Source organism: Lycorma delicatula, chromosome 11, assembly GCF_047948215.1.
Source record: "Lycorma delicatula isolate Av1 chromosome 11, ASM4794821v1, whole genome shotgun sequence".
In the NCBI taxonomy this organism is placed as follows: Eukaryota; Metazoa; Arthropoda; class Insecta; order Hemiptera; family Fulgoridae; genus Lycorma; species Lycorma delicatula.
This window is the reverse complement of record NC_134465.1, coordinates 24,854,949-25,143,306: the sequence shown is the minus strand read 5'-3', so window position 1 is coordinate 25,143,306 and position 288,358 is coordinate 24,854,949. Positions and strand designations below refer to the sequence as shown.

The 288,358-nt window shown below is 30.4% G+C and overlaps 1 protein-coding gene across 1 annotated transcript; it reads left to right on the top strand.

The window, feature by feature from the left end:
- Positions 1–101,229: 101,229 nt before the first annotated feature.
- Positions 101,230–229,456, top strand: LOC142332155 (nose resistant to fluoxetine protein 6-like). The gene is made up of 14 exons (XM_075378426.1): positions 101,230–101,386; positions 126,540–126,755; positions 153,549–153,727; positions 160,287–160,498; positions 164,920–164,999; positions 168,038–168,231; positions 170,500–170,660; positions 185,858–186,029; positions 188,682–188,872; positions 208,732–208,864; positions 210,523–210,712; positions 218,527–218,669; positions 222,097–222,202; positions 225,294–229,456. The coding sequence occupies exons 1-14, from the start codon at positions 101,305–101,307 to the stop codon at positions 225,440–225,442; spliced, it is 2,208 nt and encodes a 735-aa protein (XP_075234541.1). The 5' UTR covers positions 101,230–101,304; the 3' UTR covers positions 225,443–229,456.
- The last annotated feature ends 58,902 nt before the right edge of the window (positions 229,457–288,358 follow it).

Genomic DNA, 288,358 nt, shown 5'->3' with positions numbered 1-288,358 from the left:
TAATTAATAAAATATTTGGATCATACAAGAGGACGGCACATCGGTTGGAATCAGACTTCATCTCCCTTTTTTTTTAACTTTCCTTTTTGTAATTTAAATATACTGATTTATTAATAATTATTAACTTGTGACTGTAAAAAAAATGTTTACGATAAATATTAATTCAAGAATAATAAAAAAAAGATATGAAAAAATTTCTGAAGTTATTAATGAAATAGAATTTTATATACTGTTCATTTAAAAAAAATGTATATATGTAATTTAATAGGCGCACAAACACGTCATTAGGTGACCACGTAAATTTTTTTTCTTTAATAATTGAAAATTACCGTTAGCCTTTTAATACTTGTTCTTAATACTGGTAAAATGAGTTTAGATGATCTTCTTATTTTTAATTCAATTCAAAATATATTTAACAATAATATCTTTTTTGAAATTTAAATTTTATCAAACATGAAAATAGAAACACAATCTATTTATCAGACTGTATTTCTAAAAAAAATTAAATATAAGCAGGAACCGAATGAAAGCTTTTTAATCCCCCAAAAATGTATTTGTGAGAGTGTGTGTGTATGTGCGCGCGCGCGTGTATAATCGATTGTTTTATATTTTTAAAGCAACCTTGCTCTTTACAGATGGGTAATTTTTTTTCTTGATGAATTAATTCACTACAGCAGTTGCTTAAAGAAAGGTTTTTACGTGGAAGTATGGAATAGAGTGGTGTATAAAAAAGGGCATACCTCCATCTATAGTGGAGTCAGGTCTGGACTCATTGGTGAGCATGAGATCGGCCCTCTTCTTTCAATCCACCTGGATTGAAACCAAATGTTTAATGCAGCACGGACATGGTTGTTGTAATGCGGTAGAGCGCCGTCTAACTGATAGAAAATTAATTCTTTTTCTTCTTCAATATCGTCAATCTGTGGAAAGATGTAAACTTCGAGCAATCGCAGAAAATATCCTCATTAAGTGTGATTTCTGCAGAAATTAACGAGCCCAAATACGATCATTCATCAATCTCTACCGATCATTGACGTTGAGAGAGTCACGCTAATGTTCGATAATTTCATCCGATGGCTCTGATCCCCAAATCCTGCAATTTTTTCGATGTATTGACCGCTAATGCGGAATTTCGCTTCAACTCAAAACATGATATTTTTCAGACAGTCGTCATTTTTATGTTAAGGTTTTAATGTTGTTAAGCGTTAAAGCTGAAAATTCTAATCTTTTCACTTTATCATAGGATTTAATTTCATGTAAAAATTGTATCTTATATGCACGTATTTAAGCCTCTTACGCACCACATTCTACATTGCACATTTAGGTATTCCTAACTCTATTCCTAAACTGAACCTTGATAATGATTTTTTCGATCCAAGTGTACTAGATGCTCGGATTCGTTCCACATTCTGTTTATATATATATATGGACGACCTGCCTGATGACTTTAAAGCACTCTTTAAAACACTACCTGTGTCGTCATGACAGAGTTATACTGCCATTCGCTGCAGTGAAGATCGCACTGTGGGCTAACTGCGACGAATATTTGCTATGAATATAATATTTATTTAGTATATATATTTATATATGCAAAAAATGTTTATCCTTAATTTAACAGTTATTTTACGCCAACTATAAAATAGTGTGTTTTTCGACTTTTGTCTTTTTCTCCAGATATCTCGAAAACTACAAAAATACAGTTCTGAGATTTTTTTCAATTCTTGAGGTCAGAATTAGTAAAAAACCGTTAAATTTTATCCCCTTAATTTATATTCCAAGAATTAAGTTTGGCTTAATTTTACCGAAGCGGAGAAAGTAGGGTGAAATCTTTCTTCAGCTGATACTCTTTGTCGAAGCGTTTCTGAACCTATGTTTATATGAATCTTGTTCTTTATTTTAACCGGTAGAACATGTCTTGAACGTTTCTATTTTCTTCATGAATCACTCTGTTGAAATAATGCTATGAGCAAAGTTCAATTATAAGTTTTATCCACGAAGTGTAGATGCTAACACCAAAGTTTGATATTAGGTATCATTAAATTAGATTTTATAAAAAAATAATTATTGTCTTTTACTTCGAGAAACTAGTACTCTTACAACAGACTAAAAGTCCTTTTAGAGATTGGCATTTTGTATTGTATGATATAAACACAGACATTTCTCAAAGGATATTAATAATATCCTTTTGGGAATTTATGCTACATTTTTTTTTTCATTTTTCTACAACCATCTAACAGACATGTCTGATAAATGTACTTATATATACATAAATATTATTTCGTTGTTATAGTTTAAATTTAATTATTCGTTAATAAAAAACTGTAAAAAATATTTTTATTTTTATAACTTTATAAATTGTGTTTTTAATTATAATTAATTAAAAGATATTTTTAATACATTAAACAACATAAAGCAGTGATTGATTAATGTTGTTTTCCTATTACAAATAATTTAATACATAATTTATACTTTTATTAATATCTTTTTTCAATGTAATCTACATTAGACGGAGATCCCGGGATTCGAACCCTGGACATGGCATTTTCACACACGGTACAAATTATTCATCTCATCCTCTGAAGCAATACCTAATGGTGGATCCAGCCGTTAAAAAAAGTTTTTTTCTGTCTACAATAGGCACTTTTGTTAATTTTGTACACACACACACACACATACACACACACACATATATATATATATATATAGAGTGAATCCGGGAAACAGTAAATTTTGAAAAGTAAACATTCCTATAAAAAATTATTTATTTATGTAAAAGATTTAAATAGAAAAAAAAAACATTCCATATATGAACACATCCAATAAATTTACATTTTGAAAATCACATCTTCGGGTGAGCTCTGAGGAGACATTCCTGCAGTCTCGTAGTGAAACTCTACATGGTTCAACGCAACATTTCAACTGGAATTTCAGCGATTGCTTTTCGGATCTTAGCTTTTAGTTCTTATGTTGTAGCAGGTCGACTACTGTAAACTATGCTTTTACGATGACCTCCATAAGAAAAAGTCGCATACCGACAAGAGATCTTGAGGGTAAAGAATATCACCATTTATCGAAACTTACGGATGTCAAACATTTGGACTACAGCAGCCACTGGTGTTCATTCTGTGTGTGACGATCCATCTTTTTCAAATCAAACGTTGTCAATAATTTTTGGAAATACTTTTATTTTTTGAACAATATAGTTTTTCAGCACGGCAACTTATCAATCTGTATGAGGTTTTTAAAATAATGACCAATTTTTTAAAATAATGACCAATTATGTCATGATGACGCAGGATATCACACGGTAATTTGATCTTGCATAGAAGCGCTGATATAGTTGTGTTCCCTTATGTTCTAAAACTAAAATTTTGTATATTAACCAATCCGGTAAGTTGAAATTTACCTTTGTCCGACATCCATAATTCGATTAACAAAGTCATTGTTTTCATTAATTTTTACAACCATTCGTTCACAGAATTGATGGCACTTATGTAATCTTCAGTTCATCTACGATCTGCAACTTGTATGGATGGTAATGTAAGTCAACAGTGTTCTTCAAACACTTGAAATATACAATTGTAATGATAATTCATGACGACGAATTGAACGGTGGGAGATTATAACACCAGCTCGAATAATCTCGATGTTATTAGCCTACGAACATTCCGCACACCACCTGATTGTTTTTTATTTTTATTGCTGTACTATTTCTTTATAATTTCGTATCGTTGTTTGAATTGATGTGCTGACGGTACACGATCGCGATGTTCTAGAACAGAGGCGGCGATATGCTATACACACAGCCACTAACCTTTGACGGGAAAAGCACGTGGCTCACTATTACATGTATTCATAATAACTAAATGGAAAGAGGGCATGAGCTTGCTTCTGTTTATTCAGTGCTGACACTTACACAGGGCTACCAAAATAAATTTTAAAATCTCCCATTTCCCTGAATCACTCTGTATATACGAGTTTAATTATTAATTATAAATAAATAAATGTAATTATTATAACTTTATAATTAACACGTAATTAACATTTATTATTATTATTATATATATATATTTATTTATTTATTTTTTTTTTTTTTTTGTGCAACAGAACAGCTTTACAAAGCCTTCATATGTTGCACAGTATTACATGAAAATATATACAGTAGTTATAATATCTATAAACAGTTATAAGTAACAATTCATATATAATTTGAAAATACAATATTTAAATACATAAATATCGGAATACAATAATAAAAATAAATTATAAATTTACAACAATGGAAATAATAATTAATGTTTAAGTCACTATTTACAAAAAGTTTACAAAAATACATTAATTTCGTTCAAGAAACGAACTTGCGGCAAGAAATAATAATAATAATAGTTTATTTATTTATTTTGTTTTTGTGCAACAGAACAGCTTTACAATGCCTTCATGTTGCACAGTATTACATACAAATATATACAATAGTTACAATATCTTTAAGAAAGTTATAAGTAACAATTCACATGTAAATTGAAAAAACAATATTTAAATACATAAATATTGGAATACAATAATGATAATAAATTATAAATTTAGAACAATGGAAATAATAATTAAAGTTTAAGTCACAATTTACAAAAGTTTAGAAAATACATTAATTTCGTTCAAGAAACGAACTTCGGCAAGAAAATCAGACCATCGCCTTTACCATCTTATAAAGCAATAGCAAATTTACGTATATATGTTGATAAATGCAAGTTATGAGTTTGTGCATAATTATAAAATAATATTAATAAAATGGCCCAAAACAATTTTAATAACAATAACTGATATCTATCATATTATCCAGTAATAATAACTACAATTACAAAGAATAACCATTTAGTATTTACACAATTCAGAGTTTATAATATACATAATCAGAACATAATTTTATATAATAATATATTTAAAACAGTAAGAATTACAAAGTAATACAAAAGAATAAAACCAGAGCAGTAAATAATTTCTATAAGCAGAAACTAATTCTGAATAAAACTATTTTATTAGTATAAAGTTAAAATATTGTTTCGGAAGGTGAATTAAAAGGAAAAGGTTAATAGTTAGACACTGAACTAAGAATGAAAATGGATACAAACACACACACACATATATATATATATACAATACACATATATATGCATATATACCATCTAGCATAACCTAGTCAGTGTTACCAACTATTGCTCGATGTATGTCATCAATAGATGGACGAGAAAAAAGATCTAATAGATCAGCGAAACTATTTGCCAGACCAAAGCATCTTAATGCTGGAGAACACTCAGAAACTCTTCTAATGAAGTAGGGCCTAAAGCTCCTGTTGTTCCGAAATTGCACCCGCAGTTGTAATTCACGACATTCCGGCATGGTACCATGGAGGAGATCTGCAGCAAATTTCAAATCGAAAGCAGTTTGCCGATCTTCCAGTTTCTCTAGCTTCAAATCTCCGCATTGAGTAGCGTAGGAAGTGGTATCAAATTGACCAGGAAACCTGCATCTCAACGCCCAAAGCAGTTTCTTCTATAAATGATGTTAATAAAGTAAACCCTTAAATAATATTTCAATAGTTAAAAATAGAAAAATTAAATTTTGCAAGTGTTCCTACATCAAAACGATTTATTTATTTATTAGATCACTTTACTTTAAAAAATCAAGGTGTCCTTATTGGCTGGCAAAATTTTTAAATGGAAAGATTATCTTTTTTATGGGCATTGAAAAAAATAGTTTTGACGTAAATAACCTTCGAGTACGACAACCCTACCAAAATAGCAGCCATTTATTAATATTTATAGCTCTTTTAAAAGTGATTCATATATAGCACTCCCCAAAAAGTTTACTTTAATTTTATTTATTTATAGTTGTAAATATGAAAATAAATTCATATATTTTTAACAAACAGTTTTATAACACATTATTTTTTGCGTGATTAATATTTATTAATATTTGTGGAAGTGAGCGCGTCGCTCGTGTGTATTGATGCGTGTATAAAAGCAATAATAAATATTTTCAATTAGTTTTTTTTTTTAACTAATTTTAAGAAGAGATACTCCTACATTACGTTATAAATGCTTCTCTATTAAATCCTATTGTCGAAATGTACTTATGCGCATAAACTAATTTCAGACGTTAATAAACTTTTCCATATTTACAAAAAAATAATTCTTTGTTTCCATTTTCTTAATGTTTATATTTCACATATTCTATTTGTTTACTGTTATAGACAGAATAATTTCTCATTCACGAATAATGATATACGGTCACGGCCTAAATTTTTGTTTGTTTTTTTTCTTATTAAGGACACACGTGATAACGTTTATAAAATTTTATTATACGTAATTAAATTCAGTTATGAATAGAAAACAGGAGATTTTATTTTATTATGAGATAATTATAGTAAAATGACTTTTATTTGTCTACTTAATAATGTAACTGTTATAAAATAAAAATATTTCCCACACCTTGAATAATACTGTTACCAATGTGTAATTTAGCATTACGATGCAAACGCTATGTATAAATTTAACTGTATAACTTATTAAATTAAATTAATTGGATAAGAAATTAGGAAAGTATTTCCCCGAAAGAAATTTTTTTAAATGGTTTTTTGTAATTATAAATTATATGCTATTAACAAATTATAAGTAAATATATATTTATGTTAACAAGAAATATGTAATTATATGATTTTTATAAACAGTTAATTAGGTTGTTCGTTAGTTCCATTTAACTGAAACGAAGGTAATTGTATAAATAATTACTTTCGTTTCCGACATCCGACGGATGTCAGAAAAAAGGCTCAATTTACCCGCCTTATTTATTAAACGTGGTATTATTATGAAGATAATAATATACAATTATATCATTAATTAATCAACAGCATTTATTAAACATAGTATTTCAAATAATGTAATATTTTTTCTACCTTTGTTTGTAATATCTAAGTTTGCATGATAATATATATAGGTATGAACGAAACAAGCTGAAATCATCGAAAATTTTCATTTTCAGTGGAAAAAAGTAAAAAGTTTAAAAACAGTAAACATGCTATATTTTAAAAATAATACAAAAAATAATATATTTATACCTTTTTACTTCCTTGTACAAAGTAAAGGAAGTATGTGATCACGAAAAAATTCGGTTTTCAGATTTCAACGGAAATATCCATTTTGACCATCCCTGAATCCATTTTGACTATTTTCAGCGTGACGTCTGTACGTACATACGTATATATCTCGCATAACTCAAAAATTATTAGCCGTAGGATGTTGAAATTTTTGATTTAGGATTGCTGTAACATCTAGATGTGCAAATCCCGTTTGGATTGCAATCGACTGGACTAAAAGTGTCAAAAAAAAGCCACAATCCAAAAAAATTTGGATTTTGAACTTTTTCTTAACTGCAGTAATAATCCTTCATTGTGAGCTTTTCAATGATATATCATAAGCGGTACTTATTTTCATTGGTTCCAGAGTTATAGCTAAATAAAACTTTAATTAATGAAACATTTGGTTCTTACAAGGGGAAGGAACATCGGTTAGAATCCGACTTCATGTCCTTTTTTTAACCTTTTTTTTTTAATTTAAATATATTGCTTTATTAATAATAATTAAAATAATAATATGAATCTTATCAATAATCAATATCAATAATAAAAATAAAAAAATATCAGAAGTTATTAATAAAATAGAATTTTATGTACTTTTCATTTTTTTTAATTTTTTTTTTTTTTTTTGTCTTCAGTCATTTGACTGGTTTGATGCAGCTCTCCAAGATTCCCTATCTAGTGCTAGTCGTTTCATTTCAGTATACCCTCTACATCCTACATCCCCAACAATTTGTTTTACATACTCCAAACGTGGCCTGCCTACACAATTTTTCCCTTCTACCTGTCCTTCCAATATTAAAGCGACTATTCCAGGATGCCTTAGTATGTGGCCTATAAGTCTGTCTCTTCTTTTAACTATATTCTTCCAAATGCTTCTTTCTTCATCTATTTGCCGCAATACCTCTTCATTTGTCACTTTATCCACCCATCTGATTTTTAACATTCTCCTATAGCACCACATTTCAAAAGCTTCTAATCTTTTCTTCTCAGATACTCCGATTGTCCAAGTTTCACTTCCATATAAAGCGACACTCCAAACATACACTTTCAAAAATCTTTTCCTGAGATTTAAATTAATTTTTGATGTAAACAAATTATATTTCTTACTGAAGGCTCGTTTAGCTTGTGCTATTCGGCATTTTATATCGCTCCTGCTTCGTCCATCTTTAGTAATTTTACTTCCCAAATAACAAAATTCTTCTACCTCCATAATCTTTTCTCCTCCTATTTTCACATTCAGTGGTCCATCATTGTTATTTCTACTACATTTCATTACTTTTGTTTTGTTCTTGTTTATTTTCATGCGATAGTTCTTGCGTAGGACTTCATCTATGCCGTTCATTGTTTCTTCTAAATCCTTTTTACTCTCGGCTAGAATTACTATATCATCAGCAAATCGTAGCATCTTTATCTTTTCACCTTGTACTGTTACTCCGAATCTAAATTGTTCTTTAACATCATTAACTGCTAGTTCCATGTAAAGATTAAAAAGTAACGGAGATAAGGAACATCCTTGTCGGACTCCCTTTCTTATTAGGGCTTCTTTCTTATGTTCTTCAATTGTTATTGTTGCTGTTTGGTTCCTGTACATGTTAGCAATTGTTCTTCTATCTCTGTATTTGAACCCTAATTTTTTTAAAATGCTGAACATTTTATTCCAATCTACGTTATCGAAAGCCTTTTCTAGGTCTATAAACGCCAAGTATGTTGGTTTGTTTTTCTTTAATCTTCCTTCTACTATTAATCTGAGGCCTAAAATTGCTTCCCTTGTCCCTATACTTTTCCTGAAACCAAATTGGTCTTCTCCTAACACTTCTTCCACTCTCCTCTCAATTCTTCTGTATAAAATTCTAGTTAAGATTTTTGATGCATGACTAGTTAAACTAATTGTTCTGTATTCTTCACATTTATCTGCCCCTGCTTTCTTTGGTATCATAACTATAACACTTTTTTTGAAGTCTGACGGAAATTCCCCTTTTTCATAAATATTACACACCAGTTTGTATAATCTATCAATCGCTTCCTCACCTGCACTGCGCAGTAATTCTACAGGTATTCCGTCTATTCCAGGAGCTTTTCTGCCATTTAAATCTTTTAATGCTCTCTTAAATTCAGATCTCAGTATTGTTTCTCCCATTTCATCCTCCTCAACTTCCTCTTCTTCCTCTATAACACCATTTTCTAATTCATTTCCTCCGTATAACTCTTCAATATATTCCACCCATCTATCGACTTTACCTTTCGTATTATATATTGGTGTACCATCTTTGTTTAACACATTATTAGATTTTAATTTATGTACCCCAAAATTTTCCTTAACTTTCCTGTATGCTCCGTCAATTTTACCAATGTTCATTTCTCTTTCCACTTCTGAACACTTTTCTTTAATCCACTCTTCTTTCGCCAGTTTGCATTTCCTATTTATAGCATTTCTTAATTGCCGATAGTTCCTTTTACTTTCTTCATCATTAGCATTCTTATATTTTCTACGTTCATCCATCAGCTGCAATATATCGTCTGAAACCCAAGGTTTTCTACCAGTTCTCTTTATTCCGCCTAAGTTTGCTTCTGCTGATTTAAGAATTTCCTTTTTAACATTCTCCCATTCTTCTTCTACATTTTCTACCATATCTTTTTTACTCAGACCTCTTGCGATGTCCTCCTCAAAAATCTTCTTTACCTCCTCTTCCTCAAGCTTCTCTAAATTCCACCGATTCATCTGACAACTTTTCTTCAGGTTTTTAAACCCCAATCTACATTTCATTATCACCAAATTATGGTCGCTATCAATGTCTGCTCCAGGGTAAGTTTTGCAGTCAACGAGTTGATTTCTAAATCTTTGCTTAACCATGATATAATCTATCTGATACCTTCCAGTATCGCCTGGCTTTTTCCAAGTGTATATTCTTCTATTATGATTTTTAAATTGGGTGTTGGCAATTACTAAATCATACTTCGTGCAAAACTCTATAAGTCGGTCCCCTCTTTCATTCCTTTTGCCCAGCCCGTATTCACCCACTATATTTCCTTCCTTGCCTTTTCCAATGCTTGCATTCCAATCTCCAACTATTATTAAATTTTCATCTCCCTTTACGTGTTTAATTGCTTCATCAATCTCTTCGTATACACACTCTACCTCATCATCATCATGGGCGCTTGTAGGCATATAAACGTTAACAATCGTTGTCGGTTTAGGTTTTGATTTTATCCTTATTACAATGATTCTATCGCTATGCGTTTTGAAATACTCCACTCTCCTCCCTATCTTCTTGTTCATCACGAAACCTACTCCTGCCTGCCCATTATTTGACGCTGAGTTAATTACTCTAAAATCACCTGACCAAAAGTCGCCTTCCTCTTCCCACCGAACCTCACTAATTCCTACTATATCCACATTCACCCTATCCATTTCCCTTTTTAAATTTTCTAGCCTACCAACCTTTTTTAAGCTTCTAACATTCCACGCTCCGACTCGTAGAATGTTATTTTTTAATTTTCTGGTGACCCCTTCCTTAGTAGTCCCCACCCGGAGATCCGAACGGGGGACTATTTTACCTCCGGAATATTTTACCAAGGAAGGCGCCTCCATTGTTGCTATGTGAAAATGCAGAGAGCCACATTTTCTTGGAAAAAAAGCAGCTGTAGTTTTCCATTGCTTTCAGCTGCGCAGTACTCAGAGGACTGAGTGATGTTGATACGGCCGTTTAAGTCATTGTGACTCACGCCCCTAACAACTACTGAAAGAGCTGCTGCCCTCTTTCAGGAATCATTCCTTAGTCTGGCTCTCAACAGATACCTCTCCGATATGGTTGCACCTTCGGTCCAGCTACTCTGTATCCCTGAGCACTCAAGCCCCCTCACCAACGGCAAGGTCTCATGATTCATAAAGGAGGTTTTTTTAATTGTACTTATGTAATTTAATAGGCGTACAAGGATGTCATGTGGTGTGTGCGCATTTTTTTTACTATACTTACAAAGTCTCGTAATTATGATAAACCTGTTAAGCAAAATTATTGAAATTATGCTCAAAATATTGACTTTTGTCTTCATCCCTAATTAAGTTAACGTTGTTTCGTTTATAAATTCCGTGACTGTACACTGTAAAATATTTTCACTATCTCTTATCCCGGGTATCATGTCGATTCGAGTGAACTGTAATTAACAATTTTACTGCTGTAATAAAAATTTTCATAAATTTGGAGTAACTGTTAAAAGAAAGAGACGATGTTGATGGAAAAAAATTAATCTAAAAGCGTGAAATCAAACTATTACAACGCCAATAACAGCTTATCATATTCCCATATAATATTTTATCACGGTTAAATTATAAAAATTATTTGAAATACATGCAATAGATTCTCCTATAAGCGAACTTATTCGCTGTATTTATGTTTTACAGAGAGTACGGTTGATTTACACTATGATTCATTACACTATGAATCTAAACAGATCTCAGGAACTGCACGTAAAATTTAAAATTTTCAATTTTCTTCGTGTAAATTATTTTTATTGTACTTTAATAACCTATTATGAAAGATTATAGTAAAAAAAGACTAACATTGTTACTTAAATTTGCTTATCACCGCATACACAGAGTGCTTTATGAAGAATTACCAGTATTTTCTGAGCTCATTCATAGGCTCATGGGCTCAAAACATGGGTTTTCAAATTCTATTTTAACGAGTTATGGCTTGCAAAAGTTTCCGCACTGATTCCTGGGAAATGAGTGAAATAAAAACAAATTAAAATTCTAGAAACCAAAATTAAGGTGTAACCTTGAAGGTTTCTTATGTTTTTGATCAGACAAATTGAGTAAATTAGGTTCCAGAACATTATGTTCAATAGTTTTTATAATATCCGAAACAGAAAAATTTGTTATCTGAAATCCCCTTTTTTATACGTTTGGAACAAAAACTTTTTTAAATTATTAATAAATGATTAAAATTAGTAATAATGTTATTTGATATTATAAATTAATAATATAAAAAATTGTAGCGAATATAATTTTGAAAATATTGATGTAAAATAGCCAAAACAAACACAAGTTTAAGACATTGGGTTTTATCATTAACAATTACCGTATGAAAACTATTAAATGTTATCAATTACAGAAAATAAAGTTAACATACTATCGATACAATGTAAAAAAATAAAAATGTAATTTATGTATTTAATAAAGTTACATTCTGTATAATGTATAAAACACAACATAAAGTTTGATAAGTGTAAAGGAAAAAAAAATATTTTAATTTTTTCCCCGAATTAGGTATTTATAATTTTATTGAATTCAAATGGGGGTATTAAAATATTATAGCAGGACCAGTATAACGGACTAGAGTAACCGATTTCTTCCAATTAAGTAGAAAAAAGAGAAAATAATAATTAAAAGAAGAATTTAGAAGGAACTAAAAGAGATTCTTTTCTTAGAATAATGGTTCCGTTTAACAATTTTTTCTTTGTAATACAGACAATGGCACCTCAAAAAGCTGTTGTTCGACCAGAAGGGTTACCAGACAGGGAAAAGAATTTATAAAAAAACGTAAGGGTGTAGACAATGAAAATTATTACATTTCAACAATTAAAACGAGTAGGTTCTGTAGGCCAGAAAGTATAAATACGACCGGGGATCAGCGGTCAGTGAGTAGTTCTGAAGACCATGTTTAGCGCAGTCGTGACACCCAGTAAGCGTTTGGTAAGAGCGAGTGAATAGTACGTCATGAATATTGCAGTGTAGACTGTGGGTGATTGCAAGAAGTTGTTCGGTGAGTTATTTGTAAACAGTAGTGAAGTTTACGGTATTCCATTCATCCATAAAGTGTAGGATAGTTCTTTTATAAACATTAAAAGTAAATAATATTTGCATAAATTATAAGAACTTTATACTTTTCTAGTGTTATCATGGTTTTAATGCAATATTAATTTGTAGCTCGTCATTATAAAGTTTTTTAGTAAATTGAACTGTTTTACACGGATTTGAACACTAGATCGTGGATACCGGTGTTCTTTGGTGGTTGGGTTTCAATTAACCACACATCTCAGGAGTTGTCGAACTGAGGCTGTACAAGAATACATTTCATTTACACTCACACATTGATCCTCTGAACTATTATCTGGAAGGTAATTACCGGTGGCTAAACATTAAAAAGAAAGAAAAGTAAATTGAATTGTATTTTGGTATTTATTAATTTAAGTGTCATTAAATAAATCTTGTCTTTTTATTTGAAGTAGCCATTTTGTATGTTATATATACATATTATTATTATTGTGCTTTATATAATTATTATTTGTTTTGTTTGCAAGTCGTAAGAGTAATAAATTTTATATATAAGAAATTTCAACCTTTGATAGTCTTTCAAATATTTGTCGAATCGTAAACACGCGACAGTACAGTAAGCAATTAAAGAAACAAATTTTTTTCCCGTTATTCCTTTAGAATAATCTCTAAAGTGGTGTCAGTACCTTTAAATTCAATTGAACTCTGCAGATCTTCTCCCAATTTTTTTAAGACAAATTCGTCTTTGTGTGAAATATGTTACCTGTTCTTTTTGTTATGCTTTTACCAAAACCATCCAATTCAGTGAGGTTTTAAATTTACTTGTTAACTTCTGTTGTATGCTGAACGAACATGACTGAGATGTTGATTGAAGAATCACTTTCAAAAATTTTTAAACCTAAGGTCTTGTTGATGTTCTATAAACAAAATTTTCTATACTTTTCAATTCTCTTAAAAAAAGAATTTATGAAAACTCCACTTTAAATCTAAAACGTAATTTTTCCCTTGTCTTTAAAATTGGATATTTTTTATAAAAATAACATTTAATATGATACAGACAAATATGAGATTCATTCTTTATGTTTATTATATGTTTGTCGCCTGTTAATTTTCCTATATTTATAGATTCTTATTTTACGGTGTTATCGAAAATTTAATTTTTGACAATGAAATGTTTTATTCTTATCTGTAATTTCAATTCTGCAGTCAAAAACAAATTTATCGTTAATAATTTTGTTATTTATTATTAATAATACTACACAAAAACATTTTTTTTAAAAACACTTTAGAAAGTAAAACAAAAATAAAATTACGTAATAAAAACTACGATTCGTAAAAAAATAACATAATATTTATTTTGTAACTTTGAATGCCGTTACAGGAAACATTAAAAATTAAACCAAATTTATTCATTCAAGGTGTGAATGGATAAACTAAAAACAGTAAATAAATCATGAGTAAATAATAAATTTTATACTAATTAATGCATTAGTCGTTAATTTCAACCTGTATCATTAAACCTAAATCCACCAGTCACTGTGCAATTGCTTTTACACTAATTGCTTTTATAATAATCTCATACTGCTTTTAATATTTTCTACTAATAATAAATAAATATTACTTTTTTATAAAGTAGTTATAAATAAACAAAATGTACAATTACATGAAATGTTATGACATAAAATATCCTACCTGGCAATAACAGAGCAATAAATTGAAAAAAATATTAATTTCAGAGTTTTTTCATTTTTTTTTATTTTACTACTAAAAATAATTACACACTCAAAACACTCAGTTGGTCATAAAGTACAATGTCAGGGAAAGAGTAGTGTAATGAGTATAAATCCCTGTCTAGTATATTCAACGTTATATTTTCGTCTGGTGCAATATACACACTATAAAAGCTATAATTGGAGGTCTAAACAAGATTTTGTTATGAACGGAGGTTCAAAAATTTTCTATACTTTTCAAATCTTTTAAAATAATTTATGAAAACTCCACTGTAAATCTAAAACGTAATTTTTCCCTTGTCTTTAAAATTGGATAATTTTTATAAAAATAACATTTAATATGATACAGATAAATATGAAATTCAAAATAAACATTTTTGAAAACATTTAATCAAAAATTAATCTCTATCATTTTAATTTGTAATTTTTATGAGACTGAATATTTCCTTAGTTTCAGCAGAGTTTTGAAGTGGTTATACTTCAAAATGTAATGTCGCCCACGCCATTTTAAATGGTTAATTGCTCAATAGAACCACTTCTATGTAATTTTTTCCTTAATAATGGGCATCGACTGCTTTGGTAATTTTTCACTATGAGAACGGAAAGTTGTTTCGTAAGAAAAATGGCATATCTGACTTGAATTCAAACTCAGGACCTCCAGATGAAAGGCTGAGGTGCTACTATTACACCATCGAGATCGTTCTACTTGTGTTGCTTTGCAAATTACGAAAATATACCAACAGCGTATTACATTTTATATTTTATCATTGTTTGTTTTATTTTTGCAATTTCTTTAGTGATTTTCATTTATTTAGCAAATAAAAAAATTCGATTTTAATAAATGTATTTTTACTTTAATTGTTTAGTTAATTTTTTTTTTTTAATTTGGAGATATAAAATTCAGGTTTTCTCAAATTAAATTTTTTTTTTAGTTTTCATTTGTTGAGAATGGCACTTCGGTCATCTGAAATTGGCAGGATAAACAATGTAAACGAAAAAAAGGAAGATTCTGGTTGATCTAACAAAATTGAGTTGAAATTCAATGTATTTTCTTTGTCTAGATTTGATATGTACGAGTTAAAATTTGATAATGTATCTTCATATTTTTCTACAAATTCAGTCCAATGATAAGAGATAACAACTGTTTTGCTGATTTACTCCATTTGTGGAAGAGAATTGGCCGTTCACGCCCAGTATCATCATATTTATCACTCTTCAATGAACGGTCAGTCCAGTCCGAACATCTGTAACAGATTTCGTTCCTTCATCTTTAGTCCATTTACCTATAGATGAATCTATGAATTCCATAATAAATTAAATTACCAAAAAAAATCGATTCACTACTTCTAGTTCATGGACTGTTTGAAAAATAAAAGGTAAAAATGATTATTGCTGAATAAATATTTTATTTCCACAATTCGAACCGCCATAAAAATAAAGTTTATAATTTTCACCCTCCGAAAAAAAACTTTTTTTTTGTAAAACAATACTGTTTTGCATGTTTTATTTAGTGATAAATATGACAAGCATTATTTCTTATTGTTTTTAAGCAGTGACGTCTCGCGTATAGCAATGTAGAACGGCAGCACCCCTTATTTCCACTTGATGTTATAGATAAAATTTACTAATCCTTAAGGTTAATGTCAGTAGCCATCTCCCAGTTTTTTGAAAAAGATACAAAAATCATTGTATGGACTGTGTACTTCACAGTTCCAGAGCTGTAGTGTTTGGCTGTTGTACGCATGCGCACATACGAAGCTGCATGCAAGGCTGCGAGGAAGAGAGAGCACTGTCGCTCTCACAGTGCTCACCTGGCGTGCTAGTGGAAGGTATTTTTTTTTTTTACTCCGGGTGTGTATGGAGTGTTCCTTGTTCTCTCCCTTTTGTAGTTTAGTCGGTGGAAGGAATATGAAACTGGTTTAGTTGATCTTTTTCAGTAGCGATCAGAAGTTGGCGGAAAGAAGGGCTCTTTGATTACAAAATCTGTCCCAAAACACGCTGGAAGGACGAAAGAGAAAGTAATTACTAAAGAATAATTATGTATTTGTTTCTGTGTACATAGTAATTTAAATTAAGTACCATTGGACTATAGTGTTTTTAAACAGATATTTTATTAAGTTATCTAATAATACTAAAAAATATATTCTGTATTGATATTTTATTATTTATTCGGTTAAACCGAATACGGTTTTTAACCACGTTGTGCTTAAAAACATGTACCATATTATTAAATGTGATGAAGTGCAGAATTAGACTATTATCCTGCTTCTAGCTATTCTATTTGATAATTTTTTCGGTTCTTTTATTTTACAGAAACTTGAACCAGCCGGCTCAGAAACACATTTTCATGAATAGAATTCCCACTAATTTTAACTACAAACCACTGTTTTTAAGAGTAAGAACATCAAAAGGGCATAAAAAAATTACCAAGAAGGAATAAATGCAAGCGTTATGTAAACAACTTATAACGTGTCGGCTAGAAGAGCGCCTGAAGTTCTGCATCTTCAACAACTTTTGAAAAGTATCATAATTCTAGAAAAAAAATCACGGTGTAGATTCAGTGCTCTGTAAAAAAAACTTCCATATTTATCCACACAAAAAACAATTATAAATTACTGTAATTCGGTGCAACAACCTTTCATAATGTAGCATCATATGAAAATCTTTCTTTTCATGTTTAGCCTCCGGTAACTACCGTTAAGATAATTGTTCAGAGGATGAATAAGGATGATATGTATGAGTGTAAATGAAATCTAGTCTTGTACATTCTCAGTTCGACCGTTCCTGAGATGTGTGGTTAATTGAAACCCAACCACCAAAGAACACTGGTATCCACGATCTAGTCATCAAATCCGTGTAAAAATAACTGGCTTTACTAGGACTTGAACGCTGGAACTCTCGACTTCCAAATCAGCTGATTTGGGAAGACGCGTTCACCGCTAGACCAACCCGGTGGGTTATAATATGAAAAACTGACCGGAAATTGATTCACATTTTCATGTCGAAAATCTCAGTAAACATACAACTAAAATAAAAATTTTTAATTCTTTTAAAGCAAACGTAAATTTTTTTTATACAAATTTTCCTGATAAGTAAACAATATTTTAATTAAGAATTATTTTCTTTTCCAAAAATAACATTTTTTCCTATTTGTTTTCTTTTATGTTAGATACAATATTTTTTCAGATATCTCTGCTTCTTCAGATAGGGTTTATTTAATATGATAAATTTGTTTATTAAAAACGTAGCCAATTTTTTTTATTATAGACATAGTTGTTTACTACTTCAGCCAGGAAGAACGTTTTCCTGAAAAATAATATGATATGTTGTTACTTATGAAATAATGCGAAGGTTAAACTGGAAATAAAATCAATAATTTTAGGTTTAGTTTTAGAGCTAAAAAAGATTTAAACTTATAAAGTTTACATTAATTTTAAGTTTAATTTATTTATAATAAACGTTAACGTACATAACTGTATTAGTATTAAAAAAATATATATTTTTCAAATAGTCTTATTGAAGAAAATTATTAAAACTTCGTAATTAAATTACTAATTAATTAAGGATTAATCGAATTAAAAACAGACATGTAGAAGTACAGTTATTTATTACGAAATAAGAAGAAATAAGTCAATTAATTTAAAAGTCCACTGAACAATCATTATTATTATTATTATTATGGTGAAAAAAATTATAGCCTACTGCTTTTAAGTGGAAATAAGGAACCCACTAATGCACTTTGTCAGCTTGATGGATGAAAAGTCCCAAATGCTGGTAATAAACTCGGACTTAAGAGAATCAATTTATTATTTCTTAGGAAAGTGCGAAATATTGCAAGGTATAAGTTATATATAAAGGCGATTTTCAACCTTTCATACTTTTTATATTGTTTTATTTTTTATTAGATAAGAGATTTTTTAAGAGTTATATTTTATAATCTTATCTGATAAATACAGTTTTACTACTTCTTTTTAAAATTTTATCTAACTTGTGAATTTTTTATCGTTAGGTAGATTTCATAATAAAGCTACCTATTGTAATCGGTATCATGATTCGACTTCCGGAAAATTTAGAGATATCTTCGTGTTTTACATCCCCCAGACCCCAAAACCACCGTCAGCTCAAAAGTTTATATATATATATTTCACTTTCTTGTGGACACGATTACTGCCGTAATTTTTTACCAATAACTTTCAAATGATTCCGTAAAAATAACTCGTTCCAAAATCTCGGTCGAGTTTTTTAACGGCCAAAATTGGACCATTGGGGTGGAAATTGGTGGGGGGGGGCTTTTTCAAAAAAACAAAATATCGCTATAACTTTCTTATTAAGTAAAATATCGAATCCGTTTAGAGTTCCTACTATTCTTCGGATAAGGCTCTAAAACTTATCCAAGTAAAGTTATTGGATATCACCAACCATAGGTCCAGAGGTGGAAAAAATGGTGTTTCGAAGACACAAAAATTATATCTCCCTTAATAGGCAAAGTTTTTTCTTTTTTTTTGTCTTCAGTCATTTGACTGGTTTGATGCAGCTCTCCAAGATTCCCTATCTAGTGCTAGTCGTTTCATTTCAGTATACCCTCTACATCCTACATCCCCAACAATTTGTTTTACATACTCCAAACGTGGCCTGCCTACACAATTTATCCCTACTACCTGTCCTTCCAATATTAAAGCGACTATTCCAGGATGCCTTAGTATGTGGCCTATAAGTCTGTCTCTTCTTTTAACTATATTTTTCCAAATGCTTCTTTCTTCATCTATTTGCCGCAATACCTCTTCATTTGTCACTTTATCCACCCGTCTGATTTTTAACATTCTCCTATAGCACCACATTTCAAAAGCTTCTAATCTTTTCTTCTCAGATACTCCGATCGTCCAAGTTTTACTTCCATATAAAGCGACACTCCAAACATACACTTTCAAAAATCTTTTCCTGACATTTAAATTAATTTTTGATGTAAACAAATTATATTTCTTACTGAAGGCTAGTTTAGCTTGTGCTATTCGGCATTTTATATCGCTCCTGCTTCGTCCATCTTTAGTAATTCTACTTCCCAAATAACAAAATTCTTCTACCTCCATAATCTTTTCTCCTCCTATTTTCACATTCAGTGGTCCATCTTTGTTATTTCTACTACATTTCATTACTTTTGTTTTGTTCTTGTTTATTTTCATGCGATAGTTCTTGCGTAGGACTTCATCTATGCCGTTCATTGTTTCTTCTAAATCCTTTTTACTCTCGGCTAGAATTACTATATCATCAGCAAATCGTAGCATCTTTATCTTTTCACCTTGTACTGTTACTCCGAATCTAAATTGTTCTTTAACATCATTAACTGCTAGTTCCATGTAAAGATTAAAAAGTATGACCAACTCTTACGATAAGGGATGACCAAATTGTTGCTGGAATTGTAAAACGATGGGGCTTGTCGTATGCTAAACAAGTGAAACTTTTTTTTACATGCAACCATTGTATTGAATGAATTTGAAGTTTTTCTTAACTTTAAGGTGGAAATCTTTTTTATCCCCTACTTAGCACCGGTGAAATCTACTTTCACCTTCCGGCGTGCCGAAAGGGACTTTTATATAATCTTTTTAATTCACAAGTCTTTTATTTGATTTAAATGTAGGATCTTCATTGATGTAAAGATTGAACTATTGAAATGATAGTTGATAAAGAATTAAGTTTAATATTTAATTAAAATAAAAAAAAGATTAAACACGGTTTATAACGCATCACAGGTAGAACGATATTGATAAACTGAATGGATGAGAAACAAAACCTCAGTTAGCAATAAGTTGTAGAAGAGTTGTTTTATTATCTAATAATAAAAAATAAAAAAGTCAAACATCAAAATCCGACAGGAACTAACAGGGTAAACTCCATGAAAAACAGAATCTGTTTGTATTTCAACAAAAAATTATAATATTATATTCGTATCAAAATTAAGAATTAGAAAAAACAATATCTTGAAAATATTAAAATTATTTTTCTGAACTTGTATTGGGGTACTTTATGTGGTTAATGGTATCCAAACATGGTCAACAGGAAAAGAATGAACATTTATAAGGATGGAAAAGAAACATTTTGAAATTTTAATTTATAAATACTGATAAAATTAGGGAAGTCGATATAGATTCAAATAAAAGGGGTCTTAAAATAATTAGAAGAGGAGAGGGGAAAACCATTTATGAGAATTCTTTGTAGAAACGACCTAGATTGAGACAGTGCCGGCCTCCGTGGCGCGAGTTGTAGCGTGTCGGTCTTTCACCCAGAGATCCCGGTCAGGCATGACATTTTCACACGCTACAAAAATGTTCATTCATCTCATCCTCTGAAGCAATACCTAACGGTGGTCCCGGAGGTTAATAAAAAAGGTTGGTTGACAGTACAGTTTAAAATATTTATTTTTATTCAATTTTGTGATGGATGGATATTTAAAAGATAAAAGTTCAAGAGAAAGTCAAAGATTATTATATATAAGAAACAATAATAATGAATATATATATATATATATATATATATTAACTTGGAGACCATCGTGGCTTCGCCCGCGTTATATGGTTATTTTTTCGCATCACGATCAAGCATGTTTAGCCATTTAAAGCTCGCTTCACTTATCCTTACTGTTTAATCAGCGGGCTCTGCACTCTGGGCCCCTCTGCATTCATTATACTCATTAAAAAAACTGTAACTCATTAAAAATTAAAATCATAAAAAACGTATGAATAAATAACCTAAATCTTCTTTTACAAAATTTAATGTAGTTGTATATATCGGTTGTCATTTCCTTTACTGATCGATGTCTATGTCAGTATCGAGTTCCTCAGACAGTTATTAGTGATTAATTTTTTCAAAATATGTCGACCCCAGTGCCACCTAGCGGGTCCATTTTTTGCAGAAGTATTTCTTTCCATGTAAGTAATACATATATTGAATATGAGCCAAATCGGAACGTAAATACAACTTTTAAAAATATCTGGACCCCACCACCACCTAGCGGGACCAAATTAATTTAGAAACCTTCGCGGGCGTGCGCATAACTCACCAAAGTTTCATTGCAATCGGATGAATGGGATATGAACGTATACAGGACAAACACGCAAACAAAAAAATGTTTTTATATATATATATATATATATATATATATACTTGTAAACCTGGCAATGTTTCGCTATTACTAGGTTTGAGTATATATGTAAATTAAATTAACACAATTGAAAGTTTGATAAAATATTAAAAAACTGAACATTACGGAATTCAAAAAATGTAACCTTTCACTATTACTTTTCCCCTTTCCCTGTTTCTCTGTTTTCATTTCACCTTATTCCCCCTTCCTTTTCCCCATTTCATCGTTTTTCTATTTCCTTTCTCACTTTTTCCCCTTTTCCATTTTCCTTTTTTTCTTTTCCGCTATTTCCCATCTTTCTTTTTCCCTATTTCCCTTTTTCTTTGTTTCCTTTTTTCCACGCGTAAATCGGTCCAGTATTTCTTTAGTCTACAGCGGGCACACATACGAACATTGTCTTTTATATGTATAAGAAGAATGACTGTTTGTATTTTTATTTTGTTTGTTTCGTAAATATCTCGACACCGGGAGCACCTAGTGGGTATATACTTTGCAAAAAATTTCCATTTCACGTAAATAATATATATACTGAATATGAGCCAAATCGGTCCATAAATACATTTTTTCTAAATATCTTAACCCCAGCGCCACCTAGCGGCTCCATTTTTCGTAGAAATATTTCTTTTCGCGTTACTAATATACATTCTGAATATTAGCCAAATCGACCAATAAATAAAAGTATTCGAAATATCTCAACCCCAGCGCCAACTAGCGGGTCCAAACTAATTCAGTAACCTTCGCGGGCGTTAGCAAAACAACTCACGAAAGTTTCATCGTAATCGAATGAATGGTATTGAAACGTATACGGGACAAACAAACAAGCATTCATTTTTATATACGAGGTGTGATCAAAAAATACGGTGAATGAATTTTTATAGCGGGAACTGCCCAAGCTACATCCATATGCTGTAATTTGTCCAATAGCGTGATCAACTGAGACAGGCAGGGATAAGTTGTAACACGTTCGAGCTTGCCAGTCAGCTAGCCAGAGCCGCTAGAGTGAGGTTGTGTTTATCGTGTCTGTCGTGCAGCATGGATTTTGAACAACGCATTAACATTAAGTTTTGTTTACAGTTGCCAAAGAAGCTCACGAAATGTTAGAATCGGTGGACGGCGATAATGTGGTAACTTTGAAGACTGTGTACAAGTGGTATGACCGATTTAAAAACGGAAATGAGTCTGTTGAAGACGAGCAGCGTGCGGGACGTCCAGAAACCTCAAAAACAGTGGAAAATGTGTTGAAAAAGTGGAAACAATGGTTCTTTCAAACCGACGAATGACTATTCGAGAGCTAACGGAAGACCTTAACATCTCGTACGGATCCGTTCAAAGTGAAACGACGTACGAAGAAAGCGACCAGAAAATGGGCCGATGGCTTCCTTCTTCACCACGACAACGCGCCGTGTCACACCTCGCTTCTCATTCGCGAATGTTTGGCCGAAAAAGTGTCCACATCCGCCATACTCACCGGATTTAGCACTATGCGACTTTTGCCTCTTCCCAAAAATTAAAACTGTGCTTAAAGGAAAACGTTTTGACACCATTGCTGACATTGAGATGGCCACAATCGAGCAGCTGAAAGTCCTTCCGAAAGAAGCCTTCCAGAAATGCTGCCAGTCGTGGAGTCAGAGTTGGGATAAGTGCATTGCTAGCCAAGGACAGTACTTTGAAGGAGATTAAATCGAATTCTATGTAACCTTATTACTTCTTTTAATAAAAAATTATTCACCGTATTTTTTGATCACATCTTATACGAGTACATAAGATACAAACAAGATAGGAATGAAAAGGGCGGGGTCTCCTCCTCCTAAATAAAAGATGGTTTTATTTATATGATAAAATCTCATACATAAACTGATTATTATACATCTATCAGTAACATAAAAAGAATATTTAATCAGTAAAAAATTTACATCACCATAAAAAATTAGTACTGTTTTACCGAAAGTTATCACACAAAGAAAAAAATCATAAGGAGCTGTAAATAATATAATGAATGCAAATTTATTTCATAAATCTTTATATCCACCTGCTAGAATGTAATTTTCTAAATAATTTATTAAATCGGTTTTCTGTTGTCGGTTATTTTAATTTTCTGTCATAAAACTTTACTGCAACAAAAAATTAAGACCACAATTTTTATTTACTTCCAGCCAGGGGGACCTCGCTGGATTACAAATAGAAAACGTTTTTCTACCATATTCTTGTTTGTATTTGATTCCATAAAATTTTAATAGAGACAATAATTTGTCCATACAATTTTTTTCTGAAATAGTTTTTTTTTTTAATATTAAATATTAAAAAAAAAAAAAAAATTATATAAAAATTATTCGAGGCAACGCTTATTTTTATTTATTTATTTTTTACGAGATGATTGGCATCTATTGTTTCGGTCATATTGGCCTATGAGAATGGAAATTTGTAGCTTATGAAAAAATACCATTCTTCATCGGGATTTGAACCCCGAGGGCTTCCGGATGAAAGTCTGAAACGCTACCACTCCGCCACGGAGATATTATTATTATTATTATTGCTACAAAAATGCTTTTCTGTAATTCCATTACCTGTTTTGTATGAAATAATTTTTAGGAATTACGAAAAATAAATTTCATAAAAATGTATAAGAATATATTACATACAACCTTCAACAATCTTCGTTTGTTTATTTTAATCTATTTATATTTTATTTCAGTGTATTTATATGCTTGTTTTTCTTTGTTTAAAGATCATTAAGAAAATAACCTCGTGCAGTTTTCAACAATCTTTTTTTTTTTTTTTTTTTTTTTTTGAGGTTTTTAGGGGCATCGACTACTTTGGTCATTAGCCCCATCCCACTTCAAAAAATAAATAAAAAAAAGGGTTCAAAATTTCACATTTTCATGTGTCAAAAAATGATCAAAATTTTAATTTTCTTATAACTTCTGATCCAATAAAATTACTTTCTAGGCTTTCCTTTCGGCCAACCTTTTTTACGTTTCTCCATTCTTCTGACGGCCTCAACCTCTGATGACAGCGTATCTGAGGCCTCAGACATGGCATCGTCTTCCTCTATTTCGGATGCCAGTGACGTTCTTCGGCTGACGTCAGTTGATGAAACTTTCGCCGGCGCTGTTAGCATCTTTGCTAAAGAATCTAAATTAATGCGCGATGATGTCTCCGCGGCGGATGAGCCGGACTCTATGTCTACTGCAGTACTGGGTCCGGCTGAAATAGATGCTCTCACCGAAGCTGGTCTTTGCGCTTTGGGAGGCTCTATTGGTACAGGTTTTATTTCATCTGCACCTGGTGCTTTTTCTATAATAACTTGCACCTCTGTTTCCGCAGATTCAGGTTTTCTTGTCACAATTTCTTTGGATTTGTGACTACACGACGGAGCGATCTGTTTCTCTTTGTCAGATAAATCAAGATTTTTAATTCTTACACAAGTTGGTGATTTTACAATCGGAGATTTAGCTGTTTTTTTAAACGGCGCTGGTGTGTCTCTCATGTCAACGGCGTCAGTCCGGGGATGAGCCTTCTCATCTTTACTTTGTTTTCTCTGATGAGTCGACTCAATCTTTGAATCAATGATTCTTTCAATCATCGTCGCAAGACTTGGTGCCATCGTGTTAAGTTCAACAATCTTGTTTCAAACACTGGAAAATGTTTTGTCAATATTTAGTCTCAGATAACATTTGATTCTCATAATCCGTTCTCAATTTCATATTTGCTTTTTTGTATTATAAATATAATAAACAGTTATTTATTATTATTTTTGTAATTTTTTTATCAACAGTATTAAGAAACTCTTTCCTTGAAACACGACAAATAACGGAAATTGCTAATAAAACTTACAAAATCGATAATTTAAATTTATTTATTCACAGTACAAGAATTATGAATTCTAAATCTTATTTATATTTGTAAAAGTTTAGAAACCTCGATTGGTAAGAGGGAGGGATCGATTATTGAGCCGATATGGAGGCATGAGAAATAATATATTATACCAGATATACGTTACTTGCACGTTGGAACGCATGTGAATGTTCTATACGGCGAACGTGTCCTTTATTGTGCACTTTTTTTTTTTTTTTAATTATTATTTTATTAATTGTATTTTGCCTTATTTTTACATTTTACTTATTATTATTATTATTCTTAAACTGTCAGGTCCCTCTGCCATTGACTATCAAATCTGGCATATACTTCCTTGTTCTTAACACTATGCAAAATGAGCTTCTAAGCCTTGGATTCCGGTTCAGTTCTTAATGTTTTCAGTGTTTTTTTTTTTTGTTTTTTTAACAATTTCGTTGTTCAATTGTAGGAGTGTTTTTGAGTTACTGGAATAAATGTTATTCTTCAAATAACGCCAGAACATAATAATTGTTGCAAGGTGTTAGAACACACAAACTTGCTGGGTAGTGCTAATCTCCCAAACGAAAGATTACATGTACTTTAAATTTGGTTTATTGTGTGGCATTTTTATTGTCCTGGTGGAACCGTAAATCTTCCACGTCTATATCTTCCAATTGTACCGAAAAAAATCCTCGACCATCATAGAATAAGGAAAAATAATTACTGTAACAGTAACACCGGCTTTGTTCCCAGAGAAATAGGACCCGATCATTTCCCTAGTCCAAATTGCGCAACATACTTGTCCCTTTTTGTGGATGCTTGGAATCCACATAAACTGCTCTTTGCGGCTTTAAACTGCTCGAATTTTGTTTATTCATGAATCCATTATACCGGAAATAAACCCGGATTTGATAAAGATCAAATTGACGATGTATTTTCGTTTTTATGGTCTCTAGGAAGCAGATTTTGAATCGGTTAAATTTTTTATACATAAACGAGAAGGTCTTTTATCAAAATTCTTATACTATTGCTAGTGAAATGTTTAATTTTTTTGCTCGATGATGTATTGATGTTACACTCACTCAAATTTATTTTTAATCAATTCTTTAACAGATGACCGCATGGAGCATTTTGTCTACCGAAATAAGTATTTAATTTCTCATTTTTTTCCGTCAAACACTGCCCATTTTTTAAATAAATGGGTTTTTATAATAAATGAACATGTAACATAACATTTTTAATTACTTTTAAGTCTCATTAAGACAAAGTATTACAACTGAGAATTTTGTAGTTGGAAAATGGTGCATAACAAACCGGTTCTTATTAAGACATGTTATACAGTAGAACAAAAAAGATTCTGAAACTTTTCCTTTAACTATATATATATATATATATATATATGGTAATTATAATATATGTAAACCATTGTATTAAATTATTTATATAAAATGACGTAAAACATTTGAATTATTCATTGTATCTAAATGGCAGATCATATAATACGAGTATGATTCTTTATTCCTGAACCAGTTTTTACAATTATTCCGGACATTAAAGTGTAACGATAATTTTCAAATTAGGTTTCCTATTTCATTCCTTTTTTTGGGCTTGATGATTTCGCTACATAATTTTGAAACCTGTGCTTGGGATGTGACAAGGAAATGGAATTTTGTAGCGAATATATATATATATATATATATATATATATATATTTATACATATACACCTCTTATGTATACCTCTATATATCTCTTATGATATCTCTCTATATGATGATATGATAACTCTGTTTTAGAGAACGTTATATTTTCATTAAGATTATTCTGATTCTTACATTTTTTTTTAAATTTAGCCTTTTTACAACTTTTCGAAAAAAAGCTCGATATTACTTTCGGTCGCACATTGGGATTCATGGGTGAAGTTGAATTTTCTTTAAAGTTTGAGGTATGATAAGAACATGAATATCATTCAATTAAAATTTAAATTTTCCTTTTTTATTTTATATATATATATATATATATATATATATAAAATTTAAAATTTTGTTTCGAAAGTCTTCAAAATTAATCTATCAATTTCTTTGAAATTTAGATAATATCATGTAGTCATGTATATGAAGTTGTGCATGTGAGAATTATATGAAAACTGGTTCAGTCGTTCTTGAGTTCTTGATGGAACAACCAATTGTTCCATATATTTCAAACCTTTGTGGTTTGACCAATTTCAATGAAATTTATATATGCTGTAGTAGTGTATCTGAAATAATGCTTGAAAAAATGATTTGATTGAGAAGGTCAATTTAATGTCGACAACAGACAAAATGATCTCAATTTGAGGTTGTTTTTTTTTTTATAGAATAGAAAATATTTGGCATCTACTACTAGCGTCATTAGCCCTAGTCACAGATTAAAACACTCTCTCCTTAATGAAAAGAATAAGGTCAAATACCAGTCTTGTGAAAGCGATTATCCGGAATAATATAAATGCGGAATAATAATTCCGATTATCCGGAATAATAATATGCCAGTCTTATCCGGCGATTATCTGGTTTTGCGACAAGTCCAAAACCATGACACCCCAGAAAAACCATTAGATGACAAGGGTGTATACTTACCCAAGGATCTTGTCACTTAAAATGTGCAATCCATTTCTGTAGAAATGTCGTCAAATTATCAAAGCAGGTGGAAAGGGCCCGAAACTATTAAAAGGGCCCCCCAGCATGGTCCCCCCGAGATACGGATGATGTGTATGACATGTAAATTAGGAATAATTTTGTATAAAGTTAGCCGACCATTCTTTAAACGTGTAGTTAATTGTACCCCGATCACGAAACAGTCTTCGCAGCGCGAGTGGTAGCGCGTCTCGGCCTTTCATCCAGAGGTCCCGGATTCGAATCCCGGTCAGGCATGGCATTTTCACAAGCTACGAAATATGTCATTCGTCTCATCCTCTGAAGTTATACCTAACTCTGGTCCCGGAGGTAAAATAAAAATTAGAAAATACACCGATATCCATCCACCTTCTAATATTCAAATCCGTATAAAAGCAACATACGCTTACTGGGATTTGAACTTCAAAACCTTTGACTTCGAAAATCAGCTGTTATGAAATTGATTTACGACGCCGAGTTAGCCATTAGACCATTTCGATGGGCTAAATTATTATATTAAATATTAATCTGTGATTTATTAACAATAAAATTTATATTGGCAGAGAAGTTATTTTCTTTATGTTTTGTATTATTATTTTTTTCATTGAACTGTTGATGATAACAACGTAACAGAGTTCAAGGTTAAAAAAAATTACATAGTATAACTACAGTTGCGTGTTAAATAAATATTCCAGTTTACACGATATAACTTTACGATTTTCAATTTACAAAGGATGTAAGGAGATAATTATATATATTTAGTTTATTTCTGAATAATATGATAAGGAAGGAAAAAGGATATACATACGAACAGTTGTTTATTGTTTAATTATTATTTATTTGTGTATCCTTTTCTTAAATTATTGACTGTTTTTGTTTTTGGTGATATAAGCAATTTGATTCAGGGAGAACAATACCTTCTCATTACCCTTCCCATATTATATTTATTTATACTTATTACTTATTATAACAATTTGTATATATATATATATATATGTTTATTCACATGTACGTATATTTTGGAGTCATCAAACTCACTACGGCCGCAACTGTGCTGCTATAACTGGGCAACTCGAGGTAGGTACCATCGTTGGAATGATGTTAAGCAATCTGGTGGACTTCGACATTGTGACGGGTTTTGTGTCGGGAATGCTGCAAATAAAGTTTCGGGCTGAAATATCCTCTGGGTGTTTTCCCAGTGGCTTTTGCTGACGACCTGGCCTTGGTTGTTACTGGAAAAACTGAAGTAGAGGAGTCGGAGAAGGCAAACGCAGCGATACGAATGGCAGAAGTCTGGATGTCCACTAAAGGCTTAAAACTTTCGCATGGTAAACAAAATACGTAGTCATGACAGGCCCTAGGAGAATATCTGACATCCTAATCCGAGTAGCGGGTAATCTTGTCCAGCGACAGACTTCAGCCAAATACTTAGGGATCTGGCTTGACAAGAGGAGGAGTTTTACGGCACACATGAATGAAATACGTAAACGCGCTGAATGCACGGTCAAAAATCTTAGCAGATTACTCGGGAATATGACAGGATCCAGAACTGCGAAACAGTACTGTGGCGAGTACTGTGGCAGTACTCGTAATTGCAGGAGTTCCTCCGCTTAAACAACTGGCGGAGATGCGAGTGAATATAGCACGCGGACAACCTTCTAAAGAAGCATATGAAGAGATGCTGCGTAATTGGCAACATCGTTGGAATGTAGCCAACACGGGACGATGGGCACATCGTTTGATACCTTTGATCCGACCATGGATAGAAAGGAAGTTCGAAGACATAAATTACTGGATAACGCAATTTTTTACAGGGCATGGGTCGTTTAGGTCCTATTTATGTGCAAGACAAAGGGTAGATAACAGCAACTGTCCTTACTGTGGGGCATATGATTCCCCTGAACATGTAGTATTTGAATGTAACCGTTGGATTGAAAGCAGGCAATCCTGTGTAAGACGTATAGGGCCATTATCTACGGAGAATGTGGTGGATAAAATGCTACTTAACGAGGATAACTTTAATGTGATCTCGTCGTTCATAACCGCAGTTATAAAGAAGAAAGATGAAGAAGCTCGTCAAGAAGAAACCGCTCGCTGATGACGGCATGTCGTAGGTGGAATTTCCGTTTGTCAATATTTGAGAGAATGAGCAATATTGAGATATAGTTTTGAGTATGGTTTACACACCTTCCGTGACATAAAATAAAAATAAAAAAAATTTATAAAATATGTATAAAAACTTATTAATATACTGAAAACTTACAAGAGGAAACTGCTTGTTGTTGAGGGGTAGCTGATGATGGAGCTCTGGTTTGTAGGTTTTATGTAAATCGGATAAGTCGTGAAGGAACGTATAGATTATTAAACTTTGTGTTTCTTATATTATAAGATGGCACAGGCATATTATTTTTGCAAGACTCAATTAAAAAAAAAAAAAAAAATTATAAAATTTGTTAAAAGATACTGAAAACTGTCATAAGGTAACTGTTGTTGACGGGTAATTTAAGGTGGTGCTCTTGCTCGATTGTGATGACGGACAGCCGAAGGTGGAGCTCATGCTCGTTTGTGCTTGCGTTGATGGGCAGAGAGGTGAAGAAACCTGAGGACTCCGTGGCTTATGTTTTAAACTAATTGGTTGGGTTGGTATGATATCATATAAAAAAAAGAGAGAGATTAAATAATAGATGTGACTGTTGCTGAGAGAACAAGGGTGGTGGACTCTCAGTAATCAGTGTATGATGAACATCTATAAAATAAATAAAAGAGCTAACCGGTGAGCTGACCTGCCGTGCCGGTCATACAGCCGGTGGGTGGGGAGGCGAGCTAGAGTAAAGGACACTCCTCTGGTTCGAGTCAAACTTGATTGTAGATCCGTTCCAGAGGAGTAGGTGGGAAAATATGTATAAAAAAAAAAAAGGTGGTCGGCGGTGAAGAAGTCAGGGGTTCTCGAGTCCCTGAGATGATGGCCGTTCCTTCGAGGGTGTCCCCGTTAGAGGCAAAGCACAAAGGACCGAGTCGTTGCTGGGTGATTGAGGCCGGGAACGGCATAGCTGGGCCTGGCATTTCCCTCATCTGGCGGCTAGAGGCGAAGGCACCTCCGGGAACCGTGTTCATGCTTAATTGGGGGTCTGGCTCCGAAAGGCAGACTTAAAAAAATCACTAGTTTAATTTTGTTATAAATTTCTTTCTGTTCTTTAAACATCAAATATTTAATACAAAAAAAAAAAAATCCTGAATTATCTTTACCCTGTATGTTTGTATATTTTAAAGTTAAACTTTTTCATTCATCATTTTATTCTATTTTGAAGGTTTTCTTTTGAAATAAAGCAAATATGACATTAAAAGAAGAAGAAAATAATCGTTTCTATTTGCCTGTTAGGGTTCACTTTCCTCTCTCTTAACGTCTACCTAGGGGATGCGAAGCCCGCAGACCCACACTGAATTCATTATCATCATGCTTGTGAGAATAATATTTATGATCAACAATTAAAGCCTGTAAAATTTATAAAAACTATCAGTGTATTTTATTTTCATCACAGCAACAGATTGATCAGCACAGGACACGAAACTTTCTGAACTATGTGGGTTTCACAATAGTCGGCCCCAATCTTGAAAATAGTACTTGTATCTTGATAACCCGGCCTTTTTACAGATAAAAAAGTATTTTGCACGTTTCTTAGCCTTACCCGATACACCAGGAGGTGACCGTACTTCTTTTTTTGTTTTTTATTTTTATTTTTTGTGTGTTTTTTTGGAGCAGTTTGTGAACATCATAGTATAAGGAATGGACTTGCGTTTCCCCCCCCCCCCCGGAGTATATATAAGTAGATTGTTCCCACAGGAAATTCTTGAGTAAGCCATATTTAGATGCCCTTGCGAGAAGCATTAACTCTACAATTGCGGACCAGTCTCTTGAAGTGTCTGTCCTTAAGACTTATTTATTGTTATCGAAGTAGTAACTTTTAATTTGCCGGTCTCCGTGGTAGCGTCTCGGCCTCTCATCTGGAGGTCCTGGGTTCGAATCCCGGTCAGGCATGGCATTTTTCATTGTTTTTCAAAAAAACCAATGGAAACTGAAGGACAAGTCTAAAGGAATGTACGTCGTCCCATCTTTAAAGCTATTTTTCTGGATAACCGAAAGAAATATCGAAAAAACAAAGGCCTTTTTGTAAAAAAATTAATTTCAAATTCTGTAAATGTTTTCGGAATTCGATTTGACCAAAATAAAGTTGAATATCAGCAAGGAACATAATCTGGTTGTTATCGCAAGCCATTAAATGGGCACCGTCTGGAAACGGTGAAACATTTCGTAACGGCAATAATCATTTATTCTTTTCAGGTATAAAAGCTATGCTCACGTAAAATTTCAGCTAAATTGGTTGAGTAGTTTTAGTATGAAAGAGTAACAGACTCACAGAAACCATTAGATTTTTATATACCTACAAGATAGATCAAATATTCCCTAATGTAATTGAAAATGCTGTTAATATTAAATATAATCTTTGTCTTTTTCAACATATTTTTCCAGCTGCATGTCCGTCTACTTCTGATCAAAGTATGACCTGGATGTTTAAGTTCATGATTTATCCAAAATAGTTCGTCTGCTTATATGTTTCAGCGAGAAGTTTCTTTCCTTACTTAATTATCTAAGATTTTATTAATTCTTACTTTACTTACCATAATTAATTTTCTTAATTTCTCTGTAACACTAGTACAAATTCTATAATCTATTTTTTTCTCTTTCTTTTTTCTTCTCTTATTGTCCATGTTTTGTTACAGATAGATTCTAAATAACGACTTTCTAAATAATAGATCCATATTTAATACAAACTGACGTTTTAATTGTATCAAAGTGCTCCTTGTTTCTGATAGTCTATTTTTTTTTGTTTAGCCTCCGGGAATTACCTTTCAGATAATACTTCATAGGATGAATGAAGATGATAAGTGTGAGTGTAGTCTTGTACAGAATCATTCGTTCGACCATTCCTGATATGTGTGATTAATTGAAACCTAACCAACAAAGAACACCGGTATCCACGATCTAGTACTCAAATTCGTATAAAAATAACTGACTTTACTAGGACTTGAAAGCTTGAACTCTCGACTTCTATATTAGCTGATTTGAAAGACCCGTTCACCACTATTTCTGATTGTCTATTTCTGATCAACCTTACTTGAAATTGTGTAATTTAAATAACAAGATTTTGTAATTAAATTTTTATCGAAATTCTTCTGTCACAATATTCAAAAAAACGTCTCTATAATGATCGACAATGTTACATAACATATTTATATAAAAAAGTAAAATTTTGTTGAATCTTTTTTATTTTTGAGTATAAGGACAAACGCCTTTAAAAAAGCGGATACTGCTTAATTTTAATCGAACTGATAATTTTGTTAAAAATAATAACAATAATTTATTTATTTTTACGTTTTTTGAACAATAGAACAGCTATTTTAGACTTTGTATACTCTACAATCTACGCAGTTAACACAAAAATATTTACATACGCCCTGAGGTAGATAATCCCCACGTCCGGAACACAACATCTATGTTCCACGTCCAGGGCGGCAACAGCTGTACCTTTGTACATCACATATAGCTGGCTAACGGGGTTCCGAGTAAATTCCTCGGTTATGCCTTGTTAAGTTTGACCTGGTTCCAACTTCAGGTCACTAAACGGACTGGATTTTTGGCTACCTGCAGGAAATGGAATAACAAACAATTTTGGAAATGGATTCATACCACTCTTAGAGCTGGCGATGTGGCGGACAGGGTCAATGTTATTGCAGGTGTAACGGAGACCCTTCCGTTGTCCACATGCCCCCTGCGATGGCAAGCATGTAGCAATGGTGCCCATGTATGTCGGTGCATGGGAGCTCTGAAAGCTTCGGTGAGTAGGAGCCTGGAGTCAGTGCAGAGACTGCGCATCCGCTCTCTGCCAGGACATATGCCGGTTCCACCGGAGTACCGGATAGGACCTCCAAGGTTAGTAGCCCTGGAGTGGGGGTGTACCCCGGCGGCTAGCCTTGCTACAGAAGGGATCCACTGTTCATGAATATTGAACATTCAAACGTGGCAGAGGGTGCACGTAAACACCCTCGTTTAGAAACCTCCGATTCGCCGCAAGCGAAGAGGAAAAAAAGTAAAGAATCTGATAGGATAAAGAAAGATGCTGATAGGATCAGTAAAGAATTAAAGAAAAGTCTATTTGGCTATAGCGCACCAAAGCCAAGATTTTTAATTATTACAAGGGAGAATGGAAACTTTCAAAAAGTTAGTCCATTCCTTATCGCAAGAGAAGTTACAAATTGTGCTGGTGGTCCTGTCAAGGAAATTCGTAAAACTTTTAATGGATTGCATGTCGAAACCATCAACGACATGCAAAGCCAGAAAGTTTTGGCGTTGAAGAAGATCGGTGAATTTGCGGTTTCTGTCCAACCGCATAGCACACTGAACTCATCCAGAGGAGTTGTTGTTTGTCGCGATCTTCTTAATTGTACAGAAGAAGAAATTGGACAAGAAATGTCGAGTCAGGGAGTAACTCAATGTCGCAGACTTACTATGAGAAGAAATGCTGAGATTCTTCCTTCGGCCTCGCATGTTTTGACATTTAATAGGCCGAATCTTCCTGAAAAGGTACGAGCTGGCATCCATCGGCTTGATGTACGAGCTTTCATCCCGCAGCCGATGAGATGTTTTAAGTGTCAACGATTCGGACACACAGCAGCAAGATGTGAAGCGCAGGAAATATGTATATGTGGAGAGAAAACACATGAGGGTTACCCATGTAAAGACCCTCCAACCTGCGTTAACTGTAAAGGGCATCACAATTGTCGTTCAAGAAACTGCCCTACATATAAATTAGAAACAGCAATTCAGGAAGTTAAAACGCTTCAGAAGGTAAGCTATCCTGAAGCAAAGAAGATTGTTAATAAGCGTACACCACGACCATCGACTTCTTATGCAGAAGCAGCGGCTACCCCTTCCACATCTAAAATTAATGTGGAGCAGTTGCTTAACACGATGGCACCAAGTCTTGCGACGATGATTGAAAGAATCATTGATTCAAAGATTGAGTCGACTCATCAGAGAAAACAAAGTAAAGATGAGAAGGCTCATCCCCGGACTGACGCCGTTGACATGAGAGACACACCAGCGCCGTTTAAAAAACCAGCTAAATCTGCGATTGTAAAGTCACCAACTTGTGTAAGAATTAAAAATCTTGATTTATCTGACAAAGAGAAACAGATCCCTCCGTCGTGTAGTCACAAATCTAAAGAAATTGTGACAAGAAAACCTGAATCTGCGGAAACAGAGGTGCAAGTTATTATAGAAAAAGCACCAGGCGCAGATGAAATAAAACCTGTACCAATAGAGCCTCCCAAAGCGCAAAGACCAGCTTCGGTGAGAGCATCTATTTCAGCCGGACCCAGTACTGCAGTAGAGATAGAGTCCGGCTCATCCGCCGCGGAGACATCATCGCACATTAATTTAGATTCTTTAGCAAAGATGCTAACAGCGCCGGCGAAAGTTTCATCAACTGACGTCAGCCGAAGAACGTCACTGGCATCCGAAATAGAGGAAGACGATGCCATGTCTGAGGCCTCAGATACGCTGTCATCAGAGAGGTTGAGGCCGTCAGAAGAATGGAGAAACGTAAAAAAGGATGGCCGAAAGGAAAGCCTAGAAAGTAATTTTATTGGATCAGAAGTTATAAGAAAAGTAAAATTTTGATCATTTTTTGACACATGAAAATGTGAAATTTTGAACCCTTTTTTTATTTTTATTTTTTGAAGTGGGATGGGGCTAATGACCAAAGTAGTCGATGCCCCTAAAAACCTCAAAAAAAAAAAAAAAAAAAAAAAAAAATATTTACATACAAATAGAAAAAACGTAGATAACATCAATCTACTCCACCATTTACTACTGGTATAACGAAGAGTTCATGTAGCAATATAAATTATTTGGAACAGCACAAAACGATATTACAGAATTTCTGAGTATAAAATCAAGTATTCCATAAATATAAAAATGAAAGAAAGTCAATTCCTTTTGAAAGCCTTCAAATTTGCGCTAAAGGCATCCAACTCATTGCTCCGGCAGAAAAAAATTAATGTATCGACTCATCTTTTCAAAAGAGCCAAATCTCCGATATACATATACACAGATATACTTTGACTTCTGCTTTTAATGTTATGTACTTTTAGTCCAGTCCCAGATATTTGGACGTCAAATGATGAGAAAATGATTGCAGAAAAAAAACATAATTGAACAAGTCGCTATGGAGCCTCCGAAAACACAGAGGACTCAAAAAGAGAGGACGTCTATTTCATCTATCCCAAAACTTTCAACGGGGAGTGCATCCAGTATAAACCAGGGAGCAGTATTTCCCCTTCACCACCAGGGCCGAAAAATATCTCAACCACCAGTAGTATCGGAAATGGATGAAAATTCGAGGCCTCAGACACATTTCATTTAAAGGTGAAACCTATCAGGAGGATGGAAAAAATAAATAAAAATGGTTGGCCTAAGCGAAAGTATGGCGGTAGAAGTATCGATACGTTTAATGTCAAGAGGACTTATTATGGATATTTTTTGTTTTTTATGACTTCTAAGTAACGAAGGATTTATTTTAAGGATGTGAATTTATTAATTGCGGACCCTTTGCAGTCGTTATGATATTTTTAACATTTCTTTAGAAATAAATTGTATGTTTATATGTGCCACTTTAAATAGTTTAAGTTTGGCGCTTGATCGCTATTTTTGATCCGGGTGGTAAAGTTTTAGCTTGGAACAAGTGCTAATGACCATAATTGTCGATGCTTGGTTATCTAGAAAAAAAAATGAAAAAGGAAATGAAATTGAAAGGGTGAGAGGAGTATCATTAAAAATCGTTCTAGAAAAAAATAAAAAACGAACAGAAAAAAATTTTTTTTAATTATATTTATGTAAATTAGTTTTATATTATTTTTTTGATTTATTTATATCTTTATTTTTAATCGATTAACAAAGTAATGCTTAAAAAATATTATTCAAATTTAATTTAATATAATATAATATTTTAAATAATGAAAAAAAAAATAGGAGTTCAGTTACTTACCTTGAAATTGAAAAATAATTTTTAAAGATTTAAATATAAAATAATTCCAGTTTTTACATCTCGTAAAAAAGATAAACTTGTTTATCTTCATTTAAACGTATTTCAATTGAAAGTGAGATAGATCCTCCAATTCTTTAGTAAGTGGACAGTTACACCATTGCTGAAATATAAGTTTTTATTAATATCAAGTATTTATGCAATTATTAATTTAACAATCGTACATGAAATATTAGGATAGAGTGAAAGTCCCTTTATTACTCGTATTACTAGATCAGTATTATTCGTATCTTCGTGAGTTCCCGATTAAAAATCCTTTCAGGTATCTGGTGTATCGTATAAATAAAAGTTAATTAATAATAACTTTTACGTTTAATGAATTCCTGTATACAGGTTACAAATGTTAATTTCGACCTTACGGTGTAAAATACTCTGTTTTTATTATTGGATTATTTGGTGAATAATCAAAAATGAAATGTATAAAATCATTCAGGAAAAATAAAGATAACATGAAGAAATGTATTTCAAAAAAACTGCAAGAAGATGAATATGAAGAGGAAGAAAATTTTAAAACCAATAAGAGAATAAAAAAATGTAAGATACAATGATAAATATAAAGAGGTATAAAACGTTAAGACCAAGGAAAGAATAAAACGATTAAGAGAGGACGATGAATATAAAGAGAGAGAAAATTTGAAAGCTAGAGAACGTGTACACAAATTAAGATCAGAAGAAACATTTCAAACCAAACAGCGATATAACGATTGGCAAAGAAAAACAATAAACGAAATGATGATGAGTAATGAACTAAAAGATAAGAATTTTATTTCAATTTATTTAAGATCAGGCATGTATGCCTCATTGCATATGTTATTCTTCCGAAGGTCTATTTTTCAGTCACTATGTAGTTACTTTAATATAGATAAAATAAAAGAGAAATTCCAGAATAATTAAATAAAATTAAACAGAAATTAAACTAGAAAATTCAAAAATAGATTCTAAATTATAATTTTCAATGAATATAAAATAATCAGATGTTTCACCAAATCTTTTAAATATATACATATGTAATAATGCCTATTAAGTTACAAATATGCATTTTTAAAAGTACATAAAATTTTATTTCGCTAATAACTTTTGATTTTTTATTTTGTTATTATTGAATTATTATGTATTTATTGAATTATTATTATTATTTTGTTATTATTAAAATTATTTGTAATTTTTTTTTTACAATTACGAGTTAATAATTAATTATTAATAAATCAATATATTTAATTTAAATAAATAAATAAAAAAACAAATTGTTAGGGATGTAGGATGTAGAGAGTATACAGAAATGAAACGACTAGCACTAGATAGGGAATCTTGGAGAGCTGCATCAAACCAGTCAAATGACTGAAGACAAAAAAAAAAATAAATAAAAAAAAAGTTACAAAGAAAGGAGATGAAGTCTGATTCGAACCGATGTGCCGTCTTCCCTTGTAAGATATTTCACTTTTACCAGTGGTGTTTCCACTTCGCGAAGCACTCCTAAATAGCTTCATTTGAAATGGCTTTTCAGGTTGGTGACGAATTTGCTTTAATGTCATCAGTAGTTTCAAAACTGATTTTAACTTCCAAAATGAGAAAAAATCGCATGGATCCAGATCTAGCGAGTAGGGAGGCTGAGGGAGGACAGTCATCTGACTTTTGGCACAAAATAGACGAATTGACGAAGCTGAATAAGCGGGCGCAATGTGGTGGTGGTGGTGGTGATAGAACCATAAATTGTCTAGCCATAACTCTAGACTCTTTTTGCGGATCTTTTCACATAACCGTTGTAAAATACGATAGTTCAAACTGTTCACTCTTTCATCTTGAGGCAAGAATTCAAAATGCACAATTCCAGTAAAATCGAAAAAACAGAAAGCATCAATTTAACATTGGATATAAACTAACGTTCTTTTTGGAGCCTGGAGATCCTTTGCCAATCCATTGTGATAATTGAGTTTCTGTGTCAATGTTGTAGCCGTAAACCCAGCTTTCGTCTCCTGTCATCCTTTGCATGAGTGTTTCATCGTCATTGGGTTTTGAAGAAGTTGTCGGTAAACGTCCAATCGATGTTCTTTGCTGCTACTCGATGCATGTTCTCGATGCATGTTCAAGTCAAAATGTCACGCCATGATGTAATTGAGATGCTGCTATCTTCTTCTGCCCGTTTTCTGACACTCAATCGGCGATTTGAACGGACCATATCGTTGATTTTCTGAACGTGAGTGTCATCACTTGAAATCAAAGGCCTTCCTAGTCGAGGATCATCTTCATTTAACTGACGACCACTTTCAAATCGTGAATACCAGTCGTAACATTGCGTACAACCCAGAGCATTATCTCCGTAAACTTAATTCAAAAATTGAAAAGTTTCTGTGAATGTTTTACCCAGTTTCACGCAAAATTCTACTTCGTATAGTTTCTCCCGAAAACCGCACATTAAAAAAATCGCTGCTAATACTTAAACACTTTGCCCTCAAATAAAAATAACACGAAATCTAAACGAGGTATCAACAATCCAACAAAATTTCGTTGCAAAGGATGTTATGCGTAACACAATGCTGCCAACCGTACATCTAAATATCTCCGTTGACGCATAATTAAAAATGTTCGATTATTTTCTGAACAGGAAATGTATGTAAAAATTTTTACGATTGTAAAAAAGAATGTTTGTTTAGGATTCGTTAAACGATAAATCGTTTCTTGATAGGGATACGTTGGTACCAGAACGCCATTCCGGTTATGCCTTTTGGGAGAAATAAAAAATGTTCGTTTCACATAAAATTTATTTTAACTTCAAGTTTGTTCTTTGTTTTGTTTTTTAACATTAACATTTCATTATTTATATTTCTTAATGAAAAATACTATCATCTCCTTGAATGGTGTGTAAGGAAGAACACTGATGATCCCTAAACATGTCCAACAATATTGAGTAAGCACTGTGAGTCAGTGACACATTTGTTTACGTCTACCAGACAGAAAGCCATATCTAAATACATTTAACAAATTATGAGTCGATAAAAAATATAACCTAAATTATAAAAACCAGACCGCACAAAAATGGACCTTGATTTTTTGGATATCCGTAAAAAGCGACAAAATAAGTCACTAAAATTGTAATTCAAGAAAGAGAGATAAAATTTGACATGAAACAGATAATCTTTGCTTTTTATCAACCTGAAAATCAAAATAAATATGCATTTTTCATAACATTATCATATACACAACCGCTTGTGGCTATGAACTTAAATTCTTATGCTCCAATATAATAAAAAATCAAACGTTCCGGTCGTGGAAAATTTACAGGTGCACTCCTGTTGGTAGATACATATATATCGGTAATATTTATCGGTCAGTTTGTACTAATGTAAAAATTCTATACTTATATAACAATATTTTACGACTATTAGCGCTACTGTGAAGAAAAGTATCCTTATTTGTCTCATTAAACAGTGAAATAGCGTCTAAAATTTTCATTAATGTTTTATTAAACCATTATCGAAGTCGTATGTTTAAAACATACTCCAAATACACGAACGCTATATAACACGATCAAGCATTAGTTTTAATATTGTGACAAACTGTTTGTTAAAACAATTTCGACAGAAAAGCGTAAACAATTGTAATATCTACTACTCGCCTTGAAATTTTAATTTTGTAATTAGACGGCCTTCTGATGAAACTATCTTACACATTCCACTGTATTCCTCTATTAATTTAATTTTCACAAAGATAAATACATAAACAATTTTCATCTGTATGTAAGAAGTTTTTATACAGTCATTTAGATTATCTTCTTGTAACTACTTTAGAAGCTACATATGGCAATGTTATTTTCTATATAATCACGTTTTACCCCTTTTCATACGATTATGTCTTAGCTCTTTTATAATTTTACAAACAATAAATCCGATCAGTTAAACTTTCAGTCTTGTTCTCATTTATTTCTGATATATAATTGAATAATACAGACTGTTTTTGTTTTAAAATGCAACCCAAATAACCAAACTTAATTTAAAGAAAAATAATGTGCTATATTTAATGCGATTAGAAGTAAATATTACAATTACTTGTGCAAAGTAATATTAAGATCAAATTTTTTATAACAAATGTTGAAAGTGTCTATCGCAGGGAAATGATAAAAACGGAGATTTGATCAAATCCCTAAGGTAGATAGATGATCACTTCACGGAAGATGTTAAAATTTCAACTTTGTGGGGTGATTTCCCTAAAGAAAGTAAGTGGTTTGATCAAATCCCTTAACTTTTTAGCCTCTGGGAATCACCGTCAGATATTACTTCAGAGGATGAATGAGGATGACATGTATGAATATTAATGAAATGTAGTCTTGTACAGTTTCAGGTCAAACATTTCTTACATGTGTAGTTAATTGAAACCCAGCCACCAAAGAACACCGGTATCCACGATCTAGTATTCAAATATAAAACTAATTGCCATAACCATATAAAACTAATTGCCTTTACTAGGACTCGAACGCTGGAACTTTCGACTTCGAAATCACTAAAATATGTTTTTATAAAAAATAAATATATTTTACAAGATGATTTTATGAATAAATTAACAATTAATATAATCCACCTTACCTTACCTTATCTGGAGTACGTTGGTACGTACTCCAGATTTTTCGGCCTACCAGAAAGTTATCATCAGGAGTTAAAAATAATAATTTAATTCAAAAGTTTAAAGAATCATACTTAAAATTTAAATACAGACATGACTGTTTTTAAATTTTAACATTAATTTTTAAACATTTAACTTTAATTATATTAATTTTAACGCCTGATGATGGCTTTCGGGCAGACCGAAAGATCTAGAGTATATATCCACATGCTGGTAAGGTGGATTATATTAATTGTTAATTTATTCATTTAACATATCAGGGGTACCATATTTGAGAAATTAAGATAATTTATCTATGCGTATTTTTGTTAAGGTCTCAACTATATTATTACGTCCATAAACGACAAATATATATATATATATATATATATATATATATATATATATATTAATAATTATCTAATAACATATATTCAATTTAAATATCTTAATTGTTTCTAAATCAGGGATTAACTGCGTAATAAATATCATTAATCTCAGAGAAAGCAACTCTGAATAAAATTTCTTGAATTTTCACGACATTCATAACAGAAAGCATTGAAGAAACTGTATAAACCATTAAATAAATAAATATTCTCTTAATTAATCATTAAATAATTTAATCATAATATTAATAAATATAAAATATAAATAAATATTTATTAGGTATACTTTTAAAAAAATTACTAAAACAAATATTTTTAATATTTATATATCTTTTTGTATTGACCCAGGCAAAATTATTTTTTTTTTTATCGCGGAAGTACATTTAAGTGCTTAATTTGCCCATCTTTCGTATATAGTTTATACAATAATTGCTGAAACGTTCAATCCATTTTATGCGTAGTGTTTTCTCAAAATTATCGGCCACCATTCTGTTGTTGGGTTCTAATTAAAAAAAAGTTTGATGATCTTTGGATGTTATAAGCTACAGGTAATTTAATTATATTAGCAAAGAACACATCTACATATTTGTGACTTTTGCAATAAGAAAACTCAGTATTAAAAAAATAATAAATATATAGATATTTTATAATGAATAACGATGAATTTGTACTATTTTAAATTAATTGGAATTTAAATGAAATAACTCTTATTTTCTTTATAATTCTGTACAGAAATCAATTTTATGAAATCAATTTAATTGATTAATCATTTACTCAGAAATTAGTTTTTTGAAGGGTTTTATACGAAATATTTTCCTATAGCTTATAGAATACTTTAATTCAGTCATTATAGTCAAGTTCATGTATGTATTAATGTGCTACTATTATATTATTTTAAAACCGAAAATTATTACATTCCCGTATAACATAAGCTAATTTAGCTACATTAAGGAGGAAAGTACGGTGATCATGATAAAAAGGAAGTATCGGGAGTTTTTGAAAATCATTACGTTTTAAGATCCATTTTACTGGATCTAAGCTGCCTTCCGACTAAAAACTGACCACGACTATTTTTCTTGTCGCCTTCACCGCCTCCATGTGCTGCCGTCTCTTGAGTGTCCGATGTGTAATTGCGAGACAATGGATGCTGCTTTACCTGTGAGATTGTCCGGCTCTGGACCACACCCAGTTGGATGAGAGCCCGGAGTTCACAAACGCCCGTCTTTATTGGTTAGTGCGTCGTTATGGCTCAATAGCCAAGACCGGGCGTTGGTTAGTAATTAAGTAATTAAGATCCAGTTAATTCGTATAAAGTAAAAAAAAAAAAATATGTATGTGCGTTCTATGTAAGTACTACATGTGTCGGAATATTTTTGATCTTATATTCCAGGATTGACCAAACTGATTTTCTTCAAATTTAGCTCAAATATTTTTATACATAAGGCATTGATCGTAATAATGTATAAAAAACAGTAGTTAATGGGATTGGGATATCGCAAAAAAATAATTTTAGTTTTCTTCAGAGGCATCTTAGAGAAAGTTTTATTAAAGCAGATTTTTTTATCTAAAATGAGTATATAAACAATTTTAGAAAAATGTTGTTCGTTTTCATTCCAGATTTCTCAAAAACTACTGTAGATACTCTTCTGGGGCCTACTTTTGAGGTCAAAAATCATAAGAAATCACTAATTTTTCGTTTTAATTAACATCTTAAGAATTTCAATACGACCTCATTTCACCGGGATAGCTTAAATCCGAGCGAAATCTTTGACTAGCCTAACTCGTAAATGATGTATTTTAGGATTTGTATAAGAACTTTCTCTATTATTTCACGAGTAGAGTAGTTTATGAAAGTCCCGGGAGAACTTCGCGATATACTCTGTATATATATATATATAAATATATACCTATGTATAAAAGTTTGTGACACGAATATCTTCAAAACTATTAGATCAATTTCATTGAAATTTATATATGCTGTAGCAGTTTATCTAACGTTGCGTATATAAAAATTTGATGAAGATTGGTTGAGTCGTTCTTGAGTTACGCTCAATTTAAATCGCAAACAGACAACATATCCTCAATTAGAGGTCATGTTGAGTGTATAGTAATGCATCTTTCATACGCGCTTATATGCATGAATCACAATGATGAGTTAATTGAATGTGAATGATTTTATGTAGGGTCTACTCGTTAATCGAACGTAAGTAGGGCGTTTTACTCTGAAATTTAGTGCGTTTCTGACTGCTAAATTTTTAGGGGGTCGGAAACGAAAATCAGTCTTCTTACGTAGTTTCTGTGCAAGAATTATTTTTAAATTTATTCCCCACTTCAAAAAAGTATATATTTTTATTTTTATTTTCTTTGGTTGTAACACTTTTAATTTCTATAATTTTTTTGTTAGTTTTTCCTTCATCACTTAAATGTTATTAAAATAAAGCAGCTTTGACATCTATATTATATTCCGGACCCAAAATGAGCAGCAGTTCTTTTTGTTATTCATAAAATTTATACTTAATATTTCAATATTTTTCAACAGTTCTCTTTAAAATCTTATTTCTTTTTAAGGATCACTTCTTTACAAATAATTTTTTCTTAAATTTTCCCCGCTGAGTAACGACGCCTCTAAAATCGAAACAAAAATTATTCGATATTCTAATTTTGTTAATCATGAATCGATCGGCACAGTTGGGAATGTCGTTCAATATTTTACTCCCTCTTTACACCCTCTATTTAATTTAAAAATTTTACTTTCATACTTTTGAAAATCAACAAAAATTCATTTAATTTCACATAATATCTAATACATTTTAATATTACTTTTCCGTGAAATACTTGTAATTATATATATTTTTTAGAATTGATTTACTTGTCTGGAACTGTGATGTAACATTAAAAAATATTAAACGTGCTTTTAGAATTTTTCTCTACACTCTTCAAAAAAGTATTACATACTCTTTTCGCCGATATCTTTTTTTTGGGGTAATCATTATTTAAATCATAATAAAATAGGTGTCCATTTTTTAATAATAATTAATTAATGCTCTTCTAATGAATTATACTCGCTATTCTAATGATATACCTTTTTACTTTCAAAAATGCCAATATGTATTCGAACCGGAATTTTTCACATGAAACACTTCTCTGTAATTTTTTTTCATATTCATTATAGGTTTTGCCAAAGATTTTCAGTGGGAATTTAAAAGAAATAAATTATGAATAATTTTTGTACGAGTCTGTGTGGGATTTTTTTAAGTATAATAAATAATATCTTTTAAATAAATGAAAAAATAAAAAACATGAAATTTTTAATTGATATATTTGCCTGCCAATTGCTACGCTAGAAGAAAAAGAGAGAAATAATAGAGAGAAAATAATTTGTATATATATTTATATATAATTACACTTGTGCTGGCATGAACAGTTGATAGATTTACTAATACAGGAAAAAAATAAATCGTAACAAGTTAAATTAGCATAAGGTAATCGATAGTAGAATACGGTATATACTTAATTCATTTATTTAATTCATTTATACAAAAAAGGAGTTGTGGTGTGTTACATTAGCAACTACCTAAAACCAGTTTCATTTTACTTCTGTTATATTATTATGATATTCAAACTGGTCTAGACATTAAATTAGTTTCAATGTCAGAAGAGTTTATTATCGTAAATTGAAAAAAAGGTATATATATATATATATATATATATATATATATATATATATATATATATATATTTGGATGTGTAGGTTTAGTACTCTTCTTAAAATGGTTTATTATTTAAAGTATTTAAAATGATTTATTTACCAGTTTGCTAACTTTATACATATATATATATATATATATATATATATATACATATACATATAAAGTAGTGATATCTAGTGATATCCACTACTAAAGTAGCGATAGTGATATCCACACCACACACACACACACACACACACATATATATATATATATATATATATATATATATGTGTGTGTGTTTGTGTGTGCGTGCATGCGAGCGGGTTTGAGTGTATATCTATAAATACTTGTAAGTGTGCAACTTAGAAGAACATTTATAGAGTATATTTAATAAGTGAGAGTATAGGTTTTTATAGGTATAAAATTCGGTAAAGACTATTTTGGTAGAATACAGCAAAGCCCATGATAAGATGTTTTGTACCTGTAAGCTGTACAAGAGAAGAAAGGTTGTATTCTAAGGAAGGACTTGTTGATCAAAATTAATATGTGATCGAAGTTTTAATAAAAAAGTACAAGGGAAACATTACGTAAGTTTTATGGAAGAATAAAGCCTTTTTTAATAAATTGGAGTTCCCACCAGAAATCAGAAGAACTGAAGGCAATTTAGTTATAATATTTTTTGTGAATATTTATTATTACGGCCTGAATAATATTTATTATAAAGTTTTATCGGTTATCCCCTAAATTATAACTAAATTGCCTAAAATGTCGGAACATGATCATCGTTTTAATAGGTATAAAGTTAACTTTGTATTTTGATTAGTTTTTTTTAAATCAATCATTGCTGATTCTTGCATTATTATTACTCTGTTTCCTTTTGCTCTGTTCAAACACATGCCCAGTTTTCATGGTCCTTAAAGTAAGTAACGCTATCTGAATACACCAAAAAATGTTCCTAATACTAGATACCGCTGATAAACGTCTAACTTGCAGCATCACAACAAAACAGCTTTTTACTTGCCCCCTTCAAATTTTTTCGACCTTAAATTGAGCGTAACTCAAGAACGATTCAACCAATCTTCAACAGATTTTCACAAGTTCAATTGCAGATACACTATTACAGCATATACCGGCGCTAATCGTAGTTTCTCATAATTATGTCTAAATTAAGAAATAAATCAAATGGATTGTTTAATTAATTTCTAAGTCATTTGATACAGAATGAACCATAGTACAACTGAAATCTAATATTACTATTCCCTTTGATTAGTACTGCACTACTAAGGAAAGATTTTTTCATTCAATTTTAAAAGGATTTAAAATCTTTGTATAGAAAGAGCTTACTGTTTTTATACATTCACTCCACGTTAATTTTTTCATTCCTTAAAATTTGTTTGTTATTCTTAAATTAGCTTAAGGAAAAGTAAATACCAATTATTCTAATTAAAAACCTCTAAGAGGTTCCGTAAGCTTTAAAAGTTCAGTATTTGCCTTAGCGAAAACGGATACTTCAGCTAGTTAAAGTAGTTCATCAGCGAGCATTTCTGCGTAAAACAGTTATTCCCCTCATTGTCTAGTACCCACTTTATTTTCACTTGACAGTCTAATTTCCCCTACCTAAGCATCTGTATGAAAGAAACACATAAAATAAAAATTTTTAATGTAGATTCTTGAGTTTATTAATACGTGGTGAAACTATATTTTTTATTTTTTCAAACTTTCTATTATGAATAGAACAATCTATATTTATCCTTTAAAAATATTTATCCTTATTATTATAGTAAACGGTTTTGTTATTTGAATATTTTTCTTATATAACTTCTAATCTAGATTCCCGTAAGATCGGGAGTCGGTGAGACCACAACTCAAATAATGTAAGCGTGGCAACGACTTTGGAGTCTCCTATACAAATATTTCAAAGTCACGTTAAGACTTGTTAAAATTTTCTTTATAAAACGTAATTTAAAAACTTATTTTTTTACAGTTTATAAAAAAAATTATTTGAATCACAGTGATTTACGTTTTGTACATTTTACAGACTTTTACTTATTGTTTTTGTTCATTTTCCATTCTTTTCTACCTCCCTACCCATTTCAGCTAACTTTATTCTCGTTTCCTCTTCTTTTGGGACCCCAAAAGTATATTTTCAATAAGAAGAAGTGTGTTCTCAATATTTTCGCATGGTAATCAATATCAATCATATGATTTATATATAAGTAAATCACAACCACCAAAAATATAATTTCATTGTAAAAGAGTTAGTGAATCTCTTTATCACAAAAACAGAATGATATAAACAAAATTGTAATACCTTCCCCCCCCTCGAAAAACACTTTTAATATGAAGGTATTCCTCAAGAAACAATTGTTTGTCCTGAAAGTGAAAAAAAAAAAATGATTTATGAAGAAACCAAATTTTGTTTGGTACTCTCAATATTCTATAAAACACAATTCTTTACTTCACACGCAGAGAAAAAATATTTAATAAATTAAGTCAAAACCTTAAACATAATACAAAACTCCATTCACCAATGGAACTGTTTCGTTTACAAAAATAATGTTACTCTAAATAAATGTTCCTCTAAACGACTGAATTGCTTCCTTTTTTTGTATTTTTTTCTAAACCAATTATTTTTATATCTTGAAACAGCCCCGTGGTGATTGAATGATTGTAATATTTTTCAAGTTATTGCACGGCTTAATTTATTAAATATTTTTTCTTTCATTGAAACCAACGAATTGTGTTTTAGTGCAGCAAATAGTACTCGACTTACCAATACGTACGAAGTAAAGGAAGTATTGTGATCGCGAAAAATTTCGGTTTTCAGGTTTCAACGGAAATATCTATTTTGACCATCCCTGAATACATTTGACTAGTTTCGGCGTGACATACGTACGTACATAGTATCTCGCATAACTCAAAAATGATTAGTCGTAGGATGTTGAAATTTTTGATTTAGGACTGTTGTAACTGTAGTTGTGCACCTCCCCTTTGTATTGCAATCGACTGAACCAAAAGTGTCCAAAAAAAGCCCAAAATCTCCAAAAAATTGAATTTTGTACTTTTTTTAACTGAAGTAATAAGCTTTCACTGAAAGCCATTCAACTATATATCATATAAGTGGTTCTTATTTTCACTCGTTCTAGAGTTATAGTCAAATAAAACTTTAATTAATAAAATATTTGAATCTTACAAGGGAAGGCACATCGGTTCGAATCAGACTTCATCTCCTTTTCTTTTTTTTTTTAATTTATTTCTTTTTAACTATATTTTCTAATTTCAATACATTGATTTATTAATAATTAACCCGTAGTTATAATAAAATTACAGTAAATAATTATTCAATAATAACAATAAAAAAAAAAATATGAAAAATATCAGATATTATTAGTGAAATAAAATTTTATGTACTTTTAAAACTGTGTATATGTAATTTAATAGGCATTACTGTATATGTGTATATGTAATAGATTTAGTGAAACATCTGATTATTTAATATTAACTGAAAATTATAATTTAGAAGCGTATTATTTTTGGATTTTCTAGTTTTATTTCTTGTTCAATGTTATTTAATTGTTCTAGAATTTCTCTATAATTTTATCTACATTAAAGTTAATTATAGAGTGACTGAAAAATAGACCCTCACAAGAAGGACATATACACTCAAACATACATGCTCCATCTTTTTAATAAATTGAAAAAATTCTTATCTTTTGGTTCATTTCTCCTCTGATATTGTTGGAAAATATTCTCCATAAGTCGGATTTGATCATTGTTTTGTTTGTTTTTTGTTGCCAATGATTTAATCGTTGTTTGGTTTGATATAATTCTTCTGATCCCAATTTGTGTACACGTTCTCTAGTTTTCAAATATTAATTATAAAATGCATGATCACCCTCTTTTAATCTTTTTATTCTTTCATTGGTCTTAATATTTTCTTCCTCTTTATATTTATCACCTTCTCTTCATATTTTTATTCTTTCTTTGTTTGCAACATTTTCTTCCTTTTTATTCATTCTTTGATTTTAACATTTTTTACTCTTTTTTTGAGATATATTTCTTCGTGATATCTTTTTTTTTCCCGTGTGATTGTTTTCATTTTTGATAATTCACAAAATAATAAAAACTGAATATTTTACAACGTAAGGTCGAAATTAACATTTGTAAACAGTATACAGGAGTTCACTAAACGGTATAGTTCAATTATCATTAACTTTTTATTTTTACGACACACCAGAAATCTGAAATGTTTGTTAATTAGAAACTCACAAAGATACGAATAATACTGATCTAGTAATAAAGGGACTTTTACTCTATCCTAACATTTCATGTAAGATTGTTGAATTTAATAATTGTATAAATATTTAATATTAATAAAAACTAATATTTCAGCAATTGTGTAAATGTCCACTTTATTAAAGAATTGGAGGATCGTATCTCACGTTCAAATGAAAAAAAGTTTAAATGAAGAGCGGCAAAAAATGTATATATCTAATAGGTATAATTTAATAGGCGTTCAAGGAAGTCATGTGATATCCATATCAGATTATTTTGTTGATTAGGAGCAAACATTCGATTGTTGAGTTTTTACTTTTGTTGAGTTCATACTGTTGTGTTTTTTAGCCCGGAATTGGCTCCCGATTTTCACCTCTTTGCTCACATGAAAGCTGGCTAATAGGTCAACATTTTGGCACAGATATCAATTTGCAGACCAGCGTAGAAAGATGGCTGAAAATACAGGCGGCTCCGTTCTATGACGAGGATATTGCAGAGTTGGTACCACGCTACGACAAATTTCTAACTTGGAGTGGTGACTATTAGAGAAATAACGTAACTATGTAAGTACTTGTTACAAATAAAAAAACAATTATTTTCACTGTCTTTTTGATTTCGTGACTGGTCGGACCTTGAAAAAAAATAACCCTCGTATTCACATTATGTTATATTAATATGATAATTTATTAATCAGTTTTTTCATAAAAATCCTTTTTTAACCCTGGTTGCATGTGCCATCTAATGAAATATACACGAAACGTACATTTGAAGTACCGAGAAGAATAAAAATGGCGTGCATTTTTCGCGATGAGAAAAACGTAAAAACAAGAGAAATTTTTAGTGGATTTTTTCAACTAAAATTTTTTTAAATGTCTGTATGGTATTTTTTTCTGTATAACGAGATTCGTCTATTTTTTTGAGAAAAAGTATTGTTTTTGAGGGGATTTCTTTTGTTGGTTTCACAAGAACTTCACACGCGAAGTGAATTATTTGGGGTTGATTTTTTGTTCTTTCATGCAGAGTTTCAATGTTTTTAATGGAATATTGATTAATTAGTTTTCGTATTACGAAAACTAAAACAGATTTGCTAAAACCAAATTCGTAGAAAATTTCAACAGTAATAAAGTAATGAAACATTATTTTTCACTGTTTATACACATTATTTTTTTAACAAATAGATTCTTGTTTAATATTAAGTAAAATTGAGTCAGTTTCCATTATACTCATAAGGATTTTTTTTATATACTTGAACTACCTATGAAAAAAATCTATAAACTTTCAACAAATTTCCTTGAAACAAGTTGTATTTAGCACCCTAAATGTAACTGTGTTATTTTTATATCGATAGAAAAACCAGAATTGGTAACTGTTTAAATAACTTGAAATAGATTTTTTCCTCTTTAATTTAGATCATAAGTTCCTTCTAGCAGATTTTTCTTAAAATGGATAGTTTTATTAAGCAAGCTCCTAAAATTAGGTTTCCATAGATGACGTTAAAAGTGTACTACGGTTCTACATTTTATTTACTATTATTAGAGTGTGACACAGAAAAATTAAGTTATAGGAAAAAAATAACCAGATTCTCCTATTTTATTACGTTTCAACGACCTTTTTGTTCAAAAATTACTATATTCTTAACAAATCTTGTTTATTTTTGTATACACGAAGGCTTAAAAAAGAAAAGTACTTATTTCAAAAATGTATTGTACAAGTAAAGTAAAAAAAATAATAATAATAACAAACCTAATGATTAACAAAAAATTTCGTCGTGATTTCTTTACACATTAAAATAATAATATTATGTTAATTAATAACACTATTAAACGGCCAGGGGGCTTCACCCCCTGGTCTTCCAACGTGTTCGTTATTCTCATGATTGTGAAAATATTTTACTTAAACTCATTAGAGATAAAATAATTAGTTATTTTACTTCATTATATTTCTGTTGCCAGAGTAACAGAAATAAAATCAAATAAACGGATTAATTTTTGTTTCTTTAATGAAAATATTTAATATCTAAATCACTAAGGGAGTTAGGGCATTGATCCTTGGCTTAAAATCTTTCCGGAATTAACGGAAATGTATTCTGAAAATTTGAATGCAATCCGTCGGTTGGTTCTCATGTAATGATATTCTAAACAAACATAAAGAGCCACACATTTTCGCTTTTATATATAAGATTTACGTTAAATATAATTAACATAAACAATAAACTGAATATATATAAATAAAAATTAAAACGTTATACAAAAAACAAAAATAATTTAAAAAATTAAATTAATAGATAAAAAGAAACTAACGGTTCATTTTATTCCAGTAAAAGATGTTCCATATATATATGTGAAATTAAATATATATAGAAAGAGGATTCGAAAGATCCAGCGAAAATAACATTATAATAAACTTTTTAATATTTTATTTATTTATTTAGTACATCAGAACAGCTACTTAAGCCTTGGTATATTGTACATTCAACACAAAACAATTAATTCTGTATTCAACAAACTAATTCTGCCTCTTTGTTAACAATCTAAAAATTTCATCACGTCCTCATTTTACCGGGGTAGCTGAAAGCCTAGCGAAATTTTTCATTAGCTGTAACTCGTAAAAGAAGCATTTTAGAACATACGTTTATATGAAATTTTCCACTATTCAGATGTATAATAGGTTATGAATGTCCCAGTAGACCTTCATAACCTTTATACACTCGTATATAAACAAAATAAATTAGAAAATTTAGAGAAAATTTTAAGGTAGAAAATTTCATCACAATTTGTTAATCCAATCAAAAGTTAAGTTTCAATACAGCAACACACGTACATACGTAAACCTTCATCAAAAAATCGGTTTCTGTGTCAAATTCATAAAAATCAACCTAAATCCAGTCAAGTATTATTAAGCTTCAAACATGGCAACGCACTTACATAAGTACATACGTACATTTTCTCTTGCTCATAAACAGTAACGTTGTATGAAGCAATTACGTACATATGAACATTACCCCCATTATTTTTATTTTTTGGAATACCTTAGTTATAAAAGGTCAAAAAATGCAAAAACACATACCCCATTTTTTCACTGTTTACCGTACTTGTCTTCTTGAAGTAAAGCTTTAGTATTATGAAGCCAACAAAGTAAAAATAAAAAAAAATTTTACTAAACTGAGAGTTTTTAAACTCACCCTTTGCTAATCACTTTCAAAATAAATTCACAACAAATTGTAATTGAAATTAATAGAAAATTATTTTATTATTTTTTTTTTTTAATTTTTGCTACTTATTTTATCATTAGAAAAATAAAAAAATTCTTAATTCACTTCAACCTTAATTTTTAATAATAATTTTGTTTAATTTTATGGTGATTTTTTTTTACGTTTATATGACGTAAATGGAATATGTAAAAACAATTAATACATGAAATAATTGGTCAATAATAAGTATTACATTTTATTTCATTGACGTCACGCATATAAAATCGTTGTTTGTAATAAAAAAAACATTGTTCAAAAAACATGTTCATAAGCATTTTAAAAGCGACTTGATTTGATAAAAACTGCATTAAATTCCCAGCAGATACTTGACCTTTAATTTTTGCATAAAACAGTTAATTTCATTTTGTAGCCTTCAAAAAATGACCTTCAAATTTATTTAAAGAGAATTTTCATAAAAAACTTTCTTTAAATATATAATTTTTCTTGGTTTTGTTTAAGGAATATATATTACATACGCGTATATCACATCAAGAATATTTCGTGTGCTCTTCTACTTAGAAAAATCCCTTTCGGCACACCGGAAGGAGGAGGTAGATTTCACCGTTGCTTAGCGGTGGATAAAAAAGATCTCCACCTTAAGGTTAAGAAAGAATTTACTCGATATGACAATGGCTCCATGTAAAAAAAAGTTTAACATGTTTAACGTACTACAAGCCCCATCTTACAATTTCAGCATTATTTTGGTCATCCTTTGTCGTAAGGGTTGGTCATATCAAAACTTGTTTGAAACAAAAGATTTAGGTAGAATGACTAATGCCCACTAAAACCGATTCGTTATTATTATTATTTTATTAAGGGAGGTGTGATTCATTTTTGTCTTCGAAACCCCATTATTTCAACCAAGTTGGCCAATGTTAATAATATCAAAGAACTTTACTTATGTAAGTTTTAGGCCCTTATCCAAAGAATAGTAGGAACTTTAAACGAATTCGATATTTTAGTTAATAGGAAAGTTACAGCGATATTTTGTTGTTTTTTTTTTTTTTTTTTTTTTTTTTTGCTTTTGGTCACCCTTGCCGTAAGGGTTGGTCATATCAAAACTTATTTCAGACAAACGTATTAGGTTATGTTTAGAGGACCAACGACCAGTTTAAACCGATTCAATACTATGCCTATTAAGAAAGATGTAATTCGTTTTTGTCTTCGAAACCCAATTTTTTTAACCCCACTGGCCAATGGTTGATTATATCAAAAAACTTTACTTGTATAAGTTTTAGGCCTTATCCAAAGAATAGTAGGAACTTTAAACGAATTCGATATTTGAATCAATAAGAACGTTATAGCGATATTTTTTTTCGTAAAAGCATTTCCATTTACATCCTATGGTCCGATTTTGGCCGTTAAAGAACTCGACCGATATTATGTGACGAATTATTTAAAAAAAAAAAAACAATTTGAAAGTGATTGGCGCAAAATTACGGCAGTTACCGTGTCGACAATAAAGTGAAATATATGTATATATAAACTTTTGAACTGACGGTGGTTTTGGGGTCTGGGGGATGTGAAACGCGAAGATATGTCAAAAGTTTCCGGAAGTCGAATCATGCTATCCATTACAATAGGTAGTTTTCTTATGAATTCTACCTATAAAAAAAAAATTGAAATTGCCCCAAATTTGTCTGTGTGTGTATGTCAAGGGAAACCATGGTAAAATCTAGATTATTAAGAAAGCATACATGTGTGTAATAAATCAAATATAATAATTATTCACTATTCAGAAAGCGTTATTGGAACTTACTTAAGCACATATTTTTCTACTCGTTGACCAGGGTGCAGAAAATTCAAATTAAAAAGAAAATAAACTGAATATAAATAGATTAAAAGAATTTCATTTACAGAAAGAAAAAATATTTTATTAATGAAATTTTAATTAATACTAATTAAGTTTTGGTCAAGGTCGCTCATAAAACGTTGTTTGAGATGACACCATTTTCACAAATTTACCACGAAACCAAACAAAAGAATTCCAAGCAACCTTCCCGGTAGTTTGTTACATAAGTTAGCAACTAAATTATTCATTTTTAGTTATAAAATTATATTTTATAAGTATAAATTTGACAAAATATGAAATACTTACTTATATTAAACAAAAATGAATCAAATGAATTCAAAAATGAATCAAATTTCTCTTCAGAAGGACGCTTTCTAACAGAACAAATTCCTACAACAACGATATTTAATCATCGTTTGAAAACATTCTTTTTCGTCTGTTTTAAACAAAAATGACAGATGTTGAAAGTATAGTGTCAATTAAAGAGGACAAGAAAGTTCATGTAAGTGAGGATAATCACGTGACATTAAAAGATAAATCTGCGTCTGTTACTCTGAGTTGTAAGCTTTATAGTAAAAAAGCTTGAATTTCTTTAATGGTTTTATGTATTGCTTCTTTATCGACTTCATTGTGATGTAGCAGAAGGCGAGGCTGTGCGACCATTTTAAGTTTGCAACATTAACCTTTGTATTAAACGTTTTGTTTGTTCACGTGGATTGTGCGTTTAATGATTGATAACTGTAATGTTCAGTTTTGATAGTATATCTACAGAGTTATGAATTATTTTATGTTGTGTATTAGGTATTCTTTTTATTTCTTTTCATTATATTAGAAACTGTTATATGTTTGACGGAATACGTTCTTAGAGCTGTTTCCATGAATTAACTTTAGTTAAAAGTTAAATTAAATATAATATTGAAGAAATGATATATTACAATGTTACAAAATTCAATTTTTGTGAAGTTAATTCAATAAAATCTCTAACGAGGACACAATGGATTTTTTACATTGTAATTGTACTATTTTTTTGTTTCTAGATATTCTATTCCGATTATTTTTGTCCTGTAATCACTACCCGATCCAGACTATCACATCCTCTCAGAACAATTTAAAATAAATTGGTGGGAAAATATTGGTAATTTATATAGATTTTTTTTAATAAAGATTTAAATAATGAAATAAAATTTCAATAATTAACGGATAAAAGGTTCCAAATAAAATTATGCTGATGTTTTTATCTTTTATTATGAACCGAGTTATTAAATTTTTAATTTATCAGTAAAGACATAATGAGGGTAGCATAATTTTTATAAAAAATAATGAATTTAGTAAAAACATTTATATTTATTCTCAAATTTTTAATTTTATACATTTAGATGTTATGAGCTTATAAATATCCAATGCGTTATAATTTATGCAGTTCATTTTTTTTTTTATCAGCTATGATATAATTTATGTTTTCCATTTTATGAATATATGTTAATCATAATTACTCTGCTTGTCTGCGTATTTCGTTCATACATTAATTTAAACGTACATTATGGATGACAACTACCAAATAATACATTTTCATTTTAATCTGTTAATTTAACAATATATTTCGAAAACTGGAATATAAAAATACGCTCGTAATTTTAACGGATGTAACATGACATTTATTGTTCTGCAGTAAATTATTAATTAAAATTTGAGTTACGATATTTCGCAACGTATAGACAAATATATTGAACGGTGATAGACAGTTACATTTACATGTAACACCTTTTGCCACACAGAGTCACATAATTCTTTCTTTTTTGAAACATGACATATTTATTGTTTCAAGAAGCGTAAGTTAGCTGAAGAATAGAAGAAACTATAAAATATCTGGAATAAAATAAACTTTCTATTAGGTTTAATAAAAAAATTTGTTATTTATATCTCGCAGGGTGTGAATGAATTTTATATGTATATATATATATATATACAGGCTGATATTTAAGTATGAAAGCAGCTTTATACTGCATATATGAGAGGTATTTGGAGGCAGAGAAAAATGGATTTCTATGTAGTTAAAAAACTCTGCATTATGGTGGGTTTTTAATTTTTGTCCGCCACCTTGGATTTGCCATATTGAATCAAATTTAATTTTTTTAAATAGGAAGGTGGACATATGTTACATGATTTCGATTTAAAATTTTACAAGAAAAACAATGGTGAAAACCGTTTTACTGCTAATGCCTTCGTTATCAAGTTATAAGCATTCTAAGTTACAATGACGGAAAAGTGTTAATGATGGATTTTCCAATCCATCCTTTTGATAATACTATAATATTATTAAAGTTTCATACAGATTTCTGCATAATTCTTTATGCATGTTAAACTTAATTAATCTTAATAATGAATTATATAATTTTTTCATTTATAGTTTTACAGTTAAATAGTTATATTTTATGTAATATATATTTATATATGCGCGCGCGCGCGCGCGCGCGTGTGTGTGTGTGTGTGTGTGTGTGTATGTGTGTATGTGTGTATGTGTGTATGTGTATGTGTGTGTGTGTGAATATTACGTTATATAAATACATACATCCGCTGTTCAGCTGAAGAGCAGAGTATGAAATATACCCGCGGCTTCGCATGCATACTTGACGTGTAACTTAAGCCCTACCTCATTCATTTGTTTGAACTTCAATCTCGGCAGCTCTGAATAGTGTTTGATGTTAAGGTTACGAATTTATTTGTATTCTACATATGTTTCTCTACAAAAAAAGAAGAAGAAAATGATTTCTCTTGCAATTATATTCCCTTAATGAAGAAATTTTCACTTCTCAGAAAATTATAATTTTTTTTTTCAAAATTGCATAATTTCTTCTTGTTTTGAAAAATTAACGTAGTATTGTTTGCTTTTGTATAAAAGTAAAACAGGATTCATCGAAACTGGTACAGTAGTTTTTGCCTCATTGAGTAAGAAACCAACAGAATTTTAGATTTATATATTATGACCACCAATTTTCAACTTGTTAATAACAAGTAAACTTGTTAACTTGTTATAACTTTTGAAATGAGAAAACTATCAGAGTGGGGCAAACTGAATTTTGTAGAAAATTATACGGGCTTTCAGAATGTTACCTCCACATTGAAGATTTCTTCACTATTTTCAGGATATTTGTGAATAACCGCAAAGCTGTATGTTAAAACTTTGCTTATAGATGTGGGAAAGTTGGGTGAGGGTTTTTTCAAAATGATATGTAGATAACAATGTTTCTCGTGATCGGTAATGTTTGTGTGAAAAATTTCATCACGATTGGAATAAAATTTAAATCTGTATAAAAGATTAATAAAGATTCTTTTTTTTATTTTAACAAGACCGGTATAGTGAACCTGAGTAATGGATTCCTGCCAGTTAAGAAGAACGTAGTAGAAAATATAAAAATGGGAGCAACCCAGAAAGGGACTAAAAGGAACCCTTTTGGTAAAAATCCGTTTAACAGTGGTCCTTTGTAATACTGCCTACTAACGACATACTAAACACATGTCGTTCCGTGAAAAGAGTTACAGGATCAAGGTTTGGAATTTCATGAGAAAATGGGAGGTCTGTCGATCAATCTCACGCTTCTAGTTGGGTCCGTTCCGGCAGGTAAAGAAGATAAAAGTCAGTTCCGCGAGGAGAATCTGAGATGTGAGTTCCGAGAATCAGTCCACGAGAGTATTGTGCGAGGAGGTCTGTGAAGGAGCGAAATTCGTGTATAATTCGATGCAACTGAGGTGACGCCACAAGTAACTCCAGTACATGAAAACAAGAAATGGGTCGGCGAGTTACTGTAAGACTATAAGTGAGAGATAATGTACTAAATTTCATTCATAAAGTATTAGGGTAGTTTTATTTGTGAACAACAAAGATATGTAAAAGAACTTTATATTTGTTATCTGTTGTACTATTGTTGTAAAAAGTGTTAAGACAAAGTCTTAATACTTTTAACATTATATAATATAATGTTATAATATAATATATTAATATATATATATAATTATATTATAATATATAATATAATAAAGACTTTGTCGTAACAGTTTTAACCACTACGTCAGTTCTACTATGTTAATATTTTTAACACTAGCAGTGCTGTGTCAGTGGGACTGAATTCTGGTTTTCATTATTTATGTACCTGTAAATAAATCCTGACGATTACTTTAAATTCTCTTTTGTACGTAATCTCTGTTTATTATTATTATTATTATTAATCATGGTAATAGTTACCGGTTAGCAGACCTGCCTGCTTCAAGGAGGCAAGGAAAGGGATTAAAACTATTGTAAAATCATATCACACATGTTGTTCTGTGGCAACCGCATTTCGGCAAACACCAGAGCTTCAGATTCGTTATCCACCAAGTCCGGAGGTTATATACTTCCTTATCAATGCGCACGAGTCCAGAATCACTGCTTTCTTCATCGGCAGGAAGAGACGAGGTTGAACGCCAATGGCTCTGAGTGACTTGTGAAGCGGTGTAGAATCTCTCCAAGTGCGCCGATGACCATGGGCTTATTATAACCTCTCGCTGGGTCCAGATCTTCCTGAACTGATCCGCCAAATATGTGTACTTCGACAGCTTCTCGACATATTTCTTCTGGATGTTAGCTGCCAGTAGTATCGTCACATAGATGATCCAGGTGATGTAATCACTGTTAATTATTATTATTATTATTAATATTTATAGGCAATATTTATAGATTGTTTAATGATAAAAAGGGTTTCGTTTGTTTATCACTTCAAAATATCTGTTACACTCTTTCATATGGTTTTACCAAGGTAAAAAACCCGAGTTTAAGGGGTACCAGCTTTCTGTACCTTTGAAAATACGGTTAAGTTTTTAATCAGATTGCCATGCTTCAATAATTATATGTCGTAATTTGTTATTACGGGATGAAGAATGGAGAAAGATTACAGCAGATGAAAAGAATCAAATATTTATAATTACAGCGTTTGGTAAAGCAGAATTTTGAGAGTAGACGTTAAATACTACGGAAAAGCTATTTTTTTGTTTTTTAAATTTGCAATAGAATCTTGGAAAAAGTAATTACATAAGTGGATGATATAATTTGACTAATCATGTTTAGTTAATTTCGTTATATAAGTCTGAGTAGGTAATAAATACTGGTATGAAAAAAAGATTATACAATAAACGTGAGGAAAATAGGAAAGAAGAAAAATAAATGGAGAATAGCATTAAAATTCCGAACAAAAAAGCTATTAGCACTTTTTTATGATAGAAAAAGAAAATGTTCATAATTTCATGGATGAATAACTCGAAGGAAGTTTAATTTCGACGAAGTATAACTTGACCCGGTTACGCCAGTCGTGTTATAGAATACCTTGCACAGCTTTTTCATTACAAAGTTTTGCAGAGTTTATTAAAAACAAAACATATCAAAATATGTTTGTTATTGTTTTATTAAATTTTATATTTTGTTTTTATATTTTATATTTTGTTTATTGGGCGATAATAACATAAAAACGTTTTTCACCCCAAAAAAAAATATATAAATAAATAAAAATAAAAATATGTTGAATTTTAAATACATTTGTTTAGATTTTAATAAGCTTTAAAATTCTTAAGTTGTTTTTAGAATCTGTTGACTTTATTGGTACTATTCAATTGTGAATCAAATCCTGTATTTTTTTTCAACTTTTATGACCTTTTTACCCTTTTAACAGTTTTTTTACGTCAAATATAAAATATTGTGTTTTCGACCCTGATCTTTTGTCTTTTACTACTTTCCTCAAAATCTACTAAAAATACAGTTCTGGGATGTGTTCTTTTACTTTTTTGGAATTATATCTTTAGAGCTATCAAGAAGGAAAGTATCAGATATAAAATAAGATGTGGGTTTTTTGAATTTCTTGAAGTTCCATGATCCTGGGACTCCAAAAAACAAACAAAAAAAGGTGGGGGGGTAGTGTTCATACGTATATATATGTGTGTGTTGGCAATAAGCTTAATAACTTTTGACTAAATAAATCGATTTTGATGAGATTTGGCACAGAACTCCTGAGTATTTAGCAATTTGTTGGTAAAAGTTTGGGGTCAATATTTCCTGGTGTTGGGGTAGGTAGTTTCTTTGGGTTCAATTTTTTTTTTTAATTTGCTAATATAACCCCATAATTGTTAGGCTCAGTTCATATGTACATGCTAATCTAACCATTAAAAAAAAAATTTGCCTTCAAATTCTTTCCTTCCAAAACTCGAATAAAGTTATTTTATTTATAGCATTTTGTTTGCACTTTTATTTCATGTCTTTCTAAGCACAGTAGTAGTATCCCATAAAAATAATTTGGGGGGAATATTGATAGTAGGGGAACTGAACAAAGTTTAAAATATCGGTTTTTAACACTTTTCCTAGTTTATTATTATGAAATTATTACAGTAAAATATCATCATAATCCATCCCCCCCCCCCAGAAAAAAAATAATAAATAATCTTAGGTAAATTTTTATTGGTTGTACACTTTTCAGTGTAAATTTGTTTACTTTTTTCTATTTATCAAAGTAAACGAAGTCAAATTAAATAATTTACTTAGGAGGTAATTTTAGAGGTGGAGGAGTAGAAAAAGTAAAATATATCGAATATTGAATTGTTTAAACTTTTTTCATTTATCGTTATCTTTTCACTATATAAGAATAAATAATCAGTGCCAGGAAAATATAACTACTTTTTAGCTTTTTTTTTTGTAAATCAAGGGCACTTCAGCAGCTGAGACGGCAAATCGAAAAATTAATTTTTTAGGATACATTTAACTATACAGAACACAAGCATGTCGCTGTGTTTAAAACGATTGTATCGTCTGTATTGATTTAACATGATCATTTTAATAATTTATAAGTTTAGCTTAAAGAATCATCTCACCTATTATGTGTCTACATGTTTTATTTAATACAATATAAATGTTCAAACTGTGAAAACATTTAAAAAATTTTTTTTTAAAGATTCTTAACGAAGAATAGAAAATTTTTTTTAAATTTACTTCAAAAAATTAAATAATTTTTCATTATTTTTTTCAATCAAAAAAATGTTGATGAGGATTACCGATCAACAAATTATTTAACTGACATTTCTGTAATTGGCTAATATCATTTTATAAATATTACAAAATATGTTTTATATAGGTTTAATATTAGTCAAATTAAAACAGATATCTAGTTCACTGTCTTTATATGTAAAAAGTAATTAATCTCTATTTTTAGTTTTATATACACATGTTTTCTCTAAATTTACTATCGTATAAAATCGTTCGCGGGCGTACATACTCACACGCACAAGCGAGCGTTCGCACATACAGATAGGCTACTTGCATGTAATAAAATTAAAACTTCTTTTCGTTGATAAATGTAGGTTATTTTAAATACACAGAAAAAAGTGAAAACTAGTTTTTCTCTTATTGCTTTATGTAATTAAGAGTCGTAATTTTAAATTATAACTCTATTTAATATCAAATTATGAAGCAAATAAACTGGATATCTTATTACTTAATTGTTTTTTATTATGTTTGATTGGCATCTGATTAGGGTTATTATATTTTTTTCTTTAATTAGCTAACACGTTAAACGGTATAATTTTAAAAATGTTACAGTATCAAATTATATTAGTTTTATTAACTTTTTCTTTCTAATTAATAATTTTAAATTCATTGATTTTCTTCAGAGTATAAATTTCAATATTTGTGATCTAAATGTTAAATTTTTCTCCCACTGATTAGAGAAAGTGTATTACATGTATAATGTAAAACAATCTTGTCATAAAGGTTAATTTATTGCTTCAAAATTTTATTACAGTTGTTTCTTTTGTCTAAGGTCGTTAATGAATCACATGACGTATAGAGACACTCTTCAAGGTTGTCTTCTTTGAAAGTAATGATAACCAATAAAAAATAGAGTAAAACTGTCACTTATAGAGTTAAATAACATGTGCCGGCCTCATTGGCGCGAGTGGTAGCGTCTCGACCTTTCATCCTGAGGTCCCAGGTTTGAATGCTGGTATGGCATGGAATTTTTCAAACGGTACAAATCATTCATCTCATCCTCTGAAGCGATACCTAACGGTGGTGCCAGAGGTAAAACAAAAAAAAAATCATGTTCATTACAATTGGATTGATATGCCGATTTAAAATACTTTGGCTCGGTTTAAAAAGCGCTGAGTAATAATTATTCAACCCTGAAATTTCTTAGTAAGTCGGGCATAGGATGGTTGTTATTCTGAAGAATTAATATTAATAATGTGTTTATTAATGACAAACAAAATTAAAAAAGAATTATAAATATAATGAAACGAAAAATACCTCTTATTTGTGTATATATTTTTGTCCTCTGTATTCCCCCCCCCCCCCTCCAAAGCCGGATTCACACTTAAACATAAACACAGCTCCGGGGGGTGCCAGTGCCTCAAACCACCTAAGCAGTAACCCTGGGCCCGGCTATGCCGTTCCCAAGGCCCACCTAGGCAGCAGGGACACGGTCTTTTCGTGCTATGCCTCTAGTAAGGTTCGCTCACCGGGATTCCGGTCTTTACGATGCCTTCGCCTCAAATGGGGAATCCCAGATGGGATCCCTTACTGGGTCTTCGGTCTTTACTCCCCCCTGGTGGCTCCGGCAGGAGTCCCAACCCGTTCATCGACTATGGGACGCCAGAGCGCTCCAAATCTCCTGGACGAGGCTGTCCCATGCCGAAACCACCGTAGTTCCACACCAACCAGCGTGTAATCCTCAATTCCGATGTGCAACCCTGCAACCCCGGCCCCCCTGTCCATAGCCAAAGGTGAAGCATGAAGCACATTGGGACTCCTTCTGGCAGTTCTTCTTGACATGGCCGATCTTCCCACAATTAAAGCAATGGCCAGTCCTGTCCAGGCCACTGCAAAACTTGGCTCGGTGCTCTGTACTCCAGCATCGGAAGCCCATTCCTCCAAAGACCCCCACACCAACCTACAGGACACTATCCGATCCGTACCTGGCCGTCATGTAACAATTTCTCCGCCAGGATAGGTTGCAGGGCCAGCGTTACTACCTAAGTTGCTCCGTAGGCCGACCTCATACAGAGTATGTCAAGTGTCATGGAGACCCCGGTAACACGACAAAGATCTCTCATGAATTCCTCTTCTGTGGTTAAGGCATCCACATCCTTATCAAGGATGTAGATGTGGATGAGGAGGAAGACCTCCTCCTCTTCCTGCCATTGTCATCGTGACACCCTCAACTGTCTCTGCAATTTGTGTTTATTTACCTCTAAGTTATATACACACATTTGTCATAAGGTGATCTGCCAGGTTGGATTAATTTTGAAAATTTTATCCCATTTTTTAAGTAATATAAAAACAGCTAATTATTAAATTCTTCAATTGGATGTTTCTTGCATTCATTACAAATCTTACTAAATTATACTAACCACCTCGTTTAAAAGGGTACAATTTCTTGCTCTCTTACATCCAAGATACACTCAAGGAATATCGTTCAAAACCAAACATTTGCCTATGAAGTGATCTGTACTCTCTACCTCCTTGAGTTATACAGTGAGCACAATTGAGAACTCCCTTCACCACCCAGACTTTAGAAAGAGTATTGTGCTCCTTGTCTTAAATATTGTACTGATAAAACTTCTTGAATACTTATTACACATAATTTTTATTCCCAGAAATAATAAATAATTTGAAATAAATTGCATGATGCTGAGACTTATTTACATAGTCACTCTAGGTAGGAATAATGTCATCTTTAATTTTTTCCATGATTAGTCTTAGGTTATCTTACCAATGTCTTCAGTATTTAATTTTAAGAAATCCAAATGACAGTATTCTTCCCTCATATCTTCTCAAGAAACTTTCCTTTTAATTATCTGCTCGGCTAATTTTTTTTCTATTCTGTCATTGGTTAAGAGTAAAGATTTTAAAATATATTTGAAACATGCTCTTGGTATGAAAAATTAAACCATGATGTACCAAAACCAAAATGGGCTCCCGTATGTAACTATTGCTTTACAAGCTACTTTGAAAACAGTTTTTTTTTTGTCGAGATTGGAATGTTTTCTCGAATCATAAAGTTTTTCCACGTACTCTTCAGTGCATATTTGGCCACAGATGTTCTCTCCTTTAAATATAGTACCAAAGATAATTTTGGTGTAGTAGTGACTTCCTACATTGTATCATTGTTTGCATCATTTACCTTATTGTATCACCTAATTGATTGTAACATTTCGACCTTCTCAAAGTTTCACTTCTCTGGATCCCAGGTAACCACCTTGACCAAACACCATAATGTTGGACTTTAAAATAATTACTACCATCTCTTCCAATACGATTTGAAACAATTAATCATAATTTGCAGTATTCTGGGCTTCAAGGCCAGCAACATCATAGCCTCAGCATAAAGAAATAACCTTATATTCAAATTTCATATCCACAACCCCCCTCCTGCTACATTGTTGTGATCATTCACAAATAACACAAAGAGTAGAAGGAACAAAAGTAACATCGATTGTTGTTAAAATCTTTCATGTAAGACCACCGTTACACCACAAAAATAATGATGTACCATTATATAAATCTTTTAAGATATTTAAAAATTTATTACTTAAAGATAGATTTCTGTCAAAGCAGCATGCAACTTTATGAAGAAATAATACATTTTTTTTTGCTTTGGACAGATTTAAGCTTAATGGTGTTATACATATTAAATATGATATCCATTCCTGAAATTCTCTTCTAAATCTCACCTAATAAGACAACTGTTAAGATTGCTGTTAACATTTTGGTTCCCCACACTCAAAATTCAAGCTTTCTCAACAATATTCCAGTAAAAAGTTTTGAAATAACATCTTGAATAGAAATTCCCCTGTAGTTATCAACTCTTTCTAATACTCCCGGTTCATTTTTAAGAAGAGGAAATATAATAGAAAACAAATCAAGGACAGTACCTTTTTCTAAAATATCATTAAATAATCTTAGAATGAAATTACAAAATTCATTATGTGTCTGCTTGTAAAGTTCAAATGGAACTCTATCAAGACATGAAGCTTTATTGTTTTTAGCCCTTTTAGCAGAGACTGCAACTCTTGCATGATCATAATACTACCTAAAGATGGATCCTGTACTCTGGAACTGTGTTACCAGTAGGTCCTGCTTTACCAACTAAATTAAATAATCTGGAAAAATAATTAACTCATGTTTGTGGTTCTATAACAGCAGCACTCTTAAAAACCTTAAACTTAATTTTTTTTCATATTTCCCAAAACCTTTTTGGGTCTGTAACTCCTAAACTATTTTTCAGACCATCTGCATAAATTTTGCGCTTTTCATTATATAGTTGCTTTTAATTCCTACATACATAAGTAAAGTAAAATCCTATCCCTAGCTTTCCTACACTTGTGGTCAAACTAGGACTACGCTCACTTTCTTCCCCTCCAAGAAGTTCCCTCTACTGCTTTATAACAAGTTAAATCCTTTTAAACAAACAGCTAATAGATTCATTAATATTTTAATTCAGCGGTCCTTGCTGCATACAATTAACATGCAATTCATCCGTGAAGTGAGTGTCATCACTACTACTCCCATTGCAATTTTGGTAATAATGAAGAATATCGATCATTTCATCTCAACCCCACCCAATAAATCGAACACAATTAGCAAATGGACAGAAATGTCCATTTGCAGTTCTTTCAACACGCAATGTCTTGAAAGAACTGAAAAACCTTAAATATGCTCAGTGCCTCAGAAGATATACAGCCCAAATCTATCACTGATGAATGCTGGCCTCCAAGCTAAGTGAACTCAGTATTCACATTCTCCTGAGCCATCCCAGTGAGTAAATACAGATAAAAATATTCATGCATCTCTTTTATTTTTCCCCCTCTTTTAATTATCCTCTTCTTCCTCCTATTTAACTGACCTTCTAGAAAAGTTTTCTCTAATATTAACTGCTCAGGAACCCTTCCATTAAAATCTCCTAGACGAATGTAATTACCAACACATGCTACTTCCTCTAGCACAATCTGTAAATTTAAAAAATCATATGCCCATTCTATTTCATCATCATCACCACTATGGTATGAAGGAAAAACATATATAATTCATACCAAACATTAAACTTTGATGAGATCCCTTCACTCTGACAAAAGATTTTCACACACCTTCACAAATACTTTTTGAATCTGATAATTAATTCTCCCCTTGCTCTACCATAATGTAAATGCCTTATTACAGGTTACCACACTGCATCATAGTCAGGAATGAAACCATCCCAGGTGTCTATAGAATCACTTTCTACATGTTTTCAAAAAGGAGGGAAAATCAAATTGATTAATAAAACTAAAAATGTAGGTTGTGCTTTTTATTATTCAATCAACAAATATTACATCCTAAACCCTAACTGGTTCCTGCCCAGGAACTGGTACCCCTTATACCCCAAAAATCTCATAGCAAACAACCTTATATTATTGTTTATCTGAGTTTGCCGTTTTCCTTTCTTCTTCCATTATATTCTTCATAATTTCTACAGGATTCTTCCCTAATAACTGTGTTAATCTCGGAATATGTTCTTTTTTATTGGATTCCAACCCAAACTTATCTGATAGAAAATATGAAGTTCCATTAACAACCAGCCGATATACTGTTAGTGTAGTTTTTACACCTAGATTAGACCTGTTTATTTCCTTACAAAGAGCTAACAATCTACCACACTTGATTTTAACTTTCTTTGCAAAATCTTTATGTGTAGTATATTGAGTCTCTTTCAGCTTGTCTGCATTTTTCAGAATGTGTATATATTCTCATCTTTCTATTTGTTTCTATTATAAGTCCCTATTATAGGTCCCTTAGGACCTAGTGCAAGGGCTCTATTCTTATATTTATGGGCTCTAATATATTTTTTCTTTAAGCTGTAGTGCATTGACAAAAATTTCTCAACCACAACTTTAATATCATTAATAATAAGGCTAATGCCTTATTATTATTTCCTATAAGATGTAAATTATTATATGATCAATTTTTAATATCAGTCAATTTTACTTTCATTTTTACATTTTCTGTTTCAGCTTACTAACCACCTTTGAAAGTAATTAATTTTTGCCAGTTAGCAGTTTAACTAGATTTCCCAACTGTTTAATATCATGTTATAGCTAAAGCTGTCAGGTATTCATCTAAGAGTTTTGACATTACTGCAACCATAGGAAAATATGCAACAATCATGTTTCCTTGTTTGTGTTCTTTTAGCAAATTGCTTAAAACAATTCAGATGAATTTTCTCTTTTTTGTAGCCCTTTTTCTCTTCTTAATAGATTTATTTTGTGTAAAGTCATCCCTGAAAGGATTAGATATATAGCTCAAACAAGGGTACAACAGAATCTGTTTATTCATTAATAATAATAATAAAAAAAAAAAAAAATAGTAAATAAAATTCCACACTATATTTTCAAGTATTGAAAATAAAGTAAACAATGGAGGAAAAATATAAAAAGAAAATTTACGTAAATAAAATTAAGAAAAACAAAAATAAAAGAAAATCAAAAAGCAAAAATAAATTCATAAACACAAATTTAAAGACAAAGGACCAAAGATAATTCTAATATTTCCAAGTCAATGCCAGCTATAATCCAATCAAGAGAAAGAGAGAGTGTGAGAGTGAATAGGCATTCTAAAGAGTTTACCATTACCTTATATTTTCTTGTTGAATACTTTCTTATTGAACTAATAATTTAATCGAAGAAGTGCTTGTAATCCATTAACTGTTCAAGGCCACTACATCCATTGATTTATTACCTAAATTTATCTCTTAAATCAATTTTAATTTATGGTATCAGTTTGGTTTCAAAGCAGAAGTGAAAAAGTACTTATGGGTTTTTCCATCACATAAAAATAAAAAATACAACAGTAGAATGTGCACCAATACTTCCTATTTTAAATGATGTAGTTCAAGTTTAAATAACCAACTTTCTGTCATACAAATTTAACAAAAAGAAGAAACACTCAGCATCATTTAAATCAATTCCATACTGCCAAACTTCTGAAGAATTACTTATCTTACAAGTAAGTATATATATATATATATATTTAAAATAAGCATTCTGTACATTGCTTAAACAGATTGAAAATTTATTTTATTTTTAATAAACTAAAAATTCTTACATTTGTTTAAAACTATTATTTATTTATCTATTTAACAATGTTATTTCATGGCAATAATAAAATAGCTTGTTTTTCAACCCCAATCGTTAATCTTTTATCCCAGATTTTGCAAAAAACTACTAAAACACAGTTCTGGGACCTGTCTTTGTTTTCCATTATTTCAGGTCTGATTTTATATAAAAAAATTTAATTTATCTCTTAATTTGGGTCCCAATAATTACCATCTGGCTTAATTATATCAAAGATGCAGAGATCAAGAAAAATCTTTCACCAACCAACACTCACTAACAAAGCATTACCAAACTTAGATTTATATGAACATTTTTCTTTATTTTCACCTGTAGACTATGTCTTAAAGTTTGTAACATTTTTCATGAAGCATTATGTATTATATATATACATATAAATTTCAGGAGTGTTAAGGTTTCGTGTTATTGTACAAACTGACAAAACCATTGCTGTATAGTTAATAAGATATACCATTGTACCCACGATTTTAATTAAAAAATAAGTAAATATAGAATGTATATATATATATATATATGTATAAAACTGAAAAACCCAGTGATAAAAAGAAAAATCAAACATGAAAATGAAAGCTCTTGTTTAGAATTAATCTCAAGGACTATCCTTGACATTTACAATCAGCATCTATCATCTCTTTTTCATATACACATCCATTCACTAGCAAAACGCCATCGTATTATACGTTTCCTTATTTATTTATTTTTTTAATTTACTTAATTATTCATTTCACTTATTTAATAATAATAAAATTGAAATTATTGTTTCGAACCAAAAATTAGTCTTCTTTCGCAGTTTGTATGTCTCGACACGTGAGGTTCCATGAATTAATATTGAAATGAAGAGTAAAAATGATGATATGTTTGTACTATATATATATATATATGTATATGTGTGTGTGTGTGTGTGTGTGTATAGATTAACCACTGGGCTGGTCTAGTGGTTAAACTCATCATCGTAAATTAGATGATGCATTAGGTCTATGCATAACAAGAACATAATAAATTTGTCCTAGCTATCTCATACTTTTTTCCTTCTTTTAGATGGTGACCACATTTCTTAATTATTTTTGTATGCGCTCTATATGACTATCTGGATTAAGGAACAATATTTATATCTAATATTGTGGAACTGTAAAAAGAAAGTTTTTTTGGGCATTAAGATGAAGATTTCTTGGCAAGAACTTTTATGGATTAGAAATTCAGCAGAAATAATCAGGATATTCCATTAAGGATTCCTACGAGAAATATAAGATTTTTACTACTATTTTATGTAAGAAGACCTTGTGAATAATCTCTGTTGCAAGGTCCCAGTTTAACAAATAGATATGCACACTCAATCAATTCATTTCAGAGAAAAGGCAACAAAGTAACCCGTTGAGTAAATAGAATAATAGGGAGTGGGTTAACTGTCTCATCCGTATCATTTGATTATTTTAAATAATTTATTTTTAACTTGCTTTTTTGCTCTTAATTGCCTAATTATATGTGTATTGTATTTTTTTGGATTGTGAAATTTTATCTCATGGAAATTTTTTTCTCACACTCTGCTGCATAGATTTCAATTTGTATTTATTATTTATTGTTTTTATTTATGTGTATAAATTTATAATATGTATTTAGATTGTTGTAGTGGTATATGAAGGTTATATGAGCTCTACCAATTATCCATTTTTATAGAGGATTTGGTCTGTCTATAGGGATGAGATGAAGCCAAGAAAAAAATTGTTAATATTATAATTATGTTATATCAAATCTTTAATTACTGAACCAGTTTATTGTATAGAAATAGAGATAGCTCTTTCAAAAAGTGATTGATGGTTTGCAAACCTATTATTTTTTTATACATGTCCAGTTATAAATACATAGGCTTATATTAAATGAGTTAATTAAACAGCTTTCATTAACCTTTTTATAACGTAAAAAGAATAAATACATTTTTAATGAGTCTAGTGTATAAAATTACTGCCGTTGTTATTAGGGTTAGTAATTATCTGATGATACGTGTATGTAGTTAAAGGATATTGTTTTCATTAATTCAAAAAGCCCAACAACGTCACTAATTTTGTTATAAAGTATGATAAATTAACAAAGATTTTTGTAATAATAAATTTAAAGAATAATCGATGAATAAAGCTACAAATATATATATATATATATATATATATAGAGAGAGAGAGAGAGAGAGAGAGAGAAATTTTCATTCATTCCTTTATTGATGCTAATTTTTTAATTTAAACGTACATCCCTACATCCTCACTTATTCATTTTACATACTCAAATTTTTTCCTTCCTTATGTAGAGAGACTTCTCTATGCATCATTTATTTTTATAATAAATAAACTTAGTCCTCTTAATATATGGGCCTCCAATTTATTTCATATTTCTTCAAAATTTAGCTGCAAATTTTTCTTCCCCCAATATTTCATAAAACATTTGCATTTCAAATTTTATCAACATTCCTAATTTCGATTTTTTTTTTCTTCAGTCATTTGAATGGTTTGATGCAGCTCTCCAAGATTCCCTATCTAGTGCTAGTCGTTTCATTTCAGTATACCCTCTACATCCTACATCCCTAAAAATTTGTTTTACATATTCCAAACGTCTACACAATTTTTCCCTTCTACCTGTCCTTCCAATATTAATGCGACTATTCCAGGATGCCTTAGTATGTGGCCTATAAGTCTGTCTCTTCTTTTAACTACATTTTTCCAAATGCTTCTTTCTTCATCTATTTGCCGCAATACCTCTTCATTTTTCACTTTATCCACCCATCTGATTTTTAACATTATCCTATAGCACCACATTTCAAAAGCTTCTAATCTTTTCTTCTCAGATACTCCGATTGTCCAAGTTTCACTTCCATACAACGAGACTCCAAACATATACTTTCAAAAATCTTTTCCTGACATTTAAATTAATTTTTGATGTAAACAAATTATATTTCTCACTGAAGGCTCGTTTCGCTTGTGCTATTCGGCATTTTATATCGCTCCTGCTTCGTCCATCTTTAGTAATTCTACTTCCCAAATAACAAAATTCTTCTACCACCATAATCTTTTCTCCTCCTATTTTCACATTCAGAGGTCTATCTTTGTTATTTCTACTATTAATTTCGATATCTTCCTATAATACCACACTCTATTCTTTATACTTTTGATATTGTCATCGCTTTGCAACTATAAAAACAATATATTCAGCACAAATATTTCAAGAATTTCTTTCTAAAATTATAATAAAATATTCCATCTTTAAAATTATATCTTCGTAAGCGACCCGTAAATAATTTCATCAATTGTTGAGATCTGGTTAAGTGGAGTGCATACAAAAATGATTGAACACATATGGGCGGCAACAAAAAGAAGAAACAAAATTGTAAGATTTCCAGGGTATGCTTATTATCTTGGGTATATCTTGGTCCTACCTAATTTATTTTTTAATTTGGGCACTGAAAAATAAATGAAACACTAAAGCGTTTGAAAGCTTATTATTCATTTCAAGTAAAGTATATAATTTGTAGTATAATGTTAATTAGACGACTTTAGCCAGCGTTAGATTGTGTTGCCTTAACTAACAATTTCGTCGCCGCTTGCGTGAATGGGCAATGATGATGATGCACAGGAACTCTGGATTCACCAGGCTCAAAGGCACCTCCCGGGACTGTGCAATGCTTAATTGCGGATCCGTCCTCGGGAGGGAGTTGGTGAGATAGGAGGTATAGTCGGTAGAGCGCGGGCATGCATACGCACTTTACATATCATCTTGCGAAATCTGTGAACGAGTCCGGCACTTCCTCCGTAAATGGGGTTCCTTCGACTCACCGATACAGAAAAAACAAAAGAAAACTAACAATTTCGAGTAATGTACGATATGAACTTATAACCTCTTTCTATATTTTTCTGTTTAGCCTCCGGAACCACCGTAAAGTATTACTTCAGAGAATGAATGAGAATTATATGTATGAATGTAATTAAAGTGTAGTCTTGCACAGTTCCACGTTGACCATTGCTGAGATGTGTGGTTAATTGAAACCCATCCACCAAAGAACACCGGTGTCCACGCTTGATTTTTTTTTAACCTCCTGGACCACCGTTAGGTATTACTTCAGAGGACTACTTGGAGTCCCCATCTGTTCTTCAGAACCGACATACCAAGGTATGCCAGCCCTCCCAGCTGGAGCTGTCCAATACTGCTGTTAAAAACCTCTCCTCTGCCCATCAGTATTTTTAGCCCGTAGGACAGACTTCCAGCAACTACTGAACGCACTCCAACGAGCTGGAGTAGTTGCTATGTATGATAGGAGTGTCGCTGGTGTAAGGTTGGCGATTCCGGCGCAAGCCCGTTGTTCATCCCATTGAGGACATTTGAACAGCGTATGTTTGACGGAGTTGCGTTCTGCAGAGTACATGCAAGTAGGGGCTCAACCCACCGGACTGCTTTAGAGGTCTAGTGGTGAATGCGTCTTCGCAAATCAGAGAAATTTGGAAGTCAAAAGTTCCAGCGTTCAAGTCCTAGTAAAGGCAATTACCTTTATACGGATTTGAATACTAGATCGTGGATATCGGTGTTCTTTGGTGGCTGGATTTCAATTAACCACACATCTTAGAAATGGTCAATCTGAGACTGTACAAGACTATACATAATTTACATTCATACATATTATCCTCATTCATCCTCTGAAGTAATACCTGATGTTAATTCCCGGAGGCTAAACAGGAATAAATTAGGGGACTCGCCCCTGCCTATACGGTGGAGGTAACCACCAAATTATTCAAATCCTTTTTTTTCCGGGAATTACCGTCACGTATTATTTCAGAGGATAAATAAGAATGATTTGTATGAGTGTAAGTGAAGTGTAGTGTTGAACAGTCTCAGGTCGACCATTTCTGAATTGTGTGGTTAATTACTAGGATTTGAACCTTGGAAATCTCGTACTTCGAAATCAGCTGATTTTCGAAGATGCGTTCACCACTAGACAGACTCGGTGGGACAGTATTTAAATCCTTTTTTTCTTCATTTTTAACCTCCGGGACCACTGTCAGGTATTGATTCAGAGGATGAGGTGAATGATTTGTAACGTGTGTGAAAAATGCCATGCCTGACCGGGATTCGAACCCGGAGCCTCTGGCTGAAAGGCTGAAACGCTACCACTCGCGCCACGGACCCGGTAGTATTGAAATTCTAACTAAACATTACTTAACGCTCGCTTCGTTTGCTTATCTCGTCTAATTAAGATTAAATAATAAAAAATCGGAGTTTTTTAAAGATTGTAATGACGGCTTTTGGCAAAAAAGGATGAATAAAATACAAAAATTGGTGGCGACCACATAAAATAAATTGGGTTTGACGCTAACTGACAAACGCTTTTTTTCTTATTTTGGAAGTTTACGTAGAGCTACCGAAATAGGATAAGTAACTAAATTTTTGATTAAATTCTACACGACATAGCACGACTTTGGCTTCCGGTATATTTTCATAATAATCTTAATAAAAAAATCTCAGAAAATTTAGCTGCTTTCTAAAGAAAACCCAGTTACCGTAATATTATGCCCGGGATTCCATTTTCATCTTTTCCAGTCAACCTTCTTCGTCTGAATGTACGAAAATATTTTTTTTTTTTTGTCTTCAGTCATTTGACTGGTTTGATGCAGCTCTCCAAGATTCCCTATCTAGTGCTAGTCGTTTCATTTCAGTATACCCTCTACATCCTACATCCCTAACAATTTGTTTTACATATTCCAAACGTGGCCTGCCTACACAATTTTTCCCTTCTACCTGTCCTTCCAAAATTAAAGCGACTATTCCAGGATGCCTTAGTATGTGGCCTATAAGTCTGTCTCTTCTTTTAAGTATATTTTTCCAAATGCTTCTTTCTTCATCTATTTGCCGCAATACCTCCTCATTTGTCACTTTATCCACCCATCTGATTTTTAACATTCTCCTATAGCACCACATTTCTAAAGCTTCTAACCTTTTCTTCTCAGATACTCCGATTGTCCAAGTTTCACTTCCATATAAAGCGACACTCCAAACATACACTTTCAAAAATCTTTTCCTGACATTTAAATTAATTTTTGATGTAAACAACTTATATTTCTTACTGAAGGCTCGTTTAGCTTGTGCTATTCGGCATTTTATATCGCTCCTGCTTCGTCCATCTTTAGTAATTCTACTTCCCAAATAACAAAATTCTTCTACCTCCATAATCTTTTCTCCTCCTATTTTCACATTCAGTGGTCCATCTTTGTTATTTCTACTACATTTCATTACTTTTGTTTTGTTCTTGTTTATTTTCATGCGATAGTTCTTGCGTAGGACTTCATCTATGCCGTTCATTGTTTCTTCTAAATCCTTTTTATGCTCGGCTAGAATTACTATATCATCAGCAAATCGTAGCATCTTTATCTTTTCACCTTGTACTGTTACTCCGAAACTAAATTGTTCTTTAACATCATTAACTGCTAGTTCCATGTAAAGATTAAAAAGTAACGGAGATAGGGAACATCCTTGTCGGACTCCCTTTCTTATTATGGCTTCTTTCTTATGTTCTTCAATTGCTACTGTTGCTGTTTGGTTCCTGTACATGTTAGCAATTGTTCTTCTATCTCTGTATTTGAACCCTAATTTTTTTAAAATGCTGAACATTTTATTCCAGTCTACGTTATCAAAAGCCTTTTCTAGGTCTATAAACGCCAAGTATGTTGGTTTGTTTTTCTTTAATCTTCCTTCTACTATTAATCTGAGGCCTAAAATTGCTTCCCTTGTCCCTATACATTTCCTGAAACCAAATTGGTCTTCTCCTAACACTTCCTCCACTCTCCTCTCAATTCTTCTGTATAGAATTCTAGTTAAGATTTTTGATGCATGACTAGTTAAACTAATTGTTCTGTATTCTTCACATTTATCTGCCCCTGATTTCTTTGGTATCGAAAATATACATAATTAATATAAAGGATCGTGAAATATTATTTTACATCTCGACTGATTTAGTAAAAATACCTTATTATATCTTAATCATACACATATATTTTCATATGTTTTGATACTACAAAGATCTCCGAAAAAGCTCTTAAGTAAAGAATACAAAAAGTAATAAATAAATAAATTATTTTTATAAATAATTGTATTTTGCTACTAGGATTTAATGCAGTAGATTGTATTTTATAAGGTTTATTTATGTAATCCGAAGATGAAAATTATTATAATGGAAGTAGAACTTGTCACTGATAAAGTAGTGTGACTTTGTTTAAGAATTTTAAGATTAAAAAAAAAGAAGAAATTTCGTAGAAACTTTTCCATTTTAATATTTAATATATCGTGCGATTCAAAAAGTACTTCACAAATTTTAAAGCGTATAAAAATTTATTGAAATAACTTAAAGATTCGTTTGAGGTTTCATTTCATAAAAAAATACATCAAGTTTGTCACCTGATATTCACTTTGTTTCGATACAGTAATGCGACATACATCCCACCTGAAGTCGATTTATTCCAGACTGTACCCAGCAAGTGAGAGTTACCTCTGCAGCTGTGGCGTTAGTTGAATGTGTTAACTTAACTAGATTAGCAGGCAAAGGTGGTATATAAACCTGATTTTAATGAAATCCCACAAGAAAAAATCTAGTGGGGTAAAATCTGGAGAGTAATGTGGCCATGCAATTGACCTTCACTACCAACCCATCGACTTGGGAATCGAGTAAAGAAAATTTCGGAAATGTTAGCGGTAGTAACCCCCGTCTTGCTGATAGTAATGTCGTCCGTTTTGATTATCATCGTCTAATAGAGGAATTAGAAAATTTTGAATCACGTTCAGATAAATTATACCATTTACGGTTGCCTCCTGGAAGAAAAACGGGGTCGTACAGTCTTTGTTTGCTTAGGGCACAAAAAAACATTGACCTAAGGGCTATCACGAATGTGCAGCAAAGTTTCATGAGGATTTTGCTACCCCATATTCGGCAGTTTCGGGTGTTCAACTTACAACTGATGTGGAACTCCTAACTAAAAATTACATTGTCTAGAAATGTATCGTTGTCTGCAATTCTACCATCGTTTTCACATAAAACTGCAGGCGAGCAACTTTGTCGTCATCTGTAATCTGTTGATCCGCGATTAGTTTGTATGACTTCAAGTGCAATCGTTTACGTAATTACTCGCCGAATAAGTACTCGCCGAATATTATATTATATTTGTAGAATTCCGGTCTCACGTGATGCACGTCGAGTTGATTTCTTCCGATTACGTAGAAAGCTTCCTCTGAGTTGTTTCAAACCAGCTACATGGAAGTACGGGCGTCCTGGACATTTTTTATGTTTAACAAACAGCCTGTCTCAACGAAGGTTTGGTTCCAAGAGTAAATTCGCCTACAAGGAGGTTTCCTACCGTACATTCTTCTTTCTTTTTCCTGTTTAGCCTCCGGCAAGTACCGTTTAGATAATTCTTCAGAGGATGAATGAGGATGATATGTATGAGTGTAAATGAAGTGTAGTCTTGTACATTCTCAGTTCGATCATTCCTGAGATGTGTGGTTAATTGAAATCCAAATACCAAAGAACACCGGTATCCACGATCTAGTATTCAAATCCACGTAAAAATATCTGGCTTTACTAGGACTTGAACGCTGTAACTCTCGACTTCCAAATCAGCTGATTTGGGAAGACGCGTTAACCACTAGACCAACCTGGTGGGTCCTACCGTACATTCTACGAAAATTGAACTGCAACTGCTGACTACAAATCGTGAAACCAACACACAGCGAGCACGTTCTGCACCAGAAATGTATCTATTTTTAAGAACACTGCTGACAGTGCTGGTGACCCAATTAGGTACTAATGAACTGCGTGAGCCAAAACTTAATGTGTTTTGCTATGAAATGAGACCACAACTGAATCTGTAAGTTATATAAATTAAATTTATATTCGTTTAAAGTTTTTTTTTATAATTGTTTTTTTTTAAATATTGTCCTGAGTAAGTATCATTTTAGAGAAAATAATAATAAAATTATATTCATATATTGCCGTTTTTATACGTTTTATAACGTTTTAAATTTTATGTAGTTTTATGTGAATCCAAATTAGAAATTTATCTAAAGATATCAGAATGATATTTTTCATTATTATATATTATTTTTTTCTCAAGTTTTTCGAGTTTGGCCGACGGAAAAACGTGTGAAGCAGTATTTTTTACTTTTTTTTGTTATGTTTCTTCCTTATTTCGCTTTGTTTTTTCTTTCTTTCTTCTGATCAGACGTTGTGGTTACTTTATTTTAGTTTTCTTGGTAACCCTTGAAATTTTTTACCAGTTTTCTGATATCTTACTTTATCGGCAAATATAATTAGAATATAGAATTAAACGAGAAAGTATGATGACCATCTCAAAAGAGAGGTATCGGCATTTCTGCAAATTTTTACGTTTTAGTATCCAATAAACGTAGATAAAAAAAAATGTATGTATGTATTTATGTGTGTACGTATACGGATGTATATATGTATGTATATGCACAGCACTTCCTTTGACCATATAACTCAGGATTTAACCAATCGATTTTTTTTCAAATATGGCTCAAGTATTTATATATATGGGGTACTGATCTTATTATTATTTTTCAAAATTTGTTAACGGCGTGAGAGGATAAGGCAAAAAAATTTCAATTTTCTTCAGAGATATTGTAGCGAAAACTTTATTGAAGCAAATTTTTTTTAACTTTCAATGCCTATATAAATAATTAATTTTTTTTTTTTGTAAAAATCAACCCCTACTTTTAAAAATGGAGTATATAAATTTTATTCGTTTTCTGCATCTCCTTTTGGTTTAAATATTTTGAAACTAAATTTTTGTTAAGTATATACTTCATAAAGCTATCAATAAATGTCCGGCTTTTTTCAAAACGATAAACCCCCGGCCTAAAATGCAGTTATTTTGAAAATTTTCTTTTTCTTACTTTTATTAAAGGAGGCTTCAGATTTAGAGAAAATATTACTTAAGAAAATTTATTAAGCTTAACCTAACTATAAATATTTTTATAAAATTTTTCTTAAAATTTATTCCCCAACTTTAAAATAAACATATATATATGTACATATATTCTATTTTTTTTTTTTTAGCCCAAAGTTTTTTAATTTGTATTATTTACTAGCCGGTCGGGATTCGCTTCGGTTTCACCCAACCGTCTAGCATCGGGGCCGATCCAACGGTTCTCCAGGACTTCCCAAAGCCGCAGAGTTCAATTCGCTCGCCATTACTGTGTAGGCAAAGAACTCCAGTAGTATTTACCGATAAATAACAATTAAACTTCAGGCTTTACTGGTACTTGAAAAAGTAACTAAATTGCAAAAGACAGAATAATAATTTTTTTAAGCCTCCGGGACCATCATTATCTAGTGCTTCAGAGGAAATGCCATGCCTGACCGGGATTCAAATAAGGGACCTCCAGGTGAATAGCCGAGACGCTACCACTCACGCCAAGAAGGCCGGTAGGATAGTAGTGAATATGGTAATTAAAATACACGGACCTTTGACGACGAAAGATTTACTACTTATTTCTGTTTCTATGGTGACAGAAATTATTTATTAACTTTTTCTTCTTTAATGAATTCCTTTAATTTTGACTTCTTCAACCTCAAGAGGACAAGGACTTTAGTCTATGGCTTTAATCCTTTCTGGGATAAAAAAGAATGTATCCTGCACATTTTAAAGGTATCAGTCGGTTGTTTCTCGCGTGCTTCGAGAATAAACAAACTTTTGGATTTATGAAAAGGATAGCCAAAAAATCATGCATATATTGCCAGCTTTTTTATATTTTGTACCATTATGTATTTTATTTTATATTAATATTTTTTTTACTGTAATCAAGCTATGATTTTACATACATGTAAACTTTAGAAAAGGAAAATTAAATGTTTTTTTATCTTTTATTTGATCTTCTAATTTTATCACTTATACAACAAATCCATAGAGAATGGGTAAATATAAAAAAAAAATTTAAAAACACAAAAAAGTTTCTTTTATAGTTTCTAAATAGATTAAAATTAATACAAGTTTTGTTATAAAAAAAGATTGGTTTAATAAAAGTAGTTTTTTGATTCTTTATTACTTCTTTTTTTTTATAAAAGTACGAATTAGAATTTTTGAGCAATAGAGATTATTTAACTCATTACTGACCGCTTTATTATTTTGAATATGAATAAATCACTTAAATGTTTAAAATTTAATGGTTTGGAATGAAAGTGAGGAAAAATGTGTAGAGAAGCTTAATTTAATCTTCAATAAAATAGAATACCTGTGTTATGATTAATAAGAATTTTGTTTATTCTTTCCCTACTTTTGTATAGAATAAACAAAAGTTTTTAAGAAAATGTTCTTGTATTGAGTAACAATAGAAAAAGAAAAATATGAATATTAAGTTATGATGATGATGATAAGGATTATGATGATGTTTTAGATAGAACCAAAAACGAGCTAAACGAAGCAATGAATAGAAAATTAAAAAAAAAAAAAAAAACAGAAAATAAATAATATTATAATGAAACGTGGCAGGAAAAAAGATATGCTTTGAAATATTAAGAAAAGAAAACATTTATCAGAAGGTTTTTTTTTTGTTATTTAGGTTACAAAATTACAAAGGAACATTATACAAAAGCGGACTACCAATGGTAATGAGAAACACATTTAATCTGTTAGTACTAAATGTGTACTTAACAATTAGAAATTAATTAAGAAATAAAAATTGTGTAAACTTAACTACCTTAAATCAGTTACACAAAGAAACGCACAGAAAACACATAAGAAAAGTTAAAAAAGATTTACACTTTTACACCTCTACAGTCCGACGTGGACTTTGGAATCCTCTACAACTTGTTTACATTCGTCTTTAATCTAGAACTATGTTCCTAAAATTTTCTTTGACACCTGTAGCCATCTAGTTCTGGGTCTACCTCTTCTACTTGGTACTCTCATTTCTTTATCCAAGTCTTGTTTCTGATTTCGATATGCTGGCGTTTTTTGTTAATAACCCAGACGCAAATTTTCTTAGATATGATGAAATTTACAATATTTCTTCATTATATTTTAACCTCCAGATTTGATTCTCATTGATAGAAGTAAACATTTTCCTTTCAGATTAGCAACGATTTTATATCTGCTCCATTCAACGTCCATCCCTTACTACCAAATGTTATCGACAATCTTATTATGTTTTATACGAGATAGTATCAAAATGTTTCAATATTAGTTCTATAAAACGCCAACAGACGGCAGCATAAGGCCGCACACACAGACGCACGGTGGACTCCCTTGTTCCTGCTTAGCTTCCGGGAATCACCGAGGTTTTTCTTCAGAGAATGAATGTGGATGATATATAAAAGTGTAAATAAAGTATATTCAAGTACAGTTTCAGGTCGACCATTTCTGAAATGTGTTTGGTAGTTGGGTTTCAATTAACCAATTGAAATCCAACTACCAAAACCACCGGTATCTGCGATCTAGTGTTCCACTACGTATAAAATTAACTGCTTTTACTAGGACTTGAACGCTGAAACTCTCGACTTCGAAATCAGCCGATTTGCGAAGACGCGGTCACCATTAAACCAACCCGGTGGGTTTAAAGCCTCACGGTGACTTAACATCTCTGTGCCAAGAGATGTTGTACTGTGTGGATCGGTAACTGTGCAAATCGTGATATTGTGACCATATGTGTTACCGCTTTTGCGATTCCAACATTAACAGAAAGCGAACGAACGTGAAATTCTTTGTGAAACTCGGCAAATATACCATCGCGCATGATGCTGCCACGAATTGTCCAAGGTGTTTTGAATAGCACACGCGTTTCAAGAGTGGTAGAATATATTCACTGGAACACGACGAAGGATCAGAAAGACCATCATTGAGGTCAACACCGGAAGTTCCGTACATCTTCATTTTATTATTAAAGGAGACCGTTTTAAATTTTAAAGACTTCATATTTGCAAAATATGCTTTCTTACTCACAGCATTAATCTTTTCTTTTTTTTGGGGGGGGGACTGTTTTGTCCTGAGTGAGTTTTCTGTACTAAGACATGAAAAATATTCTACCCACTCAAAGTTTGCTCATTGATTCGTAATTTTCCATTTCGTCGATCCATCCCTGTCATCCTCATAAACGTAATCTTTTCCTTCCCCGCCACATTCACGTCTCTTCCATCATCCTCCAACATTCGTAAAATCTCCTGTAGTTTTCTCATATTTCTGGATATCAACGATCTGTCATCTGCGATTGCATTTACCTCAATCATTCTATAGGTATTACTTACTTTGGTATCAAGATTTTTTTTTTGTAGAACCAAGTAAAAAACATAGTTGTCAGTTGTCCCCTTGTCTAACCCCACAACTCAGATTATATTATACTGAGAATAGTATTATATTTCAAGATTTTTTGAGTGTCAGTTGTGTAAATCTAACGTAAGACTAAATTTCGTTGTTGCGAATAACATTGGTGGTATGTTATTATTCTATTCCCTCGATTATTATGAGATATTTACGAAATTGGCTCTGTAAAATGTAGAACTAGGCGCGGGGTTAGTGCTTCCCCAAACTCGGTTAGCTAGTTCAGAGGGAAACGGTTTAGAACATTCAAGATGTCCGGATGAGGCCTGCAGCGAAGGCAAAAGCTGAGTTTAAAAATCACTGATGTAAATGTCTACCATCAGTGGCATCCAAACAAGGCCTGGCTTATTACTATGACTTGTAAAAAGATAGAGGGCGAAAGATGACTCCCGTTAAAGCCTATCAGGACTAGGGATGTGCCGACCCGAAGCGTCACAAGGCGGGTGTCTTCCCTTACAGGGTTGGGATATGTAAATCTCACGAGTTTTATAAATATTACATAACTTTCTAGGGAATTCTGGATTTTTTTTCTTATTTACTTTATCAAAGTCCTGCTTAAAGCCAATTAGCAGCATATGTAGCTCAATATCATAATCATAACTAATTTTCCATTGTCCATGACAAAGTTCTGATCTGTAGTAGCTTTCCTTTTTCTAAAACCCTATAGGTATTCTCTAATAATTTCTTCGGCATATGGATTTATTCTGTTCATCAATATGTTAGAGAATATATTATTATAAGCGACAACTAGAAGAATAATTCCTTTGTAATTGTTAGAATCACTTTATATTACTTTTCTTGGATCAGGTAAATGAGCCCTTTTCTCCAATCGTTTGGTATTACTTCTTTATCTCGGCTCAAACAAATTAATTTATACAACCAGTTCCAGAGGTTTCCAACTCCATAATTCCACTCTTTCTCGACTAAATTTCTGACTAAATTCAAATAAAATTCACTTGGTGTTATTAAAAAAAAAATTTTTGAAGAATAAAGTTTGTTTGATAAGATGTTTTAAAAAGAATTACAGAGAAATAAACGAATAAAAATGTCCTGATTGCGAAGAAAATAACAATATATATATATATATATATATATATATATATATATACATTTTATTAAGGATTACATTAAAGTACACTTCGATATGATTAAAATAGAAAATGTAAGAAAATAAGAGTTAAAATATTTTTAAGTAATAACAACTGAAGGTATAGTAAATTATCAAATCCATTAATGTTAGTTGATCAGTACTACGTATAAACTGTGATTGACGAATGACATTAAACCAATCGTAATGATTAATTGTAAACAACAATTTTTTAATGTGAGATAGTTTACCAAGGTTTTCTTGCTTTACCAACTGTTACATAGGAAGGTGTTATTGTTATTATGTTAAAAATGGCCCATGATTATAAGATATGCTGTATATTTCCAATCGAAAGACCATGAAACGTCGAGATCAGTCAAAAAATATTTTTAAAAAAGTATTTGTATGTACGTGTGTTCTCCCTCTAACTCTTTCTCTCTCTTTCTGTATTGACCTCTATTTTGCTTTATATTTAAGGAAAAGGTTAACCTAGAAATTTTAAATTTGATAAAACGACTTCTACATTGTACACATAGGTAATTGATTTATAAAATCTTTAAAACCGTCAACAGGATGAGGAAATGATACGAGTATCATACATCGCTAAAAAATTCCGAAATATAAATATTTGGTTTTTTATTTCTATTGCATCATTGATGCCGGCCTCTGTGGCACGAATAGTAGCATCTCGGTCTTTCATCCGAAGGTCCCAGGTTCGAATGCCGGTCAGGCATGGAATTTTCACTCGTTACACAATTGTCATTTCGTCTCATCCTCTGAGCAATACATAACGGTGGTTCTGGAGGTTAAAAAAATCCTTTCGGTACACCGGAAGGAGGAATTAGATTTCACCGGTGCTAAGTAAGGGATAAAAAAGATCTCCCCCTTAAAATTAAGAAAAACTTCAAATTTACTCACTCCAGAAATATTTTGCTTATCCCTTGCCATAAGGGTTGGTCATATCAAAACTTGTTTCAGACAATAGTTTTAGGTAATGTTTAAAGACTAACGCCCACTTTAATTCGATACTGTGCCTATTAAGAGAGCTATGATTTTTGTCTTCGAACCCCCATTTTTTCCAGCCCTTGGGCCAATGGTTGGTGATATAAAAAAAAAATGTACTTTGATAAGTTTTAGGTCCTTATCAAAGAATAGTAAGAACTTTAAACGAATTCGATATTTTACTTAATAAGAAAGTTATAGCGATATTTTGTTTATTTTTCGAAAAAGCCCCCCCTTTCCAACCCCATGATCCGATTTTACCCATTAATAAACTTGACTGAGATTTTGGGTCGTGATATTTTATGTATCAGTTTGAAAGTGATTAGCGTAAAATTACGACAGTTATCGGTCCACAAGAAAGTGATATATATATATATATATATATATATATATATATATATATATATTTATAAACTTTTAAAGTGACGGTGGTTTTAGGGTCTGGGAGATATGAAACGCGAAGATATATAGAAATATTCCGAAAGTCGAATCATGGTACCCATTACAATAGGTAGCTTTCTTATGAATCTACCTAAAAAAACTGCATCTTTGATAGAAGTAATAAACAAATAAATTTATTTTTAACTTAAAATACCATCCCTTAATCGAATATTTAAAATATATGAATTTCAATTTTTTTAACTTGAAATTTAGTAGCTGGTTCGATATATAAAAATTTAATACAAGTAAATTAATTTTTTTTTTAGAAACGATTTTAAATAATAAGGTTGGGTATCTTACTTCATAAAATATAAGAATTATTCTTTTTTTCCTAATTTATTAGGGAATGATTATCTAAACGTTTTTAAAAATCACCGTCTTTTCCAAATATTTCAAATATGAAAATATAAATCAGATAATTTCATTACTTTTATTGTAATGTACTTTTATGTACTTTTTTTAGTCATGTTTTACTAATAAAAAATATGATATGATATGGGAGATATGATTTACGGGTCTAATCCCGTAAGTTGATGTATTCCAAGTTGATGAATTTCAGTTATTTTTAATATCCAACCATTATAATTTTTGGTGACCTTCGGGTTGGCCCCGTTTGAGACAGGCAATACAAGCCCGAGTCCCGGCTTCCAGATTGGGGTCGCTGGGCACGACTTTTTCGGACCTGGTGGCTTTGCACTTAGGTTAGAGGCAGGGCAAGGAAATTAAGATACTACCGGCAGGCCTGCCTGTCATGCCGGACTTACAGCCGGAAGGGGGGTAAGCTCGTGAGATTAATGGACACTCCTTTGGGCTGTGTTTATGCTTCACGTTGATCCAGCCCGGGGAGGAGATAAAAAAAAAATTTTAAATACAATCTATTAAATTTGAAAATTCAAACTTCATGTTATGAAATACATATCTATAATATTTAATTTAAAAATAAAATTCTAGAACAAAATCGGAAATATAACACAATACATTACCAATTTTTTTATCGCTTGTTCCAGTGATTCTCAAAGTTTTAACATCAAAAAATGAATTTTTGTTTAATATCCTGATGATAAAAATCTTTCCCTTCGGATATCTCTCTTTTTCTGTATAGCCTCCGAAATTACTGTAAGGTATTACTTCAGAGGATGAATGAGGATGATATGTATGAATGTAAATGAAATGTAATCTTGTACAGTATCATGTCGAACATTCCTGAGATGTGTGGTTAATTGAAACCCAGCCGCAAAGGAACAACACCGGTGTCCAAGATGTTTTTTGTTTTTTTTTTTAACCTCCGGGAACATCGTCAGGTGGTATAATTTTAGAGGATGAGATAGATGACATGTAGAGTATGAAAATGCCACGTCTGACGAGGATTCGAACCCGGGACCTCCAAGAAGAAAGGCCGAGGCGCTACCACTCGCTCCACGGAGGCCGACAAGATCTAGTATTCAAATCCCTATAAACGTAAGTGCTTTTCCTAGGATTTAAACCTTAGAACTCCCGGCTTCGATATTAGCTGACTTTTGATGACAAAATTTACCGGTAGAACAACCCGGTCCGTTCAGATATCTGGGAAAAACAACATAGAGTTACAGAAATTACCAAACAAAAAGAAATAGATTTAAGGAGGAAAGAAGTTACAAATAATAAAGATAATTTTGCAAGCAAAAAATTTGCAAAAACTACCACTGATATGTAAATAGAATGTTAGTCAAACTTTAAAAAAATAAAAACAAGGAAATCAATGAATAAGAAAGTAGTAAGAAAAATAAACAGCTATTACGTAATAAGATTATGTTAGAAGAATAATGAAAAATGTTGTTTCCAGTGTATTTTTAAATAGAAAAAATACAGTGAAAAAAAAGGGTGTGTAAGCGTTTGAAATGAGGAAATTAAAAAATTAAATAAACATAAATAAGTGAAAACTTATGAAGCCATCTAATGAATGAATGAGAATAGAAAAAAAAAAGTTGCTGTGTTTGGCACACCATCAAAATGATAGCGGTTGATTAAAACATTGCTAGAAGGACCGGTAAAAGGTGTAAAAAAGAGTAAAAATTTATTTTCAGAAATAAAAGGAAGTGTCAACTATTAAAAGTGTTGCTGGAAATAGGAAAATTAAACGGGTATAGTGTAAGTGACCTGTCTCATTGTAGATAACTGTGTATAATGATAAATTTTTATCTAATAATTGTACATTGTTATGAAATACAACTATTAACAAATTGTTGAACTACAATTTTAAATTACTGTAATTAAAAAAAAAAACATAGGTTATATTACAGCATTACGTAGCTTAGAGAATTATAAAAAGTAAACATATATATATATATAACATATATATATATATGTGTAGGCTAGTTATAAGCTCAGACGTTTATACGAAACCTTGAGTGTGAAACCATGCATGTTTTATACTGCGTATGCTTGATTTATGTATCATTTTAATTACAAAAAAAATTGTATATTAATATTATGTTTTTTCTGTAAAATAATTTTTTGCATCATTTAAATACATGTCTAAACACGCGCGCATGCACGTGTATTTAGTTACAAAAAATATGTGTACGTGGAATATTCCACTTGTCCCAGTAGGTTCTGCTAAACGTTATTCATTGATTAAATTGGAAAAATTTGCTAAATCTTATTCTTTGGATTAAATCGGGTATAAAAATATGCCCAAAAATGCTTTGTTTCTTAGATACACCTAGCTACAATCGATCCCCTTTCTCATTTTGAAAGGTAAAACAATATTATAATGCACTTTTTAAATGGAGTAAAGTAATATATACGAATATATTATATAAATAAACAGGCTGTAATCACACATTCTTCTCGGCACTTTCGTAACTATTCTACTCGTGAAAATAATGGAAAAAATTCATGTAAACTTGTCCTAAATTTCTTCGTTTGCAAATTACGACCAGGGAAAGACTTGGCTTGGATTCCAGCTACCCCGGTGAAATTAGTTCGTACTGAAATTTTTAGGAGTTTAATTATGGGGTAGAATTATTGATTTCTTACGGTTTTTGAGGAAGTAGATTACAGAATCGTATCTAAAGTAATTTTTGAGAAATCTAGGTTGAAAACCACTAACCCACTGAGTTGGTCTAATGGTGAACGCGTCTTCCCAAATCAGGTGATTTGGAAGTCAAGAGTTCCAGTCCTAATAAAGGTAGTTTAGTTACTTTTATACGGATTTGAATACTAGATCGTGGATAACAGTGTTCTTAGGTGGTTGGGTTTCAATTAACCATACATCTCAGGAATGGTCGAACCGAGACTGTACAAGACTACACTTCATTTACACTCATATAAATCATCCTAGTTCATCCTCCGAGGTAATAACTGAACGGTAATTCACGGAGGCTAAACGGGAAAAAGAAAAAAAGGGTGAAAACCAGTAAACTGGATTTTTCAAAATTTCCTTTGTTTAATTCAACTTATCTTACACCATTTTGTTTAGAATTAAATTCTTTACAAGTTTTGTTAATAATTTTTACGCCTTTATTAACTATTTACAATGTTATTGTACGTCAAGCATAAAAAGGTGTTTTTTTCATCCTCAATTTATTGTTTTTCACAATAGATTTCTCAAACTTTACTGGCGTTACGATTCTCAGATCTATGTTTCCGATTTCTCAGGTCAAAACCATAAGAAATCACTAATTCTCTCCTTTAATTAAGTCTTAATAGGTTATGAAAGTCCCGGGGGTACTTCATGGGCTCACATGTATATACATATATATATGTACATGTATGTGTGTGTATGTGTGCGCGCGCTTGTGTTTATATTGCTTCTTTATATATCTCAACTTTATACGTTGCCTTGGGTGAAACAATGGATGACCTATTTCTTTCATGTTTGATATGTAATTTTTTTTAAGTATTAAAAAAATTCTGTACCTTTATCTCAACGTTTTTACGTTGCCTTGAGTGAAACAATGCATGACCTATATCATTCATGCTTTATGTATAGTTTTTTTAAATATTAAAAAAAGTATGATCTTTTATCAATTTTTTTCTATAAAATAATTTTTATATCATTTAAATGTAGGTCTACATATGTATAACATAGATATATAATTCTACGAGAAATGTGTGGAAAGATCATATTTTTCCAGTAAGTTCTGCTAAAACGGGAGAAAATAGGAGAAGAGTTCATATAGAAATTATGCCCAAAAATGTTTATTTGCCTAGATATTGCCACCTAAAAATTTTTGCACTTCTGATTCTTAAAGGTAAAATAATCTGGTATTACAAATTTGCGAATTTAGTTTAAAAGAATAAACCCCTAATTTTAAATGTAATTTTACAATAAATAATGTAATAAAAAAATATACTCCTACATATCGTAATATATTTTCAGAAAGGCCTATAAATTAACTGGGAAAAAAATTTTCCAAAAATATAACATTCATACTGTTTTTAAAATTTTAAAAAGATTACCATAAATCTTTTTAAGTATATAATAGAAAGAAAGAGGCGAAAGAAGAGTGGATTAAAGAAAAATGTTCAGAAGTGGAAAGAGAAATGAACATTGGTAAAATAGACGGAGAATACAGGAAAGGTAAGGAAAATTTTGGGGTACATAAATTAAAATCTAATAATGTGTTAAACAAAGATGGTACACCGATATATAAATATGAAAGGTAAAGTCTACAGATGGGTGGAATATATTGAAGAGTTATACGGAGTAAATGAATTAGAAAATGGTGTTATAGAGGAAGTTGAGGAGGATGAAATGGGAGAAACAATACTGAGATCTGAATTTAAGAGAGCATTAAAAGATTTAAATGGCAGAAAGGCTCCTGGAATAGACGGAATACCTGTAGAATTACTGCGCAGTGCAGGTGAGGAAGCGATTGATAGATTATACAAACTGGTGTGTAATATTTATGAAAAAGGGGAATTTCCGTCAGACTTCAAAAAAAGTGTTATAGACATGATACCAAAGAAAGCAGGGACAGATAAATGTGAAGAATACAGAACAATTAGTTTAACTAGTCATGCATCAAAATTCTTAACTAGAATTCTATACAGAAGAATTGAGAGGAGAGTGGAGGAAGTGTTAGGAGAAGACCAATTTGGTTTCAGGAAAAGTATAGGGACAAGGGAAGCAATTTTAGGCCTCAGATTAATAGTAGAAGGAAGATTAAAGAAAAACAAACCAACATACTTGGCGTTTATAGACCTAGAAAGGCATTTGATAACGTAGACTGGAATAAAATGTTCAGCATTTAAAAAAAATTAGGGTTCAAATACAGAGATAGAAGCACAATTGCTAACATGTACAGGAACCAAACGGCAACAGTAACAATTGAAGAACATAAGAAAGAAGCCGTAATAAGAAAGGGAGTCCGACAAGGATGTTCCCTATCTCCGTTACTTTTTAATCTTTACATGGAACTAGCAGTTAATGATGTTAAAGAACAATTTAGATTCGGAGTAACAGTACAAGGTGAAAAGATAAAGATGCTACGATTTGCCGATGATATAGTAATTCTAGCCGAGAGTAAAAAGGATTTAGAAGAAACAATGAACGGCATAGATGAAGTCCTACGCAAGAACTATCGCATGAAAATAAACAAAAACAAAACAAAAGTAATGAAATGTAGTAGAAATAACAAAGATGGACCACTGAATGTGAAAATAGGAGGAGAAAAGATTATGGAGGTAGAAGAATTTTGTAATTTGGGAAGTAGAATTACTAAAGATGGACGAAGCAGGAGCGATATAAAATGCCGAATAGCACAAGCTAAACGAGCCTTCAGTAGGAAATATAATTTGTTTACATCAAAAATTAATTTAAATGTCAGGAAAAGATTTTTGAAAGTATATGTTTGGAGTGTCGCTTTATATGGAACTGAAACTTGGGCGATCGGAGTATCTGAGAAGAAAAGATTAGAAGCTTCTGAAATGCGGTGGTATAGGAGAATGTTAAAAATCAGACGGGTGGATAAAGTGACAAATGAAGAGGTATTGCGGCAAATAGATGAAGAAAGAAGCATTTGGAAAAATATAGTTAAAAGAAGAGACAGACTTATAGGCCACATACTAAGGCATCCTGGAATAGTCGCTTTAATATTGGAAGGACAGGTAGAAGGAAAAAATTGTGTAGGCAGGCCACGTTTGGAATATGTAAAACAAATTGTTAGGGATGTGTAGGATGTAGAGGGTATACTGAAATGAAACGACTAGCACTAGATAGGGAATCTTGGAGAGCTGCATCAAACCAGTCAAATGACTGATGACAAAAAAAAAGTATATAATAGCAGTAAATATGCCACTACATTTTCAATAAAAAATTATTATTGATTTTAAAGCAATTCGGAATTATTTTGAACGTTAAAAACTTGCTTTTCTTTCTTCCTGCGATCTAATTAATTTTCATTTACTAGCATGATGCATTTAAAAAAAAAATTCAAAAAATAATAAATAGCTTTCAAAAGTTTTTTTTTATTATAATTTTAAAGGATAAAAGGATTTTAATTTTTCTTTTGGAAAATTGATTTTTTGTTTTTAATTTACTATGAAAAGAAGCATCTAACAAAAAAATTAAAGGACTAAGAATTTATAGATGTTCATTGAATTTTTAAGGTGGATATCTTTCCCTACTTTTCGTGAAAGATTTAAATACTGGGTATAAATTTTAGTACAAATTTTTGGTAGGCATGAATTAAAATAAGAAAAAACTTTAAGAGAGTATAATGAAATAAAATGCTTATACCAAAAGTTTCATTAAATAAATTTTTTACCGTTAATCTCTGAAATTAAACAACGTTTATTAATACTTACATTAAATGCTGCTGTCACTTTTTGGTCAATAAAGACCAAAAAACTCAATGACATTTTGAATGAATAATTAAAAGAAAAGATCCATATTAAATAATCTTTCATAACCAACATAGATTAAAATCTTACTCTACCTAAAGAAAAAAAATAACGATGAAATTTCAAACCAAAAGGTAAAAATGAGTAACAAATAAATGACAGAAAGTGTTTTATTTTTGTTTATCCAAGTTGGGATCATGGTCGGTCGGTCCAAATACAGCCCAAACAAAAAAAAAAGTCCCGTCGTTTGTTATTAGGTAAACAGGTGATTATAATACCTAAAATAAATTTGGCAACGCCGAGTTTCCGTAAATTACTTTAAAAGAAATCTTATATCAGTCAAGCTACCGTAATTCGTAATACTAGAGAAATAGAATTCTTTCTGTACTTTTAATATAGATTTTACTTTATGTAGATTTACATATCTACATAAAGAAATTATTTTTAATTTTAAAAATTTAAATAAAAGAATCAGAATATTTGTAAACTTAAATATAAGAATCAGTGTTTATCCAAAGAGTCATATTTTCCTTTTTATTAAAACGTAAATAATCGGGCGCATCTGAATTTTATTAAATTTTAATAAAAAGAATGAAATCACCAAACACAGTATGATTCTATTTTAGATTTAGAAAAACAATCTCTCTATATTTCTTAGAAATTTTACATCGAAAATTCATTTCTAAATATAATTCTTATATTTAAATTAAAATAAAATGTGATCGAATTGAAAGTAAATCATACAGATTGATTTTATTAATCAAATAATATTATACTATTCGTATTATATACTAACAATATACCATTATAATACCTCCTTAGAGCTATTTTAACTTTCCACAATTTAGTTAACTAAAAATATAAAATTATATATATTTTTAACTGTTTTATCTTCAAGTATTTTTTTTTCCAATTTTTTTTATTTGAAATAGAAATGCAGCCTTCCTCAACTCTTCTACCTAGTTTTGCAAACTACCTCGTTGAGCGTTTTTCCCAGGTGAGATGCAGCGATGAGTAATCTGGATTCTTTGTCGTTAGATCAGGAGTTCCACTGGTCCGTCATAGGACCAGTCCTGTACTCAATTTTCACTGAAGAACTTCCGGCTCCGGATTATGCCACCGTCGCCTCATTTCCTGATGATATAGCAATCCTGGCTGTTGATGAAGACCTACACAATTAGCCTCGACAAAGCTCCAGTCGGTATTAGATTTCATCGGCGTATAGTTAACAAAATGGAGAATAATCAGGAATCAGAATCATATTAGGTTTACGAGAGAAGAGTGACTGTCTCTGGATCTATTTGGACGAATTTTCATCTCACACTCTAACAGCGTATGGTTCTGACCGTCTTGGGATTCACCTTGATCGTCGGTTGATGTGGAAGTATCGTGTGAGAGAATACATAGTTACACACGAGGTATAAGAAGCTATATATTGGTTGTTAGGCAGGAATTGGCACTTGTCGCTGTTAATATATACTTGCTCAACTTTTAATATACAACTTGCTTCTAAAACCGATTTGGACGTATGGCATTGAGCAATGGGTACGACGCGCAATAGTAACCCTGAAATTACACAGCGTTTCCAGAATAAGTTTACGAGATTCCATAGCAGAGGAGCCGTGTTTCGCACGGAACAAAGAGATTCATGACTATCTTGAATTACCTTATGTTCGGGAAGAGTCAAACGGTTCTGTTCAAAGCATAGAAAGCGGTTAGATAATCACGTGAACTTTCTAAAGGTTAATCACCTAGGCAAAAACGAGGAAGTCAGGCGGCTGAAATGCCTACGTATGCTGGACTTGGGTGAATCTGAATGACAGTTAACCTGTTTCAATACCGCATATGTGTGTGGAACATCTTCTATGCTTTGATGTGGAGCGTAAATTCTTTCCATTTATCTCCATGAGATTGTTATATTACAACTTGTTTGTCTTTGTCTACTGATTAACGATGTGATAACTTTTTTTATTATTTTACATTAGTCCTTTGTGAACTGTTGAAACTATTTGGGCTTATTCAAATCGAGTGTGTTTATATAGACGAACTTTATATATGTATATATGTACTTTATTTATACTTTTATGTACGATTATATGTAGGTTTTATTGAGGGTGTGTTGGACACCCCTCATCAAGTGCTTTTTGTTATACAGAGTTACTAGTGGTTCCTAACTCGGAACAGATTAGTAGATATCTAACATTTAATTCCACACCGAGTTGCTTCTAGGTATGTCTAATTATAAACTCAACAAAATTATTACTATTATTACTACCACTACTACTACTATTCATGTTATTATTTCATAAAAATTTATTTATTTTTAAGTTTACCGATTCAAAAAAAATTTTAAACGGAAAACTGAAAAGTAAAACATAAATATTACACTATGCCTACAAACCAATCTTTGAAATCGACGCCAAATTAAACAAATCTCGTAATTTTACTACTCAGACATATCTAGATAAAAGTATCTAGATATGTGTGTATGCTTAAACATAAACTACAGAGTCCTGCCTACATGCTGTAAGACATTTGTTAATCAAAAATAATACATTTTCTTTAATCGAAATCTAAACAAATTAAATATATATATATATATATTTTTTTTTTTTTTCATTGTCTAATATTATAATTGTACGTAACCTATTTTTCCCTCATTTACGGGCACCAAAGCAGTGTCGGACTCGCTGACAAGTTCCACAAGATGATATTAGGTGCGTATTGTACTTCTGCGCACTCCCGACTAAACCTCCACTCCTGGCTACCCCCTTCTTGGTAAAGATGAAATGCACATCAGGCATTTCATCGGGAAGGGGATAAAACGCCTATACACACAATCAAACACCACATAAAAGTCACATACACCAAAAATATGACATAAGGCAAAAGAGCACTTCACACGCAACACAAATTAACAGCAACCACAAACTACACACGTCGCTACACATCACAAGCTACATACATCCCCTTATTATCAGTAACACATTCGTCAAAACTTACTCAGCATATAAAAGCAACATACCAATCATACACCATGCACACACACACACACACACACACACAATTGCATCATAGACACATCCCTCAACAACACATAAAATCATAAACAGTCACTGACATACAACATACTTATCACTTACCACGAGCCACTATCGGACGCATAAGAGGAGTACCCCCGACCTCATCACATCCAGGCGACCTCCACACGTAAGGGGGACCCCCTAGGCGTTCAGCCGAGAGCCTGACCTCCCAAACGCCCTCCGGCGACCCCTTCTTCCCCTGCCCCTGCGGGACTCCTCCCAAGCGTAGAGCTCCTGCATTACTTGCCTGGCCAACATTGCTACGGCCGTCCAATTAGTTACACTCTCAAGCATGATCCGTTGTACTTCCTCAGATGAAAACATATCCCTTCTGCCTATTGCATGCAATGCTTCTTCACTCCTGTGATCCTCGAATCTGCGACGGCTGAAACAACTTTTTTCCCGTGAGACGTGAAAAACGTCTCATCCACACTTTCACAAACCGGACAACATGAAGAGTAGTCAAGTCCAAACCTATGAAGATACTCTCTAAATCCTCCATGGCCCGCCAGAAACTGTGTAAAATAGTAATCCAGCAAGCCATGGGTACGCCCGCACCAACCCTCGAGGTCCCTTATCATGCGGTACGTCCATCAACCCCTGTCACTGTCATCCCACCGCCTCTGCCATTCCCTTCTCAAATCTTCCATAATGCAACTGCCCTTTTTTCAGCGGATCTTAGAGCAACTAGTTCTTTCATCCTCTTCCTACGAAGAATTTCCAGGTCTACCGGTAATATTCCCGCTAAGACATCTGCAGCCTTGATTCGGAGACAGCTCCTTCTTTTTATCGCTTAGAGAGCAGTATTTCTCGACACGTTTAACAGGTGTCGATGAAGGCGTCTTCCCATCACTCTAGAAGAGGCAGCAACTCGTCCTCCTACCCAAACACGGGCAGAATCTTGAGACTACTTTATCCGACTGACGATTATGTCTAATGGACTCGCTGGGAAAGTTGTTCGAAATATGATCTATCTGAGGCTTGCTGCAGCAGTTGGGCGCGCAGGAAGGATATCTACAAACAACAATACATAAGGTTTTATGAAAGGCATATATCTACGTTTTAGAAGCAATTTCCAAAGTTTGTGCTGCTGCTAAAGAAGCCTTGCAAACCAGACGAGCAGGTAGTAAGTTCAAATACTGCGCTCTGTCACAATAAACGTCAAGTACGCATTTAACAGTGCGAAAACTAATGATAAACTATTGATATTCCCCCAATCTGAAAGAGATGATATCCTCATATCTCTCTGATAGGATGTTATTTTATAACATGGACGGCTGTGTAAGGGCTCGTAGGATGTCCTGCAGTGTTCTACGCTGGGATCTACTCTGAGGTTCTTATGTACGACCAAGATATTAAGAATTTCCCAACCTGAAGATGTTACCCCTGTAGTATTGGCCGTCGACCTAGCCACACTGATTGGTTTTAAAGAGACTGGGAGAACTGGAGAATTTATCCAGGCTTCATACTACAGGCTAAAACTCTGAATGAAGGAGGCCGGCCTCCTTCATTCAGAGCTGGTCGTTGTCACGGCTAAAACTAAACGCGAAAACATATCCGTACTTCTCTCACGTTGCAAAATTGAGGCTAAGCTTGAGATTAAATACCTTGGCATACGAGGTCAATTCCTTGAGGTCAAATACCTTGGCAAAGACAAAAGATCAATTTTGGAGTTCACATGCAGAAAGCTGTAGAGAAAGCGGACAGAATGACCCGACCGTTGTTTAGACTGCTGCTCAATAAAGAGGGTCGAAGACAGAGACGTAGAGCACTGTTGGCCAGGATAGAAACATCAAAATTATTGTACGGTGTCCCAGTCTTGGTGGGAATGTTGAGCACTACAATAAATAACAGAAGGATATCAGTGGTGCACAGGCGTGCCTGCTTCAGGGTTTGTTCCGCATACTTGGTTGTTTCCATGGATGCGGCTGAGGTTCTGGCGGGTCAGATGCCCATCGACTTGCTTGCTGATGTGAGGAAAAGACTGGGAAGTGAGCGGGTCGCCCAAAAACGAATTTTCTTAAAATTTTCCTTTCTTTGAACTCCAGTCTTTCGATTGGGCTGGATTTGGATAATGTTTTGGCTGCATACAGGGCTTCCGGTTCGATTACTATGTTGCAGTGTTGTATTTTTGCATTCTAGGAAGAGATTTTATTATTGTAGATGTTTTCGGTAAGTTGAAAGGCTAGTTTGAGTGTTTCTTCTGGTTTCCATTGCCTTTCTCTAGCGGCATTTTTTGCTGGTTGTTTTTCAAGTTCTTGAGTCCTGTTCTTTTGTTTTATCTCATGTCTAAGCTAGTAAGGCCATGCCGTCTGTGAAATCTGAACAGTTGATTTTGATACCTTTTTTGTTCCTAGCCGAAATCCACTTTGAATTTTTTTGTTCTATTCTCACACTTTTTTTTTCTTTTTTCATGCTCTTTAAATTTTTTTCCTAAAAAACGTAATCAATTTCGTAAAAAAAAGTGTTTCTCTATTTTATACTTGTTTTTTTTAATAGATAATAGTGATTTTTACTTCCTTTTACTTTTTCAGATTTCAACGGAAATATCCATTTTGACCATCCCTGAATCCATTTTGACTAGTTTCGGCATGACATCAGTACGTACGTACGTACGAATATATCTCGCATAACTCAAAAACGATTAGCCGTAAAATGTTGAAATTTTGGATTTAGGACTGTTGTAACATCTAAAAAAAAATCTATCTGGTTTTCGACTTTTTCTTAACTGCACTAATAAACCGACATTGTGAGATTTTCAACAATGTATTTTTTTTTTTGTCTTCAGTCATTTGACTGGTTTGATGCAGCTCTCCAAGATTCCCTGTCTAGTGCTAGTCGTTTCATTTCAGTATACCCTCTACATCCTACATCCCTAACAATTTGTTTTACATATTCCAAACGTGGCCTGCCTACACAATTTTTCCCTTCTACCTGTCCTTCCAAAATTAAAGCGACTATTCCAGGATGCCTTAGTATGTGGCCTATAAGTCTGTCTCTTCTTTTAACTATATTTTTCCAAATGCTTCTTTCTTCATCTATTTGCCGCAATACCTCCTCATTTGTCACTTTATCCACCCATCTGATTTTTAACATTCTCCTATAGCACCACATTTCGAAAGCTTCTAACCTTTTCTTCTCAGATACTCCGATTGTCCAAGTTTCACTTCCATATAAAGCGACACTCCAAACATACACTTTCAAAAATCTTTTCCTGACATTTAAATTAATTTTTGATGTAAACAACTTATATTTCTTACTGAAGGCTCGTTTAGCTTGTGCTATTCGGCATTTTATATCGCTCCTGCTTCGTCCATCTTTAGTAATTCTACTTCCCAAATAACAAAATTCTTCTACCTCCATAATCTTTTCTCCTCCTATTTTCACATTCAGAGGTCCATCTTTGTTATTTCTACTACATTTCATTACTTTTGTTTTGTTCTTGTTTATTTTCATGCGATAGTTCTTGCGTAGGACTTCATCTATGCCGTTCATTGTTTCTTCTAAATCCTTTTTATGCTCGGCTAGAATTACTATATCATCAGCAAATCGTAGCATCTTTATCTTTTCACCTTGTACTGTTACTCCGAATCTAAATTGTTCTTTAACATCATTAACTGCTAGTTCCATGTAAAGATTAAAAAGTAACGGAGATAGGGAACATCCTTGTCGGACTCCCTTTCTTATTACGGCTTCTTTCTTATGTTCTTCAATTGTTACTGTTGCCGTTTGGTTCCTGTACATGTTAGCACTTGTGCTTCTATCTCTGTATTTGAACCCTAATTTTTTTAAAATGCTGAACATTTTATTCCAGTCTACGTTATCGAATGCCTTTTCTAGGTCTATAAACGCCAAGTATGTTGGTTTGTTTTTCTTTAATCTTCCTTCTACTATTAATCTGAGGCCTAAAATTGCTTCCCTTGTCCCTATACTTTTCCTGAAACCAAATTGGTCTTCTCCTAACACTTCCTCCACTCTCCTCTCAATTCTTCTGTATAGAATTCTAGTTAAGATTTTTGATGCATGACTAGTTAAACTAATTGTTCTGTATTCTTCACACAACAATGTATAATTCGTACTTATTTTCATTGGTTCCAGAGTTATAGCCAAATAAAATTTTAATTAATGAAATATTTTTCTTACAAGAGGAAGGCACATCGGTTTAAATTCGACTTCATCTCCTTTTTTTTAATTTAAATATATCGATTTATTAATAATTATTAATCTCCGAGTGTAAAAAAAATACAATAAATAATAATTCCCTAATAATAATAACAAAAAAATTGAAAAAATATGAAAGTTTTTAATGAAATAAAATGTTATGTACTTTACATTTAAAAAAAAAAGTATGTATGTAATTTAATATGTGTACAAGGAAGTCATATGGTGTCTACATCAGATTTTTTTGTTTAAAATTACATTATACAAAACAGAAATTTAATAGAAATTGAAAATCGTTTTAAAATTTATGAGACCAGAAAGTGGCAGAAACAGGCCAGTTGTGCCACATATTTTCATTTTATTTCATCAATTGAATGATTTATTAGTTTTAGGCCATCAGATATTTTAAATTGTATTCATTTTATATCAGAATAGTTTTTGGTTCCTTCAAAATTTATTGACTTAAATTTTGGATTTAATAATTGTTATTTTTAATATAATTTATTTTTTTTTGTTAACTTACATTACTTACAGGTTAATTTTTTTAAAATATTTAACAAGCTGCTTTTGTACGAATTGATTATCGAACCGGTTTGCAAATACAGAATCAAACTGTGAGGTACGCCAATTACCAGCAATATAAAGATTATTCAGCGGTTCCAGAAAGTATTTACAAGATGCATTGCCCAGGCGTTGTGGTTCTACGGAACAACAAAATTCACGCGTGTATAGGGTTATCATGTGTTCGAGTGGAAGTCGATCGATTTGCAATTACGTATAAAATAAGACGTTAGCTGTTAACCTCTTAGACAATGGGAAAGATGTACTGAAGGCGATTAAAGTGGCACATATATTTTTCGTAAAAACCTAATAGTAATCTCTGGGCGAGGCCTCTCTTCTTAAGTTGTGCATCATCAAAGTATTTATATTTATGACCATTTGTATTACTAATGTTATTTGTTCCTGCGGTTACTATTTTTCTTTTTACCTTTTGATTTTATTCCCAGTAATTGAAATTATTATGATTTTTAATTCATTATTGGCTAGACTTTATCAGTGCTTATGTTACCTTTGATTTACTATTAATGTTTATAACCTCAAAACCGATTGCTTTTTCTTGTTTTTTTTTTGGTGTAAAAGAAAAAACTTTCATAAAATATTTCCAAAGATTTCAGAAAAATTCAAGGCGAAAGAAATTATTCTTATGAAATAAAATCGCTCTAATTAAAACATATATATATATATAGTTTATTATTGAAATGTAAATAAACATTGATTAATTTTTTCAACTACTTTTGTTGTTTTTGTTAAAAAAATTTCTCTCTTTTCTTTATAATTAACTGTTAAAATAATTTTTATTATGTACGATAATTTAAAACAGATAAATTAGATTTAAACTAGATAATTCTATTGCGATTAAATTCACGTTTTACTATATTAGAGGAATACTTTTCACTTAAAACTGGTTTACATCTTTACTTATTGCAAGGTGAACTAATTTAATTAAAAATTGTTCTGTTAATTTTACAACCAAAATATCAATGATAAGAAATGGAAACAGTGTAGCATGTTTCGCTTGAAATTCGCAATATTCTTTATGCGTAAGTATAAAACTACTTTACTAAGGTCGTCTAGATTCTTCAGTGACTTCTGGCCGGTGAACAGAACTGCTGTGTGGGGTTTATGAGAAGTATAGAAATACACGTAACCCTGGACTTGTGTAACAATACATTTCTGTAGCCTATACCAAGTTTAGTTTACATTCATCCAGGATGGGAAGCGGGTCGAATTTTTTAATGTGGTGTTATATTTTAACAGTTACATTTGGATTACAAATTTTTAATGTTTTTGCAGGTTGGTAGTTTATTTTTGTAATTAAAAATATTTATATACATCTTTTGAACTATCTAAAAATATATTTATTTTTTTCAATTATTATTATTTTTCTTAATGATTATTATAATAATTTGGTTTTAGAATTGAGCAGATTTTACTAATATTTGCTTATATGAACATTTAAAAAATAATTTCAAAAATATTATTTTTAATTAATATTTTTTTTATTAATATAATTTGCTGTTTATTATTATTATTTCCAAAATAAATAAATTATTTCTTGACCTCAAAAAACAGGAAATTTTTATTTTTTTTTGTAAAAACGATCTATAATTAAAAAATTGTTGAAATTATTATTTTTCTTAAAGTTATTTAATTTATTTTTTGGTATTTTTTCAATTTTGTTTATTATTGTTATTTTCTTTTGTTTTATAATTTTTATTAATATTTAATTAGATTGAACAATCTACATAAGAAGATACATTTTGTGATTTAGCTTTCTTACATTTTGAATTTTTTTCTTTTAAATTTTTAAGGGCTCGTTTAATTATTATAGGGTTGAAGTTTTTTTCTAAAGTTGGATAACATTTAATATATATATATATATATATATTATTTATCAAATAATAAAATTTGTTTGTGTGTTAATTTATAAAACAAATTTAAAAACATTAATAAAATAAATTAAAATAAAATTCATACCAATTTCCACAGGGCTAATGAATATTAACTGGTAATGCTCACTCTTTCATGAAAATAATAAACGTTTCTGTGCTTTATTGTCATCTGCTTAACGCTTACCGTGGGTAGATATCGTAAACCAACATCTTAGATGTATATATTCATGTAAAAAATTGTTAAAATGTCTTCTTTCTTTTTCCTGTTTAGCTTCTGGTAATTACCTTTCAGATAATACTTCAGAGGATGAATGAGGATGATATGTATGAGTATAAATGAAGTGTAGTCTTTTACAGTCTCAGTTCGACCGTTCCTGAGATGGGTGGTTAATTGAAACCCAACCACCAAAGAACACCGGTGTCCACGATTTAGTACTCAAATCCGTGTTAAAATAACTAAGTTGTATTAAAGTAAATATAAAATTTGTTTTTTTATTAAATATTTTAATCATTTAACTGAACTTTTAATTTTGTACTCCGAACAAATTTTGATGCTAATTAAAATCAGCTAAGCAAATAGGTAACTAAATTTTAAACTACTTTTTTAATACTTGCGTACATTTAAACATTTTTCTTGGATTTAATACAGAAAATAACAATAGATTTCTGTATTCAATTTACATATTTCATGTTACCATTTTTTTATTTTCATAATTTTTTTTTAATTTTCTACTTGGAAACTTGCACAAAAATGTTATTTGATCATGTTTTAACAACATTGTTATATTTAAATAGATAGAGATACATCTAAACTTAACTATTTAAAAAAAATAGTTCACAATTTTTGCTTTTTAGATATTGGTACAAATTTGTTCATGAAAATTCATAATTTTTTCATGCCTTCGTTTTACCGACTTTTCGAAGAAAATTACGGTGTAACTTTTTATGGTATGGTGAGAGTTGGGGTTGAAAATTAATTTTTTTTTCGTGTTTTGAGGTATAAAGAGTCTTATGTATAAACCTTTTTGGCTCGAAAATGTCCAAAATTACTAAATAAATTTTATTGAAATTTTTATATGCTTTAGCAGTATATCTGAAGTATATCGGAAGTTAAAAGTTTGGTTTGTTTTGATGCTGAAAATTGGAACGTTATTGTTTCTTTATCTGCGGAATTTATCATAAGAAATAATTTTATTTTTTCTTGTAGTGCGTTTTTGACATTTAACAGTTTTTTCCGATTAAAGGTTTTTGTTGTAAAATTTTATATAAGAATGATTTAATACTTTTTCAAAAGGAAACAAAATAAAATAACGAAAATTCGGTCTTCTTGTACAGATCTGCGTAAAAATTTTTCTTTCCCTTTTTATATTATCGTATTTTGAAATATTCCTTTAACAATTTCTAATTAATAGATTTAATTTTATTTTAAAATACATCGTCAAATTATTAATTTTTTAATTGGTTTAGAAATTTACTGTTCATTCGACTCGGCTCTTACAGGCAAATAGGATCTAGTAAAAGATTAAAGGCCATTACATCCATCATGAAGGCTGGCAATAATTATAGCACTTCATTAATATTACTTTATTATTAATTAATTAATTATTTTTTTTTTTAGCTCTTACAATTATATTACACCAATTCTGTTATTACCAAATCCTAAGGTAAATAAACTTTTATAATCTTCTTTTAAAAAGACTCATTTTCTACATTATATTACGAATTACTTACAATTTTCAAGTCTCAACTTGAAAAATTACGTGCATGTTCTGATTTTTTTTTAATGTTATTTTTGGTTAAATGTCACTAGTGTTGTTATTTAATAAAACTTGTTTAATATCTATTTCATGGTTACCGTTGTAGCTATTTTGGTTCTGAAGGTAATAAATAATAAAAATAAACTATATCATATTATGTTTCTTGTCGATAAACAATAGTTAAATTATTTATTTTATTTTTTTTGTAACGCCATAGCAACTTTACAATCTGTTCAATAAGACAATTGAACAATAAGTAAATAAGATCTGCTTGAACCAACATTAAGTAGCCACAGACCCAGTGGTTTGTGACTTAATAATAATAATAACGAAATAAAGGAAATGAAATAGAAGAATACTCTGTAAGGCCGGACTATAAGTTACCTAACTGAGACGATAAATCAGATCGCGAATATTGATTCTGACCAATCTTGAAAAATCACTGATTGTGTTATCCAATAAATTAACTGCCACATAATTTGGTGCTGATCCAAACGATTTTAATAGAGTAGGCTGGCCAGAGAGATTTCCTGTCGAACGGTTCGCAATTTATAATCATTATATATGAGTAGAGACCGGATTATATGCAACATAAAAAGCTTGAAATATGCATGTAAAGTGTCAAAATATGCTACTTAAAATAATAAAAAATAATAGTAATTATTAGTTTTATTATTTCAAAATCACCATACAGTAAGTAGTTGAATAACAGATCGATAAATTCGATAATTAACAATTATTTAATATTTTGTTACTTTTGTAAAATAAGCAATCAGAGGTATTGTTCCGCGGCTGTTAAGTGCGCTCTAAGAGCCGTTTGGCTCTTAGAGCTAAACGGTTTGGCCGGCTACAACATAAGATTTCATTCATTAACAAGGTACCCTACTGAAAAATATTGTAATGTAGCGAAAATATGCATCATCACCAGATTTTAAGGAAAATATGCAATAACCGGTGAGAATGTGCCTAATATGCAAATGCATATGTAAATATGCAATTGCATATAATCCGGTCTTTATATATGAGGTTTTTTTTTATGTACAAGGGTATGTTTAGCATTTTTCGCAGTGTTTTTGTTAGGCTAAATGAAGTAAAATTTGTTTTACTAAAACTTAGCCTAATATGCTTGCATTTTATATATATCCGGTTTAAAACTTGAATCACTGATTATAAAATAATATTAAAATTTAAAAAAAAAAAAAAAAATAGTTAATATTTTTATCGTAATTTTTTTTTTTATTGATTTTTTAATTATAAATTATACTTATTAGTGATAAAATATAAAATAATAAGGTTTATTATTTTATAACTGACATTACAAATTTTATATTCTTTTATTGGTTTTATAATTTTTTTTTTTTTTAAATTTAATTACAATGTATTAAAATTTTGTGTATACAGAATTAAAATCAATTGCAAAACTCTTACGTTTGTATTTAGTTTCTTTATATTTTACTCAGAATCAAATTCTCTACAAGTTTTTTTTTTTAATATTCATATGTTTATTACCTATTTAACAAATTTATTTGACGCCAATATAAAATAGGATGTTTTAAGACTCCAATTTTTTTACCCTTTTTGTATTTTACCCCAGATTTCTCAAAAAGATTGTAAATACATTTCTAGGACCTATTTTTTTTTTTTCAATTTTTCCGGTCATATTTTATAAAATCACTAAATTTACCCCTTATTTGGGTTCGATTTGGGTCCAAATTTTGGCTAAATATTATCGAAGGCTCACAAATCAGGGAAAATATTTCACCAACTGGTATCCACAAATGAAGCATTTAAAAACCTACATTTATATGAAATTTCTCTTTAATTTGCACCAATAGAACATATCCTGAAATTTATGTATAACATAAAATATGGGAATCATTAAATAACCTAACTAAAACAAATAAAAATATAATTTAATAAATGTTCCTACGTTGCCCCTACCTTGAAACGACCTACTTTTAGGCATGATACAAATAATATGGTCCCTCAAAGAGCAACTCCAGACTTTTATATGAAGGGGTAGAATTGTGACACATCATTTTAAAGGGTACTGAGAAATAAAAATTTTGCTGTATAAAACTTCAGCTGGGACCCTAATAAAATTAGCGGCTATTTAATATTTTTTATAGGTAGTTTCAAAATTAGTCTCGTTTATATCCCAAGTGATGGTCAACCTAATTTTTTTTCGGTGAGTCGAAGGAATACCATTTACATACTGAGTGTCGGACTCGCTAAAAGGTTCCACAACATGTTACTAAGAGTGCGAATGTATGCCTGCACCCTACCGCCTAAACTTTCTCTATCATCAACCCGCCACTCGCGGGGTTGGATCGGAAGTTTAGCATCGCACGTCCCTCATAGATGCCATCGGGTTCAGGAGATTCAGGGGGCCTACCTATTTATTTTTTTATTAATATTTTTCTTAAAAAAATAATAATTAAAAAATTTCATTAATAATATCAGGAATTAAATTATTGTTTATCAATCTGAACCAATAAAATTACCACTCTGATAAGCGATTTACCAAAAAATAGATTCATTTATGCCTTACCCAACCTGATAAGAAACTATTAGTTATTTAATTTTTACTTCCCGGGATACATAGCTAGAATAGCTGTATTAGAGAGGAAAGTAGGTGATCATTTAAAAACTGGGGCATCGAATTTTTTTGTAAATCGTTACTTTTTAGGATCTAACTAATTCATCTAAATCAAAAAAATATATATGTTTGTCGCACTGCTTTTGGATTTATATCTCAGGATTTACAAACCGATTTTAATCAAATCTGGCTCAAATATTTCTATTTATGGGGAGCATTGATCGTATTAAAGTTTTTTCATTTTTCGTTAAAGATGTGGGGAAAATCTCGGAAAAACTAATTTCGATTTTCTTCACAGGTATTTTAGAGAAGACTTTATTAAAGCAAATTTGTTTCCTAAAACGCATAAATAATTCAAAAAGTCTTTCAAAAAATCAACCCCAACTTCTTAAAATAAAAATATATGTTTTTTTAATTCTTTTACTTCTACTTCCCTTCGGTTTAAATATTTTTTCAACTATCTTTTGAATGTTTATACTTTATGAATAGAGCTATTAAGAAATGTATATATGTTTTTACTTTCCCTTCTAACGCTATAGCAGAGCTAAAGCTTTAGAATGGAAAGTATTGTAATCGGTCAAATTTGGGTATATGCGGTTTTCACCGGATCTTCACGTTTTGACACCTAAGGAACCCAAAAAATCTATTGTAAATTTTCCGGAAGTTCGTATGTACGTGTGTGTTTGATGTCGCACTCCTTATATCTCCAAACTACTGGACCGATTTTCACCAAAATTGGTCAGATTAGTTCTATATATCGGACATTGAATTTTTTTTTTCGGATACCATTCAATTTTCAACTTAAAAGGTCAAGAGGGTGAAACTGTAGAGCACGGTCACCCTCAGTAACTAGGAATTTCGACTAATTAAGGTCATATTTTTCTTTGGTATATTTGTTAACAATTAAAAACTAATATTTCCAAAAAATGTTTTTTTTTACAAAATCGCATCCGCACCCCAAAAAATGCTCTAAAAAACTAGTGGCTAAGTGGGTATTCTGCATCAATAGTAACTTTTCTAACCACAAGGAGCGCTAGTGTCATACAGCTGTTGTAGTAGTCCGCTATGTTGTGACGTTACAGATGAGTCGTATAATTAAATAAATGAATAATATTTGTTTAAAGTGTATAAAAGTATTTAAAGTGGCCGCTAGTACCGCCACACCCGCGCGATTGAAATACAGTATTTGCGCGTGCTTTAGTTAGAATCATTGATTAAATAAACAAAAAATATTATATGGAAATAAAATTATAAATATTTTTAATTAATTTATATGTGTACGTGTGTCTGTCTCTCTCTCACTCACTCACTCTCAATCTCCCTTTGCGCGCGCGCGTGTGTGTTTGTGTGTAAGCCGTGTGACAGAAAAGTCCTACAACTGTTTTTTAAGTTTTTTTTTAACTTATAGGCCCTAAAAGTTTTTTTTTTTTTTAATTTCTCTTTATCTTATTATAGCCTTATTTAAGAAGGTGTTAGATTTAGAGAAAACTATACTTAAGCTGATTTGTTAAGCTTAATCTATACGTGAATATTTTTAGAAAAAAACATTTTTTAAATGTATTATTAATAGCCCGGGAGAAAAAAGACTTATCAATACTTTTTTTTTTTTTTTAAATAACCAATTTTTACTGAAATTAACATATTTGTTGAAATATAATAGCATAAATTTTTCCAAAATGGATGAGAAGAGTAAGAAAGGCTTAGTTATTTGACAAATAATAATTTATATAAATAAAAATGTAAATATTATTTTTACAAATTCTTGAATCTCCGAAAGTTCTTCACCGATTGCTTTGAAATTTTGACACAACGTTGCATTCAAATATGTGCGTGTTTTTATATACCTACTATTATATAGATGTCATACCTCTGACAGGTAAAACATGCGTTTTTAAAAAAAAACAACGATATTTGTTGGTCGTAAAAGCAACACACGCTATATTAAATATTTTAGGATTCCATTTCAATGTTTCCAATATGTGTATCCGCTATAGACTAAAAACTACAAGACCGATTTACACGCGGGGAAAAAGGGAGAAAGGGAAATATCGGAAAAGGTAAAACGGAAGAAGAAGGGGAAAACGGGGAAAATGAAAAATGGAAAGGGGAAAGGAGAAAAAATAAAAATAAAAGGGGAAAAGGAAGAGAGAAAGAAAAAAAATAATGAGAATTGGGGGAATGAAAGGGAAAGTCGGGGAAAAGGGAATAGCTAAGAGGAGCGTGGGGCGCTCCTCTTAAAGGGATTAAGAGGAGCGTGGTGAAAGGGAAGGGTAATATGGTAAAAATGCCGGCCTCCGTGGCGCGAGTGGTAGCGTCTCGGCCTTTCACCCGGAGGTCCTGGGTTCGAATCCCGGTCAGGCATGGCATTTTTCACACACGCTACAAATCATTCATCTCATCCTCTGTACAGTAATGCTTAACTGCGGCCCCGGAGGTTAAACAAAAAAAAAAAATATGGTAAAAATGAAAATTGGAAAAGGAAGAAGGGGAAAAGGTAAAAGTTGTGAAATTTCGTAATGTTCATTTGGTTAATATTTTATCAAACTTTCAATTGTGTTCATTTAATCTAGCAGCATTGCCGGGTCTTCTAGTAAGGATATATTTTTAGAATCACATTTGATTTAACATAAGTTATAATTCCAGTTCAGTTAAAATGTTGTTAAGAAAGATGTTTTTTTATAATTTATTTGAAAATTGATTTCCCTAATATGATACAAAAATGTATGTAGATAAAAAAAATATATAATTAGTACATTAGGTAAGATCAGTGTTTAGTTTTTAAAAATATAATTATGGAATAAGTAAATATATTACGAAATTTGTATTTGTGTAGTTAGTTTTTAGGTGGTTATATTTACAGTAAATTGTTGTTTAGACCATATATGTGTACAGCAGCCACCTTGATTTGTCCTTGACCATCATAACTTTAGTTATTGCACGCTTAGGAATATAATATAGTTCATCATTCAACGTTTAGCCTTTTAAATCATTTGTTCTTCCTTGCTAAAGTCATTTAATAAATAACTTATTAGTTAAACGTGTGAATAAATAAACTAATTTTATTAATATTAAATTCTTTAATGAAATCTTGGTTACCTTTAAAATATTATGTGCAAGTTAAAATTGAAGAAAAAATAATAATATATATATAAAATCTTGTACTACGAAATTTAAAATATTTTCTATATCACATTACTAAATGCAATTTTTTTACGTGTAAAAATATGTAAATATTTTTTTTTTTATATTCAAAATACTTAACAGATCTAAAGTTAGGTGAATATTTATTGTTAATTTATGTACCTCCTTGTCACATGAAAGGATTTCTCAGTGAAAAAATTTAAACATCATTTAAATAATAAAAATGATTTTTTACGGCATTTCAACCGTTTAATAAATAATTAAATATACAGATTGATATTAAACTATGGAGGCGGCTTCATATTTCAAAACCGAGGGATACTGTGAGGTTGAAACAAGTTCAAGTCTATGCAATTACAAAATTATCTTGATGTACTTGACTAACAATTTAATCTCTTATGTTGAAAATTATTAGCAACTGTGTATTATTATTAATGCTATTTATTATTATGAATATATAGGCTGTTGTTATTAGCGTTTAGGCCAATAATTCCAACACATTAACTGCTTAAAGTCTATTATTGAATGTAATTGTAAAGGTATTACTAAATAAAAAAGTTACAACCGGCCATTTTACATCGTTTAATTACCATCGCGAATTTTATATTGCAAATTTCGTCGTTTATAAATTGAAAAGGAACACGTTTATCGAGAAACGGTTTTCACGTCGTTTTTCTTGTAAAATTATATATTAAAATTATGTGTAACATTTAAACTTTTATATATAAAAAGAAAGAAATGATTGATTCGATATGGTGGATTCAAGATGGCGGACAAAATTTTCAAACACAATATAAAGTAGTAACTATGTACATCTGCACTTGTTTATACTTCTTAATACTCTTTGAAGCCGTTTCCATAACCTACCGGGTTGGTCTAGTGAAACCAAGCCGATTCCGAAGTCGAAAGTTCTAAGGTTCAAATCCTAGTAATTACTTTTATATGGATTTGAATACTAGAGCTTGGATACCGGTACTCTTCGGTAGTTGGGTTTCAATTAACCACACATCTCCGGAATGGTCGGCCTGAGACTGACTGTATAAGCTACACTTCATTTACATTTATACATGTCATCCATGTCATCCTCTGAAGTAATACCTTACGGTGGTTCTAGAGGCTAAACAGAAAATGAAAAGCCGTTTCCATTCTTTAATATCACCCCATCTATATACATATATGTTTTTAAAATATTATTTATTAAGATTGTAACTAAACAAATTTATATATAAGGAAAATCACAGCACTATGATTATCAAATAAATGGTACCAATAATTACGTTATGTAGAAATTGTAATTACAATTTGCAATTTAATTTTTTTTTTTTTTTTTTTTTTTTTTAACATAAATATATTACACCAATATTTTAATACAGTCCATAATTTTTTTTAGTACTTTTTAAAGTATAGTATAAAATAAATATTTTAAAAATAATATTAAATTAGAAAAATACAGAAAGGAATTAAAAATTGCAGGAAAATTGTTGAATAGCTTACGGTAAAAATATTACCTTACTTTTCAGGTTTTCAATGTACGTGCGGTGTCGTCTTTCGTGGACATTGACCTTCTGCCATCTCTGTCTTTTATTTTTGCATGAACCTTATCTCCTTTCAATTCCTTTGCATCACTTCAGTAGTTTATTCAATTCAAGGTCTTAAAGCATAAAAAAAAACAACAAAAAAAAATATGGTTTTAAATTTTTCTTAATTTAAAAAATTCCTGCATATTAAAAATTTACCGATAAATAATAATAATAATAATAATAATAATAAAATTAATTAACTAAAAACTGTTATTGTTTTATAAAAAAATATTTAAAACTTATGAATAAATTATTTTTTATTTTAAATTTACATAATTCCGTTGGAAAGCACCTGAACTTGTATAAAACTATAGATATATTAAGAAGTTATAGGAACACTCAGGCCGAAAACGTAATCGGTTCAACCTTCTAATGTGATCCCCATTTTTAGCAGGTTTATTGTCAAGTGATTTGTGTGATGAATAAAATCAATTATAGGAAATAATGCAATAATTAAAATAATAAAGTTAGCAGAATAAATGATAAAAATAAAAATAAGGAACTAATTCAATATTTGATAAAAATATATTGAAGCGTTACTATTGCAAACTATTTCTATGTCAAACGACATAGCAAAATGTTGTTTGCAATCATTGAAGTTCAGGAACTGCATTTGTATGTAACTTGCTTTAGACTAGTATCTTATAATCTGCAGTAATATGGCAACCTTCAATTACTTCCCTGAAGGTTTACCTGTTTTCAAATAACTAGAAAAATAAAATGAAAATTTCTTATTTATTTATTTATAAGAAAAAATTGTTTTAACTATAACATGTTAAGTAAACATAAATGTTACTGAAAGTAGTTTTGCTAGGTCATTTTCAAGAGACAGTTTATGAATAAATTAGTTGCATATTATTATACTTTACATTTATCTGTTTTTAATGCACTACCTTATTTATAATTTATTATAAACTCAGATACAGGTTATTAAGGTTGAATGATTAGATTAAAACCTCTACTTGATGATTTAAAGCGTGAAGCACTTACCGATTTGTTTATAACTTTTGCTCTTATTGGTTCTTCATCGTCATCACTGATCCTTTCTCTGATGATCGTTTGTAATCGAGAGGTTCGTACTGTTTTCCGTTCACGCGACTCAGGGAATTCTTCTGTAGGCCCAAATTTCGAATTCATCAATTTTCCTACGGTCTTCCACCTTCATGGTCTAGGTCTCAACGCCGTACATCAATAATGGAAAGACCCAAAGCAGTCTCAGCTTTTTATTTCTCGTGATTGTCCTATCCTTTCAAGTAGCTAGCAACTTCATTAGGGCCTCCTTTGATAAGATAATTCTTCTTCGTATTTCAGCCGACGAACACCATATTTATCTATTGTGGGTCCAAAATATACGAAACTGTCCATCTTTTAGAAATCACACAGCCCATGATCGTTGGCTCTGTCTACGATCATAACTTTTGTTTTTCTGATTTTTAATTTCAGTACTAGTTCCTCGTTTTATTGCTGACTCGGGCAAGAATTTCCTTCGTTTCATCTTCAGAGCCTGTAAACAGAGTCGTATCTTTAGCAAACCTTAAGTTGGTTGTACACCGGCTTCCTATTCCTGCACAGCCATGCCAGTTTTTCAGGCTCTTCCGCATGATATATTCGCCGTAAATGTTGAATATGATCGGAGACAGAACACATCCCGGTCGTACTCTTCTCGATTGATAAAAGCGTTCCGTTGTGTAATTTTCCAGTCAAACCACGCGCTGTACTTTAAATATAGGTTCCGAATGAGGGTAACAAAACGGTTAGGAACGCCAAGCTTCTTCAATACTCGCCACACCTGATCGAGACTTGGCGTAAACTAAGAAGCATGTTACAAGAGGAATTTAGAAGTTTCTGACTTGATCTATTCTCGTTAATCTTGAAGTCAGTAACTATGAATGCATTTTAAAAACCTTAATATTGGAAATACGATCATTATTAACCCTTTCACTGCTGATGTGGTGGATCTGTCACACATCTCTATTTTGGAAGCGCCTTTCTTCTACATTTTAGTGGTGGGAGTTGCTTATAACTACAGTAATCAGCCGTGAAATGGTTAATGCTTGTTTGAATAACTTTTTGGTATTTCATGTACTCACATTTGAAATCTGGATACGCGTGTTCTTCATTACTTTCTAAGTCACCATTGCCTTTTTCATAATCAACATTTTCTTCTAAACGCTAAGCTTTTATTCAATAGGTACTCTAATTGCATGGAACAGGTCAAGTGACTGAAGTAAAACTAGATTTCAACCGAGTTCTTGAATTTACGATACAAAAAGGTTTGTCGAGTGGCTCTTTGGCTCTTCTATACCATAAAAACCGCAAAACATACGTCATGGCTTTACACTTAGCCGGCTGTTTAGTAAAGTTACACTACTGATTTTCTGGTATGGGTTATTCTACGATAAAAATAGTGACTAAAATATCAGTTATGATGTCATTAATAAAGAATCATTTGTATCAAGAAGCATGGTGCGCTGGTTTGTTTGCTGTATGTGCTCACATTTTTATTTTGAATGAAGCGCTTCTTACATATAATTACCATGTAGCGGAAAAAAAATGAACTAACAACTGTATAATAAATTGTATTGTGTACTATAAGCAGTACGTTGATTACATTTATTATACTTCTTATTTTTTTACATTTTATTAAAAAAGACTACTTACTGCAAACGCTTCTTTTTTTTAATTTTATAAAAATTAATAAGTACAGAATACACGTAAATAACGTACTTTTAACGTAAATAACGTACTGTTTATAGTACGAACAATGTAATTTCTTATACAGTTGTTAATCCAATTTTTTGCTATTATTTTTCTTCATTTTGTTTTTATTATTTACTTTTTTTTCATAAATATTTATCTAAAATTATATTTGTGTTTTGGGGATACAGAAGGAAAACATTGGAGTTAAGAGCTGTGTTAAAAAATCACAGCTCAAGAAATAATTAAAAATGTTCAGGTTTTTGAAGCTTTTCGTTATAAAAGTTTTTGTTGTTGTTAGTACGCTAAATTCATGAACGGTATTTAATTACAATTGGCGAAAAAATTTAACAAAATCATATGTAATGAAACATAAACCATTTAACATTTTCACGGCGGGCCGTAGGTCCGGTTTTTTTTTAGTATTTATTAAATCATATTACCCCCATAAATTTATTTTTCCTAGATTGATTGAGTCATAATAATCAGTGTTAATGTCATCGTACGATTTTAATACCATATTAATCATATTGGTTACTCCTCTAAATTATTCCACTCTGAGCATAAATATAGTTCATTCATAAATATTTTCAGACGTATTTAATTAATTATTAAAAATACCCTATCACTTACAACAAATCTTTACAAGTTCTTAATATAAAAATAAAATGTTTTAACAATTTCCAATCATTTTATACGAATGACAATTAAGAAATCCTTAGCCGTTGTATAAATTTTACGGTCACACCTGGATTCAACGTTAAAAAAATATCATAATAATAAGCTAAAATTAGCTTGTAACATGAGACAAATACTATAACCGTCTGTGAGAGTGTTACGTACTAACAAAACAAAATTTCTCACAAACAATAAGTTAAATATACAAATAGGAATGACTAGTCTTTTAGAAAAGACGACAGATCATGAATGAAATTTATAAATCTAAATATTACTGAGAAAATAATATGATTTTACTACAATATTATTTATTTTTATTTATAGTCGCATAAATAGTTAAAATTATTAACGACTTATCAGTAAGTGTAACGGTAAATTTGTAGTTTTTTTTTAACCCGCTGTGTTAGTCTAGTGGTTAAACTCGTCATCGCAAAATCAGCTGATTTTCGAAATCGAAAGGTTCGACTCCTTGTAAAATCAGCTGCTTTTAAATGGATTTGAATGCTAGTCTTTGGATACGGTGTTACTTGGTGGCTGGGTTTCAATTAACCATACGTCTCTGTAGTGGTCAACTTGAGTCTGTTCTAGACTACATGTTTAGCTTGTACATTTACATTTATTGCAGCTACGTCAGATCTGGAAGCCGGTAGTGTTAATTACATTTGCTTTTACAAACTCACTCAGTCCAAGGTAGCAGCTGGAAAACTGGTTTAAGAAAAGAAACCAGTAATTTTTAAAAAATTTTTTTATTGATCTTATAAAATTAGCGTCATTTGTTATTTATAATTTTTATTCTTTTATAGTTTAATATCTCATGTATTATCTCATAATATCTCATGTATTTTAGGTAGATTTCGTACGAAATCTACATATTGTAATAGGTACCATCATGTGACTTTCGGGAAATTTCGACATATCTTCGCGTTCCACTTCCCCCAGACCCCAAAACTACCGTCCGCTCAACAGTTTATATATATATATATATATATTTCACTTTATTCTGGACACGATAAGTGCCGTAATTTTGTGCCAATCACTTTCAAATTGTTCCTTAAAAATAAGTCGTCTGAATATCTCAGTCGAGTTCGTTAACGACCAAAATCGGATCATGGAGGTGAAAATGGGGAGCTTATTCGAAAAAACAAAATATCACTATAACATTCTTCTTATTAAGTAAAATTCGATATTTTACTTAAAGTAATTCGTTTGAATTTCCTATAATAGGAAACTCGTTTAAAGTTCCTACTATTTTTTGAATAAGGACCTAAATCTTATATAAGTAATGTTTTTTGATATCTCCACTGGCCCAGGACGTGGGAAAAATGGGGTTTTGAAGACAACAATTTCATACCTCCCTTAATAGGCACAGTATCGAATCGGTTTAAAGTGGTCGTTGGTCATCTAAACATTACCTTTCTTTCTTTTTCCGGTTTAGCCTCCGGTAGTTACCTTTCTGATAATAGTTCAGACGATGATATGTAAGAGTATAAATGAAGTGTAATCTTATACAGTCTCAATTCTACCTTTTCTGAGATGTGTGGTTAATTGAAACCCATCCACAAAGGAGCACCGGTATCCACGATCTAGTATTCAAAACCGTGTAAAAATAACTGACTTTATTAGGACTTGAACGCTTGAACACTCTCGACTACCAAATCAGCTGATTTGGGAAGACCCGTTCACCACTAGACCAAGCCGGTGGGTTTCTAAACATTACTAAAGTTTTGTCTAAAACAATTTTTGATATGACCAATCCTTACGTCAAGGGATGACCAAAAGTTTGCTGGAGTTATAAGAAGATGGAACTTGTCGTTTGCTAAACATGTGAAACATTTTTTTCATAAGCAACCATTGACGTATTGAGTAAATTTGAAGTTTTTCTTAACTTTAAGGTAGAAATCTTTTTTACCCCCTACTTAGCACCGGTGAAATCTACCTTCGCTTTCTTGCGTGCCGAAAGGTATTTTTTTAAAAGTACATCTTGAATTAATTAAATACAGAGTGTCCCAAATAAAACGCAACCCAACCTTATATTGGTAGGTATTGAAATAATAAAAAGGCATATGTAAATGTAAATGTAATTTTTATTATTACCATCCATTACCTTACATTTAGAGTAAATGTTGGAATGGCCGCCATCTTCTTGAATGCAAGCTTCAATTCTTTTTACAGCGTTTCTTGCAACTTTTTTCAAAGTTTGTGGCTGGATATTTAATACAGCTTGTTCAATATTGACTTTCAATTGTTCAAGTGTTCATGGTTTGTCGCTGTAAGCTTTTTCTTTGAGGTAATCCCGTAGAAAAAAATCCGCCGCAGTCAAATCTGGAGATCTTGGTATGTTTCAGCGATATCGCGCACCACACACCCGACTTCTGCGGGTGTAATTGTTTTTCGTGATAAACGTGGGGGTTTTCAGCGCTCCAAATTCTACTGTTTTGGCTGTTTACGTAGCCATCCAAATGAAACCGTGCTTCATCTGTCAAAAATAACGAATCCATAACGTTAATTCCGTCACGCAGAAATTTACAGAACCGTTGACAATATTGTAGCCGTTTTTCTTTGTCGGGCTCAAGAAGTTGATGAACCGTTTAAATGCTATAAGGTCGTAGTTGTAATCGTTTGGTCGCCCGATGAACAGTCGATTTAGACAATTTAACTTCAGCAGACAAACGTCTGATCGATTTATTTGACGAGGCGAGTAATCGGTCTTTGATTTCAGCGACTGTATCTGTATTCAACACTAACGCAGATCTTTTGTGTTCCTTGTTATTAACAGAACCGGTCTCTCTAAATTTTGCGACTGACCTTAATACTGATGTTTTGTTAGGAGCGGGTTTATCTGGGTACTTATGGCGAAACAAATCTTGCACTGCAACCACTGATTTCGTACTGAGGTACGACTCAACAATGAAATCACGTTCATCTAGCGAAAACACCATCTTGTCTCTAGCAATACACTGAACGTTATGATTGCAATGCTGTTACTATCGGTAGTGTTCTACTGCGTCGCCGCAATGTTCAGATGTTGGACGAGTACATTTTAGTAACGAGTAAGGGAGTAAGCTTGACTTTTGAAATTTCATGGATGAGTGATGCGTTTTATATGGGACTCTCTGTATATATATATATTTTTTTTTTTTTTTAGTTAAAATTGAAATATCAAGTTTAAGCTATATGAAGTTCTAAGTTTTAGACGTATGCTTTATGGTTTTATTTCTCTTATTATTATTATTATTATTATTATTTTAAAATTAATTAGTTGTTATATATTGTTGAACAGATTATTAAAAAAAAAACATAATTAAAATAATAATTTAATTCCATAGAAATTCTGAAATTATTTTAAAAAGATCAACTGTAATGTGGAATTTCTTCGTAGTCCCGTTAATTGATAATTTTCTCACATCTTTCTTGTTATATAAACTAGTTAGGTTTTTTTTCTTTATTTATGATTACAGGTTTACATAAATAATTTAATTTTATACACAAATAAATCGCCTTAAATTTAAGTATAATTGTTAGGTTTTAATATAGTAATAATAGATAAAAAAAGCGAATTACATGATTACCACTTTTTATCTCTATAATAACATTATGTAAATATATTACGTAAAGTAAATTTAATTTATCTTACACCTTCATTACGAATATTCAAATTTAATATTTTGTCTCTTAATACCTCTTATTTAAAACACTCCCATTTTTTGATTAGTAATTTTATGAATATATTATGCTACTATTAGTTGTTAATTATTACCCTACTTATATATTTTTGATTGACGTTCCAACCTTGATAATGTAAAGTGGTTAAAGTTAGCTGATATGTTGAATTCATTAATATATTATGACATATTTGTTAACTAATTTTAATTTATACGGATGTTTACTTTTTTTAATAGTTAAAGGTCGTTTAATGTAATTCGAAGCTTATGGAATTTAAGTGTATAAAATTGGAAAGAGTGAGATAGAAAAAATTAATATTTATAACAACTGGGAAATATATAAAATATATTTCGGTATATTATTTTATGCTATATCAAAATTCACATTTTTTAAAATATAAATTAAATGACTAAATTACGTGAGGTCAAGGTCATTTTTACAATAAATGAATTATATTTTTTACTATTTCATTAAAAAAGAACAATTTACAATGTAAATAATGTACAATTAATATTGTTATCCTTGGTTTGTCTTTATTTCATTATGTGATATATTTTCGTGGTTATATTAATCAAATTCACAACAATAAAAAAAAAAGGATAAGCTCAATTTCACAGTAACAAAACGATATCATCAAATAATGATTAATTATGTACTGTTGTATAAGAATTTTTTAAAACTTAATTTCTGGTCGTTAGTAGATTAATTATTTATTTGCTCGGGTTCTCCGCCCCTAGACCCCCACAACCGCCGATTGCTATCCTAATGGTTGTGAGAAAATATTGATAAATAACAAAGAAAGCTTGAATAGCTATCTATTTTTACTCCAACGTTTCCCGCGTTGAAAATTTATTACAGTTCGAGTCTGGGCTTAGCGTTCTCGGTCAGCAGTTAACGGAGAACAGCACTTCATCTGTTTCAGAGGACCGAGAACTTTCATTGTTTTAGCAGACTTTAAATAATAAAAAAGGTTACTTTTTTATTATTAAAAGTTATTATTTATTATTCTCTTTTTTGAAGGCATGTTTTTATAAATTTTGACAATCCAACATCGATAGACAAAATAAACAATCAAAACCCTGTAAAGTTCGCTAAATGTGCGCTAATTTAGCTAATTATACCAAAAATACTAAATATTAAAACAGAAATTTATGTAATATTAGATATAATATTTTTCAAATATTATATTTCTGTTACCATGGCAACAGGAATATAATGAATTAAAAGGATTAATTTTTTTCTTTACTGAATATATTAACCCCTTTAGGAGTATAATAATAATAAGTGGAGATAATTATCAATCCAATAAGCTATAAATATGCAAAGTTTTATTACAATCAGAGCAATAATTTTTGCGTGATTTGCGCACAAAAATGACCGTAGTTATAATTTTATTATCTATAATAGATATAAGATAAATTATAAAAATTTACTTTCGTAATATCTAAAATACATATATATAATATATATAGTTAAATTTTAATATTTAAATAATTCAAGATTTTAGTATCATTTTTAATTTAATTCATAAGGTTATCATTACAGCATTTTATTAAGATTCAAATTCTATATAGGTTTTGTTTAAAAACCTATATCTTTTATCCGCCAAATGTAAAATAGTGTGTTTTGCGTCCACCAAACTTTTATATTTTACCCCATATTTTTAAAAACTATTGAAAATACAGTTCTGGGACCAATATTTTTAATATAAAATCGTTAAATTTACCCCTTAATTAGGGGTAAAACTTTATAGTTTGAATTTTTATAATTTTTCTTTTTTTTTATTCAACTTCTTACATCATCTTGGTCAGAATTAAATTCTCTACAAATTTTGTTAAAACGTTTTATGTGTTTATTACCCATTGAGCAAAGTTATTTTACATCAAACATAAAATATCTGGTTTTTTACCACAAATTATTAGTTTTCACCTGAGATCTCTAAAAAAAAATACTGCAGTTATAGTTCTTGAACCTATTTTATTAGATTTTTCAGGTCAAAAATCCTAAGAAATCACTAATTCTGTCCCTTAATTAACGTTCTAAAAATTTCAGTACGACTTGATTTCACCGGATCAGCTGAAATCCGAGCGAATACTAGCCGTAACTCGCAAATAAATAATTTTAGGACATATATATATATATATATATATATATATATATATATATATATATATATATGAGAACTTTTTCCATTATTTTCACGAGTAGAATGGGTTATGAAAGTTCCGGGAGAACTTAGTGATTTAATCTGTATATATACTAAAATTTACTTCGTCCGCAAAAATTTAAATGAAGAATTGCATAAATAGATTGAATTGAACAACTAATTAACTCAACAAAGTTAAGCCTTATTTGTCTTGTTTTTCTTTTAAATAGCTCATTAGGTATTCACTCTTGCACAAATTCACTCACTATAAACATTTAAAATACGAAAAAATACGTATTATAGAAAGTCTAAAATTATTAAATTATAATACAAAAAATTATGTCAAAATAATAGCAGGGTTTCAAGAAAAATTCAATAATCAATTTTAACCCTTGAAACTCGGAGTGTAACTCAAAAAAATCAAGAAATTGATTTTTCGATTTTCATAATCTATCAGTTCAAACCATATATATATATATATATATTTTTTTTTTTTTTTTGAGATGAAATATATCCAAAAACCTTCCAGTTATGGAAACAAACATGGGTATGACAAACATGACATGGGTATAACAAACATGGGTAATGACAAACATGGGTAAAAATTTAATAGCGATAGATCGGGTAGTTTTTTGTTTATCCCGAACAAAAAAAAACCCTCTTCATATAGTAATATAAATTAATGCAGTGTTAACTACAGTGAAAGTTTTTTTTTAATCTAAATAAAAAGTATTTTAATTTTTCAAAAATTATTTAAGTTATTACTAAAAACAGAACACTAAGTTTTAGTGATAAACATATATACTAGCCGGTCAGAGCTCACTTCACTTACCCGACCGTCTAGCTAAAGGGGAGGTTTAGGGACGCTTTCTATGGATTCACATATTTCCTGGGATAATAAAATTGTGTTATGAAAACATGGTAGCTGTCGGTTGGTTGGTTCTCGCGTGCTTCTATTACAAACAAAGTTTCATTATATATAGAATGTTTCAAAAATGGTGAGCTGGCTATACTTTTTCGGATTCTACTTGTAAAAATAAACAAAAAATATCTTTAGGAAAAATGGCAATTTCTCCTTCGTTCTCCCGCTGTCTGCCGTTTTTTATTTTTATATAAAAATTACTGATGATATAGTAATTCTAGCCGAGAGTAAAAAGGATTTAGAAGAAACAATGAACGGCATGGATGAAGTCCTACGCAAGAACTATCGCGTGAAAATAAACAAGAACAAAACGAAAGTAATGAAATGTAGCAGAAATAATGAAGATGGACAAATGAATGTGAAAGTAGGAGGAGAAAAGATTATGGAGGTAGAAGAATTTTGTTATTTGGGAAGTATAATTACTAACGATGAACGAAGCAGGAGCGATATAAAATGCCGAATAGCACAAGCTAAACAAGCCTTCAGTAAGAAATATAATTTGTTTACATCAAAAATTAATTTAAATGTCAGGAAAATATTTTTGAAAGTGTATGTTTGGAGTGTCGCTTTATATGGAAGTGAAACTTGGACGATCGGAGTATCTGAGAAGAAAAGATTAGAAGCTTTTGAAATGCGGTGCTATAGGAGAATGTTAAAAATCAGACGGGTGGATAAAGTGACAAATGAAGATGTATTGCGGCAAATAGATGAAGAAAGAAGCGTTTGGAAAAATATAGTTAAAAGAAGAGACAGACTTATAGGCCACATACTAAGGCATCCTGGAATAGTCGCTTTAATATTGGAAGGACAGGTAGAAGGAAAAAATTGTGTAGGCAGGCCACGTTTGGAATATGTAAAACAAATTGTTAAGGATGTGTAGGATGTAGAGGGTATACTGAAATGAAACGACCAGCACTAGATAGGGAATCTTGGAGAGCTGCATCAAACCAGTCAAATGACTGAAGACAAAAAAAAAAAAAATTATCTCAAGTTCGGATAGACGAATCACACTAATATTTGGTAAGCATCATGGTAATAAAGTTTTAAAATTAGCAAAAAATCAGGACTTAAGTAACTTCGCAAATTACAAAATGGCGGCCATGTATATTTTTAAATCTGTTATATCTCCATAAATTGTAGTTTTATCAAAATCGATGTTTTTATCTGAAATATTAATCCTTTTATTTTGAACAAAATGACATTTTATTTTTTAAAATCGGTTGAGAGAAAATTGATGTAATTCTTTGTCATGATTATTAGGTCTATTATTCTGAGAAAATTATTACTTAATTTGATACTAATTTACAATACTAGAATTAACAGTAAATAAAAATTTACGATTAATATTAATTTAAGATTAATATTTAAGGAACGTAAGGAGACAAAAATTTATTGTTATTTATTATTAGGAGACACAAATTTATTATTTTTTAATTGCTATTAAAAAAATCCCTTTCGGCAAGCAGGAAGGCAGGGATAGATTTCACCGGTGCTAAGTAGGGTATAAAGAAAATTTCCATCTTAAAGGTAAGAAAAAATACAAATTTACTCAATACGGAAATGTTTGCACGTGAAAAAAGTTTCAGTATTTATCATACGACAAGCCCCATCTTCTTACAAGTCCAGCAATATTTTGTTCATACGTTGCCGTAAGGGTTAGTCGTATAAAAAATTGTTACAGACAAAGGTTTTAGTTTATGTTTAGAGGACTAACGACCACTTTAAATCATTCGATACTGTGCCTATTAAGGGATGTAAGATTTTTTCGAAACCCCATTTTTTCAACCCCTTGAGCCAATCGTTGGTGATATAAGAAATTTACTTAAATAAGTTTTATGCCCTTATCCAAAGATTATTAGAAACTTTACACGAATTCGATATTTTGTTTTTTCGACAAAGCCTTCTCCCACATGGTCTGATTTTGGCCATTAACGAACTTGATCGAGATTTTGGGACGAATTATTTTTAAGGAACAATTTGAAAGTGATTGTCGCAAAATTACGGCAGTTATTGTGTCCACAAGAAAGTGAAATATATATATATATATATATATATATATATATATATATATATATATATATATATATATATATGTATATATAAACTTTTGAGGTGACATGGTTTTGGGGTCTAAGGGATGTGAAACGCGAAGATATGTCGAAATTTTCCGGAGTCGAATCATGGTACCCATTACAATAGGTAGCTTTCTTATGAAATCTACCTAAAAGTATTGCGTGTGAAGCCGCGACGGAGGAACGCTAATATATATATATATATATATATACACATATACATATATATATATATATATATATATATATATATATATATATATTTCTTCTTTTGTTATTTAAACATAAATTATAACGAGTAAATAAGGCATCAGATTATATTTTACAATTTTATTTGTTTTTCCTACAGTATGCAAAGTTCCATTTACTACTCGTAAATTATACAATACTGATAACGTTTCACTTACATTTAAAGCTTTTAAAAGTTTATCATATTAAATAACACATTTATAAAACAAGCACATAGTATTTATTTATTTATTTGGATTGCTTATGCAATTTTAAAGATGCTATATATCCTTTCTATAATGTATTATTCCATTTTTTTAAATATTCTATTACTTTAGTTTCTTTGCTGGCTTTTTATGTTTATCCGCATCTAAGACATAATATTATTTACTAATGTACTAAAACATTTTAGACAAATGTAGTATTTTGTTAGAAGTTTCTACAAAAATAAAGGCCTTTTTTGCTTATAAATAAATCAACAATGATTAGATTTAACAAAGCGTTATTTTTGCACGTGTCTCTTCATATGCGTTTCAAAAATTTATTATCCTGTTAATATAAAAAATTATCATTTTTTAACAACTTTTATATCTAAATTAAATAAGAGGCGTTTTAATAACAAAGCTTATAATTAAAGTTATAAATTGTTAAATTTCTCTCATCCTTAAATGTATATCCCAACGTACTTATTAGGAGAACCACATTTAATCCGTAAGCACCAAGTACTTCATTGTCTAGAGCGTATTTTTTTGTAAAGTTCATTTGTTATTTTTATATCTATTACTAGCATAGAACTTCAAAACTGGAAATATTTTTTATTATTTAGGTATGGGCTATCGCTCTGAGGCATAACTTTTCTCAGATTAACGGGTAAAATAAAATGTTTAGGTAAAGGTTGTGTTCGTAAGATATATAAATTCTTCAAAACTTATTTTGCAACCGACTTAACTAATTACAGCAGTTTCACCATTCCATTTATTGGCATTATATAGTTAATATTTTAATCACGTTACCTGTTTGAATGTCTTTAAAATACAGATAATAAATTTCAGAATGATAATCAAAATCTGGTTTGAGACCTAACATATATCTTCAATATTGAGTTCGATTTTTAGGTAAACGTATACGTTCAAGATTTTAAGGACTTTCTTTCTTTTTCCAGTTTAGCCTCGGAATTACCGTTCAGATATTACTTCAGAGGATGAACGAGGATGATATGTATAAATGTAAATGAAGTGTAATCTTGAACAGTCTCAGTTCGACCATTCCTGAGATGTGTGATTAATTGAAACCCAACCAACAAAGAACACCAGTATCCACGATCTGGTATTCAAATACGTATAAAAGTAACTGCCTTTACTAGGACTTGAACGCTAGAACTCTCGACTTCCAAATTAGCTGATTTGGGAAGACGCGTTCACCACTAGACCAACCCGGTGGGTTAAATTTTTGAGAACTATTTTGACGTAAATTTACCTTGTCTACAATCATTATTTCTTGTAGCCTAGAATTTTTTCTTCCTGTCTGTTACCTTGCCGACCTAGGGATTAAGAAAATATTAATACCAGATTGAATGTCGAATCTATTCTGATTACGTGTAAGGCTTACTCCGATGAAACCTTTGGAACTTTTAAAGTGGGGATGGTTGTCCTGGGTCGCCACCAGATTAGAGAGTAACAGTAAATGTAATAAATCGCTTAAAAACTGTCTGAAAAAGGCGATATAATCATAGACAATAATCAGTATAGACATAAACAAATCTTTTGATATACACAATGATATTAAATTTAGCAAAAGGAGTAATAGTTTATTTATTTATGTTTTGTTTTTCTTTATGATTTATATAGCAGTAATATTGGTGAGTTTAAAGTATCGTGGACCTCCTGGGGGAAACCACCGGGTTGAAATAGTGGTGAACGCGTCTTAGTAAATCAGCTGATTTCGAAGTCGAGAGTTCCAACTTTCAAATCCTAGTAAAGGCAGTTTTTCTTTTATACTGATTTGAATAATAGATCGTGGATACCGGTGTTCTTTGGTGGTTGAGTTTAAATTAACCGCACATCTCAGGAACGGTTGACCTGATACTTTACAAGACTACAATTCGCTTAATGTTATATATATCATCCTCTGAAGTAATACCTGACGGTGATTCCCGGAGGCTAAACAGAAAAAAAATAAGACACCCCGGGGGTCGAATGAAAGCAACAGTTGAAATTTTCTTAATGACTGGTTTAGTAGTTTTCGGGGTTATCGAAAATAAACGAAAAAGATGTTCTTTCTTTATATTAGAGTGAAATGTAATTTGTTTGTATCTTACCCATTGTAATTTAGAATGACTGCAAAAATCAAGTGATTTATCTTATTTTATTGGATAAATTACGATCTCCAATGAATATAACGGATGTTTTATTTTGTTTTTTTTCCTTCTCCCCCAAACCGGTTATCCATATAAGTATACTCGGTCTGAGAGAGTGTCCTTATACTCTAAGGGGGCCTTCCCGCCCACCGGCTACAATTCCGGCACGGCAGGTCGGCCCCCCCGGTCGGATCTTTCATTAATTTTATTGCTTGCCTGCCTCCAATCCCTAGGTAGGTAGCCAGGTCCAGGAAAGCTGTCCCCAGCCCCGCCCCAGGGACCGGGTCTCGGTCTTTTATTATGCCTGCCTCAAACCCCGCAGCCGGAGAGCCCGCCCCGGCTATGCCGTTATGGACCCCAACCATGAGGCCGGGTCTCGGCCTTATATATATATTTACCCCACACATTAAATCAGAAACAAGAAGACGCTTCACTCAAGCCGGACTTCACTCAAGACGCTTCATAACGGATGACTTAAGCCATTATTTTTACAAAACAGGAAAATTACGAGTCTTTTACAATCTATCTAGAATATTTAATGTAATTGAAAAAACTTCAGATATTTTTAAAATGTTAAAGTAACTGAGCAAAAGATTGATGGCAAGTTTATCAATAATATAAAATTTTTATGTGGACATATGTACTGTTTAAATTTATTTACTAAGTATACAAAATAATTTTATTTTAAGTAATAAATCGTACGTTTATTTTCCAGATTCAATTCCAATAACAGCAGAGGATTCATTAGAAACACGCTTATCAGAAATACCGAAACGTATAAAACAATTATCAGATATAGCTTTTCCAGATGGAGTTCCTGAGGCAATATTAGAATTTTACACGTTACCTCATTCACAATCAAAAATTTGTAAAAATCATAGTTCTATTTATAGAAATGAACTTAAAGAATTTAACCCATGGGCTGTGCAAAGTAAGTACTAAATAAAGTTTTCTTTTTTACATTTTTAAATAATTTTTTTCTGTATGAAAAATGCAACAAGCTCAATAAAATTAATTACGTAGTTATGTAACAGAAAATTAAAATAGAAACAAAATGTTAGGATATTTGTTAAGTTACATGTTAAATCTCTGTCATCAGTATTATTATACAATCAATGACCCTATTGTTGTTTTATTTCATTTCTCTTACTATACCATTGAGATTTTGTTTGTGTGCGTCATTTTTACCATACTGTCTGCGTAGTTCATTAGTACATGATCTCACTAAAATGGCCGAGGCCAGTTCTACATGTGCTCAAACGTGTTCAGATGTTACATGTAAGATAAAATTCGGGGATAGAGCAGCAGTGAGGTTATACAACAGCTGTTTATTGTTTATATACTTGAATTTATATTTGGTATATTTAAAATGTTGAGAAGAAAGATGTGTTCAGAAAAGAAACAAAAGTACAAGCTTGTACGTGGTACGGTTGGATGAGTTCCACTAGAATTATGTTTTACAAGACAAGAACTATCTGTTATTAGATTGTAGACAGAAAAAACATTATTCTGTTACCCTATAAGACGTTAACCTAAATCAATAAATATATTTAAAAGATTTATTTAAAAATTTACACTGCCAAATATGTGTTTTGATTTCGTTTGAAAAATGTTTAATAAATATTTATTTAACTGTAATTTTATATCCAAAAAAATTACAATAAAATTGTAAACCGTACGGTAAGAGTCTCACAGATATCCGTTCAAAAAATAAAAAATTTCTGTAATATAAATAAAACGTTTTCACAAAATGACACTGATATCAATAAAGGTAAGACACTGCATTTTTATTATTAAAATATCTTATTAATTCAGAATTAAAAAAAAAAAAAATACATGTTTATATGTAATAAACAATAGGTATACAATAATAGATAATAAACAGTGTTTAAACGTTCCATATAATAAGCAAAAAATAGAAAAATTTGTTACAAAACTCTTACCCGATTTCGTTTATCACATAACGCGTAATCATAAAAATTGTATTATTTCTGTAAATGTGATATGTATTACACATAAATGAAAAAATCGGGCCGGTAAGAGTTTTGAAAAATCTTTTTATTTTTTGCTTTTATATGGAACGCTTAAACGTTTTTTATTATTTATTATTATTGTATATCTGTTGTCTATTATATATATTTTACATGTATTTTTTTCAACAAGATTCTAAAATAATAACAGATTTTGATAATAGAAATGTAGTGTCCTACGTTTTTTGATATGAGTATCGTTTTGTTAAAAACAGTTTTATTTATATTACAGAAATTTTTGTTTTTTGAGCGGACGAAATAATATCTGCGAGACTCTTTTCTTACAATTTCATTGTAATGTTTTTTTGGATATCACTGCGTTTTGTTAGATTATTCTTTTTTTTAATGAATTACTGATTGTTATCTTATGGATTTATTATTAAAATTTATATTGCCTTTCTAGAACAAACAAATATACATTTTTTTAATTTCTGGCCAATTTTTTTTTTTTTTTGATAGTCATATCATTCACTTCATACCATATTTTTCCTGTTTTTAATAAAACTAGTACAATGACTTCACGAATCGAATATCCGTGATGTAATACTGAACTTATTACTATGTAAGTTAACCTTCGATTTTTATCGTATTCGTGCACACACTTTTTATATTATTACTAAATAAACTTTTTTTTTATTTCTCCATCAATTAGTGCAAATATTTTTTTAATTGTTGTATAAAATTTTACCAATGAAAGTTGTTTCTGTTTTATATAACAAATCTTTGTTGCCACATTTTCAATACTGTCCTACCGTTCGTGTTCTTTGTGTTTTATTAGCAGCTATAATCTTTTGTAAACTAATAATTTTATTATTATTTTTTTTAAATGAAGCGATAAAAATTAAAAGAAATTGTTTCATCTTCAGTTACATAACTGAAGATTCATTTCATTTATATAAGAGCATTTATTATTAAAACAAGCTGTTGTATAAATTTAATAATAAAATTTAAAAGAAAATTACATCTTTCTTTCTTTTAAATTTTATTATTTTAAGTACGGTATCAAGTTTTTGTACGAGATCATTCGTAAATTCGAAGGCGCCGTTAAGTACTACTACCGAGGCGCGATTCGTAAATCAAACTTTTTTGAGGAAAAGTGACATATTCGAATCCTGCGTTTCATCAAATGAAAGAAAAAACCGTAGTTTTTTCACGCTTATTTTTTTCATTTTTCCCCCATTTTTATTTCACTTTAAGGTTAGGTCATGTTTAGAACTGTAAACATAGTTCGTTGACTTCGCCGTGCCATCCAGTTTTCTGCGAACTCTTATCGGCGAAGTTCTAACGAACGTCTTGAAATATTATTGTTATAATAATATAAAAAATAATTGAATCTAGAACACTAAAAATTGGTTTATTATTTCAATTAACCTGAAACAAATGTAAAAAAAGTCATATCATGGAACTCAAAGATTAGGAACTATAAATTAATAATAAAACAGATAAAAAGTAAAAATAAATGAAAATATTGGGTCCAAAATTTCTAAATAATAAGTGAATTCCTAATAAAAACCGGTACCTAAACATTAAAAAAAGAATCTGTTTATATAGTTATAGCTTTAGAATGATCAATAATAGATAACAGTAGAAATAATAATTGAAAATATATAATCTAGCTCAGAGAAATACTATTAGATGAAAACCAATGATTTAAAAAAAAAACACAAGAAATTCTAAAAAAAAGAATATCGAAAGTTTCGGAAGAAAGATGGAAAACAAACTAAGAAAGAAAGAAAGAAAGAAATAGGATTAAACAGAAAGAAACCAAAACATACAAAAATAAGTGATTCAATGTACCCAAAAATGGTTAATTTGGAAAAAAACTAAAGTACAGCAATTAAAATAAAACAAAAATTGTTATATGTGTAAAAAAAATCAGTATAGAAATTCGTCGAATAAGACTCCTCATGAAATCTCATAATGGAAGGGGTGCGTGACACCGGCACCAGTGCTGATTGCATCTCTTTTAAAAACACACGCAGCCTGCGCACTACATCTACCATCTATATATTTATTCCCAGAATTACGAATTGAAACGTAAAAGACTACAAAAAATTAAATTATAAACAACAAAAAATACTTAATCTACATAGATATGTTAATGTTCGTTTTTTTCAAAATCTTAAATATCCGAAAGTTCTTCACAGATTGCTTTGAAATTGTGGCATAACGTTACATTTGAATATGCGCGTTTTTATATACCTACTATTTACATACCAAAGATATCACACCTGTGAGAGGTAAAAACATGCTTTTTCGAAAAACAGCCCTATGTATTGTACGTAAAACCAACACACGCTGTACTAAATATTTTATGACTCCATTTCAATGTTTCCGATATGTGTGACCGCTATAGACTAAAAACTACTGGACCGATTTACGCGCGGGGAAAAAGGAAGAAAGGAAAAAATCGGAAAAGGGGAAAAATGGAAAAAGAAAACGGCGAAAATGAAATGGAAAGGGAAAAGAAAAAAGAAAAGGTGGAGAGGGATGACGAAGGGGAAAATGGAAATAAGAGAAAGTGAAAAGGGGGAATGGGAAAATTGGATGAGGCAAGTAAAATGGTGGAAGGGGAAAGGAGAAAAGGGAAGGGGAATACGGTAAATGAAAATGGAGACAGGAAATGGGAAAAACGGTGAGAAAGGACAAAGGGAAAAAGAGTTAAAAAAGAAAAGGAGTTAATGGGAAAGGTTAAATTTTGTTAAGTTCCATAATGTTCATTTTGTTAATGTTTTATCAAACTTTCAATTGTGTTCATTTAATGTGTATATATATACATGTATATACTCAAATCTAGTAATAGTGAAGTATTGCCGGGTCTTCTAGTATTTTAAAATATTTTTACATTTAACGTTCTTCTACTAAAATAAATATTAAAAATTTAATAAACAGGAAGCGGCTTATGTTAATACTTAAGTTAATAGCTAATTTCTACTTACGCAACACACGCTAAGTTAATAATAACTTATTTATCTCGGTTTTGGCGGTTTTATGAATTTTTTTTTTTTTTAATTATTAAAAATTTAATTTTTCCGTCATTTTGAGGTCTTACACTTGATTTACAAAATTTATATTTATATATTTTATTCATTTTAGTAAACATTACATTATTTTTTGAACAAATTTGATAGCTTACACCGTTATTGAGTAATGATTATAATAAAATTTTAATTTGGCGTACATTTTTAGGTAAACCCGATGGGCGACCGTGGTATTCGTAGATTTTTATAATCCTCTAACAATGGTTAATTCGAAATCAAAATCAAAGTACGAGAAAAAAGTGTTTACACACACACACACACACACACACACACACACGCACACACACACACATATATATATATATATATATATATATATATATTGAATTTAATATGTCTTTTTCCGGAGGTCCAAATCCCGATCAGTTACGGCATTTTCCATACGCTATAAAATTCCGTTCCACACACAAGCTTTACGATTATGTAGCGAAAAAAAAATCAGAAAAAAAGCAATGTTCGTTCGTTGATGACTCTCATCACTGTAAAATAATAAAGTAAACAATAAAATAGGAAGTCACAATTATCAAGTTTTATGTTGTATAACAAATAGAATTTATTTAATGCATTCCTTGGAATTTATTTAATTGTAAAATTTACTGTCAACAGATTTCTAAATATTTTGATAAAATAACTATTAAGCGGTGTGTTTGCTTCCTGTGCTTTAGTAAATTCCTCCGTAACTCCATTTTATTTTTACCGACTTTTTGAAGAAAATTTTGGTATTACTCTCGTTCCCATAATAGCAGTGGGGGTGAAAATGAATTTTCTTTATGTTTTCAGGTAAAAGAAGAACGATATACCATTCACTTATACTCTTATATTCACTTATATACTCTCTCGCTCACACTCTCACCCGCTCTCTCTCTCTCGCTCTCTCTCTCTCTCTATATATATATATATATATAAAGGACATTGTATACAATTTTATAGCACGAAAATCTTCATATATAAATATAGGCCTTTGTGTAAAATTTATGTCTCGAACTTCTTAAAAACTACTAATTCAATTTCGTTGACATTAAGATATTCTGTAGTAGTGTATTTGAAATTCTGCTTATGAGAATTTGATGAAGATTGGTTGAATCGTTCTTGAGTTGTGCTCAATTTATTTCAAAAACATTTGAGTGGGACACTTTAGAAACGTGGTTAGTTTTAATGCTGCAAGTTGGAACGTTAACATGTCTTTTCCTGCGGTATCTGTTGTTGGCAGTATTAAACCACACTAAAAAAAAAAAATCTGATGTGGAACCACATGACTTCGGTATACGCCTGTTAAATTATGCATGCACTTTTTTTTTAAATGAAAAGTACATAAAATTTTATTTCATTAATAATTTCTGATATTTCGTTCATATATATTTTTTTCATTGTTATTGAATTATTACTTATTGTTTTTTTTTTGTTTTTTTTACAATAAGAGGTTAATAATTATTACAACAAAAAAAATATATACTTAAATTTAAAAAGAAGTTAAAAAAAAGGAAGTCTGATTCGAACTGATGTGCCTTCCTCTTGTAAGATCAAAATATTTTATTAATTAAAATTTTATTTGGCTATAAGCCTGAAACCGATGAAAATAAGTATCACTTAAGATATATCGTTGAAAATCTCTCAATGAGGGCTTATTACTGTAGTTTAGAAAAAGTACATATTCAAAAGAATTTTGGAATTTTTTGAACACTTTTGGTTCAGTCAATTGCAATCAAAAGGGGAGGTGCACAACTAGATGTTACAACGGTCCTAAATCGAAAATTTCAACATCATACGGCTAATCGTTTTTTAGTTATGCAAGATACGTACGTACAGACGTCACGCCGAAACTAGTCAAAATGGATTCAGGGTTGGTCAAATTGGATATTTCCGTTGAAATCTGTAAACCGAAATTTTTAACGATTAGAAGTAAAAGAAGTAAAAAATGAAAATAATAATATATTAAGACCAAATCTAATTTACGAATAGTCGGGCTTCTTGCGCAAAATTACGCAAGATTTTTTAAAATTCAAAATAAAGGCCAAATTAATAAGTAACGCTATTTATATTCCAAATGATTAATGTAATAATTATTTAAATGATAGTTTTATGTTACGACTACTGAGATAGTTAATAAAAAGTTAACCTTGTAAGTTTATTATCAACTTGTCCAGGACATAAAATACTCTTTATGAATTTTAAGGTTGAGGCTAATCTATAGTTCACATCTAAACTACATGATAGTATAAGATTAGTAAATATCTTATAATTAATGACTCTACAGATAATCACTATAAAAAAACAAAATTATATTTTCTTCTTCTTTTTTGCTTTATAGATGTTCATTAATATATTTTTTTTTTGTCTGAATCTGAAAAGGTTAGATTTTGAATCAAATTTATTTTTAATGTAAGGTAAATCTAAGATTAACTCATTTTAATTTTATTTTTAAAGATTTTCCTTAATATTAATTTAAATAAATCCCACCCATCTCGTGCGATGTCACCTTAATAAATCTTGGTAGAAAAATAATTTTATTTTAAAATTATTACAAATTTCCATCTCAAACGTTTTGCATTTTATAAATTTTTGTAAGCTGAAAGCGTACTTTTATGTTTGAGTTGCTCCAACGTGAACGTAATAATTATTACATTGAAGTTTTCAATTCAGTAAGGAAAACTACAACTGACAAGTTCTAAAGAAATTATGGTTGTGTATGCTAGATTATTTTAAAAATAGTTATAAGATACTCGAATAGATTCATCGCTGTATCTCTTGATCTGCAAGTGATTACCATAAAATGGTACTTATGGTACAGTGTAGATTGCACTTTTTTCCACCTCTTATTATCCCTCCGTTTTGAAATATGAAGCTGTTTCTATAATTTAATATCACTATAAATATATATATATTTAAGCCTTCACCATCTCACTACAAGGATTACCAGTTCGATTTACATCATTACTCTAAGAGAAATTAACTAAGAGTTATGCGTTTTCTATCTAAAATTCGTTATGTGTTTAAACAGTAATATGAAAGATTGGAAAAAACTGAAAAGAACATTTTCGTATTTTAGAAGGAAGAGTATTTCAACCAATGATTTTTTTTTTTGTTTTTATTTGTAATCGACGCTCAAAATATATTAAATGATAAATGTAAAATTATTGAGAAAAATTTTGTTTGTTTTATAGTTTACACGGTTAAATTCAATACATGGGTTATCTCAGTTTTCAGTTTAAATAAAAATTAAAAATTCAAATTTAAATAAATTATAAAAATTAATACATAATTTTTGTTAACACATTTTTAACCAGTTAAATTAGAATATGTTTTTAAAAAGGTCTTACTTTATAAGTTTATTTCAACACATGCGTCGAAAAGAGTTTTTAAATTAGTTTAAAATAAAATTTGTTAATTTAAAAAAAGTCTACATAAGATTCTGAATTTGCATACGTTTCGGGAAAAATGTTAAACAGGCATTGCAGATTTTTATACTTGTATATATGTATATATTTTGTGTATTTTTTATAATCAAAAATCAATTTGAACAACCCAAGTACAGTATTACAAAGTATATGAAATGACACCTTTTTTTTTTATTCCAAAAGCACTTTCACGGGATCTCGCATCATCAGTTGTTTATAAAAAAATATTAGTTATACAAAATTACATATCAAACGTTTTTTTAAATTAAAAGAGAAAGATTAAAATATGTATACAAAAACATTTAAAGTCAATAATATAATAACTATATATATAGTTATACAATAATATATATATATATATATATATATATATATATAGTTACTCAATGACAATTAGGAATATACTGAAATGTTGGTAAGGTTATATTGTAATATAAAAAATTAAAACCTAACCAACAGATACAAAAAAATGTATACAATAATAGGCTATACGATGACTAATGTTCTTAACTTAATATTTGAATCATCATTCTTTTCGTTTAACAAAGCGACTAGCCGCCTGTAACTACACAGCACTAGCGGTGTATGTATAGCTTCGACTGGATGGAGGGTAGACAAGAATCAACAAGCAAGTTGCGCATACGCACAGTATAAACTACTGTGACTGCTAACAGAAAGTCGCTGATGATAGTTGTATTTAAACGACTCGACCGTGTTGTCTTTTTTCTGAATGTTTTTAACCTTTCTTTTTTTGTAAAAAAGAATGTTCTATGATTAGTTCGTATATTTAGCAAAGTTTTGTGTAATTTATTTCATTGAATTAATAATAACATAAAATGTAGATGAGTAATGGATTTGTAAGTATTAACATACTGTATAATTTATGTGTTTTTATATTTGTATTAACACACACGCACTATTTTATCGTTAAATAAATAATCGATTTTTTTTTTAATATTTCTTAATTTAGTTTTTGTAAAGCTTTATGTAAGCACGTATGATAATTTCTAACTATTGTAAAATTAAGTTATACAATTTTTTTGTTTGTTTATTATTTTGCTTTCTTCACTTAAACAAATTCATTATCACCCGCATAGCTTTGTTTTCATAACAATTAGTATAGTAATTAAGATATAAAATGAGAAATTATTTGTTTTTATTTTCTAAAACTGTAAATCATTTTCTTGATAGAAAATAAACTAATACAACTTGTGTGTAAAGGAATATAGTATGAAAAAACAACAAAATTAAAAACGTATTTGTTTTCGGTTAACTGTTTAACAATCTCATTACTCCAATTATTGGAGTGGTGCATGTAATGGAAAAATATTTAAGTACGTCCTTTGCCAATTTGTACCAAACCTAATAATACAACAGATTTTATCTGTGTGTGTTTTTTTTTTTTTTTTGAGTAGTTAATGGAGCAACCATTTCTTTTCCGTTACTCCGAATACTCTACTACTTGATGTTCTCTTAAAACAGTTGACTAAAATAATTCTCACTTGATTCTCTCTATAAAATAATTTTTTCTTAACTTTCTGTAAAAAATAATCTTGACCTTGAATTTTCTACTTACTTGATTTTCACTTCAGATAAATAAAAACTTTGTAATGAACTACTGATTTTTTAAATAAATGCAAACTGAATTTTAAATAATTGCACTGTATCCCCCAGATAATTCAAATAATAAGAAGATGCAAGTGAAAACAATTGGAAAAATGATTAGCGATGTTAAAGAATTTTTATTTTTTTATAAAAAAAACAAAAATATGCACGAACAAAAAAAAAGGAAGTAAAAAGACAAGGTTAGATTTATTTTAAAATTTAAAACCTAAAATATATGTCTAATTACTAATAAGAAAAACATATATTCGACAATAAACCAGATTTAAAATTTAACTTTAAATTAGAATAGATAAATTTAGAACTTACAAAGAACTTTAGTGTTGGTAAACATTTAGATTGTATAATTTTAAAGAAATGTGTCTTAAAATTTTCAAATATTTACAATTTTTAACTATATTTTCGTCTAATCTACATCTTTTACCTACTAATGTAAAAATTTGAAATTTCTTTTGATTTAACTTCGAAATAAGATTTACTGATTTGCATTAATTTTTCCCTTTCCTTCTCTATACATAGAAATATTCTTAGCTTTTCTGTAAATTACGTTGTCTTTCATTTCATTAAATTTATTGAAGATTTTAATCCTTTATCTTCTACCGCTGGTTAAAATCATCTCGAATTCCAGGAGATGTTTTTGTTATTTTAACCTGACAACTTTAAATACGGATTTAAATCCTACATCTGTCATTAAAGTTATTATAAGCTGAAATAAAATTAACCTAAAATTTTTGTTAAACATTACTTAACATTTATTACAATAAGTTTACTTTAGAAATATCGTGGTACTATTTAGATTATCACCGCAGTTCAAATATTTTGAATAAGCAAGCCTTTCTATTTAGCCTCCAAAAGGTAATACTTTCGAGGATGATATGTATGAATGTAAATCAAGTGTAATCTTGTACAGTCTTAAGTTCGACTATTCCTGAGATGTATGGTTAATTAAGATCCAATCACCAATGAGCACCTGTATTCACGATCCGTATAAAAATAACTGCCTGTACTAGCAACCCGGTAGGTTTGAATAACCAGACTAATTTTTTTTATTTTTTTTAACCTCCAAGTCCACCATTAGGTATTGCTTCAGAGAGAGATGAATAATTTGTAGCGTGTGTGAAAATGCAATGCCTGACCGGGATTCGAACCCGGATCTCCGGATGAAAGGCCGTCAAAAACTAAACTAATTAATTTTTTGTATGTCCATTCTCGAACATTCCCCTCACACCCAAACAAATGCCTCGGTACACCTGACGTTTTCACTAATTCTTGTCGTAAAGCAGATGGTAATTTTATTATCACAATTTTTTCATTTTAACATATACTTTAATTGTTTTTGAAAATGTTTTTGTTTATAATTAATTTTTAATTGTGAATTCTTATCATTTTAATTTTTAAAACAAATACATCGTATCCGGATGATGATGACGCAAAAGCGTTTTTCGCCAAAAAAAAAGTTTTATTAGTCGAATGTATCCTTTATCAGTAATTTGAGTAATGGCATTTTTAAGTATAATCAAGTTGTTGAGTTTATTAATTTTTCTTTTTTGTTTTAACAGTTCTGTTTCTATAACTAAAGCAAAATCGTTTGCATTTTTAATTGAATATCTCTCCGGATGGTATCATTGCCAAATTTTTATATCTTTTCGGTTCTTAGATTTAATATAGGATTGAATAATTAAAAAAAAAAAAATCACTCTGATAATCGTTTTGCGTGATTTGATAGTATTTCGATTAAATTATTAACATCTTCATATTTTAAAAATTGCTTCGAAATTTGTTTTTCTGCATTTTGAGTTAGAAATTTTATCAGTATTTTGAATTAGTATTATTACGTGTAAGTTTAAATGTAAATTATGTTTTATAATAATACTAAAATTTCCTTAATAAACATTTCATTTTATATTTTATTTTTTCGATTGATAGCCGAAGGACAATCAATTCTTCAATTTTTTTTTTTTCATAAGATAGATATCGGGTTTTTAATAAAAAATTAAAGGTTAAGTATCAAATTCTTTTTTTAATTTATTTCACATCAAATTATATATTTTTTTACATAAAAATATCATTTTATGACAGACCTTCAACTAATATGGAAGAAATATGTACAACATGTAGCAACATATCTGAAATAAAACACTGAATTTTTTCTTACATAAAATAGGTAATAAAAATTCTTTTGCTCTGTATGTTTTTTAGGCAATTTCGGTTTCTAACTTTTTTGCATTGCAAGAATTTAAGTAATGTAAATATATTGAAAATACTTATTTGACTTTTTTTTAGTTGGTATTCGTCATAAAAGACCACTGTGTCCATTTTAAGCGTTTACATTTTACGACCGTCATTGTTGGTGTAGATTTGTTAATAGAAAGGTCAGTTCGTATTCCGTCATCCCGTAATATTTTTAGTTATTATGACGTTGCCAATAAGAGTAGTCCCATCAGATAATAGTCGACAAGTATCAAGCCGACACCGCCCTGTCACAATGTAGAGCATGCCTGTACAGAAGACTTTTATGAGTGTCATTGAAAATTTTAATGATTTTGTAAGTGTTACTGACGTTTTGAAAAAGTTTACCGTTCAAAAACGAATCATTCTCATTTATAAGAACAAAGGAATATTTATTAAATGTTTTTTTGTAAAACTTAATAAAAAGGTAAATCTTCTCATTATAGCCCTTTCACTCAAATTTTCGTTAAGTTCATAGTCAACGTATTGTTCAAATTCGTCCAAGATTAGATCTTCAACCCATAGAAACTTCACCCCCAAATAGATATCAATGCCGTAAAAATGTGACTTCTAATACAGTTCTCATTTTTTTGTAAGCATTTCTTCAAAACTGATACCGAATCCTTGAGTGGTTCCGTAATCTACAAAAGTTATGGGATATTTACCAAAGAGGGTATTAAACAAATTAGGCTACCGCTTAAACACGGATTTGAATAGTAGATCGTGGATACCGGTGTTCTTTGGTGGTTAGGTTTCAATTAACTACACATCTAAGGAATGATCGAACTGAGACTCTAGAAGACTACAATTTATTTACACTCATACATATCATCCTCTGAAGTATTATCTGAAAGGTATTCACTCAAAAGAGAGGATACCGCTTATAAAGTTTAAATTTGTGTGAACAGTTCAAAACTTTTTTTTATTTTCTGGGTATCTTAAATCCATTTTAATCGACCTGAATCTCCAGAAAGTGTTTCATCATCTGTAAATTTAGTCGTACTGAAATTTCTAGGCGCTGTTTGGAAAGCTTTCGTCTTTACACCCACCAGAAATTCTTTTATTAAAAGAATTTTGTCTACGTAATATTTTGAATACACTATGTCTTGAAAGTTAGATCTAAAGAAGAATAAATATTTATTTTTTTCCTGCATAAAACATTTATTTATTAGTCAGTTGGTAATTAATTTAATCTTTCCTTTGATATTTCACTTTATTAAATTTTACCGCATACAACTTGTTAACAAAACGTTAAATTTTACAGTTAATGGTCTGACAACATTCAACGTTGTAATTAAACGTTTAGGAAGCAACGTTCAATTAGATACTAACGCTAAACAATACTGCCAATCTCTGAACCAATGTTAAACGTTTAAATAACGTTTAACATAAATCTTAAGCTATGAAATAATGTTTAAGAAATGTTAAATACTCCATTAGCTTTAACTTGTATTGTCGACAAAGAATACAAAAGAAAAGTTATCGATTTAAAAAAAAAAAGAGATAGTATTGTGAACTTATAATTTTCGTTTTGTATTTGTATAGTATTGACTCATCACAAAGTTATCTTATAATTATATATATATATAGAGAGAGAGAGAGCGAGAGAGAGAGAGAGAGGAAAAGTGGTAGAATATAAATCATATGATTTGTTATCAAATGGATACAATTTTATACTATCCCCACTACATAGAGTATTAATGAAGTTTCTGCTTCAAGGTCACTTGTACTTATCACTTCAAAAAGTTTGTATTGTTCATTCTCGTTTACCATTGTAATAAATGATTTACGTGTTTTTAAAAATTCTTTAAAAGTTATAAATAACAAATTCAGTTTTGGAAAATCGTTGATCACTTTACAAACTATTCTCAACTGTCATTTGACTGGTTTGATGCAGTTCTCCAAGATTACCCTTTCCTAGTGCCAGTTGTTTCATTTCGGTATACCTATTTTTCTTTCTTTTTCCTGTTTAACGTCCACGAATTACCGTTCAGGTATAACTTCATAGGATGAATGAGGATGATATGTATGAGTGTAAATAAAGTATAGTGTTGTACAGTCTTCAGTCGACCATTACTGAGATGTGTAGTTAATTGAAATCCAACCCTCAAAGAACACCGATATCCACGATCTAATGTACTTAAATCCGTGTAAAAGTAACTGCCTTTACTAGAACTTGAATGCTGGAACTCTCGACTTCCAAATCAGCTAATTTTGGAACACGCATTCATCACTAGACCAACCCGATGGGTTTCGGTGTACCCGCTACATCCTACATCCCTAACAATTTGTTTTACATATTCCATACGTTGCCTGCCTACACAATTTTTTCCTTCTACCTGTCCCTCCAATATCAAAGTGACTGCTCCAGGTTGCCTTAATATGTGGCCTATAATTCCGTCTCTTCTTTTAATTATATTTTTCCCAATCCTTCTTTCTTCATCAATTTGCCGTAACAACTCTTCATTTGTAACTTTATTCACCCATCTGATTTTTAATATTCCATTTAATAGTCCAAGTTTCACTTTTGTATAAAGCTACACTCCAAACATATATTTTTAATAATGTTTCCTGACGTTTAAATTAATCTTTTATGTAAGGAAACTATACTTCTGACTGAAAGCTCGTTTCGCCTAATCTATTCGGCATTCTATATTAGTTACCGGGTTGGTAGAGTAGTGAACGCTTCTTCCCAAATCAACTGATTTGGAAGTCGAGAATTTCAGCGTTCAAGTCCTAATAAAGGCAGTTACTTTTATACGGATATGAATACACTAGATCGTGGATGCCGGTGTTCTTTGGTGGTTGGGTTTCAATTAACCACACATTTCAGGAATGGTCGACCTCAGATTGTACAAGACTACACTTCACTTACACTCATACATATCATCCTCATTCTTCCTCTGAAGTAATATCTAAAAGGTAATTCCCGGAGGCTAAACAGGAAAACGAAAGGCATTTTATATCGCTCTTGCTTCATCCATCTTTAGTAATTCTGTATATCCTTTAGTAATGTCAAAATTATTTTTTGTACGTGTTTCCTAAGATATATTTTTGTTCAGAGCCTTATAAGATCTAAAATATATTTCAACGTAAGGCCAATAAGCAGTGTACATAAATAAACTATGCCTTAATTTTTTCACGTTAATGTTGATTTTATAAATAAATGAGAATATAAATTCTTTTTTTTTGTGATGGTAAAGTGGTTTTTCTATCTGAATGTCTGATGGTAAAAAACGAATTAAATTTATTTGTAATTTTTCCGGAATCGTTTAGTTATTTTTTCTTTGTTAATATGCCCTATCAGCTTAGAGAAATCAGATTTCTGGTGTGTGGAAAAAACAGTCTGCCATTTTCAATTTTTTCTCCCACCATTTCCCCATTTTCGTTCTCAATCATGTTTAAAATATTTAAACAGTCTTTGGTAGTTTAAATTGTTTAGTTCATCATGAAAATAAAATTCTTCGTCAAATTTTAAGTATAAATATTTTTTTTTCTTTCACTCGTACTATTTGAAATAGTAGACTTGCTTCTTCATCTGCCAACTGCACATACTAATTAGTCAATCGGTGTTCAGTGTACGATTCATTCGCTATCAAACGGAAGGTGATGCATTTAATCTGACTTAGTTTTCCTTTTTTATATCAGTACACATTACCATGGTTAACATAATCGTGTTATAAATTTATAAATATTTATTTTAATTTTCATCTCGACATAAAAGTTACTTTTAGTAATTTTTTTTTTTAGATCTCTGAAATAAAAGACGTTAATTTTAAACTGAGCGTTTAGATAGTTCTTAACTTGCGCCTCGCAACTCATAACTCCGTATTGCTAACTTCAAAAAGCACTGATAATAAAATCGAAACGATTAATTACTTTTTTTCTATCATGCCACTACGTAGACAAAAGATTTCATGTACATTCTATGTCTGTGGCATTGCATCTTATACGATTTGTTTAAAGCAGAATACTTAACAGAACTGGAGTAGATATTTTTGTTATAAGAACTCTGTCTTTTTTTTACAAACCTGAGTCGTTTTTTATAAACTAAGCTAGTTATTTGATCTGGAAGATACTTTTTATTAGTAGATAGAGCATTTGATATTTGTTTAGTCGTAAATAAATAATATAACACTTCAATAATTTTCAGTTAATCTTGTATTTAAATTCTAATCCCTTTGCTTTTAAAGAACCGCAGTCCATAAAACGGTTAATCCCTTTACTTAAATGAAAACTCTCTTTGGTTTTAAATGTAATTAAATTTCCCAAGATAAGGTAAAAATTATTCCATTTTTACTTTTTAGTACAATCGTTTATCATAATCAAACTGAAACTTCTTTGTGATCTTTTTATTTACAAGATTAGCTTCTCCCGACGTGCCTAGGGCACGCCCTCTGAAGCCAGGCAGGCCCTCCTGGTGGGCGGCGTCTCGGAATGGGATAATTAGATGTTCAAAGTTGATTACCTCTTCATCCCTAGAATTAAAATACACTTTACCGGTTCTTATTGCCCAGTGTGGATAATTTGTATCATCGATTTTCGGTTATTGATAATTTTTCAAGCTACTGTTTCTTTTGGTTAATTTCGGGGATAATAATAATTAGTATTACTACTGATTTCATACTCTTAGTAAAAAAAAAAAGTTTTGGAAAAAAAAAACAATATTACGTCTTAAAGAAAAGGTGATAATGATATAAGAATAAGAATTTCCTTAAAAGAAAAATTACACGTAATTTAGAGTACTCTATAACGGGCTCTAAATAGAACTATAAAAATATATTTAAAATTAATAAAAATCCAATATTAAATAATAATAGAAAACATGAATTTTTAAGGTGAATTAAAACAACATTAATAATAAAAAAAATGTTAGCAGTTTCTTTATTTAAATTAAAATGAATATTCGATGAATAATGAATATGAAAATTAAATTAAATCACATAAGGATGATCAAGGACGGTCAGAAGAAAACGTTTTTTAGTTGTATCGTTGTTAATTTGAGTAACTACCTTATTTTGATTATAATTCATTACTTTCAGAAAAAAGAAAAGCAATCAAATAAATAAAAAAGTATATTATTAATGTATATTTATTCGTATATATATATATATATATATATATATAGATTAAATAAATAAATATATATTACAAATACAAACAATAACAAATACAAGTAACAAATATATAATAATTGTACATTAGACCATCATGAAACATGATGTACTAACGAATGGTGATTTTCCGCTAGTTACATCCCGGTTTAACCTAAGGTGGACACACACACACACACAGACAGCCAGCCAGCAGCACACATACAAATGCCCTTTAGTAGGGTAGGATGAGTTGTTTTTTAGTCTTTACTTCTCTTATTATTTGATTATTATTACTAGATACAGCTACAAATTTAGTTTCGCTTTCAACAATTTTACGCATAACATTCATATCTAACAGTTTTAAATTTATGTAGTTCAAAGTAAATTTGAGTCAAACATTTTCCTTTTAAAGTCTTATAAGCATAACTCTTCGGTCCGGTAGAAATAAATTCAGTTTTGTAATCATCTTTTGCATGTTCATCACTCTATTCGCCAAGCGTATACCGGTCTCCATTATATTTTCACAGTCATAAACATTATGACTAAATCTGTATCATAGTATACTATATTCTCGCCAGTTCTATTCAACATAACCGAACGGGTTGGTCTAGTAGTGAACGCGTCTTCGAAAATCGGCCGATTTCGAAGTCGAGATTTCCAAAGTTTAAATCCTAGTAAACCTAGTTACTTTTAGAAGGATTTGAATACTAGATCGCGGATACCGGTGTTCTTTGGTGGCTCTGTTTCAATTAACCTCACATCTCAGAAATGGTCCAACTGAGACTGTACAAGAGTACACTTCACTTACACTCATACATATCATTCTCGTTCATCCTCTGAAGTAATACCTGACGGTGATTCCCAGAGTCTAAACAGGAAAAAAATGTATACAACATATCGCACAATATTAATTACGCATTAGCTGAAGTGAATGTATTTACAAACATATTAAAAGTTTTCGGATTTTCTATAACGTGTTCTTTCAAATTTTATGATATTTGTTTGATATTATTATAAGTGTAATATTTGTTTTTTCCAGTCTATCGTCTAAATATATCTTATAAAACTCATAAAATAAATAGTGTTAGTCATATTCTGTCGGTGTTCGAACTTACACCATAGACTGTTCAAACAATTTCTTTACAAAAAAAAAAAATAATAAAGAAATCTATATATATAAAAATAAATGTTTGTTTGTCCCGTATGCGTTCCTATACTATTCATCCGATTGCGATGAAACTTTGATGAGTTGTTGTACGCATTGCTGCGAAGGTTTCTAAATTTGTTTGGACCCGCTAGGTGGCGCTGAGGTCGAGCTATTTCGAATAGTTGTACTTATGGTCCGATTTGTGTCATATTCAGAATATGTGTTTCTTACATGGAAAGAAATATCTCTGCAAAAAATGAACCCGCTTGATGGAGCTGGGGTTGAAACGTTTGGAAAAATTTCATTTATGGTCCGATTTTATTCGAATTCAGAATATATATTAGTTAAGTGAAAAAAAAAATGTCAAAAATCATACCCGTTAGGTAGCGCCGGTGTCGAAATATTTACGAAACAAACAAATATTCAAACAGACTTTCTTTTTTATCTATATATATATATATATATATTTATATATAAAATAGAAGATTACCCATGCGGACAACATATATATTACGAAATTTTTACATTTTTTTAATCATCCGGAAGAGCTCGCAAACAAAAAAGTACCTAAGCAAAAAGAAAAAACCTGAAGATCTTGCAGGTGAAAGTATCTAAGCTCTGAAACCTTTTATTAAGTGGTCAAAAAAAGGACTATGATAAGTGTATTACTGAATAAAATATAAAAAATAAAAATGTGTTTAACAAACTTGCATAATTAAGGTAATAAGATTTTATTAAAGGTTCGTGAGTTGTACGCACACTCGCGGGTAGCGCTGGGGTCCAGTTATTTCGAAAAATTTATGATCCGATTTGGCTCATAATTGTCCAAAACGACAAAATATTGGTCGACACACAATTAATATAACGCAGGCTAAGCCGTGACGTGGATGCTAGTATGCTATAAAACAAATGACATTGACATATAGACATTATTATTACATTTATCTGGCAAGGTTATCTAACAGATTTGGTCAAGTTTGTAATAGATTATATAAGATTGAAAGAAAAAGAATATTCTTTAAATAAAATTTGATTTGATTTGATTATGGTGATATGAATAAATTTTTTATTTTTTAATCATAGCTTAATCATCTAAGCATTTTTCTGTGAAACAACTTAATTTTGTTACATGATATTTTTACTTAATATAGAACATAAGATCCTGACTTTTCCTGTATATTAATTGGCTTACTGCAACTATTCGTTTCCGTTCTATAACATTTTAAAATAATTGCTTAACAATTCGAATTTATTAAGTTTTCGATCTGTAATATTCTTCTTGCTGGAATTGTACTCTAATCAGGTAATGCTGCAGACAAATGGAGATAATGTCTTTCCATTTGGCTCATTATATTTGTCCTGCACACAAATCTATCGTTTAAACCGTTCGGTTTATATTTTTTGGTCGATTAGTATCTGCTAGTTTTAATGCTGTACATTAAATCAACTCGCTGTCATTTTTAAGCGGTAGCTTCTAACCGATTCCAATCTAATCAATCTTTAACATCGTCAGCAAACAAATCGTAATATCCGATCTTTGGAAAGTCAAAACAACAGGAAAAATTCCTCATTTATATAAAGAATCTCATCTTTTTTCCTAGAAGACCGTTCTTGATTTTTACATCTTTACATTTATTACTTAAATTTTCATAAATATTTTAGTGAAAATTTACAGAGAAAAACCAGTAATACCTATATAAATTTAGACACTTCTATATTGACTGAAGTAATCCTGATTTATTTTTCATATGCTACTTGTCATAATAACTAATAAAGAACTTTTATAACGTTGTTAAATCTAAAAAAAATAGGTTTTTTTGGGCGGTTAATATGATTTTGATAAAACTACTTAAATCTTTTTTTCTTATAATTTTTAAAAAAAATGTAAATCATACTGGGGATGTTATTTAACAGGTTGACTGCCACACTGAAAAATGTAAGATTTCAAAGGCTGCTTTACATACTTTGCTAAAAATATCTACCAGTGCTGCAATTTTTTTTTTTTTTCAATTTCAATGAAGGTGTTGTTACCCTATTAATAATTTTTGATACCAATTTTACTTTTCAACTTTACTTTTTGAAATACTCAAAAATAAAATTGATACATCAATTTGCGTCTCATAGCAATCGTGGATAACGAGACACCAATTGATGTCTCGGAATGTCTAACATATTTTAATTGAAATATAATATCTTTTACTTACTGTCAACTGATGGTATTTATTTTTAATTCTGCAACTCCAGAATCGTTTGAATACTATTTTTATTAATTGCTACACGTTTTTTAACATAAAATGACTAAAAGTCACTCTCTTCTGTAATAAAATTACATGTTTACGATAATTATGATTTGAATTGAGATTTTTAAAATAAATTTTGAATTTAATATTTTTAAAAGTACTTTGTATTAAAATATAACTTAACTTTGTCAGTAAAAAACTAAAATTAATTCACATTTTATTACAACACTTTTCAATTATGTTTATTTTGCATTTATTTGATGATTTAAAAAAAACAAAAAAAACATTCTCTAATTTCATGTTTAAAGAAAAACGTCTGTGGTACATACAACACAATAATATAAACAATTTTATCTTTAAAATAATATGTAATTTGATAAATGTGACATTACATTGAGACATCATTTGATGTCTCATGGCAGTCAACCTGTTAATATCACAGAGAGAGTATTGCATTTTTTAAAAGATTTATGTTTAAAAATAAATTCCTCCTTTATCCAAAACAAATTTAACCCATAATTTCAAAATTTTATGTGTAAGAAGTATATGTTGGTGACGTCAACATATATAATCAGATTTCTCTTGATTTTTTTAGTTCACATATAACGATATTTTATTTAATTTGATCTAATTTTAATTTAATTTTGGTTTAATTTTATTTTTGTGTGAGATTGATTATTACGGGATTTTTTTTTATTTATCCATTTACGTGTAATTTTTTTTTTTATTTCCCAGAGTAAGATATAATATTAAGTAGAGATTAAGTAAAGAAAAACACTGGTTGGTTATAGAAAAAAAATCTGATGTGGACACCACATGACTTCCTTGTGGGCCTATTAAATTACATATACACATTTTAGTGTATATGCAATTCAAACTCAACGAGGTCTATTTTTAAATAAACATGAATTTATTTATACTAACATTATTACAACTGGTATACATTAACTGTAGTATCAGAGGAGGAATTAACTAAAAGATAAGAATTTTTTGCAATTTATTAATGATCCTGTATGCCTCAGTATATATGTTCTTGTAAGGGTCTATTTTTCAGTCACTCTGTAGTTAACTTTAATGTAGATAAAATTAAACTAGAAAATCCAAAAATAATACGATTGTAAATTATAATTTTCAGTTAATATGTAATAAATAATCAGATGATTCGCGAAATCTATTACATACAAACATATGTAATGCCTATTAAATTACATTTACGCATTTTTAAAAGTACGTAAAATTTTATTCACGAATCATTTTTTTTATCATTGAATTATTATTTATTGAAAAATGTTTTTTTACAATCACTAAATCACTCATTATGGGTTAATAATTTTTTAAATAATATATTTCAATTAAAAAAAATAAAAGTTAAAAAAAATAAAAAAAAGTTAAAAAAACAAAAGGAGTTGAATCCGATTCGAACCGATGTGCCTTCGCTTTAAGATCCAAGTATTTCATTAATTAAAATTTTAATTTTAATTTCGATGCATTCAAAAAGGGTGATTCACATCTAGATGTTGCAACAGTGCTAAATCCAAAATTTCAACACTTTTCACTTTGAGTGAGTGAAGCGAGCCCTGACCGTCTCGCTTCACTCACTCTCTCCGTCTGGAGCCCCACTGAGTTCGTTTCCTCATGCTTGTGTGGATAATACAAAAATAATAATTAAAGCCTGTTCAATTTATAAAAACTATACATCAATGTACTGTAATATCATCAGAGGAATAATGATCTGAAGTATGCGGTTATCAGAATAATCGTTCTTCGTAATGTAAAAAAAGTATTTTACACAGATTTTAGCATTACCCGACAAACAACGCGAGAAAATGACTGTACTTAGTTTCTAATTTTTAATGCTCATTTTTTTAACGTTTTTTAGTCAAAAAACCAGAGGCTGATGCAGCCAACCGCATCTCACTCAAAATAACTGACTGGGCTGTGTTGGTTGAGCCGCTGCGACATACAACAACGCATTTTTAAAGCTAATTTTATCGATTACCAAACGAGATATCAAATAAATTTTAAATGTATAAACTGAAACTTGTTTTTGTATTCGATTCGACAAACGGTTTGACCACAGTAAAATTGAATATCGGTAAGGAACATAATCTGGTTGTTATCGCAAGCTTTTAAAACGGTCACCACATTTTGAAACTTCAATATCCTGTGTTCTTTCCACATATAAAAACTGTGTTCCTGCAGAATTTCAGCTCAATCGATTGAGCAGTTTTTGCGTGAAAGAGAACCAAAGTCACAAATTCCACTTGATACGAGTATGTATATTTATACTAGCAGACCCGGCAATGCTTCGCTATTCCTAGATTTAAGTGTATATATATATCTACTCCTTTTTCCTTCTCCCTTTAGATTATATGAACACAATTGAAAGTTTTATAAAACATTAACAAAATGAACATTACGGAACTTCAAAAAATTTAACCTTTCCCTTTTTGTTTCTCTCCCTTTCCTTTTTCTTCTTTTCCTTTGCACTTTTCCCTTTTCCCTATTTTCCTTCCCGTTTTACTTTGAACCATTTTCATTTTCCATATCCCTTTTCCCTTTCATCCATTTACCTTTTCCTCCCCCTTTACCTAACTTCCCTTTCAGTTATTCCCCTTTACCCCTTCCACTTTCCGCCTTGCCATTTTTCTTTTTCCTCCTTTCCATTTCATTTTCTCGTTTTTCATTTCCCCAGTTTTTCCCTTTTTTATTTTCTCTATTTTCCCCTTATTCCTCTTATTCCCCTTTTATCTTTTCCGATTTCCCCTATTTCCCTTTTCCCCCGTGAATAAATCGGTCCAGTAGTTTTTTAGTTTATAGCGGATACACATATTGGAATCACTGAAATAGAATCGTAAAATATTTAGTATAGCGTGTGTTGCTTTTACGTCGCAACAGATAGCGCTGGTTTTAAAAAAAAAGCATGTTTTTACCTGTCAAAGGTGTGACATCTTATCTATATAAAAATACGCGCGTATTCGAATGCAACGTTGTATCAAAATTTCAAAGCAATCGATGAAGAACTTTCGGAGATTTAAGATTTTGAACAAACGAACATTTACTTTTTTATTTAAATAGTAATATGTTTATTTTAGATATTACTTTACTTTAGTTAGGTATTTTATACCTAATCCCCGGTTAGCTTATAAAGTTCAGGTTAACACACTGCGCGTACGAGTGTTCAGGTGGCCGATTCACTAGCATCTCCTTTAAATCTTGCTTCATATAAAAGAAACTACGCGACGTTAATGTTCAGTAACCCTCACGCTATTATATTTTACAAAAGTTATACATATAGTTTAAATTTAAATAAATTAAGACATGTTAAATGATCAATAAATATTTCTTACCTTGTTCGGCTCATCTGATAACCCATGAGTATTTTATTTATTAAAATTGTGTATTGTTACATTTGTTATTTCTTATTGTCACAATTGGTATTTTGTATTGTTATTTTAGAGTTATGAAAGTCCTGTAACAGTAAAAGCTTAATAACACTAATGTTTTTGATTAAATTTCTACGACAATAAATAAATTCACTTCAGTTTTCATCATCTATTTGCGAGAAATTCCAATAATTTGGTTCAACAGTATCATGTTTTATACAATTTTGCCATTCCTGCTGGCCCATTTTATCGGCAGCTTTTAAACATAAATTTTTAACAGATATTTTAAAAGTAGTAATTTCTGACGCTACGTAACTTTTGATTTGTCCCAAATCGGGTTGAGTTCACAATGATAGGGTGGTAATCGAAGCACGGTTTTACCCCTGAATCTTTCATTAGAATTAATTTAATACGCGAAACACCTTGCAATATTTAGACCTTAAGTTCATCATCTTCAAAAATCACTTCTTTTGAACTAAGCCACATTTTGATGTCATTATTTTTTCAAGAGACGGCTGGAATTCTTTCCTTTTTAGATGAATATTAAGAGGCATTGTCTTAGACAATAACAAAATTATCTTTCAGAAACATATCGCTAAACCATTTCGAGTTCATCTCATTATGATAGTCGCCTGTAGATTTAGATTCAAAAATCCAGAGCCTACCATTGAGAAACGTGATATCACTGCCGATATGCGTAATTATGAAATGCCGACCTTTACCCGATGAAGCCTTATTACGGGTTGATAGGCCACACAGAAAGGTTTCTTTTCACAGCTTTCACTTTCCAAACGAACTTTTCGTGTGGCATTCGTTGACTGAAGTTTTATCCATAAATGTTCTACGGCCTTCTTTCCTCGGTTTATTTCAGTAAAGTAATGTCTTTGCCAAATAATGTCATCATCCTTGTCAATTAAAGCACTTTCGTGGCACAGTTTTGTATAATTAAAATTCATATTATTTAACAATTTATAAAAAGTTGTACGGAAATTTAGTAAATCGTTATCGTCGATTACAACTCGTAAGAATTTGTCTGTTGTAGGCAGTTCGTTCGAAAATAAAATTCATGTACTTTTTCCGAATCGCGTTTTTATCGAAATGGTCAACGTTTCCTCAATTGACCTGCGGGGTTTTGTTTCTTAGGACACCGTAATTCATTAGTAGATTTATACTGGCAAATCAATTTGTACGCTGAAGAAGTACAACTTCCACTAATGTTAGCAGTTTTGTTAACGACATTCGAAATCAACGCCGTTGGATAACTCTGTAATTCGCTTTTGTAAGCATTTATAATGATGTGATTTTCCGAACATCTTAAAGGATTTTTCCACGGCCTTTTTTTCGGTGATGCTCAGCAGAATCATGATGAACATATTCACAAACGCAACGTTTGTTTATTCATCATTGTACAAGCTAACAGAGCTGTAAGGTATTTATAGATACTTTTATTTTATATATATATATATATATATATATATATATATATATATGTTTTTTTTGTTTTTTTTTTATTAACATGGTTTTCCTAACTTCGCTTTCTACGACTCTGATGTTGGGCAGTAATCTGAAAAATATATTTTTGAAAGATTTGATCCTTTTTGCTTTTTTGAAACCGATTTTTATAAAAAAGTTCAATAATTACATTAATTTAATTATAATTTATGAATATTTTATTAAAAGTATTGGTTCGTGTAGAAGAGTTGACGACGGTAAAATGTATATCATATTCTCGTTTTCAATAAATATTTATTGGATTGGCGGCTGTTCGAAATAGTAATGGATACCCAAAAAAATTACATATATTTAAACAAGATTCTATTTTTTTTTAAAGAAGATTCTAAATTAATAAAAGAAATGTAGTGTATTACCTTTTTTGATATCGGTATCATTTTGTTAAAAACAATTTTATTTATATTACAGAAATTTTTGTTTTTTGAGCCGAAGAAAAGATATCGGCGTGAATCTTACTGTACGGTTTACAATTTCATTGTAATTTTTTTTGATATCGCTGAGTTTTGTTAGATTATTCTTTTACTTTTTTTAATGAATTACATACTGATTGTTATATTATGGATTTATTATTAAAATTTATTGCCTTTTCAGAACAAACAAATATACATTATTCTGAATTTCTTGGCTAATTTTTTTTGTTGATAGTCATATTCACTTCATAGCATATTTTTCCTTTTATATTAATACTAGTATAATGACATTCACGAATCGAAGGTCCGTGATGTATTATTGTATTTATTACTCGTACTTTGTAAGTGTAACCGTCGATTTTTATCAAATCCGCGGACACAATTTTTATATTATTATTAAATGAACTTTTTTATTTCTCCATTAATTAGTTCAAATAGTTCAAAAATTTTACCAATCGAATTTATTTCTGTTTTATGTAACAAATCTTTGTTGCCGTATTTGCTAAACTTTCCTGCTGTTCATGTTTTCGTGTTTTATTACCAGCTATAATCTCTTGTAAACTAATACTTTAATTTTTTTTTTTAAACACGTATGGGAATTAAAAAAATTCTTTCATCTACTTTCATTTACGTAAGAGTATTTACTATTAAAACAAGCTTCAGTGTATTTTCTTTTAAATTTTATAATTTCAATTACATTATCAAGTTTTTGTACGCTACCTAGTCCTATCAAGTACTGCTACCTAGCGGCGCGATTTGTAAACCCACCTTTTTTAGGAAAAAGTGACATATTTAAGTCCCACGGTTCATTAAATTGCAGAAAAAACGTTGTTTAACAAAATTCGAGTATTTTATAAAAGTATTCTTTATTACAAAGCAAATAGAACTGAAATATGTTTTCATGGTTATTTTTAATTTTTCCCCCTTTTTCATTTCACTTTTAGGTTAGATCATATTTAGAACTGTAAACATAGTTCGTTGGGCTAGGTTTTTACGAATTTCTTGATCTCCACCAATACATAAACAATCAACTTTTCAATCCGTAGAATATTTTTATGCTGGAAAAAATTAGCATTTTTGTGAGATATTGTTAATTTATTCATGTATAAAACTCATAAAATATAATTACAAAAAAGAATATTGTCTTAATATTAAACGTTCATAAAAAATCAAAAATTAAAAAAAAACAATGTTCATATTTTTATTATTATTAAAATACGTCTTGTATTATTTCGATTTATAAATGCTATCTTAAAATTATGAATCTTTGCTGAGGGCTTTCAAAAAAATATGTTCCCACAATTAAGCATTCGCCAAAAAAAAAATTGTGGTTACCATACGACTGTTATTTATAACTTGAATCTTACGGCGTAACCTTGCGTGTTGCTCTACCATGGAAAAACTACAATCACGAGTATTATGTGACTGAGCCGGGTAATTAAAATAGTGGTTTTAAGTAAATGTTGTCAGTGATTGGCTGAAAAAAATTCAAGATTATATGTTATGGTAATTGAACTTTCAAATATCCTTAAAATTTTTTGATTATGAAGATAACTAATTGATTAGTTTTGGAATTTGATTAGTTTATTTTAACTTTAAATAATTTCTTTTTCAGTGATAGATTCTTCAGGAAAGATTCCATCTGGTTTATTGGAAGCTCATTTTCACGATTTGGGTAATTTTCATGAGTGTCTTAAACTTGGTATCGAAGATAAATCTCCATACCCAGTACAACATTGCGTAGTACAAATTGGAAATATAATGCGTTTACCAAAATCTGTTGTAATTGATTGGGTAAGATTAACACTGTTTTTACGTTTTACTGTAAATTAGGATTTGTTTTAGCATGATTCATACTGCTAATAAAATTTTATGTAATATTTTTAATATTAATTACGTAATATTATTTTCTTCTCGACCTCTTGAATCTACAACTGAATTTCTATATTTTGATGAATAATACCAAATAGCTTGAGTACTATTTGGGTTAGAGAACAAATAAGTAGTGCTTTTATTTAGTTACGCAGCTGTACATCCATTTATAAAAGCATCAATATTAATTTTACTCAAACAACTATGCCTGCTTATAACCTATACAATCAGTAGTGTCCGGATGGTCATATTTCTAAACCGGAACAATGGTAGGTAATATTGATGGTTATCGTAAATGGCCTACAATTAGATTCTCAGAATAAAATAAATAAATCTTTTCAAATTTTTTTTTTTTTTTTTTGTCTTCAGTCATTTGATGCAGCTCTCCAAGATTCCCTATCTAGTGCTAGTCGTTTCATTTCAGTATACCCTCTACATCCTACATCCCCAACAATTTGTTTTACATACTCCAAACGTGGCCTGCCTACACAAGTTTTCCCTTCTACCTGTCCTTCCAATATTAAAGCGACTATTCCAGGATGCCTTAGTATGTGGCCTATAAGTCTGTCTCTTCTTTTAACTATATTTTTCCAAATGCTTCTTTCTTCATCTATTTGCCGCAATACCTCTTCATTTGTCACTTTATCCACCCATATGATTTTTAACATTCTCCTATAGCACCACATTTCAAAAGCTTCTAATCTTTTCTTCTCAGATACTCCGATTGTCCAAGTTTTACTTCCATATAAAGCGACACTCCAAACATACACTTTCAAAAATCTTTTCCTGACATTTAAATTAATTTTTGATGTAAACAAATTATATTTCTTACTGAAGGCTCGTTTAGCTTGTGCTATTCGGCATTTTATATCGCTCCTGCTTCGTCCATCTTTAGTAATTTTACTTCCCAAATAACAAAATTCTTCTACCTCCATAATCTTTTTTCCTCCTATTTTCACATTTAGCGGTCCATCTTTGTTATTTCTACTACATTTCATTACTTTTGTTTTGTTCTTGTTTATTTTCATGCGATAGTTCTTGCGTAGGACTTCATCTATGCCGTTCATTGTTTCTTCTAAATCCTTTTTACTCTCGGCTAGAATTACTATATCATCAGCAAATCGTAGCATCTTTATCTTTTCACCTTGTACTGTTACTCCGAATCTAAATTGTTCTTTAACATCATTAACTGCTAGTTCCATATAAAGATTAAAAAGTAACGGAGATAGGGAACATCCTTGTCGGACTCCCTTTCTTATTAGTGCTTCTTTCTTATGTTCTTCAATTGTTGTTGTTGCTGTTTGGTTCCTGTACATGTTAGCAATTGTTCTTCTATCTCTGTATTTGAACCCTAATTTTTTTAAAATGCTGAACATTTTATTCCAGTCTACGTTATCAAAAGCCTTTTCTAGGTCTATAAACGCCAAGTATGTTGGTTTGTTTTTCTTTAATCTTCCTTTTACTATTAATCTGAGGCCTAAAATTGCTTCCCTTGTCCCTATACTTTTCCTGAAACCAAATTGTTCTTCTCCTAACACTTCTTCCACTCTCCTCTCAATTCTTCTGTATAAAATTCTAGTTAAGATTTTTGATGCATGACTAGTTAAACTAATTGTTCTGTATTCTTCACATTTATCTGCCCCTGTTTTCTTTGGTATCATAACTATAACACTTTTTTTGAAGTCTGATGGAAATTCCCCATTTTCATAAATATTACACACCAGTTTGTATAATCTATCAATCGCTTCCTCACCTGCACTGCGCAGTAATTCTACAGGTATTCCGTCTATTCCAGGAGCCTTTCTGCCATTTATTTTTTCCTTGAAACATAAAATATTTTTTCTTAAAAGTCAAAAGGTGTGTTGGATGTGAAGCAAATCAAATCGTTGAAAATAATTAACTAAAGCCTAATTTCGAAGTTTATTAAGAATCATTTCTTGCCGACACACATTCATACATTAAACAATTCAGCCTCACTAAACTACTGGCATTTAGAAGTAGACGAGCGATTCAAAAAGTACGTCACAAATTTAAAAACATATAAAAATTTACTGAGGTAACTTACCTATAGAAAAACACATTAATTTGTCATCCGACATTCAATTTGGTTCGATACGGCTTCAATTTGTAAGGCGATTCAGATGTCCCATCTGAAGTTGACTTCACTCCAGATTATAGCCAGCAAGCGCGTTACATCTGCAGCTGCGGTGTTAATTTGAGATCTTAACTTAAGAAGATCAAAGGTGATATATAAATCTGATCTTTAATGAAATCCCAAAAGAAGAAAAAATTTAACGGTCAAATTTGGGAAGCGATGTGGCTATGCGATTGGATTTTCACGACCAATCCATCGATCCGGGAATCTAGTATCAAGAAAATCTTGAACTTCTAAGCAGTAGTGAGGTGATGCCTCGTCTTGACAGTAATAGCGTTCATCTTGGTCATCGTAATCTGAATGAGGAATTAGAAACTTTTAAAGCACGTCCAGATAAACGATACCATTTATGGTTACCTCACGGAAGAAGAACGGACCATTCTATCTGGAAGAAAAATAACCTGTCTCAATGAAAGTTTGGTGCCAGGAGTAAACTGTTTACCTACTAGGACTGTCTACGAAAATTACGTTGAACTTTTGCAGTTGGTGAATCCAAATTTTGAAACCGAAACGCAGAACGAGCACGTTTCGTACCAGTAAATTAATTCTTTATTAATGACATCGGTGACAGAGTTAATGCCCGAATTCGGTACTAAATGAGATACGTCAGATAAAACTTGATGAAAAACTCATTGTTTTGCTGTAAAATGAGACTTTAAATCCGTAAGTTATCCCAATAAAGTTTTGTATGCTTTTAAAGTTGCAAATTCCTTTTTGAATCACACAAAATTCTTAGACAACTTAGCACACTCACGTCACATGAGAATCACGTAGAAGAACTTAGCATTAAAAACACCTATTGATTAATTCTGACACAGAATAAATATAAAAAACAATCATGATAAATTAAGCAAAACATAAATTTATCATATTAATGTATATAAAATACCGCGAATTTTTAAATTATTTTTCAGAACATAAAAAAAAAATCATAAATTGCAATTTAAAAAAAAGCACTGGAATGTATTATTCTAGTTTTTTTTTAATTCAGCAAACAACACAACTTGAAAAAAAAAAATAAAAAGAACTCTTAATTCACTCTAGGCAGCAACATAGTGAAAAAACTATCGAGATCCGGCTGCTGGGGCAGTGGCCGGGAAAGGCATAGCGAAGCCCGGTGTCCCTGGCTTTAGTGGTTAGAGGCAGAGGCAAGATAAAAATAAGGAAAAGATCCGGAACCGGTGAGCTGACCTACCATTCCGGTAGGCGGGGAGGCTCATTAGAGTTGGAAGGACACTCCTCTTCCTTTTTTCTTGTTTAGCCTCCGGTAATTATCGTTAGGCCTTACTTTAGAGGATGAATTAGGATGATATGTATGAGTGAAGTGTGGTCTTGTACAGTCTCAGGTCGACTATTTCTGAGATGTGTTGTTAATTGAAACCCAACCACCAAAGAACATCGGTATCCACGATCTAGTATTCAAATCCGTACAAAAGTAGTTTACTAGGATTTGAACGTTGGAACCCGCACTTCAAAATCAGCTGATTTTCGAAAACGTGTTCACCACTAGACCAACCGGTTTCCAAATCATCTCAACCCGTAGGTAAAGACACCGTCTTGTGACACTTCCGGTCACCAGCCCCCCCCCCCCCGCCAAACAATCAAAGTCCTGACGGGCTTTAACGGGAGACTTCCACATAAACTGATTTGCGACGACGCGTTCACTACTAGATCCATCCGGTGGGTTAAGGCTACTTCCCCGGGTTGAATAAAACTTGATTGTTGAGCCGGCCAAGGGGAGCAGAAGAGCAAACAAACATAAAAAAAGTTAGCAACAAATAACAGCAAAAATTTGGCAATTTCATAAATTTAAATCAAACCCATAAAGAGAAAAACATACAGTGACCAGAAAATTTAGTCTCAAAATTTTGACAATATTTTAAACCCGAATTTTCCTAATTAAAAAACAGCATCATTCACTAAAAGTGGTAACAAAAGCGAATGAAAACCGCGACACAGGAGCTTAAACAAACTTTTATTTAATAAACTTTTTCGATTTATAGTTAAAGTTTATAATTTTATATATATTATTCTTCAAAAATGAAGTACTTAATCTTAGCTGAAATAAATGCATGATAATCGAGCAAAATTCTGAATAAATTAACAACGATATAAATTAACCTTGAACAAAATATATAAGATTTTGGATGCAAAATGAAAATGTCAACCTTTTCCTGCAATTTAGCCTCTAGGCTATTTTCATAACATTATAAATTGGTATTCTATTTTCTAAGATTTCAGATCCTAATTCTTAATATGTAGATTTATTTAAATTTCTTCTATGACCTAAAATCATTACTACGTTAAACATTATCTTAATTGATATAATTTACTGCTTATGTTACGTCCGGTTAAAATAACCTTCGCTGATAGGGTACCTCTAATCGGATCAGGATTATTACAGCCTCCAGGAATCACCGTCAGGTATTACTTCAGAGAATGAATGAGGATGATATGTATAAGTGAAGTGTAGTCTTGTATAGTTTCAGGTCGATCATTTCTTAAATGTGTGGTTAATTGAAACCCGACCACCAAAGAACACCGGTATCTACGATCTAGTATTCAAATCCGTAACTACCATATCTCATTACTAGGATTTGAACGTTGGAATTCCCGACTTTAAAATCAACCCAACCCCGTAGGGGAAGACACCCGCCTAGTGACGCTTCCGGTCTCCACCCACCCCCCATTCCGAGTCCTGATGGTTTTAACGGGAAACTTCCAAATCAGCTGATTTGTGGAGACGCATTCACCACTAGACCAAGACGATGGGCCGGATTCGGTTTATCTTGGAACACCCAAACCGTTGATTGTTACTTAGTTTCCGGCTCGAACGAATATAACCAAGTTTCTTGTTCTGTTACGATGTTGTATACGGATTTTGCATTTCCTTGGTCGAAGTTTTTCAGCATAGCCTTGCACCAACTGACCCGAGCCTGTTTTTGAACGGTCAAAATGTACGGAATCGATCGGGAACAGATCTTTTCCACAACTAAATGTCCATGCAAAATAGAATGTACTGCGGTCTTCGATATGCCTACGATGTTTCTATCTCACGGTAAGGCTGATCCTTTTCAATCATCTTTAAAACCTCCACGAGAAATTTCCATTTTTCACAAAACTGTTTTTTTTTTAAACGCTCATTGTAAACAAACTATTCCGCTGATTTCTTAGCTGGCATTGATGTAACAATAAAATACCTCAAATTTTACAACAATAATAATAAATATGACATTTCAGTATCGTCGTTGTTGTTGTAAAAACTTAAAAGGTAACCTCGTAAATGACAAAAAAATGTTTAATAGTTTTCGAAGTCTACGTTTATACGAGTTTTCTTTCTTTTCACTAGTAGAACGTGCTTTGAAAATTTGTTACATTCTTCGTGAATCATTATTCGTGATTCACAAAATATTAAACATTATATTAATGAAATAGTATGTAAACTATTTTAGATATACTGTAAATGTACTTTGTCTTTCGATAGGTAGCTGTTAAAGATTACGAAAATCAACTAAACATTTAATCGTTTCATTTAGCATATCTACTTGTTTTGAAGACGTAGAATTTCCTTTATGATGAAAATGTTATTTTATTGTTAAATAATCATATTATTTCATGTTTATTGTAAAATAACTTTCTCATTTTATGGAGTCTGGCGAATTACCACAAATAAAACAGTAACTGGATCACAAGGAATATTAACAAAAAACCTATTGAAAATATATTGGAGAAATCCAAAGAGATCTTCAAGAAATTTTCTTGAGGGTTGAGGACGCCGGTGATAAAATGAAAATTAACTACGCGCTTCAGAACAATAGATTCAGTGTTAAAAAATTAGAAAGGCATAACAAAGTGGAGGTCATAGACGAGTTCTGGAACGTAAGATCTGATAAAATTAAAGAAATACTGGGAAATTCCAAAGGTCAGACTAATACAGAAATTCAAGAGGAACTGAATTATTGATGACTAAAGTGGTCAAAAAAAAGAAAAATTAACTTGTTTAAACGAGTAATAAACACATAAATCTTTAAGAAATCTTGTTTAAAATTTGATTCTGAATAAAACGTGAAGTATTTTAAATTATAAAAAAGCGACCGCCTTTTACGTTGGAAATCAGATTTTGTGTTTTCATTCTTTTTTATTATTTTTTTTTTGTGAATGATTAATTTACTATAAAAGAATTAATTTATTTATATTAAAAAAATAACTTAAATTAAGATTGTAAATTTTTAATCGTTTTTAAAATGAAAAATTAATATTTTTCTTTTGCTGTTGAATTAATATCATTTGATTAATTTATTTATTGTTTTTTTTATGTTTTTACAGCGAACATTGCAGACTGTATTAGGTGGAGTACCTGTTTTAAAACCAAATTTACATTTAGGAATTTGCTTACCTGCTTCCTGTAGCCTGGATGATATTGAAACTAATTATCGAAAAGTAGTTGATAAATATAATTTAACTATATATTTGGATAAATATAGCTGTTCAGCAAGTAATGAAGACACTAGTTACTCAACACATGAAATAATAATAACGTCAGTATTAATAAATAATAATCTTTTATATCTAAATAAACATGTTACGGAAATCTAAATAGTATGAAAATACGCCCCCGAAAACGTTTTTCATTACATATTTAATTGTTAACTTTTATATAATTAGGATGTAAAATGTATCATTTTTTTTTGTATATTACAAAAACAATTATATTATGAATATTATATTATAATAAAATCTGTTAAATTATTTCATGAACAAGGAATTTAATATCCAGCAAAATATTGACTAAAAGAAAAACGGTTTTTCAGTACGCTCCCTGTTGTATTACATATGAAGAAGGATAAATATTAAACTTTTTAAAAATTTATCAACTATCATAATCAAACATTTTCGCTTGCTTATTGCGATTGGAATGGAAAAAAAACACAATTTCATGGATTTCGTTTATTTCAACCGATAATAATACCCGAAAATTTATGAAGATATTAAACGGTATTCTTTTCATAAGCCAATGAGGAGTGGCGAAAACTACCTACATTTTGTTGTAAAATATCCCTTCTCTTCAACACTGTACACTCTTCACTCTAGTGTATGGACCTTTTATTTAATTAGATAAAAATTCCTTTTTTTGAAAAATTATTTTTCCATTAAGTTCATCTCACATCAGGCGGGTGAGAATCTTGACTAACTCTTTAATAATTCATTTAAAACGAAATTAAATGTAATTAAAAAAAATAATTTTATCATTACTAAAATATTCGTTACGTAGATCATCATAATAAATAAGCTTTTTTAAAATGGTTAATTTAATTTTAAAGGAGTAAAAGATAGAGAATGAAAGCTTTTAGAAAATATTTTTACACGTTCAGGAATGAAGAAGTATAAATTAGTATAGATATAATTAGTATAATTAGTAATTAGGATAATTAGTATAGATGTTCTCGTACATCTCTGCGCTGAAAACATTTATCTAGGAATAATAAAAAAAGAAGATAATTAATTTGTTAAATTTTCCATTTTCAGTAAATTTTTTTTTTTTTTTTTTATTAATTTGTACAATCTATAATTTTATGTATTCTAATTTCTTATGAGATTAACATAACTACGACAAATATATGTGGTTTAATTCTTTTTTTTTTTGTCTTCAGTCATTTGACTGGTTTGATGCAGCTCTCCAAGATTCCCTATCTAGTGCTAGTCGTTTCATTTCAGTATACCCTCTACATCCTACATCCGTAACAATTTGTTTTACATATTCCAAACGTGGCCTGCCTACACAATTTTTTCCTTCTACCTGTCCCTCCAATATTAAAGCGACTATTCCAGGATGCCTTAGTATGTGGCCTATAAGTCTGTCTCTTCTTTTAACTACATTTTTCCAAATCTTCTTTCTTCATCTATTTGCCGCAATGCCTCTTCATTTGTCACTTTATCCACCCATCTGATTTTTAACATTCTCCTATAGCACCGCATTTCAAAAGCTTCTAATCTTTTCTTCTCAGATACTCCGATCGTCCAAGTTTCAATTCCATATAAAGCGACACTCCAAACATATACTTTCAAAAATCTTTTCTTGACATTTAAATTCATTTTTGATGTAAACAAATTATATTTCTTTCTGAAGGCTCGTTTCGCTTGTGCTATTCGGCATTTTATATCGCTCCTGCTTCGTCCTTCTTTAGTAATTCTACTTCCCAAATAACAAAATTCTTCTACCTCCACAATCTTTTCTCCTCCTATTTTCACATTCAGTGGTCCATCTTTGTTATTTCTACTTATTTAATTCTTATTCAGACAAATTTTATTTTATTTTTCAGACAGTACCTTTAACTGTAATCTAACAATTAAGATAATTCAATTATAATTTTTTTTTAAGTACTAATAAGTTTATTTCGATTTTTTCAAAGTTAAATCTTGAGGGTGATAAATAAAAGAGACCTGTAAAACTAGTAAATCCTTGTCACAGTCTCCAGGTCAGTCTACGAAGTCCCAGGAACTTTGTTTCCAGTCACATAATTCCAGCATAAGCCTAATGTTTGCAAAACTTATCGGATAAATACGGATATTCTCAGTCGTGCTAAAAAACAAAAAGATCTATAAGAATCGCAAGAGATTGTTGTAGTATCGGTAAAAATGATACCTTATTTATATTTTTGGGTCTTATTTTGAAAGTGGACACATTTCTAAATTGATATTGTAAATTTTACTTTTCTTCACTGCTTTGGAGAACAAAACAAAGTGATATCATGGAAAATTCCATTGAACGGGTCCGTGTCGATGTTCTGTAGGCGCCACATGAATTCACATAATTCCGCCTTTTTGCTGCTGCCTATAAACTCTCCATTTGTATGGCTCCTTTAATTGGTCCTGAAAGTTAACAAAGTGATGCGTAAAATTGTAATTTTATAGTTTAGAAAATGCCGAATAGCACAAGCTAAACGAGCCTTCAGTAAGAAATATAATTTGTTTACATCAAAAATTAATTTAAATGTCAAGAAAAGATTTTTGAAAGTGTATGTTTGGAGTGTCGCTTTATATGGAAGTGAAACTTGGACGATCGGAGTATCTGAGAAGAAAAGATTAGAAGCTTTTGAAATGCGGTGCTATAGGAGAATTTAAAAAATCAGATAGGTGGATAAAGTGACAAATGAACAGTTATTGCGGCAAATAGATTAAGAAAGAAGCATTTGGAAAAATATAGTTAAAAGAAGAGACAGACTTATAGGCCACATACTAAGGCATCCTGGAATAGTCGCTTTAATATTGGAAGGACAGGTAGAACGGAAAAATTGTGTAGGCAGGCCACGTTTGGAATATGTAAAACAAATTGTTAGGGATGTAGGATGTAGAGGGTATACTGAAATGAAACGACTAGCACTAGATAGGGAATCTTGGAGAGCTGCATCAAACCAGTCAAATGACTGAAGACAAAAAAAAAGATTAGATTCATCATCTTTATTACGCCATCAATCAGAAATTATGTTCGTCCTAGTTATAATATATTTCTTTACAACACTGATTGAGGTATTTTTCATTCGATTTGGAGTCGCATAAACGAAACGGTCTTTTGTTTTTCTGGAAATTTCTGTAAACATCACTGCTGAGAGTAAAGCGTCCTCATGTGGTATTTTTGAATTGACAAAGAGATTAGTTTATTTCCACGTTCTGACTATTCCCATATTCTGGCATGTTCTGACATATTCTGAGTAGTCGGTTACAGTAATTCTATCCGTACCAAATTCTTCGTTAAAAAATTTGAAATTAGTATATATACCCTAAAAAAATTATTTGTCAAATTCCTACCCGTGAAATTGGAAGTTGTTATTTATTTCCGTATTGAAAGTTATGTAAAAAATAAATAAGAATTTCCAATTTTAGTTTTTTTAGATTTCAGCTACGGAACGCTCTTTAGACGAGCAGAGTCGCAACAACTTGCTTTTAAAGAACCGCATTTATCTTCCTTGCCTCTTAAAAAAGATATTTCATAATCCTCTACGTAAAACCCTATGGTTTTTTTTAACCTCCGGGACTACCGTTAAGTATTGCTTCAGAGGTTGAGATGAATGACAATGTTTGTAGCGTGTGAAAATGGCATGTATTGACTGGAATTCAAACCCGGGACTTCCGGGACGCTACCATTCGCGCCACGGAGGCCGGGTCTAAGTAAAACCTAGGGTTACCTAAAATTTCTTTGACTTAGAAAAAAAACTAATGACATGTTGTTTATCTGGCATTTCATGGATTAGGTCAATCAAATCCATCTCGGAATAAAATAACGAATAGTTACTAGGACAGCAATGTGCGATTGAAATAATGACTGCACCGACTATTATATAGTCAGCGATATAGTAATAATTATAAGATAATACAAGTGTAAAATATAATTATTGCAACGACAAATAACAAATATTAATGATTTAATTACTTAATTCAGAAATAATTTACGTAACGATATTAGTAATTTAGAAAATGAAAATTAAAGGATGTGTCCGCTATCGACGTAAGACAAGTAATTTTTAACATCCTATGTACGTAACGTGACATTTTTTAATTGTAAATGTTATTATTACATTATCGTGTATTATTCAAATTTCATCAACTATAATTTTCTTACGTATTAAAAGAATTTTGTACGGTTTAAGACTTTAAATTAATTAATTAAAGGGAAAATAAAATAAAGAAATATTAACTTATTCCACAATAATAAATCCTATTATTTTGTTTGCGATGTCCAAATAACAGTTTATATATTTTGTATCTAAGAATCACTGAATTTGAAATTTAACATAATAACATCATTAATAATTATTCCTCCAGTTATATCATAGGAAAAGCCATGTTACCCTGGACATTGTAATTTTAATCCTTAAATAAAAAATATAAATTTATTTTGAGAACACTGTATTATATATATCTATATGTTTTTTTATCAGTATATTTTTTCTTTTGTTTTCAGAGCAGTTGTATTAATACCAGCGGTGATTTGCATTCTTGCAACAATCATTGATCTAAATTCTGCTAAAGTAGAAAAGCCAGGTAATTATAACATCTACCTTTTATACAACATTTATAATTTTGTCAACTTCAGATTTAATGAAAAAAACATATTTAAAAATATAATGGAGAATTGTCTAAAGTGTACTAGTAAATGAATATAGTATTTACAATTACGTATTATAGACTCGATTTACAGACAAAATTACAGTTTTTATTTCAACTTATTACATTGTTTTGTCGTTTGTCAATATTTCTTCATCTTTTTACTATTTAATTTCTTCCTTTCATTTTTCGATTTTCTTTCTAAAAATTTCCCTATAGTAGATTTCCTCCTTAGAGATCGCCTTTTTTATCAAATATTGTCTGAAAATCAAATTATTTTTATTTTTAAAGAGTTGAAATATTCTCTTTGTCAATCTGTTTTTGTACACTCTTGAAAGATCTGTAAATTTTTTTTCTTATCGATTCGGAACGTATTTTTGGTTTATTTCAGAATTAATTTTTAATTTCCAGTTTTATTTCTATTTTCCGGAAAACATTATTTTTTAATTCTTCTTTTATATAATTTTTCTATTTCTTCTTTACTGTTTAGGGTTTAAATATTTTGATTTTTAAAGACTATCAGATTTAATTACTAACTTTTATTTTTGGATTTATGGGAAGGAATTTTTTTGTTATAAATCCATTGACTTATCCCGTACGCTTTCTTCACTTTTTGGGATGCTTTCATAGATATTTATTTTATTTAAACCATTTCGCTAAATTCTCCGAGTATTTAATGGTTTTTTTCGTATACTGATAAAAGGCCAACATAGGACTACGCAAATATCAATTTTTTTTTAGCTTCTTGTCTTTTCTTCCATGCTTTTTCATATTTTTAGCATGGCTTTGTTTTGCTCATCTGCCCATTTTTGTCCTTCTTCCTGCCACAGGAACTTTTATAAATGTTTCATCAGAAGTTATCTACATCCCATCAATTCTCCTTCTTTAAGTAATTTAATTTGCTTTTCATATTTGGGCATAGTTTGTCAAAGATTTTTTTACGTAATTGTTTGGGTTTATCCTCAATATATTCGCCAAGAGATTTAACCTATTTTCCCTTATCGGTGTTTCAACGTCTTCTTGGTTTAGGTAGATCTCCTTGTTTGATTTCAGATCTTATCCTTTCTGTGTTACCTTTGGACCATGAATTTTCCTTAGTAAGCTTTTTGGGATTTTGATCAATTTTTTAAGGTCTATTAACTGAAATATTTCAGCGCCGTATAAGATTACTGGTCTTTCTACAGTTTTATAACGTCTTAATTTTGCGATCTTAGACGGATTCTACTTACTGTAGATGTCTTTGGTAATAAATCTAACCTTTTCCAGTTTTAATTTTATATTTTTAATCGACTACCTATTCCTGTTCTGCTTATAATTTCTTCTAGATACTTAAAGTGATTGTTGACATTTGTTTTTCCGTTTCTAAACCAAGTTGTCGTTTGTGTAAATTATTTTATGTTCATCATGATTTCCATCCTTGTAAAAGAAACCTATATGCGAGCTTTTCGGGCCATTTCTGTTAACTCTTCTATTTATGCCGCTGTGCCTTTTCAGACTCAGTGTACGATATTAACGATTTATTTAAGGACTTTAACATTTAAAGGTCTTTCTATCAGTTCACACTCGGCTCCTGTCTGCTGCACTCGGCTCCGTTCATACTGTTCGTACAGCTCCTTTCAAATACACTCGGCTCCTAACGATTCAGCAGCTCCGTACACACTATATAAGCCGGCTCCGCACTACATTCAGCCAGTTTACATGAAAACTTTAAAACCGCCATTAAATAACCAATAACCGGCCCGATAAAAGAAAGACACAGCAGCAGAGCTTGTTTCTCCAGCTTCTGTGATCTCTAGGGAGAAATAATAAACTCCCGCCTTCCTTGCGTTCCGTTCCGGTCTATTCAGGCATTCAGGCAGTATTCAGTCACTCTTCTCCGCCCTTCTTCTATCAATCTTTATGAACTGAACTTATAAAATATAATATTATATGTATTCTTAATAACGTATCGTTTATGAAATCAATAAAAGGTATTTATATACACTTTTACATAATCTTGTATTATTCATTCAAATATTTAAGGATCATATCTAATTACGAAGTGATAAGCGTCTATATTTATTTATTATTTGAACCAGCGGTAAATAGATAGAGTAATTACCCTAACCAAGGTTCTACACCAAGGCGTATATTATCTCGACAGTGCCTTCCTTCGATTCAGCTAAAATAGCCAAGTCATCAGCAAAGACAAGACATCTTATTTTAACGTTTTGGTTTTGGATCCTATCATTGAACATGTATAAAAAATCTACAAATTTGTTTTCATTATTTTGTCCAAAACCAAGTTAAATAAGATTACTGATAGTCCATTACTCTGTCTAAACCCTGTTGGAACTAAGAAAGGTCCCTTATTTCTCCCATACATTTTAGTTTGAATTTTGTTTTTGTGAAGTTGAGGTTAATGAGGTTCAGGGTTTTCTGGTCAGCCTCATATTCCTTTAAATTCGAATAAGATCCAAGTTTTATTTTATTTTTATTTTCTAGAAAATCCTATTTAAAAAATAATTCTTTTTTCTGTATATTTTTAGGACAATATTTTTTTACTATTTAACATAACTTTTCTCTTGATGCTGAAATTGTTATTTCAATGTTGTTTTTTTATATTTTTTAATTATATTTTACAAAATAAACCAATAATAGAATTTTTTTTAAATTTTTTTAACAATTACTCCAAAAATGAACAAGATTAATTTGAATACGTAACGTGTGAAAAATTTGAAACTTTACAGGGAATCAAATACAGAATTTTATGAACAAACGTGGACAAACTGCAATACTACAACAGTAGGATTAGAATTATATTTTTAAATGTTTTTGAAATATTGAATTTTTATTTTTATGGTGAAAACATGTTACAAGTATAGAAAAGTGATAAAGTTTGGTCAGTTTATTATTCTATGTATCCACTTAATTTAAGAAATTTTTATATTTAAAATATTTTGAAAAATTAAAGAAAATTGAATTTTGTTTTTCAGGAATATTTACCTTATTAGTTGAAAGTTTTTCAATTTATCAGAACGGTAAATTACTCTTGAAAACATCTAATCCTAAACGACCGTTGTCAATACTGAATGGATTACGTTTTCTTTCTGTAGTCTGGGTTATTTCAAGCCATCACTGGTTATTTTCTGCTCTAAGACCAGCGCTTAACTTCATTGAAATGTCACAGGTAGTTCAATTAATTTAATTAGAAGTATAGCTTTCCTCTCCTTCTCCTCCTAAATAGACTCTTCACTATTTCCACTACTCCTTCATCATTAACTCAATATTTTACTTCTTCTTACTCCTGAATTTTATTTTTAAAACGTTTTTTTTTTACAGCTCAACTTGTTTTTATTTTTTTACATACAAGAGACTCATGGGTTTATTCCAAAGACAGTACCGACTGTATTTGGTAGGGTTACAATTCTAACATCATTTGCCCATTACAAAGAAAAAAAAAAATATTTTTTTTCTATAAATGTAGTAAGCCTAAGCAATATTTAAATCTTTTGGTATTAAAATAAGTTACATTTTTTTAAATATTTTCATGTATCATTAATTACATGAAGTACGTTATGGGTTCAGTTTTATCTTGCTTACGCAGTGTATATTGTCGCCGAATGGCTTCGACGGAACGTGGTACTTACTAGCCTTATGGTAGCCCGGAAAAGAGCCGTTTTTGTCGTCGATTGGCTTCGACAGCTCGTTGTAACTATTAATAAATTTATGGTAACCCCGAGAAGGGTTGTTGTCGAATGGCTTCAACGGCTCGTAATTTATAACCTTGTGGTGGCCCTAAAAAGGGCCGTTTTTTGTGTTAACTCTGAGAAGAGCTGTTGGGTCCGAAAGCTGGTCTCCGACGAAGTCGGGGAGTTGCGGGTCGTCGATTGAAGTCAGACCGGACTTTCCCTCAGCATTAGTTGGGTCCCCACTACAGCGTGGCAGTGGTGGCCCCCAGAGCCCCGCAGTATCGGGTCGGCGTCGGTCGTCCTTCGCCGGCGCGGCCAAGACAGTTCTCCCCGAGCGATCCCACGCTGGGCCGGCTACTGCTGCTGAGTCCGCCGGCAGGGCGATTGAAGCACGGCGAGCTGGAGCGGGAAGGCAGCGTCCGCGACCTGCGGCTCCTTCGGCGGGCCTGCTGCTCCGGCGAAGATGTTGGCATCCGCCTGGAGGTCCCACGTTGAGCCGGGCTGGGAACTTCTGTCTTCTTCCATCTTCTTCTTGGTCTTCTCCAGGTAATTTTCTCGTACAATACACACAATATAAAAAAATTACCTAAACTAAAGTTACTCATATTGGAGGAGAATACCTCATGGTGACCTTGGATTTGACCTTTAACGTGATCTTATTTAAAGGGTAACACGATTTTTTTTTAATGGATTGACCTATTTTTTTGCCCCCATCAATGAAATGAGCAGAAACCTTTACATTGGAATATGTGGTTTCACATATGACCTTGGACTTTTTTGAATATCGTACAGCTAATCATCAGAGATAGTATTATACGAATTATACGTTTTTGAAGATCATATAATATGCCTGGAATATTTATTTTCCAGGCCAATTACCTCGCAACCCATGGGAAAAAACATAAAAATGATTTTACATTATTGTATAACACAATCTTTGATGGTTAGCCGTATGACCTTCAAAAAAAAGGTTCAAGGTCATATATGTTACTACATATTTCTGTGTAAACTTTTCTGCTCTATTCATTGGTGAGATCAGAAATAGGTCAATACATTTAAAAACTCATATTAACCTTGAAATAAGGTCATGGTCAAATCAAAGTTCACCATGTGGTGTCCCCCTCCAATCTGATTAACCTTTGTTTAGATATTTTTTTTTGTATTATGCGTAGTTTACAAGAAAATAGCCTGGGGTGATTAAAATGAAACTCTACTTTTCTCTTATCATCCTAATCAAAACGATAATGTTTTTATTTTTTTAAAATTATCTTTTCTGACCGAAATAGTTGTTATTTGTAAAATATATAATAACTTAAACAATACTGGTCGACAGTCAATCTAATTGGACGAGGTCAATTAGAAATTATTTTCTGGTGCTTGAAAGAGCATATTATTTACTTATTCTACTAAAGGGTTAATTGAAAAAATATGCAGAAGCGAGCCGATTTTTTTTTTTGATTTTTCTTCATTATTTTGAAAAATAAAAAATATCGGTAAGAAAAACAAATTTTTATAAATTTTATTAATAAAAAAGTTAAAACCGGTTTCAAAATTTTACCATAATATTTTTAAATTATTTATTAAGCTTCAAAATCATTGGATAAGTTACACAAGTAGTGTAATATCTGAGTAATAAGAAAAACAATGACAGTTAAATAAATCTTTAACGAAACATTTAAACAATCTTTTTTTTTAAATCTATTTCATAAATTTTCATTTGTATGTACATAAAAATATATTTTCTAATTATACAATTTTCATTGCAGTTATTTACGAAGGTTTACGCGGCCGGTGTACTCAATGGTGTGTTGGCAGTAGATGTGTTCATATTAATCAATGGACTTCTATTGTCTTATTTATTTATGGATGTCATGATGAAGGGACATAAATTCAATTTATTGTTGTTCTATACACATAGAATTGTTAGGTAAGTATAATTCATAAATAAATAAAATTATTATTTACATTTTATTAAAAAAAAAATGTACATATATATATATATACATTTTTTTATTTATTAAAATACAACGTGATTATATCTGTTTATATTGTAACATCTATTTAATTTGAAATATTAACGCTTTACAAACCGTATTTTATTGTATAGTTTGAAAAAAATCACAAATTTTCGAATTTTCAAAGATTAAATTTTAATAAGTTTTTATAGAATTACTTATTTAATATATTTTAATTAATAAGAACAATAATATATTTTTTATCTATTTGTTTTCATAAACTGTACACTATAGCTTCCCGCTAAAACATAAGTCTTATCAGGAGGTTCCAGTATTAGCATAACTGAATACAAGTTACACTACAGTATAACACAAAAAATACAATCAAAAAAATAAAAATAAATAAATAAATTTAAAAACAATCTTTTAAACACATTTTTTTTGTTTTCAACAAAATAATATGTATAAAGTTGTCTATTTTTGCAAAACCATGGGGAGCGACCTCAGTTCTATTTTGCAACATGGGAAAGCGCGTCCCATGTTTTTCATTGTGATCTTGTGAAAATAGACAACTTTATACATATTATTTTGTTGAAAACAAAAGTGTTTAAAGCTTGTTTAAAGTTTTTTTTTCATGATATCTTTGACATCATTTCTGTAAAATAGCTTCATACTGCTCTGGTATTTTCTACGCCCTGCGTTTCAAATAAAATTTTCACTTTCAAATCGAGTCTCGCGCTCTTCAGTTGACACAGCTGTACGAATTTGTGAATAACACTGACGTCTAAGCGCCAAACGCTTCTGGTAGTTAGCTTTATGCTTTAAGTAGTTCTGGTGTTCACTTTCAAATCGAGCCTCACGCTCTTCAGTTGACTCGCTGCAAGAATTTTAGCTTTACGCTTTAAATAGCGTTGGCGTTCACTTTCAAATCTAGTCTCGCGCTCGAAGGAATTTAATAAGTGGGAAAAGTTTACGTTTTTTTTTTTTTTAAATTATTCCCAAAATACAAATATCATTTTATATAAATCTTTCGTAAAAAGAAGAATGAATCGTTCGAAGGAATGAATCCATTCGAAAAGTATAAATCGTTCGAACGTATGAATCATTCGTGCATTACTGCCTACTGCGCATTTGTACTGTGCACTATGGAGCGAAAACGTTAACCGCGGAACGAAAGTGTGTTAAAAAAATGCATGTAAAAATATATTTATATTCTTAGATAATATTTAAAATATTATTAAATTCTTAAAATTAAGCTTCCCATTTAAAATAAAATAAATATTAATTAAAATAAATTGAGTTTAATTTAAAAGTTATATAAATATTAATAAACAATTAGAATAAGTTTAAAAAAAGGTAATTTTTAATAAATACATCTAAATTTGCCTGTACTTGCAGATTACAGATTACTTTTTATAATGTATGAATCATAAATACATTTTATCATAAAAGGGAAATGAATTTAGGAATTCCCGAGGTATTAATATACTAGGCGATCTGCCGCTGTAGTTAGTTCTTAGATGGTATCTATTGAAATGAACAAATAAATAAATAAAATTATAAAAATAATATAACCAAACTTAATCTATGCTGGCTTCGGTAGCTAACCTTGACTAGCAAGCGTAGGTTAAGTTTGATAAGATTATATTTATAACCCACCGGGTTGGTCTACTGGTGAACGCGTCTTCCCAAATCAGTTGATTTGGAAGTCGAGAGTTACAGCGTTCAAGTCCTAGTAAAGGCAGTTGCTTTTATTCGGATTGAATACTAGATCGTGGATATCGGTGTTCTTTGGTGGTTGGGTTTCAATTAACCACACATCTCAGGAATGGTCGAACTGAGACTGTACAAGACTACACTTCACTTACACTCATACATATCATCCTCTGAAATAAATCCAGGAGGCTAAACAGAAAAAAGGAAAAAAATTATATTTATAATTTTCTTTATTTTCTTATTTCAATTTAACGTTTCAGTGGCGCCATCTAAGAACTAATTAAGTAACTAAAGTGGTAGATCGCTTACTGCATTAATACCATTCCCGCTAATAAATAATTAAAAACATCTTTATAAAAAAATTGTATTTTTACTTATTTTTGAAATATTTGAATTCAGTTAATTAAAAATGTTATGAATTTGGGTTTTTAAAGTATTCTTATCATATAATCTTAAATAATTTGATATCGTTTACATTCTCTTGTGTCAGAAATAAAGGGGTACATTGCATTTTACTAGGTAATTATTATTTTGGAAAAATAATTAATAAAGTGAGAAATAATGGAAATCTATACATTGGGTCAATTTATTACAATGATTATAAATGTTTAAATTTGGGCGGGTAGTTTGACAAAGTGTTTAAAATCATTTTAAGCGCTCGTTTTTTTGGGCGATCATTTTTAAAAACGAGTCATCTGCCATGTATTATTAAACGAGTAAAGCCAGCATTAGTGCTTTACACATTAGTAAAAGAGTTTTAAGTTGAAGGGCATTCTTCAGATAATAAAATCTATTCAGATAAGTTATAATTATAATAATAATAATAATTATTGGTGCACATTGAGGCAATCATATATTTTATTTACTATTAGTAAATTCAATTACCTACCTTTTATATTGATATTATTCCAGTATTACTTACTAACTTTTATGTTTGATTGTAATATTTCCTCACTTATCCAACACGTAGCCATGATTTATGTCCGATTCAGATGAAAAGGTAGTACACTAATAAATTGTAAAGGTATTACAAAGATAAACATATAAATTATTGTTCTTATTTCACTTAATTTATATTTTTATTTAAACGTACAGAATAATTTTTAAGTATGGAAACAACTTTATACTGCACATCTGAGAGTTGTTTGAAGGCAGAAAGAAATGAGGTTCTACGTAGTTTAAAAAAAAAAAACTGCATTATGGTGGATTTTAAATTATTGCCCGCCATCTTATATCTGCCATATTGAATCAAACGTATTTTTTTTTAAATAGGAAGGTAAACTTACGATACGTGATTTAGATTTAAAATTTTACAATAAAAACAATGGTAAACCCATTTTTCTGTTAATGGCTTGTTTATCGAGTTATAAGCATTCAAATATGCAATGACGGAAAAATTGTGTTAACAATAAAACGAATTAAAACGCCCTGCGTGAACAATTTTATTGCATTTAACATTCATAATGCGTACAATAATGAACTTAGTATTGATAATAATAAATAATTAACAACAAATTAAACGGCTATATCGACTGATATTATTTTCAACTTCCAGTGATAATATCAGCTGATATTCGATACTTATCGTAAATTAAACAAATGAGCTGGAAATTTCTACTTAAAAAATTTATTTGAGTAAATCAGCTGTTAATTTAAAAAAATGCAATTTGTATTACGTTGAAACAATGCGACTTATTAACACCTCATTTCATTTTTTTTACTTCAACGTACTTGTAATGGTAAAATTTGATAGTGCTAGTATAAAAGTTAAGTTGTAGGCCTAGTTGTTCAAATTTGTTTTTCGGTGAAAGTTTTATTATTAGTTTCCTCGTTCATTTATTTAATTTTATTAAATATTAAATCTTAAAATAACAATGCCTTCTTTAACTGAAACCGAAAAAATAACTCTGTTGATGATGTACATATATGGTGACAGAGTTCGGCCTTTAAAAAAGGTGTGCGATTTATTTAATAATAGATTTCCAAACAGAGAACCAATAAGTAAATCCACTGTGATCAAGACAGTATAGAGATTTGAAAAAAAAAAACGGTAATATAAAGAACTGTCCTCGCACCGGTATACCGTGGTTTACCGATTCGAAAAGTTGTTGCCCAACATGACATCAGTTATTTTTCGGATGAAAGAATTCTTAAAATAAATAAATTTCATCCTTGTAAGTTACACCTGGTACAAGAACATTCAGAAGATGATATTGACCGTCGAGTTGAGTATTATGATTATTATAATGCAAAAATTAGATAAAGACGCAAATTTTTCTAATACAACAATATTTACTGATGAAGCGACGTTTATGTTAAATGGCCATTTGAATAAGCAAAATAATCGATATTGGAGCGATAATAATCCCAGATGGATGTCGGAAGCTCATACACAGCTGAACGTTTGGACGGGAATCGTTGGTCATTGTATTTTAGGGCTTTTTATTTTACATGACAATCTTACAGAAGATACTTACTGCAACATGTTAGCTGATAGGATTTTACCAAATATTCGGGAAAATGTTAGACAAAAATTAAATAATAACGTATGTTTCAGAAAGATGGGGTACCACCTCATTACTGTCTAAGGGCACGATAAATTATAAACGAACAATTTCCAAATCGCTGGATAGGTCGTAGAGGAGCCATAGTCCTGCCAAGTCCCCAGACCTGTCTACTTTGGATTACTTTTTTTGGGGATATCTGAAAAATAATTTTTACAAAACAAATCCTGCAGGCATTGACGAATTAAAATAAAAATAATAATAATTGACGAATCTGCTCGTGTATCATCTCAATTCCCCCCGAGGAGAGCAGATCTCGCCTCGTAGCGTGTCAGGTCGCTACACCTATCCCTCCATTCCTTGCCAACAATGGCTTTAACGGAGGACATCTTTTTGCCCTCAAACTGATCACATTCCACAGTGTTCAGCCCGGCCTTGAGGGACATCTACATCAGTAAATTCATCCGAGAGATAGTATTGAGTTCTGCCTTCCGAAGAAGACAGCTGACATCTAACGCTACCACGTTGCCCTCAGGAACTAAGCTAAAAGCCTACTCGCGGAAGATCGAAGACCCCGCGCCTGTCACCTTTAAGCCCTAAAGTACACCCTAGTGCGTAGATGCGACAAGTATGCCGCGACAGCATATCAATCTGCAAAATTCAGTCACCCGCAAACGAATATCGTTATTTAAGCGATTGGAGTGCAGCCAGCATAAACTAAGTCCCAGAGGACCAACCCAGCGTTCAAGTCCTAGTAAAGCCAGATATTTTTACACGGACTTGAATACTAGATCGTGGATACCGGTGTTCTTTGGTGGTTGGGTTTCAATTAACCACACATCTCAGGTATGGTCGAACTGAGAATGTACAAGACTACACTTCATTCACACTCATACATATCATCCTCATTCATCCTCTGAAGTATTATCTAAACGGTAGTTACCGGAGGCTAAACAGGAAAAAGAAAGAAGTCCCAGAGGACCTCAGGTCTGGTCCATCGGGAGCTGAGTATAACTACTCGTGTACCATCACAAATGACATAAAAAGTTATAAACGGATATTAATTAGGTTAGCACATTGCAAAGCTGTAGAGGGGAAGTATTTAACCAGTCAGCCAAAATTCGGTGTATTTTTAATATCCAACAAGAATTAGGTGGGGGAATATGCATGTTTCAAAATAAAACATCAAAATTGGTAGTTTTTCGTTTATCCCCCCCCCCCCCTTAACGTTTGCAAGTTTTTTACCTGGAGATACCTGAAAATAGCAATATATATTGATATTAACAATAACCATGTTGGAAAAATATCCCAATAATCAGATATAACCATTTATATTACCATTCTCATAACCATTTAATTTATTTATTTTATAAATATAATCTTCTTTCTTTCCTGTTTAGCCTCCGGTAATTAGCGTTCAAATTGTACTTCAAAGGATGAATGAGGATGATATGTATGAGTGTAAATGAAGTGCAGACTTGTACAGTCTCACTTCGACCATTCCTGAGATGTGGTTAATTGAGAACCAACCACCAAAGAACACCAATATTCACGATCTAGTATTCAAATCCGTGTAAAAATAACTGACTTTACTAGGACTTGAACGCTGGAACTCTCGACTTCCAAATCAGCTGATTTGGATAGATGTAGATATAAATTATAAATATAATCTAATCAAACTTAACCTACGCTAGTTTCGCTCGCTAAGCTTACTAATCAATATTAATGTTTTGAATATTTAAATAATTCATCCAGTAATTATTGCTGAAATTATTTTTTTTTTAAATGTCATGCCCGACCGGGATTCGTACCCGGAACCACCAGATAAAAGGCCGAGACGCTACCACTCGCGCCGCGGAGGCCAGCAATTATCTATTATTTAAATAATCAAAACATGACTGTTAATTAGTCGAGGTTAGCGAGCGATGTGAGGTTAAGTTTGGTTGATTATATTTATAACTTATATCCTTAATTATAAGCAATAATCTTTATATTTTTGATATATAAAATATATTAATATGCAGAATGTTTGTAATGATTGGTATTGGTGTGTTATTGGGTTATTTCTCCAACCGGATTATTGTTAATATCAATATTTTCTACTATTTTCAAACATGCATATTCCCACCTAATTCTTATTGGATATTAAAAATACATCGATTTTTGGCCCATTGGTTAAAAATTTAAGTGGGCTTTTTTTTATGGGGAGGGGAGAATTATGAAAAAGTTCCAGTATTTTAAACATTTATAGTAGAACGGTATGCTTTCAAAATATATTTAATTAGTAATTTACGATCGAAAAACTTTTTTTTTTTAATTTTTAAATAAATATCATAATATTTAAAGTAAATAACATCAGTTGATATAGCCGTTTAATTTGTTATTGTGTTGTTAATTATAAGTTATTTTTTATTATTATCAATATTATAGGACTGTTTGTAGTTGTTTTTGTATGCATTATGAATGTATAATCCATTAAAATGGTTCATGCTACGCGTTTTACCTCGTTTTATTGTTAAAACGATTTTTCCGTCATTGCAACTTTGAATGCATATAACTCAATAACGAAGGAATTAACAGAAAAAAGGGATTCAACATTGTTTTTCTTGTAAAATTTTAAATCTAATTCATTTCTCATGACCTATTTTTAAAAAAAATTAACTTCGATTCAATACGGCGGATACAAAATGAAGGGCAAAAAAAAATATCCACCATAATGCAGATTTTTTTTTAACTATGTAGAACCCCCATTTCTTCCTATTTCCAAATACCTCTCACATATGCAGTATAATGTTGCATATACATAAATAACTCCGTACTTAAAAATCACCCGTCTCATAATGCACAAGAAAGTAAAAAAAAATAAAATATATATATATTTTAATTATAAAAATACTATACTAAGCTGTTTGTTACGATTAAATAGGAATTTAATTGATCCTTCAGGCCATCAAATGTTATCTTTTTATTGTTTTTCCCCCTACACAGCTGAACCGGATTTGCAGTCAAGCATCAATTAGTCCAGGGGCGTGTCCTTGCGACTCTAACGGGCCTCCCTGCCTGCCACCAGTAGGTCCGGTATGGCAGGTCGGCCCGCGGTTCCGGATCTTCTTATTTTAATTTGTCCGCCTCTAACTTTAGAGGCGGGGATAACCGCGCCCGGGTATGATGTTCCCGGGACCACTCCTCATCCGCCGGGACTAGGACTTTTCTCAATTTTTTTTTTTTTTTTGACCCGGGGTATAGGGAGCCCCCGTGCAAGCACGGATGAACGGCAGCTCATCAGAGGACTATCCTTCCCCCCACGTCGTCCATAAAGACTTCAATATGCTCCCCAACTCTGTAATCCTTTTCCTTCTTCTTTATGATGTCTGCAATCAACTTCTTCGTGTTTAGCCGTTTCCTTAAATCCTTCAACATGTACGGGACAGGGGTTTCAGGTGTTATCCATTCGAGTTTACAATTTAACTTGGCCCCATCCTACCGAGGACATTCAAAGAATGCATGGTCCTGCAGCTCGCAATATATGCTGTTCTGGGACATCGTTCTACCAAATCGGTAGAGATATTCCCGAAATTAAAATTTTATCTTTTACCTGAAAGGGAACTACCTGAAAGGAAATTAATTCATTAAAATTCAGTCTATTAATAGTAAAATATTTGTTGCGTAAAATATATCTGCAGATAAGAAACATTATTAATTACAATATAATTATTAATAGATGAATTGAAAGATTATATGACAAGTTAACATAAAATTGTTTCTCTGCATTGAAAAATTTATTCACAATATAATGAATATTAAAAAAACATAAATAAATAAATAATCACAAGTATTCTATGTAATATGTTTAATCAAAATCACTTATTATGTGTATAAAGAAGAGCAAATGCAGATTATTTTAAAAATAAATCCATCTAAAAAATCCGCTTTATATTTCAAAACTGAGGGTTAGGAGGTAGAATTAAAATTGTGGATCTATATAGTTTCAAGATTACTACATTATCGTGTGTTTGAAATCTTTGGCCATCATCTTGGATACGTCATATTGAATCAAACTTCTTTTTTTAGGAAGTTGGAGTCGTGATAAAAATTTTAATGTAAACTTTTACGAAAAAATATATTAAAATTGCGGTAGTAATGAAAAAAAAAAGAAAAAAAGGTTAAACGTTCCTTAATAAAGTTTTTAGGTGTTACTTTATCATGCGATCTGCCTTCATCATTAGCAGGTTTGTCAATGGTGGCTTCTGGATGTTGAGTCTAAATCTTCTTCTCTTTATTTTTCTTGTTTAGCCTCCGGGAATTACATTCAGGTATTATTTCAGAGACTGAATGAGGATATGTATGAGTGTAAATGAAGAGAAGTGTTGTACAGTCTCAGTTCGACCGTTTCTTAGATGTGTGGTTTGAATCTAAATCTACAGGAAACTATCATAACGAGATGAACTGTTAAGCGATGTGAAAGTTAATTCGGTTATTGTCTTAGACAAACCTCCTTATTATTCATGTAAAAAGAAAAAAGTTCCAGTCGTGTTTTGGAAAAAGAATTATGCCAAAATGTGACTTAATTCAAAAGGAGTGTTTTTTGAAGATGATCAACTTAAGGTTCATTTATTTCAAAAGGTTTCGCGTGTAAAGATTAATTTCAATTTGTATAAAATTGATGGGTTAGAGTGGCGGCTCGTAGCTAAAATTAGTGGGGGTGTTGTTCCAGAAAATTTTTACTTGGCCTTTTCAAGGCCATGATTAAAGTTTTCTGTAAAATAAAAGAACCGAAAAAAATGAATCAAAAAAGAATAGCTGGAAGGAGGATAATAATCTAATTCTACACTTTATCACGTTCAGGAATATGTTACAAAACCGTATAAGTAATAAAATGTCAATGCAGATAATATTTTGTAGTATTATTACATAACTTAATAAAATGCCCGCATAAAAACACTATAGTCCAACGATGCTTAATTTAAATTTGTATGTACACAGAAACAAATACATAATTAGTTTTTATTAATTACTTCTTTCGCCCTTTCAGCGTGTTTTTGGACAGATTTGGCAATCAAAGAGCCCTTGCTTTCCTCCATCTTCTGATCGCTACTGAAAAAACAACTAAACCGCTTTCATATTCTTTCCACCGACTAAACTAGAAAAGGGAACGACAAAGAACGTTCCATATACAGGCGGAGTAAAAAAAAACCTAAAAAAATATAACTCGGTTGGTTATTTACTGATTTAGTTATTGGTTAAAACGAAACGTGATTAAGCAAGGAATTTTATTTTCAGTAATGATGCAGTAGGACTCGTTTAAATAATTTTATTTCACATCAATAGATTTAATTTAATTTATTGTAACTCCTGCTAAGAGAAAAAAATTAATTTCTCTTTAAAAAGAAAATAATAGTTCTTATGAAATATTTTTTTTAAAATACACCATTCAAATCTTGGCTTACAATACTTATTAAACGTGCTTCATCAGTTGTATGCTACATTTGGCTGAACATACTTTATTTTTAGCTCTATATAAACATATATTTATAATATACCGAGTACTAGCCGAGTACTAATGTAATGATACATTAGCTAGCCGAGTACTAGCCGTACATTTATAATATTGCCGAGTACTAGCAGACCCGGCAATGCTTTGCTAATGGTAGATATGAGTATATTTATAAATTAAATGAACGCAATTGAAAGTTTGATAAAACATTAAAAAACTGAATATTACGAAAGTTCAAAAAATTTAACCTTTCACTTTATAAAAGTTAGAATACAAATAAATCCAGTTGGAGAAACAACAGGGCTACCTATCGGATTTAATTCAATCCACTCACTAAACACAGTAGTCGGTGGAAAATAACTTTTTAATGATAAGAGATATGGCTGCAAAATCATCACAATTAATGCTGAATATTAAGAGACTAACAAAACATTACGAAACTTCACACAATTTAACCTTTCACTTTATAAAAGTCAGACTGTAAATAAATCCAATTGTGAAAACAGCACTACTTATCGGATTTAATTCAAACCACTCTCTAAACACAGTAATTGGTTCAAAATACCCGTAACTTTCTTTCTACTGATCAGATCGAGAATTTCAATAACTTTAAACCTTCTCCGGACAACGAAGACCATTTTGCAAAAACTCGCCCGTAAATCGGACCAGTAGTTTTTTAATCTATAGTAGAAACTCATTCGAACATTGCATCAGAAGAAGAAGAAAGTCTGTTTGTGTATTTGTTTGCTTCTTAAATATCTCACCGGCGCCTCCTAGCGGGTATAGTTTTTGCAATTTTTTTTTTCTTTTCGCGTAACTAATAAATATTCTGAATATGAGCCAAATCGGTCCATAAATACAATTTTTCTAAATATCTCGACCCAACGCCACTTAGCGGGTCCAAACTAATTCCGAAACCTTCGCAGGCGTGCACATAACTCACCGCATAGGATGAATCGTATAGGAACGCATACCGGACAAACAAACAGACATTAATTTATATATATATATATATATATATATATATATATATATATATATATATATATATATATATAGAGAGAGAGAGAGAGAGAGAGAGAGAGAGCGAGATAAGTATATTTACATACATTATATTCATGTAAATTAAACCATTACTTTGTTATCATTACAGTTGTTTTAATAGTTATTTTATCAATAACAAATGGGGCTTTTTAAACATGATAATGACTATTCGACATTTAGTTAAGAATTTATAAGATAAATTGATATATTATGTAGTTTTAATATTATTTGCATAAATTTAGAATATAAAGTATATTATTAGTCAAGTTGTATGTTTGCTGGTTTATTAGAAGGTTGTTAACTCCTTTAACAAAATAATAAGAGTTCAAGGCTGGTCTTGTTTAATTCTTCAATAAATTTTTGTTTTAACCTTCACAAATGTAAGTTTATTACTGAAGTTTATCTTCAACATATTGAAGATGAACTTAAAAAATATGCTTTTGGTTATTTTTTAACCTAATTCAACTTTGTTCTGAAATAAAACGTCGAGAGTAATTTTTTAAATATATCTGTGTAGTAAATAATTATAATCTAGCAGTTTCCATCAGCAGTTAAATTATTTTTGAAATAAAAAGTTGTTATATTAGTTTTTGATTTTTTGATAAGCTGAGTAATACAACATATTAAAATGTGAAAGAACAAGTTTTTTAAAATGAGTTGCAACAATTTTTTAAAATTATTTATAATTATAAAAATGAAGAACAAGTTTGATTAAATTGAATATGACTTATCGACTAATTTTTTCATAATACAAAAATTTTATAATGATTCGACATGCTATTCAACAAATTTTTTTTTCTTTTTCTTTTAATTTCCACTAAAGAGGTAAATCAGGTTTTTAAATTTGTTTGACAAGAAGCTTAAATTCATGTTTTGTTGTATCAGAACAGTAACTTATTACCGCAGAAAGTAGTGAGAGTATACATCTTATAGCTATTTACATCTCTGACTGTGTGTGCATACAGATAATTTTAATGATATTTAGAATATAAAGTGTAGCATTAGTTGAATTATTATATATTTGGTGATTTATTTCAAGCTTGTTCAACTCCTTTGATAAAAAATAATGGTAAGAGTTCAACATACACACACACACACACACGCACATATATATATATATATATATATATATATATATATATATATATATATATATATATATATATATATATATATACACACACACACACAGACAGAGAGAGAGAGAGAGTGAGAGAGAGAGAGAGAGAGAGAAAGAGAGCAAGAGAGAGAGAGAGACATAAAAATAAGAGAAAAAATTAAGCACTTTTATTTCAGTAGTCATTTACACTGCTCTAATTCTAGTTTTTTTTCTACAGTGGATGGATTTTCTAGTAAATGAAAAAAATTACCAATATTAAGTGAGTTTTAAACCCAGAAATTTCTGAATGAAAGGGAGAGACGCTACTCTTTTGCATCATATAGGCTTGAAATACTTTTATAAAGAGTGGTACAGCCGATTTTTATGTACTTAAATGTTTTGCTTACTTCCAAATCTATATTTTTATCATCCCATACAACCAAAAATTATATCAATAAATTCAGAATGGTTAATAGTATTAATTTTAAAAAATTAAAAGATAAATAAAAAAATTTATTATACTAAGTTGATTTCCTAATTACTTCAAGAAAAGCAGTTGAATGCTTAACAACCCACCAGGTTGGTCTAATGGTGAACTCATCTTTGCAAATCAGTTGATTTTTAAGTCGAGAATTCTAAGATTTAAATGCTAGTAACTTTTATATGGATTTGAGTACTAGATCGTGGATACGTGTTCTTTGGTGGTTGGGTTTCAAATTACCACACACCTCAGGAACGATCGATCTGAGACTGCACAAGACTACACTTCATTTACATGCACACACATCACTCTCATTCATCCTCTGAAGTAATATCTTACCATCGTTCCAGAGGCTAAACAGAAAAAGAAAGTTAATGCATAATGACCTACCGGGTTGGTCTAATTGTTAAACTTTTCATCACAAATCAGCTGATTTTGAAGTTGAGAGTTCTAAGGTTAGGTTAAAATTCTAGTAAAGGCAATTACTTTTATTTGGATTTGAATACTAGATTGCAGATACCAGTGTTCTTTGATGGTCGGGTTTCAATATCAGGAACAATCGACCTGAGACTGTACAAGACTTCACTTCATTTATACTCATATATATCATCATCACTCATCCTCTGATGTAATACCTTATGGTGATTAAGAAGGCTAAACAGAAAAAGAGTTAATGCTTAATGGCCAAAAAAAATATATATATTTTAAATTGAGAAAATAAGAATGAAAAGAAAAATATTCCTTTGAAGCAAGATACTAGAAGAATAAAATTTTACTGCAGGATCACAGAAAAGATAAACATTTATTGTCCAATCTTATAAAGAGCCAAACTAGGTTGATTAGTAATTAATATAATCATTCAACTTCAGTTAATTTGTTAATAGAGGAATATAGTAAAACAGTTCAATGAAAATAAAGCTTAGTATATGTAAAACTTAAGCCAATGTTATAGAATGTAGCAAATATGTAGAGAGTATTCCAGAAAAAAAAAGGAATGGATAATAACACCAAACCAGCCAAATGACTGATGAATCATAAAAATTAAATGAATAATAAAGAATATTTTATTTTATTGACAAAGAAAAGCAAATACCAATTACAATATTTCTAACTTTGTTTTTAAAGAGATGAGTTCTTCAGAATATTTAAATAATTATACTTTCTAGATAAAAGGCAAAGATATTACTGTAAAATATGTTATTATTATTAGAATATTAGGTTGTGTAATACTATATTTTTAATGTTTGTTTAAAATTGATAAAAAAAAATTATACTTCTTAAAGTAATTTTAAACATAATTCTTTTTATGTGTAGTATTTTTAAGTCCCTTAAATTTTCTGTCTCTCAAATGTATATCTCATATTTCTTGTCTCTTAAGCACATTGGCATTGTTTTAAATTTCTTGTGAATTGTTTTTATTTAATAATAAATAATTAAATGAAAGGTATAAATCAATAATCTCATTTAACAGGAATTTCTTTTAGAATCTATTTGTTCTAGATTAAAAACACAATTTGATAAATGAATAACCTGTTAATATTTTTATATTTAATGAAATTTTTTTTGTATGAGAAATGATAAACATTTCAAAATATATTTACTTTAATAAATCAGTACTAGTCAGTGCATAGGATAATCATTTTAAAAGTGAAGTATTGTATTTTTACATAAATTAAAAAAAAAAAATTAATATTTCATTAATTTTGAACGAGGAAAATTTGGTATTTGTAACTTTGGGTTAGGTTTGATTGTATCGAAATCAGTGGCTAAATAAAATACCTGTAGCAGGCTCTTTTGAATAGCTGAAGAAAGAGTCTGCACTGCCAAATGTTATTGTGTACAGAATATGTATATGAATTTAGTGATAACTTTATTAAAGCAGCACCAACAAATAAATCTACTGATAAATTTACAAAATGTTTTACAATTTTTAACCAAAAATGAATCAGGAAAAAGACAATTTTAGTAGAAAAAGTTATGGATTGAGTTTAGCAGATATTGCTATGTCTCAATACAAATTTCTCAGGAAATTAAGAAAACAATCAAATATTTTATTTAGTTTGGTTAATACAAGTGGAAGGAAACTGTTAAAATTGTTCTTATTAAATTTAATTTTTTTTATAACAAGTTTATCAAAAAAATATTGGTTGTTTCTATTAGTTTAAAAACTTTATCCATGAACAATATCAATTTTTTTTGTGCATTGTGCTGTGTTAAGAAAGTAGCTGGTTAAACCAATATTTTTGAATAAATTGTAAATTCTGAATATTAAAAAGAGTTTTTCTGGTTTAAGAAAATCATGAAGAAACTTTTCTTAGCATGAAAAGTATAAGAAATACAAATCTGCAATAATTAACAGACCCTATTACTGTACTTCTCTTCTGTCAGAATAGTGAACTGCACAAAAAATCTAGGCTAATTTCTATGGTCTTTGGCCACCATTGTCCCTTGACCTATCAAATCTTGACTTATTTTTTTATGAGGTTTGCTAAAATAAAAAGGTTTACCAAAACCATCCTTGTCCCAAGATCTGCTAAAGACAAAGTTAACTGGTACAATACATACAGTTTTACCCAGAATATTGAGAAAAAGTATCCCAGACGATGATAGATTGTGTGGATAAAGATGAACTATTTTCAGTCACTTTTTTGCCAATCTTTCTGTCAGGAAATGCAAATTCAGCTAATATGTAAGTAAAAGTAGATAAAATTACTATCGTGAAGTAATGGTGAAAAAGTAATCCAACCTAAAATAACAATGGCATCCATCTAATAAAGCTGATCATTGATAAAAACAAATATATAGTAACAAAAATTTATTTTACTTTTCAGGATAGTACCGGGGTACACAGTTTTGATTCTATTTGCATTGACTTTATTTCCAAGATATTTTGGAGATGGACCGTTATGGAAAACTTATGTGGGACGTCATACAGAATACTGTTATAAAAACTGGTGGACTAATTTATTATTTATTAACAATTACGTACATTCTGAAGAACAGGTAAAGCTATTAATATTATTTACAACATTTTACACAACTTCCTATACATTCTGTACATTTATATATATGTTAATGTTTATAGTATAAACATGAACCAATATTTTAATTAAACTGTAATTTATTTGATATAAATTTTCTAGGTTATGTCATTAAGCCCCAAATTTCCTAACTGTAATGATATATTGAGTTACTTTTACTTGGAGTTGTAGCATGTTTTGAAAAATTCTAATATTTTATATTTTACATAAGTGGTAGTGTTATTGTCGATCGTTTATTGCAGTCTCAAATCCAGTTAATTATTTACTTTCATTTTTTCTTAGTTATGCAGGTTGGTTTTCTTGAGAAAATAAGATATGCTTTAATTGCATCCTAAATATATGTCATTTATTTAAGTTTATTAAAGCAACTTAGCAGGAAAGACACCCTAAGCTATTCATCAGAGCAGATCATTCTTTCTCACTACCCACTCCTGTATTTTCCTTGATTCCTTAATCTTCATTGTTGATCCTGTTGGTCTGACCCTACTAAGTTGTTCATGTTGAAGATGCTAGGATCTGAAGAGCCAGTGTATCCTTAGTATCTGGTTAGAGGTTACATGTGAACTGATTCAAGGACTTTTTCCCTATTTATGGTAACACAATAAGTATAATTTCTGAAATGCCTATCAGTTATAGTCTAATAATAAGACTGATCCTATTGTCTTATTGTCGTATAAAAAGAATATACCAACTTCATAGTAATATTTAAGTTACCACCTTAGCATATCAACTGATTTCTGGAGAAACTCAAAAAGCTCAGAAACATAAATAATTCAGAAAATAATTTATGATTATATAAAATATATAGCAGATAAGATAAAATAAGTAAAAAGTAACTATAAAGTTGGATGGTAAAGAATTTACTTGAAATTTTTAAATTAAAATGTTGGCTACTTGTAATCAATATTATTTTTTTTATGTTACCAAAGGCAGGACTCAAGAAAGATATTGTAAACTAATAATTAGAGGCTTTTGAATTATAAATGTATAGAACGATTTTGAGGATGAATTTATTGGTCAGAGTTATTAAGAAGGATATATTTTAAGAATGGGATAAAGAATCGATGTACACATAAAAATAAGGAAATTGTACAACCTGAGTATAAAATGTTGGGAAAATGGTGAATACCTTATCAGGTGAAAATATACAGCAGATGAGCGTTTGGAAGATGTACATTATAGATTCTTAACATATTTAAAAACATGAGTATGCTTATTTTCAATAATAATTTTGAGGTATAGCATCAGTGTTAATTTACCACGTTAGCTACCATTCTTATTAGAGAAAGTGATGTGTAAAAGAAGGAATCTGTATATATCTACTCAAAAAACTAATATGGATATCAATATCATTAAATCATAAGTTAAGATATTTTTTCATAACTCATAGTACTTTTATGAAAACATGTTACCTACCGTGTTTAACTTTTAATTCATATAGTTTAATGTTTAATCCCTCAACAGTTTAAACTAGAACTTTTTATGAAAGTACTAAACAAAGAAGAAAGAACACAGCAATATGTAAAAATATTAATTTTATATATAATTATAGCTTACCATAAGTTTTTTTCTGAAATTATAAGATTTTTAATGAGTTAATTATAATCATGAATTAAATTACACATTTTTGAATCTTTCAATCGAGGTAAATATTAAGGAGTTACTAAATAATTGATTGTGAATTTTGCCATTTTTTCATCAATTGCAAGTTATCATATGTGCTGGGTATTTAATAAATCAATACCGCATGTATAATATAATTCATTAAAAGACAAAGTAAGTGGCAAACTATGTACCATATTTTTTTTTTTTTTTTAGTAGAAATAAACAGATATTGTATTCATATTATAATATTATCATATTAAAAATAATATGACAGTACTTTTCCACAAAGACTAAACGGGAACTGCTCCAGCATTTGTCTCTAGTAGTTTTTCTCAGAACAAGGAAAACCTTGATAACCTTGAGCACATAAAAAAAAAACACAAAAAATAAAACCAGAATATAAGAGGTTATGCTTAATATACGTAACAATAATTAATATAAGAAATAATAATTTTTCAATTATGCAGAAATAATTAACTTAAAAAAAATTTAAAGTCATCAATTTTTAGATATTTAAATTTGTATTTAAGTACTTCTTATGCAAAAAATATTGTTTGTGAATAAATAAATAAAACAGTAAATAAATTAAAAGAAAATCACCAAAAGAGAAATTTATTTCCAATTTAATTTGAACTTAATAACTGGTATTTCATCTTCATTCCAGTTCTTGAATATTTGTTCACTTAGTCAACAGACAGAACATGTCTGTAGTTAATTTATCATGATCTATAAAATAAGGTAACATCATCCTAACTAATATGAATTCAATTGCCTTCTAATCTGTTTAGACTAGCTTCCTAACTCAATTTTGACTTTCAATGAATTCAAAGACATTGAAAGTCAGTTTGCAGGTCTCTGCTGTCGTTATTACGATCTGGAATTAATAAAATCTTTATTTTACACTAAGTAAGATTAATTCAATTTTGTATATATGTTTTAATTATTATACGATCAATTTTATTTTTACTTCATAAAATTAATGTGAATAATAATTTTTTTTATTTTCTAGTGTATTCCATCAACATGGTATTTATCTGTCGATATGCAATTACACTTTTTAGCGCCAATATTTTTATATTCACTTTATAAATGGAAATCCTTTATAAAGTATGGAATTCCAGTTTGTATTATAATATCGAACATTATAAGTTTCCTCAACTCATACTTAAATCAGTTTCCAGCTGGATCAATTATTGCCAGGTAAAAATACTTGTATACATTTTTATTACATTTGTACATTTTACATTTGAAATTTATTTTTTTAAAAATAATAATTACATAGGTATTACAAAAACTCCTTTAGAATGTATAAATATTTATTTATTTTTTAATGTCTTTTTAAGAATGTACACAGCGATATTCATGGAGCACAATCGCCAGTACCTCTGTCAATTTTGTATGGCAATAAAAAATTGAAATGTCAGAAGCAGAAATCAGCAAGGGTGATGATGGAGTGACGTTAAAACCAATGTATTCTTCAGGTTGATAAAAAAAGAGATTTAACAAATATTTAGGCCTGTTATAAATTCTTTAAAAAAATTGGATAAACTATTGTTGCGCGTTCGTGATAAAATAAAGTTATTGAAAGACTAACAAACATAAAAATTTCTTTTAAATACAATCCAAAATTATATAAGGTAATAATGATAAACATATATAGTATTCAAAATAATTCAAATTAAAAACAAAATTGATTTAATGACAATTAAATTATAAATACCAAAATACAGTCAGATTTACTAAAAACTTTGTAATGATTAATAGAAACTAATATTGCATAAAATAAGGTAACAATAGAAAAATCTAATGTTCATACTATTCATTTTTGAAAATAAACATACAAATACAAAATAAATAAATACAAATACAAAATAAAAAACTTTTATAAAAATACGATCCATAGTGCATATGTATACAAATAATAATAAAATGAATAAAGAAATTTATTGGATAAGGAATATTGCAAATATAAACGGTTATGAAAGTAGCTTAACTGATAAATTACTTAAAAAATAATTAAATAATAAAAACATGTCAGATGAAACTAAAATTATAATAACTAATTTATATTATAAATTATAATATTCATAAATATAAATGTATTCTACCTAATAAATGGATTATTTTTAAATATCAAAATAGTAATATAAAAATTACGAATATATTGCATAAAAATGGATGGATATAGCGTTTCTTATATACCGGATAAACCAATAAAGTACGTTTTACAAAATAAAAAAGATATTAGCAAATTTGAACTTTGTGGAATGCATTAAATCAAATTTAATGATTTTGATCACAGACTTCGTTACTTCGTCGATAATAGGCGACAAGTCAACGAACTACGTTTATAGTTTTAAACATGGTTTAACAGTGAAATGAAAATGGGGGAAAAAATAAATAAGCGTGAAAACATAATATTTCAGTTCAATTAGATTAGTAATGAAGAATACTTTCAAAAAATACCTCTAATTTTGTTAGACAACTTCTGTTTTGCATATGATGAACCACCTGGGGACTCGATATGTCATGTTATTCATTTTTTAATGTATCTTTACGAATCGCGCCGCTAGATAGCAGTACTTGATAGTACTAGGTAGCGTACAAAAACCTGATAATGTACTTGAAATAATAAAATTTAAAAGAAAATATACTTCAGCTTGTTTTAATAATCAATGATCTTATGTAAATGAAAGTACTGAAGATGAAATATGTTTTTTACTTCCGATCATTTCTTTAAAAAAAATAATACTTTTAGTTTATAAGAGATTATACCAGTTTTATTAAAAAAAGAATAAATAGAACAGAAATAAATTCTAGTAGTAAAATCGAATTTAACGTTAAAAATCGAGGGTTACACTTACAAAGTGCAATATTACATAACGGACTTTCGATTCGTGAAGTCAATGTACTAATTTTATTAAAAAAAAAAAAAATGTGGTATAAAGTGAATGATATGACCAACCACAAAAAAAATTGGCCGAGAAATTCAAAAGAATGTATATTTGTTTGTTCTAGAAATGAAATAAATTTTAATAATAAATTCATAAGATAACAAATCAGTAATTCATAAAAAAAAAAAAAAATAAATAAATAAATAATCTAATAAAACGCAGTGATATCCAAATAAATTACAATGAAATTACAATTGTAACTGTAATCCGTACGAATTTTGAAAAAAATTCGCAGATAAAAACTTTCTTCCGCTCAAAAAAAAATTTCTGTAATATAAATAAAACTGTTTTTAACAAAACGATACTGGTATCAAAAAAGGTAAGACACTACATTTCTCTTGTCAAAATCTGTTATTAATTTAGAATTTTCTTTAAAAAAAATACATGTTAAATATATGTAATAGACAATATATATATAATAATAGATAATAAACAATGTTTAAGCGTTGCATAACAAAAAAATGCTTAATGTAATAAGCAAAACAAAAAAAAAGAAAATTGTTACAAAACTCTTACCGGTTCGATTTCAGTTTTATTTAATACACATCACATTTACAGAAATAATATATTTCTTATGAATATTCATTGTTTAATAAATGAAATCGGGCCGGTAACAGTTTTGTATCAAATTTTTTTTTTGCCTATTATATGGAACGCTTAAATATTGTTTATTATTTATTATTGTATATCTATTATCTAATAGAGAGAGTGATTCCCAAACTGTGCGCTACGGCCTCTTCTCAGGGACGCCGCGAAATTAATTAAAAAAGCTTCATAATTAATTGAACCAAGTCATTTATAATATTAATTTAATGTTAATAAAGTAAAGAATAACGAAGATACACGAGTTTTATTTATTTTACTCTCTTACTTACGAGCAGTCATACTTTTACTTAGGGTAGGGCGCCATGGAAAAATTTTAATTGGAAAAGTTTGAGAACCACTCACTAATCTATTACATATATTTAAAATGTATTTTTAAAAAAAAAATTATCTAAATTAGTAAAATATTTTGATAATAGAAATGTACTACTGTCTTACCTGTTTTGATATCAGTATCGTTTTGTTAAAAACAGTTTTATTTATATTACAGAAATTTTTTTTTGTGCAGAAGAAATAATACCTCCGAGACTCTTACCGTATGGTTTACATTTAATTGTAATATTTTTGGTTCATATATTCATAAGAAAAACCAACAGATACTTCATGAAAAGATTCTCGGAAAACTTTAAGAATTATAAAAAATCAGATGCGGGCACTTCATGATTTCCTTGTACGCCTATTAAATTACACACACACATTTTTTTTTAAATGAAAAGTATATAAAATTTTATTTCAATAATTAATTTCTGATATTTTTTATCGTAAAAGTTTTTTTACAATAAGAGGTTAATAAATTAATAAATCAATATATCTAAATTAAAGGAAAAGTAAAAAAAAAAAAAATCAGATGAAGTCGGATTCGAACCGATGTGCCTTCCTCTTGTTAGATCCAAGTATTTCATTTATTACGATTTTGTTTGGCTAGAACTCTGGAACCAATGAAAATAAGTACCACTTATGATATATCTTTAAAAAGCTCTCAATGAGGAATTATTACTGTAGTTAAGAAAACGTCCAAAATCCAAATATTTAGGATTTTGAGTCTTTTTGGGTACTTTTAGTCCAGTCGATTGCAATCAGAAGGGAAGGTGCACAACTAGATGTTATAACAGTCCTAAATCCAAAATTTCAACATTCTACGGCGATACGTTTTTGAGTTATGCGAGATGCATACGTACGTACAGACGTCACGTCAAAACTAGTTAAAATGGATCCAGGGATGGTTAAAAAATGGATATTTCCGTTGAAATCTGAAAACCGAAATTTTTCGCTATCACAATACTTCCTTTACTTCGTACAAGGAAATATTACATTTTGAAATGTTACTCAACGTCTTTTAAAGAATAAACATAAGATTACTTATATTTGTAATAACTATTTTAAAAACATTACAAATAAAATAATAAAGAAATTGATGTGCTAGAAAAATATTATATTAGTAAACATAAAAATAGATATATATAGACTTATAAATAAGCAAATTTAATACCATAGTACAGTGCTTAAATTGGTACACCTGATATAATAGCTAAATGATTTAGTATAAAATACCACTCATTACCATGCCATGTTTTTAATAGAGGTTTTAATTTATTGACTTAACGAGTGTTTCAAGAAGGACGCAACCCTAAGATTAAGAAGATATATTGAAGTTACGCATAGGAAAATTTTACCTCTCCCTACTGTCAGTTGGCAATACTGTACTCGAAATTAGCAACTTGTAACAATTGAAGTTCTGCTTATGCACTAGTGCTATTCCAGTACAAATTCGTCTTTATTGTGTTAACTATGTCGTTTTACAAGGACGGACGTGTGTTTATTATTGGGACTTAGTGCGCGTATAAATCTTACGAACGACTGAAAGATGAGCTTCGGATAAAATTTCTCAGTTCTTTAGTTTCTAATAAGTCGACAATATCGTTTATGATTAATAAATTTCGTGAGAACGAGAGTGTACACGATCGGAAAAGCACAGGTTGTCCGTCACTGTTAACAGTAGAAGTTCTGGAAGATGTGAAAGAACGTTTGATTCGGTCAACTAAAAAATCTCTCAGAAAGTTTTCTTCACAAGATAGGCTATCATTATCTACAGCTTTCAGGGCTACTAAAAAATTACAATCGCATAATGGTCGTTCTTTTGTTGATATCAATGGTATAGAAATTTTGGATCATGTTTATTTCAGCGACGAGGCATGGTTTCACTCGGATGGCTACGTTAACAACCGAAACTATCGAATATGGAACGGTAAAAATCCTCACGCGTTTCATGAACAACAATAACGCGCGCGTAAATTTGGTGTTTAGTGTGCGATCTCCTGGCGTCGTATAATAGGACATTTATTTTTTTGACAGATCTGCTGACGGTGTGGTTTATCGGACTTAATCGATCAATTTATTGCCATGTTAGAGTTACACGAACGAAATGTCGGTTCCAGCAGGAGGTATTTATCGGTTATACGGCACCTCTACTGAAATTCAACTTTCTTTTGCGTTTTACTTGTTCTAATAAATTTGCGATATTTGTCTATTAGTTTATTATTTATGCTATGAATTTAGAGGTTTTTTTTTTTTTGTCTTCAGTCATTTGACTGGTTTGATGCAGCTCTCCAAGATTCCCTATCTAGTGCTAGTCTTTTCATTTCAGTATACCTTCTACACCCTACATCCCTAACAATTTGTTTTACATACTCCAAAAGTGGCCTGCCTACACAATTTTTCCCTTCTACCTGTCCTTCCAAAATTAAAGCGACTATTCCAGGATGCCTTAGTATGTGGCCTATAAGTCTGTCTCTTCTTTTAACTATATTTTTCCAAATGCTTCTTTCTTCATCTATTTGCCGCAATACCTCCTCATTTGTCACTTTATCCACCCATCTGATTTTTAACATTCTCCTATAGCACCACATTTCAAAAGCTTCTAACCTTTTCTTCTCAGATACTCCGATTGTCCAAGTTTCACTTCCATATAAAGCGACACTCCAAACATACACTTTCAAAAATCTTTTCCTGACATTTAAATTAATTTTTGATGTAAACAACTTATATTTCTTACTGAAGGCTCGTTTAGCTTGTGCTATTCGGCATTTTATATCGCTCCTGCTTCGTCCATCTTTAGTAATTCTACTTCCCAAATAACAAAATTCTTCTACCTCCATAATCTTTTCTCCTCCTATTTTCACATTCAGTGGTCCATCTTTGTTATTTCTACTACATTTCATTACTTTTGTTTTGTTCTTGTTTATTTTCATGCGATAGTTCTTGCGTAGGACTTCATCTATGCCGTTCATTGTTTCTTCTAAATCCTTTTTACTCTCGGCTAGAATTACTATATCATCAGCAAATCGTAGCATCTTTATCTTTTCACCTTGTACTGTTACTCCGAATCTAAATTGTTCTTTAACATCATTAACTGCTAGTTCCATGTAAAGATTAAAAAGTAACGGAGATAGAGAACATCCTTGTCGGACTCCCTTTCTTATTATGGCTTCTTTCTTATGTTCTTCAATTGCTACTGTTGCTGTTTGGTTCCTGTACATGTTAGCAATTGTTCTTCTATCTCTGTATTTGAACCCTAATTTTTTTTAAATGCTGAACATTTTATTCCAGTCTACGTTATCGAATGCCTTTTCTAGGTCTATAAACGCCAAGTATGTTGGTTTGTTTTTCTTTAATCTTCCTTCTACTATTAATCTGAGGCCTAAAATTGCTTCCCTTGTCCCTATACTTTTCCTGAAACCAAATTAGTCTTCTCCTAACACTTCCTCCACTCTCCTCTCAATTCTTCTGTATAGAATTCTAGTTAAGATTTTTGATGCACTACTAGTTAAACTAATTGTTCTGTATTCTTCACATTTATCTGCCCCTGCTTTCTTTGGTATCATTACTATAACACTTTTTTTGAAGTCTGATGGAAATTCCCCTTTTTCATAAATATTACACACCAGTTTGTATAATCTATCAATCGCCTCCTCCCCTGCACTGAATTTAGAGGTATAAGATAATAATTATTCATAACCTTGTACGCAACTCGGCACGATGAAACTTATATACGTATAACTTATTGTATATAATTTTTATTTTAACGTTAATAGATGTAGTTAGCGAGCGAAGCGAGCGTACGTTTTGTTTGATTATATTATGTTAATTCCGTGCAATGACGAATCGGGCACGTATATCAACATAACCTACGCTCGCTAACCTCGTCTAATTAGCGTTAAATATAAAAATAATTTGTATATTATATATACTAATTCACATATATTATTTGTATGTCGGTAGTTATCCTATTTCAGTAAAGGTCCCGTATAACCGATAAGTACTCAAGAGTATAACGTAACGTGTCATACTGCTAATGAAACGCTGGATATGTTACGGAAATTTTTTGGCCATCGTTTGACAACAAAAGGGTTTTGACCTCCTAGTTCCCCAGATCTTACACCAGCAGACGTTTTCCTTTGGGGGTATTTAAAAAGTGTAGTTTTTAAAAACAATCCTTATACACTTGACAAATTGAAAGCTAACATTGAAAATGAGATTTCTAACAACACGAAAAGTGGCTGCAGATGTTATGAAACGTGTACGAACTGCAACGAGATCATAGGAATTCATTTTTAACATCTATTGTAATGTTATTAAAGGTTATTTGAGGTCAAAATCCGTTATATGCCCACAACGCTTCCGTTAGTTAAATTAGTTCTTAGATAGCGGCACTGAAACGCTATATGAACTAAGAAAATAAATAAATAATTCAGATTACATTTATAATGTAATATAACCAACATAAATGTAATCTAACCAAACTTAACCTACGCTCGCTAACCTTGACTGGCAAGCGAAGCGAGCGTAAGTTAAGGTTGGTTAGATTATATTTATTATTTTATTTATTATTAGATTTTTACCGGAATTTGAATATTGTTATATGAGTGTTTTATTAACATTAACTTTTTTATAATAAATTCACGTCGTAAACAAAGGGGTGCGTCCTTTTTGAAACACCCGTTGTTATATACATGAGTAAATTTATTTTAATTAACTAGTAATTTACATTTTTGACTACTGAAGATGGAGTGACACTTTGAAACCACTATGGTTAGGTAAGTGTTCTTACCGTTTTATTTTTGTTGTATCTGACGGTTATAATATTATAGTTGTTTAAATTACTTTATTTGATACAGTGGAATTTATGTACAATATAAAATTTGCGTAGAAGAAATATTTAGTTTTGTCCGCAATTTATTATAAAGTTTGACTGAGATTATTAACGTATCTTTATTGTTTTTGTATCAGAACACATTCCGTAGACTAACGGAATCAAACGATTCATTCCGAGTATTATTTTTCTCTCGTAAAAAGCAGTTACTGTTGCGCGTACATCAACTCCAGTAACTTCTGCTAACTGATATTCAGTCAGTGTCTGGGTTTGTGTATATAACTTAGACAATTTTATAACCAAACTAAACTTTTACAAGTCAGTTTTGTTGTTCATACTGATAAAAAAATAACTGTGCTTACAGATACCATTAATTCTGTGTTTTAATTTTAATATTAGATAATTTGATTTTCAAAACTGTAAGTAATTAGTTAATCAATTCTTACTGTTAAGAAAATATTATTACCAAGAAATTCTGATTTTCAGCATCTAGTTCCAATTTATTTTCTACGATATTCATGAGTTATATATAAATATATACGTACATACACACACACACACACACACACACACACACACACACACAAACAAACATATATACTTTGAACACCTACGTAGATTATAATAAGATTAACTCCATGTTCAACAGTAGTATATTAAATATTTTTTTTAAATTTGACAGTTCGTTATTATACTAGTAACAATAATAAAGAAGTGTAATCAGCAGTGTTTAGTAGTGTAAAATGATGTACGTGCGTTAATCAGTTTTACGCTTGGTTATTTCGACTCGCTGTGGTTAATACGCCTATATGCAACTACAGAATTTGTGTCTTGTGTTATGTTATGTTCATCAACAGATAACGTATTACCCATGATTAATTTAACTTAGCAGTTACGAATCGGCTTTTATTAAAACAAACATTCTTTATCGAATGAGTGTATAAATTGTACGACTTGTTTTAATGTTTGAACCCATGAAGATTAATCATTGGTATTTCTGAAAAGATGCCAGAACAACTCGATTGAAAACACGCTTTATAATAATGCATTACATACTTTATTAACTGATACCGGTTAAGGTGAAAGTCAAGGACTAGTTGAAGAGAAAAAAGTAGACCTCTCAGTTACCTTGATTAGGTTAGGTTACATTTAACCTACAAGTTCATGCAGTTGTTAAACATGTATCTAATATTTTATTATACACAGTAAGAAAAACGTTTTCAAGCTACTTCCGATAAGAATATTAATTTATTTTCAGTAATTATTAAGTTTATGAGAGTATTTAATAAAGCATAATTTTTATCTAAGATAAGCAAACAACAAATTAAAAGATTGAAATTCGCTCTGTATTACAAACTATTGGGTTATGGGTGTTAAAATTAATAAGTAGGACTTCTTATTTTATGAATTAGCTAAGAGAAGGATGAAAATAGTTTTTTATAGATTGAGTGGTATTGAATGATAATATATTTCTAACATAACTAAAAATATTATAACAACAGAACCATGGGCGGCTAAACTTCTTAATGTATCAGTTAAAACTGCAGTAATAATACTAATCATCAATAATTAGGGAAATACCAGATTAAACAGTTATTAAATGTTTTATTGAAGGTAATCATTAAAAAAAAAAAAAAAAACTACTTGTCCTCAAGTGTTTTCTGTTGCAAATTTTAGTTGAAAGATTACAGTTTAAACTCAAATTGTCTGACAATTACTTATTTAAAAAATCCTGGCTTTTGATATAGTTAATTTGGTCATCCTGTTTTATCCACACTCGATTTTCAAGTTATCTTCTAATACTGCTAGGCCTGTTAACATCTCTTAATAATTATTATCAGTAGTTAAGTACTTCAAATTAAAAATTAAAATTATTTTTAATTTATTATTGTATTGTTTAACTGTGAAACATCTAAAGTATAGCCCATTTAAATTTGTAAATAATAAGGTTTAAATCTGCAGTAATATCCAGTTTAGGCCTAAAAATTATCCTGTTACAAAATTAACTGCTTGAATACAATATATGTTGCCTTCAATACAATGAAGTATACCGCAAAATTGCCAACTGAAAATATTGTGATCGACAACTGCATTTGAAGGGTTAATAGAAGGAGAAAAGAAGTGAGGAAGAGTAAGGATGAAGTTAATTGATGAGTGAAGATTGGAAACTACAAGGAGATGAAGGATGAAGACTTTGGATAGAAATGGATGGAGAAAATGATGGCAATGGTGAAGCAAAATACCAAAAAATGATGTTTGTTAAATTATGTTCATTATTTTTAACAAAGCACTGTGTTTGAATTATCTTGCAGTTTCTCACACTACCATAATTACATACCCTGCAGTATATTTGTACAACAAGCAAACATTGGATAGTTTTTACTTTGAATATTGCATAATTATAAATATGGATCTAGTTATTAAGTTCTGTAAAAGTAACGTAAACATAAACAACATTATCTGTGTGTTAAAAACAAATCTATTTTATATTAAAAAATATCTCAGTTTTACTATTATTATAAATTAACTCGGTAAAATAACTGTATTACTACAAGATAATTTAAAATGAATTTAAACATTTTGTTGTAGGTAATCATATTTTTGCTTACTTAAATTCGATGTGGGACTCATTTAGAGTTGTATCAAAAATACGATTTTTTTGACTGTTTTATGTACTGATTAAATTTAATTTTTCTGTTTACTTCTAATGAAGGTTTTACTAATTTAGTAATTTTGTATGTTCTACATTGCATTCAAATTCAAAGATAAAAATGGATCATAGTAATTTACATTGTTTTTTAACACTTTTGTAAAATGCTATTATGTCCATAATATCATCATTTGGGATATGCACAGAGTAGTCGTAATCAATATTGTTAACTTAGGACAGTTGTTGGCCTTTCAACTCACTGGACCGAACTGATTCAGTACATCTGGGTTGAATAGTTCCATTAAGTGTGCCAGCTATGTTAATCAGTTAGTAACTATTCCATTAATTTGATTGGAAGTGCTTTATGATCATTCTCATATTGCGTTATGAACAAAAATAAGATAGTACAGTAAAAGAAATTAACTATTGAACACATATTATTAAATTAACATAATGATTGATCATTGGCTTTATTCATCTATGAATTTTTCCAGCACATTATAGTATGTAGTTTAACATAATCAGATAGACTGGTTGAAATGCCATGAATATTAGAATTATGTTCATCCTATTGTTTTATATTGTATCAATTAAGAAATTTTATTGTTTTATGCCCTTTAATACTGTACTTTCATTAACATTATAAATGGCTAGTATTCGCAAATTATAGTAGAAAAAGTTTTTTTTTTGGAGTTACTACCTTGAATGACTTTCTATTGATTAAAGGTGAAATTAATCTAATCTTAAGTAGCATAATCTACAAAGGTCATTCCATAATTAAAAATAAACTTTGCTCTGTATCTAAAACCATTTATTTAATCAATGTCACATTTTTTTCATTTCTCAGCATAATCTCCCACAACATTATTACAATTATTCCATCAATGAATCGGTATATTTATGCCTGTTGCAAAGAATTTATGTCTTGATGTGAGAGTGAACATAGCACTTTCTCTCAAATGTATTAATATTCTTTTGAATCCCAAAAGGTTCTTATCGTTATCGTTATTTTTCCTGGTAATGGTCGAGTTCACAATTTTTTCTTGACTGGTGAATTTGTGTGCTTCTACTGTGTGCTGTGTCTTATTCTGGTACATAGTAGTGAATCTGTATCTAATAACAGGCTATAATACTGTGCAAAAAGATTATCTCGTAGTTGATACCTTTGATTTAGCACTGTGCACTTGACAAATCACCTTTCTTGGAACTGATCTTGCGCTTGTTTTAGGATACATGAGCTTGTCAGTGATAATGCTATGAATTGTACAGACGCTTGTAATTTTTCAGCTGTAATCTCGACTGTAATCCATCAGTCTTTTTAGATGAGAGAATTTATGTAAATTTTAAACTGGAGTTGAAATTTCAATTGGATATCCAGAACTGAATTTGACAATCTTTAAATTTTTAAATGTTAACTGGTTTTTCATTGGAAAGCAAAAAAATAGATCAGTGCATACTGTTCAAGTAATTTACAGACTTCAAGAACACTCACTGTTTGAAAATAAAATTTTGAGGTTATAAATAAAATAATTTTATTCAAAGGGCTGATGAAAAGTCATCAGAGGATTACCAACTTGCAGTCCTGAAAATAACGTAACTCTGTTACCAATTGTTTTCCCTCCACAGCTATGTATGTTTTTTAATTATTGAATGATATGATCCTCATACATTGTTTTGGTTTAAAGCATTAAATGCATTACTAAGCTTGTCATCGTTATTAATTATTTATTACCCCAACACACTCCCGTGTAGAATATAATATGCCGGGTTCCATGGTGTGAGTTGTAGCCTGGGTTCAAATCCCAGTCAGGCATGCCATTTTTCATACGCTACAAAAATTACATTTCATATTCTTATGCACAAGCTTTGAGTTTCTGTTGTGAATTTCATCAAGCCAAAAGAAAAAAAATTACATTTTGGGGAGCTACTTTGAAAAATCAGAACAAGTTATGAATTAACTTCCTCAGAATATTTTTTTATGCCTTAATTATTAATTTATTATTGTTGCATATTGCATTGCTATTATTTCAGTAATTATTTTAATTTTTTTTTGCACTTGAGTAGTGTTTGCTTTCCCAAGTAGGAGATTAATATCAAGTCCTGATCAAATGTGCTTTATATTGTAAGACGTAACAATTTCTCAATATTGTCCCTGGCCATCATTCTATAGTTGGGTTCTAATTAATAACATATTCTGATCTGGCAATCTATGAATGTAAAAAAGTGTAGGTATGCTCATTACCTGAACAAGGAATGCAGTTGCCTATAGATACCTAAGACAAGAAAATGCATTAGCATAAAAATCAACATCTTTTGTTGATTTTTGTTCCATTTTAGATCAAAGTTTTTCATGATTTTTCTTTATCTATTTAGGTAAATGTGTAAATTTTCAGATTCTCTTTGTTATTCAAAGATTAAAACATCTACCACCCCCTGACATGATCTGTATAATATATAATTAAGTTCTGATCTGTATGAAGTATTTATTTAAAATCATCACTTCTAGAAAATTAACTGGTCCTTACATATATTACCTTGTTTCTCACACACAATGTTACTGATCCAGTAAGGTAATAAAAATGAACCACTTTCTATCAAGATATAATGCCTCTACACAGTAGTGACAAGATTTATTTAAATCTGTATTAAATAAAAAAAAACTTTTTGATTAGAATCAACTTTGTCATTAAAAAAATAAATAAATAAATTGTCACAGTTACTAGACGTAACATCGTAATTTCTTGATGAAAATTGTTTCTGATTAAGATGACCTAAATTTAAGTAATTTAATTTTCAAATATTTATGTATGTATTAAATTTCTAAGTTGAGTTCATTTAAATGATTAGTTGTACCACTTGGATGTGTCATATTGAATAAAAATAAATTGTCACTGATAAAAGTGATTTCCCAATGTGATCTAATATTCCAGAGTTTTGAGCTCTCCTGAGTAAACAAATTTAAAAAATTTATTTAATAAAATTCATTTCTTGTTGGAATGTTCTCTTTCTCTTTGAATTTATGTATGTTACATACTATAACTGTTACTAGAGAATAAAACTAAACTTTTGACATTTTGCATCTCATATACTCTTTGCATCACAAAACATTATGTAAAGAACTATGGTTTACATTGTCTCTACTCAATAATATAAATTTTTCTGTATACATAGATGCAAAGAAACTGTTAACAGATTTCTTTTATGTTTTTTTTTTTTAAAACTGATATTAAATTTTTGAAAATATTAAATGAGAATTTAAAAGATAGAGCTTCTAAAAAATAATACTATTATATTTTCTATAAAATCTTCCAAATAATATTTTGCAGTAAAAAAAAAATCTATTTGTAGTATTTTATGTCATATGATTTCTGTGCTGTATTGATTCTCTTTTGAAGTGAAAAAAAGTTATTCTATGAAATGGAATATTCTATTAATTGAAATTCCTTACAACAGGGCTTATAAATTGCCAGTTCCCAAGTAATGCAGAACTCATTGATTTATAAAATAGAAATACGCTGAATAAATTACCATAAATTAAATATTAGTATCATTGTAATTCAATTTTTTGAAATTTCACATTAGTTTTAAAATTATTTTTAGATTATTCTTATAATAATAATTACTCAGTTGTAAAAAAAAAATGTTCAAAAAAATGATGAAAAATTTCCCCATTTATGACTATTATTATGAATGAGATATTCACTTGATTTTGACTTGCAAATACTCTTCAGATAAATATATAAAACCCATTTTTGGGGTATTTAATTTTTATTTTTTAAGTGGTATTAAATGAACATTTTTATTTACCGTTATTCTCACCAGCATATATTAACTTAAATGTAATTTATTTAAGTTTATTTTTCTCTTGATTGGACAGAATTAAATATAATAACAAGACATGTTTTATTTAAAAAATATTATCTTTATTAATATCTTGGGTTAATGTATCAAGTATACAAATTTATAAAATAAATTCATACGTTTCACTTAGAATTCTCTAAGCATACTCAGGTGACAAAACACATTCATACACATCATTCAAAATTTTTTTACATACTAAGAATTAACTGGTCTACCCATCCTAGATAAGAATATTTTATGGGGAATAAAATGTTGTTATTACCAGTCTAACAGTTACCAACCTTATCTTAGCTTGCCTATAGCATCAAATAATTATGACGTCAAACAAGTATTCAGTAAGTTATTGGTGCACAAAAATAAATAGATTTTTTTAATATCATTATTTGACTCATTGCAATCAGATCCTCTTTCGGTTTAATGTATAGACATTAAATCAACAGCATTATTTAATTATAATGTGTATTCTGTATATTTGCTCAGCATTATGAATTATTTTCAGTTGAACTGAACTTTGTGGTTTCATTTTAAAATTTTTATCCTATTTTACTTATGTTTATTTGGAAAATAAAAACTAATGTCTTTCATTTATTGTGTATATACTATTAAAGAATCTGGCAAGAAAATTAAAATTATTTAGTCTAGTATATAATACATTATATTCGTACATAATCCAAAATTGACCATAATTAAACCTATGGCGAAGCTATATCTTGCAGCAGAAAATATAGCTAAAGACTCTCTCTTCTGGTACTACATTTGAAAAGTATGACAATTCTTGATTCCATGCTTATTTGTTGGTGCAGATAGAGCAAGTAATAATCTATAAAAAATAGCTAATAGCTTACAATTGTAATTTATGAATATACCAACAGTCATTGATTTCTCCTGCTGAATTAAAAGTAGAGAATAGTAAATTTCTTCTCAAAAGAAAATTATATTATTAATATTGCTTTACAAATTGTTCTATCACTTTTATGATTGTGACATATGTAAAACATCAGAGGTATAATTGTCACTTCCAAATGTTGTTATCTGTGACAGGAGTGATGATCATTATAAAGCTAGTTTGTAGAGAACATACAAAATATTCCTTGTAAGCAGAGTACCACTTGCATTGTGATTTATTGATCGAGTGGTTGATAGGATATTTTGGATATCTCCAGATAACTAGAGTTTTATGAATGTTTAGGTTTAGGACCTGTTTAAGGACCCCAAACGACCCTTAGGAATGTACAACGTTTGTTGTATATGTTGTTTAAATTAGAACCCACTAGCAGAATGGTAGCCAGGGACACTATTAAAAAGACTAGTGTTCAAATAAAACTTATTTTGGCAAACTTTGAACTGTCTATCCCCTGTGCTGGAAACCTAATGCTTAACATCCACAATACTTCAAAATAACATTTTACTGGACTAGCATGCTGATATTTATCTATAAAGAATGTGGTATTTAATGAGAAGTAGGCATTGTAAAACTCACATTTGTAGTACACCTGACCTGGATTACTGTTATTCTTGAAAATGGCTGTGCTATTTCCATTAATAATTTTTACTCATTACAAGTGTTGTCTTCATTGATTACAGTTATGGCAACATAGCAAATATTATGAGCTTACAACTAAGTTATTGGCAACTTGCGTGTAGGTGTAAAAAAATCTTTAAATACTTCTTCCAAATTAGTTTCACCATATTAATTAAAATATATATATATAACTTCCTTGTACAAAGTAAAGGGAGTATTGTGATCACAAAAAATTTTGGTTTTCAGATTTAAACGGAAATATACATTCTGACCATCCCGGAATCTATTTTGACTAGTTTTGGCATGACGTCTGTATGTACATATGTATCTCACATAACTCAAAAAGGATTAGCCGTAGGATGTTGAAATTTTGGATTTAGGACTTGTTGTAACATCTAATTGTGCACTTCCACTTTTAATTGCAGTCGACTTGACCAGAAATGTCCAAAAAAGCCCAAAATCCAGAAAATTTGGATTTTGGACTTTTTCTTAACTGCAGTAATTAGCCCTCATTAAGAACTTTTCAACGATATATCATGTGGTCCTTTTATTCATTGATTCCGAGTTTCATTGATTCCAGAGTTACAGCCAAATAAAAGTTTAATTAATGAAATATTTTGATCTTACAAGAGGAAGGCACAACGGTTCGATTTGCCTTCATTTCCTTTCATTTTTAACTTCTTTTTTTAATTTAAATATATTATTGATTTATTAATAATTATTAACCTCAAATTTAAAAAAAATTACAATAATACTAATTCAATAACAGTAAAAAAAAAAAAATATGAAAAAATCAGAAATTATTAGTGAAATAAAATTTTATTTACTTTTAGAAATGTGTATATGTAATTTAATAAGCATACAAGGAAATCATGTGGTGTCCACATCAAATTTCTTTTTAATTAATTTTCTAATAGTAGAATGTTACCATAATTTGTTCTTTTTCTCAACAAACTTTTTCTCTTTAATCTGAGGTAAATTTTGCTAAACTAATTTTCATGTTCATTGTAAATGTTAATCTTTCTTACTACAGACAGTAGCAGTAGTCTTAATTAATGAATGATTTTTAATTGAATCTATTAATTAAAAAAAATACTTTTGATTAAATTTAAATAATTGTATATTAAAAATTTTTCATTTTGATATTTATTCTTTTTTATAGAAATTGTCTATTATTTTTTTAATCTCTTTATTTACTTTCAAATATTTGTTTTTTCTTGTTTCAAATGACTTGCATAGTCACACATTATGGTGGTCTTTTATGTTTTTTATATTTTCTAATAAATTTCCTATTTGTTATATCAGTATAAAATTTATTACAGTCTTTGTTATTGAATTTAATTTTATGATCATATTTATTTTCAAATTTATTATGGTTATTAATTTTTTATTATTTTTTAAAGTATCTTTAAAAATTTACTTATTTTATTGCATGTTATTATTTAGTTATGTGCCACTCTTTAGACTATTAAGCTGTATGTTTTATATATATATATATATACACACACACACACATTCATATATGACATCATATACAATCCTTGTTCTAGTTTTACTGGGTCTGGGTGTTAACTAAGGCTTACCAGTGCTCTCTGTCCATCTACAACCTCTTCCTCTCTCTGACCACCTACAATCTCTTCCTCTCTCTCTGTCCAGCTACAATCTCTTCCTCACTATTTCCTTTCAATCACCACTTCTCCCCTTATAATGACTCTCCATCTTCTATGTGGTCTTCTTTTTGGACATTTTCCTATACCTTGAATCTCTTCTATTTGTCTCAGGATTCTGTCTTTAGCCATTCTCCTGAGGTATCCAAAACCACCATACTTGATTTCTTCCAATTCTATGGCTTCACTATTTTCTCCAATTTCTTTTATACTCTTACTCTTCGTGTTACTTCCACTATATCTCTTAAAAATCTGCTTCCAGATGAGTATAATTCTTTTTTGTCATTATCGATGTTGCACCTTCATTTTTAACTATAATGACTCCATATAATTTATACATTATTAACTTTGCCTTCCATAGTACATTTCTATTCCAACCCAAATATTTAATAGTTTGGCAATCAATAATATATAATAGTTCGACAATCAGCTGATTTTTTCACTTTCAAACCTCCCATTTGTTTTCAGAGTAGAATCCAAATACTTAAATTTGTCATTGACATTCAGCTCTGTTGCCTTCAACATATTAAATATCTCTTATTCTCTTTTCTCTGCCACTCGTAGAATCTCGCTTTTTTTTAGTAATTTTTAATGCATTCATTTTTAACCCTCTGTTCCATTCCTCCAAACATTTCTGCACTTCTTCCTTGTCATTTACCCATATTATTTTATCATTAGCAAAAATCATTGTTTTGTTGTCTTCATCCAATCTCTGCTTAACTCTTCTTATGATTCTTTCTGTTACTGAATTAGACTGTATGGGAGTCAATATACTTCCTTTTTTTAATCCATTTTCATATCAAAATATTCAGTATTCTTTGTTGTTGCCCTTACTTTACATTTGAGTGTTCTCTTGCAACCAATTTATTAACTCCTCTTCCACATCTATTTTCCATATGGAATCCTCTCCCATATGGATTCTTTTTTTAATGAATCATATGCTTTCTCAATATCCATAAATACCAAAATTAATTTTTTATAATATTCCTACATCCTTTCAAACAATTGCCTTGCAGCATAAATAAGGTAATCTGTACTTCTTTATGGCTTGAAAAAGTGTTGTTCCTTACTGAAAGCTGGGTCTTTAGTTCTCTTAATTCTTTTTAAAATGATTTTTTTTTCACTAATGGCTGCCATCTGAAACATTAAAGTTATCCACTTATAATTTTGTATTGCATATTATTTATTTTTTTAAAGACTGGTACAATCTCACCATTCTTATTGTCTGATTTTAAAATTATATCTTTGATGAATTTAAATATATTGAAGATATGTTAACATAATATTTAACAATTAACTAACTAAACAGTATTAAGTCTGCCTTGAACTGTGGTACTCCTCAGTTATGATGTGTAGATAACCTGTAGGTCATGAAGAATATAGGATTTCCTCTGCCACTCTATAATATTATTCATTGTATCTCTTGTTGGCTTGTTTTTACTGTTTGTATCATTATTACATCAAATAGGAATAACAGCTACCAAATTTGTTCAGCTTCAATTTCTTAGGAGTTTTCAGAAAGAGTTATCAAATAATAGTAGATTGTATTCTGTTTGTATGCAACTAATTTTAACCATTTTTTTTCTAACTTTGATTAAAACAAACTATAGGGATTGATGGGAAAATCAAAGACCCCATAAAAGAGGCACTATGCAGCTGCTACTGTTGCATAAATTTGTGTAGAAGCTCAAAAGATTATTAAATCAATGTTTACTGTTTGCAGTTAATGAAATCATTTCATGATAATACAGTGTTTCATAATATGTCTTACAAAATAAAATTCATAAACTGAAATGGAATAAATTCAAAAGTAAAATAAAACAAAAAAATAAATTCAATTTTGTAAACTAGTAAGTAATTGTAATTTTTATAATATTAATGTCAAATACAAAAATTACATTAAAAAAATTAACTAAATTAAAATTAAACCAATGGTGAAATTAAGTAAATAATTAAAGAGTTCTTTTTTGTATGTGAGATTGTTAACAATCTTATGACACACAATCTGTTCATTGCGTGTGTGTTACTAAGATCACTATAATGTCATGTATTTTTTTCCTGTTTTAAATTTCAACTATTTATATAATAAATATTTTTAAAAAAATATTTTGCGATGTTCTCTTTTGACCTCTGGAAATCGCCCATCTGCATATACTATATCTGCCAACTAGAAATATGATTTTTTTTTAACTTTTATTTTGTAGACTGACAATCTCCAATTCTGTGACTGCCAAGTAAAATTTTATTTTTTATTTTATTTCAATTAATAAATTTATGAGTACGACACTTGCTTACAATGTGTAGCCTGCAGATAAAATGAAATCTCATAATCGTAAAAGTACAAGTATTACAGTAATGTATTATGTAATCTAGTTATAAATTTTTTTCTGTTTTATAATTTTCCCAGTGATTTTGTGTGTATTTTCTTTTGAAATATACATAAAAGAGCACTTTTGCGATTATGTTTTGATTATGTAGTTTCTACTTACGGTCCGTGTTTTGTGCTGCATGGAACATCAGATTTTCTGTATAGAAATAAATAAATAAAAAATTTTACATAGTGATATTTATACAATGAAAGATACATTATAAATAAAAAATATATATATTATTTTTATTCTGAATATTTCTAATTAAATTATTCTTTTTACAGGGACTTCAAAACAGTTCACAAGTTTAACCTTGAATATATTACAACACATACTAAATTTGGTCCATGGTTTGTCGGTCTTGCCCTTGGATATATACTGCGTAAAATTGATGGGAAACGAGTTAAAATCCCAAGTGTGAGTGTTTTTTTTTTTTACGTATTAAGTTAAGTAAACGTCTCAGATAAAACAGTAAACTGCATCTTCCTACAACCTAATTGTGGAGAACTTGATGAAGGAAACCTGACAGAAAACAGAAAACTCTGATCTTCCACTTTGGCACATTAGTGTTTGGGTGTGGGTTCGATAGTTCCATTTTGTGAGAAAAATTTTAAGAATTGCTAAAGCTAAAGAATGACCCTCGAGATTAGAGGTAAATTGTGGAACAGGCCAATGTTAATGATGGACAGTAGTACTAGGATGAGCAAGAAGTAAAATTATTAAAATATCTTAACGTATGTCCTCTAAATGTGAAGAAATTTTGGAGATCTACTTATTTCTGTTGCTTTCCTTGAACTCTTCAACTTTATAATCAGTTATATGGGATCTAAATCCTTCAGTTTTAGGAACCATGGATTATAGTCAATCTATTCTGGAAGATTGTGTGGTAGGAGTTGGCAAGTCTAACTCGAGGTATGTTTCATGATTAATTACTGTACAATACCATAGCAGCTGAAGTGCCTGTTGGTAAGCCAAGCGTCTCCATCTCTTTCCCAAAAAGTATTTTGCTTTATAATTTTGGTGTAATCAAAAATGAACTTTCATAAAGATTAAATTGAAAAAAATAGAGAATATTTGAGTTAGCTAGAACATGGTTGCTCTATAGAGATTCTGTATGATCTATAGCTCCCACCCACTCTCTCAGAATTACCCTCCCCCCAACCCTCTCTCTCTCTCTCTGTGTATGTGTGTGTCCCACATCTGAAACCGGTCTGATTTGTCTTAAATGTATCCCAGGGTATTTTATATATTCCAATATAAGTGGGATTTCCCAATGATATTTTTTTTCTCCTATGACAAGGGGTGTATAAAGGAAGTCCCCAGTGAAAAATTTATATTTTTTAATGTAAATTAACAACTAGAAAGGTGGTGGGTTGATCATACACTACAATACCAGGGTGATTTATTGTTACACAAGAAAATCACAGTTTAAATGCCCAGTAGGTAAACCTTTAACTCAGAAGAGTTTTTAAAATTTTTAGCTTTTCATATTGGTTTAATGGATATGTGCATATGATTTTAAAAATAATGGCAATAATTTAAAATTTTCTGTTTTAATGCAGAATATGAGGGTGTTTCACTATTTCATGAGGGGTTTTCCACTATTTTTAACAGTCTTTAAGTAAGCTCTGAGTGGATTACTTGTTTTGACCTGAATTTTTTATGTAGGTAAATTGTAGTTTTTTCCATCCACTATTTTTTCATTCTTTGATCTTATCCTCAGTTTCAGTTCTGTAGAAATAGATCCATTAGTTATATTGAGGGTATTGGAAAATGTGGAGTGAATGTTTTTTGTTGTGGTAAAAGGGTAGTTGCCTATGGATTTGTCCATAGAGTGTTTTACGTACACTATCTGCCAGAGTAAGCCTAGCAATAAAAACTGTTTGGTTTACAAACACATGCAAAAAATTACATTATTATATTGTAATTTGTATTATTTTGGAACTTTTAACAATTTTTTAACATTATTAGATTTCATTCTGCTTTGTAGTGTATAAAATTTAATCATACGTGTATATATAAATGTAACAAAAATAATCAGTTATGTTTTTTAAAGTAATTTTAATGTTTTGCAGGTTTGGGTAAAAATAGGATGGATTTTATCATTTTTTGTTGGTAGTACTGTAATTATGAGTATCGTTTATTTTCATCAAGATGATATCCAATATAATCGAATACTGTCTTCATCATATACTGGTTTTTATAGCACATTGTGGGCATTAAGTATAGCTTGGTTAATTTTTGCTTGTGAAACTGGATATGGTCGTAAGTATCTGATTAATATTGTCTTATTAACTTGTGTAGATTTAAGGTTTTTCAGTTGTAGATTGAACCAGATGTCTTTTGATATTTAAATAAAAGCCTGTCGTGGAATGTTGTGTTATATCACACATAGCAGGATGTAATGGTATATTTTATGGATATTAAATACTCTGTATTAAATAGAGTAAAAAATGTGTTATGTATTTTATAAAATATTTTGGTTCTTTTGTCACTGAATATTTACAATTTTTTTTAATTTAATTTTATATTTTTTAATTTATAAAGTTTCAATTTAAAAATAAGAATTTCTAATTTTGATCATATATTACAGTAATATAATAAAGAATATGAGGGATTGTGTGAATTGTAACATGATATATTTTTTACTTCAATTTAAAACGTATAATTCACTTGAGGTTATTTTCATCTCGCTGTTAAAATTCTTATTCAGAAATTAAAAGGTAAAATACTGGACACTACCGTAATCAGTATACAGATAAACCATGTCCCTTTTTTCTAGAATCATATTTTCATATACTTCATAAGAATTATTGATAAAATTATTCTAAATATTACTAAATTTTCTTAATTTTATTTCTTTTTTTTATAATAGGTTTTTACTACATAATTTTGCCAGTCTCCAGAGTGACTGGTAGCATCTCAGCCTTTCCCGAAGGTCCCAGATTCAAATCCCAGTTGAACATTGTATTTTTCTTACACTCTAGATTTCCATCTGGGCTATTGATCATAGCAGTTGAGCCCAAAATCTTAAAAATAATCTCCAGAGGTCCTGGGTTCAAATTCCGGCAAGGCATGGCAATTTTCATAAGCTACAAAATTTCTTTTTCATATTTTCTTGTACAATTTTCGAGGCTTATATGGTGAATAAAAAAAAAAAATTGCTGCTCATAACTTAAAAGTCATTATTTTTTTACATATTGTATTTTATATACATATGTAAAAAGGTAAACAACAAATTTATAAATCTTCAAATTAATTGTCAGAGTGATGGTTTTCTTAAAAACCTAAAAATTGTATGATACATTTTTTATTTGTCTTACTATTTCGTAATAGAACAGTTTTTTACATTGGCGTGGTTATAAAATAAGATTTATTTAATTTTTAGAATTTAGTTTTTTTAGTGATGTAATTATCATTATATAATTAATGATATAACAGTTAAGTAATAACGAATAATGACTCATGAGTAACATACAGAAAAACATATAACGTATATAATAAAATTAATTTTATTTTCAATTAAATGAAATGTTATGAACTTTAATCATATTATTTTATGTTACAATCAAATTAATTAAGATTTCTTAGTAATACAATTCAGACAATACTCCAGATTATTAGAAATTAGATATCTTTAACGGCAAGCTTTTTTCAAAGTTTACCAGCAATATAATTAATTAAAATAATAGCAAAAATAAAGCATCTATTTAATACTAAATTAAAAGATGCGACAAGTGGTAGTTACCACAAACTTATCGTATAACATATTTCCCATGAAAGAAACATGGAATTCCAGTCGATTGACATATTAATTCTTATTATTGAAATCAAATTCGAGCAGTCAGCCATTCTAATTTAGAAGACAAATATCATGTTATAAATAATAACATCACATCATTTCATCACATTTATTGAACAACATTAAAAACCACAGTGATTAACATATATTTGTCAAACAATTTAAGTAATCCAGTAATAAAATCACAAACTAATGAAGCAACATAAACATTGCAATTGGTCAATCAGCCGGAAGAAATGCTCTAGACTATCCGTCTCAAATATTTTATTCAAAAGGGATCTTATTCCGACAGAATAAGTTCCAGTTTTGCTGATACCATCAGATATTAAATTATAAATCTTAGTAACCATATAATCAAATGATCTTTTTAAAATGTTCACTTTTTAGAAAGGAAACAATAATTTTTGCCTTATTTCTATCAGACTGTTCGGTATTGTTCTCCTACCGTAGGTACTATTCTTGAACAGAAGTTACCCATTAATTTAAAGATGTACAGTTATCTCATTAGGTAATATTTTAATTTCCTAAAAATAGGTAATGATAAATTTAACCTAGACTTATTAACAATCAGTTTCACAATATGTTTTTGAATTAGACTTATTAACAATCAGTTTCACAATATGTTTTTGAATTATAATTAATGGTTCACTAACCAATTTACAGTACCTCCTCAACATGTTATTGCATAAACGATTCTGGACTTCACAAGAGAAAAGTTTCATTATATAATTTAGAAACACATATTATTTAAGTAATAAAATTTTCTTATACAAAAACCAATAAGATTTCTAATATAATGAACATGATGCTTTCATTCAATTGGTTATCTAAGGTCATTACAAGATATTTAAAACCATCAATCTTAATGATAGATACACAGTTACCCACATTTCCATCCACCCAATTTACATTATACAGTCTACATTATGATAAATTAGTCTTTTAGTTACATTGTCCCTAGATCTTAAACTAAATTCTACAAAAATAATTTTTTGAACATTAAAGTAATTACATTCAACGTTAGTAAAGTCTTTATGTGTCTGAGATCAGTGACAATGTATAATTTGTTGTATTGTAATTGTCTGATAACAGATTGCCATACCATCTGCAAAGGCAACAACTTCACCTCTAAATTTTACGTTGCAAAAATTGTTTCCATAATTAAGAAATTGGTCAGTCTAAGCACAGACCCTTGTTGGATATTATGACATAATTCACTGTGCCTATTTAATACATTACCAGTTCTAAGTGTTTGAATTCTGTTTTTCAAATATGTCAAGAACCACTTATTAACAAGCCCTATATACCAATTATTTCCATTTTATACATTGCAAAATTGAATGCTCCACCATATCAAATGCCTTTTGTATACTAAGGAATAGGCCTACTACTTTCTTATTATTGCTAATACCTTTATACATATATACATTCTTTTATACGTATAATACCTTTATACATTTATACATCGTTTATATTAACATACATACATTGTATGGGTAATACCTTTAGTGATTGCACTTTCTGAGCTACAACCTTTATGAAAACTGTACTGATTTTGAATAAAAATTCCATTCATGAAAATTCAGGTCTTATTTTTGGGCCAATCTATTTGAAGTGACCCAAGGGTGATTACTTAACCAATTCAAAAAAAATTGAAACTTACCCATTGTTTCCCACATGCTCAGGACTTTGAAAGTATTTTTTTTTTACATTTTTTATTTAAGCAGTTTACCTGTGGCAGCCATTTTTGTTATGGAGTGTACAACTATTTTTTTTATTGAAAGGGTTTACAGAAAAAATCATGCCAAAAAACTATTGGTCCTGGAAGGATGAAAGAAAAAGCAATTTATTCATATTTTCTCAAGGTAATGGATTGGTCCAATGGTTTATTTACCTATCTCTCTTCTTTCTATGAGAAAACTACCAATAAAATTGAACATGAAAAACAGTGAAATTTCACTTTTGGTAATTTTTTTTAAGAGGTAGGTATGGCATGCACAGTTTGAATTATATTTTTATATGTAGGTATATGTTAGTAGTTTTACCATAAATAATATTAATGGTGATATACTTGCCTCTAAAGTTTTATGAATTTTTGAAAACTAATTTTTTTTTTAAGTTTTGGCTTTAAATAACTCTGATGGAGCTGGTGATAAAAATCTCAAATTGCACAAATTTATTTGTAGATTTTTATTTGTATTTGTAGTTTATTTGTATTTGTAGATGTTTATGGCAAATAAAAATTTTCTTGTGTATTGCATTAATAAAAAAAGTAAAACCTCTCAAAAATCATGAAAACCTGTTAAAAGTGATACCATTTTTACTTTCTAAATAAGTGCTGCAAGGGGGTTTCTTGTCTTCTTGGCACTTTAATATTTTTTATACTTATTACCACACTTGAAATATACTTTTTTGACTATTCAACTGTAGTGTTCATGTTATAACAGGCACTTTTTGAAGTCATTTCCAGTCATCAGGAAAATTCATGTTGCAATATGCTCATTTATTCTTGTTTCGTCATTTAACTTTGAAGTTACAGACTGCTCAGTCTGCCATTAGTCAGTGACCTGTTCACATCTTTACCAAGTGTCTCAAATTTCAACCTATGTTTGGAAGTGTTTATTAAATAAATAAGTTTTACTTAATAATAATATTGTTAAGTAAAACTTATTTGCATATTTTAAAATCAGTTAAATTTTTACATTATTTTCAAGTAATTTCACGTAAAACAATGGAATAACAATGTTCCATACAAATTTATGTGAATGAAGTGTCACAAAACAGTGTATGATACATTGCCAAAAGAACTCATTAAAGTTTGCAAATTTAGTGATAAAAACCAACAACTTATGTTTTTAAGTGTTAATTAAGATGTCACTAGTGTTTGTAAATATCATGAAAAAAAGTTTTTGTCAAAATTCATTCACCTGTATGGACAGTTCTGTTGTGACTCTTTGAAAACTCATAAAAAGCAGTTAAGAAAAAGTTGACAAATAAAATTAGAGCAACCTCTTAAAGAACACATTTTTTCAAATTTAAATTTGATTTCTGGAAAGTTCTTTGTGTTAACTGTTTCAAAAGTATTTTCTACGAAGGCAAAGGCAAGCCTGCAAAGGCAATTAAAAAGTCAGATACTAAACATTGATGAAATGTATTCATTTTTTAATCACGAGCTGAAAAACATCAAGTATTTTTTTATTAAATCGGTTGAGATAGCTAAGATTTCAGAAACTCTAAAAAACTGTTTTGCTGCTGTGAAAGAGTTGTTGGTACTAGAAGCTGCCACAAGTATGTTCCTGTGTCAGAAAGCATTGTAAGATGTTACTTTACTTCAGACTCCAAAGACCATTCTGTGTCAAGTAGTACCACTCGCTTGAGGAAAAAGATTCTATTGCTTTTTTATGATGATTAGTGGTGGATAGGAGAAGTGATAGGTATTAGCCTCAAAAATGACAATGTCCAGGTTCATTTTTTCCATACAGCTGGACCATGTACATCATTTCAAAAGTCCCAACAGGACAAAGTGTAGGTACGGATCTGGAAAGTCTTGAGAAAGTTGACATCACTTGAACTAACTACAGTGATGGGTAGTTCTCATGCAATTTCAATAGAATTATCAGAAGAGATATCACAGTTGTTGGTTAACCACACTAAATAATAAACTTAAATTGCTACAAAAACAGGTTATTTCATTGAAGAATAATTAAAATTTTGCTATAATTTATTTTTTCTTTAATAGTGTTTACAAAAATAAAATTAATTCTTGAAAAAAGATGTAGGCTACTCATTGAAATCTCAGTTTGGGTAATCAAAATTTTATTACGATACTGATATTGGTTAAGTTACGATTAAATTACGAAGTATCGTTAATAATTTAAAAAACTATTTTAAAAATATTGAAAACATCAACTTCAACAACATACGGGCTAAATATAAAATAATTAAAGTGCAAAGAAGGCAAGAAACCCCCTTGGAGTTCTTTTTTAGTCAATCAAAATGGTATCGCTTTTAATAAGTTTCCATCTTTTTTGAGAGGTTATACGTTTTTTATTAGTACAATACACAAGAAAATTTTTATTTATCATAAACATATAAAAAAATACTAAGTTGTGCAAATTTGAGATTTTTAGCACCAGCCCCATCAGAGTTATTGAAGCCAAAATTTGAATTACAAAAAAAAAAAATAGTTTTCAAAAATTCATAAAACTTTAGGGGCAAGTATATCACCATTAATATTATTTATGGTAAAACTACTAACATAATATAAAAAAATAATATAATATAAAAAATTAATTCAAAGTATGTATGCCATCCCTGCCTCTAGAAAAAGATTACAAAAAGTGAAATTTCATTGTTTTTCATGTTCAACTTTATTGGTAATTTTCTCATAGAAAGAAAACAGATAGATAAATAAACCACTGGACCAATCTTTTACCTCGAGAAAATATTAATAAATTGCTTTTTTTTTCATTCTTCCAAAACCAACAGTTTTTTAGTTATGATTTTTTCCATAAACCCTTAAAAACACAAGAATATGTGGGCGCACCATAACAAAAATGGTTGCCACAGGCAAACTGCTTAAATAAAATATTTAAAAAAAATAGTTTTAAGGTCCTGAAACATGTAGGAAACAATGGGTAAGTTTCTTTTTTTTTAATTGATCAAGCAACCACTTATGTTTTTTTGGGACACTTCGAATGGATTGACCCTTTTACTTTTTTCGAGTACTTTTGAAATTGGTGGTAATTGATCTGTAGTTTGAAATCAAGTTATGATCACCATTTTTTGGAATTGAACAACAATTGATTGTTGTAAATCAATGTGAAAAATACTGTTTTCAAATGATAGATTAATTTATCCAAAATCACACATGCAATTTCTTTAAGAATTTTATTATTTAATCCAACAAACCCAACAGAATATTTATCAGTCAGTGATAGAATTATTTTATGTACTTCAAAACAATTAGTGGGTTTGAGATAAAAAGATTGTGTAGAGCTTGGTGTTGTTAAGTTTTCATTTATGACCAAAGAAATTGAACAATGAATAAATTATGAAAAAATCTGATATTATTTTTCCGTGTTAAAAATATGTTATGTTATAATTCTACTTGGTAATTCATAAATAACTTTCAGAGTCTTTTTTACACCTATTATAATATATATATTTTTTTTTTTTAATTATATTTATAAGATTGTTTACGTGTTCTCTCATATAATTAATTCCTCTTGGCAATCCTATTTACCTGTATCTCAGTTATTTATAGTTTGCATTTAATTATTCTGGTTCTTTTGTACAATCTTTGAATAACATACCTTAATATGTTCATTTACTTTTCCTGCAAAAAACTGAAAAGTTTCATGAACTTTTTTATTTTCATATAATTTTCACAGTTTGAAATAAAAAGGCATCTTTTGATTTTTAATAATTAATTCTTATAGTTGGTTGCAATATTTCCTTTGGTTTTTTTTTAATAATATCTAACAAATTTGCTACTTTGCTACTCAAGTAGGGAATGATCAGTAATATAAAGTTCCTGAACTTTACCGTAAAGTAGTTATTGCTTTATTATTTATTTAATACCAACCCAACAAAGTTATTAATATGCAATTACTAGATATCATATCGTTAGATTTAGTCTTATGGATTATCTTACTGTCAATGAAAACCATCATCCCAGGTTTCATTTTCATTACAACTAGTATAGCTATTTAACCATCAATTTTTATAGTTATTCATTTTCACAGATCCAAACTTCTGACAGAATAATAGCACTAGAAGACAGTTAGCTTTTATCTTGTATTTTGAAGTATTTATTCTTCCTCTATGAATGTACATAATTTTTTGTATTGTCATAATCTTTTAAGGTTATTTTGATTTATCTATATAATGAAGTTTTAAAATGAAATTCTTTATCAAAGTTCTTAAGTTAATGACCAGAAATTATTCAAGGCTCTGTATGTACAGTTTAAATATATATATATTTTTTTGGTGTATGGTTACTGTGTTTACTGTAATTAAATAATTTGAAAAATTTACCACAAAATACCTCAAGGATATACTAGAAGTACTTCCATAACATTCTTTGTTCAGTGAGGCCCAGTGTCACTTAAAAGAGTGCTTATAATATTACTAATATAATTTTTTTTATTTTTTTTTAATTTTTAATTTATTCATTTGATTTAATTATAGAATTAAATTTGTTTATGTCAGTATAAAGCGAACTAGGTGTATTGTTCACAGAGGTTCGTGTAAATATATAACTAATTTATTGCAGGTCCTGTTTGGAGATTTTTATCATGGAGACTTTTACAACCTTTAGGTAAAATAGTATTTGTTATCTATATGGGACACATTGGTATTCAATATGCTATGAGTTCTGGAAGGAAAATATCTGGCTACGTAGAACTTTTACCAATGGTAAGATTATTTATTTTTTCTTTTAAAATAAGTTTTTTTTTAGAGAGGGTAGATATCACCTTACCCATTACTTTTAACTTTTTGTATTAAGCCCCTTTTTGCTCCTTTTTCCATTGGTTAGAAAAAGAAAATCTTTGAACAATCATGCAGGCATAATTGCTACACCCTATTGCTTCTACTATCTTCTAGTAGAAGGTGTCAGATATGGAGTTAGGTGATTCTCAGAATTTCCATGGTAGAAAGTCTTCTTGTGAAGAAGGTTTGAACGATAAAGGAAGGAAGATGCTTGAGCAAGGAGATGATGAACCAAAAGTTAGGTTACCTAGTTTATCACTTTCTCATTATCCAGCAGTAACTTATATACTACTCGATTATAGATTTACAATTGTTTCCAATTTACCATCAGATTCTTATATAGGAACTTCAGGAAGTAATGAATTGATGTGTGTAGTGGAGTTATAACATCTCAAATTTTCTTACAGAAAATCCTAGATTTGAATTCTAGTTTGGCTTGATATGTTTTGTACACAACAAAATTCTCAAATTTTTGTAGTGTGAAAGATGGATTTCTCCTTTCTTCTTATATTTCAAAAGAATTACAAAAAGATATAATGGAAGGAAATGATGATGGAAAAAATATAACATTAGCACAAAATAAAAAAATAATTTTTGTATGTTATCCTTTAAAAAAGTGTTGAAAATGTGTTTTTTCAGTCACAAATGAAGTATAAAAAAGAGAAAATGCTTTATTTGTCAAATGATTAAAGGCAATAATAAACTGATTTAGGAATTTCTGCTTGTTGATTAATATACTCATAAGCATACAATATTCAGTGCTATTTCCATAAATTACAAATGGTTATTAACTTTGGATAAATGCAATCCAAGAATCTGCATTTTGTCTGCATTCATCTAAAGAGTTTGGTATTTATGTAAAATCTACCTTTTATCTATACCTTTTGTTATGGAAATTGTTAGTAACATATGATAATTTCAACACTCTCCATCGGTTTATTAAAATTGCTCTTATCTAGATTACTTATACCACCTACCTTATTTACCATACTAGTATGTATCAAGAAAACATTACTATCATTAGCATTATTTCCTGAAGGAATTATTATATCTTCATTAATAATGCAATAACTGACCAGAGTTATAATGTACCAAAATCAAAAATCAAAATCCCTTATCCCTTATATTTTCAAAATCTATAACATCATTCTATTTTGCTTTTAATTGGTAAGAATAAGTAAATGTGTGTATACATAAATGCAGTTATGATCTATTACATATTTAAATATCTAAGAATGTACCATATATTGGTCATTATATTGCATAAATAATATAATGCATCAATAAATTAAAATATTTACATTTACAGGATTTATTTTATCTCCAATATTTCATCAAAGGTAAATTAAGAAGCTGGAAGAATATGTCTTACTATTGGTTTCATTTATTTTTAAGAACAAAAAATTAATTCCAATAAATTTAATAATAATTTCTAATTAATATGAATGTAATGAGAAATTAAGTCAAACAATTTATTTGCATTAATTAGTAACGATTACCTTAAATCACATTAAAATAAATTATCCACTAAGTAATTTTGACTGTCCATTAGGTTAATTGATCCAAAAATGAAAGAATAAAAATGGATGAAATGAGAGGCCAGTGAGTTATTTACTTATTTCACTTCCCATGGGAAGTTCATACCATCTGGAAACAAAGTTTATTATTTCCTGTACTTAGAAAATAGACGATCTTAATGCCATTCATATTCTATTTCATCAGCACTGTACATTATTGATACATTATAACAGTTTTTTTACGCAAGTCATTCAACACAAAAGTTTAACATTTATTCAATATTAGTATTTAAATAGATTATCTAAGCCATCCAATGAACCATTACAGTGGTCGTTCTTTCTATCTAATTTTTCCACTATGGTAATAAAAATAAATTCCATTAAAAATAGATAAGAAGTGATGTTTGGAAGAATGTTATTCTCATGTATCAGACTTTCATTGCAGTGTCTGATCTTAATAGCATTTTGCTTAGGTAGCATCAGCATATTTCTGTGAAAGTTCTTTTTTGTAGCATTACAGTTGCGTCTAAACTTTAGTTACACCATGAAATTTTTAGTTTTTTATTTCTTTTTACACAGAGTTAATTGTGTCAAAATATCAGGAATATAATAATACTTAAAGAGATAGTTAAAAACAATGCTTAAAAATGCCTTTATTAGATCAAATCAATAATTTATAATTTAAATTAGATGAAAAAAAAAATAATTACACATCTTGTGAATTATTCTGATTGTTAGAAAAAGTATAAATGGAGGAAGGTTTTTAAATTTTCTACGCCATTCAGTTACACTCATTTAGATACAGCTTTTTTCTGCACTTAGAGGTATAAGTCAGGAAGTGATAGATCAGTTGATTGAGGAGGCTAGTTCCTTTAAAATATGTGATCGCCTAAAACATTCTTTATCATGTGATATAGAAATTTGAGCAATGTGCAGACATTCATGTCATCTGATTGAATATAGCCATTCAAACCTGAGTTTTCTGGAAAAAAGATGCATTTTTGAGCAATAGCATTGTGCATTTTTAGCGTTTTCAAAAATATAACATTTATTGTCTTGAAATTGCTGTCTAACTGCTAGTTTTCTAGAAATACAATGGATTAATATGAATGGCATGCAAATTTTCTATATTCCACACTGTTTTGTAAATTTATATATCCTGGTTTGTGAAAAGAAGTCTCTTTTTTTGGTAAAGATTTCATTTGGTGTACTGCTGTTTCACTGAATGAGAATTTTAAATCATTCATAATATTACTCCCTCTTAGCAGTACATGTATTTCTTAAAGTATAGATATCTAGAAAGAAACTAATTTAATTTTTTTCTTATTTCTGTGTGAGCTGTTCATACATTTCTGTGCTGATTTCGTAAGTTATCAACCATTTGTTAGAAGTTTTTCTTCATATTCAGAATACCAAACCAATTGTTTTCAGTTAATTTATGGCAGTCAGTACTCCAGAAATTGTTAGATAAATCTTATTTAGTAATCATACATTTAACATTATAATTTTGCATATTACTCATAGTGTGATGCAGATGTCCAGAAAAATTTCAAAATATTTTTAAAAAAAATCTAGTTTTAATCAAACCTTCAACTTTCTTTTACAATTAACAAATTAATATTCTCCTTATACAAAAATCTTGCAAATCACTAAAATAATAGATGTAAAATCAAGCAAGCATGACAAAATTTGTCAGAGATTATGAAAAACAGTTACAGATTACTCTCACTTTTATTTTTAATGCTTTATACAGATGCACTCATATGTATAAGTTACATATTTTTAATTGTATTTTAGCTTTCTTATTAAAAAAAAATTGAACAATTTTTTTTCAGACTAAAGATGTCCTTGGTGAATTGTTTATTTGTATATCTATGGCGCCAGTGCTATCACTATTGTTTGAAGCACCGTGGATACGTTTAGAAAGATTGTTTGTAATAGGTGAGAACTTTAATATTAATATTTTTTTTCCTTGTGTTGATTATATTTATAAGTCTTGTTTATACAGAATGAAGGGTATTTCATCATTTCCCTTAAAAGATCTTTCATAGTTTATGGTAAGTTGAAAAGAGGGCACTTACTTGTGCCTCTTTTATACAGTATATTTAGGGTGAAATTCTCTTGTATCACAAACTTAGGAACTTAGGTTAATAAACAATTATATAACTATAATGTGAAATTTTATGTCCAAGAGAAAATATTGTTATTTAAATATTGTTATCCATATTTAAATGCGGGACACACTAAGGTTACTAGTAGTAATTAAAATTTGCCTGGCTTCATTCAAATGATTTTCCAGAATAAATAAGAAATGGATCTCACTTCCTCTAACACTGTAGGATTTCAGCAACTGAACCAACACTGTCCTAGGTAGGGTACCAAATTTGGGGAGTATATGCTGGATTTTATGACGAATTGTATACTCATGTTAGAAAATTGAATAGAGATTTTGGTACCAAGGGCAGCTGTTAGTCCCAGTGATATTTTTTAATAAACCTCAAATATTCACTATCTTGGCTTATTGAGTCTAGGCTCATTGGGAGGAGAGATGTTTAGAGTTTGCAGAAAAATAGCACCTTCCCAAACCCTGGTTAGTTCTGCTCTACCTGGATCATATGTGGCTAGTAACCATTTCTTGTGATTCTACCTGCAGATGTAGTTTCTGCACATTGTAATAGGAAGCCATGAACTAGGTAGATACTATGACTGATTACTCATTGGAAGAACAGTTTGGCATGGGAAGGTGAAACAACTGAATTCATTTCAAAACTATCAGGTGAAATTATATCTTGATGTGTGATTTTGCCAAACTAATGGGTACTGATGAGTTTGAAATCAGATTATCTCTGGATAGAAATCTGATTAGTTCCTCTAGAAGCAAGAAGGGTTGATTGACATGCCCCTTTGACAAAAATATTGAGTGTGTGCTGAGTGTTGATTTGTAACTGATAGTGCTAGTTTTATAAGATTTAGGTACTGAAGTCAGTGACTTGGAAGTAGTAGGGGGATAGCCTGTGAAGTGCAGGTATGTGAGCTGATACTGCATAAATCAGGTTATGTAAAAAGCAGAATAGCACATCTGGTTGCTTTTGAAAATAGGCAGGTAATTATAGTGTGCCGATCAGAGAGGATTGGGCAGCACATGTCATCATAACCCCCATTGGACTAGGTGCATATTCATTTTGTTCTTCTACTACTATCTGACTTTATCTGTTAGGATATATATTGTGTGGTACTACCAGTAGTTGAATGTTGAATTGTAGATTGAAATCTACTGCTAATGATCCGTTCTCTTCATTTTCAAGACTATTCATGCTATTTTGATAAAAACTTATTATTATTAAAAATAGTGTGTTTATTGATCTGACAAATTGTTAGTTAGAGTGATTAAAAAAAAGATTTACGATTGCAGTTTGGATTTACAGTAAATTAGCATTTGTAGATAATTATTATACTTTAGGAGCATTGAATAATTTTTTTAATTTATAACATTTAATATATTGACATAAATAAACTGAAATAATCCTTCACAGAAATTTATTTTATAATGTAGGTATTTAGAATAATTGTAATTCATTACAGAGTATATTTTGATGTGCCTTATATGAATTTAGTTATTTTAATACGGGTTAAGCAACATAAAACCGAACCCGTATGAAACCGCTACCCAATGCTATTTATGAAAGACTCTCACACAACTAATGCAACTGGTAGATGTATATGTTAGTACTGATTGTTGTTGCCATTTGTCAGGTGGTTACATGTAAGTGCAGTATACGTTTTGTTGCAGTGTAATATTGTGAATGCAGTTGGGTTTATGTAAAATCCCTTATTTCATCCAGGAGAGGATAGCTAAATTTGAGGTCTATATTCGTTCTGTATCGTTTGAAGAATCATGTCAAATATTTGTAGAAAAATTCCAAATACCTGTTTCCTAGGGAATAGTAGGATACACAATTTAGTTAAAAAATAGCATACAACAGTTTGATTTGAAATGCAACATGAAATAGGTAACCATCCGTTAGGTCTCCACAGGCCACTGCTGATATTGGAAGGAAAATTACTGCCAGTCCATAAAAATCTCTACACAAGTTATCCCAAAAATTTGGTGTTAAATACACACCTTGTAAAATTCTTCATGAAATAAAATTGAAACTATTCAGTTGAAACAACTGAAAGAGACAGACAAACCGAAACAACTTGATTATTGCAACTGGCTTTTCGAAAATATTGTTGGTAGACAGAGAAATCCCCGATGTCATATTTCATGTCAGACGAAGCATGGCTTCATTTATTCGGCCGTGTTAATTAGCAGAACACCAGGTGATATTGGATGGTGAGAAACCCTCACAAGATATTCAGGCGTCCACTTCATGATGAGAAAATTGATGTTTGGTGTGCTGTTTCCGGTAATTGTATATTGGGACCAATATATTTTTTGACTGAACTGTCAGTACACAAGTTTATCTCACCATTTTCAAAGAATTCTACGCGCAGTTAACTGATAATGAAAAAGAATACAGCTCTTCCAACAAGACGGAGCAACGTATTACACATCAAACGTTTCAATGAATCGCGTTTTCACAAATGAACGAGGTGTCAGCAGAGGACAGTGGCACATCCACGTTCCCCAGAGTTGTCTACTTGTGATTTTTTTCCTTTGGGGCTACTTAAAGGAGAAAGTTTATGCAAGTAATCCCCACAATACTGATGAACTGAAGGTGAAAATTCAACAAAAAATCAATGCAATTGACAACAATGTTTTGTGTCAGACGTCTCTCAATATGATCAGTCGAGCACAAAAGTGCATCGATGTCCAGATCATTTTGAACATATTTTGTAACAATAAGGTAAATAAATGCAACATTTAAATTACGTTTTATGTTTTTCTTATTTAATTTATCCATAGTATTCATAAAATCTCATTCCAACATAACCTAGTGGTTCTGCAGCAGTTACGTTATGGGTATGGTTTTATGTTGCTCACTCTGTGTAACAAGATTAAACAATAAATTGTTTTTAATTTTTTCAGATAAAAAAGAAAAGAAACTAGCAGAGAAAGTTAAACAAATTGAAACTAAAGATGATATTAAAGCTACTGAAACATTAGTTAAATTAAATGGTGATAGAATTGTTACAATTTCAAATGGTGATAATATGTTTGGTGCTACTCCTTGTTAAAGTCTGAATTATTTATTTATTTATTATTATGTGGTAGTGTAGTATTGTAAATTAGATAATTATGCATTTGTATGTACATAAATATATATTCTTTTTTAATTTTATTCCTTCACAGTTACTCAGTCATAGTGTATTTCTTATGTTTTCTGTAGCTGTTAATGATTTATCTTTTCATGATTTTTTAATTATTTTTTTCCTTAATCCTATTTATATTTTAGTTGTCTACTCTTATTCTTTTGGCATTTATCTTTTTTTTCTGTCCTTCATGTAATTTTTATACTGGTTGTTATAACTTGAGCATCGGATGAAATGCTGCCTTTTGGTTAGGATTACTGATTGATTACTAATGCTGTTTTCCTGTGATGTAAACTTAGAAAATTTATGCTGTGATGTTTACTAAAGAATTTTAAGCTTTGACTTAGTGTTTTTTGTTATTAACACTATCTATTTCTCTTTTTTTTATTATTGAAAAATGCATAATTCTTAAAGTTTAGAGCTATGCATGTCCAGTTAATGTAATTTAAAATAACAAAACAGAATTTTGATTGGGTGTATTGTTAAATAAAACACTACCATAATACTTTATTTTTGACATTTGAGTAAAGTAATTGTTTAGTAAGAACTACGTTTTTAATGTAAAGAATGTTCCAATATTGCTGAAGATTAAAATAGATTAATTGCAGAAGGATTGTATCATTTTAACTATCAATGATTCTGAATGAATGATCAGTTTAACACTTTCACAATGTTATGCAATTTATTTTTACCATTGGCAAAGGTTTTTTTTTATAAGGAAACCTGGTTCTTTTCTCTGAAAGTCCTTTGATAATTAGAGGAAAATCATTTTTTTTAACAAAAAATCCTTTAACTGTAATGTGATATATAATCCATTCTGGGTTAAGATACACCATCTCCCAAGAGTTTATGAATAAGATAGATGTCTGCATCCTGGAGAGTCTTTTAGTACTTGTTTGAGAATAGTCATCTGTTATAATTCATATCCATATATTTGTAAATAGTCCTTTTCTTATTGCCCTTTTTATCTTTTGGTTGTACTTAACCCTTTATCTTGGAGGTTTTCTCTGGATTTTAGCCAACAATTTTGTTATCTCTGCTGAGGTCATGAGGACTATTTGTTGTAAGTTTCTATCTGCTTAACATCTGTGCTGCTTAGTGTATAAGACTGAGTGATTGTAGTATGAGGTAATCGAGATGTACTCTGAAAATTAGTTAACTTGAGGTGAAATAAATATCCTCCCTTTGGCAAATATGTTTTGTTGATAAAACTTGGTCTCCTAACTCACTAAACTTCATATATCATTGAGATTATACCACCTTACATCTATTAATGTACTCAAATTTTAATCTCGGTTAAGAATGTTAAATTCTTAATAAATTAAAAATAATATTACCTTTAAAGCCTTTTTAATTTTGACATTCTTCATAGTAAATTTAATCAATATGGCTGAAAGATAGGTAAGTTATGTATCATCATATTTCATAATCATTAATTATTGAAATTTTATATATATATATAATCAGAGACGTTACAGTTGTTTCAAATAATCACAATTTAAATTCGTTAAAAATTTCAGAAACTGTTTCCTATATTTTCATTTATAAATTTTACACATTAAATTTTTCACAGTAATTTTTGCATAGAATTATCTTAATCAAGTAAATTCAAAAAACAAACCTTATCATTCTTTAAGAAGAAAGTTGAAACATTATTATTACTACTTTTTCAGAAATAGCAAAGATAAAAATCACGGTTCCTGGACGGTAAAAATCAGTTTTCCTGGAAAAGCTGAAATCACTTGTCTCATAGTCCGACTAATAAATATAAACTAATAATGTAAGAGGGTGTTTTAATTCATTATGAAGCACAACTTTATTGTGCATTTATTAAAGTAATTTTTATATCACTAACAATTATATATTTATCAAAATTATCATTCATGGTTAAAAATCCGATGCCATAAAAAAGTCAATGGGAAATCTTAAATTTCCTTACTAAGCTTGATATGGGATATGTATTACTCTGGAAAATTTTTATAATTTTCAGCAGTGATTTGTAATTTATGATAGGTTACCTGTAATCTTTTTATAGTTATATATTTTAACAAACATATACGTGTAAAAAATTAAGTGAAAGGAAAATCGGTGGGCCTGAATAGTATTTCACTGTATTCTGGGTTTTATATTTATTCTAGATTTTACATGAACATTTTTTTTTATTGGATTAATATCATCACTGCAGTAGTTCAATTTTTTCTGAAAAACAATTTTGATTTTAACCTAAATATAACATAAAACATTTATCTACTACAGACATTTATAAAAAAAAATTAATAATTTTTAATTAAATTATTAAACTTTTAATTACCAATAGATTTGTTTAGTGTGAAAAATACTGTGGAAGAGTGGGACTCAGAGCACTTTTGACACAAAAGGCTATTTTAATATCAATTAAAGTTATAAATTAATTGTACTTTAATTTTTATTGTGAAATAAAAATTATTAAAGTACATGACCATTTAATTCACTAATAAATTTTTTGTAATCTATATATCATGAAAAACAATCTGACAAAGCTGAAAGTATATTAGCATGTGTTACCTTATCTGGTTGTGATTAAAATGTCCAAAAATGGAAGTATTACCAAAGCCTTCCAGTTAAATAATATTCTTTAATTGTTCCTTTTATTATGACTTTTAATTGTTTTAACATTTTTATTATTTTGTAATCTTACAGAGAAATTGTTCAGTTCAAAACATGTATGCAAGTTTGTATAGTTATTCAGTGATTATCGCTTCATTATGGCTATTTCTTGTCTTTTACTTTTGTTAAGCTACTTAATATTTTGATTACTTAACATTAATCTTTCAATACCAAAGAAAAATTATTACTTATCATAACTGTTCCTTTTTAACTAATGTATGTATCAGTGAATGTTATTTAACAGTATTTAGTTAATCATGACTTGTTTAGTGCCATGATGTGTTTAAGTATTTGAAGATATTTTTCTTAATTTCCTTGTTGTATCTGTTACCAACTAAAATAGTCAATATTCTTTCTGTTTACTACTGTTTACTTTTAGATTACTAACATTTATTTATTACCAGTTTATAAACTGGGTGTGGTAAGATACATAACTGTGACAGTTGTTGGTGATCTGATATAAGTAACTAATCATTCAAGAAATTACGTAGTTGTATGTCTCTAAATCATTAGCCAGTGATATAGATTTAGTCTTTCTTAATATTCTGAAGTAAAACAACACACCGTGACAAGTTTACAATGGAAAGTAATAAAGTGCTTTGCTATTGCAATCTTCAAAGATCCAAATATATCGTAGCATATCAGTACACAAAGTTCATTGAAAAGCAGGCAATATTCAGCCTTACAAATGACCTTTCTACTACGGGGAATGTCTCTATAATGGATAACAGTACTCTAAGAAAAATTAACCTGAATAGTGGCTATTCTCTCTCGATGTTTGTAAGTGGCAACATATCAGATTTGTATTCTCTGATATTAATGATATTAATTGTATATACAGTCCTGTAGTAACAAGTAAGTGTGTCTCTTTTAGAACTGAAAATCATATATATATATATATATATATATATATATATATATAGGACAGCTTGGTGTATAGGCATGTAACGGTGTATTGTATTAATTAGTGAAGACTATGGTAAACATAATTTTCTGTTTTTAGAATGTTTTTATGTGTTACTTGTTGTTTTTGTCAGGTCACCAACCACCAGAGTATGACACCCAGCATATAAATTGTACATTTATTTTTCTATTTATGGATGTGTAATTCATTAAAAAGATTCTTATGTGAGATATTTTCTAAATATTTTTTCAAATCTGTTTTTATTCAGTGTTATGGTAATATTTTGTAGCCATTTTATATACATATATATATATATATAACTTTTGCATTAAGTTATTAAAGTATTTGTTTGCACATATGAAAATATACTTTCTTATATTTGTTTTTTATTATGCGGTTTTTTTCTTTTTATACAATCTTCTTTTCTCTGTCACATTCCTTTATTTATTTCAGTAAGATATATTTTTATTTTTTTGGAAATGTGTTTTTTTTTTATTTATTTTTTAGTTTTTTAGAAATATATATTTTTTTTAAATAAAATTATTGAAAATTATCTGTTACAAAAAAAAAAACTAAAATATCTTTAAATAGACATTTAACGTATGAAACTGATTGTTTTCTTCACTGGAAATCTCTTGAAATATAATGCAGATTTCCTGATTTGGAAGCTACAGGCAGCTGTGTTCCTTGTAAGTATAATGAGTAAAATTATACCTTGTTATATCCATGAATTGCCATGTTTAGGACATATTATTAATATTTTAATTCGTTTCTGCAGTTTTGTTTTATTGACTATAAATGTACCTAACATTTGAAAGTTTATGAATATTTTTTGTTTTAGTTAAAAGCCTCTTTTCAGTTAATATTGTACAAGCAATATAATTATAAGAGAGATATTTATAGAACACAATTACCTACAAAGTTACTTCATCTTTGACAAAAGTTTTGTAAAAAAATATTATACTATTATACAACAAAAATAATTAAAAATATTAAATGAAACTAATCAAAGAGCTTAATAAAAAAAAAAAAAAAAAAACATTTAAACTACAAAAAAAATTTCAAACAATTAGTTCTATGAATATTGAAGACAAATTTTCTTTCTTATCAAAAGTAGATGAAGTGAACAAAGAAACAAGTGATTCATAAAATGGAATACAGAAATGAAATGTAGAAACATTTTGTTGTAGTTATGATTACTTTCTTTGTTATAAAGTAACAGAAAATAGATTCAGCAAAAAGTTCTTAACAATCCTACATCTAGAAGGCCTAATTTTAGTCAAGATTGGAGTAAGAGGAGAACATAATATGACCATGGTATGTCAAATTACATAATAATTATGATTAAAGAATATGATTAAACACTTCGGATATTGTTTGTACAAGATATACTCATTCTGGGAAACCGTGTTAAGGGTTATTTTTTTTTTTTTTTGGTCTTCAGTCATTTGACTGGTTTGATGCAGCTCTCCAAGATTCCCTATCTAGTGCTAGTCGTTTCATTTCGGTATACCCCTACATCCTACATCCCTAACAATTTGTTTTACATATTCCAAACGTGGCCTGCCTACACAATTTTTTCCTTCTACCTGTCCTTCCAATATTAAAGCGACTATTCCAAGATGTCTTAGTATGTGGCCTATAAGTCTGCCTCTTCTTTTAACTATATTTTTTCCAAATGCTTCTTTCTTCATCTATTTGCCGCAATACCTTTTCATTTGTCACTTTATCCATCCATCTGATTTTTAACATTCTCCTATAGCACCACATTCCAAAAGCTTCTAATCTTTACTTTTCAGATACTTCGATTGTCCAAGTTTCACTTCCATATAAAGCGACACTCCAAACATATACTTTCAAAAATCTTTTCCTGACATTTAAATTAATTTTTGATGTAAACAAATTATATTTCTGACTGAAGGCTCGTTTTGCTTGTGCTATTCGGCATCTTATATAGCTCCTGCTTCATCCATCTTTAGTAATTCTACTTCCCAAATAACAAAATTCTTCTACCTCCATAATCTTTTCTCCTCCTGTTTTCACATTCAGTGATCCATCTTTGTTATTTCTAATACATTTCATTACTTTAATTTTGTTCTTGTTTATTTTCATGCGATAGTTCTTACGTAGGACTTCATCTATGCCGTTCATTGTTTCTTCTAAATCCTTTTTATTCTCGGCTAGAATTACTATATCATCAGCAAATCATTGCATCTTTATCTTTTCACCTTGTACTATTACTCCGAAGGGTTAATTAGAATCTAATAACTAGAAGATGACAAGAGTACAGTACTGAAAATTCATTACCATAAAAATACAATTACTTAGGTAGAACCAACAACATGTGATAAGTTATACTATAAACAATCAAGATGTGATTTTAATAATTAAACTAATCTCATCCAATTTTCTAAGTAACATTAAATCTACTAAGAGATAAATAAAAAGTATGTGATCATATGAATAACTAATAATTCTTAATTATTTGTAGTTATGACTTCATTATAAAGACAAAGAAAGGTAAATAAATAAAGGTAATTCCATTATATATTGAGAAAAGGCCAGTTGCATGATTTGTTATGGATCACCTAACAAATATTTCAATGACTTGTCTTTATAGTTATATAACAGATTTGACCATGAATATTTTCCTGATGTGTAATTTTGTTTACTTGTAAACCCATCAGTTTTACAATAAATATAATTCCAGCTCTAATTTTTTATCTTCATTGTTTCATTTGAAGTTTCTAAAGCATTATATGTTTTCTAGAAAAAATGAATTGCTTTTTCACTAGAAAATAAAGTACCTCAAAAATATCTTCCAATATTATGTTTTTAGGTATATCTGATATTGATATAATAAATACATTAAACTGAATCAGTATTTCAACAGAAATCATTGCCTTTTTAAAAAGCCAAGATTAAGAGTACTAGAGTACTTAGTACGTAAGAATATTAGAGAAATGTTACCTTTTGATTTTTTGCAGATAATAAACACTTTGATCAATTAATAGAAAAATTATAGACCTTGATAGTTGCTCAGATTTAAATGAAGCAAACCTTAATTAGTAGCAGGTTTATTATAATGTTATTGCAATGGCATGTTCTTTGTTCTGAATATTTGTACAACAGTTATATTATGCTACTTTTTTTATTATTTACTGACAGCTGCTATTATACATAAACAAAATCAAAGTATTTAAATTTATTAATTTAGAAATTTGAAAAATCAGACAATAATTATGTATGTCACAGTTGACTTTTCCATGACATCATGAACACCTAAGAGAATATCATGTAAATTGAATTATTGGAAGTAATGATAAAAATGCTCTATAACAAAGCTATGTTTAATAAACTGGATATAATGTAGAATAATATAGTAGTAAAATAAAACTTTCTAAAGATCTTCAAAAAAGGAATCAAGTTATTCTTAATCAAGATAAAAGATAACATCTAATCACTTTTGCATCTGATTAACTTCTTGATAAACTAAACTAAGGTCCTATTTTAACTTAAACTTTTTATATTTTGCTTGTGATAATTACGGCTGAATGCTTATACAGTTGTATGAAATTTAGCAGTAAAGTTATTTGCTACTAAACAGAACACAATATATGTGTAACAGTTTTTCATAAAATTTTCCATTTCATAACTGTGACCGGCACAAAAGTTGGGAAGACTGTACACTGTTAGACCTCACTGCCATACAGTGTCTTAGTGAAATCTGTTGTAAGTTCTAATAGAGATACAGAGGCTCTTTATTTGTACTACTTTATAAAAAATTAACTGCTGTATATCTATTGTTTGTACTATAATAACATCCTAGGAAATAAATTAGGCCTGAAGTGTGACAATAATAAACATTTTTTAAGATCAATCGAGAAAATTTGTAAAAAAAAAAAAATAGAAAATGAGTGACAGTTAAAAAACGGAGAATATGTTTATTTAAGGAGAATAAATGAAGAAAAATGTTCAACTTCTTTCATAATTAAAAAAGTAAAAACTTCTAGGGAAAGGTCTTTCAAAAGATTGGAAAAAAGAAGAAGAAATTTTAGACAGAAATTTTCAAGATAAGTTTAAAAGAATTAATGTGGCTTAAAATGGAAGAGGAAACAACAGAAGAATCACAGAACACAGAAAGACTAAGAAAATTGATGACTGAAAGATGATTAAAGCCTCTGAAGAAGAAGATGGTTGAATAGAAAAAGAAAAACCACTGAAGAAAGATAAAGTTTGTTTGCGCAGTACTTAGATGACCAATTCAAAAAAAATCTTCTTAACATCATCAGCTGGAAATATCCAGGATTTCTGGAAACAGTAGTTAGATTTGTTAATTTAGTTAATCTTCGGCACTCTCTCTCTCACTCTCTCTTTTTCTGTTTATCTTCCGGAACCACCATAAGGTATTACTTTAAAGGATGATTGAGGATGAAATGTATGAATGTAAATGATGTGTAGTCTTTTACAGTCTCAGGTCTACTATTCCTGAGATATGTAGTTAATTGAAACCCAACCACCAAAGAACACTGGTATCCATGATCTAGTATTCAAACCCATTACCACCGAACACACAGGCTTGATGTAACGGCAGCGGGTAATCGTCAGTTGAGCAATGGCTACCCTGCAGAAAAGAAGCCATGTACATACTATGATTTCATGAAAGCGGATCTGTTATTACTATTCGTAAGAATATAATTGTGGTCTTGAAATCATTTGCCAGCTAACACTCGCTAACATTTTCAATGATTCGATTCCAAACTTATGTTTATATGAAATTTTTTATTACTCAAACGGTTATTATTAACATTTTTTAGTTATATGAACAGAGCTGTAAAAATATCCGTAATCCGTAAAAAAAATCTAAAAGTAAATACCTTTACTAGGATTTGAATCTTAGAACTCTCAACTTCTAAATCAGCTGATTCACGATGATGAGTTAACCACTAGACTAGCCCAGTGGGCTTAATCTTTGCCAGTGGATAAACTTTTCAGAATTGATTATGATTTATAATTTTATTTATTAATTTATCTTAAATTTCAGTTTATTGTTTCAAATAATTTTTAGAATTCAGTTTCTTAAATTTAGAAGAAAATGAGTAAGCGGTACAGAGCAATTTGTATTTACTTAACAATTTGTTAGGTGTGTTTTAAGAAACTGATTTTATTTATATATACACCACGATTAGGTATTGTTTCAGAAAACGTGACAAAATGACAATTTTGTAGCATGTGAAAATGCCATGCTTGAACAAAATTTGAACCTGGGACCTCTAGATGAAAGGCCTAGTGCTATCACTTTTGTGTTACAGAGGCCATCAGAGAAAGCAATTTTAATTTTTAAAAAAAGGAATGGGAAATCATTCTATTTTAACACTTTTCGTAGTAAGCTTAGCTTGGAAGCTTGTTATTCTTGAGCTTGCATCATATCTTAACATATGCATGTGCTTTAATGAATTTATGAGAACTGTTTACATTTGTTTATACATGTAGTTAGCTGGATAATATAATTGTAATGGTTGGCTGATGTTCAGGCGCCTTGAATTTTGGTTATAAAAAGTTGTGCAAAATTGTCATTTATTGATTCATAGTTACTCGCTAGATTATAATTGTCTTCTTCAAAAAGGTATGGGCCATTGTTTCTAAACTTTGAGATCGTACATCATACTTTTTCTTTGGACTACCACAGAGATAAAGTTTTTAAATATTTGACTGTATGTAATTGCTAAATTCTGATAATTATCCTGCAAGAAATAACAATTTCATATGAAATGATATATAAAGCCGTGAGAATCTTCAGAGCTAGGGTAAATTAGTGTATGCGAAGAAAGAAGGCAAACATATTGGTTGATAAAATTTGAATAATCGATTTAAAGAAATGATATATCAAGCTGTGAGAATCTTCAGAGCTAGGCTAAATGAGTGTATGCGAAGGAAGAAAGCAAACATATTGGTTGATAAAATTTGAATAATTGATTTAAATTTAAAGATGCATTAAACTTTTATATTGAGATCAGTTTTTATTTTTTTCAAAACCATCAAAACATTTTACCAGTTCCTACTTACATAAAGCAGCTTTATTCATATAAAGTATATACTTGATATATCTTTCGTTTTGCAAGTATCGATTATCTAGTGCTTTTAACTATCAGATTTCTTCTACTGCAGCCAATCAGAATTATGGTTAACAACTTCCAATTGTATATGCACCAATAGTGTAGTATATTTAATAAAAAATTTAACTAGTTATTTTATTAGTGAAATAATATTTTAATGAATTTTTTCTACTTTTTCTTAAAAATACTATTTTGTTATTCACTCCCAGGTATGTGTTATAATAGAGTATAAAAAAAAAAAAAACTATCTGCAGTATTGTGGAAGTTCATATTTAATTTTTATTTTTATTAGAGCATACAATAATAAAACTGTGTAAAAATTGACAGGCCCTATAGTTTACCTATCCTTTTCATAATAGCACCAATCATTAGATATTACTTTTTATGTTTAATTAAAAGAGGACTGATTAAAAATCTTCTTCAGGTTTTAGATGATATATATACAACATCGATGGAAATTTATTAATTATGTTATAAATAAAATAAAAACAGGAAACAATAATGTAATCAACATTAAAGAAAAACAAAAGTGAAAATAAAATTCAAACATTTGTAGTCAGTTTCTTCAGACTTCATTCATAACATTTTACGCAGAATCAAATCGTCTAAGTTTTGTTCAAAATTTTTATGTGTTTATTACCCAATTTAACAAAGTTATTTTATGCAAAACATAAAATAGTGTGTCTCTCAACCCATCTTTTTAATTTTTATCCCAGATTTCTCAAAAACTATTATTAGTACAGTCTTAGGATCTATGTTTTTTTAATTTTTTAAGTCAGATTTCATGTAAAACCACTAAATTGTACGTGGTAATTTGGGTCCCAAGAATTACAGTCTTACATAATTTTATCAAAGGCGCAGAAATCATTATGAAATCTCTCACTAGTTGAACTTGCTAACGAAGCATTTTGCAACCTACGTCTGCATGAACTATCTTCTTTACTTTTAACTGTGGTATATTTCCTGAAAGGTTGTTACACTCTTCATGAATCACTCTGTATTGTCCACAATGAACATATATGTAAGATCTGTCTCTGTACATTTTTTATATTATTATTTTTACGGCTTGATTTTATTATACTTTTAATCTTGTGATATTTTTTTAAAAAATGTGACCGTTATTTCCTTTAATATTTTCCATTTATTTCCCTATCACTTCAGTTCTACTTTTCTCTTATAAGTTTTTTTAAATTCTAATCTCCCTAAGGTAATTTAATAGTATGAAATCTTAATAGAACATGAACATTGTAACATATTTAGCATTGTCTTCAATGTACTTCATTAATGAGCATAAAATTATACCTACTATTTTGAGATTTCTGTAACAATAAAAATATTTTTATGACTTTTCTAGTTAATTACAAAATTATTTCTATTTCACTTTTTTGTTACACTCTTTTAGCAAAATTATATATATATATATTTTACAATTCATTGAATAAATTAAATAACAGTCAAGATAATAAATATAAATGCATACCTTGCATAATGTGAAATACCAGTACAGTTCAGAAAAGTTTATAATGCACCCATGTTTTGACACAAATATCAGATCTGGCTATGTTTCATCATTATCTCATACCATGTCACCTTATTTAGGCACATCAGTTTTATTATTCAAGTTGGTTCAAGTAAATAAAAAATAAATCTAAAGAAATAAAAATTTGTTATAGCCAATGAATCAATATGTTGTTAAAATTCAAATTAAAAAAAAAATAATTGAAGAAAATAAACAATAATGATAATTTTTAAACAATTTTTTTATAAAATATAAACAAAAAGCAAAAAAAATTTCCAGACAGTCCAGACCAGATTGTTCTTTTAAATAAATGTTTCTCTTCAAAGCGGGTTAATCTTTTTTTTTATTTAAATTACTTCTTTTCGGTTGTGACATGTTGAAGTTTTCATATGCAAGACATATTTGATGGATCTCTATTACCATAACCTGTTCTGCAAGCACTTAACTATTTTTATTGTTTTATTGTGAACTAACTGCCTTCATTGTAATTTATGATTTTAGTTAATCAATTTCAGACACAAATGCCAATTATTTACTATGTTTATAACAAAAAAATCACACATTCTGTAAAAAAATTGATTTTATGATAATTAAATGTTCCCATTTGTACTATAAATAAAATAAATGCATATGAGTTTAGAACAAACACTAACCAGTGGTAAATGCTTCAGTAAGGCTTATATTTTTGTATTCTTTACATCAAAATTCGAGTGTTTTCATATAAATAAATATGATAAATAATGGTCTAATATTTGGCAGGAAGGATAATCTGACCCGATCATTTTTTTAATTAAGTGTTTGTGTAAATAAAACATGCTTTTTCATTTCTTATTTGGAATATTCACTGTTTGTTATATTTTATTAAGAAACTGTTTCAAGGGAACTGTACAGTTACCCATTGTCGAATTTGTTGGTAGTTTGTAGGTATTTGATACGGAGGTTTCATCGTATTATAGATGTATTTGTCCATTAAAAGGGATTTAGAATCCCAAATTTGCTCTAATAAGAACCTCAGACTTGGTGGGCATTGCATATCCTTTGGATAGGAAATAAAAACCGAAATAAACAGTACAACTTCAAAAATGCTAATGTCAAGACTCCTAAATCTCTATACCTTGGCTTCAAAATCTGAAGTATAGTTGTCTAGTAAACCAACTGAACATTTGGACAAGAAGGAATCAAGAAAAAGGGCTACGTTGCAAAAAGGAAAAATAATTTACCCACCAACAATCCATGTAATGAGATAATTAGAGCTTTGCAGTATTCCACCTAATGTTAATAAATAGTTCAGTAAACTTTATCCTAGCACAAGAATATAATTATTTATACAAAAATTAATATCATTGCTTATTGTTTCTTCTCTTTAAGTGCTTTCACAGATAATAATCTATATTATCTTGTAATCTAAAATGCAAGATAATAATATTGTATATGTTATTTTAATATATTCTGAAAAAGCCTACATTTTTATGAAAGTATTAATAAAGAGAAAAGAGGAAAATTGAAACGTTAGGTAACTTTTATAAATAATTTTGAAACTGCAATTCAAGTCAGTTTTAGTAGTATAATACTGCTATAACTTACTCTTTTTTTTCAGCATCTAAAATAGTACAGATTCAGACGTCTTTAACGAAAACCTTCCCTCATTTGTAGAATTAAGTATCATATTGAAGTTCAAGTGAATTACAAAACAACTGCTCACATTCAAACTAGAATCTGGTTAAGTATGACACATGATATTACTGCTAGTTTTATAATGTAGTTGTAACATCCTAACTTTGTAGGGGAAGCCTTGTGATGCTTCCAGTCGCCACCCCCCCCCCCCCCCCTATTCCTAGCCCTGATGGGTTTTAACGGGAGTTTTTTTTTGTCTTCAGTCATTTGACTGGTTTGATGCAGCTCTCCAAGATTCCCTATCTAGTGCTAGTCGTTTCATTTCAGTATACCCTTTACATCCTACATCCCTAACAATTTGTTTTACATATTCCAAACGTGGCCTGCCTACACAATTTTTTCCATATACCTGTCCTTCCAATATTAGAGCGACTATTCCAGGATGCCTTAGTATGTGGCCTATAAGTCTGTCTCTTCTTTTAACTATATTTTTCCAAGTGCTTCTTTCTTCATCTATTTGCCGCAATACCTCTTCATCTGTCACTTTATCCACCCATCTGATTTTTAACATTCTCCTACAGCACCGCATTTCAAAAGCTTCTAATCTTTTCTTCTCAGATACTCCGATCGTCCAAGTTTCACTTCCATGTAAAGCGACACTCCAAACATATACTTTCAAAAATCTTTTCCTGACATTTAAATTAATTTTTGATGTAAACAAATTATATTTCTTACTGAAGGCTTGTTTCGCTTGTGCTATTCGGCATTTTATATCCTGCTTCGTCCATCCTTAGTAATTCTACTTCCCAAATAACAAAATTCTTCTACCTCCATAATCTTTTCCGTTCCTATTTTCACATTCAGTGGTCCATCTTTGTTATTTCTACTACATTTCATTACTTTTGTTCATTACTTTAACGGGAGTATGTAATTATAACAATAAAAAAGACAAGTACCTATTTTCTGACTTATTTAATAGTAATATCAATTTCTTTCATTCAGAAAGTCCTGGGTTTGAATTCCAGCCAGACACAGTATGTTTCACTTGCTGCTAATTCTCATACTTTATTCCTTATGTAAATTGATGTGAGAAAGGGGATAAAGCTGAAAAAATAGGCTTAAATCTCCAAATTCCGATTAATCGCAGAAATACTGTGAAAATGTTATTAAAAAATACTGTTAGAAATGGAAATGTTAATAAAGATTTTTTATAGTATGTGGAATTAGTTCCATGTAATCTTATTTGTTTCAAGGTAATATTTTTGTGAGTTGTTCAATTCAGTAATGTATTAAATGTTCAATATAGTCTGTAATTATTTTAGGTACATTTCATAAGAAGGATGACTATTGTAATGGGTACCATGATTCGACTTGCGGAAAATTTTGATATATCTTCGCGTTTCACATCACATCCCTCAGAATCCAAAACCACCAGTAGTTCATAAGTTTATATATATATATTTCACTTTCTTATGGACACGATAACTGCTGTAATTTTGCGTCAATCATTTCAAAATTAATATATAAAATATAACGACCCAAAAGGGTCGAGTACATTAATAGGAAAATCTGACAATGGGGGGGCTTTGAAATTGTTATAACTTTCTTATTAAGTAAAATATCTAATTCGTTTAAAATTCCTACTATTCTTTGAATAAGGGCCTAAAACGTATGTAAGTAACATTTTTTGATAACACCAGCGATCGGCCAAGGGGGTGAAAAAATGGGGTTTCGAAGAAAAAAAAATCATACCTCCCTTAATAGGCACAGTATCGAATCTGTTTATTGTGGTCGTTAATCCACTAAAAATTACCTAAAACTTTTGCCTGATACAATTTTTGATTTGATCAACCTTTACGGCAAGGGATGACCAAAGTGTTACTGGAATTGTAAGAAGATTTGACTTATCGTATGGGAAACGTTTTTTCACGTGCAACCATTTTCGTATGGAGTAAATTTGAAGTTTTTCTTAACTTCAAAGTGGAAATCTTTTTTATCTTCTACTTACCACCGGTGAAATCTACCTCCGCCTTCCGGGGTGCCGAAAGGTAATTTTTTTAATCCGATTTCACGATGCATTTCCCAAATAACTACGAACCAAAGTAAAATTTAATTACACGATTATGTGTTTAATTAATTTAATTAATTAATGTTATGTGTTTAATTAATATAAGCGCCTGCTTATTAATTACACGGTTGAACTTCAGTTGGAATGCAACAGCTCTTGCCTCGGTTCTAAGCAAGTACCTGCAATCGATAATATTACTAATATCGTGTAAAACTTGGTGATACTTCACAAGGTATAATCACAGACTCGATGAATTTTATAGTTAAAACTGATTAAATAAGATGAAACTGTATCGCATTATGTTACAATAATAATAATAATAATATTTGCATTACCTGACATAAGAAGCAAGATGAAATTTTTTTTTTATTATTAATTCACCGTCAAAAATTGAATCTTGTGCGTGGGAATATGAAATTTTAATTTTGTAGTATATGAAATATTAATAAGCAAATTAAGTAGTAAATGGAAGTTAAGATACAACAAATATAAAAAAATGTGTCAAATCAGTTTTTTCATTCTTTTTAAAAATTTAAATCCTAGCATCTGAAATACTTCATTTCTCGGTTATGTACAATAATTATTTAAATATTCTGGTGTTTTTGAATAGATATAAATCTTTACGTTAACTTAATCTGAATTTTGTTGATGTACATTCTACCGACGAATATTGGAAAATACTACTAAAAAAACCAGTTAAAAAAAAAACGAAAAAATCTTTTTTTTTTTTTAAATGAAAGTATATTTTTCCAGTTTTTTTACGTCCCAGCATTGTAGAAAGTAAATTATAGCTAAATAATAGCATTTAAAAATATATATTATTTAATATTTTGATATTGTGTATCTGATTTCTCATTCCCCTCAACCGGTAATCGGATTAAACAAAATGGTTCTACAATTAAATTTAAATTGATTTTATTAATTAATATTGCTGATCGCGTGGATAGAATTTCATTAATTATATAATAACATTCTTGTTGCTTATAAAACAAAATTTGAGTGTTTCATTGAATAACAATTTCTTGTGAGGACAGAATAAAATCGTACTGTTCCTCTTTTCAAACACCTTAATAAAAAAAATCGATGTGGCCACCACATAACTACCTTGTACGCATATTAAATTACATATACGCATTTCTTAAAAATGAAAAGTTCATAAAATATTATTTCATTAATAACTTGTGATATTTTTTCTTTTTTTTTGAATTGTTATTATTTAATTATTATCTTTTGTAATTTTTTTTTTTAAATTTGAAGTTAATAATTATTAATAAATCAATATATTTAAATTAAAAAAAAAAGAGATCAAGTCAGATTCGAACCGATTTGCCTTCCCCTCTCCAAATATTTCGTTATTTACAATTTTATTTGGCTATAACTTTGGAACCAATGAAAATAAGTACTACTTATGATATATCGTTAAAAAGCTCTCAATGAGGGCTTATTACTGTAGTTAAGAAAAGTCCAAAATTTGAATTTTGGGATTTTTTGAACACTTCTGGTTGAATGAAAAGGGGATGAGTTCAACTAGATCTTATAACAGTCCTAAATCCTAAATTTCAACATCCTACGGATAATCGTTTTTAGTTATGCGAGATACCTAAGTGTAGAATCACACCGAAATAGTCAATATGAATTCAGGGATGGTCAAAATAGATATTTCCGTTGAAATCTGAAAACCGAAATTTTTGGCGAATACATTACTTCCTTTACTTCGTGCAAGGAAGTAAAAATTTTAGAATACTTTTTTTGCGAATAAAGAAACCGTACCGGAACATTCTGGATGTAACTTAAGATGGTAAGAACTCCTCTAAGGAAGTAATATTAATTAACGTATCAAAACTGCTTTTTATATTCTCTTGTAGGATATTTAAATTTATTGTTAAAATAAAATGTATAATATATATATTATCGATTTAGGTCATCTATGGAGCGCGGAAGAACTGTACAAAGAGTTTTTATTATTTTTACTACAGTAATTTTTTATGAATGGATCAGTTTTTATCCGTACATCTTAGTAACTAGTTTGTGGCTATGAGTTCTTGAAATCCATTGAAATTCTTGATTTTGTCTTGAAATGTGGTGCAGTCTTGTGTCTCTTTATTGCCAATATTTGTTTCTTGTATACCTTTTCGGATATCGTCAAACTATCTTTTGTTTTCTTGACGTACATCGGGATACAGTTTATGAGAAATGCTGCCATAGAATTGGATGTTGTGTTTTCAAATTATATCGATGAGTTTTTCAAAGTATGTGTAGAGTTCCTTGTTGGTTCAGAGTTTCTAGTTATCGTCGGTTTTATTTAGGCTTAGGATTACTCTTATTCACCCATCATACAGCCCGGAATTGGCTCCCGATTTTCACCTCTTTGCTCACATGAAACGCTGGCTAGGAGGACAACATTTTGGCATAAACATCGAGCTGCAGACCAGCGTAGAAGGAATGGCTGAAAACACAGGCGGCTCCGTTCTATGACGAGGGTATTGGAAAGTTGGTACCACGCTACGACAAATGTCTAAATTGCAGTGGCGACTATGTAGAGAAATAGCGTAACTATGTAACTACTTGTTACAAATAAAAAACATTTTATTTTCACTGTGGTTTTAATTTCGATCGACCTTTAAAAACAAAATAACCTCATAATTCTTATCATTATCGGGCACAAAATTCCAACCAATCGTATTCGTTGTTTTTTAACCAATCATAAGGTGACAATAATTCTTATTATCGGGCACGAAATTCCAACCATTCGTATTCGTTGTTTTTTAACCAATCATAAGGTGAGTGTACGCGTGTATATATATATATATACATACAGGTGATTCAAAGAAACGGGAAATTTAAAAAATTAAATAACGTTAATGAAAAATTTTTTTTAGAAAATTAATTTTATTTCATGTAATTGTACAAATGTTGCCATTTTAGGATACATACATTTTAGTTTATTTTTTAAAGATGACATTTTGCAGGTGACCTCCTCTTCTACGTAAACACTCACGAAGTCTCGTCGTTAAATTGTTCACGGTTTGACGTAACATCTCAACTGGAATTTCCGCAATCGCTTTTCGGATCTTTGCCTTCAGTTCTTCCGTTGTAGCCTACTGTGGAACACTTTGCTTTTAAGGCGACCCCCACAAAAAGTAATCGCAAGCTGAGAGATCAGGCGATTTGGGAGGCCATCTAATGGCCTCCCAAATGGTGAATGGAGGCCATTCACCATTTCGTGAAATGACACGTTGTCCAAACAATCGGCGTACAGCTGCCATCTATATTCGTGCAGTATGTGACGTTGCTCCGTCTTGTTGAAACCAGGCTGTGTTAAGAATCGGTGGAAATCTCTTTTGTTGTTCCACAACAAAGGTTTCAAGCACGGCTACGTAACGAGCCGACGTCACTGTAATCGCAAGACCGTTGTCATCCTCAAAAAAATAAGGGCCTATAACACCGTAAGATGACATAGCACACCACACGGTCACTTTCTGGCTGTGCAACGGACGCTGGTGTAGCTGCGTAGGATTTTCTTGTGCCCAGTATCTGAAATTTTGCTCGTTAACAAATCCACTGAGGTGGAAATGCGCTTCGTCTGGCATCCACAGTTCGTGGACAAACTCTTCGTTATCGTTTATCTTCTGAAGCATTACATTACAGAATTGTGCTCGCACAACTGCATGGTTCGGTTTCAGCTCCTGGACGATCTGCAACTTGTACGGATGGAATTGCAAGTCCTTCACTAACATTCTTCGAACACTTGAACTATGCAATTGCAAAGATGCTGAGAGACGACGGCTTGACCGATGTGGACATCGTGTGACAGCATCTTGCAAAGGTTGAACATTCTGTGGTGTACGGACTGTGCTCACGGCCTGGAAATTTCTTTTTCATTGCCGAACCGGTTTCCTCAAAATTAGATATCCATGTTTTAATTGCATGTGCTAATGGAACACGGTCGTGCCGTCCCAGATTAAAATGACGGCGAAATTCTCTACGCGCTCCTCCACACTGTCATTATTTTTGTAAAACGCTTGGATAGCAAATGCACGTTGCGCACCACTCCAAGGATCCATGACAACTAAATGGCAGGTTAGGTTAGAGAGGCTGGCGCCAGTTATCAAGTGGTAACAATCGCCCACGACTACCAACACAACTTTAAAAATTTCCCGTTTCTTTGAATCACTCTGTATATATATATATAAAACAAAATAATATGTCATGAGTGATTTATAAACAACGCCCAGCAAAACAACTGAAGATAAATTGATGAAAATTTATGCAAACTCTTTTTACGGAGTAGGTGAAGAATGTCGTTTTTGAAATTTCATCTTTAAAGAAGTATAATGGAGTAATAATGAAATTATTATTTTTTTTTTTTATTTCTCGGTAAAAAATGTAGGTATCAACTTAATTATTTTTTGTGTATTCTTCGTGTGACTACGTAAAAATCAATTTTTAGATTTCTTGAAATTCCGAGTTTAAATGGTTAAAACTTATTTTTGAATCTTTTTTGAAACAACTATTTTTTGAATTGTTCGTAACAAATGTAAATTGCAACTTGATGTTTTTGGTTCGTGTAATCTTCATGTGAATATCTAAACTCAAATTCGAGTTTTTTGAAATTCGGTCTTAAAAAGGGGTGAAAAATATGAATCAAAATTTTTTTAACAATGAACGCATATTTTTCCCATTTTCAACTTTGCTAAACGAGATATACAGTTGAGTTGAGCTTAGAAATACTCTTCAGATAAAATCGCTAAAAGCAATTTTCGGGTTTTCTTTTGAATTTCGATTTTTACTTCCTTGTACGAAGTAAAGGAAGTATTGTGATCGCGAAAAATTTCGGTTTTCAAATTTCACCAAAAATATCCATTTTGACCATCCATGTATCCATTTTGACTAGTTTCGGCGTTACGAATAATCCCCAGTTTTGGGGTGCTAAAATCGAAACAAAAATTAAATTTTGGACTTTTTTCTTAACTGCAGTAATAAGCCCTCATTTAGAGTTTTTCAACGATATTTCATAAGTGATACTTATTTTCATCGGTTCCAGAGTTATAGCCAAATAATTTTTAATTTCTGAAATATTTGGATCTTACAAGGGGGAGGCACATCGGTTCGTGTCAGACTTTATCTCCTTTTTTTTTACCTTTTTTTAAAGTAAATATATTTCCTTTTTCCATTTAAATATATGGATTTATTAATAATTATTAAGTATAGTTGTAAAAAAACGTTTTACGATGAGTAATAATTCCATAATAATAAAGGAAAAAGAAAAAAATATCAAAAGTTATTAATGAAATTTTATGCGCTTTTCATTAAAAAAAAAAAATATGTATATGTAATTTAATAGGCGTACAAGGAAAGTGGTGGTGTGGTGCCCATATCTGATTAATGGTGCGTCGATGTACAGCGCGGCGGCTCTATCAACAGAGACTGCCACGGTTATAGCACTTGCGACGCGACGGGCTAACCTGCATCCGGTTACTTGACTAAAGAACATAATAAAAAAAATTATTGTGACGGGAAAACTAAGTATTCATATAGAGGTAACGAAGCCGCGACGGGGAATATATATATATCATAAATTAGTAATAGGTAGGGAATCTTGGAGAGCTGCATCAAACCAGTCAAATGACTGAAGACAAAAAAAATTAATTATAATAAATAAAATATAAATTTAAAAATTTAGAAATAAATGTTAATTAACATTATATATTTAATTCAATTTATAAATATACCACATATTTCTTTTATAAAATAGTTTTTTTAGCGGTAAATTATTCGCTAAGTGTATCACTTTGTGTTTATTTTAATTACTATTTTAAAACAAGTATTTTGATATTAAACCATGAGATTAATTTTAGCTTAATTGTAAGTATAACATAAAAATGCAGATAAATTTAAAAATGAAAACCGGTTTTTTTTAATATATAAAAAACGTTTAATTAAAGAATAAATTGTTAATGTGATAATAATAGTAATTAAAAGATTAAAATTTACTTTATTTAATATATATATATATTTGTATAATCAGGATTAAATTTAATGTATTTTAAAAATTATTCTATTAACTGCATTACTGATGTATTAAGTTGGAAAAAGTAATAACATGGGTAGAAAGATCTAAATTGACGATCTCTTAATATAAACCTTGAATATTACTAAGATATCATCTTAAATTAATCTTATACCACCGATAAAAACATATTTATATACATAAAAAATTTAATTCATACTTTTTTAAATCATTGTTACTTTAAAACTGGATGTGTGATTATCTCATGATATAATTATTTTTTATTTAAAATGTTAAATTAATTAATTATTTTTTTCTAAGTCATTAGAGAAATATTTTACTGAAGAATAAATGAGTTAAAAACAAAAATGTTAAAAATGATTATTAAGTATATATACATTATAATTTTTTCAAAGATTTTATTTTTACAAATTGAATTAAACTGTGCTGGTAAGTATATATTGTATAATATGAAAAAAAAACTTTGTCATAGCCTCAGTAAGAGACCAGATAAACGTTTTAAATACATTTAAATTTTTAAATATACACAACGTTTTAAACATATTAAAAATTAACATTTGGCATAAAATTTTTTTTGAACGTAGTAAAATACGTATTCTGAAATAATGTGCGACCAAATACCACTAAGTGGTATGATTGCTTGGGATAGAGTAAAACTGCAAAATGACCGCCTCTGGAAGTAACAATTTTAATTTTACAAAAAATGAATTAACTTTTGGGGTAAAAAATTTGAACCACTTATTAAAGACATAAGGACTTTCATTTTTCAGCAAAATCAAAGCATTTCTTTATTTATTGTTACAAAAGTTATTGGTTATTGAAAAATAAAGTTTTTTGGGGCGTTTTTTGCCCATTATCTCAGCAAAAAATTATCGAATTTTAATTTACCATTGGTCATATTATAGGTTTATGAACAACATTCCATAAAAACCTTTCTTGATAGGAATTCCATTTTTAATACATGAAACAACAGAACATACACGTTGCGGAGCTGTTTGCTATTCATAAGGCTTTAAGTAAAATTAGCCCAACATTTCGATTTGTGCTTGTTTTCTCGGATTCTATGAGTTCTTTATAGGCGATTAGTTACGTGTACTCCAGACACCGTGTTGTTTGTGAGATTGTGTTATTTCGCAACTAACTAGACTTAATTCAACAATGAGCTTCTTCTGGATCTCCAGCTACAATGGAATTTCGGACAATATGGCGCAGATAGCGCTGAAAAAGAGGTTTGTTTGTAGCCTATATTTAACTATTGCGTTTCTTCTAACGATCTTGTCTGTTAACTAAAGCGGGCGATTCACGACGAGTGGCAAAGTGAATGGGATGCTACTATTAAAAATAAACTTAATCCAATTAAGGGCACTGTGGAGATCCTCATGCTGAAATAACCTTCGAGAGGAGGCGATTATTTGCCGTATATGAATATGATGTCATATTTAAATTACATAATAATTGCTAAGAATTATTTTATTTATTTTTTTTATTATGTAAAAATAATATCACAAAGATTTTTCAAAATTTTTACAAACTTGCTTTGTTTAGTCATACTTTAATTAAATTATTATTATATATTGCATGAGTTTAATTAATAGGTTAATTTGATTTTCACAAGATAACATCATACATTGAAATTCTTAATATATTTATAAAATATCAAATAAATTTCCAATCAAACATTTACTATACAAAGTAACGAAACAGTGAAGTTTTAGCATAGTGACGTTTTTATTTCATTTTCTTATTAAAGAGTTGTGTCTCAACATACTGTCTTTTTTTCTTCTGCTCCTCGGATCCGGGATTCAAGCAATACTCAACCCAGAAGGGCTGATCTTCTATTCACCTCATTCGACTGCCTCAAACCAGTGAGGTGGAGTAACCGGACCCTGCTATGCCGTTCCCGGGCTCCGCCACAGTAACCGGGACTCGTCTTGCCTTTTGCCTGCCTCAAGCCACCAGGGAGAGAAACCAAGTCCGGCTATGCCGTTCCCGGATCCCCCCCAGTAGCCGGGTCACGTTCTTTCTCTTCCTTTTTTATGCTTGCTGTTCCCTACTCCAGTCACGAAACTCTATTTCTTTCCTTTGAAGTATTTCCGTGGCCAAATCGTCTGTAGCATTCCACTCTACCACCCGTTGTATCATATAGTTTACAATTTTTTCGGGCGTTATCCATCTAAGGCTGCTGCTCTCTACATTCGATCCATCTGTCACATTTATCAAATTTATGGTAAAGTGAATCTACCAGGCCACATTATATGCAGTTGGTCATCTCTCGCTTCCTAAATCGATGTAGATGTTTACCAAATTCTCCATGGCCGAAGAGAAGCTCTGCAACATAAAAACGTATGTGTGTGTATATATATATATATATATATATATGAGTGTTATGACGAAATTTTGTCAAATTCTAAATCACTAAAACTTTCGTACCAAGTTTTTTGCATTTATTTTTATGTCAAACGGGTATCGGATTTGTCATCTGCGAACCCAAAAACTCCGCATGGCCGTTTTGTAGATTTTGCAATATTTTACACGCGTACTCTTAATTTCTACCCTTAATTTACTCCCATACGGGAGGATGTTTGCAAAAGTGATCGTGGAATATTATATTGTCACCCGACCTTAGTAACTATGCAAAATTTTATCAATAGGCAATATCAGAAAGTATATTAAATTAAGGATGCAAGATTTGAGGATAAACATGAAAAAAAAAACATATTGTGTGTTAAACAAAAGCAGTTAAAAATATTTAATTTGTTTATTCTAATGTTTATATAGTTAGATCATATTTTTCACTTGTGTTGAGGCCGGTCATCTACGGAAGGACTGCCGGCGAGAGGCTCGGTATTCTTCCTGTCGGTTGCATGGATATGCACCCGTTGGTAAGGGGTGCAATATTCACCTGCGACATGAACATGTGACGCCTGTTCAGTGCTGTGGGGGACAGCTTCGTCCGGGAGGGGTGAGAGGCTCCAGCGTCCCACCGTCAATGATTGAACGGGGAGTCCTTCGCAGTGGCACTGGGGTGGGAATATAAGACCCTAGTCCCGGTGGGGGGTTCCCCATTAGAAGCAAGGCATTAAGACCGGAGTCCCGGTCTGGGAACCCCTTTGGGGTCCTCTCATTAAGAGAGTGTCATGTACTGCAAGACCGAGTCCCGGCTACCTCGGCGGGATTTTGTGTTCTGCCGAGGTCGTTTGAGGCGAAGACACACACTCGGAGATGAGTATTGCTTAAATGCTTGCTCCGGCTCCATGGTGGGGGGGCGGGGTAAAGAAGGTGAAAAAATACAAAATCATTATTTGTAATATAAAATTATTATTAATTTCAGATTTTAAATCTTATAAATAAACAAACAAATAATCTTTTTTTTCAAATTTAATAACTTATTAATATCAGTTAAAAATTTAAAGGTTCTTAGGTATTATCCCAAAAAAAGTTTTGTTAATCTATGGAATTTTATTTTATTACTAAAAATCTCCTGTAAAAGGTTAATAAAAATGTAAAGAACTCTTCTTTTAGAATATTTTTTATGCAAAATTAATTTTACGATAAAAAAAATAATGCGTAAAACAAAAAAAAAATTATAAATTTAAAATCTTCTAAGTAATTATTTCTAATTGCCAGTTAAATTTATGTCTCTTTATTATTATTATATTGTCTAAAGAAAAAGCAGTTTTTTCACTAAAAGTATAAAAAATAGCTCATATGGTCTATTAACTTAAATTTTTGAAATTGCGGAAAAAGGCTTAAATTCTATATCGAAATTATATCTTAAAAAGGGCCAGATTGACTGAGGATAACCTCGTACGAGGCCGGAAAACTTATTTCGTTATCTAAAATCTGCACTGAAGCACTTTGGTTGAGTTCGCCTGTTTAAAGTTGGTAATTGGACTATTATTGACGCAAAAATTTTCAATGTGAATAATTTGGAAGGCATTTTGAATCGATTTACAAGCCTTGCCTAGCAGATGTTTGAAGAATGCATCCATATTACATATAGACACGGGCGGTTTTTACGGGAGAATCGCTTACGTATGTAAGCGATTCCTTCAAATATTCTAAATTGTTTCACCTGCATTGCTGGTTCGCGGTAGGCCTTCATAACAATTTTTTTAGAATTACGTAGGAAAGACTCTCTGACAAGTTCAAAATTTTCTTCAGATACACGTACTCTTCCCTTTACACAGGAATCAGGTCGTTTCAAACTGATTACGCCATCGACAAATGTTATTATCACTCGTAAGCTTACAAATAGATTTTTTAAGGAACGCACGTTGAACTACAATTATAGATCACATTTAGCAAACTGTAAAATAAAGAAGATTTTCTATTCTTGAATCGCCATCCTGGCTAGTGGCGCTATCAAGCGGAAAAATAGGAAGTCATTCTATAGCCATGCTTGCAACTAAAATTGTCTTTCTTGTTATTTGATTCTAGCCGTAAATCAACTCTGTACTCCACATTAAAGAAGTATTATAACAAATCCCCTATATTCTTTTTTATACACCCAGTTCAAATATTTAGTGTGTGTTTTTTTTCACGCAGTCATGATTTTAAAAAAAACATTATTTTTCTTATTTACCTCAGTGAAGTGGATTCACAATTGCGGTGCTTGTTTTTATAAAAGTCTAGGTATTTAAATTAAGAAATTTTGTAGTAACTATACACAATCAAGGCTCGATTAAAATTACTTTTGAGATGTAAAAAATAATAAAATGATATAAAAAATACAATTTTTATGTAAAATTATTTTTAAATTTTCATAGTACGGTTAAATAGCATTTCCAAATGAAATTAACCTTTGGTGTAGAATATCAGAATATTATTACGTGAATTAGATTAAGCGTACGTAATCTGCAGAATGAATTTACAAAAACGATTTCCGTAATAATCAGAATTTAATCGTTATTCAGGTTTTTTAATCGTTGATAATTAACAGGTCGTAACAAAATAATTCATGCAAGAAATTTCATCGAGTTAAATTTATTTTGAAACAGTTTTTCAGATATTTTTAAAATGATCATTTATTTTAATTTTTGTTGGGTTTAGGATAATAATAAAATAATAATAATAATTATTATTATTAGTTTTATATTTTGTCATGATTAAAATTTGTTAAAAATCGGTCGTTGGGATTGTGTCAAGAAATCTCTGTTTTTTGATAAAACTGAGAAAAAAATAAATAAAATAAAGAGTTTAATTAACTAAAATTAAAATAAATAACAACAAAAAAAATTGATCCATTAAATAAATAAGTAAAAACAGTTATAAAATGTTTTATTTAATTAAAAAGTAATAATTACTTGAATAAAATTAATTAACTTTGAATGTAAAATATACAACATTAATTGATAAAATATCGTAAAATTGTTAATTAGGTAAAAGATTTATATAATAAAAATCTCATTAAGAAAAGCAAACACTATTCTATTCCTGTAATTTTTTTTAGAGTTTAACAGTATTTTTTTATGTGGAAGATTGCCACATCCCTTTTTCATTATGATTACTTTTTTCTCCTGTTTAGCCTCCGGGAATCACCGTCAGGTATTCAGAGGAAGACCAACCCGGCGGGTTCACTCACTATGATAACTTTCACTTTTCTTTTTGTTTAACATCAACGTCCACCGTTAGGGTATTGCTTCAGAGGATGAGATGAATTATTTTTAGCGTGTGTCAAAATGCCATGCCTGACCGGGAATCGAACCCGGGACCTTCGGTTTAAAATCCGAGACACTACCACTCCCGCCACGGACCACTATGATTACATGCCGTAATCTATCTAGCTAATCAAGCGTTGCTTTCCCTATGAGAGAGTGGACAAGAGACAATAAATATACTCTTATACGGTGTGGCGAATATGTTCTATGTATGTCTAGCCTTTAACTTCCTTTCATCGTTTAAGTCCATAAACTAGAGGCGTTATTGTACAACCGGTAGAATAAAGAATATGTAGACTTTAATAATAATTATGTCGAATGTATCGATTGAAATATCGATGGGGTTTTTATTCGTATAATATAATGCTATTGAAAAAATAGAACCAAAAATTTGTAGACTACCAGAAAAGTAGTATATGGATTGAAAAAATTCACTAGGATTTTCTTATATATCCATGTATCACAAGCATCCAGGTTAGGAAAATTGAAAACGTTATCTTTTGGCATTTTATTAATAAAAACACCATAAAAGATCGAACGCATAACTGTATTTCTTTTTTGCATATTCAGTAACTGGAACTATACAGTAAACGTTTAATTAAAAGCATAGCAATTATAGGAAGTATTTACCTCAGTTGCTGTCATGATAGCTTGATTTTCCATCATCTGTATAATTGCAATTATCATATTAATCAGTTAATTACAAATAATCGTTCTCACTTCCATCGAGAGCGTTTGAAATACGTTTTTTAATCTGTTTACAAAAAACGATTAAACAATTTTTTAATCAAATCATTCGATATTTCTTATCAAGTTGCAATAATCTATTCATAAATTTCTATTAAATACGGTTTCTTAATTTTACCAGATGATACAGTCTCGCGTGTCGTGTTGGCCGTTCGGCTTTTGCAGATTTTATGAAGTTTGCTTTTAAATGATCAGTTTACGTAGATATCTGGAAGTAGAAGATTAAATATTGTTCCAGCAAGAATAATACCTGATTGCACTTTCCTGCATTACATTTTCGGTCTATGACCGCTAAAGCTGTTCATAACATGTATTTTGTTTTTGTAATAAAGCACTGGTTGACGCAACCACACGAATTTAATCCAAAGAGAGCATTCTTTTGAGAATTCCCCCTCCCCTAAATATATTTCTATTTTTGAACGATGTATAGTTGTAATATTGTGCAGTATCATAATTCATTAAAAATGCGTATGTTCTAATGATTTGATAAAATTATTTTGGGGAAATCAGAATATAATTGAAAATTCATTTAATATATTTTTAAATGCGTATTATATAAATAATAATAATTACTTTTATATAAACACAATACAAAACTTATTTTACTGAACAATAACTATACTACAGGATGAAACTTGCTAACATATTGAAATATAAAATTGAACAAATCTTTCTCTATGTCGGGTGACGCCATAGAAATTCACATAAATAAGATTCTATCAAACTATTAGCCACCATTAAAGATTGGAACATTGTTGTATATAATTTGTGTATAACATTAATTAGACGAAGTTAGCCAGCGAAGCGAGCGTAGGTTATGTTGATATACGTACGATTCGTTATATTTCGTTCAAAAAAAAAACAAAATAGAAAAACATTTGGGAGGAAAATTCCGAAAGAGTTCCCAATCCAGTATTAAATAATTATTCAATCCCGTTCTCGTACGAAAGTGGATGGCAATTTTTCATGTTTCGTCAGATTTTTTAAAAATTAAAAATGGAATTGATTTTAAAATAACTAAAATAACTCGTTCAGTAAAATAACTTTTACTGAACGACTTATAAAATATATGTTAAATGATTCCACCACCATAAATATGAAACATTAAAATCCATTTTCGACCCGCAGGCTATTTTTGCTACCGTTATTCCGGATTAAATGGTGCACGTGATACGAGGGTTATACAGTATTTGTAGATGAATGAAACTTGAGCTGAATTATGCAATAGAACACCGGTTTGGTTTTAGTAAAATTACGGAACAGTATAAACCATTTCTACTGGTCAGATTAATTTATAAAAAACAAACCGAATAAAACCTAAAGTTACTTGGATGAATTTTGTAACTCGGTATAAAAAATTTAATTTATTTCTCTTTAGTCTTCACTTGTTTTATGACTCAATATTCTTTCTTTCTTTTTCCTGTTTAGCCTCCGGTAATTACCTTTCACATAATTCTTCAGAGGATGAATACGGATGATATGTATGAGTTAAATGAAGTATAGTCTTGTACAGTCTCAGTTCGACCATTCCTGAGACGTGTGGTTAATTGAAACCCAACCACCAAAGAACAACCACCGGGTTGGTCTAGTGGTGAACGCGTCTTCCCAAATCAGCTGATTTGGAAGCCGAGAGTTTCAGGGTTCAAGTCCTAGTAAAGCCAGTTATTTTTACATGGATTTGAATGCTAGATCGTAGATACCGGTGTTCTTTGGTGGTTGGGTTTCAATTAACCACACATCTCAGGATTGGTCGAACTGAGACTGTACAAGACTATATTTCATTTAACTCATACATATTATCCTTATTCATCCTCTGAAGAATGATCTAAACGGTAGTTACCGGAGGCTAAACAGGAAACAGAAAAACCACCAAAGAACACCGGTATCCACGATCTATTATTCAAATCCGTGTAAAAATAACTGACTTTACTATGACTTGAACGCTTGAACTGCCAACTTCCAAATCAGCTGATTTGGGAAGACGTTCACCACTAGACCAACCCAGTGGGTTATGTCTTAATATTAGTGTGGGCCAAAAACTTTCTAATAACTACATATTCACATAATACTTTTTATTTAAAATTTCTAAATCTGTTAGTGTTCATTATTTATTTATTTTTTCTATATTTACTAAAACTGATTTTTATTATTAAGTAAATTATTTTCATCACAATACATAAAAAAAAATCGACAAAAGTTATTCATGATTAATAACATTATAGAAAAATATTTATAATAAACTAACAGACCCGGCAATGCTTCGCTATTGGTAGCTTTGATTATATATACATATAGATTATATGAACACAATTGAAAGTTTGATAAAACTTAAAAATTGAACAATACGAAACTTCACAAAATTTAACCTTTTTTTCCCCGTATTCCCGTTACGCCTCTTACCCCTTTTCCAATTTTCCTCTTTCCACATTTCTCTTTTTTCTATTCAGATCCAGTAGTTTTTTAGTCTATAGCGGACACACATATGTACATTGCCTTTTATAAATATAGAAGAAGAAAGTCTATTTGTGTATTTGTTTCATAAATATCTCGACGTCGGCGCAACCTAGCGGGTCCATTTATAATATGGACCATACCTCTACAGCTACATAGTGATGAATAATGTATATACTCACTTACGCTGGACATTTGAAACAATGCAGCTCAAAAATGTACAAACTAATAATTTTTATACTTAACTTAAAGTTACCTGAGTCTGTATCAATGGGTATCCAGTGTGCCTCTGCAAGCTGGTTATCAGTACAGCCTTATCAATGTAATTTCTTTTTAAAATACGAAAATAAATTTAGTTTTAATTAAAAAGTTGTTTTGTAGTTGCATCGCTAAAAGAGTATATATTTGCCCTTTTAAAGGATACATATATATATATATATATATATATATATATATATATATATACACGGAATAAAAGTCCAGTCTTATATTCGTTGACAATCTTTTATTCGGTAACCAAATTGTAGGTTTTATCGATTAAAGTAATTTTTATTTATTGTTCTCTACTTTATACCACGTAATTAGATCCAGTATTCTACCTTATATGGATTTATTTTACTCTTAATCGGGCTCATAATATTTAAATATATTTATCTGTTTTCTTTTTAAAATTATAGAACAAAAAGTCTCCTACACAGTTCTGCTCAAGAAGACCGAGTTTTCGTTTTCGATGTCCTTACTATTTCGCAGTCAGAAACGGACTGAATTTCAGAGTACAATGCTCTACATACGTTCAATTAACTAGTAGAATCTACATACGCATCAAGTTTAAACTCGCTCACTACGGATGCGCGTGGTGAAAAATAACCAATTCAAAATCAACATAACCTCAAATTGAGGTTATATTGTCTGTTTTCAGCTTTAAATTGAGCGTAACTGAAGAACGACTCAACCAATCTTCATAAAATTTTCACGTATATAACTATAGGTACACTATTTCAGCATACATAAATTTTAATGAAAGTGATGTAGTCGTTTCGAAGGTTTCCGAAACACAAATTTTATACATAAGCCTTTATATATATATATATATATATATATATATATATATATATATATTTAAAATTAATGTTTGTTTGTTTGTCCCTTATGCGTTTCTATACCATTCATGCGATTGCGATGAAACTTTGGTGAATTGCTCGTACACCCGCGAAGGTTTCTGAATTAGTTTTCACTCGCTAGATGGTGCTGGGTCGAAATATTTCGAAAAATTGTATTTATGATCCGATTTGGCTCATATTCAGAATATATATTAATTACATGAAAAGAAAATTCTTTGCAAAAACTATACCCGGTAGATTGCATTGGTGTCGATTTATTTACGAATCAAATAAACAAATATACAAACAGACTTTCTTCTTCTATATTTATGAAAGGCAATATACGTATGTTTATCCGCTATAGACTAAAAAACTACTGGATCTGAATAAAAAAAAGAGAAATGTGGCAAAGGGGAAGTGGGAATAAAGGCGAAAGGTAAAAGGGGATACGGATAAAGTGAAAGGTTAAATTTTGTGAAGTTTTGTAATGTTCAACTGTTTAATGTTTTATCAAACTTTCAATTGTGTTCTTTTAATCTATATATATATACATACACTAAACTTTTTCAATAGCGAAGCATTGCCGGATCTGCTAGTGTATAAATTGCATTTTATGTGAATGGTATTTTCGTACGCTGTATACGCTAAAACGTAAAGTCTAATTGCACACCCCAATCTTATTATGTGACCGAAAGTAATACCGTGCTGTTCTTTAAAAAGTCGGTAAAAAAAACAGCTTATCTGATTATTATGAGTACGATAATCTTTTTACAAACAAAAAAATGAGGAAATTGGAAAAACATTATTTATTTTATTCATAGTATTTATAAATTTTATTACATTGTAATTTTTTTTTTCTATTTTTGCAGATAATAATTTCTACAAAAGTCAAATATATAACGATATAAATAATGTGATACCGGAAAGGCTTCGTGAATTTTCTAATGTGTCATTTAAAAATGGTATTCCGGATGAATTACTGAATCTCTATGCACCAATTTTTTCAAAAAATTCGATATGTAAAACTGAAGCGAAATATATAAAAATTCTTTAAAGAATTTTGAATCATGGGTCGTATAGCGCAGTAATAACTTTAATTTTTGTTTTGTAAATTTTTATCAAATGAATAATTACAGGCAAAAAAAGAATTCAATAAAAAATTATTGTTAAATTTATCCAGAGCGTTCCGTAGAGCTTAAATGTTGACTCTTCCGTCTATTAAAAGTGATTTTTTTTTTTTATTCTTATAATCTTATTTATTATTTTTATTTTGAAAATGAAGTAGTAAAATGTTTGTAATTGATTAATTAAAGAAGTAAAAACTAGTATTGTTTTTTAAGTTTCCCATTATGCGAGTATATTCCAATATAATTTACATAGAAGGTTATTAAAAACATGTTCAATTTCATTAAAACATAACCAGAGAGGGTTTATTTCGCTTACCCTTTAGGTCCAGCTGAACCCCATTACGCTCATTATCCTCATACTTGTGAGAATAATCCTGATAAATAACAATTAAAGCCTGTTAAATTTATAAAAACTAACATTGTATTGTAATTTTTTCAAACCAACAGCTTTGAAGAATCTTTATCAGTACAAGAATCGAAACTTTCTGAAGTCTGCAAGCTTTAGAATTCATCTTAAAGGTGGTTGTTATATCTGGCTTTCGTACGGGTAATAAAGTATTTTTTATAAAGTTCTTCTTTATAAAAAAAGAATATTTGAGTAAATACTTTGTATTATGTTGGAACAGTTTGTGAACAACGTAATCTAAAGTATGGACTTACCAACAATATTTTCAATTTTTTTCTCTGGAAGTTTTATATACAGATTGTTCCCATAGGAGATTCTGAAATAAGATACATAAAATTACCAATGGAAGAAGCATTGATTATCCAAGTGCAGACCAGCTACTTGAAGCAAACACTTCGACTGGCTGATCTCATGGTGACTTATTTCTTGTCATCGATAAAGCTACTACAATAGGAAACTGGAGGTGCTTGAAACTGAAGGGCAAGTCTAAAGAAATGAATGGCGTACACCCTCTCACCTTTGAAACTAATAGTACAAGATCTGGCAGCTAATATCTGCAGGTATCTGTTTTTTAATGAAACTCGATTTAAATGAATGATTAATGAAAATTTAATACGTTATAGCCGGGTTACCTAGCAAAAATTAGCCACAATTACCTTTAGTTAAATACATTTTAATTAATTTATTTTAACGAATTGCAACTGTATATATTTTTTTTTAGTGAATTTAACTTCATATGAAAGAAAATGATGTGAAGAATGAAAGAAACTGGTTTCCAGCTCTCAGTCAGCCGCAACCTGAAAACGGGGAAAAGAAATAACGGGAAAAGGAAATGGAAAGGGAAAATAGAAAAAAAGAAAATAGGAACGTGGAAGGGGAAAAGTGAAATGGGAACGAGAAAGGGGAAAGGGCAGTAAGGGAAAGAGAAACGGGAGAAAACGGTAAGGGAGAGCGAAGCGAGCCATGCCCCTCTGATCGTGACGGGAAACGCAAGTAACCATAGACCACGGACGAAGCCGCGATGGGGATACTAGATTTGGGATTGTAATAATTTTTTTGTTTATCTTTTATTGGACTTTTATATTGAACTATTTTAATTCGTTCATAAAATGAATCGGTCTAACAAATATTGTTCAATTTTCTTATCTTCCTTTTTTTTTGTTTTCCTTTATCTTATTTTCTAATAAGTTTTCCTTTATTTTATTTTCTTAAAATTTTTATTTACCGTTTTATCAGGATTTAATGAAAATCTAAATATAATATTGTCGATTAAATATTTTTTATTTATAAAAATATAAGTTTGCTATTAAAAAAGCATTGCGAGTGAAGCTACATCTATATTGATGGCGAAGTCGCGACGGGGTACGCAAGAAATTTTATAAAACTTAAGATTTTCTATCAATAAACGTCAATCAAAAATTAATTTACCTTTTTGTAAATTACTACATTAAATTTATGTTAAAATTTTAAATTTTAATTTGCATAATTAGAACTATCTTGCTTTTTACAAAACGAAAATTACAAACCGATTACGAATATTTCTGAAGAAAAAAAGCAGACTACATTTCTATAATAAACTTTCATCCTCTTTAAAAAAGAATGTTTTATTCAAAATAATTTTTCTTTTATTTTTAGTTAAAATACAGTTTACTCTAATTTTACTTGAAAATTTATGAACTACGAAAACTATTTTTCATGTACAACAGGTGGTGTGAAGTTTGGACCTTTTATGAAAAGAGGTATTTACGGTGATGTAGGGTTGCTTCATTTTCCTTTCTCCATTTATTTTGTGCGTACTTCTGGAAAAGAATTGTACTGGAAAAAAATATTTTTTTTTTATAATTCATAGATTGTTTCCTTACATTAAAAAATTATTAAAAAATCTGAAAATAAATTATGAAAAAAATGTCCACAAAGATTTATTCGCAATGTATTTCAACCAGTTCTGGAAAATATTGCTATTTTACGGTCTACACAAATGTTTTTATTCATATGTAATTATTCAGTCGTTCATATATTATTATTTCTGTTTTAGGATTATTAATTTTGATTTAATCATTCCAGTTTGCAGATTTATTATTAATTTGCAGATCTGAAATTTCTAGAATTTTATTATTTAAAAAAAAAAATAAACTAACACTTTTAGTATTTTAAAACTATTTTTCGCGAAATGGGTACTGCTGATTCTTTCCAGAAGTATACACAAAATAAATGGTGGAGAATAACATAGAACAAACATCATTTCACTGTAAATATTTCTTTTCATAAAAGTTACAAACTTTACACCATGTGTTTTACGTAATAAATATTTTCTGTTTGTTCGTAAGTTTTCAGAAAAATAAGAGTAAACTGAATTTTAACTATAAGTAGAAAAATAAATTAAGTTTTGAATAAAACCTAAATTTTCAAAGTAAATACGCGGAAACAAAGAGATTAGATAAGGATAGAATAAAGTGGTGAGCAGCAGCCGTGACAGGATCTGTCCTAATGGCAGATCACTATGATTGAATGAGTAGCCTTTATTACGAGGCTGTTAGATTTAGAGAAAATGTTACTCAAGCAAATTTCTTAAGCTTAACCTATATATGAATATTTAAAACAAAAATTCTTAAAATTTATTCCCCACCTCTAGATATATATATATATACATTTTTTTTTTTAACCTTAACTCTTCTAATTTTTGTTTTAAAATTTGTTAGGGATAATTTCCTTATAAATAAATGTTTGATGAATTTTTCGTACACGAGGAAATCCCTAAAAAGATACATTTTTTTATTCGAATTTTTGGAATTTTTATGCTTAAATCTTATATTGGTAATTATGACTTGAACTGCACAGCCGGGAAACTCGTGCAATAATTTTTCAGCTTTTTACTTTTTTTGTATTTTACAAATTTTCATGTTTTTTTTCTTAAATTATTAGTTATCTGATATTTTTTTGTTACTTTTATTTTCTTTCAGGATTTATTTTTCAGTACTCGCACTTATTTTACTTTCATCTACGATGTACGACTTAAAGACATAACCAGAAAAGAAGCAAGGTAATATGTCATTTATCATACATTTTTAAATCATTAATTACTATTATTTAATTGAAACACATGGGTATGTATTTTTTTACGTTACTCTAGCTGCCATAAAAATTTTATTCGTTGTAATTGTTTTTCTTTGAAATCTTTTTTTATTCCTAGAGACTATGTTAATCACAAGATTCTGTTCCCAGTAAGTGAGAGAAGAAAAAAAAAAATTTAATATTTTGTTCACCTAAATTAACTTAAAAAAAAAAAAAAAAAATGGTAATTGAGCAGCTAAGTAAATTTCCTAATAACATTATTCAGTACCGTGTTGCCCAATTTTAAAAATATTGTAAATCACAGACATTGTTGTAATTTGAAGGAATGATAATAGTAATATGTTTTAATAACTAGCAGACCCGGCAGTGCTTCGCTATTGCTAGATTTGAGTATATATATATATATATATATATATATATATATATATAAATTAAATAAACAAAATTGAAAGTTTGATAAAAAATTAACAAAATGAACATTACGGAACTTCACAAAATTTAATCTTTCCCTTTTCCCTCGACATTTTATTTCCCCCATTACTCATTTTCATTTTTACAACATCCCCTTTCCCATTTCCCCCTGTTCAATTTTCCTTTCCTCCACTTTCCCATTCATTCCCCAATTTTATTTCCTTTCCTCCTTCCTCTTTCACTCTTTTCCCTTTTTATTTTTTCTCTTTCCCTTTTCCATTTCAATTTACCCATTTTCTCCTTCTTCCCTTTTACCTTTTCCGATTTTTCCCTTTTCCGATTTTTCCCTTTCTCCCTTTTTCCTCGCTCGTAAATCGGTCCAGTATTTTTTTAGTTTATAGCGGACACACATATTGGAAACATTAAAATGGAAACGTAAAATATTTAGCATAGCGTGTGTTGGTTTTACGTCCAACAGATAATGATTTAAAAAAAAAAAACATGTTTTTACCTGTCACAAGTATGACATCTTAGGTATATAAATAGTATGTATGTAAAAACACGCGCGTATTCGAGTGCAAGGTTGTGTAAAAATTTCAAAGCAATCTGTGAAGAACTTTAGGAGATTTAAATTTTGAACAGACGAACATTTACGTTTTTTTTTATGTAGATATAATGTATAATGGGACGCTGGATGAAAATCCATTTCGGTAGTTATCGCTTATCTGCCCGCCACGTAAAATCATTTAAATCAATATTTTAAAATTTAAAACAATAACCCAATTTTGTTATCCACAGATAACAATTGATAATAATTCAGACCTATATACTGACACGACGAATAACGTCACGTCAGTATTTATTTTACCTTTTGACGATTAATTGTTATATTTACATTTTTATAAAATTTAATTTAATATAATTAATGATATGTGAAATAAATAATTATTATGTATATCACATCATTGTTCCTGAGGATGGATTAATAATCCGAAAGCGCTCGAAAATTACTATAAAAGATTGTTGGTAAGTGGAAAGTATGATAAAAATAATTTATACATTAATACCAAAGGGCCATGCTTAATAAAATTTATTTAATAAAATTAAAAGTAATAACTAATTTAAAAAATGTATACAAATTAACATTTTTTAAAATTAAATTTTAACCTTAAAACTTAATTATCTTTTAATTTTAATAAAGATATTTTCATTAAATTATATTTTCTTATATATCTTGTTGATCGTTACAGGAAGTCCAGGAAAATATTTAATTGTTTTTTCTACGGTCAAAAATTCAAAACAAATTTTCAAAGTAGATGATCCTTACAGATAGCTTTCAGTTTTAAATGGATTAAGAAGTTTGGCTATGACGTGGATAATGACTGGACATTTTATAATACTTTCAATTGTTAAACCATCAGTAAACTATTTGGATTTTCTTAAAGTAATTAATGTTTATTTTTTTATAACTATATTCTGTTAAAATTTTATAAACATTACATATGTTTTGTATCCTGTCAAACTTTACCTGTTGTATGAATGATGCATAATATTATTATATTAATTAGTTAGAGTAATGTATATCACGGTTTAATGTTGTACTTAATATGTACTCATAGTAAAATTTTTTATAGAAATTGTATTCACCCAAAGAATGTCACCTTATTGCATATTTTATATATATGTAGCTTAGTAAAAGAACATGATCATTATTTATTTCTTTGTTATTTTTTTAATACGATCAATTTAATTCTGTTATGTTAAATTACTACTAGAAATTATAATTTTACAGTTTTTTATACTTTTTTTTTTGTCTTCAGTCATTTGACTGGTTTGATGCAGCTCTCCAAGATTCCCTATCTAGTGCTAGTCGTTTCATTTCAGTATACCCTCTACATCCTACATCCCCAACAATTTGTTTTACATACTCTAAACGTGGCCTGCCTACACAATTTTTCCCTTCTACCTGTCCTTCCAATATTAAAGCGACTATTCCAGGATGCCTTAGTATGTGGCCTATAAGTCTGTCTCTTCTTTTAACTATATTTTTCCAAATGCTTCTTTCTTCATCTATTTGCCGCAATACCTCTTCATTTGTCACTTTATCCACCCATCTGATTTTTAACATTCTCCTATAGCACCACATTTCAAAAGCTTCTAATCTTTTCTTCTCAGATACTCCGATCGTCCAAGCTTCACTTCCATATAAAGCGACACTCCAAACATACACTTTCAAAAATCTTTTCCTGAGATTTAAATTAATTTTTGATGTAAACAAATTATATTTCTTACTGAAGGCTCGTTTAGCTTGTGCTATTCGGCATTTTATATCGCTCCTGCTTCGTCCATCTTTAGTAATTCTACTTCCCAAATAACAAAATTCTTCTACCTCCATAATCTTTTCTCCTCCTATTTTCACATTCAGTGGTCCATCTTTGTTTATTCTACTACATTTCATTACTGTTGTTTTGTTTTTGTTTATTTTATGCGTTAGTTCTTGCGTAGGACTTCATCTATGCCGTTCATTGTTTCTTCTAAATCCTTTTTACTCTCGGCTAGATTTACTATATCATCAGCAAATCGTAGCATCTTTATTTTTTCACCTTGTACTGTTACTCCGAATCTAAATTGTTCTTTAACATCATTAACTGCTAGTTCCATGTAAAGATTAAAAAGTAACGGAGATAGGGAACATCCTTGTCGGACTCCCTTTCTTATTAGGGCTTCTTTCTTATGTTCTTCAATTGTTATTGTTGCTGTTTGGTTCCTGTACATGTTAGCAATTGTTCTTCTATCTCTGTATTTGAACCTTAATTTTTTTAAAATGCTGAACATTTTATTCCATTCTACGTTATCGAATGCCTTTCTAGGTCTATAAACGCCAAGTATGTTGGTTTGTTTTTCTTTAATCTTCCTTCTACTATTAATCTGAGGCCTAAAATTGCTTCCCTTGTCCCTATACTTTTCCTGAAACCAAATTGGTCTTCTCCTAACACTTCTTCCACTCTCCTCTCAATTCTTCTGTATGTTTTTTATACATGAATTTCCAATTAAAAATTAGTGTTGTTTCATGCAGTACAAAATAGAAATAAAATTAAAACTTCCGTGAGGATAAAACTTTTATCGACTGAGAATACTAGTTATTGAAGCTATTCTTTCAATGACAAAACAAGCCAGATGTATTAAAAATATTACTTTAACATTATAAATTCCTCAAATTTATTTTCATTCTTTTTCTACTAAATTTAGTTATTATTGCTGTTCATGTCATAATGGCGTTAGCTAATACTACGGGGGTTTCTAAAATTAGAAAGAAGGAAATGGATTTTAGAACCGTTACAAAAAATATGTGTTACCTTTTATTATAATGTTATTGTTTATGTAATTATTTTCAAGTACGCAGTCCTTTGCGTGAAGAACAAATCACTGATAATATAGACAAAATATTTGCATTATTGAGAAGATTAAACATTTCTGAAATTATATTAGAATAACAAATTTTTAAAGGTGTATTGTCATTATATTTGAATTTACTTCATTTTTATGGATATAGAACAATGTGTAATGGAACCAGTTTATTTAATGTACTTGCATCCCCCGTCGTGGTTTTTCCCGTACTGTATACGTATTCATATTCATAGTGTTTGCGTTAGGGCAGGTGTTGCCATGGCTGCTGATCTCTTCACCTTGTTCTGTTCTTCGCTAAACTCTTTGTTTCAGCATATTTTACCTCGAGTTATTTGAAATCTCTTCCTTTGTTTCCATTCACCAAGTCTTCCATCGCATCCACTAATAAAAACACCTTATTTTCATACAATTTCCTAGCCGGTTCCTTTCCACCGTTCTTTCCGATTCTTCTTCATACTTCTTCATTTGTTACATGGTCTTGTCATTTGACATTTATCATTCTTCGCCACACCCACATCGCCAAAGCCTCAATCGTTTTCTGTTTTGCCATCCTCATCGTCCACGTTTCATCTCCACCGAGCATCAAACATCAAATAAAACAATTCATTAATTTCTTACTTAACGCATAGTTTAACTTTCTACACCGCAGTCTTTCCTTCTTATTAAATGCCTCTTACTTCTTGATATTCTTGTTTTAATTTCTACTGTACAACCGGGTCATCAGTTATAAAGCTCCATAATTACTGAAATTTCTTCATCTGCTCTTAAACTTCATTTCCTATCTTAATTTCAATCCTCTTCTCTTTTCCACCTAATACCGTACAGTTTGTCTTCTTTTTGTTTATTCTTATAACCTGACTTTCGCAAGCTTCATTTAAGTCATCAAGAATTTCATTCAGTTTTCTTGCACTCTTCGTCAGTACCACCATATCATCAGCAAAGCGTATTCTATTCTTCTTCCCCATCATTATTTTTCTTTTCCCATTCAGACAGCGTTTAATTATTTCTTCCAGTTGTATACGAAAAGGTGTTGGTGACATGCAGCAACCCTGTCTAACTACGCTTCCAATCCCTATTCTTCCTGTCATTTGGTCTCCTACCCTCAAATTTATTCTCTGGTTATAACCAGCTCTTTAATACGACTATTTACGTATTTAACGAAGTTTTATTGAACTGATGAAAACTGAATCTTGATATCTCGAATAGTCGCCTCTCTTTCCAGTCAACTCCCTTTTATTACCAAATTAGCAGCGATTTATCCCATCCTTCAAACACCTTTTCTAGGTCGACAAATGCAACATACAATCCCCGCCTCCTTTCCATGTATCTCTCACTTATTATTCTTAGTTGCCCTTTTTCGTCCCTATTTGTGAATAGAACTTCAAAAATTGAAAATAGTTTTTTAGTAATTATATTTGGGCTTTTGCTCTCAGAGAGTTATTCACAATTTACCTGATAAAATAAAATGTTTACATAAAGGTCGTGTTATTAAATATTGACGTTCAAAAACTACTTTGCACACGGTACAGCAAAGTCTAGCAGTTTCATCATTCCATTTTATGGCATTGCAATGGTTACATATTTTAATCATGTTACCTGCTTAAATATTTTTCAAAATCAGATAGTTAATTTCAATGTGATAATCATTCAAAGTAATAAATCTTACTTGAGATTTAATATATGTCTTGAAGATTGAACTTGATTTTGAGCAGAGCATATACGTTGCTCTTCAATGAAAACGTTCTGGCGTAGATTCACATTCTACGATCATAGATTCTAGTGGCTCTAGTAGTTGTTCTTCCTATTTGTAATCTTGCCGACCTACACCTTATGAAAATATTAATATCATATTTAGTGTCAATTATATACCTATTTTGTGTGTGAATTGCCTGATCGAACTTCTTATTTCAGGATATAAAAACTTACAGAGTGCTTCTTTTCTCGCGTGAGGATGTGTTCTCGCGGGTTGACGCCAGACTAGATATTGACATTAAATATAGTAAAACACGTAATAACTTTCTGAAGACGTCGATATCGAGATTCAATTTTCCTCAATCCACCAAAACTTCGTTAAATATGTAAATAGTCGTTATTACCTTTATTTATTTATTTTTATCAAACTATTTATCTTTACGTATATAACAATAATAATATAAATTGATGTTTTTAGATATTGACATTAAATTTTGTAAAACGGATTTTTTTTTTGTCTTCAGTCATTTGACGGGTTTGATGCAGCTCTCCAAGATTCCGTATTTAGTGCCAATCGTTTCATCTCGGTACACTTTCTACATCCTGCATCCCTAACAATCTGTTTTAAATATTCTTAACGTTGCCTGCCTGTACAATTTTTCCCATCTGCATGACCCTCCAATATCAAAGCGACTATTCCAGTGTGCCTTAATGTGTGGTCTATAAGTTTGTCACTTCGTTTAACTATATTTTTTCAAATTCTTCTTTCTTCATCAATTTTCCACAAAACCTCTTCATTTGTCATTTTATCCACCGATTTGATTTTTAACATTCTTCTATAGCACCACATTTCAAAAGCTTTTACTTTTTTCTTCTCGGGTAGTCCGATCGTTCAAGTTTCACTTCCATATAAAGCTATGCTTCAAACATATACTTTCAAAAATGTTTTCCTGAAGTTTCAATTAATTTTTGATGTAAGCAAATTACATTTCTGACTGAAAGCTTGTTTCCCCTGTGCTATTCGGCATTTTATATTGCTTCTTCTTCGTCCATCTTTAGTAATTCTACTTTCCAAATAACAAAACTTTCTACCTCGTAATCTTTTCTCTTCCGATTTTTATATTCAGTGGTCGATCTACATTATTTCTACTAAATTTCATTAATTTCGTTTTGTTCTAGTTTATTTGCATGCGGTAGTTCTTTCGTAGGACTTCATCCATGCCGTTCATTGTTTCTTCTAAACGTTTTTTTTTACTCTCAGCTAGAATTATTATATCGTTACTATGCTGCTATATATACTATGTCGTAGTCTCTTTTTCTTTTCCCCTGCATTCTACTCGGGATCTAAATTGTTCATTAACATCATTATTATCAGACAGTAAACCGCATAACTATCTGATAACGTTGATTGTAACATAGACAATGATCGATATAAATAATCACAATATCTATCGATATAATCCACAACATTAAATTTAGTAAAAGAGGTTCTAAGTTATTTATTTATACGCTTTTTTTTATTTATAATTAATGTAGTTGTATGTTTGGTACTGTTTGAACTAATTATTCCAATATTCCGGGGGTTACTAGAATGTTTCAGTTAATTTCTTAATAATTGGTTCAGTAATTTTCACGACCATCGGGAAAAAGCGAAAAAGACTGCTCCATTATATAGCAGTGAGATTACAGGGCTATGTGTTTTTTTGACAATTTGTATTTGTATTTTTATGTTACCCTTTAGATTGATTTGTTTTTATCTAAAAATTGTGAGATTATTTAGATCGTTATCTAAAAATTGTTTAAATTTATGAGATTATTTCCCTGATTTTTTCGTAATTTGTTTTTGACAGAGAAGAACTGGTGCGGAAGAACGGCGTTCCGTTACTGTTTTCTGAAAAAAATAAAAGATTTCCTTCCAAATAAAAGCCAATAAAACATTTAACCTAAATTATAAAAATTCAGAGCCTGAAAATTGTCCTTGCCTCAGGATATCCGTAGACAAACTATGACAAAATAAGTCGCTAAAAATCTAATTCAGTAGAGAGTAATTCAGAAGAGTTACAAATTTGGAATAAAAAGGATAAGTTTTACTTCTTATTAACCCCTTGCGGTAGGACAGCCAGTGTAGCTGGCCCGCTCTAAGTCAGTTCGGAATATTTACGGTACTGGCACTGGCAGTGCTCAAAGTTCGGACGGCCAGCTGGACTTACCTGTAATTGTTGGCTCAGCTGTCATCTTGACTTCTCTGCCCCGCCAACTGGGAATTGTTTTTCATTCATTCCTAAATATTTACATAGGCCATTTAATTTTAAAAAAAAACAACACTAATATTTTATATAATTGTTTTTTTATTGACACACAAAAAAAAGCTTAACATAGTTTTGATTAACTTTTACTTTACTGAATATAACAATAAAATATTTAAAAAGAAACTTTGTAGTAAAAGAAAATTGTCTAACACATTTGTTTAACTTGTTAGCTAGATCGTGGTTTATTTTTCAGAATGGTATTTATCAAAGCATTCGTCCATGTGTAGTCCAGGGTGTTTGTGACAGGTCTTGCAAAAAATTTGGTTCGTTTTCTTTCTCCTCCAGATCACTGCAAAAAAGTATTCTTTTGTTAAAAGACTGCGCTGGAAACTTAAAAAATAGATCGGGAAACTTAATACACAATTAGTTAAAAGGCTGTCCGATAGGTTACAGCACTAATCACAGAACGCAAAAGAAATATACTGTTTCTATAGTAATGTGTTTTGTGTGGCCAGTACTGTTGGCCGTCGGGGTATTCACGTGATTTTAACTTGGCCACTACTGTTGGCCTTCTGAGCTGTGAAGAACGCGAGTGTGCAAACAATTCTGGCTTGACAGGTAAAATGGCTAAGGCCAGTATTACCGGTCACCCGATCCCAGTGGACTAATTTTAAATACGTCATCCAATCGCAAAGGGTCAATGAAATCATTGAAATGAATATGCATTTTTCTTAACATTATCGTTTAGCCGACCGCCTGTAGTTGTGTACCATATTCTTGTGGTCTGTTATAATAAAAATTCAAACCTTCCGGTATTTTAAAATACGTCATTGTTTTACTTTTTTGTTCACTAACGTATTTACATTAATATAGATTGTTTATTGTACATGTTATTTTGCAAAACAAGAACTGAATGGAAATAAAAAATCAACGCGCGAAGGAAGTAGAATTTAAGTGTGAGATTCATGGAAGCTAACTACCGTACACACAGACCCCTATATTTATCTCTTAATCTATTACTCTTTTCGGATAACAAATGTTTATATTTGCTTCTAAATGTAGTATATTTTTACATCAGAGACGAACTTCCTTAAAAAAACTTCGTAAATAAAATAATAATTTATCTTTTACGTGGATCAATTATTTATGTTTGTAGTATAAACAGGTTATTTTATGGAAATTCTACGTTAAACATAAATTTTTAGTATTTCAGTTATTAATTGAAACAAGGCCTAAGAGATGTCGTAAATAACGGTAAAAATTATGTATTGAAACACTAAATTTATAATTTAAATAACTATGTATCATTTTATGTATGAAAATGAAGATTCGGTATAAAAATAAATTTATTCTACTTTTTATTAAACGTAGAATCTTGTTGTTAAAACACCAAGATTAGTTATCAAAAAAATATTTTACTGGTAATTTACCATCGTACTTTCATTTACTTAAAACATAGAATATGATGAAGCTGGATGCGGAAAGATTGAGGTTTAAATTAATAGATCTTTAGATAGATATAAAGTAATTTGATAATTAAGGTGTAATTAGGAAATATATTATGAAAGAGCCAAAATATAATTAGAAAATTCGAATATGAATAATATTAATACAAGCTTAATTTAGTTATAAAGCAGTTATCATGAAGTTGTTAAGAAATTTCAAACGAAAAGATACCTAATTTTTTTTGATTCCTGTGAAATAAGGTATCTTTTCGGATTAAATGTAAAAAGGGTGCAAGTAGAAAACCACCTATTCTACCAAGAAGAAACTGACTATTCATTAAATTATCTAATAATATTTTGTATAAATGTATAAAAAAATTTTAGAACATTTAAAAAATGTATACCATTTTAAAAGATTTTTATAACATCTATAAAAATATTTTATTCTCTGTTATTTACTTGTATTGTTTTATTTTTTCTATTTTCGTATTTTTTAAGTATCAGCAATCAAGTGTCGGAGCCATTGTAGCTTGTGGATCTACAGCAGTGGATATTTTTATATTAATTAGTGGATTTTTAATATCATACGTGATATTAAATGAAATTAAAAAAGGGACTAAATTTCACTTATCAGTTTATTAAATATATAGGATGTTTAGGTCAGTAAAAAAAAAAAAAAACAATTTTTTTTAAATTTTGATAGTTGATTTTTCTAAAATATTTTTATTCTTTTGAAATATTAATTTTTTTTTAATGCTTTTATTTACAGTCGCATCAACAATTATCGTCATTAGCGAGTACAGTAATACTATCATGTAGTATTATATAAAGCAACAAAAATAAATAATAAAGAGAAAGGAACAATAAATAATAAACATAGACAAGTGACAACAATAAATAAAAAATAAACTACATAAATCAGACAAAAATCACTAAATCGTATTCTGCATTCCATTGTAGGAGAAAATTTGCAACAGACGTTTTATACCTTCGTATAAAACGTTCTGGTTTAATAGAAATTTTATATCCGAACCCAGGACTAAATTTTGTCGGATGGTTCCAAAGATTAGCCAATCAACGAGCAGGTGGTACACGGACCATTTGACCTTGCAAGCCTCACAGATCTTCTGAGGAAATAGGTCAGCCCACGGTAAGTCTGGTGTGTCCAATCCTTGGCCGAGTTAAGATGACTTGGTCTCTTCTGTTGCTCGGGGAAAGAGGTTTCTCGAACACATTCTCCCGGATGTTATGTAATGCCATTGCAGGACTCAGCAGCCAGAAGCTATTCCACTGAGCTCGCAATTTTACACGGACTGATCTCATGAAGTCTCTCTCACATGTTTATTGTACTCGGATGCCATTTAATACAGCTCTCTTAGCAGCCTCATCGGCCCGTTCGTTCCCGAGGAGGCCACAATGGCCAGGGACTCGTACCAGTACCACAGTCTTATTTGTCCTTGAAAGGATGTCATGAATAATCTGGACGATGGATTCAGAACGTTTGCAGCTCAAGCTCTCAAGTACACTCCAAGAGTCTGTAATTACTAGGAAGCTGTCATCGCTACGGATTTCGATAAATTTCAAGGCGGAGTAAATCGCAAAGGACTCGCAAAAGAACACAGAAGAAGAGGCATTAAATTTATATAATATCTCGGTGTCAGGAAGAACAATAGAACAGCTACATCCATCGGCCGTGACAGACCCGTCTGTGTAGATGAGAGTGTATTCATTGTACTTGGCAACATGAAACAAAATTAAAAATGTTGTTTCATTTAATACCCAATTAAAATGTGACACATTTTGATAAGTTTTGTTTTTAATAAACTTTGAAATTCTTAAGTTTTTGTTTAGTTTCCGTGAGCTTAAATCATACCAGTTTACTTAAAATTAAATTCTGTAAAAGTTTCGTTTAAATTTTTTTAATGTTTATTACGTATTTAACTAAGTTACTTTGCGCCAAATATAAAATAATATGTTTTTCAACATTAATTTTTTACGTACCCTAGAGTTCTCGAAAAGTACTAAAAATACAGTTCTGGTATCTATAATTTTTCAGTTTTTAAGATCTAATTTAATATAAAACCATTAAACCATTAAATTTACCTCTTAATTTTGATCCCAAGAAATTGGCTTGATTTTTACCGAAGGCACAAAGATCAGAGCGAAATCATTTGCCACCTGAAATTCGCTAACGTATCTTTTTTTAATATTAAATTAAAAAAAATAAAAAGTTTGAATTTTAATACTTTATAAAAAGATACCGTATTATATTGCCAAAATAATAATTCAGCTATCTATTCTTTGCCAAGTAAATCATGTTTTTTGGTTATAATGAAAACAATTGAATAAAAGATGATATATTAACTCGATGAAAAATTTAGCCTGTTTAAATTATAGTTTTTTAAGGATTAAAAATTAATCTTTTCCTTGTTTAAATATATGCGGCTTTAAAGACGCAAAATTACAATTTAAGCTTAAAATATTAAAATTAACTTTAAGTTTTAGTTCTGGATATTTCTTTTGTACTATTTACAGGGAAAGTGCATCACTGAACGGTGTTATACCATAGCCTATAAGGCTATTCCAGTACTGCTTTTTGGAAGAAATAAAAAATTGTCTTTTCACATAAAATTTGTTTTTACTTAAAGTCTGGCCTAAATTTTATTTTAACTTAAGTTTACATTGTTATCATATTACTGAATGAAATATATTATTTATTATTACTTTCTTAACTGATGTGTGACGAAGGCGACTACTGTTACCTTTTCTTTTTCCTGTTTAGCCTCCTGTAATTACCTTTCAGATAGTACTTCAGAAGATGATATGTATGAGTGTAAATGAAGTGTAGTCTTGTACAGTCTCAGTTCGACCATTCCTGAGATGTGTGGTTAATTGAAACCCAACCACCAAAGAACACCGGCATCCACGATGTAGTTTTCAAATCCGTGTAAAAATAACTGACTTTATTAGGATTTGAACGCTGGAACTCTTAACCTCCCAGTCAGCTGATTCGGGAAGACGTGTTGACCACTAGACCAAGCCGGCGGGTTGACTACTGTTACCTAAACATACGTAGACAAACGGCGACAAAATAAGTCGCTAAAAATATAATTCCCCCAAAAAATTAAACAATTGATATGAAACAGATAAGTTTGGTTTCTTATCAATGTACACATTGAAATGAATGAGCATTTTTAATAAAAAAAAAAAAAATAATATATATATATATATATATATATATATATATATTATATATATATATATATATATATATAAACATAATGTAAAATATAACGGTTAAATTATCAAAAAAAGTGTTAAGTCCACGAAAAAGTAAGTATGACAACTACAATATTCCTTAGCTTAATTTGGTAGTTATAATATAAAAAAAAAATTAAAGGACAACATCTCATTTAGCTAGCGCCTGTGGGTGTGGACCATATTTTTACAGTTTGTATTTTACAGAATCAAAACGTTACGGTCCTGAAAAATTTAAGAATGCACCCCTGGACTATTTAAAGGTTATGAAAAAAATTAATTAATTAAATTTTGATAAAATCATATACAGATGTTATTCGTATATTTAGAAAAAAAATCGGATTGGACATCATATGACTTCTTTGTATGCCTATTAAATTTCATATACGTACACATTATTTTAAAATGAAAAGTACATTAAAATTTTATTTCATTCATAACTTCTGATATTTTTTCATATTTTTTTTCTACTTCTTCGTACGAAATAGAATAAGTATTCTGATCACGAAAAATTTTGATTTTCAGATTTCAACGGAAATATCTGTTTTGACTAGTTCCGGCGGGACGTCTGTACGTACGTATGTATCTCGCATACCTCAAAAACGATTAGACGTAAAATGTTAAAATTTTTGATTTAGAACTGTTGTAACATCTAGTTGTGTATCTTCCCTTTTGATTGCAATAGACCGAACCAAAAGTATCGAGAAAAGCCCAAAATCTAAAGAAATTGGATTTTTAATTTTTTGTTAAGTACAGTAATAAGCCCTCATTGAGAGATTTTCAACGATATATCATAAGTGGTACTTATTTTCATTTGTTCCAGATTTATAGCCAAATAAAATTTTAATTAATGAAATATTTTGATCTTACAAGGGGAAGGGGAAGGAAGTGTCTGATTCGGCACTTCGGTTCGAAGTGTCGAATCACACATTACATCTTCTCTTTTTTTAATTTTTTAAACATATTGATTTATTAATAATTATTAACCTCTGATTGTAAAAAAAGTTTTACGATAAATAATAATTCAATAATAACAATAAAAAAAAAGAAAAAATATAAAATTTTATTTACTTTTCATTTTAAAATATGTGTACATATAATTTAATATGCGTACAAGGAAGTCATACTATGTCCACATCATATTTTTTTCTCTTTTACTGTTATTGAATTATTATTTATTATAATTGTTTTTTTATAATCAGAGGTTAATAATTATTAATAAATCAATATATTTAAATTTAAAAAAAAAAACGTTAAAAAAGGAAATGAAGTCGAATTTGAACCGATGTGCTTTCTCCTTGTAAGATCAAAATATTTCATTAATTATAATTTTATTTGTCTGTAACTCTGGAACCAGTGAAAATAAGTACCACTTATGATATATCGTTGAAAAGCTCTCAATGAGGGCTTATTACTGCAGTTAAGAAGAAATCCAATTTTTTTGGATTTTGTGTTTTTTTGTACGCTTTTGGTCCAGTCGATTGCAATCAATAGTGGAGGTGCACAAGTAGATATAATAGCAGTCCTAAATCCAAAATTTCAACATCTTACGGCTAATCGTTTTTGAGTTATGCGAAATATATACGTACATATGTCACACCAAAACTAGTCAAAATGGATTCAGGGATGGTCAAAATGAATATTTCCGTTGATATCTGAAAACCGAATTTTTTCGTTATCACAATACTTCCTTTACTTCGTACAAGGAAGCAAAAAATTAAAAAAAAAGAAATAAAAATTTTTATATTTACATCCTTTGGAAAAGTTTTATTTATTTTGATGTGTAAAATCTTTTTCTAAATTTGACAAGAATTTAATAAATAATTTTTATTACTAAACTAATTATTTATTAATTTATTTTCAGGATTCTGCCAACATATATAACGCAAATATTGTTTGTAACAACCATGTATTATCGTTACGCAGGTTCAGGTCCAATGTGGAAATATTATGTAGGAAGATTAAGAACAATTTGTTTAAATAACTGTTGGACAAACATCTTATTTATTAATAATTACATTAGAGCTAATGATCAGGTAATAATTTTGTTATTATTTTATTATATATTTTTATATTTAAGGGAAATTAATCTTATTTTTAAAATGTAAAAAAGGGCTAGAGATATAAAAAAGAATACAACAATAAATACCTTTGAGTATTTATTGTTGTTAAAAAGTTTAATTAGTTTAATATGTGTGTGCGCGTGCGTGCGAGCGTGTGCGCGCGCGTACTTTTGTAACCATAATAGTAATCGAAAAAGTTTAATTTTAATTCAACAATATAGAGCTATCATTTTTTTGTACTTACGTAGCATTAAAAAATGCTTATTAAAAAAAAATCATCTGTAATGAAAAGTTATCTTTTACTTGCAATTAATATCTATTAAGGGATATTTTGAAAAGAAATCTGTTGGATCGAATCTGAGGTACAGTATCAAGAGTTGAATAAAAAAAAAACCACAAGAGAACCGGATGGTTTGATTTGGGACCACATAATTGTGTCAATGGATACTTCGTAGAATTACGATGGATTTATTTTAATGAGTTGTCTAATCAGACTCGTGCAACTTGACTTTGTTCAGTACATGAATTCTTTAAATCAAACGATTCTTGCTTACCTCATTCATATTTTTTTTATTTTTCGTCAAACATTTACTGAAAGTGCTTCACTAGTTGACCTTAAGTGATATTTGTTTCATTCATTGTAATGTTCTTTACCTTCGTTCAAATAAATTTCGTATTACATCTCTTCTTTTTTTTTTTAAGCTGTGAGTTGTTTTTTCCTCATATATTCTGTTTTTTAATGTAATGAAGTAATTCATTAACATTTACGTTCGTATCACAAAAGGAGAAACATGAAAATAAAAAAAAATAGAATAATAAATACATTTTATCTTAATGAAACGTTTGTAAGATATTGTTTTGTTTTTTCAGTCTACAAAATTACGTCCAGTTATAGTTAGTATGCTGATCACAGCCAACCGTATTTGAATATTTTCAAATATTGAAAAAATAAAATTAATTAAATAAAAATAAATATTTTTAAATTTAGGAAAGAAGGATATATTGGAATTTATAATATTGAAACACAACATTTTTTTTTTTGTCATCAGTCATTTGACTGGTTTGATGCAGCTCTACAAGATTCCCTATCTAGTGCTAGTCGTTTCATTTCGGTATACCCCCTACATCCTACATCCCTAACAATTTGTTTTAGATATTCCAAACGTGGCCTGCCTACACAATTTTTTCCTTCTACCTGTCCTTCCAATATTAAAGCGAATGTTCCAGGATGCCTTAGTATGTGGCCTATAAGTCTGTCTCTTCTTTTAACTATATTTTTCAAAATGCTCCTTTCTTAACATGTGATACATGAAATCTACGGTCTTATTTACTCCCCCCAATGGTAACTCAAGGGAGTCCACACCCGATCATCGTAGGTGGAAGACCGAAGTCTACCACCCCTCCCGAGTGAGGCTGCCCCTCAAAGATACCATGGCATACAATTATATTTATCTACGTTAACCATAATTATAAACTTTGTAATTAAAGTATGATAAGTTATTAAACTTGTCTTGTACGAAATTCCTTAACGGTTTTTAAGTTTCATTTATTTAATTAAATTAGAAAAAAATTATTATGCGTAATTATTATATTTAAGTATTTTTTTACAGCGCATACCTATGAGCTGGTTTTTAGCAGTTGATACACAAATGTACGTAGTGGCTCCATTATTTTTATTTCCGATGATTAAATGGAGATTTCTCAGAAAGATACTTATACCAATTTTTGTAATATTTTTTGACACTTGGACCGCATATACCGCATATTCATATATATTTAAAGCTAGGGCATTATTTGAACGGTAAGTTTATCCATAAAAATATTTAATATATTTTCTTTCAGAAATCAATGCTACTTAATCAGGAGTGATTTATGAAATCACTGCTGCTTTGTAAATACATTGGTTGTAGAGAAAATAAATCACTGTAACTACTTCTTATGGATTGTATAACTATTTTTTTTCTTAGTGCATGGTTTTTTTTTGTGTTTTTCCATAAAAAATTTTTGTAAGAATTATTAAAAAAAGAGAAAATTTACGGATTATTTTGTCATTATACTGAACGTTTTCAAATAAAAATTTCTTCAGTGATTCTGTTCAATTATCAAACAAAATTTCATTACCTTGAATAATTAATTATTTAAAAAAAAAATTTCTGAAGTATTATTTTAAAAGCTTTTATTTAACTCGCTTTAGTAATAATCAAATCTTGCAACTACTATGTCTTTTGATCTGTCGTATGAAAATCAATTAAATTTGGTACACGTATGTAACTTCGATGACAATACAGCACTACGGTGTCGGAATTTAATATGACCCACTCACACGCCCCCACGCACAACCACTATGCTAAATTCATGCATTTAGTTGAAAATTTTCATTTCTCATGAACTATCGAATGAAAATGATTGAAATTTGGTACACGTATGTAACTTCGATGTGTAAAAATAAATATTTTTACTTTTTTTTAGTCTTAAAAAAAATACAAAAAAAATTACAAAAATATATTTGATAACATATAAAAAAAATATTTTTTAAAAAAGCTTTTATTTAACCAATATTAAAATTAACATTAATAAAAAAAAGGAAACAAATTAGAAAAACCCTCTAAAAAGTAAAAAATAAGAATTAAAGCCCTGAGGTAGATATTCCCAACGTCCGGAACACAACATCTACGTTCCACGTCCAGGGCAGCAACAGCTGTACTCAAGTACATTACATATAGCTGGCTAACGAGGTTCCGAGTGTTGTTTCTCGGATATGCTTTTTTCGGTCGATTTACATCTATAGGCCGAATTACAGGACTGGACTTTACGGCCACCTGCAGATACGACATTCTTAACGATTACGGAAATGGATTAATACCGCCTTTAGAGCTGGCGATGTGGCGGCCACGGTCAAAGTTATTTGCAGGTGTAACGGAGACCTTTCGTCGTCCACATGCCCCCCGCGATGGCAAGCATGTAGTTAAGGTGCCCATGTTTGGAGCATGGGAGCCCTGAAAGCTTCGGTGTGTAGGGGCCTGGAGTCAGTGCAGAGACTGCGCATCCGCTCTCTGCCAGGACATATGCCGGTTCCACCGGAGTACCGAAACGGACCTCCAGGGTTGGTAGCCCTGGAGTGGGGGTGTACCCCGGCGGCTAGCCTTACTACAGAAGGGATTATTTGTTCATGGAAACTGAACAATTAAACGTGGCAGAGGGTTCACGCAAACACCCTCGTTTAGAACCGGCTGTTTCGCCTGAAGCGAAACGCCGAAAGAGTACGGAGATTAAGAGGATTGAGATTGAGGCTAGGAAAAGCTTTCAGAAAGCTTTTTTCAAGAGCAGCATCCCAAAACCTAAGTATTTGGTTATTACGAAGGAAGAAGGTAATTTCTCGAAGGTGAGTCCTTTCCTCATCACTCGAGAAATAAACAAATGTGCTGGAGGCCCTATTAACGAAATAAGAAAAACTTTCACGGGACTTCATGTAGAGACTGTTAATGATATACAGTCTCAGAAGATTCTAGGACTGAAGAAAATTGGAGAATTAACTGTACGTGTTGATCCCCACGGCACGCTCAACACCTCAAGGGGTGTTGTGGTCTGTCGGGATCTTTTAAATTGTTCGGAGCAAGAGATAGTAGAGGAACTGGCAGCACAAGGAGTAATAGAGTGCCGTCGATTGAACATGAGAAGGAACGGTGAGGTCTTATCCTCAGCTTCTCATGTCCTCACTTTCAACCGGCCTACTTTGCCAGAAAAGATAAGAGCGGGGATTCACCGTTTGGATGTGCGGGCATTTGTCCCACAGCCAATGAGGTGCTTTAAGTGCCAACGCTTTGGCCACACCGCTCTTAGATGCGAAAGACCGCAAATATGCGTGTGCGGTGAAGAGGTGCATGAGGGAGAGCCGTGTAAAGAGCCTCCTACATGTATTAATTGCAAAGGAGCGCATTCTTGTAGATCAAGGAATTGTCCTGTCTACAAAGATGAAGTAGCTGTGCAGGAAGTAAAAACCCTGCAAAAGGTCAGCTACTTCGATGCAAAGAATATAGTTAACGCCCGTAAGCCTAGAGCAACAACTTACGCTCAGGCTGCGGCTGCCGCTCCTGTCACCGCTCCAGTTGCTGTCGATGAGGGTCAACTCATAAGTAAACTTGCTTGGTATGACTAAGACCGAGGCTAAGGACTTATTTCTGGCCTAGTGGCAGGAGGCCGGAACACCTCATCTACTGGTGTATGGACAAGTAAATTAATTCCGAGAATAAATGTATGGATGCAGAGAAGACTGGGTGAGGTAGGTTTCTATATCACGCAGTTCCTTTCTGGACATGGCGAGTTTGAAGCCTAACTGCATCGATTTGGCAGGAGAGCGTCTCCTCTATGCAGGTACTGCGATCTTGAAGATACCGTTGAGCACACCATCTACCAATGCCAGAGGTGGGATGTGGTCAGACAAGATGTCTGGTTAAGCTGGCTTTCTCCGGAAGAAACAGTTCCATACATGTTGATAGGAAGTGGGGAATGGGACAAGGTAGTACACCTAGCAACTAGTATCCTGAAAACTAAAGCGAGTGAATGGGGAAGAGCCTGATTTAGGACCCAGATCAGTAAGAGGAGTGAAGATCACCCAGCAAGGAATCAGAGTTGCATATAAAAGGCCTTTCAGTCAAATTTGAAGAAAATCAGTTAGAAAAATCCTGAGATAGACCAAAAGCAGTGTGACACACATACGTTCGCAGATTTATACATACACAGTTTTTTTTTTTTTAGTCTAGATGAACTCGTACCGTAAAACGTAAAGATTTGTGAAAAAGCCGATACCCCATTTTTGACGTGATCACCCGAATTTACCCCTTTAATTTACGAAGTATATTCAACTGAAAGTAAAATGAAAAGGATATGGCCATGTCATTTTGAAATGTTTCAAATTAAAAATTTTCATCTAAAATTTTTTTCGTAATTAAAAGTATAATAATTTACGTAAAAGAGAAAAAAAAACATTCGGACGATTTTGTGACGTGAAATTACTGTCTAATAAATAGCGACGTAGTTTTTTTTTTTAATTAAAATAAAAATAACATATTTTGCAATTCTTGTTTTTATTCTTCGATAAACCCGGATGTAACATAAACTTGTTCACTCCCTTGAAAAAAACCCGTTACATTTAGATTGTAATAAATTATTTTTTAAGTTATAAAATACAAGAATAATCAGACTATTTCTTATGTCTTCTTATATGTCTTCTGTAAGTCATGAAAAAATAATAACAGATCTAATTTATTCCTTGTATTTTTGACATTTAAATTTGTGATTATTAGTATAAATACAAAAAAAAAGTATTTTCTACATAAAAAGATACCGAAAAGTCTATTTTGAAACAACCGATTAAAGGAAAAGATAAATTTTATATAATCAGTGTTATAATTTTTTTCTGGTTTTTAAATTTTACTGCCGATACACCGACCTTTTAGACGTAAAACGTCTTTAAAATCACACCGAAACATACGGGTACCAGAAAATAAATTTGTTCTGCCATAATAACTCTTTAACTATTAATCATAGAGACATAAATGTAGTGTCATTTTATAACTTACGTGGTCAGCTTGCCGATACGACTTTGAGTTTACGTCACTGGTGAGCAGGTGGTTGGGAAAGGGGCACAGCGCAGATCGACAAAAATTGATGATTTCGCTCATTTCCATTCAGTGTAGCTCACGATTTAGAAGTGATAACGAGGTTATTCGTGTGTTAAATTTTAGAATATATTGATTTAAGTAATAATAAGTGGATTTTAGACTGTATTTATGTGTAACAAATTAAAGTAAATATCTAAAAAAGTATAAAAATTCATTATGTCAGCCTCAGCCCATACAAAAGCCATCCGGAAATATATATTATGCATAATGGTAAAAAGGAGTGGTTATGGGACACAAAAATGTACCCCAATGTCCGGTACCGAGAGAGCGAGTCTGTTTCGGGATAGTCGCAAAGCTGGAACGGTGCGCTCAGTGAACGATGCTGACGGTGCGAGCACCTCTCCCGCTGCTTATAATGCCTTATGTCTCTTTATTTCTCATATCATAGACCTGTTAAACAAAATTGTCGTCGAATATTAATCGAAATAAATAAAATATACCATTTAGTGTCAGTTTCATGTTAAAATGAAATTTAGTACGCAGACAACGTCTCGTTTTTATTTCGATCCAGTACACTAAAACTGAATCGCTGACATACAGACCCACAAATTTATCTTTAGAGTTGGCCAAATGAAGGAACTAAAAGTTTTCATTGGAGACTTTCAGTTTTTTTTTTTTTTTTAAATACAGATAAGTTGGCCGGTCTGTGGCACGGAGGAAATTCATCCAAGATCTCTAACGTTTCATGTTAAACCAACGGCCGTGCGCCTCGACACAGACCCACCCGATTTTTTTCTAAAAAAATATTCTTCAGTGGTCCTACAATATTGCTTTCCTTATAAAATAGTGGAAAATTTTATTTTAACGAAAAATTTCGTGGTGTACATACGAGTATTATAGATAAATCTTTTCACATTTATCGTAATATTTTTAAAACAATGGATTGTAATAACGTTACATTAGAGCCCAATGTCCTCATAAAAAAAATATTTATAAGAGATATTTTTATTATAAAAAACCTAATTGGAAAATAGTTGGCAGGAGCTCTGTAGTTGTATATTTTAATCTTTCTCTACGTTTTGAATGAATGTAATTTTCTTTTTTTACAGTGGTATTTTTTTATATCAACTCGTAAACTAATTTTAAATAAATACAGGAATAAAAACTAAACTATTAAATTTAAATTACTGATGACAATAAATGTAAAGTGCTGCAAAACATAATATAATAATTAAATTATTTTAAAACACAAATATTAGAAATCGGTGAAATTCCAAAAACGTTTTTTTTTGTAAACTTTTTTTTAAATCTTGAAACCTGTATTAGTAAATCAGGATGTATCTATAATTAGAATATAACTATAGAATTGTTGCCAGGAGGCAATTTCCTCCTGGGATAGTAGATATCGGTACCTGAAGTAGATATCAATGTAATGATAGTGTTTTGATCAGTGTTGATCCTTGACCATCAATTTATAATTCGTTCTGTAAGGTTAGTTTTAATGTAATATATTTTATATTTATTTTTGTTTCTACAAAAACAAAAAAATGTAATATTTTTTCTGACCATTCATTTTCAGGTAGTGGTATGGACAGGATCGTTATTTACTATTTTGGTCCATTTATGTATAACTATAGCTATGTTATTATTTATGACATATGGTAACGATTATAGCATAATTATTCACGCCATATTTCATGGTTTCCATAGAACAATTTATGGTCTGTGCATATGCTGGGTTATATTAGCATGTGAAATTGGACATGGAGGTATGTATTCATTTATATTGAAATTATGAACTTTTTAGAGTAACATTACAAAGGAATATATTATGTTTTTAATGAGAAAAGGCAGTTACAACTTGCTTTATCATTAAGTTTAATTTCATGTCATCGATGTATAACCACGTTTTGTTTTCTAGGCGAAGAAAAGAAAAACAAGTGGTTAAAAAATATAAAATTTAGAAATGCTTCATTTTTACCTAACGTTACAATTTATATATATTCATATTAGACGGTCGAGGGCACTAGCCCTTGAATCCTTGGTATCAACGTTGAGCAAGGCGAGTCTCGGGACCAAACCAGGGGTTTCCCAGAGCCACGGATTGAAGCTGGAGATCCCCGGGGACTGTAGGAGTGACGGAGCCAACCCAGGGCCACAAAGATCGCTTTTTTCGCCTTGGCAGAGATCTTTTCCTCCTAAACCTCCGCAGAATTCGCTTCGCTCGCCATTCCCGTCTAGCTAGATGGTTCAGCCCCCCTGATCCTCGCATTGTTCATTTTTCTCATGACAGCCTATTTACTGCTGTTGTTTCTGTTTCTGCGAGAAACGGTGTAGGACATTCAAGATGTCCAGATGAGGATTGCAGCGAAAGCAAAAGCTGAGTTATAAATTATTTATATAAATGTCTACCGAGGCTTTTACATCGGTGGAATTCCCAAGACGACTGGCTTATTACAATGAGATGTAAAAAGTTAGAGGGCGAAAGACGACTCCCGTTTAGGCTAATACCGCGGGGGGGGGGGGGGTCGACTGGAAGCGTCACGAGGCGGGTATCTTCCCCTACGGGGTTTGAATTTTGTTTCTACTAAGACCATGATAGACTCATGATCTATGCAATAACCAAAAGCAAAGTAAAATTACAGACTTTTTTACAAGCCAATAATGTACATAACTGTGTTTATTGTTTATAAGAAGTCAATACAACATTTATATATTAATAATAGCATTACTGGGTTTATTGTTTATTTTAATCTACCTGAACATATTTTTATATAAGTTAATTTTCATACATTAATATTTTTTAAAGAAGACCTCAGGCAAAGAACAGTCTAAGTTACGTTTCACTCTTTTCTAGAAAACAGTGATTTTAGTAGAACAATATAATTGATACTTTCCTGAATGTATTTTAATCAAACGTGAATATCATGGCATGGACTGTTATTTCCCTAAAAATTACTAGTTTAACTTGTAAAACCATTAAAATTTAATAGATAACAGCACAAACCCAATTTAAAAAAAAAATGGACTTGTTTGTTCTTTGATCGAGGACTTCTTAATTAATAAATATCTAAGATGATTTTATTTATAATCATTTCTTGTTCAGTAGAGAACTTTTATTTTTGTAGTTACTAAAAGAAAATACAGTATAGCACAAAAAATTCTCTCAAAGTTTTCTCATTTACATTTATGTATCTCAAAATAATAACTACAACCTCTGAAAATTATAAGTCAAAAAGTAAAATTCATTTAACAAAGCTGTTTTACGCCAAACATAAAATAGTGTATTTTCATTACTGATTGTTTGTCTTTTACACCAAATTTCAACAAAAACTGCTAAAAATACAACGGTGGGACCTATTTTTTCAGATCAGATTTCAAATAAAACAACTAAATTTATCCCTTAATATGGTCCCAAGGATGGATAGAGTCTTGCTTAATCATTATATAATTGTATTATGCGTATGTTTAATCCAGTAATTAGTATTATATTCTTCTTGTAGCAAATAAAGCAAGTCTCTGAATGATAAAATGATCCTTGAACGGATTATCAAAGAATAATTTACAGTGGACGGATGATTAATGGTTGGATACAGTGCGGAAATCTTAAACTACGTGGTAAGGATACAGGAATTCTATTTACAATCCCAAACATAATAGTAGTGTTTTACGGGAAAAAAGTTTGATAATTATTATAAGAAGGAGTGCATTGGACAGATGATGAAAATTTGATAGTTGTGGATTCAAAGTATTTACATTTTAGATATACAGAATGATGTTAAAGTATGAAATAGGGTTCATATTTCAGAAGTGAAAGATACTAGGAAGTAGAAGCAAAAATGAAACTATATAGTTACAAAATTCCTACTTTATCGTGAGTTTGAAATTTTTGTCCGCCATCTTGGATCCACCATATAGAATAAAATCATTTTTATATACAGGATTATCATAAAAGAATGGTGCGGTTTTGAACATGGTTTAAATTAAAACAGAATTACATACAGTTTATGTTTTTTATTTTTCAAATTTGTCGTCTCAAACATTTTTTTACATAATTAATAAATTTCAATATGTGCGCCCTTAGTCGCTCGACAAATGTCCAAACGATATTCAACTTCTCTCCAAACATTAGTTAACATTTCTTCGTTAATGGTTGTCATCGCTTCATTAATCCTGTTTTTTAAGCGGTTTAGGTCACGAATTTTTTGTGTATAAACAACGCTTTTGATGTACCCCCACAAGAAAAAATCAAGGTGTCAGGTCTGGATTCCTTGGAGGCCAAAGTACGGGACCTTGCCGGCCTATCCATCGATCTCCAAATTTTTCGTTCAAAGCGTCCGTGACCGATGCATTGAAGTGCGGGGGAGTACCATCTTGTTAGAAATGAAGTCGATGAATGTTTTCGAGTTCATCCGGCTGAGGAAAGCAATAATCGGTTAACATGTCAAGATAGGCAACTCCATTAATTGTTTTTTCAGCAAAGAAGAAAGGCCCTATTACACGATTTTTCATCACACCACACCAGACGTTTACTTTAGGCGAATCGCGTTGTTTCTCAATAATTGCGTGTGGGTTTTCAGAGCCCCATATTCGTGAATTGTGTCTGTTAATACATTCCATTCACATGGAATGTAGCTTCATCTGTAAAAAATTATATCGTCAAAAAATGATTGGTTTTCACTTATTCTGCCCAATATTTCAACAGCGAAATTGTAACGTTTTACACCATCATCGGGTTTCAATTCCTGCAGTATCTGGATTTTATAAGCGTGTAATTTCAGTTTTTTATGTAAAACTTTGTGAACTGTTGATTTTGGAATACCTAACTCGACGCTTCGACGGGGGATGGACTTTCCAGGACTTCTAATTGCCGACCGTCTAATTTTCAACCGTTTCGTCCGGTAAACTTGGTCTGCCGGTTGATTTCTGTTTCTTAACCGATCCGGTTTCTTCGAATCGTTTGAATAGACGTGTTATGTTATTTTTGTGTAGTAGATCTCTTCCGAATTCACGTCGAAACGCTCGTTGAACTGATTACGGATTTTTATTCAGCCATCAATTAAACACACTTTGCTTTGTCTTTATCCGAGAACATAGTAACTCGCTAAACTCACCGCAACAACAATACAAGAACTGACGTTGTGGTTACAACTGCTGATAAACAAACTTTTGGGTTGGAGACTTTCAGGGATACCAATATAACATCTAGAAATTTCCCTACAATCTTCCTATGAATTACTGAAACCGCACCCATTCTTTTATGATAACCCTATATATGTGCAAAAATAGGAATATGTACATGCGTTTCATAATTTTATTGTAATTATTTACGGAACAGATCTTTTGGAAAATGTCTTCGTTTTTTAGTAATAAGCAATGGAATTTGCAAAAACTGAATAATCACATTAATATTAAAACGAGTTTAAACGCCACGTAGTAACTTTTTTTATTTCGTATTACCTGTATAATTACATCCAGTCACAAACTTTAAACAGTTATTATTATAATTATTGATGGAGCGTCACTTTACCAATATCTAAACAGATAACAAATTTGAAAATGAACCATTTCTCGATTATTGAGTAGTGTCTGACCTACTCAATAATCGAGAAATGGTGCCTTAGAACGGCCTGACAGACCTCCAGTCTCGTCTAGATTATTTTTTTTGAGGTTACTTAAAACATAATAAATACAATTTAGAACCTAAAAAATTTGAAAAGGAGCATAAGTGATGAATATGCAAGTATACGACGAAACACGATATTAAATGGATGTCACTTAAAAGAAAATATGATACGTTCCTTTTACTGTAAATAATACAGTTGAAGTTAAAGTCGAGACTTGGGTCAACCGCAGCTTTGGTGAAATCACCTAATGGTTGACCTAATTTTTTATCTGGCTACGGCGTGTTTCGGGTGTACTTACATGCCAGGAGGAGAGCTGACTACCACTTTTGCCTTTCTTGCGGAGAGCTCGGCTCACCGGAAAACGTAATGTTCGACTGCCGGACGTGTGGTGCTGAACGTCGCTGTTTTGAGTTGCTGACTGGGCCCTTACAGTTGCCACAATCATCGACTGTATATTATAAGGGGTAAACAGGTTTCGTTAACTGACTTTGTGACACGGATACTCCAGCATAAAGCCAGGAGGTTGGAGCGGCGAAGGGTTGAGAGACAGCCCCCTGCGGACCTGCCGCTCGTCTGTGCTTGCACGGATGGGCGGCAATGATGAGACACTGGCACTCTCTCATCCTTTCGCGAAAAAACCGAGACCCGGTTTGAGTGCCCTGTACAAAGTGTTCTCACTAGAGGCATTGACGTCAAGACCGAGTCCCGGCTTCTAGAGTGGAGTCCAAGAATGACATAGTCGGGCTTGGATACCCCGCACTAGATGTTAGAGACAGGCAATGAGAATACATAACCGGCGGGCTGACCTGTTGGACTAGACTTATCCCTGGTGGACGGGGAGGCCCGTTTGAGTAGACAATTCCCTAGGCTGTGTTTTGCTTTGCTGTTGATCCGAACCGGGGGAGTTGGGTGAAAAAAAATACAGTTGAAGATTAGTTTTATAAGGATTTTATCATTCGTTCTAATAAGATGACCAAAGAATATGGCACTTCTTTTTCTGATAAAATCTGACATCTCAGTTTCATTGTATTTGTAAAGATCTATCTCTTTACAAATGAATACAATGCAGAAGCATTTTCGCCTATTCTGTTTTATTGCAGGATTTTTTTAAAAGTTTCCTTATTTTTTCTTGAAGGTGGTGTACTCGTTCTTCTGCCGTTTGAAGATTCTTAAAGAAAATTGTGCAATGTCGTGGGTAAAATTAGACAGTTAATTCCAATTCTTTAAAACTTTGGTCTCAATTTATTGGTAGCAATGGGCTTTAGTCATTTTCTTTTTATTTTCTGTAGGACATAAAAATTTCGTGTCTCCATATGAGACTTTTTTTTTTTTTAATTAAAAATACCACTTCAAGTAAATGTGACAACGTAAACACCGAAATACAGAAGCAAACACTTTGTATCATGGAATCCTCCTATTAGAAAATCTTTGATGATATTCTCGCTGGGCCACTCGTGCATTTCCATTGCAAAACTCATAAACAAAAATGATGTCTTTGTATTTTTCATTGGAAAATTTATAATACTTTATTAGATAATGGCATTCATCAGCTATTCCATTCAGTTATTTAAATGTTTATTAGACTTAAAATGCAACTCAAAATTTT

Coding starts and splice junctions, on each gene's coding strand:
- LOC142332155 (XM_075378426.1), top strand. CDS start 101,305: ATGGGAAGCGGGTCGAATTTTTTAATGTGGTGTTATATTTTAACAGTT. Junction 160,499..164,919: donor ACACATGAAATAATAATAAC/GTCAGTATTAAT, acceptor TTTTGTTTTCAG/AGCAGTTGTATTAATACCAG. Junction 186,030..188,681: donor ACGTACATTCTGAAGAACAG/GTAAAGCTATTA, acceptor TTTATTTTCTAG/TGTATTCCATCAACATGGTA.